The sequence below is a fragment of the Rattus norvegicus genome, chromosome 5, assembly GCF_036323735.1.
Source record: "Rattus norvegicus strain BN/NHsdMcwi chromosome 5, GRCr8, whole genome shotgun sequence".
In the NCBI taxonomy this organism is placed as follows: domain Eukaryota; kingdom Metazoa; phylum Chordata; class Mammalia; order Rodentia; family Muridae; genus Rattus; species Rattus norvegicus.
In genome coordinates, this window is record NC_086023.1 from 88,783,340 (window position 1) to 89,006,937 (window position 223,598).

Consider the following 223,598-nt stretch of genomic DNA (forward strand, 5'->3'; position numbering starts at 1 on the left):
ACCATCCTACTCACTCCTGCAGTGAATACTCACATAATATAAAGCATAGAAATGATATTTTTATTGGGTTTCAAATTTTAGAACCAAACCATAGAGAAATCACAAAAGACCATTATAGTAACAGAGTGAATATAAATGTTATGAACCTTGACAATACAATAATTATTTAACAAGAAATGGGAATGGGCAGAAGACACAGAAGAAAATGTAAGTATCCTTATTTCCTTATTTTTCAAACTATATATCAATAATTTTATGCCAAAGAGTAAGTCCAGAAACAGAGACAGAGCACGTCATTAAAACATACTAAGACAATCAATAGGTCTAAGGATCCTGTGATGGGAAAGCTCAGTGATGGGTAGGCGGACATAACAATGAAGTACTCCATTTTTCAACCTCATAATGGGTAAGCAACAGATTCTGCCTTGTAAAGGCAGTAGCTGAAATTAGTTTTGAGTTTAGAGTTAGAATATTTAAAAGTTTGATTCTGGGATGTCTATCCTGGTGTTGTGACCGAGCCCTGCTATATTAGCTACTTTTCTTACTATTGCTAACAAATACACAACAAAAGCAATTCTTGAAGCAAGAGTAGTTTATTGTGGCGCTTTGCTCAGGAGATACAGTCTATCATGACAGGGAAGGCACCAAAGTATGGTAATGGGTCTCACAGCCATGAAAGTAGAAACATAAAACAGTGGCTATCTTACATGCCATTGACTAGGAAACTAAGAACTAGACCAGAGAAGGGCCATTCTATAGTCTCCAAAGCCCATACTTATCTATGGCTTTAGAACACCCAAGTAGCCCCCATATACAAATGGCTCAAAATCCTTCTAAAACAGCATCATGAGCTGGGTACATTTGTTCCAGCACATACGCCCATGGAGGATATCTCATATCTAAGCCATAGCACCCCTTTTCTAGGACAAAAGTAACGAAGGTAGGGCAACCTGCCCCATGGGCCACAGGAACTTCATTTGACATAGTCTAACCCTGGGACTGTTTATTTAATCATGTTCAGAAGACACTGATAGTCAGTCAGGGATGTCAATCCAAGAGAAAGACTGGGGCTTTCTGAGTCCATTCTCCAGAAGCTGCACGGCCACATCCCTGTCGACAACCCCAGTCTGTGTGGCGCAAAAGCTCACATTGCCCTCTATGTTTTACATTGTCTGGTGATTTTTTTTCATTTTGGGGAGCAAGACAGACAGAAAGCCAGCCTAGGGTGTCCAGGCCTTCTGTACCACTGGCTACACTGATGTGAGATATGCTTGGTCTCCTCCTTGAAAGTTCACAGCATTGAAGGGAGTTGAAAACAGCTGGCATGGCAACTCTGCATTGCAGGACTGGGACATAGATGTATTTCAGTGACTCAAACATTGCCCGTGGGTGGAGTCAGTGATCACAAGGTAGGGCCTGAACTTGACATTTGTACAGTCAGACTAAAGTTTGTATTCTGTCATCTAAGAGCTGTGCAACACAGAAAATGTTCAGCCCATCTGACCTTAGCTTTCTTGATACCCAAATAGAGATAATATCATGATCCTGGGGAATTGAGATGGTGCAGTGATGGATGAAAAGGTTCTTGGTAAACTATTCACATGCTTTTATTCTTTGACAGCTTCACGTGTGAATATAATAGACCCTCATTACCCTTTCTTACCCTTGTGATCCTCCACAATCAAAGGAAAGCCTTCATTCTTCTAAACAAGTCCTCTCCTATTTTCACTCCTCAAGCTGTGTGGGTGTATATGTGTGCAAATTTGTGTGTGTGTGTGTGTGTGTGTGTGTGTGTGTGTTTGTGTGTGTGCGTGCGCGCATGTGCGCATGTCTTACCAAGTTTAATGAAATTTGCTTACATTACCATGAGTTGACTAGAGTATAGGCAATGGTCACACAACTGGAAAAAATGACTGCCTCTCCCCAGCAACTATTAGCCACCCATGTTTCCTCCCTTGCTTATGATGGAATGTTCACAGTCCCAGTCTTTGGTGCAGGTAACTATACCTGCTGTGATTTCATGTGTGCAATGACCATGCCATGTCTAGTATAAGTACCACTTCATTTTCTTTCCTTTTCTTTTCTTTTCTTTTAAGCTTAATATTAACTCCAATATTTTTACTTTAAGATTTATTTATTTTATTTATATGCAAGATGTAGCTGTCTTCAGACACACCAAAAGAAGGCATCAGATCCCATTACAGATGGTTGTGAGCTACCATGTGGTTGCTGGGAATTGAACTCAGGACCTCCAGAAGAATAGTCAAGGCTCTTAATCACTGAACCATCTTTCTCTCCAGCCCATATTTTTTTCCTATAATGATTAGTTCACTCCCTGGTCAGTAGTCTGAAGCTGTGTTCTGGCTACGCACTGCACTCTTAATTCTACTCATCACCCACCAGTGCACGCTTCCCATGGAGGTGATGTCAGAAATTGAATGGATTACTATGGTTCTTCCTGAAATTGTTTAGAGAACACCCATACCTGGTTTGGGGGTAGCTTAAATCATCACCCCAGAATTGTGAGTGTTTCCTTTACCCATCCCCCCCATCTTAGCAGGCACCTTAGCTGCCAGTTAGCTCATCATTAACTCTACTGTACATCTAGGAATACCACTAGTATAATACAGAGACAGAGTGGGTTTGGAGAGAAGCAGGCTCTGAATCAAGCAGTCTGGGTTTTGGCTATTGTAAGAAAAGCCTCTGTGGAAGACGGAACCATGTCACCTAAAAATTACATGGTGCCTTATTCCTTTTGTAAACTTTTATGGGCTTCTTTTTTCTTATTATAAAAGTAATACTGTTTCTTATAATATTTTTATTGTAAGCAATATAAGTAATATTGTTTACTGAAAAGAACACAGAAAGATAAGGAAGGGAATAAAAGCCTCTGACAATCCTACGATCCAGATTTAAGCCCTGCTAACATATTGGTGGACTCTGCCACTGTTTCACGAAACATCCCTTGACCCAGGTCTTGTATTGCATCCTGTTTGTTCTGTATATTGTGAGCATATCTCCAGTTCACTAGAAATTCTTTAAGATTACTTTTTTGGACAGCATCACACCCCAGGGTGCTGGAATCGACTTCAGCCAGCAACCTGATTTTTCATAGCTGACCATTCAATGGTTTTTCTTTTGTCCATTTAGTAGGAATTTTTGATGACTGGATAGAGTTTGCCTTGTGGATCTCTTGGTTGACAGTGATAAATATATGCAGGGCTTCATGTGGCTTAGTCCAAGTGATGACTACATCTACATGGTACATTCCCAAGAAAAGCAATGCCATTTCCAGAGATGGAGTTATTTCTTGTCTCTGGTCCTTACTGAAGGTCATACTGAAGTCCCATCTTCCCATGGTTATATCTGGCATCATAGTCTGTGGTCTTAGTCATGTCCTTCCAAGACTCTGGATAACCTCAAATCACCCAGCCCTGGAAAGCAAAGTGTAGTTATTATATTTGTATTTTCTTGTTTATATCTTTCTTTTCTTTTTTAGATATGGCCTAGGTCTCACTCTGTAGGCCGAGCTGGCAACCTTCTTTCTATCTCACCCTCCTGAGTGCTGGGGTGACAGGAATGTGTCATCATGACTATCTTATATGTACATCTTCTAACGTCTGAAAATCTGGTCTTCCACCTTTGCCCTGGACACTTGGTAACACCTGCTTAATAGGACACCTCCCCGTCTCCTTTCCTACAAAGGGGGTAGATACCAGGGGTAGAAGAAGGAAAGGGAGGTCAGGAGGTGCCTTCTAAGATGAGGGTATTTGCTCAAGGGTCTGGAACTCTTGTGGGAAGGGACAAAGGTCTTTTGCATTTACCCCTCCCCCCACAACTTCTTCTATCCAGTCCAACATGCCTACCACATTTGCAGGATTCCAACGTCTGACCTGATGAAGTAGTTGAGATCTTTGCATACCTCTGTTATTAACATGCTGTGTGCTACTGGACATGTGTCTTCCCCTCTCTGGCCTGTCAGCAGCGGATGTGTTCAGAGGTCCACCTGAGCCTAATAGGATATGATATCTATAATGATGTACCTGTGCTGAACAGGGAAGCATCCCTTTTCCTAGGCCACAGAGAGTACAGGGTGAGCTGAGCAATACATTGCAGCTCTTCTTTTGTCTTCCCACCAGGGCCCTCTGGGTGTCAGGTGCAAACATCTGGCAAAGGGGCAGCTTGAGGCCACAGAGGAAAGTGAAGGATCTCTCCACGTCTTGAAACAGATGGTGAGAGCCATAGTCATGGAGTGTGAGAGCTCTGTGAGAATGTAGAAGCAAAAGTGTTTACAAAGCTAGAAAGTCCTAGGCAGGAAGCCAGGGAGCCAGCTCTCAGAGGCTCCTTCTGGCTTTCTCTGAACAGAGATAATATCAATGGGCATGCTGATGGCACTGGGTCAACATCCCTATGTGAATCAGGAAATACAAGTGTATGCTCATGTCAAAAAACAATGGAAGTGCCTGAGGGTCTGAAGAAGAATGGGATATTTACAACATTCTAAAGCAGCACCACTCCCACCAAATAATTATATGCAATGACTAAGGCTAAGACATGGCTCCATAGTCATAGAGCCATACAGATGGCACATGATCAGGCAACCAAGTGAATGTTATTTATAATGCAACATAGGTAAACCCATGCAGCCTGAGAGATTACTGAAATGCACAGGTGGCATAGCCCAGATCGAATCACAAAGCAAATGGATAGCTGGAAAGCACATATAAATGGGGCAAAATTCTGAATGCTGAAGACAAGGCTGGTAAACAAGTCCAGGCTCAAGGACTCCAAAGACAAGGGAGTGAGGGCTGGGGAGATAGCTGTGTATGGAAAGCTCTTGCCATGCAAGTATAAAGACTGGAGTTCACATCAGATATGAACTTCAGATGTGAAGCTAAAAGCAGTCACATGCAACTGTGAGTTTAGCATTCTTATGATGATATGGAATTTTCTAGTTCCATCCATTTGCCTAAGAATTTCATGTGTAAATATACCACATTTTCTGTGTCCATTCCTCTGTTGAGGGACATCTGCGTTCTTTCCAATTTCTGGCTATTATAAATAAGGCTGCTATGAACATAGAGGATCATGTGTCCTTGTTATATGTTGGAGCATCTTTTGGGTATATGTTCAGGAGTGGCATAGTTGGGTCCTCAGGTAGTATCATGTCCAATTTTCTGAGGAACCTCCACAATGATTTCCAGAATGGTTGTACCAGTTTGCAAATCCCACCAACAATGGAGGAGTGTTCCTCTTTCTCCACATCTTCTCCAGCATCTGCTGTCATCTGAGTTTTTGATCTTAGCCATTCTGACTGGTGTGAGATGGAATATCAGAGTTGTTTGATTTGCATTTCCCTCTTAGGCAAATAGACGGAACTAGAAAATATCATCCTGAGTGAGGTAACCCAGTCACAAAAGTACACACATGGTATGCATTCACTGATAAGTGAATACTAGCCCAAAAGTTTGGAATACCCAAGAAACAATTCACAGACCATATGAAGCTCAAAAAGAAGGAAGGCCAAAGTGTGGATGCTTCAGTCCTTCTTAGAAAGGGGAACAAAATGCCCGTGGGAGGAAACACAGGGACAAAGAATGGAGCCTGGACTGAAGAAAAGGCCATCCAGAGACTGTCCCACGTGGGGATCCATTCCATCTGCAGCTACTAAACCCAGTCACTATCGCTGATGCCAAGAAATGCTTGCTGACAGGAGTCTGATATGGATGTCTCCTGAGAGGCTCTGCCAGAGTCCTACAGATACAGATGAGGATGCTTGCAGCTAACCATTGGACTGAGATCAGGGACCCCAATGGAGGAGTTAGAGAAAGGACTGAAGGAGCTGAAGGGGTTTGCAACCTCATAGGAAGAACAACAATATCAACCAACCAGACCCACCAGAGCTCCCAAGGTGTAAACCACCAACCAAAGCAAACACATGGAGGGGCTCATGGCTCCAACTGCATGTGTAGCAAAGGATGACATTGTCTGGCATCAATAAGGATGACAGCATCAGGAGAAGAAGCCCTTGGCTCTGTGAAGGCTCATTTCCCGTGTTGAGGTGGGAGTGGGTAGGTGGGAGTGGGAACATCTTCATAGAAACAGGGAGAGGAGGATAGGAGAGGGGAGAAAGGGGATAACATTTGAAATGTCAACACAAAATATTCAATGAAAAAAGTTTTTAAAAAAAGATGATGAGATGGGAGGTAAAGAGAGGAGGGTCTCTAGAAACTCTGCCCAGTTAGCCAGGCATACACCACAGTGAAGGAGACCCTGTCTCAAACAAGGAGAAGGTGAGTACTGACAGCAAAACTTGTCTTCTGACTGCGACAGAAAGGTCTTGCACACACAGATATAACACACACAGACACACACACACACACACACACACACACACACATGCATATACACATAAAAATTTAGAAAAAGATAACGCTAGTGATCCTGATCCTTGATCCTTTTTCTAAGAAGGACATTAATGGGACATTTGGGGAAACATGGGTGGGTATAAGGGTCATATGATGGGGTAAGTGTGAATTTCTTGATTGTGACAACCACCTCTGAGAGGAACACAAAGTATCCCTTCTCATGTGAAAATATGGTGGCAGACACAGAACATCTCTTCTGAAACTAGGTTTCAGGAACTCTCTCTTTCCCTCTATTTCTCTTTCTTTTTCTACCCCCTCTATCTTACCCCTTATCTCCCTCTCTTGCCTCCTGCCTCCCCAGGCACCCCACCTCTCCGCACTGCTCACACATGAACTCATCAAGCATGAGCAACCAAATACACTGAGCCTTGGAGATAGCAGATGTTGCATTGAACCATTGGCATCAGAAAGAAAGTTCTGTGGTGGAGGGTAACTGCTACTGATGACAGGCAGGGGTAAGCTATTCAAACCAGTGATATGAAAGGATTCTGGAGGATGCTATTGTCAGATGGATCAAACCAAAGCCCTTCATCCCCTGTCTGAAACTTTCTCTACATCTAGGATTGATTCCCAGGAAAGATGCTCACTTAAAAAGAAATACATTCGGATTGGAGACTTGGTGGGACCAGGGATATTTGACTAATCACTTGGACTCAGCTATGGATTGACAGGAGTAGACCACTCTGTGGTTGCTATGAAGTAGGGAGTTGTTTTATACTGCACATTTCATAAAGAGAAAGGAAAGGGCTTGGAAGAATTCACTATGAAGACTAGATAGATGTCTGAGAAGAAGGACATATTTAATCTGATTTAAATGGGATACAGTATACACGTATCAAAAGCATCAACTGGTACCCAACCACTATGAATAATTTTTAGGTTTTTATGTTAAACTATGTTTAGTAAAACGAAGAAAAATCAACAAATAACTTCTGTTGGCAGGAAGGAGGGGACTATGTGTAAAATGAAAACCAGTGTGGGATTCCAAGATGCTGCAGTGCCGTTCTTAAGATATCAGCCACACTGTGCCTTTGTCTTTGTTGAGTCTTCTGGCCTGAGGATAAAGTCCAGCCTCCAGCTGGGCACTTGGCAGCTCAGCTTCTTCCTCAAACAATGCCTCATGGTTCTCAGACTTCCCTCAGGACTCGGCTCCTCTCTGTAACCTAGGTTGTGCCTTTTCTTAGCCACAGTAGTGTTGGGTGAGTGCATTGAAAGTAGGACTGCCTTTCCCATCTGACTGTGAGCCATTGAAGGCAAGGGTGAACCTCTCAGTACCCAGACAGAGACCATCGGAGTAGTAGGTGTTCTGATCCAAGGGCCAGGGCCTTACCTAGATAATGTGTAGGGGCAGGATGCCCACAGCCATACTGCCAAGGAACAAAACATCCAAGTGGTACAGTCAATAGTAAGTCCTGTTCCCTGGTCCTCAGATATATCTTCCTGGCCAGGGGCATTCAGATACCAAAAATATATTAGATGAGTCCCTAGGGGATTACAGGGCCAGCAAAAGAGCAATTTGTGCTTTAGGCGTGTTAATGAATCCCTGAACAGAGGAATTAATTACTGTCTGTCGAAATTAGACTTTTCCCTTCCTTTGAGATGCATCTTCTTTTTATTGTTAATTAATTTCTAAAATTACGATGTCGGTGCGAAGTCTAATTTATTTTACTTTTAGTATTGTTTCTCTGATAAGCATTTTCATTTTATGCTGGGTGCCCACCTTACCACCAATTTGTCACATTAGCTCTCACTTCAAGGGGCTGCCTCAGAGAAGCAGGAAAGATACTGGGGGTCTCTAAAGAATGGAAGGTGTCTTCCTACCTGCCCATTCCCTACCTATTCCATGGGTTGCTCCCTTTCTCTTTACATGAAGATAACAGTGCTGTAGCCTGTGGTTGGAGCTGCTGCAGGGCTCTCTACTCAGATCTTTCCCAGGAAAAATCTTCTGACTACACAAATACACTGAAGCTGCGGAGCCCTTCTTGCTCTCTCTTACATTGTTGAGAGGCTATGAGACTGGAAGCACCCTGGTTTCTAGAACATCCTTGTCCCTTCTACCTCTGACCATGGCCTATCCTACCTCCCCATCAACTGACAGCACTCTTGGGAGAGATGGAATGAAGGACAGAGGAAGAGTGAAGAGACCCTCGTTCCATCTTTCTCCCAGACCTCTCCAGGCTCACGCATTCAGTCCATTACAGGAAATCAAATCTCCCTCATGGACTAACCTGGCTTGAGATGCTTCTGACACTTTTCTAACAAGGGTTCTAACTGGTATGGCTGGGGTGACAGGGTTTGAAGGAAGTGGGATTCTGCCTGCTGTTCCCAAGGATGACCTCCAACTAAGTGACTCTGTGTGGGTCCACACATGATAAAAAGCAACTAAAACAGGGAGGGTTTGACTCAGTTTGAGAGCACATGATCTACCTTGGAAAGGAAAACATGGCCTTACGTGCATATTACATTGGTAGAGAGCTGAATGCTGGTGTCCTATTCATCAACTTTTTAGTTAGTCCAATGACCCCTGCCAGTTCGGCCCTTCCCCTTGGAGTCTCCAGGAAGAATATTGCCATCCAAGGCACACAGCTCAGGAACTCAGACTTTGCCTCTGTTCTAGCTTCTTTCCCAACCCCATCTTTGCACTTGTCCTTCTCAATTCCCTTACAGCAGCAGCAGCATGGGAAAATCAAATTGCCTTCAATTTTTACTTGTGTGCTTCTGCACATTGGGCTTTGGCCAGGCCTCCTACCACAATCTGTCCACTCAGTTCCGGTCACTCCTCCTTTGAAGGACCTCTAACCACTCACTTCTGAAAACCCTTCCCTTCTCACTGCTCTGTTGCTCCCAGCAATGTGTGCTTATAGTGGGTCCTTATGATGTCCGGAGCTATATAAGAACATAGGGGCTCCTCTCCCTATCTGGACATGAATGTAGCATAGGGAAAGCATCATTTGTCAAAGGAGATTTGCCCAGTAGTTACTAGGTTCAGACAATAGATTCAGACAATACGTTAGGTAAGGCAGATGGCATCTTTGGTCTTGTGGTGCTTATAGGCTGTGGAGGTGAAGGAAATGATTAAACAATAAGCATTACACGTGCAAAAATGACACGGCATCACAGCAGCAAAGTACAATCAGGCATGTGTGACACAGATGATGACTATACATGTGGGATCTGAAAAGGCGACATCACAGAGCTAATGTTTGAAACTCAAAGTGCAGTAGAGCTCTGAGGAGGAATATAGGAGGAAAGTAAGGGAAGCCAAGGTGGTGCCAAACAGGGAAGGGACGCATGGAATAGAGGGACTGGGTGAAGGAATATCTGGTTAGAAGGCTCAAGCAGTGCTTTCCTGTAGGATATGCCAAACTGAACTTTGAGATGATCCCTCATAGTCCAGTGAATAATGACTCTTTTTGTGGCTGTAACCACCCATTTGATGAAAGGCAATGTAGGACCAGAGGGATCATTTTACCTTCTGGTTTGAAAGGACGCAGCGAATGGCGGGGCAAAGGCATGATGGCAGAAGAGTGAGGTGGCTGGTCACATGACATCCACAATCAGAAAGCTGAGACAGATGAATACTGCTTGTGGTGGCCTGAATGAGAATGGTCCCCATAGACTCACATGTTTCAGTCCTGGTCCCTCATTGGGTGAACTATTTGGGAAGAATTAGGGAGTATGGTTTTGATGGAGGATGCCATTGAGGGCAGGTTTGGGGTTTCAAAATTTCATGTCATTCTGAGTGTAGCCTCTGCTTCCTGGTTGCCCTTTGAGATGTGAGCTCCCAGCTGTTCCTGATACAATTAGATCCTAATCCTCTGGATCTGTAAGCCCAATTAGATACTTTTTAAGTTGCCTTGGTCATAGTGCTTTGTCACAGCAATAGAAAAGTAACTAGACACTGGTGTTCCAGTATTATCTCCTCACTCAGTCTAGGGCCCAATACCATAAATAATGGCATCCACTTTTAGGGTCGGACTTCTATTCTCAGTAAAACCTGAGAACTTCTGCACTAACATGTCTACAAATGTGTGTTTCACACGACTCTAAATCCATTCAAACTGACAATGAAGATTAACCCCCACATCTAGGGAGCAATAACTACATACATAATACACCAGCTAACCCAACATTTCATAGCTATATCTTGGTCAGAGAATAACTGGCTGCAAGTCAGGGGTTGCTAATCTCAAGCAGCAGCATCTTGGGCTAGGATGTAAGACTCACATCCATAATGGGCTGACCAACTATGGACACTGAGGTTCAATCTGGTTCCCAGAGCTGTTGCAATAAAGAACCACCAACTGGTTGGCTCAGAACAACCATCTATTGTAGGTTAGAAATCTGAGTCCAGGGAAATCTTGGGTTGAGTCCCTCTACACCACTTTCTTAGTTCTGCTGGTGACTAGTTTTTGGCATTTGTTGACCTGCAACCATTTCACTCCCACCCATCAATGTCTCTATATGGAGTTTGTCATTAGGCATGCCACACAGTTTGAAAAGTGTCTCCATTATGGTTGAGTGGTAGCAGTTTCCTGAAACCAACCACAGTGAACAGTACCCCAGGCTGTCTTCCTACTTCCCTGTCACCCTTGCTTCCTGTGGGCTGGCCATCTGAGATGCTTACCAATTATCTGACATTCGTTATCTCATTGCTCACTAGTCACTCCTAGCAACAGCCAAACTCACTGCACATTTTTCTTTCATCCTCACATCCTGCTCCCTTTTTCTGCCCTGCAACTAACTACCTCAACTTGTAACTGGACAGGTTCTGATTATTTTTTCTTTCAAGCACAATATTTTTATTGATTATGTGGGAATTTCACATCATGTACTCTAATCACACTCCCTTTCCAGTCCTTCCAGGTTCACCCACCACCCTTGTGACCTCTTCCAAAACAAACAGAATAGAAAGAAAGAAAGAAAGAAAGAAAGAAAGAAAGAAAGAAAGAAAGAAAGAAAGAAAGGAAGGAAGGAAGGAAGGAAGGAAGGAAGAAAGAAAGAAAAAAAACACCATGTCCAACTTGTATTGCCCATATACTCACTGGAGCACACTCAAGCTCCCAGTGGTTAGCCCCTTAAAGAAAACTGAGCCTTTCCCCTCCTGTACCCCTGCCAAAAGCCTTCAGTGTGGAGAGTATACTTCAGCATTGTGATGGCTTGGCCTTGGGAGTGGCACTATTGGGAGGTATGGCGTTGTTGGAGTAGATGTCTCACTGTGGGTGTGGGCTTTAAGAGCCTCACCCTAGCTGCCTGGAAGCCACTATTCTGTTAGAAGTCTTCAGATGAAGACATAGAACTCTCAGCTCTGCCTGCACCGTGCCTGCCTAGATGCTGCCACGCTCCCATCTTGGGGCTGAATCTCTGAACCCGTAAGCCAGCCCCAATTAAATGTTGTCCTTTATAGGATTTGCCTTGGTCATAGTGTCTGCCCACAGCAGTAAAATCCTAACTAAGACAAGCATACTTAGCAGCATTTTTTCATATTTATTATTTGGGAATTTCAAAACATGATCCCCCAGGACCCTCCCTTCCTATTCCTCCCAGGTCCACCCCCACCTTTAGACCACCCACCCCCCCAAAAAAAAGAAGAAAAAGAAACAGTGGCAAAACCAAAGCAAACAAAAACAAAAAACCCCATCAACCCCAATTTATGTTTCCCACTTGAACATTGTCAAACTCCTTGTGGCCGGTCCCTTAAAGCTCTTCTCTACTTGCACCCCTGCCAGAAGCCATCAATTGTGGGAAGCTACACTTCATGAATCCTTATCTCAATTTTAAAGAGTTCTCCTCAGTGGCTTTCTGTCTGGGCTCTTACTTTTTTGAGGGGGCTAGGGTGAGGGTAGGGGTTGTCACAGGAGCCTTCTTTGTCCCTTTCTCAACTGTGAGACTGAAGTCACAATACCAAGGCAAAAGTAGCAAGAGTCAGCGGGAACATGGATCTTGTTACACATGGCTTCTGGTGACAATGCAGACCATGAACATCTACATGATCTCCAGCATCAGCATGTGAAGGACCTTCATCTTGTCCACATCTCCATCTCCTACTTATTCATCATGGTGTCATTGTGAATTGCAATGTGTCACAGAGTATACTTTGCAGTATACATGCAAATATTCCTTGCAACATGTTGTTAATCTGGTTCAAGGCTTCTGGCCTTTGACACACCATAAATACTGGACCACCACTGAGACACATCTTAGCTATCCTGCTGTCTCCCAGTATCAGGGTGATCTTGTAGCTAGGCAGAGCATCAGGGGATAGGTTCTATGAGAGTTCAGGCTGCAGTACACATCTCTGCCCTCTGTGTAGGCTGCCCTGAGGCTCTCCAGTATCAACTTTTGTGCTTGTAGGCTGCAGGCAGTACCACTGTTCTGTATTCAGTCTCCCAGCCAAACAAGTAGGCTGGGCTTCAGCCACCACAACTCCAGGCTGGAGGCCAGCCTGGGGATCTAGAACCAGCCCTATTCAGTAATGGCATCTAGTGCTGCAGGACTGGTTCCTCCACTAACTGCAGCAGCTTGTAGATGGAGCATATGTGGTTGACTGGCTCAGTGCTGGATCTGTATCTTTCAGAGTTCTCTCAAATGTTTTTTTGTCCAGTCTGTTACTTTTTTTGGGGGAGGGAGTAAGGTTGGAAGAATCTTTTTCTTAACTGTGAATTTTCAGTCATTGATACCATTGCAAAAGTTGGTTCTTTGCTCTTTATAGTAAGCAGAAGCACAGATCATGGGCTTCCACATGACTTCTGGTAACAGCAAGGACCTTGGACATCCAGATAGCTATCAGTGGTAACACTGGCCACAAACATGAATACAGCTGCTGGCTATAGTAGGACCATAGAGCCAAACATGGCGGTAGCCAGTGGCACTGCCATGAACATCAGCATAGCCTCTGGTGCTATATAAACAATGGATGTCTGTGTGGCTCTCAGTGGTAACATGGGCCACGGACATCAATACAGTCCCATGCTGAAGCAGGACCATGAACCAAGACATAGCACTTGGTGATAGCACAGATAACAGACATCAACATGGCCTCTGGTGGCAACCTGCACTATGAATAATAATATGGCCTTCTACCATATCTCAGACTACGTAAGTTCATCTGACCTCCAGCAGTACCATGTGCCCCAGACATCCAATGGCCTCTAGTGGCAGTCTAGACCATGAACATCCACATCGACCTGAGTCATTGCTCTGTGCAGGTGATTGGTTTTTGAAGCCCCATAAACATGGAGCCATTGTTTGAGACTCATCTTGGATACCTTGCTGTTGCTCAGAGTTCAGGTGATGTTGATGTTGCAGTTGGTCATGCCAATGTGACATGTTCCGTGCACAGGTTCCGTGCAAGTTCTTGGCTGCTGCACACCTTCCTGGCTTTGAAATCTGCTGCCCGACCAGGCTTGACTTTTGTACTTGTAGCCTATGGGCAGGGCTACTACCATGCACTCTCCCTCCCCTAGCAGGGCAATCAGTGAAAGCTGAAATAGCTGTGGGTCAATGATGAGGCTGGGTATTAGGTCTAGGATTGGCCCTACTCAGTAATAACGACTGCTTCTGCAGCTCCTCTATATGCTGCAGCAGCTTAGATGGACTATATGTTGGGGTAGACCAACTCAAAGCGCTGTACTGGGGCACAGATGGCATTTCTTAAAGAGACCCCTTTACAGATCCCCCTGCCCCAACACACATACCCACCCCACCCTACACACACACACACACACACACACACACACACGCGCGCGCGCGCTATCTCAAGCCACTTGTTCCTTTATCTGCCTTTTTGTGTTGTTTGACTTTTCATTTATCTCCCTTGCCTTCCGCTTCCTATTAGGTCACTAATAATATTGGATTGGGGAACCCACCCTATTCCAGTATGACCTTAACCAATTGTGCCTGCAATGATCCTATTTCCAAATGAAGCCACAGCTGAGGGAACGAGGGGTTGAAATTGTAACATATTTTTTGGAGGCTACACATCCCAACCCATGCCAGAGCTTAGCTTCCTGGTGACTTGACCCATTGTCTCTCTGGGACCCAGTATGCCACCCTGTAATAGTGGGTTTAGCTAATCTTCTATCAGGCACTTCCTGCAGCTCTCCAGTCCTTTTTGGAGAACCTCTGATGCTCATCACAGAGACATGATGACAGAAGCCTAGAAGATTCTAAACTATATCTTCACTCTAAATCAAATATTTTAAAAAGTGTTTTGATGTCAATTTCATAGAATGGGGAAACTACCATTCCATCCCCCATAATTTCATTCTTTTGCTGTTTTCCCCTCCTTAAAAGCTTGTGTTTGCTTTCATGTTACATTATTTTATTTTGTTGCTTGTCAAGTAGTATCTATTCTCTGCGCAAGAAGCACATTAGCAGCTGCAGAGACTGAATTAAAATTTGCAGCCCAGTTGGAGCCACCTAAGTTAAGCCCTGCTGCCTTAGTGAGGAAACAGCACTTCTGTGCCATTTCAAAAGATGACCTTCCTCTACTTAGCTCTGTTGCTGGCTGCTGGATTAGCGCCTCCTGACTCCCTGTGGTCTTTGCATACATGTAACCGCTTTGAGATAGGAACTTTTTCAAACACACAAAGGAAGATGTAGTTTATGCTCCTGGGTAGCATTTGAGATAGTCAGTGTTAATGAGGAGCAAGCTGTACTTGAAACACATGCTGTGTATGGCTAAGCCTACACTCTGCTTAGCAGTTCATCCAGTTAGCTTGGAGATGAGGTGCAGGGGAGCTGGTCAGGTCATACTTAATGGTCAGATCAAGATCCCTGGGCGTGTGACTGAACAGGAGCACTACCATTTCTGGGCGCCACTTCCTCTTCTGGAAAAGGAAGAAATCCAACAATCACATATTATCAGTGTTGAACCTTTCTAAGGAACTAGGGGTACAGCCCAAATGGGTTCATCATGTGGCTGGGAAGGTTCAAGGGGAAAGGTGCTTGTGAGAGAGAAAGCCTTGTGGAGTCAGGGTCTGCCCATGCCACAGCCAGGCCTAAGTCCCTAGGTCTAACGTCTATGAACCTCAAAGTTATAGATAGGTGGAGGGTCCTTGAAACCACATCTTAAGAATAGCTGATTCTGGACCTAGTGACAAGACAGAGAACAAAATGGGTGAGTGGGAAATGTTTTCAGTTTTTCTATTCCCAGCAAAAGACCACTCCTATTCCTTCATCATAAACTCAGTCCATGCCTGCTTCCAGTGTACATACCACCAGAAACCCCATTCTCTGTTCACTACTGTCTCCTGGAAGAAGGAGAGAGACCTTTGGGACCATTGGCACCTGGAGGAGAGCTGGAAGGACTGGTATCTGGAGCCCAAGATCAAGTTCTCCATACAAAGTACAGGGAATAAAAGACAAAGAGAGATAGAGAATGGGGGAGAGGGGCCGAAGGGAGATAGGGTAGGGGAGAGGAGGTAGGGAGGTATTTGCCTCAAAAGGACAAAGGACTGTGTCTAGAAAGGAGATAGATGCAGTCTGTAGGTCAAAGGGTGAAACCCTGTGTTGAGATGAGGTGAGTAATTATGACTGGACAGGTTACTTAGGGCAACCAAAAGGGCTTTTGATTGCAATCTTAAAGAATGTAATCTAACAGGTTTTAGTGAGGAAAAGGGAATGGGGGGAAGGGCAAGGCCTGCCAGAGCCCTGTTTGCCAAGTTTGGGGCTGCTCGAGCCCCTTCGGAGATCTCAGAGTCACAACATGATACCATGACTGTGAGGCTGCCCAGATCACAAGGCAAAAGAGCACCCGGCTAGGAACTTCCGCTTCTCATGGCTAAAATAAAAAAGGCCCCAGGATGCCTGACTGTCACTTGAAATTCCTTCCAGAAGCAGCGGGGACAAGTACCCAGGACAAGTAGAGTTCCATACCTCTCAAGGAATAAATGAGGGAGATAAAGGAGCCGAGAAGGTTAAACACTGTGAAACTGGGGCTCAGGCAACTAAGATGACGAAAACATCACAAGACTGGGGAAAAAAGGGACCCTGGCCATGTATTAAAAGTAGTCAATCTGGTGGCTAGGTGGAAGCACAGACTCCTCAGCCTGAAGGGCTAGGATCTCAGCCCTGAGGGCCAAGGTGATCTAGTAAACTTGAAGCAGAGCCGTTGCCCGCAAGGTTTGCACAACCCCACCACAGTCACTGGCACAAAACTCCCAGGTCCCTCAAGTTTGCCTTTTGTTGCTTCTCATCCTGGTAAAGCAGCAACATGAACAGTTGTTCATCTGGAGTGATCTAGGTTCCTCGCTCCAGCTGCTGCTCTTTTGGCCCAGGACCCACTCACCTGCTCACTCCCATCCTGCTCACTTTATATCTCCTCCAGGTCTCATCTCAAGGCTCTGCCTCCATCATTGGTTCTCCTCTAGCTGAGGAGTCCCCAGATATATCAGTAATGTTCTTGCACTCCTACTGGAAGCCAAGGAGGCTTTTACACTGTGCACAGATGGGCCGTAAGAGCTAGGTGCATGGCTATTGTTTGGGAGGCGGCTTGTCCTACTGAGGCCCCAGAAAGGCCAGTGCAGAAAACTGAGCTGGAGGGAGAGGTTCTGAGCTGCTGGACGTCCATCTAAAATAGTTTCCTGAACCTGCTATACCATGATATGCCTAGGTCCCTGACTCTGAGATTAGTAAGTCCCCAGGAATCAATGTTGCTAGACAGTAGAGCTTAAGAACCATGAAAGGATGAAAGCTCAGGGGGCATGAATGTTGGCCTAGCTCTTCTCACAATGTGGAGGAGATCTCAGTGTGAGAGTTGACACAATCTAGAATCATCTTCGAAGTCTCAAGCAGGCATTGTCCAGATGAGGCTGGCCTGTGGGCATGCCTGGAAGAGATTGCTTTATTGGATTAATTGATGTGAGAAGACCTAGCTTGAAAGTCAGCTCCCGGCTCTCTGGTCTGATGTGATGGACTCTGAGACAAGAGAAAGCTGAGTACTAAACATGTATGTATTCATGTCTCTATGTTCTTGACTATAAGTGTGAATAGCTGCTTCAAGTTTCTGCTCTGACTTCTTAATAACGGAGTGTATTCTGGAGTTCTGAGCTAAAATCAACCCTTTTACTCTTAAGTTGTTTTATGTCATGTATTTTGTTATGGAAACCGAAAGAAACTAGAACACATACATTCTCATTCCATTCAAAATACTTAAGTTTCTCATCTGGACAAAAAGGGACTTGCTTGGGTCACTAGTTTCAAAGCATATCTCTTGGATCCCTAGTGTTTCTCAAGGGGTCTCAGGGCAGGAAAGGAAGCCTATTGGACTCTCAAGTCATCAGGCTCCTGGATGCCAACCTCGATCTGTCTTTACACTCTTTTAAACATAGGGTTCCAGTTCCCAGAGGCAACCAGAAAACATTGAACTGAACACTGGCTAAGACCCAGGAGGCAGGAGCCTCACCAGCTCTGGGTATTGGCCAGACAGCCTCACCCCTCTAGGCTTCACTTACTCATCTGTCTAATGGGATTAAAGTGTCCCCAGTCCCAATACTTTCATACCTGGGAAGCTCAGGTATCCCTGTATTGTGGCAGCAGAAATGCCTTGAAGAAGTATGAAAACCAACTGGATAAGGAGGGTAGCTAAGGTCTGTGGAGAAACAATTACCACCACATACAATATAACACTCTAATGGTAGGATTACTTATATTAGAATAGACATTATGGCACATGGTTCCATCAAATGAATATAATAGACTTGTTTTATATTACAATGCACACTGTAATTATACATTTCAGTAATTCCTTCAACAAATTACATAGACACATTCTGAAGTAATGGAGTCACATAGCCATACATAACAACTTGCCTGAGGGGAGGATGCTGAAGGTGGTTGTGGTGAACGGGGAGTGGGAGAACCATGGTCCCTCAGTCCTGGGCACATGGCTCCTGGCTATCATCTCTGGAGGCTCTTCACAGAAGGCCCAGTGCCCCAGCATCAGCTCACCCAGTCAGTATTCTCATCATACTCACAACCTCTGGATCTCCTTTTCAATGACAGCAGCTTGTGATTTCCCAGGCCAGGTATTCAACATACCGACACTGCTACAGGAAAATAATACATGGCCTCTAAAATTGCATTCATGTTCACTAAGGCATAAATTAGTTTTCCATTGCTGTCACCAGAGATAATCACAAACAGATCTGGTGAATAGCTGACCTCGTTGTCCTAACAGATCGTCAAGCAGACGACTGGAATGGGTTGCACTGAGCACAAAGATGGGTTTTCCCCCTCCAGGAGTGCAGTGATGTCATGGTTTTAACGTGCAGTGTGCCCCACAGGCTCAAGTGTTTGAATGCTTGGTCCCCAGCTGGTGCAGTTATTTCAATAGGTCTTTGTGCACCCGGGTATAGCTGGCCAATTGATCATTAGAAGGTGGCCTTGACGGTTCCATGGGTTTCTTCTTCTTCGAGTCTGCACCATGTATACAAGTTGATAGCACAGGCTCCTGCCATTACTGATGGCTTCTCCAGCTACTATGCCTCCTTCTGAACTGCACCCTCTCAAACCACACATCCAGTACACTTTTCCCTTGCATTTCCCTCTCATTTTATAACACTAATAAGAAAGCAGCAAATCCAGGGGAGGATTGGTTTGCAGCCCTTCCCAACTTCTCAAGGTCACCTGAATTCCTGGACTCCTGGCACAGACCTCCACTACAACCGTGTTCCTTGTTCTTTCTGAAAATGTCACTGCTCTTTGACCAAGGAAAGGTGGTTCTCTTCTCTAAGGACTCTGGTTAGACTGGGTCCACCTGAGTAAAACAGAAACTCTCTACGACAAGATCTGGAATGTGGATAACCTCCATACATGTCTGTTTGCAAATGAAGAAGCACATTTCCAATTTCAGAGAAATGGAAGGTGGCAGGTGTAGGCATCTTAAGGGGCCATTGTTCTGCTTGCCACAATACAATTCGGTTTATAATACCAAAGAGGCTGTGAATTCCTCTTCATCTATTAAAAGGTCATAATATCATGGCTCGAGAGATGGCTCAGGGGTTAAAAGCACCCATATAGTGGTCGACAACCATTTGTAACTAGTCCTAGGGGTTCTGATGTCATCTTCTGGTCTCTACAGAACTGCATACACATGATGCATATGTTATGCCATGCAGGAAAAACACACATAAAAAGTTCATATTAGTACTCAAATTAAAAATGATAATATAAGATGTAGTTTCTGGCATATATGGGTGAAAAGACAAATTCAGTAAACTGATATATATAACCCACTTTACCCATTACCCACTTAGATCCATTATTTGGTCTCAATCAACTTAGCTGCTTATAGTTAAATCCTAATTCTGATGCATTTGCTAGGGGAAAACTGTGATTCAAGTAGATGCCTAGAGAGGATGCTCAGGAGAGCTTTTCGGTGTTTGCGGTAGTTGGGCTGGAGACTTGGGAGATGACCATTTTAGACCAGGAGTGATGCATATGCAGCATGAGTTGCAGGTGATTCCAGAGTCTGTGAAGAGGATGGTGAGACTTGTACCACATGGATGTGAGATGAAGCTGTGTCACACTGGAGGGCTAAGTATCAAGGGACTGTGATGGACTTCAGTAGCTTGTAGTGGAGCTCACCCTGACTCTGCAGAAACCAGGTAGGAGCTGGAGATAAAAAGACCCAGACTGTTGCTTTCTTCTATACTAGAGGTGCCCAACCATCTGCATGTTGTAATGAACTGCTAAGGATGGGCAGGGATAGAGAGGAGAGGTGAGTGAAGCATAGAAAGAAGCCAAGGGAGAAAGCAGGCCCAAGGCTTTTAAGAGAAACAAGCCAGGAATGTCTTTCCCAGGAGTGCATCAGGAAGACAGGAAACACCCACTGTGAGAAGAAACATGGGCAGGAAAGGTTGACTACAGGGGTATTTGGATCATTACTCCAGGGCAATTCAGAATCTGAGGGCAAAAACAGCCCTTCCTGAACAACTTCTTGGCTACTCTAGGCCACAGCCCAGAGATGGCATTTACAGGTGCCTGGCAAGTCTTGAAAAACACCTTCAGGTTGAAGCGGCCTGCTGCATGGCTCACTCTCCTGCTAGCTTAGCATGTCTTGCAGCTACAACCTGGATCAGAAATGCTGGGTCCTCATGGGTAGAGCTGGCTTCTTGCTGATGTTCCAAGGCCTTCAGCTGCCCTCTGAAAGGCCTCATCTCCAGGTTTATGTGAATGTTTGTGTGGGTGTACATGGTGTGCACATTCATGGAGGTCATAGACAATCTTGGGTATCATTCCTTAGTTACCATCTGGCTGTACAGTACCCATTACGTCTGCTGATGAGGAAACAGGCTTGCTCCAACCAAGAGCCCTCAGGCCTACAGAAAGATACTGCCTCCCAGGGTTTGTCCATGGCCACCTACCTGGCACCTGACAGCACAGGTAGGGAGGACCTGTCTGTGGTGAGAAGAAAGCTGCCTTGCTGCTGAGGCTGAGCCTGGGTTTCTCAGGAGACAGGATGAGTCATTGTGATAATTGAATTTTTTACTTAGACTTAAAATACAGCCAAGATTGAAGAGGCAATCTGGCAGGGCCAGGTTCCCGAAGGCAGGCTTCTTGGACTCTACAATACTGAGACCTTATTAACAAGATCACTCTTTCTCCTTTCATGGGTCATTTACAAGCAGTTCTTAGGGCTGCTGTGTCAAGGAATTCAATTGTAGATCTCTGAGCCCCTGCCTTGGCCATCCAGGACATTGTGCTAGAAAGTATTGGGGAGAAGGACTCATACCACAGAAGAATGGCTACTTTTCTTTTCAAAGACAATAGTCTTTGAAGAAAAATCCGGCAGGTTCTGAAGACTCAGTTTACTCTGTGATGAAATGTGCAGGGGTACATTTAAAGAAGTCTCTGCAGAGAGCTACTGCACTTTGGGCTTCCTGGTGGGATAGACACCATGTACCTGGTGGGATAGCATGTGCGTGGGAGAAAGACACTGAAGGCCACTCCCAAGGTAGAGAGGGTAGAAGACCCAGCCCATCCCTCTGGTCGCTATATATTTAGCCTCTGCAGCTGGGTGTCTCAGGTGCAGCTGCTCAGGCACACGTGGTGATTAAATTTCACCAACGGGAAATTGACGTGCTTTTTTCTGATTACTGCTTCAGAGCCTCCTGAATTCAGCTGCTGGTAAAATTAACTCACCAGGGACAATGGAGCATTTTCCAAGGTCCAAACTGTCCTTATTTGCAGTTTGTTCTTGGCCCTCATCCAGCCAAAACAAACCAGAATGCTCTCCCGACTCCCAGACGAGGGAGGGCCTCCCCTAGCCCAAGTCTGGGAGTATTTTAGGCTAGAGGATAACATCACAGTTGCTTTGCATGACTGTGTTGCTGAAAGATTGTGGGAGACCTGAAGTGAGGTAACCCTGAACTCCCAGAGGTTCAGCGCGGCAGGGCCTGCCCCAGGCACCCCAGGTTTAGTGACCCAGAAGTTTCAAAACCTTGGCTTACGCCCACGACAATGAGCAATGGGCTAAGCATGTGCCAGGTAAGGGGACACTGGTGTATACCATAGATACACCTGAATCCAGGTTTATCATCCAACTGAGTCTGGGTGTTCCTCATGATCCTGTACCACAGTACTGCACACACACTCTTGTGCACATATAATAGGCACTCCAGAGGGCACTTCCAAAACTGGTGAGGTTAGTCACTGAGAGATAATGAAGAAAAGATGATGATTTCGGACAAGAACCTTATTCAGCTAGCTTCAATTTTTACAGCTTAAGACATCAGGGTTAGGCAGGAAGATAATGCCCACTGAATAGGTGTGGAAACTGAGGACAGATGCATGTGACTAGGGACTAGAAGCCAGAGCTGCTACCCTCCCTCAGCAGGCAAGCTTCTCAGAAAAAGGGGTGACTTGTGGAGAAAGAAACCTCACATGAAGCAGTATCTAAATCTGCTTTTCACATACTGGCACATCAAAAAATGTACAGAAAAGCTGTACAGAAAAGAGAACAGATGACAGGAGCCCACCCAGGAAGAAGAGGTTGTCCTGGCTGAGCAGACAGAGGCAGAGAGCTGGCACCTGGGTTTCAACGCTCTGGCCAAGCAGCTCAGGGCCCTGACAGTTGCCTTGGTGGGTAGCCATGGGACAGCAAGGAAAGCCAGCCCAGAGTCTGGGAGAAGGGATAAGAAAATGGGTAATGCCAACTGTCAGCATAGCCAGCAAGTAACACACTCACCACTCTCTCTCTCTCTCTCTCTCTCTCTCTCTCTCTCTCTCTCTCTCTCTCTCTCACACACACACACACACACACACACACACACACACACACACACACTCACACACACCACACCACACCACACACCATACACACACAAGCAAGCATGGCATTCAGAATGGACACAAGTTGCTCTCTAAGAGCTCAGAGAGGATTAGCAAACACGAAGCATTCGATCAGGGACTGGGAGGTGGGCAGAGAGAAAGTCAATGTCCAGAATCAGGAGTGTGAGATTTCTGCATGGGAAGATTCTTCCTAAGGACTACTCAATGCTGGCTAGGAAAGAAAGGGCCGAGAAAGGCAGTGCCCTGGCTGAGGCTGAGAAGAACAGCAGGGGTGTCTTAGGCTGACACAGTCAGTTGGAAACAAGGAAGCAGGAGAAGAGGGGAAAGTGGTAGTCGCTGTGCGATCCCTACCTGGCCTGGAACCAGAAAACAGTGTGAAGCTGCCAACATCAGCAGGCCTGATCACATGCGCGACTGGCCTCTACACCTTGGCTGCTTTAGGGAAAGGAGGGAGAAGACTCAAAAAAAAGGAACCAAAGACTAGAAAGGAGGCTGGAGTTGGGGAAAGGCAGAGGGACGAGAGAAGAAAAAGGACAAAGAGCTCAGCACAGAAGAGAAGTAGTAGGCAAGGTGGAAGGACAGGAGATGATAAGAAACAACACGTCAGCATGATGGACTCCAGCAGAAAGAACACAGCTGCAACCAGGGATAAGCCAGCTTTGTTTAATGCTCAGGGACCCATGCAGCTCAGGACAAGGCTACGAACAGTTAAATATGAAAGTCAGTGGAAGAGCTGCAGCAAGCAGTGTACTAGTCAGCAACACAGACAGTTGAGCAGACAGGAGACTAGCAAAGCTGAGATCCAGCTTCAGGTTCCAGTCTGTGTCATATACCTGAAACCACTTCCATCTAGAAGATGGCTCTAGGGCGGGCTGTGACTGTCTGGGGACGCATGGTGCCAACTCCACATGGCCTCACCTCTCCTTAGACCCTGGAGTGGGCTTAGAGATATGTGAGACCTGAAGGCCACGTGGCTCCCAAGATAGTGCTGCAACTTGCAAGGGAGTTCAGGACCTGGGCTTTGAGGCCCACCCAGAATACGTGAATGAAGCATTTGAAATGGAAGAATCTTCCAACTGCAGTGTGGGCTGAAAGCTGAGTTCTCAGACCTGAGGGTGAATGTGAAGCCCACTAGTGGGCAGGGTGTTCCAGATCAATCACAGCATCCAGAGCTCAAGGTTTTTCTGGTGCCTGACTGCAGAGCAATGAACCCTTTAAGATAACAGCCTCAAGCCCATTTTCAGACAAAAATCACTACACAACACCACACTTCCTCTGGCCAGCAGCCTTTGCTTCCCTCGCCACCAGGAGCCACAGTGAGGACAGAGACAGGTGATCTCAGGATCACAAGCTTTATTAGCTGAAAGCTCTTCTCATGAGCCCGGTCTGCTGGGACTGGATGTTCCTGGATGGGCAGCTCTAGGCCTGAGCTAGGAAAAGGGGAAGGGGGAAAAAAGAGAGACAATATGAAATCATGGAGTTTCAAAGTAAGATCCCTGACAAAGTTAAAAGCAAGGTGCTGTTTTAAGACTTCTTTCAAAGACAGTTTGGTCAGTAAACATCAGAACAAAGTGACCATGAGCACACTGCATTCACTTATTCACTCACTCCCTGATTCATTAATTCCCAAGGACTATACATATGCCTCTGTGTAGGCTTTGTTTGCTGAACTTCTCACTGGTGAAACAGGTGTCAGAGCATCCACTGAGGATATCTGTGAGAACCTGGAACTTCTCACACTCTTTGGACAGAACATTACAGCTGGTTGTGGACGCAAAAGAAATCCCCAGCCCCTGGTACCCAAAAGCGCTCAGTGCAAACAACTCAATTATCATTACCTCCAGGTTTCCCCTGGCTTTCCGAAGGACTTGGTGGGTGATGACCACTGAGGAGAAAGCAACAAACAGAATAATTAGAGTCACAGATACTAGAGGAGAAGAATGAAAACACAACAGTGAGCAGGAAGCCTGGACCCAGACAACTGGACAACTTCTGAAGCAGCCTCAACAGGCTCATGCTTGAACACATGACCCTCAACTGGTAGTGCTGGTTTTGAAAGTACCCTAGTGTCATTTATGTTGCTGTGATAAAGTATTCTGGCAAAAAGCAAGACAGAGAAGGGTTTATTTTAAGTCACAAGTCTAGGTTACAGTTCATCCCTGTACACATCACGGCAGCAGGAGCCTGAATCAATCAAACTACAAGAACTCTGTAAGAACACAGAAGCATGCTTACCTCTTGCTTGCTTGTGTTCTGCTCAATTGCTCTACTCTCACCAGCTCAAACGTTCTCCTGCCGAGAGAATGGCTGAGTCTTCCTACATCAATGATTAGCAAGACAACTCCCTAGAGACTTGCAACAGGCCAACCAGTGTACACAATCCCTCATTGAGACTCTCTTCTCAGGTGATTTCAGGTTATGTCACATTAACAATTAGTGAGGATCCTCCTAAGAACCTTGGGACTGAGATCTAGCTAACGAGAGTTGGCTGCTGGAGCCAAGCCTTGATAGGATATGTACACTTCTGGTTCTGGCCCACATTCTAGATTTTTTTGATCTATCAAGACACGAATAAGCTTCCACCACTGAAGACTGTGCTGCTCCGGTATGCCTTCCCCACCATGATGGATCATATCCCCCCAAACCAAGAACCAAAAGAGATCCCTCCTCCCAAGTTGCTTCTCTCAGGATTCCTTGAGTCCTCACAGGGACCCAAGGAGAAGAGTATGCATTCTATTTTTAGAGGCAATGCCAGGCTCCATGGCCACCTGGCTCCTCTTCTGTAGCTGGGGAAGAACCATAGTGCTGGGCCATGTAGAGGGGAGGATCTGGTCAGCGTCCTCTGGTGTCTTGTGCCCTCTGGGAAGCAGTGTGGGAAACAAGCCTACACTTGAAGGCTCATGCCAAGTGCCAGGGAACTCCTGTGAAAGCAGTTTTACACGGCCTTTCTTCAAGCATGCTCTTGGTATCCTGGGAGAAAAAGAACTCAGGGTATTTTGTCTCTTCCAGCCCTTCAGCTGGTATAACAGCTCAGCACGGTTCCCCAGGGCAAGCTTGTTCTGTCTAAACAGGAGTGGCTAATCGGTAAGTTCAGAGGCTCCTGCTCCCTGACACTTGACCTGTCTCAGTTATCACACAAGAGCAACCATACAAAAAGAGCTTCCTTCCATAGTCCCTTCTTGTTCAGCACAGACTAAAACAGTGACACAAATACCAAATGTCTGGGTCTGATTGGGAATCTAAAGGCAGAACTTAGGAGGCTGAAAGGCAAGAGAACTCCCACGAGTTTGAGGCCAGCTTGGGCTCAAAGAGGGGAAAAACAGAAAAAGAATCCATTCTAGTTAGGACCTGGTGAGGGTCAAGAAGTACACCTCTCCTTAGAATTCAGGTCCTTTGGTTTTTGCTTGCTGAGGTTACCTGTGACTCACCCTAGCACGTGGCCCACTGCCTGCTTACTCAGAATAACTGTTCTATGGTTGCCTGGAGGAAATTATGTTTTCTTCATAAAACTTCCATTTGTACAAGTCTACAGACAGAGCATGCTTCATCGTTATCTGTGGAAAGAATTTTCAGGTGTTCCCTGCTTTTCTATGTCTCCATCCTATCCGTGGCTGCAGGGTTCACGATGTGTCCCAGGAAGCCCCATATATCTGAGGCAGGATACAACTCTAGTGAGGACTGGAAGTTTTGAATTTTTCTGGGAAGAGACCTTCACTTTCTCAAGATCCATCAAGGGTCTGTGACCCAAAAAAGGTTGTCATGGCCTGGAGGCTAAAAATAATCTTGAAAGACCACTGGGTGTTCCCAGTGAGTCATGCTCAACATAAGCACTAAGCAGCAGTTAGCTCAAGTTTTGAAGTCCCTCTTAAATCTAAACAGGTACACCACCCACATTCCCACACTCGGAATCCCTGCTGTGATGAGAAGACAAGGTTCAGAGAGGGAAAGAATGCATTCCAAATCAGACTGACTTCAGTGGAGAGACAAGCAAACACCTGAGCCACCTAGCTCAGCCCAGGGCTCCCCCCCACCCCAAAGACTGGAAAGGAAAATGCCTACTGGAGGACCCACTGAGCCCCACATCAGGTACTGACTCATTGAAGGCTCTAATTCTGTAAGATAGGATCACTACCCTTACTTGGCAAAGCAGGATCTGAGGCACAGAAGTGAAGTGGACAGTGCCAGGCCATGGGCCTCAAGAGCGGTAGGGTTCCATGTCAATGTTACTGTTACTTCAAAACCTAGAACAGACTTGGCTGATTGAAGAGCTTAGGATATTGTGGGACTTATTAGTTCTTCAAGACAAGAGGCAGGACCTAGTACCAAGGAGTTATAGGGCAGACCCATGTTAGCTAACCCTCACCTGCCCTTGGTCAGGTTAGCTCCAGACCTGGCCTAGGAGACAACAATAGTGATGCGCTGACCATTTCCATAAGCAGCACTATGTCCAAATGACTGAAAAGGGGGAAAGCACCACATACAGGGAAGCTGTTTTGTCCCCCATGTTGGTAGCATCACTCTCCTAATTCTATAGATGTGATTATAACTAGTACCAAGAGCCTGGTGGCCAACTTTGTTTAAAATGACTGTCCCTGTTTAGAGGAGGAGCCTATTCCTCAGAATTCGAGCCACTTAATGTATGTCACAGAGGAGGGCAAAGCTGAGACCCGGGTACATTTTCAGTCCTCATATACTGGCCCAGGCCATGGCAGGGTTTGGGTCTTGTTTTCTGATCTACCACAGTTTAAGGTCATAAACTGAACTGAATCCTGTTGGCCTCTGAAATTCCTCAACCCAAACCAGTATCAGCAGAAGGATCAGGGGGAAACCTGTACTAGACTATTTCCTGAACTCAGGCTGTGTGAAGCATTACCTCTTACCCTTGCTTGTCCAGGAGTCTGGCCCAAATGTTCCACAGCACCTGAGCATGCCTACAACTGCCACTGTCACCCACATCTCTGAGGAATCCTCTTCCCCATAGGTAACATAAGTACCTCAGCCAGCCCCACAATATCCAGTCTCTTGAACAACCACCTGTCTTTCAAATCCATCCTTCCTTGACAGTCCTGCCTGCTGGAGCGGGTAGAGGAGCTCTCCTAAGCTTCCTGATCTCTCCATGCTCTGCCATTTGATATCTGATACACACATGGACCATGCCACACCCTGCTGCTCCTTTGATCCCAGCCCAAAGGTTCTTTGTTCCACTTTACCTCTGTTATGGCTTGAACATGAAATGTCCCCTATGGACTCCTGTTTTTGAACACTCAGTTCCCAATGGTTGGGACTATTTGGAGAGGTCAGAAAGTGAGGCCTTGCTGATATGAATAGGCCTCTGGGAATAGGCCTTGAGAATGATAGCTTGGTCCATCTAATTCTGTCTGCCTTCTGTCTGCCACATAATTCGACTAGCCACTTCATGTTCCTATTCCCACACACAGGAACTGGTCCCACCACCATGCCCCTACCATGGTTAGTTTCATACTCTAAACTGCAAGCTGAAACAAACTTCTTCTTTAGGTTGCTATTGTCAAGGGTTATATCCCATGGCAAGAAATCCAGCCAATGCACTGTTGCTCAAGTGAATGCTTTGGTATATCTTCAGCATGCCTGGAACACTCACTGCTCTCTTGCTTCTGGAGAATCTCAAGATTCTGCAGGAGTCCTGTTCCTGCTTGTCTGCTGTCTGACTGACATCCCTTAGAGCCAATCAGATTTAACCTTGAATCAAAGCCTCACCACCTTTCAGGTCCTAAGTAGGTGGTTATAAGTAGGCCCTCAGTTCATAACCCTGAAGCTTTATGCCTCCTCATCCTTTAGTAAGTCTAAGCTCCTTAACGACATAAACTATTGTTCCTCTTTCCTCAGAGCCTGTGAATAGGACACTGGACAGGAGTCTATGGCCTGGCCGTAACTGAATTTCATTCATTTGCAGTTCAAACTGTACTAATCTCATAGTCTTTTCAGAAGGTTCCCAGGGGGGCAGTTAAAGAGACTGCCTACTTAGCAATAATCTTATGTTCGGTGCCTCTCAGAAATGCTGCCCAGAGAGTATTCCTGGGCTGTGGTAGTGAAAAGAGGAGGTATAATTGGTGACTCCCCCAAGACAGGTAGTCTGACTGGCTGCCTGCATGGGCAAGGCCAGGCTGAGCTGCTGGAGAACCTGGTGGAAACTGCTTGGCTCCACACACTGGTGAGTGTTGCAAGGTTGAACACAAAGCACACAGCTGTTGAGAGCCTCTGCTATGGCTGGATTAGAACCAGCACTGACCTTAGCCTTTCTTCCTCCTCTGCTGAAGGCCATTGTAGGAATACCATGCAGAGCTTTCATATGAAACATGACAGGTTGATCCTCTGCAGCAGTAGGAGGGAGCCATCTCGATCTCCCCTGTAGGTCTTTTCTCCCAGATTCCCCTCCTGCCTCAGCCTACCAGCCAGCTGTTATTCTATCAGCAAGACAATTCTAGATTCTCACACATAAAGCCTACTCCTCACCTCTGCTTGTGCAGGTCCTGTCCTGTCCTTCCATGTCGAGGTGACAATGTCTACTCCTTTCAGAATCAGCTCAGAGGGCCCTTCCTCTACAGCACCCACCTCTAAGGACAGACACATTCCTAGCATACTCCTAATTACCATGTTCCTATAATGCACAATCTCACTCCATGAAAGGACAGTTCTGCCCAAGTTGACTGTGTGGGTCGAAAAAATGGAGCAGGAAAAAACATCACCACCAACAAAAGCAGCAAAACACTGTCAAATAGGAGGCATACTCTCAAAGTCTGGGCTCCAGAAAATGTGAGGCAGGGCTCTACTGTCAGCCCACAGAGGCAGATAGTAGCCAGCTGTGGCAGCAACCCACCCCTCACCTCTTACTTACACTGATCAAAGATGATTTTCTCCTGGTGCTTGCTCTGCTGCAGAAGTTTTGCTGTGTTCTGCAGCTTCTTTTCTTGTTCAAACAATTTTTTGTGTAGTTTGGTGATCTCTGCCTTCATTTCTCCAATCTAAAGAAGAAAAGAATTAGAAAAATATAATAACACAAAATACCAGATTACACAGGAGGAACTAAAAATAACATCAAAAGATGTTCAACCTCAGTAGCAAAATATCTGAATAAGCTAGAAGCCCCTTTTGTACATTACATTAGCAAAACTGGACAGAATCCTGGGTGGAGGAAAACTGTCAGGACCATGGTGGGGCTTGGGATGGTTGTGGTGTGGTAAGGAGGCATGACGTACTGAATTATAAATGCATGTATCCCTCTGACCTGCAATTCTGCATCACATCTACCCCTAGGAGTAATCACATCAGCACAAGTAGATGCCTTTCTCCACAGGCACTCACCTTGGCACTGCCAGTGGCAAGAACAATAAACAAACTGATTTGTTTCCCGTGAATCTGAATAAATAAGCTGTGGTACTTACATTGAAAGGAAGAACCATGCAGCTATTAAAAAGGATGCTGTTGAGCTCTATTTATTGATTTCAAAAGATGATTATAATTAGTGAAAGAAGGAGCCCAAATCACCAGACTGAAGGCACATCGGAGGCACTTCTGTTTCATAAAAGGAAAGCAGCTCTCCACATCAATAAACATAAGTCAATGTGGTAACCAAACATCAATGGTGAGTTTAAAAGTTTTGTAGTTTCTTTTCAAATTTATTTTTATTTTATTTACTATTTATTTCAAGTATGAGTTATTTGCTGCATGTATACCTGTATGCCAAAAGAGGACATCCGAGTCTCTTTATAGAGAAACATTATGTGGGGGCTGGGAATTGAACTCAGGACCTCTGGAAGAGCAACCAGTGCTCTTAACTGTTGAGCCAACTGTCCGGCCCACTGTAGTTTCTTTTTTGTTAACAGAAGCTATAATGCCAATTTAATGTTCTTAGTGTTCCATGACAATGCTCAGCAAGTATAGAACACCAGGAAGGACCGATTTTGATTTTGGTCAGAGTTGAGTATGGTGCCAAGTCCACCAACCTGGGCAGTGGCTCAGCAGACTCCCTTAACTGGCTCCAAGGCCTTATAAGGGAACCCTGTTTCTCTTGTCTACACTGAACCACATCTGCTACCAAGAAGGGATAGGGTAAGTTGGCAGTTCATGTAATGTCCTTTCTAGTTTGTTTCCAAACTTGTTTATGGTATCTGTGCTTTCAAGAAAATAACAGGATCTAATTACACATTAATTTGACCCATGAGCCACATGTATGGACAGAAGGCTGGCTGTATGGAAACTACCATATGCCTCACTGGAGACCAGATGAAGGCAAGCCACTGCAAAACCCTTGGCTGGTAAATTAGGTGTGGGCGAGACAACTGTAAAAAGACGTGGGAGGAATGGTCTATAAGAATTCTCCTATATTCAGATTGCTCTGCAAGTGCCTTAAGTTTCCTCTTCATCTTAAAAAAACCCAGAAATTGTTAGTGACAGAAATACATTATGGATGTGGTTTATGAAAGAAAGAAGATGGGAAACTCCAATCAGCAGATCCATATTCAAAGAAAAGGCCTGGCCCTACATCAAAAGAATAGCAAATGAATGTACATTTGTCTGGTTTAAGCTAAACTAAAATGTTTAAGGTATGTATCATTTTTTGATTCCCTGCCTTAACCTCTTTTGAAGATTAACCAATCATGTCAGGTACAAAGACTTCACTGTTTCTCTAAAACAGATGCTAATTTCATCATTAGATTTGCTTTGATTTTCTAATACAGGCCAGGAGCCCAGGAACACTTGTCTTCTAGTCACGATTTCACAGGCCACACAGCCTAGGACAATGTTACCCTATAGTTCTGCATCTGTGACACTGAAATAGCAATCCATGGCTCACCTTTCATACGCTAGAGAACTGAGATTCAAAGGATACAGTGAAAGCCAAGATGGTGGTCTTAGAGGGAGAAGGTCCTTTCCTAGCTTCCTGGTTCACCCCATTGTTCTTTCTACAGACAATGGCATATGGTTTACAGTATAAGAAATAATTCTGTGGCTAAAATGATGCTTTGGAGGATTTAGTGATATATGATTACTATTAGTGATAGAAGAACCCAAAACAGTAACTCTTCATAAAACTGAATACACATATGGACAAAAATGTATACTAACATGGCATAGCGCGTTAATGTTGATATTACCATGGGATATGATTTTAAGCTATTTGAAAAAAGCTGTGTTATACATATTCAAATACGTACGTATGTGCACATGTGCTTGTACCTGTGTGAACACATATAGACCAGAGAACATTGTGTGTCCTGTTCCTTCTCTCCATCTTTTTATTCTGAGGCAGACTATGTTGAACCTGATGTTCACTGACTTAGTTGAATGACTGGCCAATTTTGCCACTACCCCTTCCCTCAGTGCTGTAGTCATAGTCATGAACGTCTAGGCCCAGAATGACATAGGTGCTCAGGGCATCATGCTCTGCAGTACTTGCCCGTCTGAGCCATCTCCCTGTCGGATTCATCTACTCTTTAAAGCTGTAATACTGATTTTATGCTTCAACTAACACTCCTTCTTTACTGGGTGCTCAGGAAGCCGTATCATGACGGACAGCAGCAATGACCCCAAGCAGCAAAGAACTCCTTTCTTCTCTCTGAGCACTGGTGCTGTCCAAGAGCAGCTGTCAGTCATGAGTTTACAGGTTCTTTCTTACTACCACTACCCTAAAATTGTACAACTTCAAGCAAGCACTTAAAACAAGGAATTTTAAATATTTATGTCTACTGTTAAAGTGGATTTACATCTTCTTGTTCACATCATGAAGAATGTATACTAAGACAACAAGGTTCCAGAGCCTAGCTCTGCCACAATATTGCTGCACAATTCTGAGGCAAGTCATATAACTTTCTGAACAGTTGGCTCCTACTTCTGGAAAATGGGGGTTAGAAAGTGCAACTCTGCTAGCTGGGAAGATAGTGAATGATTCCAACCTAGGTAGGTATGTTAATCACTCTGATCTTACCATTACACATGATACACATGTTTTGGAACCTCACAGTATGTACCATAAAAATTTATAACTGTGCCAATATAAAATACATTGAAATTTTAAAAATGTGTAATGACATCTTGACCTAATAATTCAATGGATTCCATTTGTGAATGAAAAGGCAAATTACCTAACTCCCTGAGGACACAATGATGGGTAAGTTTATAAGCACAGTAAGTCGTACTAAGTAGGTATTTAGAACCAAGAAACAGAAGACACTCCTCACAGAGGCCACACATGTCATTAGTGCTTGGCTTGGTTTCTGTGTTTTCTTAGGTATTCCTGGCTATTCTTTTCCTTCTCAAATAGAAAAAAAAAATCAACAGAATTGGATAGGAACCTAAAGGAACCCACCCAGAACCAGCAACTATCAATTCAAGACTGTACAGGTTTAGCCTCCTTCCAAGATTATTTTGAAACTGACCATGTCATTTCATTTATAAAATATTTTCGTATACATCTGTTAAAAAGATTTTTTTTTAACATGGGATAGCACTAGCACACCTAGAAAGTGAAGATGACTCCTTGGTCCCATCTGAGCATGCCTATTCTGAAAACACCAAGTCCCAATCCCAGACTTTAAAGTGGTAGTATCAGGGAAGCTCAGTCTAAAAAATGTCTATCAAACCCTGAAAAATAACCAAGGTCAGAAATTCCTTTTCTTCCTCCTCCACCTCTTCTTCTTTATTAATATAATTCATTTGACTCAGCACCCAAACAAGAATTGGATACATTGTAACAGCTACTATTTTTTAATCTATGGCTCTCAAAATTCCCTGGAGTGTTGACAAACAGCTGCCAGGGCTGCTCCAGGCTGGCAGAAATGAGGCACTTGGCAGCTGCACTTCTCATAGACTTCCAGGGCATGCTGTGCTGCAGGGATAGGATCTACCCTCCTTCTTCCTCAGTAGGATAGTATAGGTTCTAAACTCATCTTAGAACCTGAAATAAGCCATTTCCCAAGCAGCCCTGACCCCTCTAGGCAGAGGCCTCAGAATCAGTCTTGGGATATGTCGTGGGTTTGCTGCTCTGAATCTGATTTTATTTATTTTTACAATCTATTATGTGGAGTTATTCAGTCAGTTTTAAAACAGAAAATTCATCATGAGTTCATTTTCATGTTTACAATTCAAATTCAGGATGTGGTTTGCATTTGTAATTTCATATTTATTCTTCTTTCAGTAAAACTCTCAGTTTCTAATGATATTATGCATTTTTTATTTTATAACATGGGACTCAGCAGGTAAAGGCAACTGCTACCAATCCTGCTAATCTAAGGTTGAGTCCCAGACTCCACATGATAGAAACAGTGAATGGACTCCTACAAGCCAAGTTGGTGCTCAAGCATGCACCACCACACAAAAAAGAAATAAATGCAAAAGAAAAGAATGTATAAGCTATCTTATCACATGAATGTACCAACTTCTTAACATCAGTGTCTGTGAATACTGCCAGTGAAAACAGTTGAAAGCTCTGTGCTTTGGGAAGTCTTTTTGCCCTTAGTGTCTCTCTTCTGGGGAGTCAGGTCAAACCAGTGCAGTGCATCACTGATGTGCTTGTCTCCATGGCCACATCTCCAGTGATACAAAGTATGACTGGCTGATATCCCATTGCTAAGAACTTTTAGACATTGCTACTCTCCTCCCATTTTGATGACTTCTATTCATAATTATGGAAAGTTTTATATGGCTCCAAAAGTCAAACCTACACAAATTAGAAAAATCATCCTCTACCCCTGACCCTCTAAGCTCTCCCTCATAGTCCTGTGAGTCTCCTGCTTTTGGAATTTGTCTACATATTGGTAACCCTTCATATGTATTTCTCATATAAACTGATGCCCACTCCCCAGAGCAGTGTTAGGAGCAGAAGGGGGAGGTGGATTAAATATAAATGGCAAATAAATAACAGAGAAAAGGGGAGGGGAGGCTGTCATGTGCTGAGGCTCGCTGCTGTAAATCTGGAAGTCTGTTTTACAAACACCAAGCAAAAGGTGCTACATGAAAAACAGGCAGAGAAAGAAATGTGCCCAGAAGCAACTTCCTACCACTTTACCAGCAACCACATCAATGCATTTCTGAGGTCCTCCTCTGCTCTGAAATTCTATGACACTGCCATGAACATATTCAATTACCTGAGATACCTTCAGGAAGAAGAGTGAATCATCGTACAGACTGACAGTCTCTAGACTGATCTGCAAGTGGAAGATCAACAGCTTACAAATTTAGTGTGTATTTGTGTTGTGTATCTTTATGTGTGTTTGTGAGTCAGAGTATCTATGAGTATGTCTGTGAGTGTGTATGTTTGTCAGTGTGTTTACACACATGTGAGCACATGTGAATACATGTATTAGACACAAACTGGTTCTGTCTACTTAAACAGCTGCTTCTATCTGCTAAGGGCAAAAATCCACTGCACTGAGGGTAGAGGGTTTAGCACAAACATGTTACCTTTAAAATAATTTAAAGCAAGCACTGATTTTGGAGAGTGGAAAGAGATTATTCATTCATCCATCTAGTCATTCATTCATTAAAAAACATGAACAAAACAGACACAGCCCCTGAAGGAAAACAGAGACACGCATTAAGCAAACAAATATGTAATTACAACGTATGATAAGGGCTTTTATGAAATTGAAGATGTTGCTACGTTTGCATGACGTTTGCAGGAGCCCTCTTTATTTATGTAACATGTAAGACTTGAGGGTAAGAGGGAGCCAGCAGGGAGGCACATGACATACACAGAAGGTAGAATGTCTCATGTAAGAGTCTGTGTGTTTAAGAGAAAGCAAAGCCAGCAAGGCTAGAGCTCAAGGGGTCCTATCAGAATTCATTTCCCAGCCAGTGTCCAGCCAGCTAAAAGTGGGCTTAGAAAGCCTACCGCATGCCACACAGATGATTATGAACATCCTCCTGCTAGTTCCTCCCCAGGACACACTCCTCATAAGAACGTTCAGTACAAAAACCTCATTGGCAGGTTCTGAGACCTGCCAAAACTAATGGTGGTGACCTGAAATGCAAACTTCCTTTCTGCCTCCCTGCTCACCTTTGGAAAACACTAGTCTATCCAGTAATACAAAGTAGGAAATATTCCTCGGACTTCAAGGCAGAGCTATAACTTCCTTTCTCGGGGAGGCTTGTGATTAGCCAGGATGTTGTACAATATGGAAGGACACACATGAGCCCTACTGATAAAAGACAAGACAAGACTCCACATGCCTGGCTCCCGACTTTTCTCTCAATTACTTAAAACAGTTTTTCAATAAAATCCAGATGCCACCAACAGATCAGAAGGTCTAGACAGAGATAGCTAACATGCAAGGTACTGTTAAGAAAATGAATGAGGTGGATGAGGTGGTCCACAAGGACAAGCTGATGTGTGAATCTGTAAAGCTAAGAACAAACCCAGAGTCTATACACACATGCTTTTAAACCAGCTCCTTAGTCCAGGCCCTGAGCCATTTTCCTATGTACAAAATATGAGCAGGATAGCACTCAGTAATGACAGGCTTGGGATTATTTAATGACTTAGTGTGGCCCAACACCCTGGTGTGATACCCTCTGACAACCCTAAGTGGGGCACATTTTCTATGGTCCTCAACTGGACCTAGAATGAACAGAGATGCTCTGGTGTACTTTAGCCTCCGTGGATATGTGATCACCTACCTGGTCACAGTGAAGGGAACACTGGCCGTTGGTGGGGACAGAGACCCTCCAGAAGAGCTTCAGCAACCTGGAGGCTTTTTCCAGGATCAGCTTGGCTGTGTTCATGCTGGAGAGAAACTTGCTCAGAGGCACAGAGAATGAAGCCTACAAAAGATAACAAGGCCATCACAGTCTGCCTTGACAGGGATCACCCACAGGCCAGCACGAATGTCCAATGAGAAAAAGGCTTCAGACTAGGGCTCCTGTCTCAGGAGCAGGAGGGGATTACACGACACTGGTGAGCTATATTAGAAAATAATGGCAAGTTTAACCCAATCATCAACCATAATTTTTAAGCACTAGTATTACCTATTGTTACTAGACCAAGACGAGAACCTATAGTAGTGCTATCCAGTCTAGCACAGAGCAAATGGTACAAATACAGCCCAGAGTACAATTCTTGACACATTAGTCAAGGACAGCTTACTGAGCATGGATGGTATCAGGGGCCTCGTGAAACCTCTCTCCCTCCCTGTGCTGGAGGTATAGTCAGGTGGGGAGAAGTGTCAAAGACAAGAGAAAAGAAAGAATGTGGTGCAGAGGAGGAGAGAAACAAAAAGAGGAGGAAGAGGAAAGTGAAAGCATTTCTCATTATAACTGATAAATGTAAAGGTAGAGATCTGTGTAAATAGCAAAGTGTCAAAAAGTATGAAAATTATTCAAAAAAGACAAAGGTGTCTTGAGGTAAGCGTTGCTTAAAACCATACGCACAGGCTCTAGAGGGAGTAATGTAACAGGCTCACAGCTATCAAAAGTCCTAAAATGTTCACAGCCTTTGAACTGGGAAACCCACTTCACACATAATCAAAATATGGTCAGAGATTCGTACATAAAGATGACACACGAAATTCATATGTTCACCAACAGTGAAAGAGAATAGCCCATTCTATGTCCAAGCAGCTCACTGGCAGCCACTGAAAGACAAGTACTCGAAAGGAAAAGTATTAATACAGGTAGCTGAAATAGATAAACTTCATATTTCTGATCATTTGATAAACTTTATGAATGTCCCAAAAGTGTATATTTATATTTGTGTTTTATACACATACGTACATACCCAAGTATATATTAATACTTCTAAGTGCTGACCTGTAAAGTGGTATTTGAAGAGATGTTTTGTTTTTAGGCTTTTTTACAATTTCTAGCTTTCAAAGGAAAGATCTTAATCAGAAAAGAACAGGAATCTTATAAATGTTAATTTATTCAATATTATTTATCAGGCCTTAGGGGACTAAATATTGGTTATTTAATGTTCAGCAAAAACATTATCCCTTTTTTCATAAAGCCTATCATCTCATAGAAGATAAAATGCAAATCTGATTGTTAAATATAGTAATACAAAACAACCGAAGCCACCCACAAAGCCAAAGCAAATAGTACAAGAAACTCAACTGTCTTCAGTAAAAGCCCAAGAGCAACTGGGGTAATGATTCAGTAAATGAAGTGCTTGCTGATTGAGCATGTAGACAGGAGTTGGATCTAGAATCATTTAAAAGCTGGGTAAGTGTGGTGGCCATCTATGATCCCAGCAAGATAGGGATGGAGAGTCAGGGGGTCCCTGAGCCAAACTTGATAGCTACACCAGTGATCAGTGAGCTCTGGGTTCAATTGAGAAACTGAAAAATAAATAATGCAGAGAGCAATAGATTGAATGTCGACATCAGACCTCCACACATATATGCACCTGCACACATGTAGTATGTGACACCGTATATGTATGAACACCATACATGCATATACAGGCAAAGGAAAGGAAGCCCTAAAAGTAAGGTACAGAAGCTATGATTAGGAGCAGAAAGGTCTAGTCCCATCTAGAGCTGGTGGATCTCAGCCAGTGCCTTGGAGGAATTACATAACTGGTAGCTGTCAAACACATGGTAAGTTGTGTCTGTCAGGTACATAAGCCTGTGACAAAAGGCAACTTGAGATGAGGATTCCAGGAAGCTGAGGCAGAGGGAAGAGGGAAGTAAAGGATGGGGAATGCTAAGCCAGCAGAGTCAAGAGAATCAGGCTGAAGACAGATATGGAAAAAGGGATCACAGCCTGTGGCCCTGCCTGGTCAAAGTGGAGGGTGTCAGGGAAGAAGTATCTGATGATGGGTAGACTGACTGAAGCGATCCCAGCAGACAGAAGCCCTCAGAGTTGCTGCCCAGAGAGAAGTGAAGTCAGGTGGTCATCACTGTCACAACAGAGAGTAGATTGTAGATTGAGAACAGTTAGCTTTCAGCATTTCTACAATGCAGTGGTATCACCTCCTTCTCCAGGGAAGTTCTAAGGAGAGAAAAAAATATATGTTAACACACACACACACACACACACACACACACACACACACACACACACACACTCTCTCCTTTGGAGGAAGATGACCTTGAGTTAGATGTAGAAATTACAGCATGGCAGTCAGATGTACTACTGAACAGGCTGGTGGGGCTCAATACAGTGTATGAAGGGCAGGACTTCTAACTGACCCAAGCAATCCCAGAGCCAACAGGCAGGTCTGCCCCAGGTGATGGGTGGGTAGAATGACTAGATACAAGAGGACAGAGGAACAAAGAGTCCTAAGACACTGGAAAGAAATGAGAAGTCACACATCAGTACAGCATGTCACTGAGCAGTAGCCATGGTAACCCAGGTACAATCTCAACAAGCTGTCCATTGATCAGTAACAAACTGCAGCTTTCCTATGCAACACTTCCCAGCACCTCCCATTTAGGGTCTTACTGAAGTCCAGGGCACTGCGTACCTTCCAAAGAATTTGACCAACTCTTCTGCTTACTGAGTCAGGAGGAAGCATCTCCCTCCCCAAGACTGGCAGTCAGTTACCTTTGGTCCCAGCTTCTGACTTGTGGGGCTCAGAGCCTCTTGGGTTTGAATATCCATCTTGGCAAGCAGTGTCTGGCCCCAGCTGATCTGCTTATAGAGGGCATCATAGTCCTCAATCAGGCACAGCATGTGGTGGCCACTCTTGCTGGCCCACAGGTGGCGGCCAGCAACCAGGCAGGGCATGCAAGAGGGGCTGGTGGCAGAACTGGTACTGTCACAGGAGAGGGAATCAACATCAGTTCCAGAAAGGACAGGAGTCTCAGAAGCTACAAAAGAAAATACAAAATGTTAGGTCTTCTTGGGCTTCCACCTGTGTTCATAGCAGCAAAGGGGCCTGGCTCTGTGCCTCCAGCTATGTGTTATCCCATGCTGGGCAAAGATTCAAGTCAATTTAATCAATGTTTATTGAGCACTTACTCTGTAGTAGACCCTAGATTGCCAAGATAAGCCATGTTGTCACCTGTAAGCCAATAGCTCAGGGTCTAATGAGGCTGCAGGAAATATAGTGAGACAGTGAAAGTCAGCCAGACCTCAAGAGAAAACAATAGTCTGAGCAAAAAGAGGTAAGTCCAGGAAGCTTCCTGGAAGATGTGACCCAAGCTGGACCATCAGGAAGCCATATGCAGATAGAAAATCCTGTTGCTTTTTAAGTTCATTGATTTTGAAGGGTGGCTAGAAAGGTATTTTACAGAGAAGTCTATATCCTTGAGTCTTGAGGAAGTAGGAGGGCCTAGACTGGGGAAAATTAGAAGTGTGAGCATTTTAAAGCACAGTCTAGAGGGTATGGCACACTGTGTGGTCGCCCCACTGCAGAGGGACGAGACTGGACAGCACTGCTGAAGCTGGATCCCAGAGTCCTTGCAATGCACACTGAGGTGGTTTTAGTTCAACAATTTAAATTACGTCCTCTGAAGTCGTGCTTGGTTAACACCTGGGCTGGACTCAGTGGCTCAGAGATTATCTTCTAGAGATACAAATCTAAGTCGAAAACCATGGTCAAGCAGTCAAGGATGCCAGGGACATGCTTTCTATTTTGAAATCCCTAATGTCATAGCCAACACCAATGCAGTTACCCAGTTTGTACCTGATTTAGGTGCCATTGCCTGGGTAGATTCAAATAGATCAAATGAATTATCGCTGGCCTCAGGACATTTGTTGACATCTACAGAAAACAAAGCAAGAGAGGACAATTTGAGCTTTACCATCACCAGCACTAGAAAAGGACGGAAAGAGAAACACAGGAGAGTATCTCCCAGGCATCCATCCATTTCAGGAATATGACATTTACTCACTCACACCTTTTCTGCATACCAGCCCTGCAGTCAGTACTGTGTATATTCTATTCACTCCCTGCCTGGTACCTTGAGCAGATACCAGGTAACAGAGTTGCCAAGCCCAGAGCTTTCTCTCTAAGAACCCTTCTGTCAAATAGTAAATAGTTAACCTCACCTCAGGGTCAGGGAGAAGGGAGGGAAGAAAAGAGATGGGGCATTCAGGTGAGGGGGCTGGCCCCAGTGTGGCTCCCCAGGAGTTCACTCCTGAGTTATCTGTTAAGACTTTTTAGTGCCCCATGGTAAGGAGGGAAAGAAAAGCCGAGTACTGGGCAGATGCAAGGACACAGGAATGAGTCATCATTCAGGGAGAAGACAGAGTTCCTGTAGCTGAGGCCTGGGAACAGAGAAGGACATTGCAAGAGGCAGGGCTTGTACCCGAAGGCTAAGTGATCACTCAAGGTGGTGCGATGTCAGAGCAAGTTGTTGTTTTAGGCTGGATGCGTTAGTGTGGAAGCTGCTACAGTGAGCTGAACATGAGAGGAAAATGACCTGCCAAAGGACTTGGGGGTGATGCCTCTGAAACACTTTACTGGGGGTCTATGTGATGCTCTGTAATACAGGAAGCACTTTCATACTTGAGAAGCTATTGAACTCTCAAGAGCATTGTGGGCAGAACAATGCTATAATCTGTTTGTTAAAGAAGACCAAGAGATAGAGATAACCCAGCATGCCAATGGCAGAGCAATGAGTAAGTTCAGATGTTGGGATCCCCCATGCAAGTTTCTTGCCATGCCCCACTAGTGGTGTGGAGCAATGATACTCCAGCAAAGATGTTTTGATAAGACATTTCCCCAGCCTCTGAGACTCCCCTAGTGGGTTTATCCTAATAATGTTGCATAACAGCAAAAGCTATGCTACCATTCTTTAAAAACTAAAACTCCAAATTAACAGGGGAATGGTCAGGTGACAAACAACAATCCATTCAGTAGAAAGCCCATGAGTGAACAGAGGACCATTATGACAGCTTGCTGGCTTGTTCCAGTCCTTGCTGGGTGTGTGGCAAGGATGATTTGATGACTTGTCCTCTGCTCCTTCCCCAATATTTCAGGATTTATACAAGTCCACAATCAAATGCAAAACAGACCCACCTGTTTCCAGGAGGCTTCCTAGGCTATACAAGATGCTAAAAGGCAAAGAAGTCAGGGTTCTCACTTAAGGGCAATAAGAGAACCAGTGTTGTGGTACACACTTTGAATCCAGCACTGGAAGGCAGAGGCAGGCAGATCTTTGAGTTAAGAGGCCAGCCTGGTCTACAGAGTGAGTTTCAAGACAGCCAAAGCTTTACCAAAAAACCCTTGATCAAAAAGCAAACAAAAAACCCAAGGCAAGAGAATGAAAAAGCTCTTTGGCCTTGGTGAGCTGTGGGGAAAAGAAAACAGATAAGCATAGCAACAATGAAAGCAGCATGGGTGGCTGAAAGCCCAAACGCCACTCCCGGAGAACCCAGTGTCTAGTCAGTCAGAGACTATGCACTGTGTAGGGATGAGAACTGAGGGCACACAGAAAATGGACCCATATAGCTGCACTGCCACACAGCAAAAAGAGGCAGGTTCCCTACCGTGTTTGTCCAACTGAAGGGACCACTCAGTGACAGACAGGGCCTGAACAGCCAAAGTGAGGGCCCCTTCCTGGGCCTGCTTTGACCCCTGTGATAGCTGCTTCTCCAGCTTGCTCTTCAGTGTGTTGTTAGTTTGAATGCTCCTTTCTGCCTGGTCTCGGAGAACCTGTATCTCTTTCAGGAGACCATGCAGGTTGCTGAAAGGATCCTGCCCCTTCTGGCCTCCTCCACATGCCTCACCTCGGGACTCTGTAGACATACGTAAAAGGAAGCCTTGATATCTCAGAACATCAAAGGTCAACCATCAAAAGGACTCAAGGGCATTTCAAACCACCATAACCATCTAGCTCCCTCCTGAAAACTAGATACAATTTTAAAAAAACAACTCGACTTTAAAAACAAAAATATTGGCTGACTTAATTGCTGCTATTCCACAGGCTAAGTAAGAGCTGGAAATTAATTTCACTTCTGGCCATAAAAGCCTAGCAAATTGCACACCAAACCCCGAAATTATGTCTAGTAGTAATAAAATCTATTTGGACCAGAATTATAGAATGAAAGGGGATGATTTTAAGGACTACAGTATATTAAAAAGGCAGGCACAATAGCAAGACTAAGAGAAGCAACATGAGAAGAAGCGAAAGCTACGAGATGACCCTTTCTAGATAAACTTTCAATAGGGAGAAACCATCTGGAAAATTAGTTTTAGAAAGCTCCCCACTGTGCCTCAGAATTGATTCTCAAACATTAGACCATAGATTTGAGGTGCTCAGATCTACATTCTCTGGATGCAGAGTGAACCAAGGGTAACAAGCACCTCAGTGCAATGTCTAACATGTGGTGGCACAGAAATGTCTGCTGGATTAATGAAGGAAAAACTATGACAAAAATTATTGCTTGGATGCCTACTACGTGCCAGGAACATGGCTAAGATGTTTTAATAAATGGCCCCACTTAACTTAGACAGCATCACACAGTAGGTGCTGCCAGACTTGCTTATGGAGGCAGTAACTGATCCAGTTACTAGTAATATAAGAATAAGCTGAGTTGAAGGGAACGAAGAATCCTGACTTCAGCTTGGCCAAAAGTCAAGAATGGTGATGTATACCTATAAAGCTAAGGCAGGAGAATTTTGAGTTTAAGGCTTGTCTGTGCTTTATAGCAAGACCCTGCCTCAAAAACAAGACTGGGCCAAAGAGTTTGCTTCTAAATACACATGGTCTGCATACGAGCCACTGTGAGTTTATTGATAGTACAGGAAACAGCGAGAGCCATGGATTCCCACGCCCACTGCCCAGCTGCTCGGGTGAGCTCACAGCCATGAGATGTTTCAGGCCTTGCCCTGAACACAGTACCTTGCTGTAGCTTCTGATGCTCCTCGGCCAGCTTCTCATACACCTTAAGCTCCATTTGGAGGGACTGAAGCAGCTCGTCTTTCTGTAAGAGCAGCTGCTGTCTTGACTTTGCCTCTTCCTGTACCCTGAAACGATCCCAGCATGGGAAGAGGGGTTAATTCTCTCTCATGGAGGCTTATTCAATTCCCATAGGACAGGTCCAGGCCATCTTAGTCAGAGTATGGACAAAATGTGCAGGGACATGCACGGCTAAGGGTTCTATCATAGCCACTAGTTCCCAGGTGTCTTAAGCCTCACATTTAATAGACCTTCCAAGTAACCTTCATGGACACTCTAAAGGAAAGTGCCCTCCAATTCCTATAAGATACACTAGGAATGGAACCCAAAAGGCTATCTCTTTCCAGAGGTTCAGAGCTGGGGAAGAGTCAAGACCTCTGCTCACGGATGTCTGGTAGCACACCTAGGAAGGGAAGATGGGGGTGCTGCTCAGACAAAGAGGCAGTCCTATGTGTTGACAGATGGATGAAGACAGAGTCTAAGAGAAAGTGTCTTCATGGCTCACTGAAAGTCTCCCAGTAGTTTATACGACTTGGAGCAAAATTGGAGTCTTTACAGGACAGGGGTCCAGAAGGATTAAGGACCCACCTTCCTCTCTGCCCTTAGCTCCTACTGTGGCCAGGTTCAGTACCATCTCTGATTCATCACAGCAACATTGTCTTAGGGCCTATGTGACTTCTGATAACCATGGCCATCTCCAAATAGTTTCAGCTCTTACATGCTCACTATGTACTCAAAAGAGGTCTTTTCAGAAAGCCTGTCCTTGACCATCCTAGGAGAAAACACCACCCAGCCTCCATCATTCTCCTCCTCCTTGAGAGGACCATTCACACTTCTATGATCACAGGCTTAGGCTACCAGAAACAGCTGGGTCAAGCCTACCTGCTCAGCTCTTGGAGGCTGCTGCAGACCTCCTGAGTCAACTGCTGGTTTTGTCTCTCCTTCTCACTGATGTCTCTCCGCAGTCTTTCATTTTCTTCCCTTACACTGGCATACTCTAGCTGAAGGTGCTCAAGACTCTCAGTCTTCCTGGCCAGGGACTCACGCAATTTTTCATTCTCTTTCTGTTTTTCTGTAAATACCAAAATGAGAAGGGATACCATTTGTTTTTTCCAACCTTATTACACTAGTACAGTGCTTCAGCTCAAGCACTCCAAGAATACAGAAAAGAATGAGATTTAATCTGGCATTGATGGTTCTGGCATTCCAATTATCTCATGCATTTTAGGCAGATAAATCTGTCAACATCAAGGCTGCAGATTAAACATCACTGAAATGAAAGGGGCCTGTTTAACTTTCTGTTACATAATGGGCCTTGAAAACCTTGTTACTCTCTGCCTTAGAGAGTATACACAGTGGGTAGAGCAACAGGCAGGAGCCCAGATGTCAGTAAGTGTGGAGAGCAACAAGTTTCCTGTAGAGGCCCGCACAGGAGGCCATGGACTCTGCAGAGGAATAAAATAATCCTGGAGGCTCAAAAAATAATAAGGCCTAGAGCTGGAAGTAAGAGATGGTGTAACTGATTTCTAATGTGGCTTCTCCACTTGCTGACAGTGACCCTAAGTGATGCTTCTCACTCCTCAGTGCTCCTGGGCAAGGGCAAAGTTGAGGTTACTCTGTGTACAGACCTTGAGAGCAGGAATGGTAATGATGGTAAGTCCCAACACTAACAGTACAGTCACTATAGTAAGCTATCACATGTCTCAATGTCCTGCATCTTTGCAGCATACTGCCAAGGCAGGTACTGTGAATTTCCTCATCTTCCAAATGAGAAACAAAGGAGTAGTAGGGTTAAGGCTTCCCTTCGGCCATACAGATGGAAGGGCCACAGACTAGATGTGGATCTACTCTTGACCAGGATTCAAATATTTCCACGTAACCTGAGGCTCCTCTTGGTCTACATGACCTCAGCACAGCTAATCATTCCTGGCTGGTCCACTCTCCTCACCTGTAACATGGGCCTGGTCTGCTAACCTCCTCTGATCCTGAGTCACCTTGGGTAATCCTTCATTTCCTGTCTAGACTTAACCCTTGAGGAGCAGGATCTCTGAACTGAGGGCTTGCCGCTCTCTAGCATATCTTTATCACAGCAGTCTCAGTCCTGCTTGTTGTAGGTTTACCCATCTCATCTACCAGATGACAGTCTTCTGATACACAATACAAAGCCTAATTTATTTATCTATCCAGTTTTTATCTATCCAGTTTCCTTGTAGGTCAGGATAGAAAAAGGTTGCTGAATAAATGAATGAATGAATGAATGAATGAATGAGCTACATAAGGGCAATTTTTGACAATTAAGGCAAAATCAGTATCCCTTCCCTCAGGACTATGGGTTAAGCTGGCCCACATTCCAGCTCTAGCACCTCTGGCTCAGAGACCACAGTAGGGTAATTGCTTAGGCTGTGAAATGCTACCTGAGAAACAGAGCAACTAACCCCACACTCTACAGTCATTCTAAGTATGGGTGATAACATAAGTAAAAGCTCTCTGGCAGCTAAGCTCCAAGAGAAGGAATTAAGAGAAGGAAGGATCTTTATATGGAATGCAGGATAAACTTTACTGATTGGAGAAAATCTTGGGCTGAGATTTGGCAGTATTAAATTTCCAGTGCTTCTCTTCCTCAGTGATGATGGGACAAGAAAACAGAGTAACATGTACTGAGACCCTGGTAGTAGAAACACTGCTGGGGGCTTTCTACCCAACTTTTCCCAAAAGCTAGGTAAGACATGGGAATCTTTTCTGTACCAGTTTCTTAGCTATAAAACGGGAATGCTCCGTACAACTAATGTACAGCTAAAGGTAGAAAGCTGTCAGAACTACTCCATTAAGGACTGAAGGAGCTCAAGGTGTTTGCATCCCCATAAGAAGAACAATAATATCAACCAACCAGATCCCCCCAGATCTCCCAGGGACTACACCACCGTCCCAAGAGTACACAGGGATGGACCTATGGTTCCAGCCACATATGTAGCAGAGAATGGGCTTGTCGGGCAACAGTGAGAGGAAAGGTCCTTGGTCCTGTCAAGGCTTGATGCCCCAGTGTAGGGGAATGTCAGGGTGGGCAGGCAGGAGGGAGTGGGTGGCTGGGTGGGTGGGTGAGGGAGCACCCTCATAGAAGCAGGGGGAGGGGAAATGGAATAGCGGGTTTCTGGAGGGGAAATCAGAAAGGGGATAGCATTTAAAATGTAAATAAAAAAATATCCAATTAAAAAAAAAAGATGTCAGTTCCAGCAATACTTTAAAACAAGGGTGTAGGGGCTTAGGCTGCTGGTGGCCTGTGATTCCTTACCTTTGGACCCCTTCTCGAGCATCGTACTGAGGGCCTCATTCTGCTTCCTCAGGAACTGTATTTCTGATGTCAGAGAATTATGCAGTTCTGAGCTGTAAGCAGAAACATTTGTAGAGCCTGTAGAAACACACATGAACAGTGATTTATAGAGTCTTCCAAGGAAATACATTCAAATAATGAAGAAATACAGCATGTAATAAAAGCCATCCCTGTGAACCATGCAACATACAGCTGGAGCCTAAAGGGTAAGGACAATGATCTTAAAGGGGAGGCAAGAGGAGGCCTCCATATTCCAACTGCCCCAAAGATAAACAAGGTTGAGTGCCAAACCACAGCAGGGTAAGAGAGGACAGTGGCAACCATCTTAGACAAGTGCCTCTAAGGCCTTTGACCTTGTCTCTGAGGCAGCTTTCCCTGGTCTTTCTTACTCTGTCCCTGCCTTAGAATAGGACACACTCCAATCCCTGACCAGCATCTGGGAGCTGTCCTAAACTTCCCTTTTCCCTTTGAAAGCAAGCAATCACAATTGCTGATTTTTCCTGAGAATGCCTCAGCCTAAGGCAGACTCTCATCTATCACCTAGGCCTTAGCACATTGCCTGGCTTCATTTTCCTGCTGTTTTACCAATAAAGTTATCATCTGCAGCACAATCCTTTCTTGGTGCTCTGCCACTGCAAAAGATGAATCAAATGAAACAAAAGGTCTAACTCTTTAGTCTCAAATTCAAGACCCTCCATGGTTCTGCTCCAGTGCCACAGTATATTCTGTTCTTTCTGCACTCAGACCCCAGTGCCCAGAACATGCAGGTAACCAGATGAGTTTGGGCTCTCCACATTCCTTTCCCCTCCTAAATCATACTCTTTCAATTCCTGGCTTAATGTGCCTTTCCTGAATGCACAGTGTAGAGATTGGGGTCTAGAATTAAACAGATGGAGGTTACATCCCTGTCACCAAGCTGCTGCCTATCTACTGAGAATTTACCGCTGCATGGCAGTCAGCCTAGAGGATGTCTCTTGCTGGGCATCTCCTTGGCCTCAAACCTCAGCACTTCCCTCTGCACAGCTTTCTTGTTTGCACCATGATGGTCCTCCATTCACAGCTGCCCTCCAAGCATCTACAGTGTGCCCCATGTCTTCTCCATGTGGCAGGCAGATACTTCCTCCTGGTTTCTGTGCTGATTTAGTTCACCACAACCAACATGCCAGATCTCTGTGTTACCAGCCATCAGGTGAGCATGATCAGAGGCCTCTGGCAACCAGCGAGACCTAAGTGAAGTCTGCTGAGGGCTTCAAGGAGATTCTCCATTAGAGAAGAGAGAAGCCCCAGGCTCTACCTTCCCATGCTTTGGACACTGTCCTGGGAGGGTGGGATGGTGACACCAAATAGTCACCATAGATATCAGGCCATCCCTATGTCAGGGCTATCGCCCTCTGGGGTTCTTGCGACCAGCAGAAGGATAAGCAAACATCCGTTTCACTGCTTCCTCCTCACACTGCTTTTGAGCTATCAGCACCCGAAAGCATCCTTGGCATGCAAATGGATTGCCTGTGGTGTCCACACCCCTATAAGGAAGGGGCAGTTAGCTCTTCTAGAAATATTCTTCCTGCTCTACAGAACCTTTTTCACTTGCAAGTGAGTCACGTCAAATGAAGTCGATTAATTTTTATTTACAAATGTCTCTTTACACCATCTCCCCCTACTCGTCACTGGCCTATCCCTTGCATGAGGCAACTTGCATAACTTCCCCCAAGTCATGGTTAGCAACATAAAAGTGCATATGCTGTTATTCCATGGTTATCATCTGTGTTAGTACCTAGGGGAATGGTGAGTGAGGCCACAAGAGAACAAAGACTAATCAGACTAAGCAGCAGAAATTCTAATATCTACACTGATCAACATCAGGGTAGTTACTAGAAAATAAATAATAGTTCATAAAACAGCCCTGATTCATCAAACATAACTAGGCCCAAGTGGCACAGTGAGGACCACCTCTGGAATGCTATGAAACAAGACTTCCTTTGCATAGCACCTCTGCAGTGAATCCAGGCAACTGGCAGTGAGCTGGGGGCACTAAGGCATGAGCTAATGTTTTTTGGCAACTTCTCTGCACCACATCATAAGGAGTCCTGTCTCTTTCAGACCTACTCCCAAGATGAACATTTCACCTTACATGGAGGCACAACTGCTTTTATTTTTGTCTTTCCAGAGACTGAAACAACATGGTGAGAACAGCACGTCTTTCCATGCACATAAATACTTTATGAATGCCTTTTTGTAAACTTCCTGTCAGAGGAAATTACTCTCCAGAGCAATTTGGGCTCCGTTGTAGCCAGTGGCCATTTGAACCCCCAAATAATTCTATAATTAGATTTGCTGGGGAAAATGTAAAACAGAATGAATCTAACACAGGCATTACCAAGAGTGAACATGAAAGGCCTAGGCATGTATTCCTTTCTCATGTTTGACATAACTAGTAACTCTGATTAATCAAATTCCCTAGAGATGAAGGAGAAGGATGATGGATGCATGGGACAAGTGGAAGCACAGTACAAGAGCGGGAAGCTTCTTGAAAACTGTTGCAGAAACTGCAGACCTCACAGAACCCCTGGAAGCTGCCTTATGTGTGGACTAGAGAGCAATGAGAAGTGGACCAGTGTCTTATCAATGAGTACGGCCTTTCTAGAACTCAGTGATACATTTCCAAAATGGCATCAGGGTCTTCATCCATTACAGAGCATTGGGCCATGTTAATGAAATAAGCCAACAGTTAAAAAAAAAATACAACTGTTTATGGAGAGAGCACTGAGCACTCTGTTCACAGCACTGCCTCATTTACTATTCTGTGTCAGAAAACAACTAAGACTAGATTGCTCAACGTCACAAAACCAATCTACAGAAGAGCTACATCCACACACAGGTTAATCCAACCAACTTAACACAATGAAAGTGAGGAGGAAAAAAGGGAGGAAAGGGTTAAAAAGCACACAGTGGAACTGTTAGTTTCTAAACTTTATAAATGAGTGTCTTATAGATATTCAGTTTTCAAGGAAGAGCAAACTATTGTTATATGGGAATACTGTTTGCCACCTTTGCCATGAAAGATTTGCCAGACTGCTATATGCCGAGAGGTTTTGGTCCATTATTGATGAAAAGGCAAAACATGGTTCTATTCTCTTTTAGAATCCCTATTTATACCTCTAGGGTGAGGACCCAGGAACAGCTTAGGACCCCAGAGGCTGGCAGACCTCTTCAGCCCACCTGGTGCACAGAGAGCCTCTTTAGACAAACACATCACAGTGCAGCAACCCCCCAACCCCACCCACTCAACTCCTTACCCTGGACACAGCCCCTCCTCACCTTGGTCAGTCTCACATCCCTGCCGTTCCAGCTGTTTCCGGAGCTTCTCATTTGTTTTAATAGATTCTTCCAAATGCTTTCTCAAAGTTCGAATTTCCTGTATGTGTTCCATTAGTAAGTCTGTAGGAAGGAAGAACATTTTAAATTTGAAGTATGAAGCCCCCAACAAATTGAATAATTTATAGATTATGCAGAGATCTTGAAATTTCAACAGTACTGGATATATGGAGAGAGTCGGTAGCTGGCAATTCTTTCTCAAGCTTGGGGGAGGCCAAGCTCTTCCCCACCAGCCACATCTCCGTAATGGCTCTCTGCAGCCCTCCACGAGGAAGCAACTACATCACACGCAAAAAATTATGCTCCATACAATTTTAATGCTAACTGTAATGTAGTCTTTTATTCTTTTCAATATCAAATATTAATTTAAAATCTTCCTTATGGTAAAACTAACAGATTACTTTCAAGTCAGCCTGAACTGCCTGAGAGTGGATTAAACTACCTTCATAATGAATCCAGATATTTTTCAAGACTAGTTTTTTTCTTTTTGGCAAGGAATATGTTATCCTTTACCTATCACTCATTAATTTCTAGACTTAAAAGAATGCTAGTGAGCAAGGTAATACAAAGTGTGTTTTTGAGATCACCCGCTGTGTACATATAAATGCGATGTGCATGCGATGACCTTCTGGGGCTATTTATATCGTTAGGTTTAGGAAAGTTCTCCAATGTCATTTCCCAAATAGCTCTACTTTCAGGACCCTATTTAAGGAGCTCGTGTGAAATGCTCACAGGTATGGCCAGAATGCATGAAAGTATGAGTCAGAGATTTAAGTGTGACAGGAAACTAACAACTCAAATTGTTCACTGAACTCAGGTCCATTTGCTATGATGAGGAATTACACAGCTATTAAATTACAAAAACTATAAATACCATGGAAATGTATTATTGTGTTAAATTTTAAAAGATATGAAATAGGTTACAGCATAATCACAGCTCTCTATGTAAGAACGTAAGGATAGCAGAAGCAAATATCCCAAGGAAGCAAATACAAAGATCTATTAAGGTGATAGATTTCAGGTCTTTCAAAACCCCATTAGACATTTTAACACATCACATAATATATACAAACTTATTTTTTTCCAAATTTCCTAGGATGAATATGCATCATTTTTTTTTCACTCTCTGTACATCTCATTTCAGCAAAGAAAGAGGGAACACAGTTTCACTCCAGAGGTAGATTTCTAGAGTCAGTGTTTAAAACATAATCACATTAAGTATCCAAAGGCAAAACTAATGTCTTTAATTCATCAATTAGGGTACACTCAGTATGTCTTAGTAATGTTTGTTTTAAAACATTATACTAATGTTATGACCCAGTTTTAATTCCTCCAAAATGGCTTTCATTTAAAAGTAGCACAATGTTACAGATCTTTTCCTAATTAAATAGTAATTTTGCCATGAATTTGAATGTTTATGAGATGACTTAATTCCCAGTCCTTCAGCTATCTCCTATTAATGCCAGAAGTGTGGCAAGTCATTTGGTGGAATGTCTGCCTCCTACTGCAGCACTGCAGGGAAGGTTGTCTGTGAACACTCGTGGTGTACCCAGCACTGGCCCTCCCGGCCCAGCCTTGAGGCCCCTGCCAACCTTCTTCCAGAAGCCCTTCAGCCCAGAGTCAACCAGGAGCTCACTGGTTTGAACTGCACCCTTCCTTGCTGGTTTACATGAGTCACACAGTGCAGGCTGCAGGGTGATGTTGCTCCAAACAAGCCATCTTTCAGAGTCTGGCTGGGAGTGAGAATTCTCACATGAGCTGGAGGGTACACTCCCAGTGGAATTAGATACTATGTATTAATTATGCAGCCATCCTGAGAAGAAAGAAACACTATACCAGCCTTTCCAAAATGGGAGAAATGGATCTACCTGTCTTAATAGTAAACTCTTCCAAAGTGTTAACTCATAAAACCCATAAATCTCATAAAGAGCTACCAGGCACAAAAATGAATGAACAGGAAAAAATGTGTCTTCAGCCACGTAGTTCAAATTTGCAGAATCTATATTAAGAAAATGCTCTCAAATAAGAAGGCTTTGTGTTCAAGATGCCCCTGCAGCACTGTTTATAATTTTGAACTTCTAGAAATGACTTAAATGCTGAGCCCTAAGAACAGAAGGAAAACTACAGTTCAGTCATTCAAAAGACTATTCTAAAGCCACTGAAAGTGACATTATCTAACATGTCAGAAAGTCTATGATAGAATGTAAAGTGAGCAAAGAAAAAAAATGCTAAATTGTCTCTCTAAAAGGAAAAACAGATGCAAAGACAAAAAGGCAGAAGAGAAACAAACCAAACAAAGGAAACAGTGGATGTACTTGGACGGCTCTAGAGAGCTGGCCAGGCTCCTACTCAAGAACAGAGCTGGAAATATGCATGGGCAGCAGAGGCAGCCCAGCATATCCTACGCAGAACAAAGCCAGGAGCCAGGCCTCAACTCCTAGAAAACTTAGAAAAAATAAAACTTTTCTCTATTATCTATTTTATCTTATACCTATTACCATATTAAAAACACAATACAGTGAGAGGCTGAAGAGAGCTCTGCCCAAGGACACAGAAAACAAGGGACCACATTCCCTCTGAATGATTCAGTGGCTCTGTCATAATGAATACTGTATTCCAGCACTCAATCATTTTGGGGAGCATATATTCTACCCAAGTGACCAAGCCTCATGAAGCAGTCTCACTATATTGGAAAAAGACTGAATGTCACAGTGAACATGGTGCAAAGGGGGGAAAATAATCCAACCTAAAGTAGATGAGGCCAGAACGCACAACCAGAAGTAACAGAGAAATCGAGAACTTACAAGTTCACAAAAATCTGACAGATACCCCAGAACTCCCAGGAAACTAGGTCCATGTGACTGGCTAGTGGCTGGCTAGTGGAAGACCTAGCTGGTCCCTCAGTTCTATCAAGAATGTCATATTCTAAGTATGTCTAAGATGTGGAACGGGAGTGTTCAGAGGAGATTCAGGACACCATGGGCTAAAGGTCTGACTCTAGTCTCATTGATATATTGGTGGGACATCTCCAACCAAAAGAAATCTAGCTGTGTAAACCAAAAGCTTCAAATATTTCTGAAAGCAATGGTTTATGTAGTTTAGGATCAACAAATTTTTTTTTTCAGTGTTCAGTTTGTGCAGCAGAATCCACTGTGGTGCTTTGGGGAGGTGGGGGCGGGGGCTGGAATAAGCAGGAGATCAGAGACCATTGAGAGATGTCCGGATCACACTCATCATCTCTGTGCTTCACAGCAGAGCTGTGCAAATGCAGGAAGACACACCTTACACAGCTACAGATATTCACTATTTAGCTCTTTGGTAAAAAAAATTTGTTTAGCACATCTGCTTTGCCTCTATGGTCCTTTGAATGTTTGAAATATATGGAATGACAAGCACTAAGTCTAACTTCCTACCCAAACAGAAGAAACTGAGATCAATGGTAAGGTGAAAGGAGACCGGAGAAAATCTCTGGGAAGCTGATTGGGCCAGTTCAGTCCATATACAGAAGAAGAGCAAGGCAGAACATGTGTGTCTCTAAAAGTCCTACATTGAAGACCTGAGCACAGATGTGATGGTATCAGGGGATGGAAACACTGGATTATAAGGATGCAATAGCTTATTAAAGGGTTAATGTCCTTGTGTCATAGACCACACGGAGTTCCCCTGACCTCTCAAGGATTCAAGTGGGAATAGGATCCTCCCTAGAACTCAAAGACATTGCCTATAAGGTACCCTGAGCTCTGCTTTTCACACACCAGAAGTGCGAGAATGGTTTGTGTTGCCTGCAGTCCCCAGGATTCACCTGCAGCAGCCTGAGTGGACACAAACAAAGGGCCTGACCCTATGGTCAAGAGTCACACCTTAAGGAACATGTTTCAGGATGTATAGAAACCAAAGAAGGCAACAGCTATCAACCCAGTCTGTGAGAAGAGCAGAATGGGAAACCATACAAGTCATCATTTAAAAAGCAATCAAGACTTCCTCACTGCCACCCCCACTTTTCACACCATGGGTTCTTCTAGTGATAAATCATCTTCCATGAGCAGCTCTGGTCCTCAAAGGCTCTCCCTTCATTGGTAAAAATGGTCAGACATCAGCCCAATATTCTCCCCAAGGTAAGACAGCCTGGTTATGCCTCAGGTGCTTAGCAACCTTTCACTTACCTTGAGGAAAACGGCTCGCTATTGTTGGGTACTTCTCAGTCTCACTGTCTGGCTTCGGTTCTCTGGACAGGAAGGACTTCTCAGACATTTCATCATCTGACAGAGCATGAGAGGCAGAAGGCTCAGGAGATTCAGGCAGGAGATGTTGGTAAGGTAAGTTGTCTTCTTCAGTTCTTAACCTTCAAGATTGCAAGGCAAGTCATTTCCAAATACTGCCTGCTGAGACTATCTAGTGTAGACTATATTTATAAATTGATATACAAATATATGCGTAACAATTATAAGAAAAGAGTAAGAGGCCGTGACTGTGAGAAGGGAGGGAACATGGAGGAATTAAAAGGAAGAAGCTATGATATAAATAGAGTACTCATATGAAATTCTCAAATAATTAATAAAAAAATTAATTTTTAGAATTTAAAAATGAAATGTCATATTCCGATTCCAAGGTTTACCACATATTTGAACACTTAGGGTTATTTTTTTGTGACTGGCTATCCATGCAACTTCAGCCAGCCTATTTGTTTCCTTATAACATTAAGCAGTGACATTCTGAAAACAGAACAGGCTTGAGTCAGGACACACATATCTGTGGTACCTGTTACAAAGTGCTGCTCTGTCCCAGTGCAGCTCTGTCTGTTCTAGGTCTTTATTTGTCCTCACAGACACCCTCTAAGGAAGAACACACCATTGCTCTTGACAACTGAGGCAGTCAAGGCTCATCATGAACCAGGGGCCATCTCAGCTCATAAGTGGCATCACTCAGATCTGACCTATGGCCTATCTGGCCCCACAGACTCAGGAAGATGTGAGAGTCCATCCAAATCTATGGGATGGCTGTAGACTTAAAAATCTGAAAGTTTTCTTAACCCCGCCCCCCCCCCCAGCAGACATCACATCATCATTTTGGCAATCATTTGGTTAGTAAGCTGTATTTGCAAGGACTGGCTAAGCCACTAGGAAAACCCACCTGAACACTGTGAAAAGCCCATGTGAATCTCCCTTATAAATAAACTCCTTAATTTAAGTTCTTTGCACTGCCCCCATTCCCTAGTACTTCTAGTCAGTGGCCAATCTCATTATTCATGGACTTAGACAAGAGCAAAGGATTCTGAAGCTGCAGTCCACACATTAGCTGGTAAACACTAGTGTAGCTGTGCCCAGAGAGTATGATGGACGCCAGGCTTGCTGCTGCCCTTGTGAATGTACAGCAGGGCCGGGCACCCACTTCATTAGCTTATTAGACCTGAGTGTTGAGTCTACAACTGAAAATGGAGGAGAAAGAAAAGCAAAGCTGCCAGAGATGGAAAGGAGGCACACCCAGTTGAAGAGGATAGAAAGAGACTCCTTGTCTCCCTACCACTGAAGTGGCATCTTTAGCTTCAGAGGCCCCTGTTAGTTGTACTGGGCTGAGAATTCCTAACACCGCTTCTGTGGACCACTCAGCGGGCCCACCTTACCCCTCCAGCCATGTCTCCTTTGCATCTGCCATAGACATAATCCAGGGAGGTCCCTATATCGCTGCTTTGATTTTTCAGATCCCATGACTAAGTGGGACCAGCACTACACAATGAAGCATGCCTTTCCATCCCCATAGCTGCCAGTAGGAGTGAAATAAAAATGGATCCCTAGGTTGGACCAGGAGGGATCTTTGGTGATACTGCAGAGGGAAGAGTACTTCTTCTATGACTACAGATGCCTTGATAGGGACACCTCCTTGCCTGCTCTCTGTAATGATGCTGGTGGCCTCTGTGATACCAATGAAATCTATGCTTCTGCATCCCAGACCACCTATTTCTTCATTTAACTGCCAGGACCTCCAACAGCCACGCACATGAAAGAAGGTGTCCCATAGCATTTGGAGCATCAGAACAGTTGGACAGAACTAGGAAGTCCTTAGCACAGCCAGTTGTCCAAAAGAAAGTATACAATCCATGTTTTTTTTTTTTTCTTCTTATCCTGAAAAGGCAGCACAGAAAAACTGGTGCCAGGGCAAGAAAGACTTGAGTTCTAGTCCTAGCTCTGCCACTCAATTGCTGGTGTGTAGCTCTGACCCACAGCCTTCTCCTCATGAACAGTTTGCCTTGTGGTGTCAGAGCAACAAGGGTAAAACCCAGCTGGTGCTAGACAATGCTGTTCTCTTTGAAGAAGGGTGAGCTAAATGGGAAAGTAGTACAAACCATGTAACTGCCTCATGTAACTATGTCAAGTGGCATGGCAAGAATAGTTATGGTCCTGGATCAGAGAGAGACATAGTGTTGGCAAAGTACCTAGTCATTTCTGCTCCAGCTGCCTCTGAGGAATGGCTTTCCTGCTGCTCAGAGAGGGTGGCCGAGTACAGAGCTACGCAGAGCCATAGTCGGGAGAATAAGGAGCCATGGAGCAGGAAGATGGTAGGAGGTGAAGGAAAGGGAAATAATCAGCTGACACGAGCTTAACAGCCAGGTATAGGACAACAGTGGGACCATCTATCAGGTACCTATAGGAAGATCTGCTTGCGTCACTGACAGAAATACCAGAAGTCACCTGAGCCCGATGTGAAGCTGCAGTATGTGAAATGGTGGACTCTGGTTGTTTGTTGTGCGGCCACTGTCGGTTCTGTGGGTATTGGCACCTCATTTACGTGAAGCAGCAAAGTTACAGAAAGAAAGGGAGCCTTAAGTTAAAAGAACTGGCAAGGAAAGCGAAGCTGGACAGTCCTGGGGTTTCTTAGTAACTGCTACACACTCACCTCCTTAGCAGTTCAGTCTGGGTATGTGGTTCCACTCTGGCTGACTTTCCTGGAAGCAGAGAGAACATCAGAGGATGACGACAGTTTTCAAAATGGTTTGCTGGTACTTCCTTGTTCAGGTATTTGCAGAGCCAGGGACATGTCTATTTAAAGCTACTGAAAACAATCAGAGCTGGGGTATGGGACCACAGAGTTCAGGTTACTCATACTAGCTCAGGCACTGGGTCCAGATGACAGGACTGAACTGAGAAAGCTGCCACAATGGTTTCTCTGGATGCCGCTCCTTCCTACCTCTAAACACGGATAACAGCAGGGCCTAGTTGCAAAGGCCTGTCATCCAGCTACTTAGGAGGCAAGGCAGGAGGATCCTAAATTCAAGCCAGTTTAAGCAACGTAGTAAGACTGTTTCATAATAAAAAAGCACAAGATGGGCTGCCAAGTCTAGGAGACACCTTAGTCTGTAAAGTGCCAAACAAGCACGAGGACCAGAGTTTGACCCTAGCACATACCAATATTTTTTTTTTTTTAAAGCAGCAGTTTATGCCTATAACTCCAGCACTGTGGAGGCAGCGTCAGAAGATCCCCAGGGCTTCTTGGACAGGCAGTCTAGAAAAATCAGTGACCCCCAAGGTGGATGATATGGAAAATAGGAAAGACATGTAACATCCACCTCTGCCCTCTACTCCAGCAGCTGCTACCTCAACACACACACACACACACACACACACACACACACACACACACACACACACGCACACGCACACGCACACAGACACACACACACACAGACACACACACGCACACGCACACACACGCACACGCACACAGACACACACATGCAGACGCACACAGACACACACATGCACAAACACTTGTATAAATAAAGGAGAGTTAGAGACTGAGCATAGTGGTCGAGTGCAGTACAGCATATGTGAAGTTCTGGCTTCCACTCCTGTACCATAGAACATAACACAAATACCCTGTGACTCTAGCAGAGTCTCTGCTCATCATGGAGAGTGAGTAATAGAGTCAGAAAGCCTCCTTCTTCCTGTCCTTCCCGAAGCTGGCACGATCTTGAACTTCCTTCTGTTCTCTCTTCCATGCATGTGGGTAGAGACGATGCGGACTTCATTTCTGAACAACCCATTTTAGTATATGCATTTCTCCTACTAAGTTGGCTTTAGAAATCTCCACTGTGAAGATCATGCTAACATTCTACGGCAGGCACACGTGGACTGTATCTTGCAGTTCCCTAGCAGGTATTTAGGTCATCTCCACATTTTCATTTTAGTAAATAAATGACACAAATATATCTGTGCACACGGCTTTATCTGCATTTAAATTATTTCCCTAGGAAAGACTCTCAGAACTGGGATTAGTGGGAAACAGCATTGAAAAGTGCAGTTGAGTGCAGTTGAAAAGGCCACTGTCAACAGCAGGGGAAATGACTAACAGAAACAACAAAAGAAAACAAAATAAAGCACAGGATGCTGTTGGGAAAAAGACGCTGTGCTCTGTTCTTGCGTGTCATCGTTTGAAAGGATGCACAGGCCCAGATTTCAAAGCAACTAACAACTTTATTTTAAAAATACTTCAAAACTCTGGAAATTGCAGACCAGGATAAGCTCTTTGAAGAAACTGATGCATGGCTAAAGAAAAAGAGCCCTTCTATCGTTGCCTTGAAAAACAAGACTATAATTAGACTGCACCCACAGTGCTCTAAACTCCTGAAGGCAAAGTCCCCAAACATCACCCGTGAGGAGAAAGAGCACTGGAGCAAGCGGGCTTGTTTTATATCGTGATTCAGCTTATGGTTTCCCAGGGAGGCTTGCGCGGCAGGCAGGCTCCGTCTCTTCCCTAGCAGTAAGATCCCTACCTGATCCTGTACAGCACTGTTACCCACAGAAAAAGACACATGCCCCGGTGAGGACACTCCAGTCCCCAGTACCATTCCATTAGAATGTACTCTCTGCCTTGGGCTCACTGTAATCCTGGAGTGCCAGCATTTGCCTCCATTTCCCAGCAGGAAGTACAAGTACAAGGCTGTGCTCCACTCTCATTTCTCTGCAGGTTACAGTTCAGAAGCCAGCAGCCATGGCAGGTATTGTCAAGGATGTATTTCCTTGGTCAGACCTTTCCCGTCCTAGGGAGACTCTGTGGCTTCTAGAGGTTGGCAGCCTGCCAGCCTGTTGGATGCTCTAGAGTCTCTAGTGCCTATGTCTGCCTCCACACTCCTCCTCAAAAGGAGAAAGTCACGACTGAGCCAGATCTCAAAGTCCCAGAGTAAAGGACGGTCCCTGATAGGTCAGACACCTATCTTGTGAAAGAACAGCCTAGTTGGCACTGGGGCTGCCCACCAGCCTTCAGTTGATGAAAAGCCTCCAGCTTCAGAACTCAAGACATGCCACCAGCCAGCCATGCCAACAGCTAGAAGCTATCCAAGCAAACACAAGATGGTGACCTGCTCCATGGATATCACTGCACTGAGAGTCATCTCCTTCATGCACATAGCAGATGTCTTTGGTCTGGGATAGCTGAAAGTATCCTGATCCTCCCAACCATGATCCCACCTTAAAACAATCAAAGATCTGGCCTCATGCCCACAGAAGGAAGTGCCTCCGTGCCACCAGCAGAGTGAGTTCCCTCAATGTTAAAGAAAAGATCTTTCGAGTAGCTTGTATTACATCCATTCCCCCATCACAATAGGGTCCTCTTAAAGCGAAGTGACAAATGTCTGTCATTGGAGGATTCATGAGGGGATCGTAACAACTGATAAACTGAGTTTCTTGGTGGAAACTGCCTCCACATAGGTAGCAGCAGACCATCTGTCAGCTATTGCAGGAGCTTGGGATGCATGGCACGAAAGCACGGTTTCCATCTCTCTGGCAAACCTAAGAACTGTGAGCTCTTGCAGTGAGGGAGTATCATGTTTTAAAACAGACATTAGAAAAGAAAGAAAGCCAGCTCTCCCTTTCTTGGGTGACAAACAAGAAGATCACAATGAGAAAATGACTTAAGAATGGCTGAACCAGGTTGTCCCCTGCCGCTCTTCAGAACCCTCTTCTTCCTCACCCAGACTCCATGTGTTCCTCATACTCAAACCCAAGTGTCTGGCATCTCCAACTCACGCCCATGCTTCTTCCTTCCTGTCCACCAAGGCTCTTCCCAGGAGCCTGGCATACACCAAGGATATAAGGATGGATGCAGAGCTGTCCTCTCTGCCCTTGGTGAGCTCACCTCCAAGAAGCCGGTTACAGGGTATGGTAATGAGGGGCAGCATGGTGGCGGTGATAAATCCAGAGAAGGCAAACATAGTCCAGCATCAGCCAGAGGGGAAATTAGAGGAGGAAGAGTGGGGGAGCTTTGTGCCTCCCAACACTGCCCTGCCAGTTCATTGTTTGCATTTAAGACAGGATCTTCTATGTATCCCAGGCTAGCCACAAACCCACAATCTTCTTTCATCAAGCCTGATTGCAATGATAAACTTGTACTACCATGCTTGGCATCCCAGCAACATCTTTGAAGCAAAGACTACGTTATATAGGGGAAGTGACTCCACCGTGGCAGGAATCAGAACCCTTTGTTTGACAGCCTGGACCACTGTTGTAACCAAAACTTAATTATTTTCTTTCTCTCTTCCTTCCTTTTCTTTCTTTCACACCCTGTCCAAAGTTTTCCCTCTTCTCTCACGCCTTCCCTTTGTCGACCTCCCCTCTACCCCACATCCCAATTCACTTTTTCTTGGTTTCTCTTCAGAAAAGGGCAGGCCTCCCATGGGTATCAACCAACCATGGCAATATCAAGTTGTAGTCAGACTAGGTACCTCCTGCAATCACTTCTGTCACCTCCTGAACTCCCAATGTTTCTAAGGGCAACACAAGACACTTAAAATAATCCCACTTAATCCTTACAAACAACTCGGTTAAAGTAGGTAGGTGTTATACTTCCATAGATGATATCTGGCCTTTGAAGTCGAATGGCCCATCAACCAGGGTATTCTGACTCTAAAGGCAACTCCAGCATCCTTCTGATAGCCTGTACCACAAAGTCAGACTGTCATGTGTGAGTTGCAGATAACCCAGAGTGAAGAACAGGAACAAGCTCCTTCTACTTGGGGTGAACAAAGAAAGCTTTGAGAGGATCAACACAATTTCTATAAAGAGTGAGTGCAGCCTGTGTAGAAAGGCACTGGTCTGAGCAGTCACAGAATGGGACATGTTTCAGGAACAGTTGGTCAGCACACCCAGCCTGACAGGAATGAGACAGGGACACATGTATCGAAGGGGTTAGAACAGGCTGTGGAAGAAAACCTGCAGTTCAGACTCTGCATCTCCTGTGTGACCTTGTCCAAGTGAGCTAACCAATACGTCCTGACAGAAAATAAGGAGAATGCATATTTCTTCTTGTGCACAGTAACATACAGTGAAAGCCGCCTTATGCACCCCTGCACTGCTTTTTCTAACAGATCAGGGGAAGTCTTGAGAAAAAATGAGCTAAAGTGTCAAGGCAAAGGATCCTTAGTGACTGGCTTCTATTTAAGTGGCTAAACCTTGACAGCCATACTGAGTTCATTGAGGGGCTATCTCCCAATTGTCTCTGCATCAATTCTAGCACTTTGCTCAATTACTGGCGTTCCTTGCATGCAACTTGTCTTTGAAGACACTACAATAAGGCTACGCTGGGAGACCTGACCGCAACTACAGCTACAGATGTACTCTGTGTCTGGCCCTGTGGGAGATCTGAAAGCTACAAATCTTCACTCCAGAAAAATGCATACTCCATAGCATCTCTTCAAATTCCAGACCCTTCCTGGAACCCTAAGTTCCCAGCTCTGCCCTTAGCAAGTGTCAAGAAAGCACATTACTACCTACCATGCTTAGATTCTGCCAACCAAATAGAAATAGCAAGAATGCACTGAGATTCCAAGTCAGTGTTCTTCATAACAGTCCCCAAATGGACACAACCTAAGCGTCCATCCCCTGAGAATCATCAAATAAGGCAAGGGACATATATACAGAAAATGTTCTGCAGCCTCTAAAGCTTAATGTGTGTTATCAATCACTGAGCCAAGGAAAAGGTTGCAAAGAATCCTGTTGCTATAAGAAACACGAGTTCCAAAAGGGTCCAGGCACAGGAACTCAAGGCTGCCTGTGCATGGCTACACAAATGATATAATCAAAGTAGTATCTGCCTATCTATCATTCCACAGTAAACATGGTTGGTATTATTTTTTATGGTCTGTATTTAAATGTTTGACAACTTGTGCCACACAACTGCTTTACATACCAATTATTTTACTGTAAACCCAGTTTATAACTCAAGAGCCAGACCCCTTACACAGCAGCCAAGAAATATCAGTTTCTGTGCCTCCTTTTATTCCCTATGTAGGGAGGAAGCTGCAGTGAGGTTCCTGTGGCCTTTATGCCTCGAAGAAAATGAGGTTCTACACTTGTGCCATCTGCTAGCTCTGAAACATTCCTACCTCCAGAGGAAACAACAAGTGGGATGTTTGTCAGACTCTGGCTCAGAGAGAAGTCATTGAGTAGCCAGCTGAAGAGAGAGAACAGCTGCTGCGACAGGCACTCTCCCCTTACCTCCCTGGCCACGACCAGGGCTGTCTAAAGAAAACACAACAAAACATTATGGGCTTGGTCAATCCAGTTTTATCTGTCTGCCATCCAGTTACTTCTGCACTAGTAAGTGAGAGCAAGCTTATTTAGAACACATGAGCCAGAGAGAACAGCCTTGATAAAGCTGCAAATAGGCTAGTGTGCCAATATGCTGGTCTCAAAGCTCTTAAGGACAAATGCCAGGAAACCAGTCTACAAGGTCTTTAGGAAAACCACTAATGGCTACCAGATGGGTGAACTACCCTGTGTTTATCCTGGAATTAAACTGTGCATTCTGGGACCAAGGTGAACTACCTGTTCTCTGTGTACGGAGGCAGAAGAGTAGTTAAACCTGGCATTACCAAGTGCCCTGTGTCTGTGGGAAACTACTTCCTCAGGTAAGGCCAGGTTCCTAACCTGTAAAAGCAGAGTTCTTACGGTTTAGCCTCAATTTACCATTAACACATCTGATCAGAAGTACTTGGTCATGAGAACCACATGTCACTCACAAAGCCAAGACCTAACAAAACCAAGTGTGGTGGTTTGAATCAGAATGGCTCCCAGAGGCTCATAGATTTGAATACTTAGCCCCCAAGAAGTGGCACTATTTGAGTGCATTATAAGGATTAAAAGGTGTGGACGTGTTGAAGGAAATGTGTCACTGGTGTTGGAGGTTTCAAAAGCCCATGCAAGGCCAATGTCATGCTCCCTACTCCCTATAAATCATGATGTAGTTCTCAGCTATTGTCTGTATTCTGCCATCTTCCCCACCATGATGACAATGGACTAAACCTCTGAAACTGTAAGCAAACTCCAAATACATGTTTTTTGTTTTCCATATGAGCTGCCTTGGTCATGGTGTCTCTTCATAGCAATAGGACAGTGACTATGACACTGAGTTATTGTCCAATTTTAAGGGCACTGTGATGCTTCAACCAAATAATGTCTACAACATCAAGAACACAAATAGATCTAGAGGGAACAGACTTATGCTAAGAGATCAGTTGTAAAACCCCAGCATGACCATTCATTCCCAACATGATCACAGATAAGGTACTTTCTCTCACAGACCACATTCTTCCACACCATAAAACTGGATCTACTCACTCACTTTCTCCCTATGAGAACAGAGAAAAAGGGAGCAGGAGAATGGGACAGTGATGTCAATGAGTGACAGGACTACTGCTGTCTTACAAATGTCCTGTCCAGTTCTTACCCAATGGGTGGCTGGGAAAAGCAAGGAGAAACAAGAGAAGCAAAGTGCAAAGACTATGAGAAAGAAGGCTGTTTGGGCTTAATGGCAGAACAGCCAGGTCAGTATGTACAGCAAAGGCAAGGAGTCAAATCTCCTGGTGTCCACTGAAGAAGTCACAGAGAGTCACACTGAGTGCCTCTACCTACTTACCATGGAGAAACAGCTTCTCCAGTTGCTCTAGCAGTCCAGCACACTGTGTTAGCTGCTCGCGGAAGCCCTCAGCCACACAACTGTCCACATCACTGGCCTGCAGAAGTTCCTCAAATGCCTTGATCATGGTGCTCATGTGTTGATGGCAAACGACACAGATATCATGACTATCCTTAATTTGCTGCCGCTGAAGAGAGAGCTCCCTTGCTTGGGACTGAACCAATGAATCGTATCTGATAAAAGAGGGAAGGAAAATGTGTGTGTCATTTTAGAATTGAATTTTTGTGACCTTAACACTAATTGGAAAAATGACAGAGCATAATTTCTGGAAGCCCGCAGCTGTACAAGCATATATACTTTAGAAAAATTGAAACTGTACAAGGTCACTCCTTCTTTGAGTTCAAACAGCCAACAAATGCTTAAACAGAGATTCTGCTGCAATATTTGTAACCGTAGAAAGCCCCCAATTAAAGCATAGATTGGCAAGGACTCAGGAGAACAATTAGTTTCCATACACTCTTCAAAGACACTATTCTGAGTTGTAGAAACAATTGCCACAAGGGTCAGGGACCCACTGAAAATTCTCACCAAGTACAAATATGTATATACCAAGGGTAAAAAAATAGGGCTGCTTGCCTCCAACTGAGAGAGTCGGACTCCCGGCTACCACCTTACTGACTGACTAGGTCCCATCATGGGAACAAGTTATCTTAGGTCATCTGGTTCTCCCAGGCTTCTAACAAATGGATTCATTAAAAAAAAAAAAAAAAAAGGAAAAGGAAAAGGAAATATTTCTCAAAGGTATTTAGAGGTAAAGCTTTGCTTCTTAAACACACAGCTTGTGAAGATTTATTATACAATACTGCCCCCTCACCACCAGGTGCCACTCTTCTCTATGCAGTCCCAGGAGTTGTTAAGAGCAAATCAAGGAGGAAAAGCAAACAGCAAGCTGGATCTAGAGTGGCCTGACAGGCACTTCTGTTCACCATGACCACTGTTAATACCAATAACCTACAAGCAAATCACATGACAGCCATCTTAGGTAGGGAACAGTATGGGCTTGAACCCTGGCAGTGGCTCTGACCATGGGCAAGTCACAGAAATCTTTTGAGTCTCAGTTTCTCTGTCTAACAAAAACAAGTTGAGAATGCTCCTGCTCAGTGTGTCTGGAGTTAAATAGTCAGTTCCTTCCCAGTGGGGTGGTTCATGCTTGCAATCCCAGCACTTAGGAGGCAGAGGCAGAAAGATTATGAATTTGAGGGCAGCTTGAACTACGTGGTGAAACTCCATCTCAAAACAAAATGAAACAAACACTTCCGAGCCTGGGGGCTGATACAACAGCCCATCAATAAATAACTTTCCCTCAGTCTTGCTGCTTGGGTAGCCTTGAAAAAAAAATCATTCTAGCTCTTGACAATTCAGAACAGTGCTTTTCTCAAATTAGTAACGAATGAAGGTCAAATTTACAGACTATCCCATTTTTTTGCCGTATCTCATGAAGCCAATGTACATATTTATAACCATAAAGCATTATCTTCATGACCCAAGAATTTCTTGCTTTCAACACAGGCTTATTTCTCTAAAATGACCTTAAAGGGTAAAGATATGGAAAGCATTTATATTCCTCCTAACCTGCTTAGGACATCCATTTTATTTCCACAACATGGCAAAAGCCAATAATAGAGTTCAAAAATAAACACGGCAGGCAGCTCAGTAAACACACTGCAATCCCTGACTGATTGCCGTGGAGTTCTATGCTGAGTCCTCAGCCCAAGCAGGGCAACATCTGTCCTGCCCATCTCAGAAGCTGGCCAGCCCCTAATGCGCATATGGACAGAGTAATGCTGTGCAGCCTAGCCTTTCACTCTGATCCCGGCTGCCTGAAGCCCGGCGAGTTGTCCCCAGGGTACACTATCCACCCATGGAGCACCATTCCTTCAGCAGCTTCTGGGCTTCTACCTAGCAACAACCTAGGAAACCTACAAGCCTAATGAGGCGGGCTGAAGCAGGAATAGGATGTACCTTGATGGCGAGAGGTCTCGGAACTTGTTCTGCAGGTTATGGATTTCACCGAAAAGTTCCAAGTTCAAATCCTGCTCCTTCTGTAGCTCCTGCTCCTGTTCTACCAGCTGCTGCTTGAGGCTCTCTAGCATCTTGCCATCAATTATTTCTGGGGTTAGTGGACGGAGGATTTTCATGTGCTTCACATATCTTACTTGGTGCAAACTTGAAAATGTCATCTCTTCTTCATCGATGTGGCCCTTAGGCTTGTTCAGGCCATCTTGGGCCCCTTCTGTCCCACACAAAACTGTAATAATAGCCTCACTGCACTGAGAATGCTTCTGTAGCTGGACAATGATGTTCCGGTAGCCTTCCAGCTCAGTTTGCAAGTCATGGATTTTCTGTTTTAAGGCTTCTGTATCATCAGGGAGATTGATATTCTCAGACTGGTCAGTTCCAACCACACTGACTTTAACAGAGAGCTGACTCTTGGAATCCAGGTAAGTGGCTATGGAGGGTGGGCCTAAGAAGTCTTCAAGGTTCTCTTTGCATGCTGGTAATAAGGCAAGGTCATCAGGTGGGCAGATTTCAGAATCTGAAAATCAAATACTAATCTTTGTCAGTGACTCCTTTGATGCAATCAACTTTTTAACTCTAGAGTTTCCCACAGTTGAATTCTGAATCTTAAATGTCCCCAAAGTCTGTATATTAAAAGCCTGGTTTATAGAACTACTGGAAAATTGGGCTGTGTTTAGGAGGTGGGGCCTTGTAGAAGAAAATCATCACTAAAGAGGACCTTAAGACCCTATCACCAAAACCCTGGTTCCTAAATGGTTCATAGACACTATAAGGTGAACAGCTATACTTTATCACATGCCCCCACCATGATATTATCCGTCACCAAAGGCTCAGAGTGACAAGTCCAGGCAGTCATGGATTGGACCTATGAACCAAAATACTTTGTTCTTTCAAGTTAATAGCCTTAGAAATGTTATCATGTTCTAGAAAGCTGACTAGCATACTATTTTACCACTCAATCCATCCTCTTTCTCATGTTGGAAGCAACACTGCTACATACATCATCCAGTGTGTGTCCCCCCCAAAGTCACCAGACCCTTCTGCCCACATCATACTGTTTCACAGTTCCATGCTTTTGCATGCACTGTCTCCTCAATCACTATTTGTCCTTCCCTACTCAGGACTAATTTTCCTTCTATGAGCTCACCTTTCGACTGTGCACTTCTCTGTGTACAATTATGTGCCTGCTTGTCTATGTATCACATGCCTGGAGGTACGCATGCAGGTCAGGAAAGAGTTTCCTTTGTAAGTGGGTGTTCTTATCCACTGAGACATCTATCTAGGCCTGAAAAATCTCTTCCTTAAAATCAAAAGACCTGTTCTCTGCCACTGGCTCTGCTACTGTGTTTTAAATAACCCTACTTTAGCAAATTAATGGGCCACTCTGACCCTCCAGAATTTTACTTGCAAAGTAGCAAGAACACCACTCAGGAGAAGAAACAGCAGTATTTGTTTGTTAGGATTATATTGAACAATATCAGAAAAAGAGTACCCTGAATAATATACTCAGAGGTAAATCAACCAAGAGAACAGAAATGCTTTTTACTTCTCTAGAACCAATTCGTCAATGATGGGAGATGTCATCATGGAAGGCATCAAAGCAAAGGCTGGCTCAGGAAAAGGTTTTAAAGACAACAATATGAGCTAGACTAGATGATCTAGGATGGCTTCAGAAAGACAGTGTGCAGAGTCACAGGTTCTACCATTTCTTCCTCACAGTTACAAGGCCACTCTTATCTCTGTTAACAATGTCAACATCATCATTTGATTTTTGGGCAACAGTGGGTACTTGTCTTAATAGAAGTATTCCCAATAAAGCATTTCTACAGTGTACAATATGTCATTAACTAGAAACCATGCTGTTCATATGTTTCTTTAGTATCTGGCACAAGATGGGTGATGGAAAATGAACGTAATAACTACTATGGCTCAAATTGGGTTAAGAAGTAGAAAGACCAAACATTAATCACTCAGCAAGATTTTCTTCTACAGAGTCATCCTTCAAGAAGAGGAAACATATACCAAGCCCTATAAGTTACGCATACCCCGGAAAGCTAAGGATCCAGCTTACCACATCTAGACTACAATGTCATGTTGCAACATCAAAAGATGGAACAGCCCTGTGAACACAGAAGTCTCATTCCACGGCCTGCATTTGATAGCAAGAAGAAAGAAGAAATCTTTCTTTCCTCAAAGAACTAAAGATTGATCTTGATGCATTGTGTTAAATAATCATAAAGCAAAGAAAAATGCAACTCCTACCTAAATGTCACTTTGAGACTGACTGTGATTGGACCTAATATTTGGATATTCAGCACAGAGAGTTCCAGGGGGAGTGGGGAACTTACATCTCCACATAAAACTCTGCTCCGAACAAAGCAACAAGCATAACAAGCCCTCAAGGTAGTATGGAAACATAATATAAGTAGAAGCTTCCTAAATATATACATATATGAAGGTGATCTAAATGACATGCCAAATAGGGGAGACAGAGTCCCAGTTGTTCATGTCTTGTCACCAAATGGAGCTTTCAGTACTGGGAATGGGCTATACTTAATTGAATTGTTGGCCAAAAGGGTCCCATAGGAATCTCCAAACAACCCAAGCTATTGCCAAGACGAAGGGTTGCTCTCACAAACTGACAGCAAGGCTCTATTACTGAAGAAAGCATGGAGAAGTCCAGCTGGTATGAACTGTCCTCATTCCTATGTCCTAGGTCCTAGTGTCTTTATAGGTATAGGACAGTATTCTACATGCTACCAAAAGTGAAATGTAAACACCAAGTCAGACACAAAACCTTTACTCTGCAATGGTGTTCTGCCTGCAAGAGTTTCTAGGGCAACTGTGACACAAAAATTTGGGGAATAACCAATCAATATCTGATTTGACTTAAGGATGACTCCATTTGATGGAACCTATACCCGACACAGTTTAAGTGACCGGCAACCAGAGATTCGATAGCCCAGGGACATAGAGTAAACACATATACTATTATTCTAAAAACAAACAAACAAACAAACAAAAAAAACCCTAGTAATAAAATGACTCCTAATGACATTCTGTTATACGCAGATCAGTGCCTTGCCCAGCCATCAGCAGAAAAATATCATCCTGCAGCAGAGGAGACCCACAGCCAGACATAATGCAAAGAATGAAAGACCTTAGAACACACAGCCTTAAATGGGAGGTCTCCATCAAATTCTTTCCCTCAGAGTTCATAGAAATCTTCAGACAAGGAGAAGGAAAGAGTGTTAAGAGCCAAAGAGGATGGAGGACGCCATGAAAATAAGGTCCTTTGAATCAACGTAGTTAAAGTTCTCATGAACTCACAGAGACTGAAACAGTAGTTATAGGACTGTACAGCTGCAGGACCCAAGTCCTTCAAGTATATATTATGGCGTTCAGGTTAGCGATGTTATGGGATTCCTGAAAGTGCAAATCAACAGTCTGTTTCTGTGCCTTCTCTTGGGATATTTTCCTTCTGTTGGTTTGTCTTGTCCAACTCCAATGTGATAGTTTTTGTCTTACCTTATGATATATTGTTATCAATATGATGTTACTGTATTATTATCCATTGGAAGCCTGTTTATTTTCAAATTAGAAACAGAAAGGAGATATTGATAGGTGTGCAGGTGAGGAGGTACAGGGTATAGCAGAGCCAGGGGAAACCATAATCAGGATACATTATGTGAGGAAAAAAATCCATTTTCAGTAAAAGGAAAACAACATAACAACACCAACACCAACACCACACCTGTCCTAAAAAGAAGTACCCTCAAAAGTCGACAGTCTACCATAGTTTGTGATTAAGCAGAGGCAGGGATTTGACTTCTTAGCTCCAAGGCCAACATATAGCAAGTCCTGTGGCCTGCACTAGTAAAGCAATGTGACTTTGCTATTCTCTCCTCAGCAGTCCACGAGGAAGGTCTGAAGAAACTACTTCCACTGTTTCGTTAAAACTCTATGAATGTTGTGGTGTTCGGTTAAAACTGTATGAATGCCATGGGAAAGGAGTATATGTATATGTGTACATGTACATGTGTGTGTATGTACATGTCTGAACTTGCAGCCTGGCAGGCCTTGGACTGAAGACCATGCATGTACCAAAAGCAGCCTATGTGCCCAGCACCTCGCCTGAGTTGTCTGTGTCACTGAAGGCTTTAAGAAATGGAGGATTTATCCAAAGTAATAAAACAAACACTGCAAATGATGCTCTCTGCCAAACCTCTCCTGTGTTAGGGTCTCCTGTGTCAAAAGCTTGAGTAGACACAGCTCTGAAACCTCAAGAGTAAGGTCAATAGGACCTGTGTAACTCATGCCTTCCATTCACTTCCCAAGCACTTACTGAGGTGTTCTTGGAAATGGAGCCAAAGCTAAGATGTTATCTATGGCATGCAGCCCTGGGCCAGGCAGTCACTGATGAAATTAACTCAACACCAGTGCTCACGTCCTAGGATATTCAAGAGGTATACCCACAAAAGATACAACAAGGCTGGAGACCTCAGAATGAAGCTTCCGTGAGGCAAGAAGGGAGAATTCAAGCAGAAGCAGCCACATGTTTATTACACTGGATGCATACTCAGAAAGATAAATACAGTTCAGTGACAAGTGGTTACTGAGAGGAGAAGGAAGCATCCAGAGACCTTCACTATTCATTAGCCACGAACAAGGACCAGGTTCCATGGCCTCTAAAACAGCACCACCACTAGGGACCAAATGTTCAAACACATGAACCTGTGAGAGGCATTTCACATGTAAAACCATAACCCACAGTTGAACTAGCCACTACTTTGTTGCCTGGTAAAGCAGCCTTTGTCTGAAAGCCCAGAACACTCCAAAGAAGCACAAGGCCATGCAATCTTCCAGGCTGGGGAGAACACACAGCAGAGGTCCTGGGGCCACAGCTCAGTCTTTTCCCAGAGGCTGATTATTCCCTGGCCATCCTGTCACAGATTTAGAATTTCCAATGAACACAACTTTTTACAAAGTGAATACAATCCAAAACAATAGAGATTTTGTTTTTAATGAAAGGCTAAAACATCTAAGGAAACGAGAATAAGCATAAGCATTTGCTCATCTTGAATAAACAGGAATGTGGATAGTTGGTGCACTGTCCTTTGTGTATATCTGTGTGCTTTTAATACTTCATAATTAAAGGGAGGTGATACAATTTGCCTGAGGTCCTGCTCATCTCTGTATCATCCCCACTGACTATTGGGAAAGCTCACAATCTTGGTCTCAGTAGTAGACTTTCCTCTGATCTACTCCTCCTGGATGGATGGAGACAAATTCAACATCAGCTAACACTAAGCTGGATCCTACTAGACTGCTACAATCCTGTCTATAATGTGTGAGATGCTGAGAGATGACTGTGTTATACTAAACAACCTAAACCCACACTCTACCTTGAAGGAGAGTCTAATGATAGATCGGTAAGTCCCAAAGACGTTATGTTGTTCCCTGACTCTTCTGGTTCTTTACCAGCTGTGTGACCCTATGTCAGTCATTTTCAAACTAAACTCACCAGTCCTAGGTGTTATATGAGAATGATCATTAAGGCCCACAAAAGGGCCTTTTAGGGCCTAGCAAGGACACTGATAGAAAACAGTCCTGAACAATGTCTAGTACTCAGTAATGGGCAGTTGAATACTAACCAATCTCAAAGCTTGTATATTGGTCACTGTCTACTTCCTTGTCTCTTCCGGCAGAATGTGTGGTTTCATGTCCTTCTTGCTCGCCTGGCTTGCCTTGGAAGGCTGTTCTCACAACAGCCTGGGCTGCAGGCACTGGCAAAGAGAAAGAAAAATAAAACTGTAGATTGAAATTTAGCCAAGCTACGGAGAAGAACACAAAGATACAACCGGGAGAATAAAAACACAGGGGAGGCAAACTGCAATTTATAAGATAAAATTAATCTATCGAGCTGCCATAACAGGACATAAAGGCATAAATATAGTGCAGCTTGTCTGAAATGGTTTAAGTCCAAGTTCTCAAAAAAACTGAGTGATAAAATGAATTCCATCAACCCAGGCCCACTTCTGCAAAAAGAGAGAAGCCCAGAGGCTCCTGGGTGATGGCCAGAGTAATACCTGGATGATGCACTCCAGAGTCTCAGCAAGTGTACGAGCAGATGGCAAGTCCTAGACAAATGTCTGTCCCTCTGCTGGGCCAAGTCACCTATGTCATAGTGCTTTCCCGTCTTATGTCACACCCCACCAACACTTCTTTAATTATGTGCCCCTGCTGTATATGAGACAGGGAGCTCTGAGAAGGTACTCCTAGTCCCCGAGCTAGCTGGAGACATAGCAGGTAGTCAGATAATGTGTACCAACAGAGTAACTAAATGCCTAGATGGATGAAAGGAAGGATTAATAGGAAGTGGGAAAGAAGGGAGGAAAGTCTGATTCTATGGAAGATGACTGACCATAAAACCTCAAGTAGGTGAATCTAAGGGACAACCTAAAATTAAAATGAAGCTGCCTCTGTCTGCAGAGCATCAAAAAGTTCCTATGTGTATTTATGTGCTAGGTCTCCTGGAAGAAGAAAGAATACAAGCTTTGGAGTCAGTCAGGCTACTTCATATGGAGCCTTGGCTATGAGTTACCGGAGTGACTGTGGCCAAGTCACTCTGTCTCTTCAACTGCTGTCTGGGCTTAAGATAGACAATAATTACTGGAACTGCCTCCAAAGAAAGTATGAAGATTCAATAACCTCATGTATTTAATGTGTGCGATGGGTTCCATAATTAACAGGAACTCTAATTTTATTAATGCCACAGGAAATCCAAGGCTCTCAGAGTTACCTCCAACCTCTGACCCACTCTAGAAATGTCCTGGTCTGACAGTTTCATATCCAGTACTTGAATCTTTTGTTCATAAACTAGAAACTGCCAAGCGTTCTGAACCCTCGTCTTAGTTCTTGCTCTGAGAACCTGGCTGTCTCAAGGACCCGAAGCTGTTGAGGTGGGGGCTATTAGTCCCACATGCCTGTATTCTAAGCCTAGGGGGTCTATTGCTCCTTGCTACCATGTGCGTTCCACTTATTCCACCAGATATCCCAACTGTCCAGCTCCTGCAGCAGACTGCCTACTGATTGATCACCCTTCCTTCTCTCAGTTATCTCAGTCCCCGCTTTACTTGGTTTCTATAGATTCATTGGCAACATGGAACCTGGTGGCCCCACCTCTTCATATATTCCAACAGTGCAATTCCTTAGGTGTCTATCGATGCCGTCTCCACTTTCTCATCTTCATGGTCTCTCTGTGGAAACCATGGGAATCCCACAAAAGCTTTCTTCTTAAAGGCCTCAGTAAATACCAAGACAGATCCTCAAGCCTCATCTTACCATCAATATCTGACTATCGATGTAACTCAGCTTCTGAGTTGAGAGGCCACCTGTACTTTGTGTCCCACCTCACCGGCTATTCCTCCTCAGTTCAACTTCTAACCTCTAGAACTCCCAAATCTCATAACTATGGCTTTGAGCTGCACAATATCAAATACTCATATATATGGCTGTTCCTTGGTTTCTTTTCAAGCTTATCTGCCTCTTCTAGACACCAAGTTCACATGTCCCCAGCTGCCTTCATAAAGTCTCTACTAAGATGTACAACAAACTCTTAACCAGAAATCAAACATCCTCCAAGCCAGCCTCTCCTGGGGACTTTCCTACCCTCTTACAAGGCAACTTCATCCTTCCAACAGAGTACAAAGGAAGCTTATCTGGGATGCTCCTATCACCAGAGAGCCTAAAACAGACCTTGGCACACAGGGTTTAATAAACCTTCTCATTATGGATAAAAGTTGCTCATATGCCTATTATATGCTTACAGTGGGAGATCAAAATCAAGTGTTAACAAAGGGACACTTGTAGGATCGTGAACCTTTGCGATAGATATAAATGCTACTTTGTGCTGACATGCTGACACGAGGTTCTCTATACTCGCCAGATTCTCGGAAGGTTGGTGGTCTGCAATTTTGAAGTACTACTGTCCTGGACTAGGAGATACCACCTGAGATGTTTTGTTTAAATGTCTGGATTCTCTACAGATCTCAGGAGAGCCATGAGTAGGAAAGTAGGCTACTTGTATAGAATAGAGAGAGTCAGCAGCATTTGAGATCAGCCTCAGGTTAGCAAGAGAACTCTGCAAAAAGGACCATCACTTACAAACTATATTGCCACCTGCTAAGGCTCTCATAAGCTTGGGAACTAGGCCCCCCCCCCAAAAAACAACCCCAGATTAAAACAGAAGCACCTATATCCATGGGAGATCTGCCCTTTACTGAAACAGGAGAAATAAACGTGGTGGAAGAATCAGGAGAGACTGGGAGGGAAGGAAGGTACTAAAACTGTTTGGGATGTAATATATGAAAGAAGAATAAACTTTAAAAAAAGTTCTAAAACAACAAAACAATAGCAACAACAACACTACCCGAGGCACCCATACACAATGTCAAAGGAATGCAGCAGAGACCCATCCTCCAGAACCTGAGAACATGACAATTCTTACACACTAGTCCAGACTCCAGAATAAACAGAAATCAACTGATTTGTTTCCCTTCTTATATTCTTCCACTGTGCATTTTTCAGTTGTTAAGATTAATCACTGCAGTTCACGGAATTTATATACAAACTTACTGCAATTCTGAACAACAGTAATAGCATTTAGGCAGCCTTATCGGCTGCTCACCCAACTCACAGAAAACACGTTTTCTTGATGCTTACCGTTTACCGGAGTAGAGTTGGGCACTGCCATCCCCTCCATCATTGCCTCTGCCAGAATTAGCTTATCAAGGAGTTGCTTGTTGCGGATCTTATACTCTTTCAGCTCTTTCTGCAGCTCTAGAACCTGGCCCTGGAGTTGAGCTACCACCTCTTGGGAGGCAGGAAGATTATACAAATTTTCCAATAACTCAGGTGTTTTTAATTGGATCAGCAAGCCTGTCTTCTGGTCATCCTGGAGACAGATATGTACAGCACTGAGTATGCTTAAAACAAACTTTCTTTTGCTTCGTGTTCTTTTGTGTTATTAAAATAGGTTTCAAACTATTCACCCATACCTCTAGTCTGATAAATAGAATCTATGCCTATCCCTAAGAAAGGATATAGATTTTGGAACATGCCCTTCCACCCTGGATCACATAGACACACACACACAGACAGTCAAAGGTCTTCCTTGACACTCTCTGGGGCCCTTTGGAACATCCCCCTCCACCCTGGAAAACGCGCGCGTGCGCGCGCACATACACACATACACACACACACACACACACACACACACACACACACACACACACACACACACACTGACAGTCAAGGGTCTTCCTTGACACTCTCTGGGGCCCTGGCCTATGGTTTCATTGGATAATGCAAACATTCTAAATATGGCCATTCCATCTTTAACACACTCTTCTAGGAAATGTTTTTGTTTTTGTTTTTATCTGTTTCCTCATTTCCCACCATTCCTAGTGTGGAGCCATCTGTTTTACATTCTTGCTTGTTCCTTCCTTAAGCAGATACTGACTGTGCTGCTACCTCAGAGATTCCAGCTTGCTGGCCTAAATGAAAGCTTTATGGGCTATTGAGCCCTTGAGTCCATCATGCCACATCCCCGCATGCAGGTTCCCATCCATCGCTCACTGTGCCTTTCTCACAGAAAGCCAAGAGTCTTTCTGAAACTCCCCTTATGTTCCTCACTCCATATCATTACTCACCAAGCAGCAGTAAGTACAAGTCCTAGTAGGGTGCCTCTCAGTTCTTCCAACTCTCCTCATCTTCTTCTGGTACCCACCACCAATGCAGACACCTAGCCCTCACCTGCGCAGCCTCATAGGCAGTATAGTATTTACTCTGAGTCTCTCTAATCCACTCAATGCTGCAGCAAAAAGCAAACTGACTGTCCCTTGTTGCTAAAAACTGTATCTGCTTCCTGGCTACTGTAAGCCGAAGGACAATGTCCACACCATAGCCTACCAAGTATATCAGTTAATGCCTGTACCAACTTTAGCTTATTCTCTGGTCAGACTAGTCTTCTATACATTCCATAAAATGCCATGCTTTTATGCTTAGGGGCTTTATCATAAGCTCTGTCTAGAATACTCATTCTTACTTACCTCCACCACTTTTCTACTATGCCACTCACCAAGATAGTTCAAATGCGGATCCTTCAGAGAGCAAGCCCTTGACTTGGACCAAATGGAAGCCAAGGTTCCCTATTATATACTCAGTGTCCCATGCTATTTTCCCCAGAGGACATCAGTATTACTATAATGCCTGAGAAAATCTATATTTGCTGATCGTCCTCCACACTTGAATGCAAGGCCCAGGGTTTGGGCCTGTGCATATCTTATCATACTGTATAATAGGTTTCAACCAATGTATAGAGTAGACATCTAGAAGCCAGATGAAGGTATCTTTCAAGTGGTGAATTTTAAACATACTCAAAAAATGAGGAGTGGAATTCAAACCTAGAATATAATGTATTACAATTCAATAATAATAAAATATAATGGTTCAATTAAAAAATAGGAAACAGACCAGGCACACACGTTTCTGGTGTAGAAAGCACAGAACTAACAATTATAAGGGAGGATATTTAGCGTCACCATCCCTCAGACTGAATCTCATCAGAACACATCTTTGCTTCTTCATCCTCACTAGGGCAGCTACGGCATTATGGCACCAAATATAGGTGGGAGGCAGAGAAACTGGCAGCCTCTTACATTGCTGGGAGGAAGGTAAATGGTAGAGGCAGTATGTCTGAAGCTCCTCAAAATGGCTGATAGTGAGTAACCACGTGGCCCATCATCTTTACTCCTGTTTTTACTCAAGAGAAGTAAAAACACTGTCCACGCAAACATCTGTGAGTAGCAATAAAATGCATAATATCCAAAATATAATGTCCAATAGCCTTACCTACCCTAGCATGCCATGTGTTGATAAAGAGAAAGAACTACCTCATGCTGCTACAACATGAATGAACTCTGAAAGCATTAAGTGAAGTGGCAAGTCTAGTCATATGTCGTAAGAGTCCATTTATAGAAAATGTCCAGAACCAGTAGGTAGATTAGTAGCTGCTTAGAACTTTACATGGATAGGAAGGAAATGGGTTTGGCTGTTAAGGAGAATGGGTATTCCTTAGGGGGATTATGTTTGTTCTCAAAGAACCAAGATGTTAAACAGCTAGCTACTCCGTTATCACATAGTAAGAAGGTTCAAGGGTCAAACCAGCTCTTCAGATTCCAAGGCTGTTAGGAAAAGCAAGATGTGTTCTGTTCTGAAGTTCCAAGGAAGAGGAAAGAAAATCTTCAAGGGCAAGGGCAGTCTGAGGAAAGTGAGGGGAACCACTCTGCGGGAGGCGGGTGCCTCAGCAGAAGATTGGGAAGTAATCAACAATTTTCTGGTTCTGGGTCTCCACCAATCTTTATTCTTGGATACAAATCTGTGTCATATGGCAGCAGAGAAGAGATCTGAAGTGCACAAATGCCAAAGACTATTTGAAGCTGGAAGACTGCCGTCAGTCAGCCTAACACAAGTTCTGAAATAACACCGCACAAAACGCTGCCGTATGGACTGGAGAAGTCCCCACTTCCGTCATATTAATGATGCATACTGGAAGCCCTTTCTTAGGAGTAGATCTCACATGTTCTGAGCTCCTGCCACATATCCTACTGCTCTAGGAGCTTGCATTCTTACCTCACTATGCCTCCAAATAGCCTAGGAGTCTGGTTTGCACTGATCCCATTCAAGGTACTAAGGCCAGGTCTAAAGCAAGCCAATATAAAGTCTCCATAATCACATAACAAGCAGGCTATCTGCTCTGTGACTTACCCTTATTCTGCAATGGACATCAGAGTTTTAGCTTAAGAATTGGATTACCCATTCTGCTACTACAAAACCTACAAAGGAAGCAAATGGCCACCTTTTCCTGAAACCAAGCAAGCAACTATCCTCTTACCATGACTCACCAACAAAGGACAGTTCTCTAAGCCTTGTGGCACCATGTTTCTTCCTATGAACAATGATTATAATACCTGCATATATTTGTTGAACAAATTAAGTAAGATAATAGAGGGAACTCGGCAAGTCCTTCATACATAGAACAGATGATAAACATAAATGAAGAAAATCTCTCATTTAAAAACACGGCAAAGATAATTTTTATTTAAAAAAAATAAAATGAATATTTAGAAAAATTAAGTCCATTCAATTATCCAATTTCCTGAACACAGGATGGATTCTCCCACACAATAGAAGAAGCAAACATAAAAACAAAGACAAAAAATAAGCCTCCCCAGTTTTCCTAGTACACAGGTACCAAGTGAAGGAGCTGGGGCACAGAAGAGCGGTTCTATTCTAGCCAAATTGCACAAATTTGCATTTTGAGTACCATTAATATAATGGCAGCATATATATATATATATATATATATATATATATATATATATATATATATATATATTGTTTTAGTCTCTACTGATATCTTTAGAAAACCCTTTTCTAGAAATTACAGTTTTGGTGTATAATTTAAAACAATCAAAAGCAATTTTGCTAATGATATATCTAATTCTGTTTGGAAGGCACAAAAGCAGTAATTTAGTGGTCAGAAAATAAACTTAATTCTCCATTCTGATGCTATGAAGCAGTGTGTACAGTTATTTCTCTGCTACAAAACAGCCATCAGAACCAAGCATCCTACAGCCTCCAGTGAAGTTATCAGAATCATGACTTCTTTGCTTCTCTACCAGAACACATCTCTGCTACAGGGATTCTCAATCCCAATCCCTTCTCTCAAAGGATGGGAAATAGGTCCAACAAGACACTACTGAGAAAGTCTGATTCTGTGTGACTGTGCTTACAGGTTACAGAGAAGTTTAGAGAGAAAACAGACATTCACTCAGCAAAACCAAACCTCTCCATTTTGGGCTACTGTGGCTGGAGAGCAGTTAGGCAGGGACCAGGAGTGGTCTTGCAGGCAGACATGGTGGGTGCCCCAGCCTTGGCTCTTTACTTTAGTCTGGTGAATATTGACTTATTCAGAATCTGGGATCCAATAGAACTAAAGATCTCAGAATCCTGCCTCTTCCACACCAAGTCCTCCTAAAACAGAAGCCATGCTCTCATCCTCATCTAAAGTCAGGTTGTTACAATTTTACTGCAACCTGAAACAGGAAATGCTCTTCAATGGATAAGAACTGTATAAACTTTGGTCCAATGGAGTCTTAAGCAGCCACCATGGGGGAAACATCGCAGTTCATAAAACCAAAGAGAAAATTGTAGACAGATGAACAAACTGAACTCCATGTATGCTTTTCCTTGTGAAAATACCAAAGTATCCTGGTAAATGAGATAGGGCTGGGGTCAGGGTAGAAAGTGGGAGTGGAGGAAGAGGAGGGCAGAAAGGAGGAGAGGTATGGAGATGAAGGCTGGGGACAAAACAGGCAGAGGGAGTCTCCAGACAGACTTGGTCTTGACAGGACAGACAATGCAATGACATATCTAACATATAGAAAAGCTTACCTTGTCGATGGCACTGGGGAATGAGAGGTGAGTGGCCTGTAGCCCTGGCATCTCACCCAACGCCTCTGACTCAAGCTCAGTGCTGAAAACGGCCTCTTCTGGTTTCCCTGCCCAAGCTTCTCTCTTCCTCTCAGGTTTGAATCCACGGGTGCTGTCCTCTATGGTCATGGTCTGCACTGAGACACTCTTCAGCTCCACCTTGGCTTCATCACCTGTCTTTACTAGCCAGGTGCCCCGCGGTGACTTGAGCTCACTGTGTGACTTGGAGAATGAGTTGGCTAGGCAGGAATGGCCAAGTTCATCTCTCAACCGAACAGCTACTTGCTCAAGTGCCTTCTCAGCTTTACTATCAGAGTGATCTCCAGGACTTCCCTGTTCTGCCAAGCATATCCGTTCCAAAAGCAGGGCACCAAGTGCTTTCAGCAGATCCGGCCTGTTTCTCCAAAGGAAGACAGTAGGAGAGTCAGCCTCCTGCTGCGGCCTTGTCGCTGACCCAGCCCTCCAAGTTTTCTGCCACCAATCCTGTCTGCATTAAATACAGTGGTTCCCAAATACACCAGGAACCATGACACACTTAACCTCATGCAATCTCACTAATACCCTGTTGAGTTCATGGGTAATATCAGACTGATACACAGACAGTTAAGTGGACCATATGGATATATGAACTGGCATTGATTTAGGAAGGAACAAAGGAGATAACAGGGTACCCATGGCAATTATAGGGTCCCCCACCTCACAACACTGGCTCCATTCGTATGTTCAGTATACAAGTATGTCTTTGAATGAACTGTGCCAACCTTGCTGGTCCAGAGGTGATCTGATCCATTTTGCTGTATAACAGATACTGAATAACAGATGCTAATGAAGAGATGCTTCAATAACAAGCATGCAGATAGGGCACACTACACCGCTTTACAAGCTGTGCTAGGCTGTATTTGTTCTGTTTGTTTGTCAAATTAATACAACCTAGGGTCATCTGTGAAGACGCACTCTCAAATGAGAATATGTTCCTTTAGATTGTTAAAACCTGAGGGACATTTTCTTGATTGACTGGTATGTGGTAACCCAGTCCACTGTGGGCAGTGCCATCCCGGGTTAGGTCATTCTGGTGTATAAGAAAGCAGTTTGCACAAGTAAGGAAGCAGCATGACTCCATGGTTTCTGCTTCATTTCCTTCTTGGGCTTTCTCTGATGATGGAATAACTATAAGTATAAGCCAACCTTCCCAAGTTGCTTTTGGACATGGTCTTTTTTTAATAGCAATAGCAAGCAACCTGGAACAAAGTCATGTAGAAATGGCTTCACGGGTTGGTAGTGTTGCTCAAGAGAGCATTTCCTTAGCATGTGCAAGGCTCTCAGTTCCACCCATTTTCAGCACGAAAAGTAAAATGAATTCAACTAAATAAATGAATAAGTAAGCAAAGAAATGCAATGGCTCCACACGCTATGTTACAGGGACGTAAATCTTCTTCCACAGAACATGAAGGCTAAAGGAGCAATGAGTAGTAAGAGAGGGAGCCTCCTGGCAGCAGATTGCTCTGCAATGCCCCTTGCCATGTGCCCATCTCTGACAGTAGCTGCAGCTGTGTGGACAGTTCCTGTAGACACAGCGAATCCCGCCTCAAGCACTCTGTGCTTCTCTACTGCCCTGGCTTCTTTCCAAGGTGAGCCAGCCAGCAAGATAGGGTAGAATAGTGACACAGCTGAGATCTCTGGGCTGGAAGTTGTGGTATGAATGTCCTAGCTTCCATTCAGAGAAGGGGGAAAGCCCAGGCTACACTGCCCACCACAGTGTGCCCAGCTGCCAGGACTAACCACAGTATCTTCACTGACACAAGTCTGAGTCTTTGGCTCTGGAGAACATCCAGGACAGTGCTGATATGGCACATGCTGGATGACTCTTTGTGTGCTGGTCACTATACTGGCACAAGGGCTACAGCAAGGATATAAATGGATGATAGAAAAGGGTATGTATATGAGTATTAATCTATAAGGCAAAGGGAGAAACAAGGGGGATGCAATGTTGCAGCCATGCCTATATGTGGGGAAGAAGAAAGTAAGGCTGGGAAGTAGACGGCAGACACAGGAAGGGTGGCACGTGTCACAACATACAGAGAAAAGGTCAGGCCTGCTTACACACGGGCTGCAGAGAGATGAGCAGCTACAATGTGAAGGCCAAGTTGCCAAACTAAGGCAACTTCAGCATTCTTACCCTAGGAGAGTAAGGGTATGGGGCAAGCAAAGTGGCTTAGTATGCATGGCAGCTTGTTCCTGTACCAATGTAAATACGCAGGTATGGATGTACGAGCCTGCAGTTCAAGCACTGGAGAAACACATGCACACTGAGAGCGCATTGCCACACACTAACTGAAGAGGTGAGCTTCCAGTTCAGTGAGAAGCCTTTGTCTCTGAGCAGTAAGGCAGATTTACTCTGTTCTCCACACGTGTGCATACAGGCACACACACCTGTACACACACATGTACCACATACCACACACCACACACACATACATATGAATACACATAAAAATGACAACCTAAGAAATTAGAAAATTCATATGCAAGCAAATAGAAAGCAATTCATTGAAGAGGTTAGAAAAAGGTTTACGATTCATTTATTTTTATTTTGTGTGTGTGTGTGTGTGTGTGTGTGTGTGTGTGTGTGTGTGTTTTTAGTCTATATCTGTGCAGCAAGTGCCTTCAATCCCTGCAGAGGCCAGAACATGTCAGATCCTGTCGAACTGTAGTTTTGAACTGTCATGTGGGTGTTGGGAACCAAACCTGGGTCTTCTCTAAGAGCAGCATGTGCTCTTAACTTCTGAGCCAACTGTCCAGCCACCCAAATAAACTTTAAATCACTAACAAAATAAAGAAAAAAAAAACAAAATGGTGAAGCAGAAGTGAAACAGAGCTAGAGAACTGAGAGAAAGTGCTCCAGACAAGGGTTGGTCTAAGGGCTCTGGCTGCGTCTTAGAAGAAGGGCTCCTCAGGTAGAGAGGAGGTCATGCAGTCACAGAGTCAACAAGCAGAGGTGCTCTCTGTTATTTTTCTTGCCTTTTCCACTCAGTTCCTCCTTCCTACTTCACTTCAAGAAAGCCTGTGAGGCTGACATCCTCCAGCCTCCCCTCCCTCTGATGTCAGGTACCATTGAAAATGGCAGTACTCACACCTAACTTCTCAATGTGCTCTGCAGACGGCAGTAAGGCCTGTGTCATGTCCAGAGTCCCATGGTCTACGTCAGGGAAGCCAACTTAATTCAAATTTTAAATATTAATAGCAAAATGCATGCTGCATCACTCATTTTAAGTGTGAAAATCATTTAGACTACAGACCACCTAAAACTACTTTAAACCTGGACTTCAAAAATATTTCTGACATTCTAGGTTCCAGAACTAAATTTTTATTCCTTTCCTTTCCTTTCTTAATTTGGGTAAGAAATAATGGCAATTGCTATTCAGCTAGCCAAAGGAGGACCATCATTCACCACCAAACAAAACACAATAAAATCTGAAAGACTTTACAAATGCAGAGTAAACAGTGGCAAAGGAGGCCATAGCAATATACTAAAGTGGTGGCTATTAAGTCAAACACTTCAAGTGCTGCTTAGCTGAAATGGGAACAGCAATACATTGAGATGTTTCTGTAATCAGGACCTGTGGAATGGGGTGGCCCAAGGGTCTTACCAGAAGGTTAGTGGTGTTTCTACATCCCTCCTGAGCATGTGTGCCAAGCAGAGATATAAGAGAAGGCACTGACGTTTACTAAGCAATCGCCATGTGTCAGGTCCTCTAAATACATAACATCCTCACAGGGTGTGAGACCAGATGAAGAAACAGGCTCAGACAGAAACAAACTCCCAGCCAGGTGGCAGAACAAAGATTAAAACCCAGACCTTTCTGACTCCAAGAGAGCGCTAACTCTTTCTGATCTCCCAAACTTAACCTTTGGCTGCACTGTGGAATGCCTGACTATCTTGATGTTCATTCAAACGGGACAGAGTGCTTGCCATTCTTCCAAAGATGGAACAGACACTCCATTAAGGTGAGGACAGACACACAGCCATGCATACACTGAGAACTAAATCAATGCAGTGTAACGTCGTACTAGCAATGAAAGGAGAGGAGAGAAAGAACCCAGAGAGAAAGCATACAAATGGGCTTCTCTTTAAATCAAGTGGTCAGAAAAGGCCTCTCTACAGAGCTCACCACTCACTGAGGTACCGATTGTATGTGTGCATGAGTCTATCACAGTAGAGGAGTTCTAGCTAGGGGAAGTCCTCTGGTAAGAACAAACTTGGTCAGTGTGGCTGAGGCCCAGTTAAGCACAAGACATGGATGAAGAAGATGAAGACATGGCAGAGGCTGGGTCAAGAAGTTCTGATCTTATGACAGTGGGAATCCACTGGAAGGTGTACATAGAAGAAAAGTTACCTGATCTTGGTCTTAAAGAGAACCTGGCTAGTCTACGGTGGATGGACTATGGAGAGGCAGACATGGGAACAGGAGGGTAAATAAAGTACCTGCATAGATACAAGAGTCCAAACAGGAGACGGTGGCAGCTTAAACCCAGAAGGTAAGACCGGAGATGAGAAGGGACTGAATTAGGGCTATGCAAGGACACGGGAAAGACTCACTATGAGCTTTGGAGATTGAGAAGCTTGCACTTCGGGCTATAGCTGTCAGGCAATGCAGGTACAACAGAGCACTCGGGTTAACCTAATATGACAAAGTGTAGAAAAGCAGTAGGCTGGTAAGAGTGGGTCTTAGGTCAGCACTCAGATGTCTGATTGATATGCAGAAGGAGATGTCCAGCAAAGAACTTGCTGATAGGATCATTAGGCAGAAATTGGAGCCATACAGCACATTCCAAAGGCAAGAAGGAGTAGATGAACAGAGACAGAAAGGGGCTAAGAACTTGGCTCTGGGATCCTCTAGCATCTTTTAACAAAGGCAGAGAGGGCGAAGGCAGAGAGGTGAAAAGGAACAGGAGGCCAGGGAGAAAGGTCAGCTGCTGCTGAAAGGTGGGTCAATGGATTTCACGGTTTAGAAATTGTTGCTGACTTGATAAATGGGTATAGGCTATGAAGGCTCTTATGGGGTAGAGAATGGGAAAGGGTGGAAGTGGTGGATATCAGCAATTCTCTTATGAAATTTTGCCTTGAATGGGAGTAAAGAAATGGACAGCAGCCGAAATGGATGTGAAATCAGAGGGGAAAGGGGCACTCTTCGCAAACACCAAGAATGTCTTAAGCTTATGAAAATGACTCAGAAAAGAGGGGGTGGGGATTAATGATTCAGGAGAGATGGGGAGTTAGGAGATCAGCAGTTTTTAGATAGAGCAGGGACATTTCTACTCTACCATAGGAAAGACAGAGTTTCCAGTTAACAGTTGAACAGTGAATCAAATGTCATTGTTTCTTTCTGTTCAGTTATAAATGAAGTAGGGTTATCAGCTAGTGGGGTAGAAAAAAAAGAACCTGCAAAATAGTTCATTGCCATGCCACAGTGAATGCTAGGCACACTGGTTCTAGAAACTCAGATAATACGAGCAGCTGGCCAAGGCTGGGTACATCAGAGGTCTAGGGTTAACCTAGGTCTTGGAAAAAAGAAAGAAAAAAGTGTAAGGGAACCAGCATGTGACTGATCCCTGAAACAAAGACTACTTGTTCTCAGTACCAAGGCAGGCAGGGTGCCCAAAAGAGAGAAGCCAAGGCAAGAACAGCACAAACAGCTAAGAAGTGGGCTACCCAGACACATAGCTAGGTGAATAACACATTGTATTTTTTAATGACTGCCAAGAGCAATGTGGTACCTACATGAGAGGAACTGCAGGCTTGCAGTACCAGCCAGGCAGTTGCTTAAGTGACTCTGAGGATAATGATGGATGCTAGGGTTAGAGAGGAAACAGCCTGGGTTTTGGAGGTAAAGATAGGAACATAAGGAAGATCCCTTGGCTTCCAGGGTCTAGAAGAACCCCAATGTGTTTATTAACTCTGAACTGTAAAACCTACCTCCAAACACTCGCCAAGTCTTCTCCCTGGGAACCTAAACCTTGCCCAGTACCTTTCATCCACTTCTCCAACACTATCTTTAGACCTCCTGCCAGCCTCTCATTCTGGTGGCTCTACACCTATTGTTCAACTATGCATGCTCACAGCTAGAGAAACGGACCTCCTTTAGGGATTAGCCCATCTTCTACCATCAGTTGGTCAGCCTACTCCTCTTTCATATTTTTACAATTTCTCGGCTATCAAATATCATTTAACATTGAGCTACAGAGACCAAAAAGTTTTGATGAAGAAATTCTAAATCATGTCTCCAGAGGCTGGCCTGGAATCATGGCAACAGAGGGCCAGGAATCCACACAAGGTGAATCCAAGGAACAGGGAGCATGGCCCATTTCACAAGGCAGGCTGCCCTGGCCTTCTCACTTCATCATTAGCAGTGAACTCTTTGGAATGGTGAGGGCAAGAGAAGTAATGAACCATTTCCTGTTCCTTTCTAGAAGACAGGTGGAGTCAGTCACTCAGAAGTCTTTCCTTTATGACAGTCCCTCTTAGTGGATGGCTAGAAAGTACAAAGTCTCAAAAGCTATGAGGGAAGTCTTAGGCCTAAGTCTATCAAAGTTTTACACTTGAGTCCTCACATACTGGCTCAGTAATGAATAAAGACACACATCATTAGTTGGCTGCTGTACCTGCATATGACATTCATATCATCTTACCTGGGCTGAGTGGCAAAGGGTAGAATTAATTGGCAAGGTATTTTTTTAAACAAGGTCTTCCTATGAGGCCCAGGCAGTCATCAAACTCACTGTCACACTCTTCCTTACAAGGAAAGCCTTAAAATCAGCGATAACACAAAAACTTTACTTAGTGCTGATGTAGACCTATATTCAGAATCCACCATTTTATTTAATCTTCTTAAAATTCCTAGGGAATAAGTACTATCATTTCTCACTCTAGGGATAAAGAAATTAAAATGGGGTCAAATAAGAATGGCAGAGCTAGACAGGACCTATGTTTATAGACTGTTTTTAGTTGGTTTTTTTTTTCCAGAGCAACAGAAACATCTCACATATTAGAAGGAATTTTTTACATATAAAGTTAGTATTTCCATGACTAATGAGAATACCGAATATTTCCCACTCTCCAAACTCCAGATAATTCTCCAGTTCTCTAATAGCTAAGGGAATGCTGGGTTCTCAAGTATCACCCCCCCCCCCATCTTTGTAAACAGATTACCAGCCACAGTATGTAAAACTGAACCTGTAAATTAGCCAACCACGACCTGGTCCAGAGTTTGTACACAGGTAAGGCCTTCAGTAGGACCTTGGAACCATGACCTAAACACATGGATGGGTTCAGGAGCACAAGGGCAAGAACAGTGCTCAGAAATGAAGATAAGGCAGAGTTAGGCTGGCTTTTCTAACACTAGCTATGGCCACTACTGACTAGGAAGTCTATAGGACAGGCAACTCTAAGAAAAAGCAGGAACCCAAGTAAAAAATCATAGATTTGCTTTCACTGATGGCTCATAAAGGACTTTCTCTAAAACCATGAATAGATTGGGAGTTGTACAACTCAAGATATTAAGAATACCAAGTTAGAAGACACACAATGAGAGCTCACACCCACACACTTTCCTGACAACTAGCTGAAATACCAAAGCCTGTGCACTATAAGAGAGCTGACATTTCCTGACCCACCTCGATCTCACCATGGTCTATGTATCACCAGCCCATAGCATCTAAGAACACCCCCATGTGGTCCTACGTGGTAAGAGGCAGTGGTAGCATTTACCTCAAACTTTACAAGGTTGGGGAAATATTGAGGCTCCACAAACTTTCTAGTCTTTAGTGTCAACTATGATTGTTCAAGTTCCTTTGAAGATGAACTGGGTATGTTCCTGGGGTAGACACAAGCTAGGAAAGTGTTAGGGTAAGAGATTAGGAGGGTTGCCCTTGCTAAGCTTGCTAAAACAGAATGATCCTGCCTTCTTTTCAGCAGAAGGGTCCCACAAGGGCTTAAGTGCAGCAGTGAGTTTTAAAGAAGACTAAGGTGTCTGGCTCTTGTCAAGGGTCAAAGCAATAGCAATTTGTGTTTTTCTGCCTGTATCATAACTGAGAGCTATTATTGAAATGTACTACATACAAGCCAATTTTCTTCAATATTTTTTCTTAGTTCACACCTGAGAAGTCAGAGAAACTGAGGCATTGAGAAAAAAACAGCACAGCTCTTCCTGACTCTAAAGCCTAAGCAGCTGCCATGAATGGCCTAGGAGACATATGAAAGGGGAGATGGCTCATAAAGGGCTAGTTTACAAAATACAGATGCACATAATGTTTCTCCTTCTCTGTATCAGGAGAACAACCTGTAGTATTGCCCACATAGGAACAACTCCCAGCAGATACAGTGAGAAGAGAATTTAGTTCAAGCGCAACATAAAACAGCGGCAACGCAAACTGAAATGGTGTTTTTAAGCTGATGCCAAAACCAAAGGAGATGCCAAGAGGGCCGACTCCTCTCACTGCCAACATCCAGGCAGCCCTTTCTGGGACTCCCAGGAATAATTCTGGGGAGAGCTTTCTCTTGCCTTTTTGTAATGAGCCTGCATGTAGCTCTGTTCAAGTCCCCGCACAGCCACCAGCACGAAGCCTAATTACTTAATTGCACGACTGGCAAGATTCCTTCCAGCCATTTCAGGAGCTCTCAGGTACACTGCACAGTACCATCTGAGTCCATTTAGCAAAGTGAGCATGTTTGCTCTTCAAAGGAGAGGTAAAGAGGTACCCAGGCCCATGTCTACCTGGACTCCAGCGACGGTGTAGCCTTCTTACTGAAGAAAGTGGCGAGTAGGCTCAGGAGCTCATCCTCTAGGCTATGGTCTTCAGAGGTATCAGGTGTGTGGGCCCCATCATGGTCTAAAATATTGGAATCCATGTGCCTTACATATCCATCCTTGCCGCCACCCTCAGCATAGTCCTCCATGATCTGCAAGTCAAAGTGCTTGGTCAGGTAGAGGCGCATGGAGAACAGAAGGGACAGGTGGAGAAGGAAGAATGCAGAGAAGCGAGAACTGGTCCATAGCCAAGGCTAAAGAGGAGAGGGGAGGAGGAAAGCATGCGAGTCCACCCATGGTAAGGCAGGAGGCATCTGTGTCACTTTCCTGACCCTCTGTTTTCTTACTCTTGATTGGTACCATTCCCTTGCTATGGTTCAGAAAAAATAATGAGCTGCCCAAGTTAGGGTAAGTGTCCAACTCACTACATATGCCCTCCGGATGTATGTTCAAACATCCCACAGATCACCCCTTGCAAATTCTTCCTAAGAATTTCATGTCTTCAATCATGCTTTGTATAGTTATATATTTTATATAACATTACTTATACCACAGACATGTATTATTATACTCTACTGACTAGTATTAATTAACTGGGCTTTGATGTATCTCATTAGGAAGGTGGAAAGTTCTTAATTCCCATGAAGATGTTATTTACAGATCCACCTTCCTGGGTCATTGGGTTTCCCAGAGGAGCACTATCACAAAGACTTCCAGTTAAAACCTGTTTTGGGCATGTCCTGAGATAGTTCAATTAGCATCCACTCGTCCCTTTCCAAGCTGCAAATTTCCTCAACCAGTCTATAAATAACTCCTCTTTGACTTCATTACTGTTAGTGACACACACATTAGCTATCACTCCATCTATCCACACTGGAAAAATGATGAAGATTTCTTAAATGGAAGATAAGAGTCACACAAATGAGCTGTTATTTATAGGTTCTTGTTTGTCACCAATTCAGTTATTAAATCCTTCAAATAAGCAATCTACAAAACAGGGAAAAATCTAGTACATAGTAATAAAAGTAGAAATTATTACTATGTGTTGAGGACTTACAAAATGCCATTTGGTTTCAGTATGGAGATACCGTACACAGAAGAGCAGTGGAAATTAAAGCTTAGAAGGCAAGCAAGGAAGGGAGAGGCAAGAGTGACATAGCCAAGGCTCAAAATCATGTTTATGGGATTCCAAACCACCCATTCCCATTGCTTTGTATTCCAAAACTATCCATATCAGCTATGGCTCACTCATGGCTCCGTGAATGGAGATACCTTAGAGATCTACAGTGTCATGCCTATAGCATCCATCTCTTACTACGTCTCAATCGAACCTGCGGCACGCATATCACACACACCATGTCTCACTCAATGTTCAAGTTTCTTTTAGCCCAACTGTTCAGTCGCAATGTGACTAGAAGATTCCATATGATACCAAGCTGCATTATAGGAGCCAAGAGATTGCAGAGAGGTACTCGGTTTCATCAGGGTCCCCTTGCACTTCAATCATATGAACTGAGAGTCCATACCCAAGGATTCATTATCTTACCTCCATCACTGACATAATCTATGCCTTAGATAATTTGTCTCCTCTCACAGGTCTGTTTCCAGTACATAAAACAAACAGTGTGGATTAGATCTTTGAATATCTATCCTGATCCTAGAGTCCATTCTTATTGTTCTACAATTACCTAGTCCCTATCCTGCTATGTTTCATGACTGGCTCAATCACCTACTTCATAACTTCTGATAAAAACGAGAGCAGTTCCTCTGTTGCCCCCCTGGCACAGAACAGACATACAATGCAGGCAGAATTAAGAGAAAATTGGCCACATATACCCCAGATTGCAGACTGACTTGGACACAGGATGAACCAGAGTAAGAAATAATTTAAGTTCCTACCTCTCTACTCTGCTCCAAATGCTGGTCACTCTGGAAATGATTCTCATCATCTGCTTTGAATTTGAGTGTGTCCTCATCCGCCTTGCTAGCCATAAGCTATAGGGAGCATGGATTGGTATAAGAATTGCAACAACAACAAAACAGTGTCCAGCATGAAGATGCATGAAGAAGTCAGTGGTGTCTTGTCTTAAAAATTCCAAACAGTAAACAACAACAACAACAACAACAACAACAACAACAACAACAACAATGACAATAAGAAAACACAAAGAAACAAATGGCAAAGCCATGAGGAAATAATCAGTTGAACTTAGAGCTACTGGTTGTGGAGAACGCCACTGCTTCCCCAACACTGCATTTCTTCCCCTCCACCTCCCCAAATTAACTGAAGGCCTTTCCATGGGCCTGCATGGTCTCCCTGTTCCTGTGAGGCTATAAGCTGAGGATGCTCTCTACAGCCATGGCCATTCTGCCTATGCTAAACCCACTATCGGATTGCAGAAAGGTAACAAGATTTTAGAAATTAGCTATTGATGGAGCTGAAAATAGCAAAGAACAACAACAAAATAAAAAAAAATAATGAAATTTATGGTGTACCCAAATTATTCATCACATCACCTATTTAGCACAGGGTATAAACCTCTTGTTAGAACGTCACGCTTATGAGATGGACAATCTCAGTAACACCATCATTTTTCTGAGAAAAATGTCACGTTGCCTGATGGTTTATACTTTACACTTTTGAAAATCAAGTACTTATGAATACCACATAAATCTGAAATGCCTAAAAGTTACATAGTCCCAGTGTTGCTGCACTCTGTGTCTTTAGAATGCACAGTACAAAGTTTTCAAGAACGCCTGAGCTCATCTTTTAAAACAATCAAACTTCTGATTATAAGACACACGAATAAGTCACACAACTGCAAAGTAAGAAGCACAAGACAGCCATGGCCAATAAGTGTAACAATCAAAGCTATCCCAAAAATCACATCAAAGCTCATGTTGCTGATGCATCACTTAGCTGGAAGTAGGAAAGCCACTGAACTCAGGGTCCCCTGTTAGACAGCTATGTATATAAAGGGATACCTGTGGTTCCACCCCAAGAGTTTTACTGTATGAGTCAAATGCAATCTTAACTCTCTCTGCTCAGCTGAAATCTTTGTTATCTTCCTCAAGAGGAAGAAACTTGTTTTGTCAGAAGAAATGCAAACCAAACCAAACTGACTGAGGAATGTTACTTTATAAGAAGTTATCAAGGCCAGATCACTCTGACCTACTACATCTGAACAAGAGTAAATATCAAAGGGATCTGCTGAACACAAACCACATCCTACAATGAATGCTAAAAAGCATAAATCAAGCTGATATAAACAAACTTGCTTATAAACTAGTGAAGTACCCTCATTCTATTAGCTTGGCCCTTTTCTTGTATCCTTAGAAGGGGGAGAGGGATTAAGTTTTGCTATATATCCCTGACTGGCCTGGAACTTACTAACCAGACTATTCTGGCCTTAAATTTGTATGGTCTCCTTGCCTTTGCTTTCTAGTGTTGGGATTACAAGTGGGTGCTGCTATACCCTGCAGATGGACTTGAGAGATAAGGACCAAACAAGGGAACTTAACTTGTTTGTAGGAGCCTAAAAATATTAAACTTACTCCTAGTTACTTACTAAGAAAAAAAAAAGGTCCTCAAAAACTGGGGCATGAATGTTGCTATCACCTTTTGTCCACTAACAGCATAATGAACAAACACTAAAACATTCAAACAATGGGATACAAGAAACTATTAGCTCAAATAACAACAGAAATGAATTTCAAAATGATTATGCTGAGCAAAGAATCAACACACTATGATTCCAGCTATTCGAAAGTTGAACAAAGAATTAAATAAAACACAGCGGACAAAGTAGAGGAGTAGGTGGGGTAGGAGATAGACACAAAGGAACATGAGGGATCTTGAAAGGCGTAAGGGTTCCATTTACAGACACATATTCTTGGGAACCTATCAGATACTGGCTTACAGCCTTCCATTAAAAAACAAAGTAACTATAAAATATACACTGGTTAAGGGTGGGGGAGATGGTTCAGTGGGTAAAGGCACTTGCCATCAAGCCTACAATCTGGGTTCTGCCCCTCCGTGGTAGAAAGGGAGAACTAACTCCTTTCAAAGTGTCCTCTGACCTCAACATGTGTGCTGTGGCACATGTACACATGAAAGAACACTCTCTCTCTTTTTAAATAAATAAATAAATAAATCCAGTAAAATTTGTAGTTAAAATACATATGCTAGTTAAATATTTACAGACTTAAATACTTTAGACAAATACAGTGATTCTTACAATGTCCATTGAAATCATTGAAAAGACAAGACAAAACGATGACAGAGAAGTAAGAAATGGTAAATGGTAAATGGTAACAAGTAAGTACCACATGATCTCATTCAAGTGGAATCTAAACAAGTCGATCTTGTAGAAAGCAGTGTTACTGGAGGCTGGTGAGGGTGAGCAGACAGAAGGGAGGGCTGGGAGAGGTCTACAGTGAGTGGTTAGACAGGAGCGACATGTGAGCTGCTGCACAGAAGATGCCTAGAGATAAAATAACATGCAAATCATGAAACCAGCAGAAAGAATTATCTTTTTTTTTTTTTTTTGGTTCTATTTTTCGGAGCTGGGGACCGAACCCAGGGCCTTGCGCTTCCTAGGCAAGCGCTCTACCACTGAGCTAAATCCCCAACCCCAAGAATTATCTTAAATGACAAAATGTTTATGAGCAAAATATATTTGCCTTGGCTTAAATATTACACAGTACACATATGTATCCAAATATCACACAATACTCCACTAAGATCTGTAATTATTTTCAAGATGGCAATTATGTTTGTTACTTACATTTTTCTAAACAATAGAAAATCAACTTACAAAAGAAAAATATGCTTATTTTTTAAAAATGGATAATACATGGCTTAAAGTCCTAATGACCTTAAATATTTTATAAGTGGTATTTACATTTAATGGATATATTTAGACAGAAAAACTGGATATACTGTCATTTTGTTATTAATGCTTGTTTTCTGTTGTGAGACAGGGTCTCACGTAGCCCAAGCTCACTTGAAACTCGTTACATAGTTGAGGTGATCCTTCTCATCCTCCTAGCACCACTTTTCCAGTGCTAACCTACAGGTCCTTACCACCATGCCTGGTTTTTGCACCGCCCATAGAGTCACATAACTGAATGTGAGGGTCACAACAACACTGACAACAGTAAAAGGTTTCTGAACACATGACAACTAAAAATAACTTCAAACTCTAATGGGTTTCTGGTATCAATTGCCCATACTGCAGCAGACAACTTGAACACAGTTTTCCTCTAAAACCCTAACATGTGCACCCTGCAGTGTGCATGCCAGCATACCATGTAATACCAACCACCTTGGCTCATACTGAGATGACCGAATGCTATCAATTACTGTACACACATTACTGCTCTTATAGACACATGCATTAAGTACAGAAAATACATTTTGTACTTTCTTATCATCTCTCAATGTGTAAGCATCAAATTGGTTCACCTTTGTATTACAGTTTGAAAAACTGCTATTTGAGTTGGTGGCAAAATCTCATTAAAAAATTGTTAAATGAAGTGTGGCTTGAGATTAAGTCAGAATTGCCAATAATTTTTTATATCTTATTTCATTTTGTGTATTAATCTGTGTATCTCTCTGTATACACGAATATTTTTATGCACGTGTGTGCAACTGTGTGCATGCAATGTTATAGGCTCACAGCTTTTTACATAGGTACTAGGATCCCCAAATCTAGTCTTCATTATAGTGGACCAAGCACCCTTAACTGCCGAGCCATTTCTCCATCCCTGTTCAGCAATTCATGAAATGGTCCCTAAACACACTTCTGTTTTTTTGTATAACATATTTATATGAAGCAAATTCATAGACTTGATATTATAAAATCAAAATGTCAATCAACTCTGAGAAATGCTGCAGATCCTATACACCCTACATGATAAATATTCAGCCAAGATTTAAGCCTTTAAATAAAAATAAACAAGCACATCCCTTTCATTAGCATTTAAATTTGCTTCTATCTTTAAAAAATGGTAAAACTATATGTACATCAAAGACTTGCTTTAAAACCCATTTCTTTATGATTTATTACCAGAAACTGTGCACTGTGCATAGTTAGATGGCTAAGACTGTATAGAAACTCCTCAGGGGAGAAGGGGTTGCTAGGTGGAAAAATTTACAAGACATTGCTTGAGATTCACCCAAGGTCCATTTCTAAAATCAATGTGACAGCCTTATAACACCTGAGCTCAGCTTTCTAACCACGCTTAAGAATGACCAAAAATAAAAACAAAAACCAAGAAAGTGACAGCAACTACAAACCCTCCTGAGTACTGCATCTTGCCAGCATCCTCCTTTCTCACATGTCCCCAAGTAGAGATGTTAGTTCCACAAGCTGCAGTCATGGGTTTCAACATTCACTACCCTGACTATGTCCTACTGGAATTACCCTGTACGAGGGTGACTCCTGTAGCATCAAGTAATAGCTGACAAACACACATAAGAACACAGGTGTACCCCAACAGAGACTTTTATAATTAAGCTCATTAAAACAGGGTATAGCTGTTGGTCATCTGGATGACTTCTACATAAACTACCCATAACCGGGAAATGTGCATCCTCAAGTCCTGATAGGATGGTTCTGATTAAGAGCAGTCACTTTGCAAAAAGACAAGAAAAACTCTGTTAGGCCTCCAAACTATTCCCACACTTATCAATTAAGACTTGTTAGGGGAAGGTAACTAAAAACAAACTGTATGCTTACTGCATATCAGTATGCATTAGTAATTACAAATCTGGGAATACAGTCTGAAGACAGAAAGCCTAAAGCAGGGAAAGACCCATGCTCAGACAATTTGCAACACCCACTTGAAGCAATACATGAGTCCAACAAAGAGTTAGGCCATTAAAGCTGCAGTTCCTTGGTAAGATGGAAATGATGCAATGACTTCATGACAATTAGAAAACACAACAAGAGAGAAAACTGCATTTCAGTGTAAGTGGCACCATCAGAAGGGAGAGCTTGGAAATCTCAATTATGCTGTTTTAAAGCAACAGGATTGGGGTCCTTTCTCCATATTCTAAGATCTCACTTTCTTCTCTTCTCCTCTCCCATCCCCAACTCTCTTTTTCTGATTTACAGCCTCCAAGAGAACAGACATGATGCTCTGCCCACTACCCAACCCCCCCAAACCCCACCCCAGTAAGTCCTGCTGCTTAGAGAAAGCAGTGGACTACATGGCCATTTCCAGGTGTTCCTGCCTTGTTTCTTGTGAAGGAGACTGACACTCCTTCCTGGAGAACACCAGTCTCCCCTCTTTCCCATTACAAGGGCTCTCTCTCCTTCCTCAGTTCCAAATTATAACCATCTTGCCATGCATGTATTCCCATCTCATTCTGGGGGAAGCCAGGGGAACTGTGCTAAGGGAAAAGGCTTTTCACAGGGAACATCAAATTGAAGAACAATCTGACAAATGACTCAAATCCGAATCGGCTGGTATTAAGATCTGAGAGTGGGCAGAGGAAAAGGCCTCTATTCTCCAAAGGACATAATGGGACATTTAACAGATTTTTTTCAAAGGGCAAATGAACAAACAAAACTCGGCATTTACAGCTCAAATGGAGCTGGTGAAGGAGCTGCTTATTAAAAACTCGGCCTCAGAGGAAGTAAGCTGGGAGACTTGTTTCTCCCGTAAGTGGCTTGCCGTTGCTCTTAGTTTTCAAAATTATCTGGAGCCCTGGAGGCCAAGATCAATAATAATCCCTGTCTCAGAGAAAGCAGACGGCCAAAGCACAGCAGAAATATAGTACCTCTGAGCAGTTCCCACTGGGAAAGTGGGAAGACAGCCCATAAAACCTCTCCAAAGAAATGGTATGGCCATAGATGTGAGGTCTGTATATACCTGGTAGTCCAGGCTGAGTTAAGTCCACCCAGGAAAATGCCAGTTTTGATCCTGAGAGACTTCTGTAAGGAAAGATCCTTTGCATTCATGTGAAAACAGCCTGGCTTCAGAAATGATGCTAATTCACACATGGGGTCAGGTTTTTCATTGGAGAGATAAAATACCCAAGGTCTAGAGGAACTCAACATACCCTGCTCCCAACAAAGCATCAGGGCCCTTCCCTGCACAGCATGGTTACAAACATAAGAAAAGGGACAAATGTCAGAAGTGACCATGGGGTGGGGGCCAGGCCGGGTACGTGTAGACATCTTCCTTTAAGTTATGGATATTCCAAGGCTGGATCCATACCACGTACGCTCTCTGGAGCCATGGCCATCCTCCAAATAGCACATCACTCATCAGATGTGCCATCTGCAGCAAATACCCAGAGCCAGGCCATAGTAACATTACAGGATATTAAACATATAAGACATGGCCTGAGTTGGAAGAAGGCCATGGAGAGACCCAATGACCAACAGGGCCAAGGCTCCACTATAGCAAAGCGAATTTCAAAGACCTCCCTCAGATAGACAGTCTTAAAAACTGGAGGAAGGGTTTGTGGAGTGCCGTGTGTGTGTGTGTGTGTGTGTGTGTGTGTGTGTGTGTGTGTGTGTGTGTGTGTGTGTGTGTGTGTTCCTCTCTGCAATTAGCACATGGCAACGAGCAAGATGCTTCTCACCTCTGCTTGTTTTGTTGACTCAAGTCTGTCATTTCCCTGGACACCCATGCAAGAGATATCAAAAATGGTTTTCTTCAGGTGCTGGTTGTCTGCATGCAGGTCCTTCACAAGCTGTATGAGGTCAATGACCTGGAAGAAAGAGCAAACACATAGAGGTCTCGCTTCAAGGCAGAGGCGTATGACTTGTGAGAAGGCTACCTGCTATCTGAGCTATCCTCAGCTTCTGTGTCTACAGAATGAGAGCTTGCCAGAATCACAGCCACAGAAGAGTAAAGGCTTTGGTCAATTGCAACTAACATGCTTCTGTCCTGTGACACAGCATTCTGGAGGAAAGAATCCCCAGAGCTCAAGTTTCTCCAACTATGTCAGATTATCCTTGATCACAGAGACTTCCTTCTCTCTATACACAGTTAGCAGTGACAGTTGTACTGTGCTGTCCTTAAAGCAATACACACATACCCTATAAGGTTTAGTCAACCATTCTCAGCAAACTCCTGAGAACATGGAGAGGCTCTCATAATGAGGAACCAGTGGACACAAAAAAGTTCACTGTTCGTGCTGCCACAGCTGCCACATCTGGAAAACTGTGTAAGACATAACAAGAATCAAAGTGCCAACATGGGACAGAGCAGCAGACTCATGAAAACAGCACTCAGTGCCCATGCTTAGCCTAGTACTCCAAATCCAAGCCCAGGCCTTGCTAGGCCAAGTGCACAGGCAATTGAGCAGACTCACTTTGTTTCCAATGAGCTCCAAATGCCAGTGTCTAATTTTTCAAAAGGTTTTTAACCTTTAAAGAAAATTAAGGAAAAAAAAATCTACCTTGTCTATGCATGTAGATATATAAGACACAAAAGGGAAATAAAACCCAGATCCACCGGGTGGAAGACAGCCAGTCAGTAAAGTGTCTGCCGCACAAGCGTGAGAGTCTGAATTCAGGTATCCAGCACCCACATAAAAGCCTGAAGCACATGGCTAAGCATAGTGCTGTAGGAGAGGCGGGAAAGACAAGCAAATTCTTAGAACTAGTTGTCCAGCAATCCAGTTAAACGCATGAGCTCCAGGTTCAGTAAAAGACCCTGCAGAAAAAATAAGGTGGAGAGTAATAGAGGAAGACACCCAATACTAATCTTTGGCCTTCAAACACACACACACACACACACAGACACACACACACAGAGACACACACACAGACACACAGACACACACACACAGACACACACACACACTCATGTACACACTCACGCACACACGCATGCACACGGACACACACCCTATTCCTAACAATGATCCTTTGAAATCTTATGTCACTATAACCATGTCACATATCTACAGACTGAAAACGCTGTATTTAAGAAAGATAGATGCAATGATCACACTTGAAAATACATTTGTTCAAATCTATGAGTTCCTACTACATGAGCCAAGTAAAAATAACATTAAAACTACATTTCAGAGGCTCACTCTCCAGTCATCTAGACACAAGTAACCAAACAGCCACCAATCAGTTTGGGAGGGAAACCAAGCAGGATAAGGTACAAGGAAGTGAATGAGTTGAGAAAAGTGACTTGCTCACTGTAGGGGATGGGCCAAGCACTTTCTCAGGAAAGTGGGCCTGGGCTAAGGTATCGGCCTGGAAATGAGAATCGATCCTGGGGAGCACCTGCCAGCACCATGCATATGAAGAACCATGCAGCAATTCAGAAAAGATCCAGCAGGCAGGAGAGGAAGGAGGCTCAAGACCTGCAAAGCTCTGATATCAGGAACCAAGAGATACGAACAGGCCCGAAAAGTAAACAGGTCAGGGCAATACCTTTTTCTTGATTTCTTCTTGAGAAAAATGCTCCAATTGAAACTGACTGTGCTCTTCAAGGCAAATACTTAGATATGATGTTTGATCGCTATAAAATGAAAACGGCTCTTCTGTATAAAATAAATAAATAAATAATAAATTGGTAGAAATAAATAGATAAATACATAAATACATAAATAAATGGGGCAGGGGAGAGGAGAAAGACTATTAGAAACAAATCCTCCCAAGGCTCATCCCCATGCTCTTCACCCAAAGCAATCACAGGGGATGGGGTAAGGAGCTGAAACACAGAGGAAATAAAGCACAATCTTCGAACAAAAGTAATTTTGCCTGCTCAACAAGGTGATGTCTCAATGTGTGGTTTCCTCTCGTCTGTAGGCTGTTACTGTAGCCAATCCTGAATTTTAATTTGCCTATCAAGTGCTATACCTGGAGACCACTCTCAATGGCACAAGTAAATGATAATTTCAGTTCAAATAAGAGTAGTACTGCTTAGGGATGAATACACAAAATTTAGATGAGGTCCCAAGTGCAGACCTCAAGGTACATAAAAGTGGCTGTTACACTTTCCTGGTCCCAGAGTTCCAGAGTTCCAAGAAGAGAACATACACCAAATATAAAACCTGTCTGCCAGTGAGAATACAAAAGGATATCAGTTATCAGTGTGTTGGGGTCTGCTGCCCACATTACACATTACATTCTAATTCTGTGGGAAGAATCAGGGCCAGCGGACATTCACTGAATGAAGTACCATCATAAACAGTCTTGTTTAATATACACGCCATTGGTGGTGTTCCAACAACAGAGCACTGGACCTCCAATTATTACATCCTGGGGCAGGTAATGCAAGTCAATGACTCCATGGCAGCTCAGCTCAGCTCAGCTCCTTCGTCTACAGAGCAAAGTTAGCACCTTCTCTGCCAAACTAGATGACGGTGAAGAGCAGAGACGGAAAGGGAAGAGCCTAAAGCCATGCACCTTATACCCCAAACAGGCTCCAACATAGTCAACCCACCACTGCAACAACTTATTTCTACCACACTTGCCAAGCACTGGGGCTGGAGATGCAGAGAAGAACAAGCCACTAACCAGAATATAAAGAGCCCAGTGTCCAGCAAGACAGAGAGAGCAGACGCACTGTGGTGAGTACTGCTGTACTATCCTATCCCATAGTTTCTGGTGCTAGTGCCCTCCCTACACGATTCTAAAACAGCAACCTTGCTCAGTGTCTGTGTGGTCCTGCTCAGTGGAGCTAAGGCAGGAAAAGTGCACTCAATGAGGATCGATTACCAGTCCCCCAGGTTATCTGGAGCCAGAATAGCAAACAATGCACAAAGGTGGGCAGGAGACAACCCAGCTACAGACCGACCCTCCCAGAATGAATACACTCTTAATGGGCCCTTCCATTAGGAAGGCTAAAGCCAGGCAGATGCAGACTCAGTCAGTAGAGAGGATCCTGGAGACATTGGACCTCTGCTCTAGGGTTTCTTTTCGTTCAACTAAGACCCTTTATGGGAAACAACCGATGGGAAAACCATAGAAAGGAACCTGTACCTTCCCGCTTCCGAATTTCACTGAGCTGCTCCTGCAGGGCCGTCTGCAGATTCCGATAGGCAAGCACATCCTGCTCCAGCTGCTTCCGGAGGGCAAGAACCCTTTTCAATTCAGCCTGCAGTTTGCTGACATTTGGTAAAACAAGATACCAGAGATTGTAAGACAGACCAATTTATGATTTATGATACAAAGTCCATCAAAGCTGTGGTTTTTATGTCACAAGTAGGTGGCTTTTTTTTTCTGCTTATAAAAAAAGTGTTTATTACAGAAAAAGATAACTATAGAGAAAATAAAAATTGCTATGATAACCTCACTGATCAATACATGCTATTGCTCCTGAATCTTTTTCTCCACAAGTATTTCCACAAAGTTTAAATGCCATTGGGTGTGCAAGGTAGAACTGTGTGTCCCTTGCTTAAATATCACCCACACTTGTAAAGGTTTCTGGTAACGCTTTTAATGAGCACATCGTATGAGATCAGGTGACAGTTCTCCATTTACTTAAACTCACTCCTTACTAGTGTCTACTACAGGCCTAGCAGGTGGAAAGCATGTAATTCTCTAGAACGCTCGCCCAATTGCTTAGACTAATGCCTTGAGTGTATAAGAAGAGGCTCTCTCACCCAGCACCCAGGCTTCAGAAGAGAGGGATCAGTTCAAAAAGATTATACTGAGGTGAGGGTCAGGAGGAAGGAAAAACTAAAGAAAAGTAAGTTCCACAACAAGACAGAAGCAGACCAATTCATGGCCAATAGAACTCTATTGTAGTAACTCAACCAAACTGAAAAATGCATAGTATGGATTGTTCTGTAAGAATGGATATTGAGGTTCACATGTTGGTCAACACAGTACAAAAAGCCCAGAACCCAGTGAGGGCATGAAAAGGCTCTGCCTCTTAAGAGCTGTATTCATTATGAGAAACTTCCCAAAGAAGTTCCTTCAGTGATGGGCATGTTCTATCCACTGTCTAACACAGCAGCCACTAGCTAATGTGCCTACTCAACATCTGAAATGGGGCTTAATGTACCACGGAACTGAATGTTTAATGGTATTAAATTGAAAGTAAGTGCAAGTTTGAGTAATCGTATACCTAATAGCTGTTCTACTAGACGGTGCAGAGCCACGGAAAGGATTTGGACTTACTTCCATGTGCAAGCGACACATGATCTGAATGACACACACTCAGCTCTCAGAGGAGCATGGAGAGCGAGCTGACACCTGACCTCAGATACAGTCCCCACTGTTCAGCTTTGAGCCTACTATGTAGTTTGCCATTTGGGTCACTTCCTTAAGGATACTCAGCTATGCAGTGGATCAAAGCATAGAAACATTTTTTTAAAGCAAATCAGAAGGTTCCTTCTTATACACTAAGAAATATATCACTCTCTTCCAGTGTCTGACATAGTTTCCTGACAGGGTTCATCACTGCTCTGTAACTATCTGTAAAAATGTATAAATATGTGGATTTTCTAGGAAAAGAGCTCATAAGCTTTTATATCAGATTTTCCTAGAGTGGCTGGGAGCTGTTGCTGGGTTTGTGTGTGAAACAGACTCAAGCTGCACTTCTCCTGCAGCTCCATCCATGGAAATGTACACACAAATTAACATACACTGGAGGAAATAAGTCTTTCTGTTTACTATTCCCTGCTTGGATGCCATGGACAGTGTGCTGTGAAGCAGTCTTCACGTGAGGGGAGGGCCTATGAGAACCCTACCTCCCTTTCAAAACAATCATAAGGGTCATTTGTTTGGCAGATGCAAATCCACAGCACAGTACAGCACAGGCTTGCACGGGGCATGCTGCCAAGCCACTTAACCAGGGAAGCTCCTCCCATAGGGCTGGGGCAGGCTGCCTACTGCATCAATGCTTCTGTTTTCTGACAGGGTGAGAAGTGCACAGCTGATGCTTCAGATCTCTCACTTCTGTTTTCCCAACTCCAGAGTCTCTGCGAGGTGTGAGAAACCAGCAGAACAAAAGTGGGTTTGCTCAGGGAAAAACAAGTACTGTGCCTTCTTCTTGGAACAAGGCGGCAGAACAGACTGGCCAGGAGGAGAAATACGAAGTTCAAAGGAGGATATGCCACTAAGCTCTACAGCACTAGTCAAGTCCAGCAAGCTGTCTCAGTTACGAAATGAGATAAGTACAACTTCCCTGTGAGTTGTTTCGGGGGCTTAAATGAGATATTACATGAGAAAGCTTGGTATACACTCAACAAACATCATTACCTTATTCATGTGATGTACCAAAGTTTTCCCCTCTGGGGAATTACAAAAGATATTCTCATCTAGAGAGGATTTTGCACCCATTGAAGATACTTGGGAATAGCTGGAGACATCTGTGGTTGCCATAACTACACCTAGATGGAGGAGTGTGGCACCAGCCAGCAGGCAGAACTAGGGATATTAGAACGTCCTACAGAACATAGGACAGCCCCTGTAGACTATATACAAATATTCCCATACTGCTGAGGCTGAGCAACGACTGAAGCCACCTCAGGCAAAGAGTATCTCTCAACAAGGGCGTCAGTATAGATCCTAGAAGGTCTATGCTCCGATCAGTCTTCACTGCAATATGGAATTAAAGTCACCAACTTCTGAGTACTGCCAAGTTATAGTGGCCAGGCTCATGGTGGCTTCCCTTTTCTTTCCCACTTTAATCTCAAGTATGTCCTTATAGGACACTACCTTTACTACATTTCCACAGTGAGCAATGTTAAACAACAAAGAAGAACTCAACTGGCTCTCATCCGTAATTTTGTCTTCTGTTTTCACCAAGGTTTGAGCATCCAAAATCCCATAGCTATGTATTTGCAGCTAGGACAGGGAGAGTGGGCTTTTGATATTAAAACTAATAAATGTTGCTATTTATTGAGAGCTTCATGACTGACAGACAGGATATAGAAGAGTTCATTGTGGCTTACAGTTTCAGAGAATGAGAGTCCATAATTATCTTGGCAGGGAGCATGGCAACAGGCAAGAAGGCATAGCACTGGGGCATTTCCAGAGCTTATTTCTTAATATACACGCACACACATGTCATGGAGCTGATGGTGAATGGTGTGGGCTTTTGAAACCTCAAACTCCACATGCAACGATGTACCTCCTAATCTTTCCAAAATAGCTCCAGCAACAGGGACCGAGTATTCAAATATATAAGCCCACACAGGCCTCCTCATTTAAACTATTTCATGTTATATAACAATGTTATTAAGCTGGAAGACAGGAGGTGGATAGAGAAGTAGACAGGTAAGTAGGTTTGGAGGCAGGTAAATTGGAAGGACGATAAGGAAGGAAGGAGGGAGGAAGTAAGAAAGCTCAGGAATGAGTTAGAAAATAGGCAATGATTAGGTAAGGAGGTGGGCAGGCCAGCCCATCTCCGCATTACAAACACACGTACTGAGACTCAAGGTGAGAGACAGAAGCACAGGCTTGGACCTGCTCAGTGCTGGAGCTGAGATGTGAATCCAGGTCTGCAGATGAATATGAAACCTTTTAAGCATCCTTGTTCATTAGCTACAGCTTTGGCCCTCTTGAGTCTCATTCATGTTTTTATTCATTAGGAAAAAGCTTATGAAACTAGGAGCCATTCAGATGCTGAGAGTCCTTGAGAGCAACTACATCCCACCCTTAAAGCCTCCCTGAGCCCAGAGTCTACTCAGGATCCTGTCAGAGATGTTATACAATGGAAGAAAAATGTCTCTCCCCATTGAGCTTCCATGTCTTCCCCACAGTAAAACAGCCAGGCTTCCTGAGATGTCCACATCGCCTAGCTCCATTAGCATATTTTCTGCCTTCTCTAAACTCATTTCAGATTTAAAGTCTGAAAATTACTTTATAACCAGGAAGATCAGTGCTGGAGGAGGCATTCCTAAACAGAGCAGTCCCCTAGCATCTGCTCTGCCTTGCTTAAGGAACTGGTCCCTGCACATAATCCTGCCCCAGGAGAAAAGGTGGGGACACAGAGAGGCAACAGGCTTGGGGACTGGATGAGCCTCCTAACAGAGACACACTTGGGCTTGTTATGAAGGGGTATTTAAGACAGAGCAGGGAAACACTGGGCTAGTAGGGCAGGAAACAGCAGGGCATGATGAAGGCAGGTGCACATAGCCCAGGGAATATTTAAGGGCCCAGTGTGGCAAGAGCAAAGGCATAGGTAAAAGAAAAAGAAGGGTCATGCTTTTAACTATGGAAATTTTGGGGTATATTCAGAAAAAGGCAAACTAAAATAATGAGTCCCTTTTCCACCTCTCTATTCCACCGACGCATAATCAGGAAACTGTGGCCAATCTTGTTCCATCATAATCACCACCCACTTCTGTTTCTCTACTGTTTTGAAATGAATACTAGATACCATTGTCTTTCAATTACAATGATCCTGAGTAAAGACCGATTACTACAGATGTGCAAACAGGACAGGCTGGGGACACAGAGGTGGAGCTAAGGCAGGAGGCTAACAGGAATACCACTGGCTTCAGCTGACAGTCCTCATCATCCTTCAAAGACAATAAATCATTTTAGCAATTCTACAGACATGAGTCATTCAAAGACATGGAGATGTGGCTAGGTCCCAGGGCTCTGCTAACACCTGTGTGATACTGGACAAGTCACCTAACCTTTCTTGGTTTCATTAGTATTTTCCCCATGCAACAGCTATAAGGAACATCTAAGAGTAGACACATAAAACAACTTCCTAAATACACAATGAAGAACTGAAACTCTGAGTAAATATTCTTTTTTATTTTATTGTTCTCATAGGCAACTCTTGATTGAAAATTGATATAGCTGACCATTAAAAGAGATGTTCACTAGCTAACTTCTTTGAAGGATTGCTAAGTCAGGTGGGGCTTTTCTTGCTCAGAAACCAGCAGCACTAATCAGGAAGTATGTGTAGCTGTGGTGTCTGAAGAGAATCACTTACCTGTCTGTGTCCTGCAGATTCTTTGCCAGATGGGCATAGACGTTCTGTTCTGTCTTTAAGTCCCCAGTCAGCCCTTCATACTCTGATTGTTGCTTTTCCTGGAAAAGACAATGGGCATCTGACATTAGGGGCAGAAGCCAAGGAAGATGGCTTGCCATTATGCAAACACATGTGGCTAGCTCTGGATTTTTAAAACCACAGACTGCATATGCAGGCTTTGAGCCAGACTCAAGTTCAGGTCATAGTAACACAGCACCACCTGCAGGAGGAGAGGGGAATGACAGTCTCCATACTTCCCAGAAGGCCATCATGGGTGTTGCGATTGGGAGGTGATAAAAGTTTTGAGACATGGAGTATGGTGGAAAGTCCTAGGGTAACTGAGGATGCACCCTTAAAGGAGCTGTAGGACCTCACCCCTTTTCACTTTTGTTTCCTAGACCTGAAATGAGCAGTTCTTCTACCAGATGTTCCCCTTCATTGCCTTCCCAACACAACCTAACAGCCCAATCCTGGGCTGCAACCTCCAAAACTGTAAGCTAAACCAAGCCTTTTCCCTTTATAAGTTATCTTGTGTGTTTCTATGAAGCTAACTAACACTCAACACAAAGTAGAGCCATGATCCCAACACCTAAAAGCTGTTAGAGCCACTGCCTCTGACTTCACGACACTCTAGCAATGCCTCACTACACTTTCTGCTGCTCCACAGAAAACCTCACAAACCAAAACCTAGTAAGACTTGAAACACAAGATATACAGGAGAGTGGAAGAGGACCAGTGAGTGGAATTGGAGAGGTGTCCAGAACAGTGATGACAGAGGCTGGGCTGGACCACTGCTAATTTGTATAGCCTTGGGAAAGCAGATTGCAAACCCATGAGGCTTAGCACCTCTGTTATGAAATGGGGGTACAGTTTGGCGGTTCCCCATTCATAAACATTATTTTGCCATCAAATGCAAATTCTAGTGCAACCACTTAGCAGTTTGGGGATTTGAAAAGTTGCTAATTAATGGCTTGGGGATTTCTACCTAAAAATTAATTGGCAATGACTACCACTTCTTGGAATTATGGAGCAGATTAGGATAAATTATGCTAAGGGACTAGAGACATCTGGAGAAATGGCTAACTTCAGTACTGAACAGAAAAAAATCAAAATGTGTCTCTAGCATTCTGTTGTGTCAAAAGATACATGCTTTAAGATCTCGGCAGTGATTGCCAGAGCCTCTGCAAGAGGACAAAATAGAGATGCAAGGTATCAAACAGGGTCTCAGTTATACAAGTAAGTCCCAGAGATGTGGTGCACAGCAAGATGACCAAGGTGAACAACTGAGTCCCACATACTTGACATCTGCTAAAAGGGTAGATCTTTAAACACCATGGGGGAAGATAACACTGTGAGGGGATGAATGTGTTAACTGTCTTGATTATGGTGATTATTTCATAATAGCTAACTGTATAAATTTAAGTGTGTGTCTGTATCTATATGTGTGATATTATGTGATGTGATGTGTGTGTGTGTGTGTGTGTGTGTGTGTGTGTGTGTGTGTGCGCGCGTGCACGTGCGTTACTGCTGCTAAGGACTGAACCCAGAGAATTGTGCATGCTAGTTAAGCATTCCATATGGCACTAAATTACATCCCAGTCACCAAAACCTGATATTTATCAACTATAATCCAAGAAAGCTAATAGAGGGGTAGATGTCTAAATAAGGATGAAAAGTTGTCTAGAAGTTACAAAAGTCATTTTAAAGCTCTTATTTGCCAAACATGAGACAATTAGAACACCAAAATAATTAAATTACAAAGTCCAAAATTAATACAAATGGATACATGAGAAGAGGCTTTGCTTTATAGTAAAGTGGTTAATATTGGTGGGAAGAATGACGGGATCAGAAAGCATACCCATTTGGCACCCATCTTGGTAATAATTCAGCCAACAGGCACGAAGGGATGCTAAAACTGTAGGGTGAGTCTTAGAATATTAGGCTATTTACCAGACACTACCCCTAAATTCTTCCTTACTACACAGAAAGACAGGGTAACTGGAGGGTGAAGAGCTTGAAGACGCAGTCTTCATAAATATATCAAAGCCAGCACAGCTAACAAGTAAACACATAGACTTCGTAGCGTAAAAGAAGAGAGACTGTGAACATAGCATCACCACTCTGATACCTCCACAAAAGATGCACCAACTAAATCAAATCACCAAACACACAGCCAGCAGCAAGAAGAGCACAGTCACTATTCTGCACACTTCAAATGACCAGGGTCGTGGACTAAAGAATCAAGACTGGAAATCTCAAGATGGGATCCCAAATCAGACCTTTGTGCAAAGGGTCCCTGAGACAGCCGATAAACTGTGAATAAGCCTGAGAATTAGAAGGCACCGAGGAGTCTGTGCTCATTTCCTGCTGTAGTAGCAAGGCGAATGTCTGCTGCCCAAATGTTAGGAGAATACCCAGTCCGTGGAAAAGTGAAGGCTGCTGCTCATGTTCTTCTCAACCTCACTGACACACAGAGGGCACTCACACAAATGTGACCAGAGAACACCACTCACTAACCTCTAACAGAAACCACCAATCTCTTCTGTTGCAGTTCCACATGAACATTAAGGCTACTAGCTCTATGACCCTGGCAGCTAAAGGCGGTTATTTGTAAGTGCCAAAGATATTTCAGAACATTCATTCTTACTACTTCAAAGATACTGTGGTCACTACCCTCATTGTTAAATCTTGTTATTTAAATATATTAATTAAAAATATCATTTCTCTAGAAAATTTTCTATACTTTTATAGCTGAATTTCAATATATTGGTTCACTTCATAAGCCAATGCATATATAAATTCTGTGCATTTAAAGATTTTTTTTTTCTAGAATATGGGTCTTTGGCTTACTCTGGACTGCCAAAGAAATGCAGTGGACAAAAGGCTAAGCACCCTGACCAAGGAGAACAGTGCTGTTCTTCCAACCCCAGCAAATCAGCCCTAGGCTGATTCATAGTTGAACAACAAACCACTGAGCTAGGCCTTAGATGCTAATCACTCGGGTAGATAATCCAGCATTTCTGTAAATCATACCACAAGCCACTGGCCCAAGTACTCCTAAATGCTTCTGCATAGACCAGTGTCCATGGGGCTCTCTCAGTGCTTGCCTGCAAATAAACACCTGAAAGGACATCAGGACAAGGAAAGACACCAAATCTTTGGTGTAATCATTGTATCCTGTCTCATAGTAGCCATTTCTGCCTGTCCCGTTACTAGCTATGCTGACTTTATAGGCGTGTTATGCTAGATACTCTCCAAGTAGTCTCTCATTGAATCTGAATACAACTGGGTATAGAGATGACAGACACCCTTCCCCCAGTGCTAGAAATGAAGACACAAGGAGGATGGTCAATATCAGAATCATGAAGTACTGCATGGGCTCCTCAGCACATCCATACCTGTCCCAGGAGGCTAAAAACTTAAGTGAGTCCATTGATATGGTGCCTGGAATGGAGCGGACACTTGGTGTCAGCCCTAAGTACCATTCCAATGTTCTGGACTTGTGCTAGTTATAGTTACTTCATAGAAATCCTGTACAGCTATTATATATCAATCTGCTCAGTTGTAACTGAGTCAATCCACTTAACTAATAATCAGTAGTCAGCATATAGACTTGTATGTGATGTCAAAGTTAACTAAAGGTTAAAAGATAGAGTGAAAACTATGGAATTCTAGTGGAGAGAATCTCAATAGACCAGGCACTGAGCCACAGAGAAGGCACTGCCATGTCAAGGCCCCAATTCCCAGGCCCGCTCTCCTCTCCTCTTTTTCCTGGCAGTGGCACCAACTCTTCAGCCCACCACCACACTCCTTAGCTTCTGTCTTCATTCTTTTTCCTGCCTTCCATCTTAGACTTCCCTGCCCACGCCTCAAAGACCCTCAGAGACCTTAGAGATGGAGAGACATTGCTTAGCACTCTCCAGCGACACTCCAGTGAACCTCATAGGCTGTTCTCCAGATCAGCCTCACAGGGACTCTTCTCTAGCCAAGAAAGATGCCCTCATCTGGTCCTGAAGCACCCATTCACTTTCACCCAGAGCTTCTGTGCCAACCACCTGTTCAGTCTGAGCAATGCATACAGCAGTTATCCTAAACCAGGCCTGGTGTCTGGCACAAATCAAATCCTGCCATAAACACTCGCTGAACTGATGATTAAATAGGTAAGAGGGGAACACAGGGACTGATATGAATCTTAAGAGCAGAGATTCCTGTGGATATTTTGCATAATGGAAGTCAGAGTGAGTCAACGTCTTCCTAGAAGCAAATTGCTCACCCATGTTAAATAAATGAACTCTTCGGAGCCATTTGCGTCCCATTTCATCAATCACCTATTCCCCTGCGCTGACTCATGCCCCATTAGAATGAAGTCATTTGGCTCTCTCAGCAGAGCTGACAGCCAGTAGATTTCCTTGGCACAGAGGAGAGCTAGGCTGCCTAGGGATGGTGGGCAGTGAGACACCCACTGAGCAGGTGCCATCAACCTCTCCACCAGCATCTCCAATCAGGAACAGCTCAACAGGAGGTCTCTCGGCACAGACACTTGGCACACAACTTCACGTGTGGCTCTGCAGTGCATCCTCCACAGCCCTGGGAGTAAATACCCACTCATTAATATTTTGCCTCATGAGAATGTGCTAGAAACATAACAGCAGTCCATAGGCAGATACTGCTCCTCTGCACAAGGCCCTGGGCTCTTGTTAAACCAGCACAACTGTCTCTTGGGGATTCTAAGATTCAGACAGAGACATCTGATACCCATTTAGGAATGGCAGGGTCTACACTAAGTCAAAGTGTTTTGACCTGAAAGTCCTTGGCACTCCCTCAAGTTTTCCCAGAATCTCCGACATGGTACCTATGAGAACCTTCAGTTTGTTCACAATCAAAGTCACTCTTCATAGCTGTCCTCAAACTGTCCTATGCTAGCTTCTGGAGTACTCAACCCAGAGCAAATTTACTAGCATGTCTCTATTATCTCTAAAGACTGGAAAGGCACATTTTCGAAAGCTCTGGTGATTTGACAAAGGCCAAAGATCTCAAGTATGACTGACATCATACCCAACAAGGGTAGGGGTACTTTCTGCTCTGCCACCAGTTCAGAATGACTTCAGGAAAACACGTGTACAGTACAGAACACAATCTGAAGAGACAGCAGACCAGTAAAGAGAAGGCTTAATGCATCACTTCCTGCTAATCAGGGCAATTTGGTGACCTAGTAGATGGACCGGGCCTATTTCAGCAGCTGTGTCACAACCCTGCAACAAAGACATTTATTTTAATATTCACAAAATGCAGCCGCATATCCCAACCAGGTCAACAACAAAGTTAGAAATCACGCCTGTGGCAAGTCACATATAGCCAGAGAACTTCACGCCCTCTTCTTCAGTTCCCTGATCGCCTAAGCATTAATTCTCAGGATCACACATGCTTAACAGGAACAGAAACACCACCATAGCCTTGAGCTCTTTGTAAAAATGGGCAGAGGATAAATCCTAAATCAACACAAAATGGCCAAGGGCATAGCAGAAGAAATCCACATTTTCTACACAGAAAGAACAACCATTTGAAAAGCAAACTTTTCTTAAGGGAATAGAGCGATACAGTAAGGCTGTAACAGCCAGAAGTTCTTAAATTGACACCCAGAAATTTACAATTCTGAAGTGTAATTTACAATTCCTTATCTGCAATTTGCAATTAGCCCTGCACAACAGAATTAAATCCTTTGTCAAATACTTCAGCATTTTGCCCAGTAATTTAAAAACTGCCAAGATGTGGATACTACTAAATGTCCATGTAATGTCCTGGTACCCATGGTTATATGAGGGACAGACATTACTCAGGATAAAATACATACATACATACATACATACATACATACATACATACATACATAAAATATTAAACTATTCAACCTGCTTCATAAGATTATAAACATTCTATTCAATGAACTATACAGAACCTAAAATGATATTCCAAAAGCAAAGTATAAGTACATGATGTAAGTCAGTGAAGATCTATTCCTCTAAACTATCTGTTTTAGTTGGATTCCTATTGTTGCAATGAAACACTATGACTTAAAGCAAGTTGCGGAGGAAAGGGCTTACACTCCCTTTTGGCTTACACTCATAGTTCATTATTGGAGGAAGTAAGGCCAAGAATTTAAGCAGGGCAGGGAGCTGGAGGCAAGAGGTGATGGAGAAGCCATGAAGGGGTGCTTCTTACTGGCTTGCTCTCCACGGCTTATTCAGCCTGCTTTCTTATAGAACCTAGGACCAGCAACCCAGGGATAGTCCCACCCAGAATGGCTGGGTCCTCCCCCATCAATAACTAATTAAGAAAATATCCCACAGCTGGACCTTATGGAGGCATTTTTCTCAATTCAGGTTCCCTCCTTTCAAATGACTCTAGCCTATGTCAGGTTAATATAAAATTAGCCAGGACATTACCTGATCTAAACTGTTTGGTTTCAAAACAGGCTACCTTTTTACAAGTCTTGTGCGTCTCAAAGTTCCACGAACTTTGGTCCAAATTAAAAAACAAACAAACAATAAACATTGGCTGAGACAGTTTTTGGACTTGCCCTAAATGGGATGACAGAAACAGGAATAAAGCCCAGGCTCAGATTCCCAGGCAGCTGAAGAGATCTTCTCAACCATGCTCACATTCTCATGAGGATCCTCCAGGAACCAAGACACAAAATGCTCAGAGCCAACTGGGGCTTCACTCTCTGTACATCCAGCCATGCTCAGGACCAGGTATTTTACTTCAGCACCAAGAAGGTACTGTCTGCAAAAATATTTCTGTGCCCACTAGAAAACAAAACACAGCCTACCCATCCACTACAACCACCACAGTCACTCTGGTTCCTCCCCATGGGCCTTTAACTGTCCACTCCACAAGTGGATAAATACAGAATGGTATGGCACAAGGGCACAAGGGCAGCCTCTAGCTCTGTGCCAACCTAAGGTCTACATCTGCACTGATGGATGATGCCCATGCTCTCCAGTTTTTTCATTATTTTGAGAAACACCTTTCACAAAATAATAAGTCACAATCAATTATGGATAAGAGAACTAATTTGCGTAATTTTTAAAAGGTTTAAAGAACCTGACCTATGGTTAACACCTCTTCTTTTGCACTCAGGCTGCCGCACTGCATCATTTATATAATCACTCAATGCATATTTCCAGGGCCAAGTATAGGGCTGAGCACTGGATTTAGAGATAAGCACCAGTTTTGACCCCTGGAGTGCCTGCCAGTGGTGCTGCATCTGGCCCAGGGGAGAAACAGAAAGATGAAGCCAATAAGAGCAACTAGAGGAGGAGTGTGCTATAAAAGAGGGGCCAAGGACAACCCTGTAAGATTAGAGAAAGTCACCGCTAGGCAGGGGTCTGCAAGGATACTCAAGGGTTAAAAGATAAACAAAATCCCACCAAGGCAGACAGGCAGACATAAGCAAAGGCACACTGAGACAACAGTGCTTTCAGGAGCTAGTAAGCTCCCCAGTGCATTTAGAGCAATGGAGACAGTTACTATAACTGTCTATACCCACCCTTGGCTCTGAAGAAGAACACAGAGACTTATATTTTTTATGAGATTTTGGTAGTACAGCTAGGCTGGAGCTAGCCTGGAAGAATAGTGAGGTGGGAGCTGGAAGCCAGAGGCCATCTGGACATGGAAGAAGAAGCAGGTAGCAGGATGAGATTAAGACAGAAGGCAACAGGCCACAGAGCAGAATGTAAACCGAGTCAATATTGTCGGGTTAGAAGAACTAAGAACCTGGCCAGCTACAATGTCCAAAGCTCATAATTAATATAATAATGTCCTATGTCCTTATTCAAAGCAAGGGTGGACAAGGACAGTTAAGGTAGATTAGACTACCAATGTGGGGCAAGATAAGGAAGTGCCAGCATTTCTGCAGGACAACTTCCTTACTGCTTAAAACCCAACATTTCTCAGGAGATGACCTTTAATGGAGCAGATATCAGGCTACTCTCCCAGCAAGGTGGGATTTCTCAGTTTCAAGTGCACAGCAAACAGGAATGCTCAGACAAAGGATACTAATTTGCAGAGCTGCTAGACAAACCCTCTCCCTCCCACTTGTTGCAAGCTCAATTATTAGCAAGAAGGCACTGGAGAGTCTCTACATCAAAGAAACTTATCAAACAAGTTTCGGAAAAGAAGATGAATACATTCACATGTGAACACCAATTTCAGTCGAGCTTGCCTTGGAGAAGATGAGTTTGCTGTCTGGTGACTGCTGAGAACACTTTTCTGTTATTAAGCCATCGCTCCCAAACTTGAGCTCCTCTGCAGTCATTAAATAACAGTTCTGCTGTATTGCTTCCAAATCTTTTTCATTGGATTTCTAAGGAAATGAAACAAATCACAAGAAAGTTTTCATCAAGAAAAGAATATTAACAGATTTTTTCTTAAACTCTTTTAGGGGAGGTATCTTATTTTGTCACAAAGTCCTTATGTCCCCTAAATAATTCCATCATCCCAAAATATTAGTCAACTAACCCAGCTGTGATGCAATGTCGCAATCTGCTGGTTATTACTGTGAGAGCAAGCGGAATGCCAACAAGGTGGCAGAGGATGGTGGCTGTTCATGAACTGATGTTACTTACCACAGTGACTGTCATTAAGTGAACTGTTTTCATCCCTGGGACCACCCTGTTCACTGAATGACCCCTGGGTCATTTCCTTCAGTCAGCATGATGGGCAAGTAGAGGGCTTTCATATTTAAGTCTAATAAAGTCTTAGTCTCCTTTGAAACTACAAACTTCATCCATCCATAAGCACAAGGGAGAAAAGGCTGCGACTGCATATACACATTAGGGTATGTTCAGATATGATGCTCCTTCTCCATGATATACAACTCTTCTTGTGGCCCCTCACCAGCCTAGATCCAATAATACAACCGTACGGGAGACTACATCTCTGGTCTGGCCAAGTTCAAGTTCAGAATCTATTCCCAACCTAGAGATTCCTAAACCAGAGTTTTCATTTTTTGGTGGGAAAGCAAGGGTTAAGATCCACATCTATGTCCTGTGCATGGATCAGAATTTATTTAACATGCCAATCATTTAGAAGGAATTTGGTACCCACAAGGGAGAAATGGGCAGTTCTCTGTAAGATCCCACTGAACTCTAAAATGAAGAACTAGAAATCAGCCAACACTGCCGCTCTAGAATTGTGTTGGTACAACTGTACCTTCATCATTGCCATGTTTTGACCTAGCAAACTATACAGTAAACCTTAACAAGAAAATAGTAGCCCACTCCCTTCCCAGTTTTCACATCAAAGTCTCAATCCCAGGCAAAACCAACTTGTAATTCCTTAGGCACTACCTCTGTTCTGAATTCAGATGTTACCATGACAGTCTCCTTGTGCTTCTTGATTTCTTACATTTCAATTTTATCAACTGGCTCCAATCAGAGGATTTAGCTTTTGACTCAGTTATCTCCACACCTCAAGATCTCTCCTAACAATTATATCATTACTGGTTGAAAGAGTTTTACATTACATTGTAGCCAAGTAATACAGCAATCATGATTACACTGCCATCCATGTTCCGTTCTTTGAACTCTTGAAGTTAGTAACTATTTTGTTCTACTTGCCTACTTCATTCATAAAATTATTACAAAGTATAAATTTTCTCCAAATTCTCAGAAAAAAATAAAGAAAAGTCCCTCCCAATAGTCAAAGCCATCAATAATTAATTTTCTCTGTTTCCTATAGCATCCTAGATGATACCCTTCCTCAAAGTTCCAAACTTGGGCACTCTACTTAGCAGTTCAGCAGTCAATCGAGACTTCCCTTCAGCACATCTAGGGCACCCCTATTTTCTGGATCCTTTGTGTCTTCTGGGTCATTCCCTTGTTTATATAGCTTTCCTACCAAGAACTTTCTGCAGAGTGCAAGCAATACAGACAATTTAAGCACCACCAATCTAAAAAGACCTTGCTCTATACTCACACTAGCTCAGAGACTAGCTGAGGCCAGAACGCTAGGCTGGAAATCACTTTTTCCTCAAAGTCTGAAAGCATCACTCCCGTATCCCAGTGTCTAAAGCAGCTGCTGGGAATTCTGGTATCATCCTGAGCCCAGTTCTTCTTACATGGTCTGCGTTACTCCTCTCTCTGAAGTCTTTCAGATGCTCTCTTTAATACAGAACTTTCTTCATCCTTCCATTCTGGGACACGGTGTCCTGATACCTGGAAATGCTCTGCCAGCTCTGCTTCCTGGAGCTCCTATTAGTCATATTTTAGACCTCTTCAACCATGCCTCTAATTTTCTTATCTTTACCTTCTCCCTATCTTTTTGTTTAATTCTGTTTTCTGGAAAACTTATACAACTTTTATCTTCAAATTTCTAACTCTTCCACTGTAAATGTTTTAAGTCGGCAATTATACATTCAACTTCCAATAGGCCAGTTTTCTTTTCTAGATATTATTTTTATTAAATTCGAATCTTATTTATTCACCTGTGTGTGTGTGTGTGTGTGTGTGTGTGTCTGACGTCACAGCATGTGTCCCACAGCACTAGTCGAGGTCAGAGAATAACTATGTGGAGTCATAACTCTCCTTCCATCTCTTTGTGGGTTCTGGTGATCAAATTCAGGTCATCTGGCTCATGCAACAAGCACTTATGCCCACTGAGCCACCTCATGGGTCCTGATCTTATATCTTATGCTTTAATATCAAATTTTTAGTTTTAAAAAGCTATATAATTTTTATTGTTGCCATTTTTTCTACATATGTTAAAAGAAAAACAGACAGATAGATAGACAGCGTCTCATTCTAGAGCCCAGGCTAGCCTGGCACTCTCTGTGCATTCCAGGCTAGCCTTACACCAATGGTTCACCTTTCTCAGCCTTCTAAGTGGTAGGATTATGTTCATGAGCCTTCTGGCCCGATTTCTGTGTACCTTTCATTCTCTTTAAGGTTTTATCTTGCCTCTTTGTGGTGGTTTGCTTATGTTTGGCCCATAGAAAGTGGCACTATTAGGATGTGTGGCCTTATTGTCTCCAATAAGGTGTAGCCTTGTTAGGGGGAAGGGTGTCACTATGGAAGCAGGGCTTTGAGGTCTCATTTATATGTTTAAGTTTGGTCAGTGTGATCAAGACAGCCTTCTCCTGCTGCCTTTAGATTAAGATGCAGAACTCTTAGCCCGTTCTCCATCACCATATCAGCCAGCACCTAGCAATGCTTCCTGTCATTATGATAATGGAGTGAATTTCTGAAACTATAAGCCAGCAGCAATGAAATGTTATACTCTGTAAGAGTTGCTTTGGTCACAGTGTCTCTTCAAAGCAATAAAACCCTAACTAAACCACATTTCAATGTACTCCTCTCCCATTTGCTGAACTTAGGCCACTCATCTTTTAAATGCTAAAAGTACTCAGAACCGCTATGAATGTGGAAATGGACACATCAAAAGTATCCTTACTGAGAGATGTGTGGGGCCAGGGAGCCATGGGATCAGGAACAGCCCGTGAGCAAGAGTGGGGTCAAATCTAGGAAATCTCCTTCTGAGATGGGCAGGAATAGAATCGCTCCCCCACTACTCCAGGCCTGCATGTCATGGTGTACAGAGTCCTGTGCTTCCTACCCCTTAACTCACCAGAGGAAGTTACGTTGTCAGTAATTGGGTTAAACTTCCTTTCCCCTCATAAGGCCATGTCCAGAAGCACCTGGAATTCCTCCTCATACAAATAAAGCATCCCCAACATTTTGGTCCTGGACAATGATGTAAACTCACCCCAATAGCCCCTATGGACACCCCAAAATGTTTAAATAGCCTCTGTTGCCCCCATCTAAACTGAAGCTGTTTCTGGTGTGTATGTGTGTGTGTGTAGGGGTGTCTTTGCCCACGTACTCACTGCTGACCTGTACCCACCATTCCTAGCTAAGCTTCTCTCCCTCCAATCCAGTCTTGTGCACAATGAACCTGTCTACCCTAGGGGGAGAAGCATGTATGGACCTGCAGAGATATAGAAGTGAAAACCAGCTGTTTGAATGAAGAACCATCAACCGCCGGCATCTTTCATTCTATTTACCTCTAAGAGGAGTCTCTTGGTTGGGGTGTGCACATTCACTGCCATTTTTGCTTTCAGCTGCCTCCAATGATGCCTAGGGCAGTACTGATCTGCTGTAGATATACCAGAAATCTCTTGCTTGAGACAAAAAGAGGGTCACCTATACCTGCCTAGAATCCTATTTAAATCTCCTGTTTTCAAAGTATTGGCCACATTTTATATCTGCTGAGCCTTTTTTGGGATGTAGCCTATGTTAGTTCAATTCTTATTGGCTTTACTATGTGCTACAGTAGCAAAAATGAATCCTGTGCAGTTCCCACTCATGTATATATAACATCCAAAATTCTGTTAACTACAGCTTCCGCTGCACAGTGCTCCTACTTAGCTCCGTGGGCTTACACATCACTATTCCCAAACTCTTGTTTTAATGTGGTTTCAGTAGGAGGAGGCACTGTTAAATACTTGGATTTAATCCACCTGGGTTGAATCTCAGAAATTCACTATGTGGCCAATAAGAAGTGAATTCCAACACTAACCAGGAAAGGAAATGGGCAGAGGACTGAGGAGGTACTCGCCACTCCGTGAGTGGGCTGGGCTCAGGAGCAAATGCAGCCACAAATATGCCATTTATTGTGAGACCAGTGTAAGCATTTCCCTCCTGACCTTGTCCCCCCTACGATTGGCTGAGGCTCATATGATAAAAGGTAGTTGTAAGTGCCACAAAGAGAGCAGTGAAGTCTGTTACAAGGGCAGTGACAGACCATGCCTCGAATCCCAATATTTCAATGTGGAAGCAAGAGTCAGAAACTGAAGCGATCCAGCTACACCTGAGTTTGAGATCAGCCAGGTTACATGAGACTCTGTCTCAAAGAAAAAGTTCTTGGAGTTCAGAATAAACTACTAAATTAAAAAGCGATTTACATGTGAAAGGAAAAGAAATCATGATATGGTACCTGCAGCAGCAGGTCCTCCTGACTGGCACTTTCTGTCAGACCTTTGACCACTTGTTCTTGAGAATGGAACTTTGAACTGCTTTCGCCTGGAAGACTCTTGTAATGCTTCTCCACAGCCTTCTCTCTCTCACACACTTCCTTGCGTAGTTTCTCAACTTCATTTCTAAGGTCCTAGAGTAAGAAACAGAAGAAACATGGAATTCATTTGACAAAAAGTTCCAGGTGACAATTTGTTACCGGCCTCGCTTCCCAAGTTATGATGAGAGCAAGCTGTTCAGTATATTTAACAAATACAGGCTTCTTTCTCATTTAGAGTTTTACAAAAACCAATTTTCATGACATCATAAATTTAAAGAAGTTTTTATATGCATGGTATTATTTATAATGGTGAAAAACCAGAAAACCAAACTGCCTAAAAGGGGGGGGGGGAGTAAGAGAAAATAATATAGAGTAAAATATTTTTAGAAACACACTATGAGTAAAGACAAGTGGAGACGATCAAGCCATGTGTAAACTACAATGCCCATTGCTTCCTGCATGCCGAGCCCTCCAAGGCAGCACCCTGAGCAGAAACATCCAAACAGTAACAAAACACCTGAGCATAGGGACAACAGGGCCTTCCAAGAGGTCGTTCCTTTTTCCAAGTTTTTCACATCTTTTTTTCCCCTGAGATTCTATAACACAAGTAATCAGAAAAGACATTAAAAAAACTCAAAGTAACACAGAAATTCACTTGGCAGGAGATTTTTAGACAGACAGAAAAAAATATATACAGTAAGATTGCTTACAACAGGTGCTTGTATGGGTGACTTTGTGAGTACGATTGTTTAGAAAAGCAAATGACTGCAACTAAACAGATGTGCATCAACCGGAATAAGCTGTGACACAGTCTCACCAAGGAATACCCAAACTGCACAGAAAAAGGAATGGGTCTCTCTGAAGAGACCAGGGTAGGCTCCAGGACATACTAACGTAGATGTGGAGGAAGGGAGAAGGAGAACATACTTTCACCATAACACAAACTAAATGGTTGCCCATAAGACAAAGAAGAGAGCTGGATAGAAGAGATAAAAAAAACAAAACAAAACAAAAAAACCAACTTTACAGAAAAAAAAAAAGAACTAGATTTACAGATGTAGCCATTTAAACTTTTACACAATTATCTGTTTTAAAATTCCCCTAAACCTGAAAACAGAGCAAGCAAAGCAATAATGAGTCTGACTTTGCATGGCCCTGACAGCTAATCAAACAGAAAAACTGTTTCAGGTGACTGTCTCATAAATACTAATGTTAGTAGTAGTATTCTGAAGTGCATGTATGTACATAATATGTATGTATTTATCAATGAGTGGCTGTTACTCTCTTTAGTTCTAGGACTTTCAACACAATAGAAAAGAATTCAAACAGAAACTAAGTTAAACTCATTAGAAATCTGAGTATGAGCTATCCAGGTCTTTACACTGAGCTGTTTCCTTCCTTCCACTGAGAAGGGCTGGGTGCCATCCACACAGTGTTCTCTATCCTTCCCCACCTGAAGAATATGCTTTTTCTGTGTTTACCAAAGTGCAGCCCCCAAAACAGCATCCCCTGCATCCTCACAACTAATGCTGCAGACCTCTAGAGAGGTAGACCTGGCTCTGTGTACTTTAACAGGTCCTCCAGGGAACTGTGGGATATATAAAGATCATGTCAGGAGAGTGGATGACTAACCATAGACTTGGGATGCGAGCAAGAATGAGCCCAGGCATCTTTTAATATCCAAGAGAAAGAAAGGGATCAAGAACTACAGTAAGCATATATAAGGGAACCAATCAGAATAAGTATTTTCTACTATTGAGAGGGGAAAATAGAATTTTCATAAGGATGAGCAAGTAATTATAATACGTCAAAATACCACAATCAGTGCTGGGGATATGGCCTAGTGGAAGAAACTCAGTATGCACAAGGTGCCATGTTCAATCCCCAAACACACAAGCTCACAAACAAATGATTTTATAATTCTTTAAAAAAATTTTTAGTTGTTCTGACAGAATGCCCTCAAGAAATGTTCCCATTCCAATCGCTAAATGGCAAAAGGGAATAAAGGTAAACAGATGAAATTCAAGCTATTTCATCAGCTGATTTTAAAAGACATAGGTCATCCTGAGTTACCAAGGCAGTATAACTACAAGAGCCCTTGAAGATGCAAGGGATGGCAGAAGATATCTCCACAATCATAGCGAGCAGTAAACTAAATCATCGGTAAACTAAAAAATAATGAAATCAGATAAACGACATTTTGTTAACAATCACAAAATCAGACACCCAAATATTTGAAAGAAAAACACTTCTTAATCAAAAATCTAAGATGAGGCTATTTTAGATCCTTAATCCAAAATAAGACTACAAACGCATTATGAACTTCTCTAAACAGTAAACCAAAATTCAGTTCTAGAGGGAGTTTTTGGTCAAGAAGTTTTTGGTCAGATGTTTGTTTTTAATTCTATACACGAAATTGTCCCTTAGTGTCCCTGGGGGATTGGTTGCAGGATCCTGAAGGATACAAAAAGTAACACTCAAGTCCTACCTACAATGGTATAATATTTGCATAGAATCTCCCCACATTCTCAAATTGCTATAATATAACAACACAAATGCTGTACACATCTGTTACATAATATTGTTAGGGAATAATGACCAGAGTCTCTACATGCTGAATATCAACATAATTTTCTACTCAAGTTTGGTTAGACGTGTGGATGCAGGATCCAGACGCGGAGCCAGCTGTACACCAAGGCAACAGTAACAGGATGCTAATGAATAAGTTAGTCCTGCCAACAACTGAAGCCATGTTCAAGCTGTGGACGCTTCTTTTACACGTCTTATACCTGCAGTGAGGTTTACATTATTTTAACTTTGGTTTGGAATTTTTCCCATCTTAATTTATTCTGTTACATCATGACCTACAAAAAACATACAGCAACTAAATAATGAAGACGAACAAAGAACAACTTAAAAAAACAGAAGAAAAGAGAAAGAAAGCTGGCATGGTGGCATGATCACACCTGGTCAGCCTGCTCTGCAGAAAGCCTGTCTCCAAGAACAAGCAAATTCTACACAATGTTCTCACTTTCCAATTTCAACAAATAGAGCAAAATTCATTGCTTCTTTTCAGTCTCCAGCTATGTGAGCCTCCACATGACATGTTATTACAGATTGCTACTTTTTATTGTTATGCGCTTCTTCTATTACAGCTTTAGAGTTAAGTTTTCAGGAAGATCTCTGAGAGGGCTTTCCAGGTCAAAGGATATACATATTTTGAGGATTTTCCAAAGAGGCAACGATGAAAGAAAAAACCAAATGCAACAATCAAGCTCTCGAGGCCTGCCAAAGCCGCGTCAGACTTGGTTTCTGCAGTATTTGCTAATGGAACGGAGAGGAAAGGCTCCTTCATGACTATTTTTAAGTCTACATTTCCTTCATAACCCACATTTATATAGTGGGCAGTTTTACTGTTGTTCTGCCCCGCCCCCCCGCAAACCGTTGTAGCTAAGTAGGAAACAGCAATGCTTTCCGGAGCAGTTCACAGAAAAGCTGATCCCTTACGAACCATCTAAGAGGGGGAACGAGAGAAGACAACCCAGTAGTCAGTAAACAGGACAGGCTGCTCTCTAGAGGCCCTGGTGTCATGCCTAGCATGGCAGCTCACAATTCCAATTCCCAGAGATCAGATGCCTTTTTCTGGCCTATGTGGCACATCCATGCAAGAAGTACACAGATACACATGCATGCCAAGCACACGTATACATAAAAAATAAAATAAAAATAAAAATAAAAATAAAAAAAGGAACCCAAGGTGTACACTTAAAAGCTCAGATTTCATTCTTCCACATCAGAGTGCTTACCAGGGCAAAGTGCATCAGCCTTGCTACAGCTATTACAGAAGAGGTAGGAGTCACCTGTCCAATAAACAAGACGTCATCATATCTCTCTTTTGGGATCCTGCTGCTGTTTCTAGCCAGGGCAAGCACACATACTGGGGCCAGAGAAGCAACTGTGACTGAGAAGTGACTGAGAAGTGGCAGTGCAATAAGGAGACCTGGGATGGTCCCACACTCAGGATCAATGGAGCACAAGCGATTGTGGCCTGCACTTACCATGACTCAGACCATGTGCCAGACTTTGAACAGGTAATCTATCTAATCCTTAAAACTTATGACGGAGGTGTGGTGGGACAGGTCTTTAATTCCAGAAGCTGGGAGGTAGAGGCAGGCAAAACTCTGAATTTGAAGCTAGCCTGAAATACATAGTAAGTCCCAGCTCTGTAGTGAGCTCCCTAGCTCTCAAAATCAAAGGTATTGAGCCTCATCTGACTTCCAGCAGAACCCTGGCTCCCTCACTGCTCTCTGCTTGCTGCTCACCCACTAGTTCTGCTCTGACAATGGACTGTCTTGCTGTGCCTATTACATAGTGAGTATGTACTCAAACCGTAACCTTCATGCTTGCTGTACCCAACATCTGCAGTTCAGAGCTGTCCCTCACGCCCTGCAAGTTTATCACCTCACTCCAATCTTCATAACCTCTCTCCCTTTACCTCCTCCACACCATTTCCCTCCAATATCTCTTCCTGTAGCACTTGCTAATACAATGTGAATTTTTTCAGTCCCCTAAGGACAGGTCATATTTTGTTTACTTCTCCAACTCTAACCCTTATAATGGCATCAATCAGACACAGAAGGTACTGTAGCAGATTAAACAGAACCATAAACTCTTTGAGTTTCCCCATAGAGAGATAGGGAGTCTATGTCTCTACTTTTTACAGCTTAGAAATGTAGTGGCCACTGCAACCTAAAGAACCGGGCCATTTCTGGCCCAGGCCCGGAAGTTTCTAATCCCTGCTCTTTGGGCACTCTCTTGGCAACCTGAATGCCCTACACCTAAGAGGCACAGCCATCCTAATCCTATACTGGTGATGCTAAATTTAGGAACTCCAGCTGATAACCTCAGCTTAATTTTCCACCTATTTCTAACAAGGTACCAACCATAAGAGTCATTTGCCCTTGAAACCAGCCCACCTATCAAATGAGAACCACTGAGTAGGAGCCAAGTAGAGCAGAAAACCATTCAGATGAGCACAGCCCAAATTCTTGGCTAAAAAAATTTAACAAAGTTCTTATTTTAGATACCAACTGTGGAGTACTCTATTGTACAGCAATAGATAATCAAAACAACACTCAATAAATATCAATAAATTGGATAAATGAAGTAAAGAGTAACTTAATAAATAAATTAAGTAATTTAATAAGTATATTAAGTATTGATACAAGACAGAATTTGGTGTTCTACTACTAAGGACACGCCAGCCTTATTGCCATTTAATGAGTAAGAGGCTGTGGTAGATTGCATAAAAAAGGTCCCCATAGGTCATTAGGGAGTGGCACTACTAGGAGGTGTGGCCTTGTTAGAGGAACTATGTCACAGGGGCAGGCTTTGAGGTCCCAGGTACTCAAGCCACATCTAATGTGGCTTTCTCTTCCTGTTGCCTGTGGATCCACATGTGGAGCTCTCAGCTCCTTCTCCAGTTACCATGTCTGACTGCCTGCCACCCAGCCATGATGATAATAGACTAAATCTCTGAAACTATATGCCAGCTCCCATTAAATGTCTCCTTTTATAATAGTTGACATGGTCATGATCTCTTCAGTAATAAAACCTGGGAGAAGCTAATTTACCTATGACCACAGTGAATAAGGTACAACATCTGGCTGATACCTGGTTCCCAACTCTCTCAGTTCACATCTACATCAAAGCACAGGTTTGGGTATTTTTTGTAATAATGCAATGATCCCAATCCATTTAATTAAACCCACCCAACACACCACTCTGAAGAACCACTCAAAACACAAATTGCAATGGAGATCTTAATGTTAAAATAGTCACTTAACTATATTTCTTTCAATTCACAATGGAACCAGAGAGAAAGACTTGAGTTTGGTCACTAGTGTGTGTGCAAAAGTTAAATGCAGGTAACCTCTGGCCTTTTGGCATATGCACTGGTGCACATCTCAGACTATATTTTCCCATGCCCTTGGGGGCTTGGTGCTTCCTTGAAGTCCAACACCAACAGCAGCAGCGTCGGGGAAATGCAATCAAGCATTCCCTGCATTTGGTGTTCGTCTCTCCAGTGACCCTGCCCACCCTGCCCAGTGGTGGGGTGGAACATGGATCCACACTTCCTTTTGGAATGATTAAATCAGTAATGGAACTCATTATCAACTACAAGCTGAGCATGGGCCAAGTCACTGTTAAGTGAGATATCACTAACTCTAATAACTGTCTACAATGGTAAGACTCTTACTGTCCCGGAAACGTAAATGCTCATAGAGACTAAGAGAAATGGACAAGGATTTATATAATTTCTAATGCTGATAATGAAAACCAAGCTAGTGTGGCTCCCAATTCTATGATGTCAGCTGAATTGTTAAGGCCAAAAGTGTTTTAAAGCACTCTATATCATGGGCTCTCATTAGGCAATACCTTCAAATCATAAGCCAATTTTATAATGTCTCTAGGACTTGAATATCTGCAGCCCTTCTCCAAATGGACGGCCAGAACAGGATCTAGCTACTCATATGGTCAGCAATGAGAGGAGGCTTAAAGCAAAGAGACCAGTGACAATAGGAGAATGTGTGTGCTAAGGTGGCCTTGAGGAGGAACAGCTGCCATGGCAACACAAAGACAGCCAATTGACTCATGCTCTCACTACCCATGGTGCTATAATAAATGCTAAGGGGAGGCATGGAGATAGCATGTCTTGCTGAGGCAAAACAATCAGATCTAAAAATTGCTTACTTTGATAGTTCTCCCAAATCTCCTTCAATATTCAAGGACTGTGTAAATAGACAAGCGTTTTCCTTAACTCATTGCTCAACAACTGTATGTGACATTGGACAGAAAAGTTACATCATGAGGGGTTCCCAGCCCAGGAAGGAACGTTGGGCTTTCAGGTTAAATTAAACGATGCAAGATGGGCAAAGGCTACGGCTGAGGCACCGTAACCGATATCTTTTCCCTCTTAGCCTAGTACATGAGAGATGTAGAACCTGGATTTAAATCTCTTCGTGGTCAAGAATGCCCAAATCCTGCCCTGACGACCAATCCTGCACCAAGTTCACTAGGATGTGTACAGACAAAACCATAGCAGAAAGTCAAAGTACAATTTTATGATATCATATATCTTTGTTATTGCTGTCACTGTTTGGAAAGAGAAAAGTGCATGCCCAGCTTAATGAAACCAACTGTATCCTCTTCTTTAAGAAGCCAGGTGTGGCAGGGAAGATTTAGACAAAAATAAGGGAGTCCTTCCTCCCTGCAAGTGTTGGGCTCATGGGTCTGAAGTGGAAAGCAGAGAATTCTGAACTTGGGTTTTTGTCTTAAGGTACCATGCTGCTCCCCAGGTAACAGGGACAAGTGAATATTCTGGACACTAATCTGCTGAGCAACTCTCCCACGGAGAAGGAGCAGAAGAAGGAAGGGTTCACACTGCAGAATGAGGGGGAATTCAGCCCTTCCTCCCAAGGCATCTCCTTAAGAACAGAGCTTTCACAAGGGCAATGGGGGTAGCGGTTTCTCAATTAAATCACTGAGCTACATATTTTTCCAGTCACATGGAGCCAATCACAGCAGAGGACAACTCAAGAGTGAGCATCCCATTCGTGGCTCTTCTGGTGGGCAGGAGCTTAGCCTCAGCTTGCCTCAAAGCAGTCCCTGTCACCTAACCATTTCATTCACACACTTTCCAAGTGCCCCGCCTGTCTCCAGCCAGACCCTTCTCCACCTGAACATGTGTCACACCTTCCGCCCCCAAGAAAAAAATCTGGAAGGATACAGCATGCTATCTTCCAAGGTTCCACCCTGGTGTTACCACTTCTAGAAAGCACTCCTTGATGCGAAGTCTAAAGAGCTCAAGAACTTTAAAAGTAACAGGATTGAAAATAATGTTACTATATATTCTAAATTTGATTTGTCTATCAAAACAAAACAAAACAAACAAACCCCGTCACCCAATCTAACAATAATTCTCCTACAATAAATTTTGAAGCTACCAAAATGAATAAAATGTCTAGTAATTCAAAAAAATTATTAAGTGTCAATAAAAGAGCTGGAGAGATAATGGCTATGCAGGTAAGAAGGCACAGTCTCTTTCAGGGGACTCAACTTCAGTTCCCAGCAATCGTGTCAGATGGCTCATAAAACCCTGTAACTCCAAATGTGAACATCACACACACACACACACACACACACACACACACACACACACTCAAATTTTTTTCTTTAAAAAATGTCAGTGAGATTCAAGGGCACACAGGTAAACAATTAAAATTAGGAAGACAATATAAATGAGCAATTTTGAAAAATAAATCAGAATTTTTTTTAAAAAAATCATATTTTTTGAAAGCCTTAACAAACAGATCAAGCAAAAGAAAGAACCCTGGAACTTGAAGACAGTTCTTAAAATATCACGTTCAGACAGAAAAGAGGAAGTGTGAGGCACCATGAGAAGGTTTTTGAGGCACCATCAAGAGGTCAAATGTCTGTGTCAAATGTCTGGCATTCCCAACATAGACAAAATCAAGGTAAAAGGGCACAGAAAAACTACCCAATGGTAGGAGAGGAAACTTCCTAATACTGGGCAAACCACAGACATCCAGATTTAATGACCCTATAGTATCTAAAAAGACAGGATGAAAGAAATCCTTATCACACATATTTTACTCAAACCATCAAACACACAGGAGAAAGGAAAAAAATCTTAAAGTCTGCCAAGATAAAAATAACAAGTCATATTTAAGGGTAAATCCATGAAGCTAACAGCAAATTTCTTACCAGAAATCTGCTAAGGTATGGACTGATATATTTTAAGACCTGTACAAAATAACTGTTAACCAAGCAAGGCTATCCCTCACAAACCAAACTAAAGATCTTCTAAACCAAGCAAAGTCTGATAGAGCTTGTGATCACCAGACAGGGTGTAGTTATAAGAGTGCTGGTATATAACACAAACATTAACACACGTATACAAATAATAATAATAATAATATAATAATAATAATACATATAATGTTTTTAAAAGTAAACAATGAGAAATGTGTAGGTACCTAATATACATCTGGCTTTATAAAAATATTACAGCTATTGTAGGAGATAGTTCTAAAATAATAGCATGTATGTATGTGTATGAGGGGGTTAATACCAGACCCTTCTCAATAGACTGATCAATAAATAAGTAAACATCAGAGTTAAGCTATACAATATAGGTAAGTGAACTTAAAAGATATTTACAGAACAGTCTATCCAACATCTACAAAAGACACATATTTTCTATTAATGCATTGTACTTTCTCTAGAAGAGACCATATATTAAATCAGAAAACTAGTCTTTAAAAATTACAAAGAAAAAAAGTATTTCCTGTATCTTTTCTGGTTACAATGGAATTATGAAATACATAGAGATTAGATACCTAGAAACCAACAGGACAGTTCAGAAATTACATGAATTAAAAGGAACCCAAGCACCTATAACTCCAGCTCCAGGGGATTCAACGTCTTCTGGCTTCAGTGGGCACTACACTCATGTGTACACACAAACCAAACATTCTAATACTACAAATAAAATCTTTTAAAAACCTCAATGACATAACATCACACTCAAGTTAGCATGACTACTGCCCACTACACTGTGATCTAGATATCCCATTCCCTTGCAAAATAGGAATGCCTCTCACCATTACAATTAAGAATGAATTTTATTGGATGATAAACAGAGCTCAGGGTTAGGGCCTAGAGCTGTGGTTTACAACCCCTTTGGTGATCACATATCAGATATTTACATTACAATTCATAGCAGTAACAAAATAAAGTTATGAAGCAGTAACAAAATAATTTTATGGTTAGGGATCACCATAACATGAGGAACTTTATTAAACCAAAGGGCCATAGCATTAGGAAGGTTGGGGACCACCAGTTTCATATCAGGATAGACTTGATTGGTGGAGGATGCAGAGTACATAGGGTCCCTTTCATGGGGCTGTGTTCCATTCACTGAGATACAAAGCTCAGGATATTGGGTTGATTGTCCACTTTTCACTCTGGCATTCCAGGTGATTAGGCTCATTCCTTTTCTTCCACTGAAGAAAACAGGTTTTCTTCCACATGATTGACAATTCTGCTTTTTCTAAGTTCTGCTTCCTATATAAACAAACCTGCTAGCCTAGGTTTATTGGGGTACTTCTCACAACAGCTAAAATTCAGAATCAGCCTAAGTGTTCATCACCAGACAACACACACACACACACACACACACACACACACACACAAAGAACAAAAGCCTGTCACAGAATAACAGGACTTCAATTCAAAACAAGCCACACAGAGAAAGATCAACCATTGAATGTTCACTCCATATGTAGAAACAAACACACAAAAAAGACCTGAATTCAAAAAGGGATTCCTCAGAAATAGGAAGTGAAGTGGGGACCTAGAAAGAACATGATCATAGAAAAGTAGATAGACAAGATACATCCTACATAAGGTATGTATGTATAGAAATGTCCTGATGAATCCCATGAACGTATACAATTAGCATGAGCTAATTAGTGAAGCATTCAATATAAATAAAATCCAGTCTACTGTATTCTTCTCACTTCAAACTCACTATGAAGTTAAGGATGACCCTGAACTTCTGATTCTCCTGGCTCTCCAAGTCCAGGGATTACAGATGGGCACTATCACATCTGGCTCGCAGCACTGGTTTTTCAGATTGAGCCCAAGAAGTCCTAGGATTAAGAACGACTCACCTTGGCTGACTACTACAGGAGTCATGTAACCACAAGTTCTTGCGCATCACCAGAAACTGATTCAGCATGTGTGAGGATGAAGAAAAGCACAGAACTTCTATTTGCTTTTAATTCCAAAGCCACCATTAGAAGAAATCTTCAGCACACCCAAGGTGCAGCTGCTTTATTTGCTATGAGACCAGGGTTGGGTGGAAACCTCAGTCATACACCAGTTCCTCCTTACATCTCAGTGAACACTGCATCCAAGACTTGTAGGATGCTGTCTCCTAGGCCTCTGAATTTCTGCACTAATGGGCAATTTTCCTTTGAGATTTGTAGGTGCACTCTGGGCCAACATTCAGCCGAGTGCTTCCTTTGCATATCAGGGTTCTCTTAGAGCAGGTAGGCTGGTTTTTAACAGAGGATTATTTTCAAACTAAAATATCCCTCAAATCTTAACATCACATTAGAAATGAAATCCAGGCCCTCACCGTTCTCCATCCGGATAGTCTGTTTAATCTCCGGCCAGATGGAGAATGAGAGACTTCTCATCTATCACATTTCAAACTTATCAGGCTTTGCTGTGAGCAAGCTTGTCAAAGTGCTCGGTGGTTACTTTTTAAATATACAAAGACAATTTCTTCAAAATCTTAATGAGGTAGAGGCATTCATCGACGCAAGGACAATTTCCAGAATCAGCATGAGATGTAGTTGGAAGCTGTGCACATGGAGTCTCCCTGAGTTTGGAGGAAGCAGTCATAGGAAGCGTGAGATGTGGCGCTGGGTTTCCTAGCCCACAGAACTCTATGCATCTTCACTCCCATGTCTTCTTTTCATAAAAGTTCATTTGAACAGCAAATGTATAATCTTAAACACAAAAGACAGGAAATGAGGGCTGCAGGGATGGCTCAGTGGCTAAGAATACTTTCTGGTCTTCCAGAGGACCTGAGCTCAATGCCTAGCACAGATCCAAGTGTTTGCATAATTTAAAAACAATAATAGGGGCATGAGAAGTGGCTTAGCAATTAAGAGTGACTGTTCTTCCAAAGGACCCACGATCAAATCCCTCTACCCACAGAGTGGTTTATAATTCTCTATAACTCCAGCAGTTCAAGGGAATCCAATGCCCTCTTCTTGTCTCTGTGGGCACCAGGCATGCTCATGGTACACATGCAGGCAAAACATCCATCCATTCACTAAAATAAAAGCTACATCTAAAAAAAAGCATTAGAAGTCATTGGAATGACACATTCCTGCATAGATGACACACCTAAAATTCTAAATTCTAGCACACGGGAAGCAAAAGCAGGTGGGTAAGATATTCTGAGTCAATTTTGTCTACACAGTGAGTTCAAGGTCCACTGGGACTACATAAGACACTGTCTTTTGAAATTAAAATTTAAAAGGGCCTCTATGGAGAACTGAAGAAGCGGAGGCTTTGGCTGAGCAGACATCTGGGTATGACCGAGCCAGACACAGATAAGACAGCCACACCTTGTTCAAGGGAACAAACCCGTCCCTCTCCATCCCCACTAAGGCTTCCCAGTGCCAGGTTTGTAGCACTGTAGCAGACATATTCTCTCTATCAGGAATGCATTTCTCCCTCTCCCATGCCTATGGCCAACATTCTTCAAGTCTAGGCCTACCCCCTACCCTTGTGAAGCCTCCCTCACAGCTCCCCCCACACAGCTCCATGCTCTGCTCCTTCCGGTCTACTCTGCTATCTGCACTGAGCATACTGTATTTTACACAGCTCTATCTGATTTCCATCACAGTTGTCCAGGAGACGCCTTCAGCCAGTGTGTCTGGTGCGACTCTGCATACTGCATCCGGTTTCCACAGAGCCAGTGGAGTAATGAAATAAGTAGTGGTAACACAGACTCTCTAGGGGGCCCGTGAAGACCACAGCACTGCATCAGAAAATGAAGAGGTCGGCCTTGTAAAGCAGCTTTTACAGCAGCCTTAGGCAAGGGCTACTGGGATGCATGAGTCTCCCTACCCAAGGGCACTCTGACTCTTTTCTCCAAGAGGTCAGTCAGCTGGAGAAAAAGACAAGCATGCTCCTCAGAGCAGAGATTGCTGCTGATCCAGTGGACTCCAGTGGACAGTGGTCTGTCATTCGACGCCAGAACAAGCACTTGGAAAATGCAGGAAAATGGGGGGAAAATGCAGGCACAGAGAGCAATTATAACTCAGAACTAGAAAGCACAGGATGCTTTTTCTCACGTATTATATCTCATAACTCACTTGTTTAAAGCTAACATACAAAGGACCCCATATCATTTTACACAGTGAGTGTTTGTTTAGAAAAAGTTAAGTTGGTGGCTTATAGGTTAAGCATTCCTAAGAAAACTCAGCTCCAACCAAAACCCAGTGCTGGTATCCAGTTCTATAGAGACACCTTAGTGACCACCAGAACACGACAGACGTAGTGGAAGCTGCTCAGTTCTCTTCATAAAATCCCACAACACACAATTCTCCCCCGGGCCTCAGTGCCAGCTGCAGCTGGCCTTTTATCTTAAGACGGTCGTCTTCCAAACCCTGGAGACCCTGAACCTCAATTCTCTTTTTCTCCATGTTGCCAGGAACTGCCAGTGGAATCTTAAGTCTCCTCCTTCAGCACCACAGAGGATACCACAGTTTACTATCTGTGCTATGGTTTCAAAGCCCTTGCCATCTTTTCCTTTGAAATCCTGATGTCTTCCCCATTATCCATAAGCTCACTCAATTGAATAACTTTATATGAACGACAACACATGTTTGAAAAACACTCAGAGGAACAAATTATGTTCTAAAGCTTCAAATAACTAGAACATTGTAGACTATAATATAAACTAGAATATAAAAATATCTCTGCCAAATGCACCATCACCATATCCCTACCTACTGCTGGTTTGCCAGCACCACAACATAGTATCTCTGACCAAGTTCTGAATTTACAGACCAGATCCTTGCTACCTGCATATCTTTGTTTAGATGACCATGACCAAGTCACTTAAATTCCGAGGCTGTTAATCTGTAAATTAGGGTAATATTCCCTGGGACCAAACATGTGGTTGTGGCCACACATGAAGCGGCCAGCTGCTGGGGCAGGTAAGCTCTCCGGCTAAGGATCAGGCCTGCATGCTGCCATCAATTCTGACATCAGTTTCTGTTATCTGAGAGGATTTGAAGAGTGAACAAAATTGTAGACAGAGAACAAGGCCTAAGCTCTGAATATTTTTCTTTCCAATATTCTTTTCCAGTCTACAGAACACAGTAAAATCTGAGAGTGTACAGGAAAGATCTAACACTGGATAGGGCTGTCTTCACAGTAAGGCTTGAATGTACTAGGCCTCCCTAAAATGATATCAAGGCCACCAAAGAACTGCAAAAATTAAGTGCCAAATTCCAATCATCCACTCAATAAAGGGGTTCTTAAATGAAGACATAGGTCAACAAATACATAAGAAAGTGTTCAATGTTCTTAGTTATCAGGGAAATACAAAATAAAACTGCTCTGAGACCTCACTGCATTCGAGTTATAATGGTTATCATAAAAAGAACAAAACAAACACTAAACTGTTAACAACATAACCAACGCTGGTGAGGATGCAGGGAAAAAGATACCTTATTCCCTGCTGTGGAAATGTAAACATGTGCGACCACTATAGGCATCAGGATGAAGGATCCTAAAAAACTGAAACAGAACTATAGTATGACTCTGCGATACCACTCTTAAGCATGCATCCGAAGTGATCAAAGTCAACATCGCACAACATTGCTCACCCATGCTTATTGCTGTACCATTTATGACATCCAGGAAACAGAACCAGCCGGGATGTCTGTCATCATCTAAATAGATAAAGAAAACCTGGCATATATTCTATGACAGTTTGACTTAGAAATGTCCCATACATTTGATCACTTGGTCCCCAGCTGGAGGCTCTGCTTGGTAGTACTTCTGGAAAGGTTATGGAATCTTTAGGAGGTAGAACCTTGTTGGAAGAAGTACATCACTAGTGGCCAGTGCTGAGGTTTTACAGCTTCTTGTTTTCTCTTTGCTTCCTGTGTATGGATGGAAAATGTGACCAGCCAGTTTCCTGCTCCTGCCACTATAGTTTGCTTAACTGTTGCTATGCCTTCCCTACAGCAATGGACTCTATCCCTTTGGAACCATAAGCCAAAATAAACCCTTTATTCCTTCCTCTAAGTTGCTTTGGATCCTGGTATTTTATCACAGCAACTGAAGGGTAACTAATACATAAATACAGCAGTATTCTATGTAGCTTTAAGGAAAAATGAAACTGTAACTTTGTCAAGGAAATGGATGGAACAACAACAACAAGCAGTATGTTAAAATAAACCAGCCTCAAAAATGGTTAGGGGGAGGCTCGGGTGGTAGAGTGCTTGCCTTGCCTCATACTAAACAAACGGAACCACTCATTGTCTTCATTAGCCTCCTGTAATCTGCAAGCCACTTTCTATCCTGTGTTTTCCTGTGCCAGTATGGTCCGATCTCTGCTCTGGACGTGTGTCTATGCCTAGTAGAGGGTTTACACAAGGCAGTCAATGAGGCTGAATTATAAGTGGATTTTTCTTCTTTGAGAGGGCAGGAATAGAAAGCCACTGAGAGGTCTAGGTTTTGTCTCTGTCAATCCAAAGCAATATCAATAACAGCTGTTGAGGGGAAGACATTCTCAATAATTAAAGAACCTACTTAATGGCAACAAGCTGATAAGATGTGCATGTTTCCTCCTATCACCATGAAGCAAAGTTACTACCTCAGCATGCCTCCCTAGACTGTATGTCCGTGATATACTGTAAAACTCCCTCTTAAGAGGGATATAACCAGACTCCTAGACTATAACCAAGAGTTAAGTAGTGATGGCAATGAGGCGAAATATGTTAGCAAAAATAATAAAACAGCTGAGACTACTGTATTAGAAACATATAAACAATAATGTATAAAAACACTCACAATGAATTACCAGAAAGCTGTGTGTTCCAAGCCAGCTCACTCAAGATAAGCATTTAGGGACACTACTGTTGTTTTGGCCTTCCACACCCTTGCAACAATACTGTTTTCTGTGGGTATCTGCTCAACACCCTCTAAACATGTGCTTCTCAAGGAGACTGCCAATAATGGAAACCATATACACACACACTCCTGTCAACAGAAATACTTCATGACCCAAGCTGGGAGTGTCAGAACCTCACAGTGTGGCTGGACAGATAGGAGGAGCACAACAGAACAGAACAATATGTGTTCTCCCTTTTCTGCATTCAACAGAAAATCAAAGCTTCAGAAATCACACCAGCCATTCCCATCGGCATCTAAACTATAGGAAACAGGTCTTCTATCAGGATACATCAAGACTAGCCTAATTGCAATATCTCTGGTGGCCTCACACACTGTGACACCCCTCTGGACTCATGACAACCTGGAAGTACAACTAACCAACATAAAATGTTTGCACTGTGTATAGTTCTGTCACTCCTCAAAGTTTATCCAAGGTGTTTGGTGAGACAATGTCTGCTCTAACAGAGATGTTTCCTGTGGTATTATTTAAATAACCAAAATGTCAAGCAAAGGAAAAAGTTATTAGATACCCGTAAGAAAGCTCTCAGTGAGAGCAAGTGCCACTCACCATGCCATGCTTTGTTCTACAAGACATGGAAGGTACCTAGGCAATGTGAGTGATGTAAAACCACAGCCAGTGATCATCAGTCTGTGACTGGACTGAGAGGTCAGGTGCACTGGAGATGAAAGGAATGCTGACAGGAAAGACAGTAGCTTCACTCAGGGGGTACAAGTGTAGCTAATGGTTTTTTCTCTAAATCCCCATTCTAGCTCTCCAAACATTTGTTGAAATACTTATTGCAACATACAAATGTCTGTATTCCACTTGCCTCCTCAGTGTTGATACAAGCAAGGCAACATGGATTTTGGCACCCCGCCAAGAGGCAGGGGTAAATATGGGCTCTTCTCTGAGCTTTATCTCTGATAACTTCCCATTCCAGACTATGGAGAGTGACGTATAACACAGAATCCATGCCCACACCAGCTCATCCTGCCTGACGTAACAAGGATGTACATGTAGATGTGACTCTCAGGAGAGATTCAGTAAAAACATGACTACTCAAGTTTAGATAGAACTGGAATTTAATAATATACCAAATTTAGGAAGAATTTTTAAATACTAATATACTAATATCTAGTATTGAATAAAGCAGTCTTAAAACACAGGACAATGTGTCTGGAGAACACTTTGATATCTATCAGGATGGAGAGATGGCTCAGTGATTAAGAGCACTGACTGCTCTTCCAGATGTCCTGAGTTCAAATTCCAACAACCACATGGTGGTTCACAACCATCTGTAATGAGATCCGATGCCCTCTTCTGGTGTGTCTGAGGACAGCTACAGTGTATATAATAAATAAATAAATAAATAAATGAATAAATGAATAAATAAATAAATCTTAAAAAAAAAGAAAGAGGGTTGACTTTGATACCTATCAAGTAGTTTTTAAATATTGGTGGGGTTTGAGGCAGTAATTAAACCTCTATCACAATAGCCAGTGAATAAATACTCACACACAGGGGAGGGGCATTTGGTGCCGTGTAGGTTACAAGGGGAAATACCCAGTGCTTGTAATCAGTATGGTTAAGTCAACTGAAGAGCAACCAAGGAACTAAATACATTGACACAAAACACGTATCTGAAGAACATCCCCAACCCAGCAGCGTAGCAGGAGTGAGCAGTGGACTTTTAAACAGCAAGACAAACACTATTGTCCAACTTAATGACAACAGTGAGAGAGTGTCAAGCCGGGTCGTTTCCACTGAGGAGATAAGAGAAACATCTTTAGATTTTCTAAAGACCATCTTAAGTCTTTATGTTTACACCCTTACATCCTCACAGCGTTCATCTCCCTGTGAGCAGTAGCCATCTCTGTCCCGATTCCTGATGCATCACTCACAGTGTCAGGAGAGTAGGAGGCACTCACATGGATGGTTCGGGCTCCTCTGTTCCCTTCTCGGTGGGCTTCCTCCAGGTCCCGCTCTAGTCTCAGCTTCTCCTTCTTCAGGTCATTCAACTCCTGGGTGACCTTTTTAACATTCCTGAGCAACCTATGGTTCTCAGTATTCTTTGTGACATTTTCCGAGTGCAGCTTGGCCAACAGGGCTTCCTTCTCTGCCAGCGCAGCCTCACAGTTCTCAGACTCCTAGGAGACAGGGAGAGCACAGGGACCTGGTTTCACATGTCATAAATGAACCAAGAAGACCTCCGGTTTTGCCTACTTGGCAGGGAGGAGATAAAATGGGCAACATTCAGTATCCAGAGCCCAAGGAGTAGCACTTTGGGAAAATACAGGACAAAGCATAGGTTGTGGTATTGTTGGTAAGAGAGGAAAGGCCATAGTGCTGTCCAAGAAATACAAGAGGGAAAAACACAAACTGTTAACAAAACTAACTTCAATGCGGTGGGAATATGGCTGACTTTTTCATTTCTCTGGATTCTCTAATATTTTAAGGTAACTGAGCATGTGACTTTTATAATGGTATCAAAACAATTTTAATTAAATAACTTTAAAAGGGCAGAAAATGATGTTTGGAGTGTAGTTGGTAAGTCACTTGCCTAACATTTGTGAAGCCCTGAGTTCAAGCCCTTATGTCATAATCAGCAAAGCAATAGTAATCAGAAAATGGAGAAAAAAAGGACAAGCAGTGGTGGTTCCTAAGACCAGCAATGTTCTTCTCTGTTAGCATGACTCACACTGAGAGGCATATTCAGAAAAAGGAAGCCAGCTGTCAACATGGTCCTCAAGGTCTATTTTGAAAGACTAATGTCATCAGAGTTCAAGGATTAAATATATCAAGAATATTTTTATTTCATTAAATACAATCACCCAAGAAAATGTTTATGTAATACACAAAAAAAATTAACAAAATGTTCTAATATACCAACAATAAAAAGAACAAACTGAAGTTCTCAGTTACAAAGTATGCTTCTTTAAATGGGATTATCTGGTGATAACTTGTTTTGACACGATACTGTTCCTTAGTAACTCTGTAAGAATCAGGAATATATAAGGAACGCAAATTAACATTGCAACCATGTATATACCTGGGAAACAAAAGGAAATTGATATCAAAGTTGATGTTAGTGCTTAAATAAACTTAAGAAGCAAAGGCCAACAATGCCTGGAAAATGCTCATAGTCACCAGAGGATAAATCATACCCAGAAGTAAATAATGCTTAGGGTTGCTACGTAACTATTCTGTCATCAGACTGCCCATAATTAAATCTGGAATTCGAACGATTCCCAGCCTGTGTTCCTCCCTGGCATGGTACCACTTACCCCCACCAGAGAAGACTCAAATTAGCACCAATAAACTGGCAAGAATGCAAAGAAGACGACTAAATTCAAAGGGGACACTACAAATAGCCATCAGTTAGGGGCTTGTTAAACATAGTTATTGTTCACAGTTACCAAGTGGTAAAAAGAAGTTATACAGGATTATTGCACAAATAATGATGGCAAAGCTTCCTTAAAAATCCAACTTCAAAGAACTCAAATACACACACACACACGACTCATTTCATAAAAACACTTTCATATTAAATTTTCCTTAAATGGCCTTTTGAAAAACTTCCCCTAGAGTGCTCTTTACCTTTTCCTGAATGATGCCTAAGTGGCAAATATTTGGCCCAATTACACATGACCAGAAACTAAAGGCCAAATAGAAAATTAGGCAAATTATTCTTGCTCACTATAAAAGGATCAAAATGCCCTAAACCAGTTTTAGCTGTGTGACTTGGGAGATGTTACCTTGGAAGACTGAAGAAAGAGATGCTGAAACCTATATGTGAACGGATAATTATTTCAAAATGAAAACTTAAAAATCTGAGGAAATCTACACTATACTTCCATGGCCAGAATGTTAAAGGAAGTTTCACAGAACATGAAACATACAGTGGCCCAGTACACATCTGTAGTCCCAGATACTTAAGGGGTTAGATGCCCCCGCTCGCCCCCACTAGACTCAATGGTAGTAATATTATTTGAAAAATATGTGGCCTTCTTAGATTAGGTGTGGCCATGTTAGAGGAAGTGTCACTGGGGGGGGGGGGGGGGGGTGGAGTCTGAGGTTTCAAATCCTTAAGCCAGACCCAGTGACTCAGTCTCTCTGCCTGCTGTCTGCCCATCTAGATGTAGAATACTCAGCAACCTGTCCAGCACCATCTTCCCGCCATTATGATAATAAACTAAACCTGTAAGCCAGTTAAATGTAGAGGTGAGTTTGCTGGTGATTCTTATTACCTTCTTTCTCCTACTTTAAGGATAGAAATTATTTCCAATTTTTTTCAATAAGTGTTCTTACTTTTACACCTGGAAGAGAATGCCACTTTCAATCCAGAAATAACTTTAAATGGCCAAGAGGAATAACAGCCAGCCTACACTGTAGTCTGCACACAGTCACACCTGTGATCTGAAGTGGAGTCTGTGAGTTTGTACCTTGGCAGCCACTCCAGGAATTTAAATATCTCCTGCTGCTGCTTCACTGTCAAGTCCCATGTTAAGGAATCCTGTGGGGCTTGTCTTTTCTCCTCCTCCTCCTCTTCCTCCTCTTCCTCTTCCTCCTCCTCTTCCTCCTCCTCTTATTCTTTCTCCTCCTCTTTCTCCTCCACCTCCTCCTCCTCTTTCTCCTCCTCTTTCTCCTCCTCCTCTTTCTCCTCCTCTTTCTCCTCCACCTCCTCCTCCTCCTCCTCCTCTTTTTCCTCCTCTTTCTCATCCTCCTCCCCCTCCTCCTCCTTCTTCTTTTTGATTATGTATATGTGTATATGTTTAGAAGGATCATGTAGGAAAAGTTGTCCACAAGGCCAAAAGAGGGTGTCAAATCCCCCTTGAACTGGAGCTGCAGGTCCAGGGGATTTGCTGTCCTTCCTGGGTGCTGAGAATCAAACTCATGCCCTGTGGAAGAACTGCAAACCCCCACTGGCTTTTAAACCAGGCGGCAATTAGTTCAACACTCCATAGCCCAACAGGTCCTTTTACATGAAAGCAGCACACCTGAAGGTCTATACAGAACTGAAACTCCATGTGCCTCAGATGACTCGCTGGCATAAAGATGCAGTGCACACTCGTCCACAAGCAGAGCAGTAAAAAGGGTGGACTCTGGACACAGACTGCTATTCTAGTCCTGCCACCGCAAACTCTCAAAAGGTCAAAAGCAGACCTCCTCTTTGGATGAAAAATCAAGAATTTCTGAGACCTGCCAACTTGATGCACAACTCACAGAGTTTTAGCAATGCCGGATTTTTGTGGACTGCAGACAAGGACCTAGCCCCACGCTGCTATTGTGAGACCTCACTTTGCATGTATTGCATTTTGATCAGGATCAATGGTTACTAAATCACTAAATGTATGTCATATGTTGGAATAACAGTTAACTTTTTAAGGCTGCTTTCTTCCCTTCAGGTTCCCATGTAACAAGGAAAAGTAAAACATACTAAGGCTCATAAGGATGCCTGGACTCTGGCTATCAACTGCCAGCATTTCTTTTCTTAAGCAATGGAAAATATTGATGGTTTTCCAAAGAATTTGGCCTTTAAAGCTTGTTATTTTCTAAGCAAGGGGGAAATGGTATAAAATGTAAGCTCAGTTCCATTTCATCATCTACTGTCAAAACAGTAGAAGAAGCAAATCTGAGACCTCAAAAGCAGAGATCTGTCTATGCTGCTAGCATCCCGTGATTTAAACCAAATTACTGCAATTACTCTTATTGTGAGCCAAAACTCTGCAACAGATAAGGCAGGAGGTATGAATCTTGGAAGTCACATAGTCCTAAATCAGACTGATCTTCTACTTTACCATCAGAACAGCCTTGGTGCAGGAGTAAGAGGAGAGCTTAAGCAAGTATGGACTTAACCTGGGGATGGCACTAAATCCACATCAGTAATAGGCTTACATAAATTGTGTAGGTGAACTGAAACATGGGATGAAAACATTGAAATAATTAAAAGCATAAAAGTAAAATCTGGAAAATATAGGGATTGTGATTGTCATGAGGAGTAGGTGGGAAGCTTGAAGAACAATGTTATGGGCATAAAAGAGATCAAAGGTATCAAAGCCTGGACCACAAATTCAGAAAGTAACAGGAAGAAAGATGCAACCAGAGAACAGGACCAAAGAACTCCAGGCTGTGGAGTGCCAAGGTCCCTACGGTTAAACCCTGGCCCTGTCACTCACCAGTCTTGTGACCCTTAGCAGATCATATCTTTCATGCTGGAGTTCCTTTGCAATTAAATAGGGATATGAACAGTATCTACTTCAAATGTTACATAGGTAAAGGAGGTAATCTACAGGGAATACGTAGCATGGCTGGGTACAAGGCAAGGGTTCAACAAATATCTGCTATTACAACGGATAAATTTAAATCCTGACAGTACCATCTGCTACCTGTAAGAACGAGCATGCTGCACTCCCTCAATGAGCCTCAAAACCCTCAAAACACAAGGGTATGATAATTACTTTCCTCAAGGACGGTGAAGATTAAATGAGATATTCTACATGAATGCTAAAAGTAAACTCAGCAGTTCCAACTACTGAGAAGCTGTCTTCATCACGATCACCATCATCACCCCACTGAGGAGAGACCTGAGAAGCTTCCAAAACTGGTGGAGGAGGGCCTCCTTTAATTATATAGACTCAACCAATTCTATCACTAAAGACCACCTATGGTTCCCCTTATTGCAAACCCCCAGGTTCCCTTCAGCTGCAAAGTCCAGGCCTCTCCTGGAATGAAGACCTGAGAGAGTCACTTTTACTAATGAAAACTCTTACCTCGAATTCGGAGACCTGGGTTTTCAAGGGAGCCTCTCTACTTTGGGTGGAGTCAGCAGTGAGTTCTTTGATTATGGAATTAAGTTCTTCAACCTGGGAAAACAACAAATGGTGGCCACCCATAGCTGGACTCCCCTTCCCTGGCCTGTAGTGCTTTAGAAACACAAGCTCTGAGTAGGATTTCTCGTTTTGCCATTTGTTAACTGGGTGGCTTAACCTCTCTGACACTGAATCTCCTCACCTGTTGCCATGGTCCACACAAAGTCAATATATGCTCCTCATGTGCCTATGTATCAGAGCCCCCATGTGGCAATTTTAGAGGAAGTAGACCTTCAAGAAGTGAATCCTAGTGAGAGGTCCTTGGGTCAACTTGGAACATGCTCTTAGAAGGTTCTAGAGTAGCCCAATCTATCAGGCTTCATCTGAAACATGAGCTGACCCTCTTGCCTACATACCTGCTACCTGTCATTAGACCTCATCCGCAGCTGAGCACATCAGAGAGTGTGTGATCTTGAACTTTCAGCATCAGAAAAAAATGAGTAAAAGAAAACTCTATAAAGTTATCCTGCCTTTGAAATGTCATTATAGTAATGAAAAACAGACTAATGCATGATAAACACCACTCACCTAACTATGGTGTTGTTAGTGATAATGAGGTAATGCACATTAGCACCAACATAAAAAGCATCGCCACTATTATTACTGTTGGCCATTCATATGACTCACAATAGTGAGTGGCTTTTCCCAAAATTCTGTACCTTTTATACCCTGCGATCCACTATGTACTCCCACCTCTATACCTTGGAACTCTTCCACTACTAATGCCACATACTGAGGTCTCCTACTCCAGCAGGGGCCCCAGTGCATCATATGAATCACAGCTACCATGGGGGGAAAAATCGCAATTGTAGCTGACACTGCACTCCCTTAGCTTCTCAGCACCAATTCCTTCCTCTGTAACCATCCCTGCTGTCTTTCGTCGCATGCCTGTGCTATTCCTAAATTCATACTATGGCTTAGAGTAGCATCCTTAGCCTCCTTCCTTCCCAGTCTCTGCTTTCACTGACTATATTGGTCAATTCTCAGAAGCTTAACTCATGACTAACAACAAGGATTCCCAAGTCAGCTGCCTTTCCCTCTCTGCCCACACGTCAGACGTGTTAAGCCCTCTGCCTCCTAACAAGGAAGGCCTGCACAGTCCTCAAAGCCAATGCTCCTGTCGCAATGTCATATGCTACTCTCCATGCTCTAATCCATGTCCATGTCACCACATATCCTCATCATGTAAGGCAAGACACCTAGAGTCACCTTGACTGTTCCTTCTCTGAATTCTTACAACTAATTATCAGATTTTCCAAATTTATTTCTATTTTTAATTATTTCTAATATTTATTTCTTGGATATAGTCTTCTTCTTCCATTTTGCTTGCTGTGACCTCTGTTCTAATAAAGCCTTTCTTGGCTCTTGCCTAAGCTACCCAATTTGCCTCTACTCTCTACCTCCTGAAACCTCTCTTCAAATACAGTCAGGGGCTCCTCTAAGATGAAAACATAGCTGCTACTCTGCTACTCGTACCCTGCAAGCAGATAATATGATGAGTACCAACACCAATGGGCCCTTGCAACACATCCAATATCTACAGTTTTATCGAAATTGTGCACTTTGTTCCCGCGAACCCCAGACCATTTGTGCTGCCACACATCACATGCTTTGGCCATTGTGTTCTCAGTCTCCAAACTGGCCTCCCGTCTGCAACTCTTTCCCCACTTATGCCTTCTCACCATTCAGGACTCAGCATAAGTTCAGCATCCCCTTTTCTAAGCAACATCTACTCCCCACATCCACCCTATTAAGGATCAGTTAGCCTTCCCTCTGTCTGCCCAACCCCTGCACTTGTCTCAGTCCCAACACCCATCACTCTGACATGCACATCACAAAGTAGAGCTGGTTCTCTCTGCTGAGTGAGAGCCTTAGTTAATCACTGAGATATAACAGACTTCAATACCAACAAGGGGTAAGAAAAAAAAACATTAGCCACCACCTTGGGTGCTAAAGGCAACAAGTCAGGTGGGCTTTTTGCTTCCCAGCCAGAGCCCTGCCTCCTAAATTCCTTCATGTCAAGTTTCAGCTGCCCTTCAAGAGTCATTGTACTGTCCTTTAAGGCAGTCACTAACCGCACAACTGGCAAAGTCTCAACTGAGAGGTTAGAAGTACAGCTGACCTTTAAACCTTTGGTACTGAGGGACAAAATGCTACATAGCTAACTACTGCTTGTTTCATGAACTTCATGTTGAAATGATTATGTTCATTTATTATTTACATTAACTTACATCTTTGCACCTCTATCAATGTGGCTTACTACTGACAGCACTAACTGAGGTTTAGCGCATACCTAACTGACTAAAGGACCCATTGCTGTACAGTCCTAGTACTTGCAGCCTTTCTGTCTAGAGCTAAAACTTCAGGATAGGACAGGCAAGCCATGGAAACTAATAAAGAAAAATCCCCCTTCACTCCTCAGACATACCTCTTTTTCCTTTGATTTTAATGCCATGGTTAGACCCTGAATGGCTTTATCCCTCTTTAAGCTATTTTTCTTCTCTGTAGCAATTTCTCTTTCCTTCTCTCTCAGGTCCTCCTGAAGTGCCTAAATTAGATTAGAAAAAGATTCACGAAGTTGATGTGTTCCAACCAAAATGCACTGTAAATATATCTTTAAGAGCACACTCAAATGCAGTTATTCTATCTTATTCCTGTCAACCTGTGATTAATGTTTCCTAGTCGAGCCGAACGCCGTGGCATCAGCTCCCAGTTACTGTGTTACTGCTCACGGCAACAGGACCGGGTGAAGGGAAGGGGATCAGATCGCTTGAGCAGCTGACAGCTATTCCTATGGGAAGGACTCTACTGCCTTCTAAAATCTGAATACAGTCACATCAGAGTTTTCAAAACGGCACCAGGTTATTTGGAGGAAATAACAGATCATTAATTTCATTCCTTAATGCTACAAAAGCTAGGAGAGAGTTTGGTTTGATGGAGACTGAGCCGTACATTTATAGTCCTGAGTTCACATCTTAAGATAATCGCTACTGCCTCCCTCCTGGGCTGTTGTGAGGATCAGATGAGATAATGGATGGGAAAGTGCTTTCTACACTGGCAAGCACTGTACAAATTCCAGCCGTCGTGACTAAGAGCTCTGGGAGCCTGGGTGCTGGAATCAAACAGGAAAATTCCCTCCTCCCAGCTATGTGATCATGGGCAAGTGACTTCACCTTCTGAGTCTCAGGTACCACATCTGTAAAATGGGAATGTCCAGGGAACAAAGCTAATGCAAGGACTGAGCAACTCCCTCTATGTTGCCTTATGCATAACTGGTACAAAGAGTTATCTGTTGCACTCAGAATCAAATGAGAGGCAAGCAGAGAGGAAGTCTTAAATACAATCTTAAAATGAGTCAACATACCTGGATCCTCTCTTCAAAGTGGTTTCTCTCCTTCTGCCGTTCCTAAGAAAAGGCATTCATGAATGAGCTGAAAAAGGAGGAGCATCCAAAAAGGAGGAGCATCCAAAGGCTTCCCCACAGCTATTAAAATGAGCATCTCATTTACTCTCGCCCCTCTACTACTGCAGACCTCATCCACACGAGTGTACCCTTGTTGACCCCACCCATAGCCTGACTTGGTTTGATGGAGGACAAGAATAAAGACGCTGTCCACATGCTTGATCACCAATCCCATGGCAGTGCTTCAGAAGAAAAGGTAAAGGGCCCATTAGAGGACAGGGCCTGAGAGGTCAGAACAGGAGAAGGAAGAAGAGTGGCAACTACATTGCAAATGAAAAGCGATAAGGCTAAAGTGTCTGCTAATGTGACAAGGACAAGAATGCTGCTCCATAAGGAAATCATGACCTTTCTTGAGCTTCCAGAACTTACCCTGATGTGAACAGACCACACAGCAGCCATCCTTTACCGAAAGAGAATGACTTGCCCTGGATGCTATAAGAGTAAAGAGGGGTCCAGGAGATTTGGGCCTAACTACTAGCAACTCACTTCTTGGCATCTAGAGAAATATGATCACTCTGAGGCTGACCCTAAACTCAGTCAGGGATAACAATCTCTACTTGGCCAAGAGGCCAGGAGACCTGAGCAGGAGAGTATGTGTTGCCATACCCAGAGCCTGTTAGTCCCCTACCCCATGTCCTCTGATGTTTCACACCAAATATGGTCTCAAGCCTGCCTCTAACCACAAAGGAAAAATTGACGTGAACAATGTACCACAATTTTACACTAAAAAACCCCTAAGGATGGAAAAAGAAGCCTGGAGGTGACAGCAAACAAACACATGGTGAAATACAGATGCACAGGTATAGGACACGTGAACAAAGGCAGGCCCTAACAAAGGCAGTTCCTGCCGATTCCTCAGCTGACTGAGAGCTGGTACGTAGAAGTTACTGTGCAAACCACGCAGACTGAAGAGTGTCCCACTTTCCATGGAGCAGTCTGATGTGCTCCCCCTCCTGCTGTGCCCTGTCGCCTCACCTCAGCGTCTCTCTCTTTTTCTTCTCTTAGAGTGGCAGAAAGTCCTCGGAGTTCTCCAGATGACACGTTCTCGTCAGGAGATGCCATCTGAGATTTTTCCTCTTTAAGGCACTGAATTAAAGCTTCTTTGCTCTTCAAAGACAGCTTCAACTCCTCAATCAGTCTGAAAGAGAACAAAATTTAAATATTAATTCTGAGCTGCTCTCTTAGCTCAGTGGAGCAGGAGGAGGTAGGAAACAGGGCTAGACATCTTCAAAGTAGATGTGTCCAATGAATACACATAAACAAAATCGCATTCTGCAGGTCAGAGAGCAAGGAACAGAATTTATGTGACATTAATGAGTCCTCTTGTCTCTAGCCTGGCCCAGGGATGGAGCTCTTGAGCTGCACCACCTCTGGTCAAGCCATGCACCTGCTCAAAGACCTTCACCAGTTCCACTCCAACAGCAGATTGCTACTTTAAGTAAGAAATCCTCTCTCCAAAAGAAATCTGTCCCTGAAGGCTAAGCAAACAAACAATCAAGAGCTGGTTTGGTGGGTATAGATTTAAAAAGCAGGGCTATCTCTCCACAGCTTACAAGCAATGTTTAAAATCATACCACATCTCAAGCTAAAAGCTGCACTTTGGGATAAGGCATCCAGGCACCCAGCTCTTAAGTCATAACAGTCCCAGTTTTGTCCTGATCCCTATCACCTTGGAGCAGCTCACAAGAGAGCTTGCCCTGAAGTGATCCTGTGCCCCTCCATGCCTTTACATATGCTATCAATACCTTCTGTACAAACCCGAGAAGCACTGGAGTTCCTTAAATTATATCTTCCATCTCTGAATCTCACAGAAGCTTTGCCACCTAAAACCATAATATCTTCTAGGAAATGTGAACATTTCCCTTTTTGGGAAAACTGGAAACTCAATGTCCTTGGATCAACTGCTCTGTGACCAAGCTAAGGTTCAACCTCTCTGAGCCTGTGTTTGGACAACTTACAAGAAAAGAGTACTTCTGACATACACATGAACTCAACAAATGACCATTGCAATGCACATGTGTATGTTTTATATATAGGTGCTTATTTCTACAAGTGTGTACAGAGGTCAGAGCTCAGAGTCCAAATGCTCCAATGGCATCTGTACCTTATTTTAGCTTTGCTGGGCTACCTGCCTGGCTAGCAAGCCCCAGGAATCTACTTGTCTTTCAGCCTTGAAATGTTGGGATGTACGTCATCACACACTAAGCTTTTACATGAGTGCTGAAAATCAGAACTCAGGTCCTCATGCTCACACAGCTAGTATTTTACTCACTAAGCCAACTCCCCAAGCTAGCCCTGTATGTACTACCTTTTAAATCTTCAACAATTAACATTTTTTTTCCTGAGGACTCTCCTCCATAAAACCCTTCTGTAGCTAAGCCTAGAAAGCAACCCAGTTTTATAGAAACACAGGCCTGGAGGTCTGGCAAAGCTGCCCTCGTAAAGCACCTGGCTTCCCTGTCATAGGCCAGGAGGGAGACATGGGCAGCAAAAACACCTAGCAGTGCAGTGCATCAGAGCTCACAAATGGGATTGCATGATAGCCTAGGAAGCTGGAGGTGCAATACTGCCCTCTAGGGGTTAGGCTCTGATATAATCAGTGGGAAAATGGAGAGCTAAAAGTCACCAAATATAGATTTAAAATGGAGAAATGGGGGCCAGAAGCAGAACAACTAAAAGCTGCTGAAGGCCCAGCCCATTACAGAGCAGCAGTCTTGAGACAATAAGAAGGCACCACATTTCTGGACTTTCAAGAAAAATAAGAATTCACTCTTCCCTGAAATTCAATGCTTTAAATGCCAACAAGAAAGTCAAACTTTTAAAAACTCTATTTAGTGTGAAGAAAACATACCTATTACTTATAGCCAACCTATAGGGCTCTCCAACATGATCACCTTCATATGCAGAACAGCTCAAAACCCAGACTGAAGAAACTAGAGAAAAAGGTGACAGGAACCCAAGAACACACTTGAGAGAGTGTATGCAGGTGGGAGCCAGACCAGATTCAACAGCAGCAGGTTCCTCTGGGTGGCCAATCCAGATCCCCAGACCCCTGCTGGGCTAAAACTTCTAACTTTGACTTAGAAAGGGCTATGGGAAATTAGCAAGAAGATTTAGCTCCTGAAGATTTTCCAGAGAGGCATCTCCTAAGGGAAACAGAGGTAGCAGCTGGCTGCTGGTCTCTGGAAGTTTAACTGGGCACCTTCATCCCTGAGTCTGACATATATGTAGAGCTGACAAGCCAACTTTCTACCTGTCAAGCCAACTCTGTGCAAATGCCAGAAAAAATGCAGCCTATAGCAGGATCCCAACTTAATCATCTATATCCACGGAGAAGCCACCACTTGGACCAGTTCACACTCCTCCTCCCAAATGTCCTCTTCCCAAACAAAGCAATATATCCTGATGATCTACACGTGCAGGCTTTGTACACAAAGTATGCACACTTCGGGCCCTTGCACCTACCAACCCTCTGCATGCACAACTTCTAAGACTCCCTCTAAAGGAATCTCACACAGTCCAGAAATTCATCTCTACCAAAACATGTATTGGGATCTATCTAGCCACTCTCTACAACCACAACCACTGTTGTCTCTGTAGTTCCGTATACATGCCCAACCATGCTCAGCACTGCTTACTGCATGAATCTTCATTTCCTCCAATGCCAGCTTGACTCTAGAAACCCACTCCTCCACACCTCCACACATAGGTGCCCTCAACTCCAGTCCTAACTGCAAACATCATCATCCCACTCCTCCCTAAAATCACCTTCTTGTTGCTTATCTCCAAACTGAGTAAACTGCACTACCTCCCCTCAGTCACTCATTCGCAAAGCTGAAAGAGGGGTATGTGTTTTCCTTGGCTACCAAAGCCTTTCAAGCCCACTGTGCCCACTTCCCCTTCCATCCCCACCTGTTTGGCTGCATCTTGGTCCAGGCCTCAGTCTTGGTTGCTATCACTTACCTAGAGGTATCTGCATCAGCATGAACACCCAGAGGCAGTACGTCCCCAAGGCAAGCAAAGAACTGCTCTAAATTTGAAACTAATCATCTCATTTCTTCAAGCTCCCCACTAAGTTCTCAATGGATTCCCCCATGCCATTCAGATAAAGTCCAGATTCTTCCCTAGGCCCAGTGACCTGTCCAGCATCCCCACACTGCATATGCTACCTTCCTGCTAATCGATCAGTAGCCATTGTGACTGTCAGAACTGTTTCATGATGCTTACAATCGAATTACACTTACACAGTCACCTGACAGTGTGTCATGCCTTTGTCACTCACCTGACTTCACAGTACCACATCATCTAACATCACCATAAGAAAGGTGAGCCTGGTACACTACTTTACAAAAGAGACCACGTTCACGCATTTTACTTACTACAGAATATGGCCATGTTGGAGGAAGTGTCTCACTGTGGGGGCAGGCTTTGAGGTGCTCTTATGTGCTCAAGCTACACTGAGTATAACCCATAGATTTACTTCTGATGCCTGCATATCATGATTAGAACTCTCAGTTCCTTCTCCAGTACCATGTGTGCCTGTATGCCTCCATGACAATAACTGACTAAACCTCTGAAACTGTAAGCCAGGCTCAATTAAATGCTTTCCTTTGTAAGAGTTGCCATGGTCATGGTGTCTCTTCATAGCAATGGAAACCTAAGACAATTCCTCAGACATTCTACTCCAATGTAATCCATCTCTTGGCTCCTTGTCCCTAATTTAGCTTGTAGAATATAAAATTCTCCCAGAGAGATAAGGCTATACGCCTTCTAAGGACTTCACTGTCAAACAACAGGAAGAGAAATTGCTGACCACAACAATGATCTATGAATACCTCAGTGTGGTAGCTCTTGACTGTTCATGAATGGCACCTAGGCAGAGAAGCCAGCAAAGGGAACCCTTCTCCTGGTAACATGGCCCTAGACAAATACTGGATCAAAAAGGGATACATGGAGAGAACTCATTCGCCCCACCAAGATATAGGGGATTCAGTGTTTCAAACACATCCATTTCACAGAACAAAACTAAGGGGGCTAGCCTCTGACCTCCAGGCAGGTACACACACACACACACACACACACACACACACACACACTCTCTCTCTAAAAATTAAACTAAAAAAAGTCTCTAAAACAATGAGCCAAAAGAAAATTGAAAAGGAGAAAAAAAAAAAAAAAAAGGCTGCGGTCTAGACAATAAATGCCAGCCGTCTGAGGACCTGATTTGTAGGCACTGAAATAAGGAGACCACGACCACAGGCTCCCTCAACACTGATTCAGCCCTCTCTCACAGAATCTCAGGTTTGTTCAGCTGATGTTCACCCCATAACTGAAAACAAAGTGGCAGACCTAAAGACTATACTGGGGCACTGAGACACAAGTAAAGGCAAACAGGCACGAGACCTAAAGAGCTGGGCAGGGACCCTAGTCAGCTGGCCTGGGTTACATGTCCTGTACACTCTGCACGTGAGGGCAGCAGGTACATCAGGAATTCAAGGCCAGCCTCTGCCACCGTGAATCAGTGCCAACCTGGCCTTAACTATCTAAACAACGGAGCGGTGCACACCACTTCACAGAGCACCGAGCTGCTGAGAGAAGAAACCACAGGCACAGTCCTGTGGCAAAGACCAGAGGCTTTGGAGCCATCTCGTCCAAATGTAGATAGGTGTGGCTCTCCAGTCACCTGTGTTAGTCTCCATGATCGAAACCCCACCTCCCACTTAGAGAACAACAAATGGGACAAAAGAATCCAAATGTCAGAAGAAAATTTCAACTTACTCTTAATAACGTTTTGAGCCACAGTGGTCATTAAAGATGGCCTAACAGTTCTACTGCCCATCCATTTCTCTAAACCAACAGCTACGTTTTACTCATTAGCATTGAAGAACTCTGTATTTGGTCTACAATGTTCTTCTTTGGCCTATTGCACTGCTTAATTTGGGCCTCCAGCCAGCACTAAACAATGTGGTAGAAAATGGGTCACACAAAATTCACTAGTAATTATGGTGGGGACGAACCACTTACTGATCCTCGTAGAAAGAACCACAAATTTCCCTCCAATAGTGCCAAGCAAAACTGAGCTTCTCCTGAATGCATGGCTTGTTTTACCTCATGGGTAATGTGAATCTCAGGTCCACAAGATTGTTTTTCCGTTGGCTACCAGGAAGTTACAGACAAAAGTAAACACTAGACATGTGTAAATGGGTCTGCGTATTCCTTCACAACATGACCTTGTCTGCCGACCATCTCTCACCCACTACTATGCCTTTCCTTTTCTGTCTGCCGGACTCTGATCGCCAGTTTTTTGTCTTGCTGTACTGGCTACATTCCAGTAAGTCATTCCAATCTAGTGAAGAACAATGACAGGAGGGAGGGAAGGGGGAAAGAAGGAGAGGGGGAGATCCTCTCCCATTCCACATAATGAGATGTTAGAGCTTCGCAGGGATCAGAGCCAGACCTGTCCTTCTCTTCCAGAGCCAGAGTCATCTCCAGGTCCCCCTCCTGCATCTTCTTCATCGCCGAGAGCTTGCTTTCTAAGCTGAGCCGAAGAGCCTTCTCTGTTTCTGTCCCTGCAAAGGCCTTCTCCAGTTCTGCTTGGGCGGCTTTCACATCCTACAGTTAAATTAAATGTATTTGATGCAATTTTTCAATACAATTGGGAACATTTTGAAAGGAAATTGGATTAAAATATAAATATTTATGACTTTTTCTCCGGCACATTTCCCCTCCCTGGATGTACTATACATGGAACGAATCAGTAATAAATACATTTGCCAGCCATTTTTCCCTCTTGTATCAGAAGAGTAATGGGCACTTCCAATGGAAAAGACTCAACTCTACAAGAACTGTACTTTTGGTTTTGAAAAATCAGATCAATATTTACACCTTCAATGAGAACAAGGAGAAATGTGCTCCTTGATTCTAAATGTGTGTAAATTCCAGAGTCACCCTAATCTCCATGCAAATTCATCCCACAGCCCTCCACCCCTCACTGTTTCTTTTTAAGATAATGACTATACAATTCTAAAATACATTTCTGTATCTCCAAGGTGATTTAGGTGGTGAAAAACTGGATGCTCCTCCTGAGTACTCAGAGAAGCCACCATGGAAAATATCTTCTAAACCATGCCGGTCATGTCTGTTAGGGGAATGGCCTGGTGCTCACAGGGTGATCCGGAGTAGGCCTGTGTCTCCAACCACACAGATCACAGCCTCAGATTACACTGCAAACATAAAAGTCAAACAGAACTGGGTTCAAAGGTCACCTCTCCTGCTTACTTGCTATGTGTTTTTGTCATTTCACTCTCTGAGCTCAGGGTTCTTATTCTAGAAAACAGGGGACCCACCAATCCATTAAAAAGCTGCTGTGAGACTCCTATAGTTCCAGAAGCTAAAAACAGTGGCCTTCTCTTCCCCTCTTAGTCCCTACAGTAACACTGTCTGCCTTGGAGGGCTGCCTGTTACTTCACATTTCTTAGAGAGCAACAACAATGCTGTTATTTGCCTACTAAATGCCAGGCATGGAGCAAGCAGTCTTATGTCATACTTGATCCTGACATAACCGGAAAGTGTTGTGGAGTGGGACATTAGAATACTGCAATGTAAAATGCAGTCAGATCACCTAACACCTGTGTGATCCAAGGCAAATGACCAGGCCACTTTGTGCTGTCTGTTGCAGCATGTTTAAAAACAAAGAGAAAGAGAAAGAAAAGGGGAAATGGAAGTGGTTAACTCTCAGCTTTCTTGGAAGGATAGCTAAGAATACACACATTGGGCTTAGCAGGAGGCCTCCCCTGTGGTGAACTCTCATAGCTTAAGTTTGTGCTCCTTACTGCAGCCAGTGCTACAAGCCAGTGCAGCTGTGCTCAGTTAACACAGGCACGTGCTTCACCTGATGGGATAAAGGCAGCAAAAAGAGCAGAAGCACTGGGAAGTACAGGGAGGACAATGGGATAAAGGAGTAGGATCAAAGATGGCAACTTTCACAACTGTCTCAATTAAGGGTACAGTGGTTTCCATGGTTTGTGTAAAAACACTCCCCTCCCCCATTCAACACCACTTGGCTCACAGATTTGAATGTTTGGTCACCAGGGAACGACACCATTAGCAGATCTTGCTTGGAGTAGCTATAGCCTTGGAGGGGCAAGTGTGTCACTGGGGGTGGGCTCTGAGGTTTCAAATGCTCAAGTCAGATCCAATGTGTGTGTCTGTCTGTCTGTCCATCTCTCTCTCTCTCTTTCTCTCTCTCTCTCTTTCTCTCCCTCTCTTCCTGCCTCTCTTACTGCTGCCTGCCAAGTCAGATATAGAACTCTTAGCTACCTCTCCAGCACCATGTCTGCACGCTTCCTGCCATGGTGATAATGGAGTAAACATCTGAACTATAAGCCAGCCCCAGTTAAATGTTTTCCTTTATAAGAGTTGCCACGGGCAGCTGGGTAGTGGTGGTACATACCTTTAATCCCAACATTTGGAGGGCAGAGGTAAGTAGATCTCTGAGTTCAAGGCCAGCCTGGTCCACAGGTTCTAGGACAATGAGGGCTACATAGAAATCTTGTCTCAAAAACAAACAAACAAACAAACAAGAGTTGCCATGCTCACAGCAACAGAACCCTAAGACAGTGGTGTATATTTGTAAACATAATGTTTGGGAAGCTTAAGCAAGAGGATTCTAAATTTGAGACACCTTTACTAACTAGCAGATGCAGCCTCCAAAAATAATAATAGTAACTTATTATTATATCTTAGTCATCACAATCCTTTTGAAAGGCTCAAAACATTAAACTTTCTACTATCATCAAAATGTCACAAGTAGAAAATTTCACACCTGACCTCACTATTAAATTATTTCATAAAATTCCCTCCTAACTACATATAATGCATATGTAAAATATAGGTAAATTCATTGTCTAGTCATGGATGCCATCCCCAGGATAGCACATTAGTTATATCCAAATGTTCAGTTAATAATAAACTCACATCTAAAACACTTAGCACCTTAGGCATTTCAGAAAAGAGCTATTTACATGGTGGGACTTAATACTGGCTTAAAATACTTTCTACTGTCCTATCCAGAGGCAGCTGTTCAGCCAGGAAGCACCTGACTCCCAACTATGGTACAGGAACTGCCCGACAGAGTGAACAGCACAAGACCTACCAAAGAAGTGATATCTAGAGAGTTCCGGCAAGAGAGTGGACCATGGCTAGAGAAGAAAAGAGCTGGGTAGGCAGGCAATAGCTAATCTTAGTCCAGGCTTGCTTAGTCATTTCTTCAGTGGGCCTCAGCAGCCACCTAGGCTAGTCAGTGCTTCTTACTAATCTTACGTCCTCACGGGAAGGAAGACAACATCGTAAGGGTTATAAGATGCATACACCAAGTGCCTACAGAGAGGTTAGAATCCAGAAAACACTCAGAAATGGCTGCATTTCTGCTTAAACACGACATTCAGAAGGAAAAAAAATGTCCTAAACTCTCTCGAAGACTGACCCTTGACATCTCCAGACTTACTTCTTCTAGAAGATGTATCCTTTTAGTTAGGAGTTCTTCCACCTGCTGCACCTTCTTCCTTGCATCTTCTTTCACCCGCTGGATTTCAGAACCACCCCCTTCTGCTAGGCTCTCCACGGCTTTGCTGCAGAGAGGCAAAGGGCATGTTGCAGTTGGGCCCCTACCTGAAAGCAATTTCACCAGCCATAAAAGACAAGGGGTATTAGCCAGTCATTTCTCCCATTTACAGAACTAAGTTCCTTACTTAGTTGATTTGTAGGAGAAATCATCCATACTCTTATCCCACAGGATACTAATCAACATTGTAACACACAGACTTTTGGTTACTGTCTACCCAAACAGAACCATTTAGTATATATTAGTGAACTAATTTCATCACTTACTACACTGAAAACACCCTTTAGAGTCAGTAAATATAAATCTTAAAGCTTACATATTAATTCACTGTATGGCATATACTTTATGAAGTCAATTCTCTATATTTTAAAGACCTAAATTATTTCTGATGCAACACATTTGATTGATAATACCAATAAAAATCTGAGAGGAGGTGCCTGGCACAAAGCAACCACTCCCTCAATGTCGGTGGTGCGGTTTAATGGTTCCTGGAGACACAGAAAGGGAATCACTAAGTCCAAGCACACTCTAACACTCTTGATTGCAACTGCCAATTTCCCACCAGTACTCTTCTACCAGTGGTAGGTAAGGAGGCCTGGGAATCAAGGCAGAAGATCAGTGTGCAACAAATACATATTCGAGGTCAGAGCTTGCATGCTTCTCCTGCACCAGCATGAGGGCAAGCATTTTAAGTACAGAAAGACAGATTCAACATAGGCTACCACTTAGGATATGAAGAGGGGAGTAGGTACAAGATTCCTGTACCTCGTGTTACTGTGATATTAAACACCCAAGGCACTCTGCTGCGGCTCCTCAGAATGTTCTCTCTGTGGACAATCAGGGGTGGGCATGACTCTAAACCCAGCGCCAAGACCACTGATTCAGAAAGAAAAGCAGTGACGGCTGCACTGCCGTGAGTCTTCCATCCTGGCTTCTCTCTACAGGACTGCAGTGTCCAGAGGAACACTGAGGAAATGGCTCCACCTAAAGCTGGCTTCTCAGAAAAACAGCAACAGAAAACCAAACCAGACTCCCGCCCCTCTCCTCCCTAGCCTGAATTAAGGAGTATATAAACTTCCCTAACCCGAAACCCTGTGACCAGATAGATGCTCACACACTGGGCCACGTGAAGCATTCATCCAGTACAGTACCACCCAGAGGGCTGTGCCGCCTTTCCAAGTCTCCCACAGAAACCACCTGCAAACAAAGGTTTTATTTATACCTAGTTTTCCTTTCAGCAAGGTTTCAGAAAGCCATCATAATATCACATTAATGGAATCCAGCGTGAATAACTAAAAGGAGGAACACCATCTCAGGCTGGACAGATCTGCTTCTAAATTCTAACTCTATTCCATCCGCAGTGTGGCTCTGGGTAAATTACCTAGCCTCAGTAAATTAGCTGTTACACCTCAGTCTCCTCATGTGAAAAATGAGATGATTACCTCTTAGAACTAATGGGCTACCACACGGGGTCCTCTGCAGTCCTGCCTCAGCACTCTGTATGAGTGCCCCCCACATCCTGCTGTGAGGCCTCCCCTGTGAGGCCAGGGCAGCACAGGCCCTGCTGTGCTGCTGAGAGGCCTCCTGCTACCCCTCTGCTGGAGTCTGAGCTCAGAACTGAGGCCAACACGCTCATTTCCTGATTGCTGCCCTCAGTGTCCTCAGCCCCTACTCCCTCAGCTGATTGCTGGTGTTAGTGCTATTTCCAATTCACACGACTCACAGTCATTTCTGTCACTCCCTAAGAGGCATTCGATGACAAAAAGAGTTCTAAACTGGTCTCCTCTCTTTTGCAAGCTGTAGATAGAGACGTATCTTTCTCTGCATGTGATGTGTGGTATATGCACACATGAGTGGATACCCACACATATATGTGTAATGGAGGACAAAGGGTGACACTGTTTTCTATTGCTCTCCACCCCATTCAGTCATTCATTCATTCATTAAGTTTGAAACAGGGTTTTTCCCTGATTCTGCAGCTCCCTAAACAGCAAACTCCATCTCCCCTGTCAGCCCACCATCAACATTAGGGTTAAAAACACCTTATCTTGATTTGATACAGGTGCTGCAAATTCAAACTTGGGTCCCTGTGCTTGTACAACAAACACTTAAGCACTAAGCTCCTATAGAGATGTTTCTGGTCTTGGATTTCTTCTACCCTGGGGCTTTACAGAGTCCCCTGTATGGCCTTTCACTCTGCTGCACTCTGGTTTCCCTCACATCAGTTCAGATCTAATCTTGCTATTTCACAGCCTGAATCACATATGCTGTCAAGAGGCTGTACAATTTTTAACAACTACTAGCATTATTCAGTTTGTTTGTGTTTTAGTTATACCAATAAAATATATTCACAATAATAAATGTTCCAACTTTTCATTTATCATCTTTGTATTTTACAGTTACTGTAGCAATAAAATTTATACTCAGCAGTATGGTGCAATTTTCTTCTGCTAATGGAATTATTATTTTTTGTTTATGTTTTAAAGTTACAGAGATAAAAATTTACTCCCAACAATATGACTGTTTTTGGTTTTAATGGCCCCTTATTGTAACTGATACACAGAACAATGGAAAAGTAGCACATAGATATGTTTGCAAGGCAGAGTGAGCTCAGGAGCTGCTCCAAAACCAACCTGTTAGTTCTCTGGATCTCAGCTTTCTCTTCACTCAAATGGGAACACTGGCAGCCTCAGACAATTGTCAGTCACTGCACATACAGGTTTAGGATTAAGTCGAACTGAACCAATGTTAATTCTCTTCCCCCACCCTTTGTTCTGTTTTTTTGTTTTTCTTTTTGTTTTTTTAAATCTGGCAAGTATAGATCAGGCCTCAGAGGTCTATACCAGCTGTCCACTCAATATGAGAGAACCTTCCGTAAACACTCTTCTCATTTACTATTCTTAACTGTCATAGTTTCCTTTAGGTTATTTCCATTTGAATTCGAGTTGTCCTTTTGCTGTGGCAAAGCCCATGTCCTATCCCTTCCCCAAAGAAAATCAAACTCAGAAAAAGAACTGACAGCATTTACATCAACATCTACCCAGGACACACGGCTGGGTTCTGGGTAGTCAGAGGCAAAAGGGAGAGCCCCATCACAGCTAACAGGTAGATACTAAAAGCCACTTAGAGATATTGTGAAACCTAGCACCCAATGAGACAACTGAGAGTTGATCTTTAACCCAGGTTGTGACCATTCTGTCCAAGACCACAGCCTTTCTCTTCACCAGACCTGACTCCCTCCTCTGTGATCTACCTGAATAATGATGTACTGTGCGTGGGTGTGAAAACATGGAAAAGAGCTACTCATGTGAGATGCCAGAGAGGTCTATGGAAGAGGCCAGTGCCGGCTACAAGAAGGAACAAGGATCCCAGTCTGAGCCTTCTGGATAGGAAGGCACTGGGCAGGGAGGGTTAAGAAGGGAAGACATCTGTTCAGAAGAAGCTAGAGAAGTAAAACAAGAACAACTGTGAAACCTGTAAAATGTGCTGGGGACAGAGGTGGGAGAAAGGAAGCTGAAATGGGCAGGTGAATATGAACACCCGTCAACAGGAACTAAAACCTTATGCCAGACATTATCTCCAAATGTCCCCCACAGGCTCTTGCACTTAAACACTTAGTCCCCCACTGGTGGCACTGTTGGAGAAAGGTATAGAACTCCAATGGAGGAACAGGAAGTAGGCTTTGAGGTTTCCAAGACTGATGCTACATCTTGCTTCTGCTTTCTGCTCCCTGGCTCTGGGTAAAACTGTGACCAGCCAGCTTCCTATTCCTTACATAGCTTCCCTGCCATAATGGATTCTATCCTGTGGGACAGTAAAACCATGCCATGAAGCTTGGTAAGGTAGAGAGGGTCTGAGACCCTAGAGGCATGTACCCTGAGACAGTAGGTGCCTGGAACATGTACCATACTTACCACATAAGGAAATGTGACCTGTGGTCACCTAGGCCCACAGCAGAGTTCTCCATGCTAATGAGGTAACTAGAGACCCTGAGGGTTTAGCCAATAAGCTTCCCTTCCCAGACATTCCTCCCAGCAAAAGGTATTTAATCTCAGCTCCATGCTGAGAAGTTGGTATGCATCCATTTTCCACGATGAACAGTCAAATTCAACAGTTTAGAACCATCTCTTTTATCAAGATCCACTGTGGTAAGCCACGGAGAAGGCCTTCGACTACCAAGCTACAGTTTAATTCTCCTGTAGAAGGCTTCTCTGCTCTTCCAGCCACAATCACCACTAAGCTAAAGACAATCACCACTGCGCTAAGCTGGAGCTCCCCCCATTTCCCCAGGCTAGATGCTGTCCTCAACTGCAGGCCCCTGACTCCGCTTGCAAATCCTCCAGACTCAGGGACACCTAGATGTCCAGGAGTTTGGGACCCTCCAGTCCTGGCCAGCCCTGATCCTTCACTCCCCATTCCTCTGTTCAGCACCCCAGGGATAGCTGGGTGCCCCAGGGTTTGGGAACCCCAGCTTTGGCTTTCCCATATCTCAGGCTTCATTTGTCTACCTCAGAAGCAGTGTCTTGATGTTTCCCTGAAGCCCACCACCCGCCCAGCAGTGACATAGGATAAGTATCCATCTACCAGAACCCCTTCTACTCCTAGGGATTTTCATCAGTGAGAACAAATGAACTCCCTTAACAGCAATACACTTAACAACACAGGTGACTTGACTCTCACAAATACAATAGAGGACTTACTGTATAATTCCATTTATATGAAGTTCAAAAATAGGTAGAACAAACCAATTATGTTCAGAACAGTGGAAATCTGGGGAGGAAAAGAGGATGCTCCAAAAACATGAAAGGAAGGGGCTTTCTGGAAGCTTGATGATGTATCCTCTCTAGTTCTGACAAGAGTTCCACATATGTGCTTGCTTCATAAAAAAAATCTATCATGCTGTACCCTTAAGTGTGGTTCATTTTCTTAGAACTACATTATGCTTTTAAAACAGTTGAAAAACAAGTAATTAAATAAAAACTACAACTACTTGGGGTCCTCAGAAGTCAGTCAGAGTACATGTTGCTTAGAAAAGTGGCTCCCTGTGTTTCACTGCCCAGCCCAATACCCACATGCAGGACCCGATGGGCAAGCTCCTGGGGTAACAGGTACTCACGAGGCTTTGACGAGCAACTGATCTCTCTCCTGGAGCTCACGCTTCAGACTTTCCACTTCCACCTTGAGTTCAATGTTCTTCCAGAGACAATAAGGTAAGAAAAGATACAGTGTAAGGTGCAGGAGTAGCGAGCGTTGCTGGTAGGCAACCTACTTCTGGCCTGGACTGGCTATGCCACACTTAGAATAGCAGAGGCTAGGAACAATACCGTCATTAGTCCTGAGGCACAGAGAAAGGAGAATTATTAAGTACTGGTGGTCTCAAAAGAAAGCCCTGGATTCCTAGAGACTTGGAACAATTATGTAAATGTTCCAAGTGTCTAACAGCCAGAGCATTCAAATATCTAGACATAAATGTCATACAAGTACGGCTGATTTAAAAATTGTTTGCCCTCCGCCAGGCAAATTTACAGTTTGCTTTTCCCATTCGAAGGCAATTACTTCTAGCTGTTTACAATCATGCATGTGTTGTTACAGTGGAAACGTGCTGCAGACTTAAAAACTAAAATAAAATAAAACTTGTGAATGGATAAATGGGAGGCTGCAGCACAGCCTGTCTTATTTCGGTTTGATTTCAGTACATTCACAAAAAGCCCAGCTTATGTGGGGAATTGTCTTGAAGGGCCATCACAGCATCAACCATTTTTTCCTTAAGATTTGGGAACAAAGGAAGTTACATATGGCCTTGGGCTCAGAACTCACTCATGAGAACAAAATGACAATCTTTGGCAGGTGGCAGCCAGTGGGAGGCAGCAGAGTAATGACAGGCTTCTGACTTAGCCACAAATGTAGTCCAGACAGAATGCACAAAGAATTCATGTGGTGGAGACTTGGGTAAAGCCTGCAAGGGACTGCTATTGACCCACGATTCCTCTGAATTCTCTGTTTTTAAATAATTTTCCCTATCACACTAGTGTTTTAAAAATAACATTTTCATAAAATTCACAATTCAAAAAACAGACTCATTCCCTCATGCCAAGTAGGCCTGGAGAAGGAACACTCCAGTCAGTGGTGCAGCCCACACAGAGAGGCCTGGGATGTGGGATCTGAGGAACATGGCCCCTTCCCAGGAGGAGATAGCAGCAAGTCAATGTACACTCATTTATTATGTCAAACACTTGAGTGCTGGTAACAGACTCTAGAACTAAGGACACTGAAGTCAACATGACAGACCGAGGCTCTGCCATCATGAGAATAAAGCAACTGGCAGTGTGACCCTACGCCTGTCCTTAGATGGCATGGCACAGGGATAAGACAACAGAGCTGTGACTGTCAGATCCAACACTGCGAAGCAGGACCAACGGGATTCCATGATATGGGGACGGGAGAAACACATAAGCACTAGAGAAACCTGTGCCGCTTGCTGCACTGTCAGGCGGCACCTGAAGAAGTCTCTCTGTAAGGCAGATGCACTCTCTAGAATAAAGGTTCTTTTGGGTAATGGTGAAGACCCTGAGTGCTAATGCACGATGTCTTCATGTGTGCCTCTGTGAGAAATACCCCCCAAGCCTTGGGTTCCTCCACCAGCTCCCACAGAGCAGAGTGGAAGGGAGCTGACACAGTGTGTTCTAGGAGTGGGGCTTGTGCATAAACCAAGCATTAAGGATGGCTAGCTAGCATGTGTAAGTTGCCCAGTCACAGTATCTCAAGCTCTATACTTGTTTGTATGATGACAGTCATTTTCAAACCAAGAATTAGAATGTCTTCAGCACACAAAATGGACTATTATAAAGCTATAAAAGATTCAAACAGCTCTTAAACTACTTTTGGAAAAGACATTCATGAAATCATTTGCAAAATGCAGAACAGAACATACTGGGACTTATGCAAAAGGGGGTTATACACAGAGATTTATGTAAAGTTTTACATAAAACTCCTTCTTTACAGGCCATTGATAACACTGGTTAGATCCAGGGATCCAGGGTTCAGAGTAGAGCATCTTCTCAAGACACAAATTTTAGGGTTTCTACATTCTGAACCTGAAGTATACACAAGGACACAAAAGCTTGATGAGGGAGGGAGATAATTAAACTAGGCCACCCAGTCTGTGAAGAGGAGGAGAGGAAAGAATACATTGAAGTGGGCAGATCAGGCTCAAACCCAGTGTGTAGCACCATGACATGGGGCAAGTTACTGACATTCCCCAAGCCTCCATTTCCTCACTATAAGACCAAGAAAATCTCTACTGCCTGGGACTGTCTTGAGAATCAAAATAAAATGACCAATGCAGTTTGACACTCTGCCACCTAAAGTCCTCAGATGCTTGTTCACAGTGTACACAGTGTTTCAAGGGAAACTATTGGTTTCCCTTGAAATTCTGATTGCATCACTACTGCCTCCAAAGAGAGGCTATCCTCTTTGTCTTTCTGCCCTGACAGTGTAGGAAGAAACTGCCTTCAGTGACAAAGGAGCTTTATCAGCTCCTGTGGGCTGAAAGGGGCCCAGAAGAATGGTATGATCCCTTTTTAAGAAAACCTATGCGGCACACTCCATTCCCCACCACCGACACTCCACGAGAGATCCTTTCCTCTCTTCAAAAGTTTGCACCAGTACAAACATCAGAGGAGGGAAGATGGAAAAATTCCCAAGCCAGGGGCTAATCTACCAGCAAAAGCTAAGAAATGGGCACCTGTATACTATTTGGATTCACAGCCTATCTAGAAGGCCAAATTCTTCTTGCAACGTTTTGAAACAAAGTCTGGTTATAGACATAGACCTCCAGGTTAAGGAAGAAACTTTTTCTGACAGTTTTAAGCAAATACACAAAGATATAACAGTCAAACTGCAGCAAATCTGACCAGCCTAACTCTTGGAGACCAGAGTCTATATATAAGCCAGTGATGGGGACTATCCAGTGATTGCTTGCTGGAGGATCCAGCCACCTGCCCCCCTTTACTCCAATTTGTACTTGTCACCATTTACACCTGTCACCCAGGTTACATCTAAACAGCATTTCACTGTGGAAACAAGCCCAGAGCCAGGCTGAGTGGCTAAAAGTTACTGTTTGGTACCACTAGCTTTCAATTCTAAAGGTATTCTACCATTACAAAAACTGCCTAATTATAAAAAGACAACTGAGACCAAGACTGTGAGTCAGAAATCTGATGTCAAAAAGATTAAAAGACTGCCTTTAAATCATACACCTGTTTACTGAGGGCTGCCCTAGTATCATGTTGTTTCCCATAATCAATCCAAATTAAACGACAACAGCTCCAGCTGTTCAGGCTAACGCTGAGAACAAATACCAGTCAATTGTCTTCCGGGAAAAACTGTGAGCAAAAACAGAAGCCAAAAGTGGCTATTCACCTTCTTGTAGATGTGCTCTGTGGGGCCAGCAAACTCCTGCTGTATCCTCTCCTCAAGGAAGTAGATCCGGAGCTTTAGATTGAAGTTCTCCTTCTTCAGCTCAGTGATTTGCTGCAAAGCAAGCACAGAACATTCATCTGGAGCACAGCACCTGCACCAAATGTCAACAAGAGCTTACCTTGGTTGCAATCATACCAATCCACCAGGGCGGCTGGTTCCCACAAACCACACGGAGGGCAACCTGAGTACCAAAATGAATGCGGAATAACAGAAATAAACAAGTAAAAAGAATGCATGACTCCATATCACTAGGAGAAGGGCCTGGGGATGGGGAAGAGGAGAAGAATGGAATGAGGATGAGGAGGATGGGGTGGGATAGAATTAGATGGAAGGAAAGAGGAATAGAGAGAAATGAAGAGGGAAAGGAGGAAAAAACTCTTCAAGAGAAATCATTAATACATGTATAGGACAGTAAGAGTCACTGTTACATAACTTTTACAGTAATAATGACTTCAGATTAGAACCATCATCACGTTAAATGGCATCAGAGGACACACCACCAAAGTGCAGAACATTCAAACTCAACAGATTGCCCACAAATGTCTTACTAGTAACAAAAAATGGGGGGCTTCACAATATGGAACTCTAGTAAATACCAACCTAATCAAGAAAAGTATAACTATTATCACCACTGATAGATGAAACTTTGTCATGGGCCTCCTGAAATAAACCAGTGAGGGCAAACAATTCAGCTAAAGGACTCCAGTTTGCAGTCATTAACCCGAATTCCATCAAGGAGTCAATCAGAAGAATCTAAATTGATGGACTATGCAAAACAGTAGACCTAAATTCTTCAAAAGCCCTAATGACAATCTAGTACAAATGATAGGGGGAGACTGCTAAACAAACTGAGGTTACACAAACAAGACTGGGAGCACAACAGAGGACTCTCAAACGTTTAAATATATGGCATATGGTGATGATAACTAAGGAAAAATGAGAAGGAACACTTGATTCTCTAGGAGAGTGTCCTAACAAGGAGAATCCTACCAAAGCACATAGGGTGCGACATGGTGGCATCTGCAGCTAAGTAAGACTGCTGGGGGAGGAAAGAGAAGAGACAGCAAATGTAGACACTGACTGGTCAATCTACTATGATCTATAATTGCACAACTTTTCTCTGCCTTTGAAATCTGTCAAAATAAGGTGGTGGGGCTATTAAATAAGATGCTATTTACTGATAGGATAAAACTTGAGAGATGGGATACCTTTGGTGGGCCTGTGCAAAGGTGTACCCCTAAGAAATTATGCCACAAAACAGATCTAGAGGAAGAGCTTTATTCAGGGAGGGCAGAGTGAAAAGTCATCTAGGAGTGGGGATATGAGAGAGAAATAGAGGCAGACATGCAGACAGACAGACAAGGAGACAGGGAAAGAGAATGAGACACATATGAGAGATGGTAGAGAGGTCTGGGGTGGCTGGTGGCCCTTTATGTGCAGCACCTAATCTAGCACAATTGGGCCAGGCAATGACTAGGGCTAAAGAGCAGTGAAAATAGCAGTTTACTAACATTCCCTAAGACTATTGTGTAAATGAGCATTGAGTCTCAGCTCTTAAGCTATACTATGTACATATTACAAGACCAAAGATCACACCAACAGTACCATAGCTGGGCTCCTATCCTGCTGGGACTCAAACAATCTGATCTGCCTGGTAGGCCCCACTGACTATGGGAAATAGCTGACATTCTGATTCCTTGATCCAGCATTCTGAGCAGGCTAACAAAAAGACTAGCCTAGCTCAAAGGAGACATTAACCTACACACTAAGTAACTTCCTACATCAAAACAACACCACTGTGCTTAAACAGCTAAATATTTTCAAAGTCCTCCCACCAACCTCAAATTCTGCTTCTTTGCTTCATGTTTTAAATCTTTGCCTTGTTGGGGGATGGGGAATGCCTCTCCTCAGGACTGTAGTCAGGAATAACAGAAGCATGGGCAGAAAGGACTTGAAAAGTGAGCATCTGGAAACACTAATGAAGGACTCCTCAGTGCTAAACAGTTTCTTACCATTCACCGATAACACTTAGGCATTTTTTTTTATAATTCACTGAAGTATTCACAAATGTGCAGCACATACCTTATGTATCATAAGAACCCTGTAAAAAGTTCATAAAGTCAAATTGTATGTGGTTACTTTAAATTTAATTTAAAAGTCAACAGTCTACAGTTAAGTAAATCATGGTATGTCCACTGATTGGAGTATTACAAAGACCTAACAAAGAAAGGACAGTTGGTATACTCATATAAAATATCTCTAAGATATTAAATAGAAATGCTATGATATACAACATTATATATGGTAGGCTATTGCGTACACAAAGGAAGAGAGACGGTAAAATAGTTAAACAAGAAACGATGAGAGGGTGCATCATTCCACTTAGATGCTGAGCCTCTGCTTCTTTATCTCTAACACAGGAAGGATAAAATCAGTCTCATAGGCTTCTCTGAGGAGAAAATTTGACTATATAAATATATAAAACCTGGGCCTGGCGTAGTGGGACACACTTGCAATCCCACCATTCAGGAAGTTAATGAAGGAGGATAGTAAGGATGGGCACCCTGAACAACATGGTGACACTGTCTCAAACCACTTCCAATAAAAAAATGTAACACCATGTGCCTTGAAATGAGTCAGAAAAAGAATCAGCATAGAAATAATGTTTTAAAAGAGAGCCAAACCAAAGTTGTAAAATGGAAACTGCAAAGGCCAAAAAAGAACAACAGCCAAATGGGCTCAAAACAGACAAACCTAAACTCAAATCAGCAGAAATCCAACAGGAAAGAACAGCAAAATGAAAACTTGAAAATCATTAATATAACCTGAGACAACATCCAAAACTCCAACGTTCATCAAAGTTTCTAAAATATTAAAAGATAAATAAGGGAAAGCGTATGTTTCAGAAAAAAATACCCAGGGAAATAATTTAAAACATTCACTGTATTTGGATAATAGCACAGAACCTCACATCCAGACAATGATGAACACCAGAGACAAAAGCAATGATTGAAAGCCTGAGAAATTTGACATATTATATGTGGAGGTGGAGGTGGGGGCTGGGGCAAGGATTCAAATGGTGACAGACCTATCCTATCTAAAGAGGCCAGGGGTATGGTAAACATTACAAGGCTGAAGGAAGCTGTCATGCAAGACGGCATCCAGGAACCACACTGGGGAATGAAGGTAAAACAAGGCACTCTCGAATGTACGGAAATGATGACATTAATCAGTCACAGACCTCTCTAAAGGGAGCGACAGAGGAAGTTCTTCAGATTGAAAGGAAAGGATACCAAAGGAAGTGTGGAACCCTGGAAGTGGAAGAAAAGGAAATGTAAAGTGTTAATACCTGCATATTCCATTAGAGAAATTATTGAAATGAAAACCCACAAACTGTTTAAAATATATGTGACAGCTGAAGCAAAATCACAACATAGGCTGGAGAGACATGTCCAAGTATGTCAATATAAAACATTTGAGAGAAAGACAATAGGGACACTTTTCACATCTTCCTTACAACGACATGGGAAGGGAAGGAGGGATGAGACATGAGAGAAAATGGAGGGAGAGAGGGAGAGAAGGAAAGGGAAAGAGAGGGAGGGGAAAGAGGAAGAGAAAAGTCACATCCAAAGCAACCACTAAAATGTCAGATTTGAAGACAAACTATGCAGAGATCTTTTTAAAATACAATCAAATATATTTAAATGAACTATGAAAAGTACTTAAATGCTATAAAAGGAAGTTTAGAAAAAAATTTTTTTAATTTTATGTAAAAAATTAAATGTAAACTGAATGAGTATATACCAGTTAAAATACAGAGACTATTAGAACACATTTGAAAGACAATTATGAAGCTGGTGACATGGCTAACAAGCCAGACAATGAGTCCAACCCTAGGACACACATAGTGGAAGAAGATAAACAACTGCTAGTTCCCTTCAGAACTCCATACCATGCCTATAGCACACACACACACACACACACACACACACACACACACACACACACACAGAGTAAATGTAATTTTTAAAAATACTAGTTGTGTGCTATATACAAGAAAGTTATACTACACACCTAAGGAGAGAAGTAAGTTAAATGTAGATGAGAGGAACTGCAGAGACAACTCATAGGTGAGGAACACTGGCTGTTCTTCTTGAGGAGCAAGTTTGATTCCCAGCACTCACATGCTGGCTCCAAACCACCTCTAATTCCAGTTCCAAGGGATTCAATTCCTTCTTCTGGCTTCCACAAACACTGCATGCACATGATGCACAGATATACAATCAGGCAGAACACTCAGATGCATAACATAAAAATAAAAGTTAAAAAACTTTTAAGAGAAGCATGTTTCCAAGGGCTGTGGCTGCTCATAGCCATGGGATCTCCAACTGCATGCCAGAGTAACGGAGAGACTTTGACAGCCCAGGTTATCACAGTGCCTGCTGTTGCCACTCAGCTCTCCTATATGTTTTTCCACTGGAGTTATGAGCTGCCTGTCCTTCTGTCCTGTGGTATTCAAAACAAACTTTCCTTCTGCAGTGTGCACTTGGGCGGTTCTTGGAAGAGTGAGGAGACAGCCTGTCAGCCTCTGCTCATTAACCTAAGGACCATGTGACCAGTGAGGTGGCCATCTTGTGATTTGGTCTGCATTATTTGTTGGAAAAATGCCACAAGAAGATCACACTGGGATTTAGAAGTTTCTGGCTAATACTTAGCCAGGTAGCCTTTTGTGGCCAGATTGGTCTACAAAGAGAAACAGCATTTTGGAAAAGTGAAATACCTTTGTAACCTAACATGCAATTGGTTCAATAAAGACTTCAAATTTCAAAAAAAAAAAAAAAAAAAAACTTTTAAGAGGGATAGAGAGATGTCTCAGAGGTTAAGAGCACTGACTGCTCTTCCAGAGGTCCTCAAATCCCAGCAACCACATGGTGCCTCACAACCATCTATAGTAAGATCTAATGCCCTCTTCTGGTGTGTCTGCAGACAGCTATACTGTCCTTATACATATATAATAAATAAATAAATCTTAAAAAATTTTAAGAGAGAAGAAAATACAGTATGTGAACCCTAAATACAAGAAAGCTAATATAATCTCAAAGCAAGACTCAGTCAAGAACAAGGCGGATGCTAAAGGTGATTAAAGCGCTCAGCACTGCAGGGTCAGACTCCTTGTTGATTGGAAGGAGAGATGCACAAATCAGTTCCAACTGGAGATACCAATGCTCCCACCTCATTAATCCAGAAGAAAAAAATAGAACAAAAGTCAGGAAAATGCAGAGGACTTTGAACAATACTATCAACCAGAAAGGTCGAACTTACATTCAAGAGATGCTACCTAGACATTCAAGTAAGCAGGGATTTTTGTCAAGATATTCTAGGTAACAAAACAAACGTTAACACACTTAGAAGCACACCAAAGCCAAGCCACACTCTGTGACCATAGTGCAATTACACCAAATGTCAGGAACTAAAAAGGGCAGTGAAAAACTCTTAAATGCTTAGACATTAAGCAACACACTTCTAAGCAGTCCATGCATGGATCAAAGAGGAAGCTTCTGGGGAAATTAGAAGATACTCTGAATTAAACAAACACACAAATATGATGTATTTAAAAGCTGGACACAGTGACATCAATACTGAGGAAGGAAACTCTGTTGTCAAAAACCTTAGCAAAGAAAGGTCTGAGGTCATCAACTGAGGCCACTACCTCAGAAGTCAGAAGAGGAGCAAATAAACCCAAAGAAAGAAAGTTAAGGACAGCATAGATACAAGGCTAGAAATCAGTGAGATAGAAAGGGGAGAAAACGAGCTTAAAATCTACTTCTTTCAAATTACCAATGAAACTAACAAATCTCTAGAAATAGAATTGGAGAAAAATAAAACACAAACCAACGTAAAGCACGAAAGAGCCTGGGGGGAAGTGTAGTCCAGAACCCGTTAGGTTAGCATGCATCAGCCCCAAGGTTTACTCCCCAGTCCTCAAAGGAGAAAAAGAAAAAGGAAAAAGGATAAACTACAGCAAATCACACAGACTCTACAATCATTAAAAGGATAACATGTCCATCTGCAACTCTCTGCCCAGACAGCAGACAGCAAGCCCAACAAACTCACCAAAGGAAAACATACCCCGAACAATGATATACCTGTCTTCAAAACTGGATTTGTTCTTGAAGCACACACTGGCTGAGGAGGTTAAGTCCACTGGTAGAGTGCTTGCCTCGCATACATGAACACCTGGGTTCAGTCCCTTGTACCAAATAAACCAGGCATGATGGCACAGAACTTAATGCCAACCCTCTGGAGGCAAAGGCAGGAAGACCACAACTTCAGAATCACTCTTTAGTACATGGTAGGTTCTGGGCCAATCTTGGGCTATGAAAGACCCTGCCTCAAAGAGAGAGGGAGAGGGAGAAGGGCAGGGGGAGAAAATGAATAAATACAACTGTTGATAATTTCAGTAGTGACAAATAATTAAATGAAAAGCAATACCAGCAAAACCAGCTCTTTTCAACTTCTAGGAATGGCAGGTTGCAGATCTTTCCCACCTGACTCTATAAGAACAAACTACTCTTCCAAAAGCAGACAGAAACGTTACAGAAAAGCTACAGTCTAAATCCTTCATTAGCAAAAAGCTGTAATACTTGGCTGAAGCTCAGACACTGAATGAGTGCAAATATTGCTACATAGTTACAATGACCCCACCAATGCAGGCTGAGTCACGGTTCCTGTCAGTCCACATAAGCTGCCACACTAACAAACCAAAGAATCAAAAACAATATCATCATATCAATCATATCAGCACATGCAGGGAAAAAAAACCCAACTGCCATTTGGGGCAGAGGTAATCAACTTAAGTGAAGACTTTTAACAAATTCCGGGATTATAAGATTCTGTTTAACAAAGTATCAATTCTCTTGAAATTTACTTAAAGATTTAACACAAATCCAATGAAAATACTAGGGAGATTTTTGTAAAACCAAGCAAGTTGATTATAAAGTTTCCTTGAAACAGTGAAGCGCCAGATGAATTGAAGTCCTCTTGAAAGAGAAGAATTCTATGAGAAGATGGCAGGAAATACTGAAAGAAGTCCTTCAAACATGGCCACCTGAGTTCTCTCATCCTTCCAAACATGGCCACCTGAGTTCTCTCATCCTTTCCAAACATGGCCACCTGAGTTCTCTCATCCTTTCCAAACATGGCCACCTGAGTTCTCTCATCCTTTCCAAACATGGCCACCTGAGTTCTCTCATCCTTTCCAAACATGGCTACCTGAGTTCTCTCATCCTTTCCAAACATGGCCACCTGAGTTCTCTCATCCCTTCCAAACATGGCACCTGAGTTCTCTCATCCCTTCCAAACATGGCACCTGAGTTCTCTCATCCCTTCTAAACATGGCCACCTGAGTTCTCTCATCCCTTCTAAACATGGCCACCTGAGTTCACTCATGTAAGTGACAACAATTACAGGATAAAGGCAGCTGCTGAGATGGCTCAGCAGCTAAGCATGTCTGCCACCAAGGCTCACAACCCAAGTTTATTCCCTAGAACCCAGACAATAGAAGGAAAAAACTGTCAGCATCCTCTGACCTCCACACAAGCACTAGGGTACACACTGCCCATGCACATACAATGGGTGGATGGATGGATGGATGGATGGATGGATGGATGGATGGATGGATGGAAAGATAGATGATAGATAGATAGATAGATAGATAGATAGATAGATAGATAGATAGATGAATGTGTGAAAAGGAGAAAGTTCCTTTTAACAAAGTGTATCAAAGCTGAATATCGTTTTATGAAAAAAACTCGCCTTGACCTAAATTACACCTTAAACAGAAGTCGATTTAAGTTAGCCCACAGATCTAACTGAAACACATAAACTGATGTGATTTTCTTTTTTTTTTTTTTAGAAAAAAACATAAAAGAAAATTGTTGGGCCCTAGAACAAGGGAAACAGTTCTTTAGATATAACACTGAAGGCGTGATCCACAACAGAAAAAAAAAATCAATAAATTGGGCTTTATGAAAATTTAATACTTGCTCTGAAAAGCAGTGCTAAGAGAATGAAAAGACAAGCTGCACTCTGGGAGAAAATATTTGCATATCATGTATCTATATAGGAATTATATCCAGAATACATAATAGTTCTCCAAATGTAATTGTAAGAAAACAACCAAAAACCCAATTTTTCTTGGAGGAAAAATAGGCATAAGATTTGAGCAGAAAGTTCACAGCAGAAGATATGCAGATGGTAAATAGGCACACACAAAAAAAATTTCAACATCCTTAGCTTTTAGGGAAATACAAAATAAAACTATAACGAGAAGCACATCTATTGCAAGGGATAAAACTATTTTTTAATTGACAACAGCAAATGCAGATGGAAATGAGAAGCAAGCATTATTGTCACTCTATTTGTGGGATGCAAAATGGAACAGCCACACCAATTAAGAGTTTGGCAGTTTCTGACCAAACCCGACATTTACCAATGACTGCATTCATGCCTATTCCTTCTAAAGAAGTGAAAACCTATGCTCACAACAAAACCTGAAAACAAGGGGTTACTGGAGCTTTATTTTTAAGCATCAAAAGCTGGGAAGAGGTCAAACGTCCTTCAAAACCCTAATGGACAAACAGTTACAGCAATAACCAAAACAGCATCAGCAGCTTCAGTATGCAGACCATGAGTGGCTTTCAAGGACAGGCCACCAGAAAGAAGCCTTTCCCAAACAGTACATTAATACATGCTTCCATGTATGTGATATTCCAGGAAAAGCAAAATTATAGGAATGGAGAAAACAGAACATTCGTTGCCAGAGCTTTGTGGCAGAGAGAGTGCTTGAGCACAGAGACAACACAGGGGATTTTTTTTTTCCTTTTACTATGGAACTGTTGTACATGCTAATTGTGGTGATGGTTACTAAAGCTTAGAACTGTACACTTAGAAACATACACAAACATTAAAAAACCTATAATCACATATATCTTAGTTTTCAGTATTAGTTTCAGAAACATAAGTCAAAATCCACCCAACACTTAAAATTGGTCAAATTTATTTTATATACATTACATTTCAATGAAGTTGAATAAGGTAGGCCTTGTCTATATTGTGAATTCCAGGCCAGCCAGGACTACAGGGAAAAAATGCTGTGGTATTCTATTCTTTTTTTTATGTGAGTAGTGTTTGTATACGAATATTACATGTGTATACATATACATGTCACTATGCATGCAGCTATGCATGCATGTACACAGAGACTGAAGAGGGCACCATATATTTCTACTACTCTGCCTATTCCTTTGAGAAGGGTCTCTCCCTAAACCTGGATTCAGACAGGACAAAAGCCAGCAAGCCCTAATGATGTTCCTATTTCTGCTCACCTGGGTTACAGGAATGTATAAGACACCTAGTTATATAGGTACAAACTCTGGTTCTCATGACTGTCAGTAAATGTTATCGCCCACTGAGCAATCTCCATACCCCACATATGCTATTCTTTCTAACAAATATAGTTTTAGGGTTGGATAAATGAAAAGTATATTCTATATAGTTTTTAAAATTTCTACCCTTGCCCTCTTGTTAATAATACTTAGGGCTTCAATTTTGTGGCTAACAAGAATAGCATGAGAAACAATTGGAAGGTTCATTAAAGCTCCTTTTAAATGTTTTAAGAAAATAACACGTAAAACATTTATTCAAACAAAAGTCTATCGTGCCAGATGCTTCCTATAAAGAGAAACCTTATTCTATTACTCTGCTACAATAAATTATTTATGGCAGTTGCTGAGAATGCTCACATTGTACATAAAACTAAAATTCTTAACAACAGTTGAAAGAATACTTGTCCTATTTATAAAGAAATGTTTTTTAAAAGCAAAGAGAAAAGCAAATATGCCTTCGTAAGGTCATGCAAATGTCAAAAAAGACCCAAATGACTAAAATTTGACACACCATCATCTTTCCAGCCAGCTGGCCAGTCAGTTCTCTGTCTAGCTTCACTTCCCGCAAGTTTTCTCAGGCTGGACTGATGACTCTTGTGGTGCTTTCATACCCACTCTGTTCTCCTTAACAACACTGCACTGACCACTAGTCATCCACCTTACCTCTGTTGGGAGAGAAAACATCTCATGCATGTTTGTATGAACAGATGAGGGAACACTGGGCAAATGCTTGTGTCAAGGAAAGACCTCTTCAGTTAGAAAGATCCGCTCATGCCACTCTTCTGCCTAAACCCTTCATTGTTTTGTTGGTGGGGGTGATGGTGGTGGTGGTGGTGCCTTTCTTTGGTTTTCCCATCATAAGTACACTCCCAAAGTGCTATATAACCTCGCTCACGACACATCTGGGGTCATCATCTGCCCTGTTCACAATGGCCCAGCCTCATTGGCCTCCTTCCTGGTCCTCAACCCTCAGAGCTCTTCTGTCTCATCCTTTACACCTGAGCTTCAGCATCATGGTCAAAGGGTAAGACCTCAAGTGGCCGCATCTCATCGAGCCACCAAGTCATATTCTGCCACAGCGAGAACTCTTCACAATCTACATTCATCTTACTTATTCACATGTTTCTTCTTCATGTTCATTATGCAAATTTAATCCACTTCTGTGGACCAGGACCTAATCAATTCCTCAGATTTAAGCACTGTGTCAAGAACAAGTAGGCACTCAACCAGCATTTAAGTGAATAAATAAATTAATAAACAAATGTTTATTCTGCCTGTGAGTCTCGGTTCTTCCATCTCTAAAAATGGGCCAGTATAAGGAATATAAGAACTTACCATAGTGTAGGAATTTAAACACATTAGGGGCTGCGAGATGGCTCAATGAGTAAAAATGCTTCTCATAGAAGACCCCAGAATTCATGTAAATCCAGATTCAGTAGAACCTATGTACACCCATATGATTGAGAAGGAGATGGAAACAGAAGAAGCCCAGGAAGTTCCTAGGCCAGGCAGTCTGGAATAAACAGTGAAAAACAACAACAACAACAAAAAAAAACAAAAACAAAAAAAAAACAAAAAACAAAAAAAACAAAAACAAAAAACCACCACCAACAACAACACGGTAAACAAGGTAAAGAGGCGAGGCAACACTTAGGTTAATTTGACTTTCATGTACACACACCATGGTGCACAAATGCCTATAGTCATGAACACTCACTCTCACACACACACACATTTGCACAGATACACTTGCATACACATATAATATATGCACACTTGCTCTCATACGTGCACACATCAAATATACAAAGAGAGGGAAAGAGATTTTACAGGAAAGAATTCAAAGTACATTAATGTTTTCCCTGTGCATATTTTCCTCTCTATGATAAACAAATTCAAGGAGGAAAAGTAAAACCTGGATGTGGAAGAACTAAAAACTGCTTACCACGCAAGAGGAATAAACACTCCCAAATATAAAACCCACCAAATATGACATAGAAACATAGTGCTCAAAAGTAATCTAACACCAGGACTGTGTCTGCGGCATTCCAGCCCTTTGAAGCCTTCAGCTCACATTGCTGGGAACTGCAGTCATCTGAAATGAGAGGTTTCCATTTGCAAGATCTGCCTCTGGGAGACACTGGCTCCCGCCTGCTCCCATTCTCCATCAAAAGCCTTGGCTGGCTGCAAGCCCCACCCAAAGGAAAAGAAAAACAAAAGCCACTGCACAAAAATAATGGCGATGTTGATGATTAGGATGATGAGCAGGAATGACAAGGTCGACCACTACAAGGCCCACCTCAGCAGAAACCTAAGCAAAGTATATCTCCTCTTCTCACTGCTTCCTGGTCTGCCAGGCCTCCCAAGCAAAAGCTCACTCTAAAATGTCATTCTTCCAAGACAAGGGCTCCGGGGTCACAGAAAGCACTCTGCTGCTGTGTCTGACTTGTGTGACTTTGGGAAGATTTTTTAACATCTTTGAGTCACTGTTGGCTCATCTATAAAATGAGGATAAAATCAATTACCTTGAAGGGATGTTGTGACAACTAAATGAGCTAAGCACCTGGCAAAGCCTAGCACTTAGCAATCGGTAAACAGTGCAGAGCTTTTAAAGGAGCCATTTCTCACTGCAGCCCTCCATAAGCACAGCTTTGGGTTATCATTTTTTTTACCCTCTTTGCATGTCTAAATACTGTCATACCTCACCAAGACATAACGAAGCCCATGCACTCTTGCCTCCCAAACTTCATCTCTGGTGAGCAATAGTGTGTATAAGAATGTTCTGCCAACAGCAGCCAAATGAGTTAGTGAAATGAGGGGGATGCTTTGGAATTTGTTTCTGATGCCAATACACTCCCTGGAGTCTTCAAACCATCAAGAACACTTTCCTCGGCAAACGCTATTTATTCACAAACAAAACTGCAGCAGTAATATCATTTTAAAGCTGGATTCTAGCCGAGTATGGTAGCTCACGCCAATAGCCCCAGTACGTGGGCATCTGACGCTAGATGATCACAGTGAGCTAAAAGCCAGCCTGGGCAACATACTGAGTCCAAGGCCAGCTGTGGGACTACAGAAGGAAAAGAAAAAACCTGTCTCAAAACAAAACAAAACAAAAATTGAGGGCCAAAGAGATAGCTAAGTGGTTAGGGACACGCACTGTTCTTCCAAAAGATCTGTGTTTGATTCCTGGCACCCGCATGAGGCAGCTCACAGATAACTCCAACTCAGGAAGGATCCCATACCTCTGGCCTCTTTGAGTACATACCCACATGTTCCTATCCCTACACACAGACACATATACATACAAATATAATTTAAATAAAATTAAATCTAGATAAGAAGCTGGATAAAATAACTGGATAGGATCTGGAACACAACCATCCCGGCAGACAGTTCTCTGTCTCTGATCTTAAACAAATACTGACAGCATCACAACAGTTGAGTTTGTAGATGTTATTGCTTTCACATTATAGAACACCTGAGGTATGGCTCCTTTTGCTGCGAAGCTAAACATTATTATCACTTTAAGACTGTATATAGATATTTTGCCTACATATGTGTCTGTGTACTACATGTGTGCTAATTATCACTTTAAAAGACTAAACTATGATTGGGGAGATAACTCAGTCAGCAAAATGCTTGCTTGTCATGCAAATGGAAAGTCTGATTCCAGCACCCATTTTCAAAAGCCAAGGGTGGCAGTGTAAGTCAACAATCCTAGGACTAAGAAGGTAAAGACTGGAGAATTCCTAGCACTTGCTAGCTGTATCAGTAAGCTCCAAGATAAGTGAGAGTTCTCTTTCAAAACAGATGGTGCAGATTGAAAATGATATTTCATGTTGACCTCTGACCTCTACTTACACACATAAGCACACTCATGCATTCACACAAATGCGTGTGTGTGCACACACACAAAGACTACATGAAGTCTCACTGACTTGAGTGAGAGTCAATTACTCAGCATTACTCTACTGAGCGTTCACTCGTTTCATTGCACTGTGGTAAGAAGTGTATAGGCTTCAGAACCTAAGAGATAAGGTCTAAATTGAAACCAGCCTCACAGGCAAGTCATTTCAACTTTGCAACCTCCATTTCCTCATTTATGAAATAGCCTCAAAACAAGCATGCTTCAAAGAGTCAAGGAGACGACAAATGTAAAATGTAATTTCCCTTGTTCCCAATTTTTCACAATTATACACAATGTGGCAACAAATACCTTCATGAACAGAGATTTTTTTTTTTCTTTCCCTGCCAGTGGGTTGGTTGTTTAGGATAAATTCCCCCAAAATGGATTATTGGGCTCAAGAGTAATTTTATTTTTATTACCATCAAAATCTCTTTCCAAATGGCCTTCAAAAAGATTGTAAAAATTTACACTGCCCAGCCAACCATCTGGCCAGGTTTTTGGAGGGCATGGCCAGGACATGCAGAAGTATGGAAACTCCAAAGGCTCAATCCAGGCTATGTCACTCCACAAACCTCTGTGCCCAAAAATTAGCACTTGAAACCCAAACTTGACTCTCAGACACTGCAAAGACACCATATCGTCCAGGTAACTCCACAGAGAGTGGCTGTAACTATCATTTTACAGCTCTGGGTTGGCCACTTCCACTCGTCTATATTCACCCAGACTCTTCTTCCTCTCCTACACCCCAAACTCTTTCCTGGGCTCCCACTCTTAGCCCCTCCGTGTCTGCAATTCTGCTTTTCCTCCTGTGACTCTGGTTCTGCAGGCCCATCCTATTATAATCTGTCTCCCTCTCCCTGTGTTATCTCCATTCATTTTATTAACAACTACCATAGAGCAACCTATCTCTTGAAGAACTTATATGCCACACACTGTCCTCACCACAAGCTTATGAGATAAATATTATGTTTCCCATTTTACAGAGGAAGCAATCAAAACGTAGTGGTTCAGTATGTCATGCAGTAACTCAGTCAAACAACATGTGCTTGTTAAAAGTCTACTATTTTATTAGGTCCAGTGTTGGGTAGCAACAGTGACACGTTAGGCAAGTATACAAATACATACTTAATGACAAACAGTTGTAAGAGCCTGACTGAAGAGACTGAGTGCTGAGTAATTGCTAAACGACAGAATAATGGATCAGGACACAGCATTAGGGATAGATAGCCTTTCTAACAAGGTCAAACTAAAATTAAGACATGAAGGTCCAGACAGACAAGGAAAGGGACACAGTGTCCCAGGCCAGAGTGGGGCAACTGTGAAGACATTCACCACAAAGAAGCTGGTATGGTGGAGAAATGCAGTCTATGTATGGAGCACTTGGTGTCATGGAGATAGAAACATGGTGAGCACCAAGCAACAGGGAGCCGCCGACCAACGACATCGGGTAGGACCTTGTGGACCATAACAAGAAATTCGAAATTTTATTCCAAGGTCAAGGAAATGCAAAAGAACCAGCAAAAAATCGAGACCGACAGGCAAAACTAAGGGCAGTGGCTAGAGACCTTCAGCAGAGGGCAGGCTTTAGTCTTTCTTGTGTACTCTTCACAGGCCAGACTTCATGCTAGGTTTTCTCTATACCAAGTCTCAAAAACTGTTAACTCTGAAAGACTCCATTAGCTCCACTTTCACAGGAGGTTCTAGACACCACCCATACAAGGCCACTAATTACTAACACAAGTCATACCTAAAAACCAGGTTTTATCACCTTCAAGTCCATGCTGATCACACATCATAGCAATTCTTAAAGGGCTGTAAGTACGGGGTGGAAGAAAAGGAGGCTGCTTTCTGGTAGCAAATGATCCACACCACAGGTGTTACTGAGCAAATTTCATGATATGAGCGTCTTTGCCAATGACATTAGACACTCAAATATGACTACCTGCCTCAGCTGGGCCAAGCTTTAACACCCTGGGATAAGGGTCTTTACATAAGAACTCTGGTGCCTCTGGACAAAATACAAACTAGCTTTTCAGCCTTGCCTACCTAGATTTCTCCTAATTCCTTGACAAAGATCCCAGTAGGAAGTCAGTTCTTCTCTAGGGTCTATGGTTAGCTCCTTGAGATTTTGATTTAAAGCTTAGGGCATCCACAACTTCGCTTTCCAGTTATTTACCACCCCACAAAGACTTATACAATATGCACAAGGATACGTAGCACAGTCTCATACTTAACTATGAGAAATAAGAAACCTGAAGCTCTCACAGGAGAAAAATGTGGTCTAACACACCCATGTGAACACAGGTCCCTCATGGATACTTCCATAAGGGCCAACTGAAATGAAAAGTACTCATGATGCTTCCTATCAAAAGCCAGAGTTGAACTATTCTAGTCACACCAGTGTGAGATATTCCTCGCTCATCCACAATCATTTTTTAAAGGGAGAGATGTCAGTGTCTAATCCAGGTCCCAGCAGATAAACACAGGCCTTCACAAAATGCCTCCTTCACCAAGCCCCATTTGGTCCAAAGCCCTCACTACACTAACACCCAAAAAGGCCAAAAGCCAGGCTCCTAGTGAGCCAAATAGCTTTACTAACCTAAGATCTTCCTACCTAAGATCTTCTATATGCATAGCTGACTTTATCATCAGCTAATACAGACAGTGGATAACAAGGTACCCATTTCAATAATGAAAGGAAGGAGCCTGGTGTTCATGTCAGTGTTCACATAACACCGTGAAGCCACAAGGAAGCACTTGTGTCAATAGCCTGGGTTTAAAGCCTGGGTTTAAAGCCTGCGTGAGGGCCCAGCCCTCTAGCCTTCCAGCCCCTGGCTTGTCAAATGATCAGAGCTCTTCCAGCTCTGCAGCTATGACCCGTCTCCACACGTCTGTTCTGAACCCAGTCTGCATCTGTCTTCTCATGCTCTGACCCCACTCACATATCTCTTCTTAGGCTGTGACACCATTCTCTGCAGCTCTCTTCTCATGCTCTAACCCACTCTCTGCATCTTTGCCCTCTATAAGACCTCACTCTCCAGTCCCCTTTCTCACCCCATATTCTGACTCCACTCCTCATGTCTCTCAGCTCATGCTCTCACCCTACCCTCTGCATCCCTTGCCTCTATGCTTGGACCACACTCTACTTTTATCTCTTCCATGCCCTAGGGTCTGGACCTGCTCCTTCTATACTAGACGTAAGATCCCCACTAACCTTGTCCCCAGCCTCGTTCCCCTTAAAACTTTCCTCCTCACATTCACAGACGAATAATCTTTTGAAAACATAATTTCTGGTTATTTACTTCCCCATCTATCACTGGCCCTCTTTCCTCTTCAAGTCAACAATCAGTAGTGTACCAGTCAAGAAATAACAGCCCCACCTACTTCCAGGCTTCATTTCCTTGAGATGTTCCCATTCTGAGCAAAACATTCCCAGTTTCCTGATTTGATTAGCATGTTCTCACAATTCTGCAATGTGAGTTTTCGTACGCAGTGTTCTCCAAGCTCTGTCTCTCCCTAACATCCAAGGAAGTGTTTACTCATGCACTACATCACTGCACTGTCTTCCTAGCCATCTTCCCAATCAGACCATGACAGAAAAAATTACCTAGGCAGAACCCACTGAAGATTCCCCAGCCCCCAGGAGACAGCCTGGCTTGTCCATGTAAAACCATTTATTGAACAGATAAACTCTGGGCAAAACCACAACAGGATCAATATCAATGTCTTACTAAACTTGTTAAATGCTGACATTCACACAGTAGTCACCCAAGACTAGAACAAGAAAAGCAGGTGGTTCCCCTTTAACTCAAAAGAATTCTGCCTCCCTTTAACATTCATGCCCCTCTAAAACCCACTTTAGATGCCAGGTTCTTTCCGATAAGCATCTCCCAGGAAGCTCAGAATATCGCCACAGAGATTGAAGGCCTGAGCCACAAAATGTAGCTCAGGCCAAATGAAAAATTTCAGTGACTTATAAAGACCTGAAAGGGAGACAGTGAGAACAGTGTGGTCATTTCAATTTCAGCTGCAGAATTTGCTCTCAAAAATGCTACAATAAAAAATATTAATGCCATAAAAACCTAACAGCAGCCAAAGGACCACAGCCATAAAGAAAAAAACATAAATCCTAAAACATATTGGCATAGAAAGCTCTCCCTCACCTTCAAGAAAAATGAGATTTTGGCCATCAAGAACAGTCTGAGCAAGAGAAACTTCAATCACACAGCAGAGCTGAGAAAAACGGCAATAATTGGACAGGAGAATAAGGAGAAGGAGGGCCAGCTGACACATGGGTATACTTGACACTTGGACAGAGGCTTCATCCTCCTAACAGCCTATTGGAAAGGAGGGGACACACAGAGAGGTTAAGCAGCTGGCCAAAAGTCGCCAGCAAAAGGGGATCAACATACAGTCCATCCAGAGAAATTGTGGTTACTACTAAGGTCCTCTGAGATCACCTTTGCCGCATCACATGCCCAAGCCTCAGTCTCTTATAAATCTTAAACAGAGCAGGATTTAGGGTTCATTAGGGTTCAAAAGTCAGATGTGAATCCAAAACTATGCAATGCTGTAAAATTTCCTAATCTGGTAATGCCATTTAAAACTGTGTTCTTTGACAATAAATAATAACTCTTGTTCTTATAAATCTGCTTTAATATTAAAGAAACATCTATGAAGAGGTTCAAACTTAAAGCGCCCTGCTCAGAGCCAGAGCCTAATAAACAGCACCTATTCTTACTCGTGTGATCAAACAGGAAGAAACATTTAACAGCATATTTTAATTATACACGATGAGGAACAAGCAAGTCTCATTCAGTTCAGGCCCCGGACCCCACAGCATAACAGCGCGTGTACAGCTGAAATTATAACAACTCAGAGCTCAAAAATGACTTGTTTCCATTAGAGATCTGACAAGTCATTTCTTCAATTGGTCACTGGTGGTTTGCAGATAACTATTAGCAGTAATGAGTATTCTAAATTAAATCCAGAGACAGCAGCACTCTGTTCTGCAAAGACAACTGGGGGGAGAGAGGCATAATTGTAGGCGTCCTTCCCTCCGTGTCCTCCATCTTCTCTCTGATAAGTATCTCCTGTGTCCTGCACGGTGTGGATTTCATTTGGTTACAGATGAAGAAGGCTCTAATTCTTCTCATGATAAATGAGAGCGTTGAGCAGGTAACTTGTTAAAGAGAATTGGAATTTGGAAAATAACCTTATTTTCCTGTTACTTGACGACAAACCCCCTCTGCTAACAAATGAAAAGCACAATGCCTGAGCTTCAAAATCAAATCTGTCACCAGGAGTCCATTCTCTGACAATTACAACACAACGCTGGGTACAGGCTACTCGCACGCCACTCACCACCCACAACGTTGACAAAACGCAAGGGGAGGGGCAGTGTAGCAGAGCTATAATGTTTGAGTGAACTGGGGGGCAGGGAGGCAGCTTTACTGTGTGGCTAGGATACCACTGCATCGGGACCTAAATTCAAATCCCCAGTACCCACTTAAAAAGACTGAGTAGGATTGAAGAGAACTCTTAAAAATTGGGATAAGGATGCTGAAGTGTAGCTCTCCAAGGTATAGAGACGTCTGTCGGGGGTGCGAAAGGGAAGGACTCAGTTCTCTTTAAAGAACAGGCCACTAAAAGTTTGAGCATGCTCCACTGCCTGATAACACAAACTGAACCTATTGCTTTGTTGGTTGGTTTGTTGGTTGGTTTTTCTTTTTTCTTTCTTCTTGGGGGGTGGGGGGGGTTCCCAAGGGTTGGGAGTCAGAACTGGAAGGACTGGGAAGTGATTGTGCTCAGTAAAGTTCCCATATAATCAGTAAAGGAGTGGAGACAGGACGGAGGAAGAGAGGGAGGGAGGGAGGAAGGGAGGGAGGAAAGAAAGCCAGCCAGCCAAAATGGAGAATGGAAATTTTCACTCAAGTCATTAATGAAAACCATTGTTTTGTGAGTACTATTATATCTAAAGAAGGTTTTAGTGGATAAAAGCCTATCTTAATACAGGAACTTGGATACAGGTATTGTAAATTCCTCTACTAAAATCAACTTTGGAGCTTAAAAATAAATAAAACTAGGCAGGGCTATGCATGCCTATAAGCCCAGCACTGGGAGAGACTGAGATGCTCTTAATCATTGCGTTATCAGGATTGACAGATCCTGGGGTCTTGCTACTCAGCCTAGGTGGAAAGGCAAGCTTCTGATTCAGTGAGCAATCCTGTCTCCAAGGGAATAAGACAGTCAGTGACAGAGGGAAATACCTGCCCTCTCTCTCTGGCCATTACATATACCCACAAACATAACACCTGCACACTCATATGCATACACACACATACATAAAAAACATACACATACCACACATTCAAAAGATGAATTAAGAAAAATCTCAAAAGAATAATCATTTTCAGACAGGCGATGGTGGCTCACACCTTTAATCCCAGCACTTAAGAGGCAAAAGCAGGCAGATCTCCAAGTTTGAGGCCAGTCTAATCAACAGAGCGTGTTCCAGGACAGCCAGGGATACACAGAGAAAGCTTGCCTCAAAAAACAAACCAACCAACAAAAATATTCATTTCTAAAAAGTGAATTTGAATCCCACTTCTGTCTTTTACGTATTTAGTATCTGACCATAAATCAGTCTCCCCTACTTTGACAACCCCTTTGTAAAATGGGGCCAATATAAAGTACCTCAGAGTTGCAGCCAGGACCAATGAGGGCTTATGAATCCTGTGTCTATGATATTGTCAGCTCTATTTCACCACACAATAGAGCAACCCTCTCATCTACAATACAGCAGAAACAAGCCAATTACCAGGCAGAACCTACCAAAACGTGTATGAAACAACTTGTGTGTGCATGTAAAAGCCTCACAGAAAACACCCTTGGGCCATCAAGCCCCACAATATGGCATCCCTTTGCCTCTGACATTACTCAAACAGTTCTCAAGAAACACCTCTCTCCCAAGCCTGGCTACATGGTGGGAGCTGACATGACCTTTTAGAAAGGGATAATGAGTTGGTGTCTTCACTTACGTTTTCAAAGTCCTTCATGTTCCGGGCTCTGGTGGGAGAGACCTTTTCTTCTGACATGATTGGGAGCACTATAGAAAGATTAAACACACAAAGGAAATCATCAAACAAGCAGGCTGTATGGCATTCCTGCTGGGGCTGAGAGCCCAGAAGAGAGTCAGAGTAGCCTTGTGGGCAACTTCCTGCTTGCTGGTCTTTACTGATGTGAGTTCAAAGAATGCTCCAAGTTAAATTATTCTCAATATTGACAAAGTATTTACATTGGCTCTGATGTAACCACATATGTCAAGGGATAAACCCAAAACTTACATGGGACATGTGACAAAGCATGTCATTCCTCCTCACACGTCAGTAACTGAGGCAGCCTGACTGACTTGACAGCAGAGTTAGCAAACGCTTTCATAAAACACCAATGACTATTCCAGGCTTTGTAGGCCACACGCACAGCCGAAAATCCGTCATGTCTCTACAACATCTACTGCCACACGAGGACAACAGCCTCATAAAGTGAATCATAAACACAGAGCCTATGTTCCAAGAAAAGTTTGTTCTTACAAAAGCAGGCAATGGTGGGAAACTCCAACCCTGCTGACCACAGGCCTTGCTGGGACCCAGTCTCTGCAGAGCTTCTTTAATTCATTAAACATTTACCACACACCTGCCCTGCCCTGCACTGAGCACCAGTCTGCACTTTGGGAAACAATAGTGAAGGGGACAGTGCACCTGCACCAGCTTCCCAGGCAAGTGGGCAAAGCAGAAGAAAACAAATGTCATGATGCTGGTTAGTGTGTATCAAGTGACTGAACATTCACTCTCTGACAAAGCTGCACTGAGAAGCTGCTTCCTGCCAAGACTTTCTGGGTCTACCTACACCAAGAAACAAATAGATCTATTCTAGAGGAAGGAAAGAAACAAAACAACTGGGTGATCATGTGCTAGGCTAAAAGGTGATTTGGGATGGAGAAAAGTAAAGCAGGAGGGCTGGTCTTGCAGGCTCGGCTAACTGATGCACTGCTGTTTGGAGGACTGAAAGCAATGTGAACAGATTAAGGCTCCCTCTGGCTGCCTTTCTGAGAACAGACACTGAGGAGTTCAGGAGAGGAACAATGGGAACAGCTGCAATGACACTGGGATAACCCAGGCCAAAACCAGGCCCTGGTCTTTGGCCGGGATGGGAAGAGTACAGATGGGTGAGAACATGTTTGCTTCTGTATACTTGCATAGATGTTGTCAAGGTTTGTATATGCTCAGTCGAGGGAATGGCACTATTAGAATGTGTGGCCCTGTTGGAGTAGGTGTGTCATAGGCGTGGGCTAAGACCCTCACTCTAGCTGCCTGGAAGTCAGCCTTCAGATGAAGATGCAGAACTCTCAGCTCCTCCTGTACCATGCCTGCCTGGATGCTGCCATGATGATACTGGACTGAACCTCTGAACCTGTAAGCCAGCCCCAATTAAATGTTGTCCTTTATAAGACTTTCCTTAGTCATGGTCTCTGTTCACAGCAGTAAAACCCTAAGACAGGGGCTAAAAGGAATAAGAAAAGTGAATATATATAATGCTCAGAGGAGAGAGGATGAAGTAACCAGGGAGAGGCAAAGAAGGTGGTGTGCTTTGAGCTGAGTTCTCAACTCAGCAGGCAGCTGCAGGCAGAAGAGAAGGCCCCAGGCACAGGCCAACTGGGAGCAGAGAGAGTGTGCAGAGCCCTGTACGTCTGGCTGAGGAGCACAGAGGTTTTCTGTCCTCAGTCGGTGCTCAGTCACCTGTGTCAGGGACTTTCATCCCGTCCTTCCCCTACCTCAGTTCAGTGCCAAGTCTCGGCTCCAGTGACCAGTCTCTTGGGAAATGCTCACCTGACTCCCTTACTCTCCCATTCCTCTCACAGCACCTAACTCTTCTCTGTTCTAACCTGCATCAATGGATTTATCAGAGAAACTTCTCGTCTGTCTGTTCTCCGTCTGAAGGCACTGGCATTCCATGTTGAATCCCAATGCTTAACCAGAGTCTGGCAAGAAGTGCAAGTACAACGTGTGCTGAATTAAGGGTAGGCCTCAGAACTTTCTATTCACTGGACACTTTGTTTCAAGGAAAACTTACCAGGTCCCAGAGGAAAACCTGGGGATGGCCTATTAAGTAATAGTGTTTCCTAGAAATAAACCTTCTCATTCTGTCTGTCTTCCAAAGCTTCTGTTTGTTTGTATCTCATAATTTTAGAGAAGAGAAAAAAAGCACAAGTGAAAGTATCTCAAAGATAATTCAACAAGGCAAACTATCAGCACTCCCCACTTACTTCGGATAGCATGTACTTCTTTCAGAATGAAAATGATGAAGAATGCAAAACCCAGAGTGCAATCTCCCACACTCCAGTTTAAACATGAAGAAGGTTGAGAGCCAATTAAGACACAACGTGTACAAGATGCTGAGTGCCCACTGGGTGTCAGGCCAGGTAGGCCCTAGGCCCCAGGACAATATACTGTGTCAGGTCACAGATGCTCATGGTCTCAGCCTGCTCCCCTTTACTTCTGGGCATGTACACTTACCTCCATTTCCCAAGCCAGTAGTGTCACTGATGACATCCAGATCACTTGGTAGAACAGGGTGAAGGCCACTAGGAAAGAACACAGTGGGATGAAAGTTGAACTAGCACTTGAACAAAAGGGCCCTGTAGGGCAGTCTGAACCTCATGGAACAGTATTGGGCTGTGGCTAAGAAGGACTAAGGCACTGAGCTGCCCAGGAGACAGGAAGAGTTGAAATTAGGCTTTGGAGCTCTAGCTTTAGAACTGCCTTCCAGCTCTCACAGCTGAGAGACATTCATGGGGGACAGTCATTTCGCTGTTCACTCTAGAAGTATGTACTAAGTGGAGGCACTATGACAGTTATAAACCACTTAGAGTCTGACTTTATCTGTTAGACATCATCAACTGGTCATCGCATCAAAAGTTAAACTTCTGGGAATTAGAAACTGTGCTGGTTTGAATAAGAATGACCCCTATAGGCTCACATACTTAAATTCTTGGTCCCAGTCAGTGAAAGTGCTTGGGAAGGACTAGCAGGTGTGACCTTACTGGAGGTATGTCACTGGGGGAAGGCTTTATGGCTTCAACAGCTCACATCATTCCTAATCTCCCTCTCTCTGTCCAGTGACTGTGTCTTAAGACATGAGCTCTCAGCTACTGCTTCAGTGCCATGTCTGTCTGCCTGCCTGTTGCCATGCTCCCTATGATGGGCACAGACTCTAACCTTCTAAAACCATGAGCCCCTAATAAACTTTTCTATAAGTTGCCTTGGCCATAGTCTCTTATCACAACGACAGAAAAGTAATTAATACAGGCACAAAATCAGACTTTGGGGAACATCAAAAATGTAGAAGTTACTGACCTAAGACACTGTCATTGTCTAAGGGGTCAGTGAGTATTTGTGAACAGTGACAGAAATCTAAACTACAACAGACATTCCTCTGCAGTCTGTTGTAAGTCCTGCTTGCATCTTTTCCAGCCTCACGGCCTTCCACTCCAGCAGAATACCAGTTACTTCAGAGAAACAGTCTGTTTTTAAAAAAAAGGCATAGGGTACCCAGCAATATGCCTGGCATACTAGGATGCTTCACAAACAAGAGCAGGGCATCACTGTCATTCTCACTCATAAGTGCTTTACAAGTTATAAAATATTTACACTTGTTCCAAAAGCCAACTCCCTGAAGGAGCATGCATTTTCTAAAGAAAGGCTCTGAGGCCTGGATAATTTTAGTGTCTCTTCCAGTCAGATGGCAGCAAAGTAACAGACCGAGCCTAGAATCCGGGCCTTTTATGTCTGTGCTAACTAGTTTCATGTCAGCTTGACTCAAGCCAAACTTATCTGAAAGAGGCAACTTCAATGAAAAAAAAATGCCCCCATAAGACCCCGCTATAACGTTTTTTTTAATTAGGGACTGATGGGGGAGGACCCGGCCCACTGTAGGCTGTGCCATCCATAGGCTGGTGGTTCTGGATTCTATAAGCAAGCAAGCTGAGCAAGCCATGAGATGCAAGTAAGCAGCACCCCTCCGTGACCCCTGCATCAGCTTCTCTTCCAAGTTCCCACCCTGTTTTAAGCTCTTGCCCTGATTTTCCTCAGTGATGGACAGTTACTTGAGAGTGTAAATAAAATAATTCCTTTCCTCCCCAATTGCTTTTGTTATGATGTTTCATCACAATAGTTACTCCGATTAAAATAATTTGAAAATAAGATTTAAAGGAAGCTCGGCATAACTCCAGGGCAAGTTTCTATTATTGCCTCTTAACTCCATAAAAATTTCTCTCTCAGACAACTCTTGATCAACTTTGAAGAGAAACAAGACCTTCAGAATCAGGACACCAAGAAAAACTTGAAAATACAAAAATCCAACATCAAGAAATGAGCACTTAAAGTAGGTCAGGATAAAAGTAATGGGGGAAACCTAAGTAGAACATGTCTTCAATCATAGAAAAAAACACATATAAAGACATTGTACATCTTTTTAAAAAATTTGGTGAGCTACAAAGCATTAACAGCAAGAAAATATTACAAAGATCCAAAGGTATTACTTGCAGAGAGACATGTTTTCCTCATCTTAATTTTCTATTTCTTCCCATAAGCATCACTAACAAGACAAACTCCATTTTCAAAACTGAATTTTAAAAACTAAAGTCAAGTTCAGCCACCACTTTCTGAGTGGGTTTAACTTTTTAAATATTGCTTTTGTTTTCTATAATTAAAAAATAATGATAAATAAAATGAATTTTAAAAGGACCCCAAATGTAAAGGTGGTGAGCAATAACTAAAGCAAAATGCATGACAGGACACAAATGGACAGACACATTCAAGTGTACACACACATATACTCATACAACACACACATACATACACATACAACATACACACACATACAAATACACACAGATAAACACTATAGTGCATATACCTACACACATACACATACAACATACACACATACAACATACACATACACACAGATAAACGCACTACGGTGTACACACAGACACACACAGACACATACACACAGATAAACACACTATGGTGCACACACCACACACACACACACACACACACACCATGCGATCAAACTGTGTGACTCTGTACCCACCTTTCTTCTGACTACAAACTGGTCCTGAAGATTTGGTCTCTGTGTCCACAACTGCAATGCCACTACACATTCTACAGCAGTCATTTTTGAATGTCACTGGCAATGATCCATAAAAGAATCCCTTCATGCCTGAAACTCTGTTCTATCCTACGTTTAAAAGGCTCTGCTGTAACCTAGAAAGCTGACTTTCAAGAGGCAGCAGTGTGTTGCAAAGGTCTGAAAGATACTTTTGAAGGGATGTGTATTCACCTGGTCCCCTGCTAAAACTCAACCTGTTTTCAAGTCATTCTTTTAAAAACTACACTATATGAATATTGTACACTGGTCTCATTGAGGACGCCTTGAGGGCAGATACTAAGAAATTAAATTGCAGAGCTGAAATAGTTCACATTTTTAAAACCGGGCAAAAAAAAAAAAAAATCTGACACGTCACCAAAGAAAATACAAATGACTAAAAAGCACATGAAAAGTTATGTATTGTCATCAAGCAGTACACAATCAATTCCACAATGACATATCATATCACCTCTGCAAGGATGGCCTGAGTGAAAAACCCAGACAATGAAAACTGCTGGTGAAGTGTAAAAACCCAGAACCTTAGGGACACTGCTGGTGAGAGACAAAATGGTGCCCCTTTTGAACTGTGCTTGGCAGTCCTCCAAATAATAAGCAGAGTTCCCATGTAGCCTGGGAGTTCTACTCGTGGGCTGAACCAAAGACCACTGAGAACTCAAGTCCACACAAAACTCATATACAAATGAAGCTTCATAGCAATGTTCACGATGAACAAAAAAATAGAAACATCCATTAACATGCACAAAGTGTAGCACATGGGTACAATGAAATATTACTTAACGAAAAGAAAGAAGTTGTGACTCATGCTGCACCTGGGTCACACAAAAGAATGTGCATTATAAGGTGCATGGGAATAGATAAATCTACAGAATAAAAAATACTGTGGGCAAGTGTGCCTGAGTTGGCGTTGGGGTGACAAATGAGGAAGGACTGCTGGTGGATACAAGGTTTCTCTTCAAATAACAGAAATGTGCTAAACTGGATGGATGACAGTGATCTTGGCACACAGCTATAAACAGCTTATTTACATACAGCAGTTCACACTGAATGGACAAGCTTCATGGCATAGAAACTACATCTTCAAATATGTGAGAACATTCAGGTCAGAGGCACATACATCTTCAAATATGTGTGCACATTCAGGTCAGGGGCACATTTGAGTGTGGGCACACGTCCAAGGATGTTCACACATCTGGACCCGAGATGTTAACCTGGAGTCACTCCTCAGGAGCCATCTGCCTTGGCTGTTTTGTCTTGTCTTGTTTCGGGGCCCTTGGTTTCTCAGATTTAGGCTCGGCTGGCTAACTAGCCAGACCCAGGGATTCTCTGATCTCAGCTTCTCTAGCATGCATCACCATGTCTAGCACTTTTTTGTGGGTTCTGAGGATCAAACTCAGGTCTTTTACAAGGCAAATACTTTGCTAACTAAGGACTCATGGTTCTCCTAAAGCTTCCCAGTATAAGAATACCTTGGATCCAAGTTAGCCCTCTCCCTCATCTGATTTCACCCTTCCATCCTCTCTCCAGACTGTTTCTTCTGGCATACATGATGGTGAAAATCAAACTATGCTTATGGCTAAACATGTTCTTCCAGTCTGCTCCTAACACAGTAGCAAGCACTTATTGGCCATGTGCTAGAGCAACTCGATATTCAATAAGCTTGGGTCAGGTACACCCTGACCTAATGCAACAAAAATTCAAGGACAAACTGTGCTCAGTTTAGGCTATAAACATGAGGCTTGCAAATTCCCCTGAGAAGGGTGCTCAGAAAGCAGTATATTAAAATGAAAAGTATGATTTCATCATAGGAACTATCGTCTCCTACTGTGGTCACCTAATGAGGACTCATCCAGCCCAGAATAGCCCAGAAGGGCCAGTTCAAAGCCAGAAGCTCTGCAAGAGCCCCTTGGATACTCAGTTCAATTAGTTCAGACTAGTCAGAAGGCAGAACAGACTTTGGATTCAGGAAGCTTGGAGTTAAGTCTGATTTATCACAGACTTTTCTGTGACCCAAGACCATTCATTTCAGCTGAGCTTCAGGATCCCACATGTAACAGGGGGAGAGAAGCAGCCCCTCAAAGAATCACTTTTCACTCAGTGATTTGACAAATGCCACTCTGCTCCTATTCTGCCCCAGACATTAGGCTAAGAACTGGGTTACAAACAAAATCTAGTTCCTGTTCTAAACCAGGACTCTAGCTCATCTGGTGAGTGTATGTTAACAACCAATACCTCCACCGCCCAACACACAACCATTAGGTATAGGTTGAAATGAAGTTTGCCCAAAGTGAGAAGCAATCCAAGTGTAAAAACTCACACCAGATTCAAAGACTAAGGAAGATTAAAAGATAAAAATATCTTATCACAAGTTTTCCTATGGATTTTGCTAAAATCACATACGGAAATATTAAGCTAAATAGCATACGCCATTATTTCACCTGCTTCCAATGGTGCTGCTGCTCAGTAGTAAAGCACTAGCTGAGGAGGTGTGAGAGGCCCTGGTACAACCTCCAGCACCACAAAGAAAGGAATTTCACTTGTTTCTTTTCTTAGTTTTTTTTTTTAATTGTGACTACCAGAAAGTTTTTAGTGTTGTTGTTTTGGTTTTTCGAGACAGGGTTTCTCTGTGTAAGGTTTCTTGGTTATCCTGGAACTTTCTCTATAGACCAGGCTGGCCTTAAAGTCTGAGATCCACCTGCCTCCACTTCGCGAATGCCGGGATTCAAGGCATATACTACCACACCCAGTTCACAAGAAAGTTTTTAATTAAATATACACCATAGGTTGTATTTCTACGCTGGTCACAGTCAACCAGGTTAGGACAGTGACAGGTAAGGGTAGCTAGAACATTACAGAAGGCCCAAGCAAGGGTGAGAATGTCAGTGTGGATTTCCTAGCAGTGGAACCTGGGTATCAATAAGGCAAAAGGCATAGGAAGGGCAACTGACACAGCAAGAACAGCACGTACATAGCCTGGCACCAAGAAACAATTCGGTAAGATCATTCCTGACAGAGCTTGGCAGTCAGGCACAGGGCTGAGGGCTTGGAGAAGACCCAGAGTTGGGAACCATAGATGGGGTGGGGGTGAGGCTAGAGAACAGATGCAGCCGATTAGAGAGAAACTTGGAAGCCACAGTACAGAACTTCATCCTGAAGATGGCAAGGCACCTGGAGGGCCTAGGGCAGGTTAAGAGATGAATGACCAGGAGTGAATGCAGCATCTGTCCAGTCAAGGCTGAGAGAGAAAGGAAAGGAGAGTATTAGCAGATCTACTAAGCTAGACTTGGGGTGGTTTAGTTCTCATGCCCACAACCCATTCTAAATGTCCAAAATAATCCAATTTCTGGTCCCAAGGGATCTGAATAGAAGACACAACTTGTAGTAGCAGTAGCAACGGTAGATTAGCATAGTATCATCCTTTTCAACACTGGTGTATGTCAGCCAGTACACCAGCCCAGAGAACTGGCTTTTCATTCTCATCTTGTTTTCAAAGCAGAAGTCAATTTACCAGGCTGGATTTGATAAATTCTGTCCATCTCCAACCAAGGCACTGTTGCCTCTGTCCTGGATGGCTACTGTGTGACCCTGTAAAAGTCTAAAATAACTACACTCCCCATAATGAATGCAAAGCCCCAAACAAGAATCAATCACCCACCAAGCGCTCTAAGGTCCAGTTCCAACCACCCCCTACTAATTAGTCCCATCTCCTCCCACTCTTTCAAAAAAGCCCCTTACTATCCTACACACCCTCTTCAAAGTGTACTCCAGAACACACAACATATAGTCGAACAGAGTGCTGGCTCCACACCCAGGTCCCACCACACTCGGGTGGCAGCAGAGACCGTCCCCAAGCAAACGGAAGGCCTCCAGGGTGTGACCCACTATAGAAACCCCCACCCAGTTACCACGAAGCCCAAAGCCAGGGCCACACCTGCAGCCGCTGAGGGTCCCAGGCAGGGTGACGTCCTCTTCCATCCCTGAGTCCATCATGAACACAAAGAGGTGGCACCGGTGTCTGCAGCAGCAGCGCCACTGGTTACCCCGCAGTCGCGGCGCGCTCGGTTCCCCAGGTCCCGCCCCCTCCAACCCAGCTCTTGTTCTCAGTCAAGCGGCGCCGCTGGAATTCAAACCGCAGCCGCCGCCATCTTTCCCGGCGCTTCTTCCTACGGAAACAAGGCGGGGTCATCCAGGCACGCACCGTGAAGCTTCCTAGCACAGACCCAAAACCGGGCAGGGAGAGTTTGAGTGGGCGCCATCTTAACTCAGGGCAGAACCTGTGCTCTTGAGCCTGCAATACTAGGAGAAAAGAAGCGGCAACCATGTTTTGTGTGTGAGGGCAATCGGGCCGAAGCCAAGAAGAGCGCCATATTTGTTGAGGGTAAAAGTCCGCCCGAATCAGTTAATTTAAGCGGGAGGTCAGACAGTTCAGAGTACCAGTCTCTTTGCTGCCATTCCAGACACATGACCCCGCAATCGCGCTTTGACTCTTTGTTCCCAAAAGGCTTCTTCCTTTAGTTGAAACGCAGATAATTGAGTTATGCCTCGATTTAGAAAAGTACCACCTGTGAAGCGCTATTACAAGCAGTGGTTTACAGCCGAGTTTGAAGCCGCATGCCTATAGATGTATCATCCATACTTCATGGGAATTTTGTCACTATTAGGACTCGTACATGAACAATCAGTAAACTGAGACCTAGAGAGATGAAATGACTTGCTCAAAGTAATAAGTTTACTATCCGTTAAAACCAGATCCTTAGCTCCTGGTATCAACATCTTAGCACTTTGGAACCATGTTTTAAACTTCTTGGCCAGGGAATATGTTTTAAGAAGAGACAGTTGTTCCCTTCCCAACAAAGGTTCTGACTGAATTGGGATTTCAGCTATTCCTGCCTTGAAACCCCTCCCACTCTCAGGACTTCTTCACTTTTCTTTAATCTACACAGGAATAAGGGGAGGGAAAAAGGGAGGGGAGGGAGAAGGGAACTGGAGGATGCTTGGATGTGGAACAGTTGTCCCTGGTAGTAAAAACAGTTCTTCTGTCATGACCCTTTGACTGGGCACTTTGGGCCAGACATCACTAGCTTCAGACCTTTGCCTGCTATATTCTGAGATCCTAGGGGAACAAGTGGGTGTCCATGACTGACAAGCTCAATTGTTGCTCCGTTAAAAAAAAAAAAAAAAAAAAGCTATCCTATAAGGTGTTGTAAGGATGACCTGAGATAACTTTAGAAATTCTTTCAATAGTAGTTCTCATTTCCCCACAACCCTAAACACACTTTCTTTCTTTACAAACTGGCAATAACGAATGATGTGCCCTAAATGGGGCACACAGACTATTAACCCCAAGTGTTCCGTTCTTTTTCCATCTTAAAACTTACAGTTCAGACATGAGATCTGTGATAGCTGGGGAGGAGGACCACTGAATAACCCCAATCCACGTTCATTTAAACAACCCTAATTAAACTCAGAGGGGAGGAAAAGAACATGAAAGCAGGGGTGCATAGGGACAAGAGAGTGTAATGGGAGGTGATGAAAATGACCATAACATGTTGTATACATGTGTGAACTGTAAAACAAAAACAGAAATCAAAAGAATACAGAACGTCTAGAAGAGTACTTAAATGCAAAAACCACCAGATCCCGTTATTAAAGCAAATACTTCAAGGTGTGGACAGGATTGCAGGGCAAGCAGTGAGGACGCCTAGATCCTAACTACAGCTTATCCTGTGACCACCTCGGCTTTCCCATTTTCAAAATGAAGTAGAGAACTACAGAGAATCTATAGAAAGTTAATCCCTTGACTTATTTAGAGAGGCCATGTTTGTGAATTATGAGCTTAACCCCCGGTGAACCTGGAAACTGAAAATAGAGTCAATTACACAAAGGAAAAACTATATCGGAAGTTGCTCTTCCTGCTACTGTAGCATATTCATGATTAGAGACAGAGAGGCCATTGCCCTGTTTTTCTCACTCTGGTATTTCTTTCTGCCAAGCCTAAAAGTGACATCATTCCCATCAGCTGTTTGGGCTATCTGGAGCCATCTCCTTGACAACAGCCATCCAGTCACAAAGACAGCATTATTACTTCCTTGGAAGAGGGCATTCTGCATGGCTGGAAGTGGTTTGTATCCACATGCTTTTGATTTGCCAGGAATCCACTGAAGTTGTAGCAGCTCCAAACAGTAAAGTCGCGATCACTAACAGCATGAATTGCTTTGTACAAGTTAAAACACTCACATTGCTCTTTATGTTTGTCTATCTTTTATTTCCTAACACTGGTAAGCAGGTTAGGATCACTGCCTCTCCACCTCCCACCAACCCCCCTCCCCCAGACACACACACACACACACACACACACACACACACACACACACACACACACACACATCGTGGAGATGAGAAACTCTATAGTTTAGATTCAAGGTTCCATTCATCAAAGATTGGTCACAACGCCTGTGACACTATTAGGAAATGGTGGACCATGAGAGCTTGTTAATGGGTTCTAGAAGCAGAACTCAACTTTTCACATGCCCTTGATAGAAGAATAATGCTCCTTCATCAGTTAAGATTGTCATCTTCAAACAGGCCTGCAGCTTCTGGAAGGACACACATCAAGCAGTGAGAAAACAAGAGGCATCAGCTAGCCAGCCAGATCAGCCAGATTAACCCTGCTAATGAACTGAGTGACAGAAGCCACAACCAGATCCTCTTTACCTCCCAACTGGAAGATCATGGGATCTTTAAAAGATAGAGCCTACTTTAGGGAAGGCAGGTCTTCAGAAGCAATAATGATTCAAAATACACCTTTCATCTTTATGAGTTGATTATCTCAAGCACCTTTCTTTCACTATGAACAGACTTTTAAAAAAGCAAACTAGATTCTGAAAGGAAGAAAGATATTTGTCAAAGACCAAATTTCACTTCTTAGGTTTTCATTAGGAACAGTTTCAGACTTAAAAAAATATTGTAAAAGTAGTGTGATGGGAGTATTCCCCTGTAATCCAAACGCTCAGGAGACTGAAGTGGGAGGATCATGCAACATGGGATACATAGTGACAGAGATCCCAGTGTGTGTGTGTGTGTGTGTGTGTGTGAGAGAGAGAGAGAGAGAGAGAGAGAGAGAGAGAATTCTTCATGTTTACCTTTACTCAGCTCCCTAAAATATTCACATCTTATACAACCATAACATACCTGCTGTCAAAAATAACAGCAAAAGCAATTTCACTGACACAATTCAATTTACTACACACCTAACTATAAAGTACGCAATTGCTCATTAATTTCCTTCTCTAGGTTCTTGAATGGATCCAGGGTGATAAATTGCATTTAGTGTCACATCTACTTTCTCACCTCTAGTCACTGATATTTATTTTTCATGGTATCAATACTTCCTAAAGGTTTACTCCAGGTATTTTCTAGAATATTCTTCAATCATGTTTCCGAGATTTTTTTCATGATTGAATTTAGATGATGCATTTTAAACAGAAATATTACAAAAATGATATGCTATGTCCTTCTCAGGGTGCAGAGGAGACACATGATGTTGATGTATCTTGCTAACTGGAATAGCTACTCTAATATCTAATGCCATGTTCTTTATAATAAAATTGGTGATTTGTTTCTTGTAATTAATAAGAATATTAAGAAGAACTACTTGCGATTATATAATCTGTTTTTTTTTCAAATTTCCATTGTAATTTTATCATTGGTACCTCAACCTTACCCAATGATACTACAGGCCTGGGGTGTTGAGTAAAGCACTTGCCATACAAGCATAAGACCTGAGCTTGAGTCCATATAAAATCCAGAGTCAGTAGCCAGCATTTGTAATCCCAGTGCTTATCTGCAGAGACTGGAGTCAGAGAGAATACACTGCAAAGTTACAGTACAGAAGAGGGAGAGGGGAGAGGGGAGAGGGAAGAGGGGAGAGGGGGGAGGGGGGAAGTGAGAGGGGAGAGGGGAGAGGGGAGAGGGGAGAGGGGAGAGGGGAGAGGGGAGAGGGGAGAGGGGAGAGAGGGGATCTTGTCTCAAATGGAAAGAGAAACAGACAAGCAGGGTTGTCCCATGGCCTCCATATGCATACCATGGCACAGCATGTGCACCCCTTCTTAACCATTTACTTATTATACTATTTTCATTAGTAAGGACTTACATGCATTTGGTTCATTTTATGTATTCAAATCAATTGCTATTATTAGCTGTCTTGTTGCACAAATTGCCCTGATGTGGCCAAGCTTCTCTTCTAACCTCTGGCTGTGCTGAGATTAAAAACAGTCTGTTTTGTCCAAAGGTCAGAAGTATTTCTTGACTACCCATCTGCCTTCTTATTCTCTAAAACACTTCCTAGCTAGACTTGAACATCCATAGTTTTTATTGAGAGAGAGTTTCCAATTACCACCCACTTTCCCTTCACAGTACTGTGGTTTATCAGCACTATAATAAACCCAACATCAAGCCCAAGGCTATGCACACAGTACGTGTTCAGGGTCAGTTTGTTAAATTGGTATCTTTTGGTCTCTTCTGAAGATGAGATGAGGAGGGTGATTATACTTCCCAATGACTTGTAATATAATTGAAAATAAACCAGAAGATAGAAACTCTAAGTATCTGAACAAAAAGAAATAAAGAACAGAAAATGCTGTATGTCTCATTTGATTAGTTCATCTTCAGTACATGTACTGAAATATCACACTTAGGTATAAAATTATTATGTTAATTTAAAATAAAATTGAAAAGTGGTAATATGAATAAGAAATACTCCATTATGAGGAACTGGATATAGATTATTGAAAAAACATCTATACAGTATGACATTAGACTTGCTTATGTCCAAGTTTGCTTTCCATTCCTGAGATAAACACTATGACCCAACTTGGGGCCATAAAGGATTTATTTAGAATACAGGTCCTCATCATAGACTATGATTGAGGCAAATCAGGTCAGAAAGTCAGAGAGGACAGTAAAAGGATACTTACCAGCTTGCTCATCCTGCTTTCTTTCTTTTTTTTTTTATTGGATATTTTGTGTATTTACATTTCAAATGTAATCCCCTTTCCTGGTTCCCCCCTTTTACATCCTGGGTGCTCCCCCTCCCACCCACCCAATCCCACCTCAACAGCCTGACATTCCCCTACATTGGGGAAATGAGCCCTTATAAGACCAAGGGCTTGTCCTCCTGTTGATTCCAGACAATGCCATCCTGTGCGACATATGACACTGGAGCCATGGGTCCCTAGATATGTATTCTTTAGTTGGTGGTTTATTTCCTGGGAGATCTGGGGGGTCTGGTAGATTGAAATTGTTGTTCTTCCTATGGGGTTACAAACCACTTCAGCTCTTTCAGTCCTTTCTCTAACTTGTCCATTGGGGTCCCTATGGTCAGTCTGATGGTTAGCTACAAGCATCCTCATCTATATCAGTAAGGCTCTAGAGGAGACTCTCAAGAGTCATCCATATCAGGCTCTTGTCATTAAGCACTTCTTTGCATCAACAATAGTGACAGGGTTTGGTGACTTCATATAGAAGGGATCCCTAGGTGGGGTAGTCTCTGGGTTGCCTTTCCTTCCGTCCCTGATACACTCGTATTACCTGTATTTCCTCCTGTGAATATTTTGTTCCCCCTTCTAAGGAGGAATGAAGCATCCACACTTTGGTCTTACTGCTTCTTGAACTTCATGTGGTCTGTACATTGTATCTTGGGTACTCTGAGCTTTGGGGCTAATATCTATTTATCAGTGAGTGCATACCATGTAAGTTCTATTGTGACTGGATTACCTTACTCAGGATATTTACTAGTTACATCCATTTATCTAAGAAGTTCATGAAGTCATTGTTTTTAATAGCTGAGTAGTACCCCATTATGTAAATATACCACACTTTCTGTATCCATTCCTCTGTTGAAGCGCATCTGGGTTCTTCCCAGTTTCTGGCTATTATAAATAAGACTGCTATGAACATAGTGAAGCATGTGTCCTTATTAAATGTTGGAGCACTTTTTGGGTATATGCCCAGGAGTGGTATAGTTGGGTCCTCAAGTAGCACTAGGTTCAATTTTCTGGGGAACAACCAGACTGATTTTCAGAGTGGTTGTACGAGCTTGCAATCCCACCAACAATGGAGGAATGTTCCTCTTTTTCCACATCCTTGCCAGCATCTGCCGTCACATGAGGTTTTTTTTTTTTTTTTTTTTTTTTTTTTTTTTTTTTTTTTTTGTCTTAACCATTCTGACTGGAGTGAGGTGGAATCTCAGGGTTGTTTTGATTTGTATTTCCTTGATGACTAAGAATGTTGAACGTTTCTTTAGTTGATTCTTGGCCATTCAATATTCCTCAGTTGAGAATTCTTTGTTTAGTTCTGTACCACATTTTTAATAGGATTATTTGGTTCTCTGGAGTATAACTGCTTGAGTTCTTTGTATATATTAGATATTAGCCCTCTATCAGATATAGGATTAGTAAACATCTTTTCCCAATCTGTTGGTTGCCATTTTGTCCTGTTGTCAGTGTCTTTGTCTTCCAGAAGCTTTGCAATTTTATGAAATCTGTTGGTTGACTCTTGATCTTAGAGCATAAGCCATTGGTGTTCTGTTCAGGAATTTTTCTGCTGTGCCTGTGTGTTCCAGGCTCTTCCTCACTTTCTCTTCTATTAGCTTCAGTGTATCTGATTTTATGTGGAGGTCCAAAATCCACTTGAACTTGAGCTGTGTACAAGATGATAAGAATTTAAATTTGCATTCTTCTACAAGATGACTACCAGTTGAACCAGCACCATTTGTTGAAAATGCTGTCTATTTTTCACTGGATGGTTTTAGCTCCTTTGTCAAAGATCAAGTGACCATAGGTGTATAGGTTCATTTCTGGGTCTTCAATTCTGTTCCACTGGTCTAACTGCCTGTCTCTGTAACATACCATGCAGGTTTTTATTTTTTATCATGATTGCTCTGTAATACAGCTGGATATTAGGGATGTGAAGTTCTTTTATTGTTGAGAATAGTTTTCCGCTATCCTATGTTTTTTGTTTTTTCCAAATGAATTATCAAATTGCTCTTTCTAACTCTGTGAAGAATTAACTTGAGATTTTGATCCGGATTGCATTGAACCTGTAGATTACTTTCAGCAAGATGGTCATGTTTACTATATTGATCCTGCCAACCTATAAGCATGGGAGATCTTTTCATCTCCTGAGATCTTCAATTTCTTTCTTCAGAAAAGAAGTTCTTGTCATCTTTCACTTGCTTGGTTAGAGTCACACCAAGGTATTTTATACTATTTGTGGCTATTGTGAAGGGTGTTATTTCCCTAGTTTCTTTTTCAGTCTGTTTATCCTTTGAGTAGAAGAAAGCAACTGATTTATTTGAGTTAATTTTATATCCAGCCACTTTGCTGAAGTTGTTTACCAGCTGTAGTTCTGTGGTGTAATTTGGGGGTCACTTAAGTATATTATCATATCATCTGCAAAAACTTTAACTTCTTGCTTTCAAATTTGTATTCCTTTGACCTCTTTTTGTTGTCTAATTTCTCTAGCTAGGATTTCAAGTACTATATTGAATAAGTAGGGAGAGAGTGCACAGCCTTGACTAGTCCCTGATTTTGGTGGGATTGCTTCAAGTTTCTCTCCATTTAGTTTGATGTTGGCTACTGATTTGCTGTATATGGCTTTTACTATATTTAGGTTTGGGCCTTGAATTCCTGATTTTCCAAGAATTTTATCACGCAGGGGTGTTGAATTTTGTCAAAAGCTTTCTCAGTATCTAATGAGATGATCATGTGGTTTTTTTCTGAGTTTCTTTATATAGTGGATTATGTTGATGGATTTCCATATATTGAACCATCCCTCCATCCCTGGGAAAAAGCCTACTTGACCATGGTGAATGATCATTTTGATGTATTCTTGGATTCCATTTGTGAGAATTTTTCATATTTTTGCGTCAATATTCATAAGGGAAATTGGTCTGAAGTTGTCTTTGTAGGATTTTTGTGTGGTTTAGTGTAATTGTGGCTTCAAAGAACAAATTTGGTAGTATTCCTTCTGTTTCTATTTTGTGGAATAGTTTGAAGAGTATTGGTATTAGGTCTTCTTTAAAGGTCTTATAGAATTCTGCACTAAACCCATCTGGACCTCAGCTTTGTTTGTTTGGAAAACTTTCAATGACTGCTTCTATTTCTTTAGGGTTTATGGGACTGTTTAGAAGTTTATCTGATCTTAATTTAACTTTGGTACCTGGTATCTGTCTAGAAAATTGTCCATTTCCTCCAGGTTTTCCAGTTTTGTTGAGTAGAGACTATTGTAGGAGGATCTGGTAATTTCTTGAACTTCCTCAGGTTCTGTTGTTATGTCTCCCTTTTCATTTCTTATTTTGTTATTTTAGATACTGTCTCTACCTTCTGGTTAGTCTGGTTAAGGGTTTATTTATTTTGTTGCTTTTCTCAAAGAACCTGCTCCTGGTTTTGTTGATTCTTTGTGTAGTTCTTTTTGTTTCTACTTTAGGTTGATGTCTAAGTGCAGGTAAGGGCTGGCACAAGTTAGGTCAAGACAGTTGAAACAGTTACATTGAAACAGTTACACTGAATAGTTAAAAAAAAAATAAGGCGGGGACAAAGCTTTTGCAAGGCAGAAGAGAAGAGGAAGGAGGAGAATCAAGATGGAGATGGGGAATGATGATCCAGATCTGGGTGGTCTTGAACTGCCAAGGTAATTGGGATGGATTTCTGTAGACAAATTTATCTTATCTAGGTGGGCGGTTTATATCCTTATCAATTGGTTGTGAGTTCATTGTGAGAATGTATTGTGGATTGAAAATTTAACATATAACTCTGATTGATAAATTACAGTTTATTGAGTCAGGATGTCACTGGGTTGTTGGGAGTGTGGGCAGTGGCTGTGGTGGGGAGGTGTGGTAGTCCAGACCATGCTGGACTTCTGAGTCCTGATTTTACTGGGTAGCTGGAATCAGAGATTTCAAAACTAACAGAGAGCTATGGGAAGAAATACTAATTAGAGATAAATTATGGTTAGTTTCATTTGGCCCCACAGGTTTTTATAATCTGTCCATTGTTGAGAGTGGGATGTTGAAGTTTCCCACTATTATAGGGTGTGGTACAATGTATGCTTTGAGTTTTAGAAGAGTTTCTTTTATGAATTTGGGTGCCCTTGCATTTTGATTATAGATGTTCAAAATTGAGAGTTCAATTTGGTAGATTTTTTTTCCTTTGGTGAGTATGACATGTCATTCCTTATGTTTTTTGATAACTTCTGGATGAAAATGGATCTTATTTGATATTAGAATGGCTACTCCAGCTTGTTTCTTGTAACGATGTGCTTGGATATTTTTCCAGCTTTTTACTGTGAGGTAGTGTCTGTCTTTGTCATTAAGGTGCATTTCCTGTATGCACCAAAATGGTGGGTCCTGTTTATGTATCCAGTCTGTTAGTCTATGTCTTCTTATTGGGGAATTGAGTCCGTTGACATTAAGGATATTAAGGAATAGTAATTGTTGTTTCCTGTTATTTTTGTTGTTAGAAGTGGAATTATGTTTATGTGTGTCTCTTCTTTTGGGTTTGTTGCAAGAGGATTACTTCATTGCTTTTTCTAGGGTGTAGTTTCGCTCCTTGTGTTGGAGTTCTCCATCTATTATGCTTGCTAGGGCTGTATTTGTATAAAGATATTGTGTAAACTTGGTCTGGTTGTGGAATATCTTGGTTTCTCCATCTATGTTAATTGAGAGTTATGCTGCATACAGTAACCTGGGCTGGCATTTGTGTTCTCTTAGGGTCTGTATGATATCTGCCCCAGGTCTTCTGGTTTTCATAGTTTCTGGTGTGAAGTCTGGTGTAATTCTGATATGTCTGCCTTTATATGTTACTTGACATTTTTCCCTTACTGCCTTTAATATTCTTTCTTTGTTTTGTGCATTTGGTGTTTTGACTATTATGTGACAGAAGGAATTTCTTCTCTGGTCCAATCTGTTTGTAGTTCTCTAGGCTTCTTGTATGTTCAGGGGCATCTCTTTCTTTAGGTTAGAGAAGTTTGAAGGTATGTTGTCCCTTTAAGTTGGACGTCTTCACTCTCTTCTATACCTCTTATCCCTTGGTTTGGTCTTCTCATTGTTTCTTCGATTTCCTGGTTGTTTTGGGTTAGGAGCTTTTGGCTTTTTGCATTTTCTTTGAATATTGTGTCAATGTTTTCTTTGGTATCTTCTTCACCTGAGATTCTCTTTTCTTTCTCTTGTATTCTCTTGGTGATGCTTGCATCTATGACTCCTGATCTCTTCCCTAGGTTTTCTATCTCCAGGGTTGTCTTCCTTTGTGATTTCTTTATTACTTCTATTTCCATTTTTAGATCCTGAATGGTTTTGTTCAACTCCTTCACCTGTTTAGTTGTATTTTCCTGTCATTCTTTAAGGGATTTTTATGTTTACTCCTTTAGGACTTCTACTTATTTATCTGTGTTCTGCTGTATTTCTTTAAGGGAGTTATTTATGTGCTTCTTAAAGTCCTCTATCATCATCATGAGATGTGATTTTTAAATCCAACTCTTGCTTTTTCCATGTGTTGGGGTACTCAGGACTTACTGTGGTGGGAGAACTGGATTCTGATGATGCCAAGTAGTCTTGCTTTCTGTTGCTTAGGTTCTTGTGCTTGACTCTCGACTTCTGATTATCTCTAGTGTTAGTTGGTCTTGCTATCTCTGACTGGAGTTTGTCCCTCCTGTGGGCCCATGAGCCTGTCATCTTAAGAGTGAGAGCACTCCTGTGAGACTAGTTCTCTCCTTGAAGGATTTGGGTATGAAGGGCTGTGGGACAGCCTTAGCTCTGGGAATAGAAGGAGTCTGGAAGAATCGTGTCCCAGGCTGTTCCTTGGTTTCTGTGACCTGTGTGCTCCTAGTGGGTCCCTCTTTGCGCAGTTATTGGAGCATAATTGGGGTCTCACCTGTGGTCTTAGGAGTGAGAGTACTTCTAGGAGATCATCTCTCTTTGGGCAGGATTTAGGTACGGAGGGATATGAGACAGACTTAACTCCATTTGTGGCACAGATGGAGACAGGAAGGCCCTGCTTTCTTATATAACCCAGTACTTGAAGCTGCCTAGTGGGTAGTATCACCCGCAGTGGACTTTTCTACAATAATTTTGCATTAATCAAGAAAAAGCTCAACAGACTTGCCTATAATCCAATCTGATCGAAGCAGTTCCTTAATGAATACTCTTTCACCTAATGACTAGTTTGTGTTGAGGTGACAAACAAACAGTGAAACCAATTAACCAACTAACCAATTAAACTTTTGTATTTTGTTTTGTTTTTACTGGTGTACTGAATGCATTTTATCAAATTATCAGGCCCCTTCAACAGAGAAATTCCTTGAATAACTGAAATGAACTACCATGGCCTGAGCTCTTTGAATGCACGAAATCATGAGCCAAGTGCATTGAACCCTCACAATAGCCCTATGAAGAACTGGTTATGTACCAACTTTTTAGTTTACAAGTTCAGAGAAGAAATGCATTTGACCTGCCATTGAACATGGGAACATCAAATATGCCCTTTTGCTTAAGGATCACTTGGAACTGAAAGCAAATCAGATCAGTAAGACACAGAAGGAATTATCTGCCTTTCCTCTTTCCACTTAAAATCAAACCAAAAACATCCCTCTATGAAGATATTACTCTTTCCAGTTTGCCCACATATTGCCTAGTTAATTCCCTATGCTTTACCATCTTCTGAAAGCCAGCTCCCCTTTCTTTTGTTAAAGCAGCATACTGGCCCCACTTCTTTGTATAGGGGTGGCTCTGATGTTAAGGTCCTGTTTCCCAATTGGTTCTTGATCTGTCAGTAAAGAAGCCATGAGCTAATTGCTATGTGGAAGGCATAGATGGGATTTTTGGGTCCCTGAAGGCAAGCAGATAGACACAAGGGAGGAGAGCAAAGCTTGCTATGCTTTTGATGGAGAAAAAATGATCAGCCATGTGAGATCTGGAACACAATGGCCATATAGGCTGCTCCCCAGGGTCATCAAGGATGTTTAGCAGAGACTAGATATAACAGAGCAACTAAAGTTTAGGACAGGTGAAAGGTTGTGGAGCTGAGAATATTGATGGGGGAAGTTTTTTCCAGGCAGGAGATAGATAGCACCAAAAGACAAGTTAAAATTAAACAACCATGTACATCTATGTCTTTTATCTATGGATTCAAGGGAAGCTGGATGGGAGATGGTAGGGTGGCCCATTCCCAGAGCTTAGGAGGGGTAGTAAAGCGACATACATATCTCTGAGTTTTACTTCTTCTCTGTACACTCACATAAAAGTTTTCCTCTTAAACACCACACAAACAACTAAGCAGAGAAGCTGAAGTTTGAACCTCAAGCACCTGCTTTAAATGTACAGTTATACACAAGTGATAAAAATCGTTACTTAATTGATATAAGCATAATAATAATAAACTTCAGGATATAAATCAAATCCTTATTATTCAGGTGCTGTGAAAAGTTTTGTAAATAAGCTCTATGTCCCACAAAGGGAAACCTGCACATTCCAAATTGATGCTAGTATTTCACTGAGACCTGGAGAAGGAAAAGAAAACCTCCACTGTGAGTACAATTATAGAACTTTACTTATGAAGCCTGTCTTTTATGTGTCACTGTGGATGTATGCGGAAGGCAATAAGGGATATGTGCTAGAGTATTAAACATGGGGGAGGAGCTTTTGTATTTGTACAAGAGAGAGAGCGAGAGAGAGAGAGAGAGAGAGAGAGAGAGAGAGAGAGAGAGAGAGAAGGGGTGGGGAGATCATTAATTTGCCCAGAGTGTCCTTGAACTCATTGAGTAGCTTTTACAGACCTTGAACTTGCAGTCCTTCTGCCTCATAATTGCAGTCTTGAACCATAACACTTAGCTTTGTTCTCCATCTCTTGGTGCTTCCCCCAACTAGCTATAAGACAAATTTGTTACCATTCTTATAGGGATAAAAAAATGAGTCTCTGTCTGACCTATGAACTAATTTTGTCAAAGTTGTGCAGCAAGGTCGTGGTCTTGAGCCTCAATTCTTGTTCTTCAAAACTAATACTTGTGAATTTCTTAGAACATAGAGAGGCACAGATATACGAGAAGGCAAATTGATGGGGCAGATCTTAGGATATCTAAAACTATCAGATGGCTGTAAGAAAGCCAAAGGTTACTAAAGAAATTATCCCCAAATTCCACAGAGTCTTTAAATCATGATCCCTAGCTCTTTATTTAAATATTGAAATAGTAGTGGGACATTTTGCAGATTGAAAGAACTACATAAAGTCTTATGAGTTGTAGGAGTGGATGGTAAATGTTACCTGCCCCTTACGCAGTGACTCAGTAGAAAGTAATCCTAACTTGGGAAAGCTACAGTGCCTCCTGCCACAAAGTGGTAAACATCAGGCTTCTCTGCCTTCTCAAACACTTGCCTCTCTGTCTGATACAGCATCTGGCACCCTGCGGTCTTCATCTTGAACAGATCCTTAGAGCCCACAGATAAGTGGAGAATGAACATTAGTGTAGGCTCTGTTTCACAAGCCAGGGATTCTTTGCTTGGGGAACACAGCTTTAGTGAGTTCTTATACTGTGAATTTCCTAGCATTCTCCCAGTTAGATTTGAGGTCTGCTTGGTGCAAATGATTGGACCTAGGGCCTTATACACGTTACACACATCCCCAGCCCTGTGAATGTAGTTTAAGAGATTGTTTTAGGTTATCATAAGGGCCTCAACTTCAAATTCTCTGAGGTTGTGTGTGTAGGTGTGTGTTTGACACACACACATATATATATGTAGTGTTTGCATGGGTGTGTATGGATACATGCCCACCTATACAGTTAGGGGTTGATGTCAGTTGTCTTCTATTGTTCTGTATCTTATATTTTAAGGCAGGCTTTCTGAAGCCAACAGTTTCAGCTGGATTGATTAGTTAGTACTGCCCAAGATCTGCCTACCTTCAAGCCTCCCTTCTCTTGATAATGTAATTATAATGAACCAACATACCCAGCCTTTACATAGGGGTTATGGATCTGAACTCAGGTCCAAAAGCATTTATTGCCAGTACTTTTCCCAATGAGTCATCTCCTAAAACAATTCTCTCTGTGTTTTTTTTTTTTTTGTTTTTTGTCTTTTGTTTTATGTTTGGAGATTTACTTGCTGTGTAGACAGACTGGTCTTGAACCCACATGCCTCAGCTCTCCAATGCTATGATTATAGGTATACAATGTCTCATCTGACTTAAACTTACCTTATGACTTTCATAATGGCCCTTAGTTTTTATGTTATACTGTAAGCTTCAGCATACTGACTTCATTTTGAATCTATTTTACTTCCAGAAATCTTACATCTATGGAGCCAGTGCCCCAATCTCATGGCATTCCCTGACAACATTTTGAGGGAACAGAGAAATAATCTAAATCTAAGGTGCCCAATAAAATACTCATCAGCTAGCTACACATATCAAGTGGAATATGCAAGACTCTCTTTGCAAATAAGGGAGTAAAGTTTTCTTCCAGACAGGGAAGCCCAGACTGACTTGGAACTCTCTATATAATAATGGCTAAAGTAGAAGTCATGGCAATCCTCTGGTCTCTAGCACCTCATTGCTGAGATTTCTTGATGTGAACTATCACATCATAGTTGATTTTTCTTTTTGTGAGACAATGTTTTCATGTATCCCAGGATAGCTTCAAATGAATAAGTAGAAAAATAACCATAATCTTTTGATCATCCTGCCTCTGCATCCTGTGTGCTAGGACTAGAAATTTATGTAATTAGCCAATTTATATGATGCTGGAGTTTATAAGCTAGTGCTTTATACATGTTAAACAAACATTCTACCAACTGAGCCACATTCCCAGCCATGATGTTTTCTAGTCTACTTAACTAGCTTAAATCTAACTAGGTATGATTATTTCAGCATAAACAGAAAAACATTTTCCTCACTTCTAAAAGCTTCCCAGTGGCCTAGTGAAAATGTTTCCTGCTTCATGTTGAAGATGTGAGTGTCCATATAACTGGAATGATACCATATGCTCTCATTTGTGTTGGTCCCCTCTGAAAAGAAGGGTTTTGTATTTCTGCACCCCAAGATTTACTATAGTGGTTGGCATATGGTAGATGTTCAGTGAATATTGATTAAAAATGGATGATTCAATCTTAACCAGAAGTAATAATCTTACCTTCCAAACAGTCTTTTATTCTTACATAACATGAATCATATAGATGAGGGCTCCATGAAAAACACTAACTATGTCTCCTGATATACCCTGTGGAATCTGAATTAGTTTCAGAGAGATCAGTACTTTGCCCATGCTCACTGCAAACTTAGGGCATAGACCCTCAAGCATGTATCCTCTTTACTTCACAAACACACATGTGTACACACACCCATTCTAACAGGTTAGCACGGTGATTCCCACAATGCCACAGAAAGTTCAGCCTCCTGGCTCATCTGTAGAAAATACAGAAACAGCAAAAACTTACCCTGGAAAAGTATCTCATGCCATTCCAAATGCTTCCTAAACCTAGCAATGGGTTGATTGCAACTTCAGGCTGTGTGTTGGCTTTCTCATCAGAAAACAGACCCAGACCTCACTGTAGGCCATCCAGTTCTTTACTCACTAGAGAAAGAACCACAGTGTATTTATTCTTAATGTTCTCCTTGAAAACTTCTTAAGTAGAAGGGGTGAGGTGGTGTTGGGCACTATTGGCTACAAGTCTTCCCACATGTTTTTTCAGCAAGCCTTACTGGAATGCTAGAAGCTAATCATCTTTTCTTTTTTTACAGGTGATACCATAGGTTAAAAGCAAGATTAAGATGACTGCCTTAAAATTCTGCAGCTGACAAATTTGCATTGGAATCTGTTATTTCTCTGCTTCAAAGAAAATGCTCTTTGTCATGTGGCCTATTATGTAGAACCTAGACAAATAGTTTATTTTTTTAATCAACCCCCCCAAAACCCCCAAATCTCCACCCAGATATTTACAACTCCCAACAGTGATGAAATTACAATTGTGACATAGCAACAAAAATATTTTTTATTGGATTTTTTATTTACATTTCAAATGTTTTCCCCTTACCTGGTTTCCCCTCCATAAACCCCCTATCCCATCCCCTCTCCCTCTTCTTGTATGAGGGTGTCTCCCTCCCTAACCATTCACCCCTTCCCGCCTCCCAGCCCTGACATTCCCCTACACTGTGACATCCAGCCTTGGCAGGACCAAGGGCTTCTCATCCCATTGGTGCCCAACAAGGTGATTCTCTGCTACACATGCAGCTAGAGCCATGGGTCTGTTAATGTGTAGTCTTTGGATAGTGGTTTGGTCCCTGGGAGCTCTTGTTGGTTGGTATTGTTGTTCTTATAGGGTTGCAAACCCCTTCAGCTCCTTCAATCCTTTCTCTAACTCCTCCAATGGGGACCCCATTCTCAGTTCAATGGTTGGCTGCTAGCATTCGCCTCTGTGTATGTCGAGTTCTGGCAGAGTCTCTAAAGAGACAGCTACATCAGGCTCCTGTCAGCATGCACTTCTTGACATCAGCAATATTGTCTGGGTTTGGTGGCTGTATGTATATGGACTGGATCCCCAGGTGTGGCAGGCACTGAATGGCCATTCCCTCAGTCTGTGCTCCAAACTTTGTCTCCATATCTCCTCCTATGAATATTTTTGTTCCCCCCTTTTAAGAAGGACTCAAGCATCCGCACTTTGAGTTCCATGTGGTCTGTGGATTGTTTCTTGGGTAATCTGAGCTTTTGGGCTAATATCCACTTATCAGTGAGTGCATACCATGTGTGTTTTTCTGTGATTGTGTTACCTCACTCAGGATTACATTTCCTTTTGCCTATGAATTTCATGAATTCATTGCTTTTAATAGCTGAGTAGTGCTCCACTGTGTAAATATACCACATTTTCTGTATCCATTACATTAACATTCTAGGACTCAGATTTCATGCACTGTGGTTGCCAGGAGCTCAGGGTAGAGTTAGGCATCAATTTACAACAGACTTTTTAGCATGAGTTTTCTTCTTGAGAGACAAAGAGACAGACTCAAGCAGAGAGATGGAGACAGAGATTAATTTTATTTATGATTATATGTATATGCTAAGTTTCATCAGCTTCTATGGAGCTGGAATTACAGGTAATTGTGAGCCATATTGCTGTCTGACCTGGCTGCTGGGTATTGAAATTGGGTCCTCTGGAAGAGCAGCAATTTCCTTTAACCACTGAGCTATCTTCCCTATTTTGGGAGAGTTAGGAAGTGTGGCCTTATGGAGAAAGCATGTTACTAAAAGGGCAGGCTTTGAGATTTCATTAGATTTGTTACCTCTTTACTTCCTGCTTGTGGTTTAAGATAGAGCTGTTTCTTCAGCTGCCTGCCACCTCCTACTTCTGTTCCATCATGGAGTTTAATTCTCTGGAACCATAAGTCCCAAATGAATTCTGTCTTATATAAGTTGCCTTGGCCAGGGTGTTTTGTCACATCAATAGAAAAAGTAAAAAAACATAGACATTGGTATCAGGAAATGGGCTATGGCTATGAAAAACCTGACCATATTGGTTTTTCGGAGGAATGTCTAAGGTTTTGGAATGTTAGACTAGAAAAATGGTTGAATGGTATAAGCAGAGCTCAATGGTCCAGAAAGAAAACTTAAGAAGACACTAATGCCTAGAGCAACAGGGATTGTGAAGTTCTAGCTCAAGAGATTTCAGGCGGCAACAATATTAACAATTAGACTAGAGAACATTCTTGTGATATTTTGGGGAAAAACATGGCTGCTTTCTTCTCTTGATGTAATAATTTGCCTGAAGCTAAGTTAGAAGGCAATAGACATTTCTTTTTGATGGAGGATATTTCAAGACAGCCTAATATTTGGTGTCCACGGTTATGGAGAGCCATTGAGTTCAGGTGTATGACTGTGAAGTCCCTGCATGGAGACCCTGAGAGGCCATCGTGTGAAGTTGTGAGAGTGAAAGATGGTTTGCTTTAGAGACTCCTAGATGTTAAACGTTTCAGAATCAGGAAACATCTACCAAGAACCATTGCACAGTGGGTTTAGAATCAACCCGGGAAAGAGAGATTTGTGTCTTGCAGGCAACAAAGCCAGAGGGGCAGAGCCATCTATGCCCTTTGATATTGGATTTGGAGCAACAAGGTTTGGAATTAATGTTGCTGGAGTTTTGGTCTTGCCTTGGTATTTTCTCATTATGCCCCAATTCCCCCTGTTTGGAATGGCAATGTACATTATGTGGCATTGCATGCTGGAAATATTTGATCTGTTTTTGACTTTACAACATTATAATTAAGAGGTCACCTGGAGTCTTTGAAGAGACATTAGGCTTTCAAACACCTTTGAGACTGTGAAAGACTATGGGACTTTTGAGAGGCTGGACTAAATGCATTTAACATGGTAATATGGCTACAAGACTGTTGAAACTTGGAATGACAATTTTGGAATTTTCATTTATTTAAAAAACACAGAGATATTATAAGAATTGATTTTTGTTTTAATCCCAGGTGTGGGATACAGGGTTGTTTCAGACTGTCCCCAGCAGCTGACTGTGAATGTCCTTGTGCTGTAGCAGAGGCATGGTCTTGACAGCTGCAGATAATTTTCATGATTTTTATGACATTTGGAATTCTGGGGACTTTTCTGAGGGTGTGTAAGTGCTAGGTAGGTTGTTGGTTGCTGTTGGCTGTGGTTTGTTAAGTCATAGTGCACCAAGAAGAAACAACAACAACAAGAAATGATGAAAATCAAACTTTCCCCTAAGAAACTTGATGCCCCCAATCAGCAAGAAGTACTCTAATGATGGCATTGTTGCCCCCTTTCTGACTCCTGACTTTTTTTCAGGGAGATTTTTCCTTTCCCCCAAGTCCTTTTTTCCCCTCTTATCTAGTCTTGGAGCTTTAAAGGGTGGAAGTCAAGGGTTGGAGAAGGGTGGAAGAAAGAAGAATCCACAAACACTGGCTACAGGGATCAGTGAATGCAACGTGGCACTTGAATAAAATATCCCTCCATTAAATCTTGTACACTTGAGTGATTGGCCCCTAGTTGGTGGCTGTTTGGGGAGTACTGGGAGGTATGGCCCTCCCAGTGAAGAAAGTATGTCACTGGGGGTGGGCTTCAAGGTTTCCAGAGAGTCTTACCATTTTGAGTTTGTTCTCTCTGCTTCCATCTATGGCTCAGGCCCCCATGGTAGGCAATCTTTCCACCACTGACCTCCTACACAAGCTCAAGCCTTATTTTGAGATAGTGTATTATTAAGTTACCCAAGCTGGTATTGAGCTGAATGACTAGAGTGATAGGCATTGCTGCACCTACCATTTCACTTCAATGCCAGGAAACTCAAAAGGTAACTCCCGACTAACTTTGATTTGTTCTTTCAGCGTTTAAAGTTTTCAGCATTAAAAGTCTTCTACATCTCAGGCAATCCCTCTGGGGATTCACAGCCCATTGGTGTCTATACAATTTGCTTAATTATCCCCAGATTATTATCTCAACTAAAGAAGAATCTTAATAGACAGTCCTTAATGTCTTTATCCTCGTCTAGGTGAAGTTCATCTCTTAGCAAGAAAATAAAATTTCCTTCAAGCAAGACTGATAATACCTTTGCTATGGTGATTAAAACAATGGCTCATTTAGAAAACTTTGTGGTGTGTGTGTGTGTGTGTGTGTGTGTGTGTGTGTGAGTGTTTGTGTGTGTGTGTTTGTGTGTGTGTGTGTGTGTGTGTGTGAGAGAGAGAGGGGGGGGAGGAAGAGCAGGAAAGGAGGAGGAAGGGAGGAAGAGGAATAATAAGAAGCAGATGTTGTTGTTGGCATGTAGCCTGTCTTTCACATTTCTGAAAATAAAGGCAATCTGGGAAGGGTACACAAAGCATCTACACTTCTGAAGAGGCTTGCTTCCTACTCTGAAGTGTGTGGTGTGTGAGGATTCTTAGCTCAGTGAGGAGTTATCACTGAGGAATGAATGTGCTGCACTAGCAACCGTCCTCAAGAGGGAAGACTTATACTTTTCCCAGGGTTCCTTATAAACATCTCTATTTACAGAGAACTTAATGGTTACCCAAACAACAGCCTGTTATGCTAATAAATGATAAGGGAACCTTGGGTAAATGTAGTGGACACTGCCTATACACTGAAGCCCGGGACTTTAAATTGGTGCTGGATTCAAAGGCCATTTATTGGCATTTTTGAGCTTCTTGACAACAAGGGACACTAGCACTTTGCTTAGCCATGGGAATGAAGAGCTGAAAATAGGCCTTGTCAACAACTTGCACATATCACCTCACAGAAGTAAAAAGTGAGGAAAGATAATTCTGATGCTCTCACATATATAACCTCTGACACTGTGGTGGTTTGAATAGGAATGGTCCATAGATTTGAATGATTGATTACCAAAGAATAACAATATTAGAAAGTATGGCCTTGTTTATGTGAGGCCTTATTGGAGGAAGTGGGAAAGTCACTGGGCTTTGAGGTTTCAAATACTCAAGCCAGGCCCAGTGTCTCCCTTTTACTGCTATCCGTCTAGCTCTAGTATTTTCAGCTACCTCTCTAGTACCATGTCTGTTTGCATACTGCCATGCTTACTGCTATGATGATAATAGACTAAACTTCTGAATCTGTAAGTCAGCCCTAATTAACCCTTCTCCTTTATAAAAGTTGCCATGGTCATGGTGTCATTTTACAGCAATAGAAACTGTAACACAGACACCAAATGTATATGCATACTATCCCCCAGTTCTGTGTAGACACCAATAGGATCTCTCACAGTATATTGCTATCTGAAAGTATATATCTGAAGGTAGCAATAGATTTTGTAGTCTCAGCATACAGTCCCATTAAGACGTGACCCATATCAGATATAGATCAAAAGCCCACATCTCCTGTGTTGACTCTTACTGCTTCTATGATTAATCCCTCTGATTTGCTACTTTGCTAGAATGGACTATAAAATTCAGGAGGACTCTTACTTGTGCTTAGATGTTTACTACATAGGCTACCATCCAGAAGATCCAAGTGTGGGGAAAACAGTTTAAAGTACATGTAGCAGAAATTCCAGGAGCTGTCTTAGTACATGTCTAGATGATCATGGTCCCCAATTTGAAAGCTATTCAAACCCCTCAAGTTGGAATTTTATGGAGGCTTAATCAGGTGAGCTCAAATGATAAAGTTACTGGCCACAGTTGACTAAAATCACTCTCATCCTTTTTCCCTTCCCAAGATCTCAAGGCAGATTAAAAGTTCTGACCCTCTGGAATCATGTGTTTGATTCGCTTGGAAACCTATGCCATGATTAAGGACTTTCAGACTCAGATGTTGTAGGCAAAGGGCTCCTTAGGATTATCAAAAGGTGTTGCTTTTACCTTTCAAAAGCCAGAGACAAAACACAAATTTTTCAAACAAGAGGGCATGTCAGGCATTGGCCTGATTCTCTTACATATCCAAATGTTAAATACTGGCCCCCAAGATCTAGTTGTGCCTATGGGCAGATCCTCACATACAACAAGTGAAGTTATGTAAATCTTGCTCCCCAATTTAAAACTATTGGATAAATAAAAGTCTACTGGTAAACTGTTAAAAGTCTCTTCTATGTTCCTGGTGGGTGCACATGCTTCCTCTACACCCATTCAAGAGCTCTGGATTCATGTACATGCAACCTTTATATTTTTATATGCCTTAACTAGCTCAATGACTGGACACTTTCAAACCTCTCTGAGGCCAGCATACTCACCTCTGATATTTCTGAGTTAATTCTTTCTAAAAATCTATATTTTGTCCTTGCTGTCCTGGTTCCTTCTGGGTGGCCCTCCCATGGGGCCACTTTCCTTTTGCACCTACATTTTAGCTGCTTCCTCTTCCTGCTCCTTAACAGCAAGTTCCATCTTATGCCCCTCTCATGGCAGGCCCTCCTCTTCCCTCTCCTGCTTTTCTTGCTTGAGTATCTTAAAAGTCCTGCCTCTGTCACCCTGCCCAGCCATTGGCTGTTGGTTCTTTTTTGACCTGTCAAAAAACAAACTGTCGACAGGGACCTGCAGCAGATGTGCAAATTCCCATGTAAGCACAAATCAAATCCCCAACATAAAAGTGTCTACAGTCAATTACTGGGGAGAATACAGGTAGGTGGGTGTGATAGTTTGCATATGCTTGGCCCAGGGAGTGGCCTTGTTGGAGGATGTGTCACTGGTGGGTGGGCTTGGAGACCCTCCTCCTAGGTCCTACTAGGATGCTGAGGCTGTTCCTGGTTTCCTTCAGATGAAGATGTAGAACTCAGCTCCTCCTGCACCATGCCTGCCTGGATGCTGCCATGCTCCTGCCTTGATGATAATGGATTGAACCTTTGAACCTGTAAGCCAGCCCCAACTAAATGGTGTCCTTTGTAAAGCTTGCATTGATTATGGTGTCTGTTCACAGCAATAAAACCCTAAGTACGACAGTGGTGTTTCAGTTAATGGACTGGGGTCTCTGGTAGGGACCACAAGGAGAGAGAGGAGGAGGAAGAGCAAGGAAGAAGAAAGAAGAGAAGAAGAAGAAGAAGAAGAAGAAGAAGAAGAAGAAGAAGAGGAAGAAGAAGAAGAGGAGGAGGAGGAGGAGGAGGAGGAGGAGGAGGAGGAGCAGCAGCAGCAGCAGCAGCAGCAGCAGCAGCAGCAGCAGCAACAGCAGTAGCAGCAGCAGCAACAGCAACAACAGGCTGGGGAGCTCAGTGGTTTTTAATTCCCAGTACTCACATTGCAGTTTATAATGGTCTATAACCCCAGAGAATCTGATGTTGTTTCCTGACCCCCTTAGGCACAAGGCACACATGTGGTACATAGACATACATGTAGGCAAAGCATCCATGTACCACAAGTACAAATCAATAAATCTTAAATGACTGAATGAATTAAAAAAATCACCTTGGGCAGTAGTGAAGCACACCTTTGGATGTGTCTGTGAGGATGTCTATGAAAGAAAGAAGCAAAGTGAAGATACCATCTTGTGGGTTTGGATCTTGAACTAAATAATAAAATGGAAGTCATCTGCAGGCCAGTGCCTTCCTTTCTCTGCTTCTTGATCTGCTAAGATATAAACATGGGTGTCATCAAGCACATGTAGAGGGATCTGTACTTTCTGTCTATCTTTACATAGGTTCTGGAGATCAAGACTAAGGTTATTAGACTTACACAGCAAATGCTTTTACCCAGTGATTCATCCTGCTGTCTGATTTGATACTATAAGTTTATTTAATCTTGTTTTATAGCTCAGTGTCTGCCTATCTTGGTAAGTGTTCTTTATGTAGCCTGCTGTTTATTGTAGTGCTCTAGGTTATTAAGGGGAGATTATTTTTTAGTTCTTACAACACTACTGTTTTTCTGTCTACTTGTTCTTTGCCTTGAGAGAGATTTCATAACCTTCATAAACTTTCATAATCATGGATTGTCCATTTATTTAAAGAATTTGTTTTTCTTCATCTGTTTTGAGGCCAAATTATTAGGTAATTCACACTTAGTATTCTCTTGATGAATTTATTCTTTTACCATTATGAAATAAAAATGGTGTGTAGGACAGTGAAAGGCACCCAGCTGGGGTACTCTTTAGTTGAGTTTGCCCCACATTAGGCACCATTTATAGGATGAATGCTGGGGTCTCATGAACCCAGAATGGTGTCCCATGGTTTCCCACAGCCCAACCAGTGGTGGCATGGAGTAAGCCGTGGTCAAACTTCCTGTGTCCAGCCTCCCCGAATGGCCTGAGCCCTGTGGCGGAGCAGACATGAGATCCCACAATCAAACCTACAATGGTATGTTTATTTTACTTATTTTCTCTAGCACAGAAGATCAAGTTATGGCATTTCACCCAAAATACCTCTTTTATAGAAATATGTTTTGACATAGACAATGTCTTAGCTACTGTTCTATTGCTGTGAGGTGACCTTACCAAGTCAGGCTTTAAAAGAAAGTAATTAGTTTGGAACTTGCTTATAGTTTCAAAGAGTTAGTCAATTATAAACATGATGGCTGTGAGGTAGGCAGGCATGTTGCTACAGAAGTAGTTAAGAGATCACATCTGACTGACAATATGGAGAGAGAGAGAGAGAGAGAGAGAGAGAGAGAGAGAGAGAGAGGGAGAGAGAGAGAGAAGAAAAAGAAGAAGAAGAAGAAGAAGAAGAAGAAGAAGAAGAAGATGATGATGATGATGATGATGATGATGATGATGTGGGCATTTGAAACCAGCACACCTTTTTCAATAGGGCCACACTTCCTAATTCTACTCAAATAGTTCCATTAACTGGGAATCAAACACTCAAATATATGAACCTATGCAGGACATTCTCATTCAAACTACCACAGATGAAATAATGTTTATCTACTGACTGTGTTCTATTAAATTTTACCTGTAAATGAGATGGCTCAGTGGGTTAGGGTACTTGTCACCAAGCATAATGACCTGAGGTCAGTCTCTGAAATCCACAGGTATAAGAAGAGAACTGACTTCCAAACATTGTTCTCTGACTTACACACACACACACACACACACACACACACACACACACACACACACGCCAGGGCTTATATCCCCCAACCCAAAGAAATAAATACAAGTATAATTTTTATAAATTTTCACTTTGCAGTTGTGCTGGCTAGTCTTATGTTAACGTGGCACAAAAACTAGACTTATCTAAAAGGAGAGACTCTTGATTGAGAAAATGTCTCCATGAGATCCAGTTGTAAGGCATCTTCTTAGTGATTGATGGGGGAGGGCCCAGTGTATTGTGCGTAGTTACATTCTAGGGCTGATGGTCCTTGGTTCTATAAGAAAGCAGGGTGAGAGAGCTATGGGAAGCAAGCCAGAAAGCAGCATTCCTCCATAGCCTCTGCTTCAACTTCTGCCTCCTGTTTTCTCTTGTTTGAATTCCTGTCCTGACTTCCTTCAGTGATGATTAGAAATGTAGAATAAACCCTTTCCTCCTCAATTTACTTTCTGGTCATGGTACTTTGTTGCAGCACTAGAAGCCCCAACTAAGACAACAATGTTACATATATAACAATATCTGTTATATACTGGTGCATAAAGAATGGTCAGCCCTCTATATCCTTATTTTTTACATTCATTGATTCAAGCAACCATGGGTCAGAATGCTTTCAAAGTCACATGATGTAGAAAATATACAGTGTCCTTGTCATTAGTTCCAAACTGTTTAACAATTATTTATATTTACATTACAGTAGATATTAGAAGTCAGAGATTGAACTGTACACAACATGTGTAGGTTATATGCAAACATTAAAAATTAAATCTTTATTCAATTTCTAATGACACATCTTAATCATTCACTGGCTATCACAAGTGTATGCATTCCTCTCTGTTGTTGAAGAGATATAATTTTCTTCCCCTTTAAAAAACTTTCACACAAGTCTGGAAAATAAAACAATACCTGTGTAGAAGTCTCTGCTTTTTTGTTTTCAAATTTTGTGTTTTAAGGTCTAGATTTCCAAAAGTGAATATTTTTGCTGAGACTAATTTACCAACCAAACCAATTTACATTGTATGGGAGATTTTCTATTGCTAAAAAATGTGAGACAATCCCTATCCAAGCAGTTGTTAATCCTTATAAGAGTATAATTAAAAGTACTTTGCACTAAGGGAAAAAAAGAAAAATGAAACAAACTAAAAACTAGATCTATAACAATTTGAAGGGTTACTCAAACTGTATGAAGCCTGAATGTTGAATAAGAAATACTGTCCTCTTAGTTCATCTGTGTTGCTATAATAAAATACACAAGGCAGAGAGTATTTTATAAAAAAGTTTTATTTAGATCACATTTAAGGAAACTCAAGAGTATGATTGGCCTTTACTTGCTTCTAGGGAGTATCACAGTAGATAGCATAAAATTGGTGGAAGAACATTCAAGATTGACCAGCAGCACCATAAAGAAATAGGAGTACCTGCTTTCTTGTCAGCTCCCTGTGAGAGGAAGCATATACACTCATGACAAAGGCATCAATCCCTCTTAAGACCTGGTCACCTCCCACTGGGCCCCATCTCTTAAAAGATTTTACTACTTCCATACTGCTATCCTGGGGACCAAGGCAGTACAAGAATACCTAGATAGAGAAACCCTATCTGAACACTAGCACTCTACCCACTGCATGCATGTAAGTTTACCATACTTTGCCTGGTAAGTTCATAAACCAATTATGCTGGCATCAGGAAGTACCATTCGTTTTAAACCACCACATAGTAAGAGTTCATGAAATATCAGCAATATGGCAGACACCAGGTTTCCTTAAAACCTCCTAGTTGTAAGGAAAACAGTCTACAGAGGAAGGCAGAAAGTAACAAGTGCAGCAACAAGCGTTCATTAGGTAAATAGAGGTTATATTATGAAGCAATAAACTATCTTTACCAAAGAGCTATAAAGAATGAACATTCTCTAGATGTTAGAGGAAGGAGAAACAGTTCTGATGAAGGAAACATTCTGAATATGTATAGGAAATTATACATATGTTGAAAGTGATGGAATGGTAATGAACATGAGAAAGAGCTGAGTGGAACTTCTTATTTGGGACAAAATTAAATTATCAGTACCCACACTTTTAGCAGTTGATCTGACAACACAAAGGAAAGCACAAAAATTCTCCTCACATTTTATTACAAAAGCTTGATATTGCACACATGGCAAACATTCTGCCCTTTTCCCCTGTAACTATGTGTTGTGCAGTGCTCAATTCAGCAGCACACAAGGTTTTTTGTTTGGTCTGTGTGTGTGTGTGTGTATGTGCATGCATGTGGCTTGCGTGTAGATGCATATACACATGTTCAGTAGTTTGTGCATGTGCATGCTTGTAAACATGCATATTCAGGAGTGTTGTGGAAGCCTAGAAGTTAGTATTAGGTATCTCTAGTGTTTTTTTTCTTTCTCCTCCTCCTCCTCCTCCTCCTCCTCCTCCTCCTCCTCCTCCTCCTCTTCCTCCTCTTCTTCCTCCTCCTCCTCCTCTCCTTTTTTTTTTTGATTTTAAAGTATTGTTAATTGGCTCAATTTCACTTTAGGAAAGAAATACCATCTAGAAATTTAAGCAAAGTTTTTTTTTATTGGATATTTTATTCACATTTCAAATGTTATCCCCTTCCCTGGCTTCCCCTCCAGAAACCCCCTATCTCAATCCACTCCTTTCTTCCTGCCCTGACATTTCCCTATACTGGGGCATTAAACCTTCACAGGACCAAAGGCCTTTCCTGTTTTTCCTGATTTTTTTTTAGACATGGTCTCTCACTCATCCTGAAGGCCATTGACTTGGCTACATTGACTAGCCAGAAGCTACTGAGATCTGCCTACTCTGTCTTCACAACATTGGTATCACAGACATATACTGTCATATGTAGTTTTTTATGTGAGTTCTGGGAATCTGAATCCAATCCAAGTACCCATGCATGTACAACAAACACTGATGGAATCATTTCCCCAGGCCTAGCACAAAAATGTTTTAAAATTATTTATTAATACAATTAAGTTCAATATGCAATACCTTTTAACATTGTCCAATGGCTTTCTTTTTATAAATAGATGTATTAGAAAACCTGAAAAATACTTACTGATGTAACTGCCTTTTGCTACTTTGTGGGTTCTTCTTTCCTCAACCCTCTTCCACCCCTTTTCTTCCACCCTTTTAACCCTCAAACACTAGATAAAAGAAAAAAAGTAACAGGTGTCAGAAAGGGGGAACAATATCATAATCCCATTGATTGGGGGTGTTCAGTTCCTTGGTGCAAGTTTGATCTTGACTGTTAGTATATCAAATTTCTTCTTTGCACAAAACTAAGAAATTTCAACTAACACCAACAATCAGCTACAACCAACAACCCACCCTGCTTCTTGGGGCCCTAACTTTTATATACCTCTAAAAAGTCCCCAGAACTCCAAAAGGCACAAAAATCACAGAAATTATCTGCAGCTGGTAAAATCATATCCCTGCTAGAGCATGCGGCAAATCATAGTCAGCTGCTGTGGAAAATTTGAAACAGTTCCATATTCTATACCTGGGATTTAAATGAAAACGTATTCTTATAATATTTGTGATGGTTTATATATGCTTGTCTCAAAGAGTGGCACTATTTGGTGGTGTTCCCTTGTTGGAGGAAATGTGTCACTGTGGGTGTGGGCTTTAAGACCCTCGTTCTACCTGCCTGGAAGCCAGTCTTCTCCTAGTTGTCTTCAGAACAAGAGGTAGAACTCTCATCTTCAGCCCCACATCTGCCTGGACACTGCCATGTTCCTGCCTTGATGATAATGGACTGAACCTTTAAACCTATAAGTCAGCCTCACTTAAATGTTATACTTTATAAGAGTTGCCTTGGTCATGGTGTCTGTTCAGAGCAGTAAAACCCTAACTAAGATAGTACTTGTATTTTTGTGTTCTTTTAAAGAAATAAAAATCAAAAATTGTCACTACATACTGTAATTTTTCTTACGTCTTTTAAAAATTTACAGATAAAACTGATTTTAATATTGACAGATTGTTATTCTTCTATCTGTTAGTTCACACTCCTAATTCAACCAATTTGTGTAAAAATAGCTTTTAATAAAAATTATTTTGTGTATCAGTAGGAGTCAAGAGGACAACTCAGTGTAGTCAGTTCTCTGCCTTCACATTTACTTAACTCCAGTCTCCAGGTTTGTGCAATAAGCACCTCTATCAGCTGATTGAGCCATCTCACCATTCCTAGCTTAATTTTTAAGGCCTATGTAAGCATGGGGTAGAGATGAAGCTCTAGAGAGAGCTTGTGTAGCATGTATGAGGCTCAGGGTCTTCTGAAGTCCTGAACCATAACAAAAATCACTAAGACAAAACTGATTATAATGATTTTATTTACAATTGTTGTCACATTTTAATTACAATAGAGCATTTGAATTTCTGGAACATGTCCTACTTCCCTGCAGAAAATTAATACAATCAGTTGTGATAATGCAATGGAGATGTCTTTATAGACTTTCATCAGAAGCATAAAAATACTTTATTCTTTTAGTGGTATTTCTGCTAATGTGTTGTTTGTATACATTTTTTTTCTCTTGAAAGCTTAATTTGTTTAGCTTCCTGGCATAATTATTTTGTTCCCTTAACATACCAAATATATATCATACAGACATAAGATATTAACCACTTAAGGTTTGTTTGTAAAGTGTATTTTAAACTTTAGCTTAAATTTAACTGAAATATAATTTTCTTTTTAAGATAGAGTCTCATGTAGCCCAGGCTGGCCTCGGATTCACTATGTAGTGCTGACCCTCCTGCTTTCACTTCCCAAGTGCTGAGATCACAGGTGTGAGCTATCATGAACAGCTGAGGTAGAACAAATTGACTTAAGGTTTTAAAGTTCTCAGTGCAAAGAGATGACTGACATCTTGCTGCAGTGTTTTCAAAAAACCCCTTAATGTTTAACGGGACAACCGATGACATTTCATTAAACATGGTTTAACGATAAAAAAGAACACTTCTTCAATGGAAACTAAAAATAATAGAAAGATGCACTCTTTTATGAATTACCTAATAAACATAGAATGTACTTCACTTCCAGAGTTCAAAAAGTCTTCACATGTAAGTCAGAAATCCAAAGGGAATCAGTCTTAACACATTTTGATAGAAATCTCAGGGAGTGGCATAGAAGACAGAAAATGGTGTGGACAAATGTTTATGCTACTTTTTGTTTATTATAAGTGCTGAGGATGGAACTAGGGGCTGTGGGCTTGGTATGCAAGTGACTTACACCTCAGCCATATTCCTAGCCCAATAAAAATGTACATATGTACTTTCATCTCTGGTGTGAATTTGCTGTATCAGAATGGATTATCCCATGTGGTATCTTCTCCCCATCACTCCTTCGATAAACTTAAACAAAACATTGGTCAGTACAGAAAGGATATAAAGACTTCCATGAAATGAACTGACAAGTGATCTTTAGTACTTACCTCAAGACTTCTAAAATCTCTCACTACATAAAAAAGTGAAACAAATCTACAATAGGTACAAATTATATACATTTATTAATAATTTTAAATAACACTCTTGTATAAATTCTTTCATATATTCAAATGATACACAAATTTAGAAATGCATCATGAAGCCTAGTACAGCACACATATGAGACATGTTTTTTAAATTTTGGGTTAAGATTTTAGTGACATAAATGCAGGTTAAATTTTTAGAAACATACCCTAATTGATTGGGCTGATATTTAAGAATAGACAATGCTTGTGCCTAGCATTAAAAGAGGACTAGAAGTCATTTAGTTTTGGGCAAGCTTGAATCTGAAGCTCTGGGCTCACTCCAGGGCTGCTGAAGTTTTTGTGTATGTAAAGTAACAAGGAAGACCCCCAGTTTCTTGAAAAAGTATCATTCAAACCACTGACATTTTAATGATCCATAAGCTTTAGCCATTGGATATTATTTGACTTCTTCAGATTGATTACCATGTTCTTCCAGCTTAGCCATTCACTCAGAGTGAAAGAAAAAGACAAATTAACCTTCTGTAACCTCCCCCAGATCTTCAACACAGACACCAAGCCTCTTTCAACTCCTAAACCATTTCCTGTCAAAAGTACCAACAGACTAAAGGAATGTATGTATGTATGTATGTTGTATTATGTGTGTTGTGTGTATGTATGTATGTATGTATGTATGTATGTATGTATGTATTTGTGTTTTTGTGCGTATGGATGAGGTCACAACTTCTACTGCCCTAATGATTGCACTAGGTTCTTTTAACTTATTCTGAATATTGAATATTTTGTCAGATTTCCTTGAATGATGCAGAAACCAACTCCTAACCACACACCACTTCAAACAATAAGAAACCAGAAAGAACTATTAGAATTAATTGTATGTTTATAAACATAAAAAAAGCAGAGGACTAGGGTGAATGATGAATAATAAAGCTCTGACTCTCTTATTCTAAAACACAGCATCTTGATGATCAGATAACCCAAATTAACTGGTAGGTCAATGAGTATTGCTTTGATGATTAATGATTCTGGAAATACTGGGACTAGGGGAAAGTGGTATCATTTGGGATTTAGATAATCTTGTTAAAAACAAAATCAAACCAAACCAAACCAAAACAATAAAAACTTATCCTCCCAGCCCATGTCTGCCCTATTGCACTACCTTAAAATCTAAGTATCCCTGGGAAAAAAATAATGCACTGGGTCCACAGC

At 42.6% G+C, this 223,598-nt stretch overlaps 1 protein-coding gene, 2 long non-coding RNA genes and 1 other non-coding gene across 19 annotated transcripts; 2 read left to right on the plus strand and 2 right to left on the minus strand.

The window, feature by feature from the left end:
* Positions 1-577: 577 nt before the first annotated feature.
* LOC134478998 (uncharacterized) lies at positions 578-11,920 on the minus strand. Its single transcript, XR_010051842.1, has 2 exons — positions 4,044-11,920; positions 578-3,434 (listed from the first exon to the last, which is right to left on the minus strand). It is a non-coding gene; the product is annotated as an uncharacterized LOC134478998 (long non-coding RNA).
* A 12,142-nt stretch (positions 11,921-24,062) lies between these two features.
* Cdk5rap2 (CDK5 regulatory subunit associated protein 2) lies at positions 24,063-192,666 on the minus strand. 16 transcript variants are annotated; one of them, XM_006238274.5, is made up of 38 exons: positions 192,344-192,666; positions 185,754-185,821; positions 183,219-183,286; positions 162,763-162,873; positions 159,458-159,534; positions 154,225-154,348; positions 151,177-151,331; positions 145,695-145,857; positions 144,621-144,662; positions 143,685-143,804; positions 141,158-141,250; positions 136,316-136,534; positions 118,511-118,681; positions 113,742-113,882; positions 105,479-105,576; positions 100,561-100,685; positions 99,007-99,116; positions 97,194-97,322; positions 90,494-90,589; positions 88,562-88,746; positions 79,752-80,184; positions 74,958-75,189; positions 71,888-72,019; positions 66,177-66,750; positions 64,155-64,387; positions 57,141-57,189; positions 54,413-54,591; positions 50,193-50,312; positions 46,836-46,952; positions 44,429-44,618; positions 43,490-43,614; positions 42,135-42,383; positions 40,327-40,404; positions 39,243-39,508; positions 36,378-36,521; positions 29,599-29,725; positions 24,563-24,609; positions 24,063-24,154 (listed from the first exon to the last, which is right to left on the minus strand). In XM_006238274.5, exons 1-38 carry the CDS (start codon positions 192,400-192,402, stop codon positions 24,098-24,100), a joined length of 5,706 nt encoding a protein of 1,901 aa, XP_006238336.1. In that variant the 5' UTR covers positions 192,403-192,666; the 3' UTR covers positions 24,063-24,097. The 16 variants fall into 16 exon arrangements, with proteins under 16 accessions (XP_006238336.1, XP_008761982.1, XP_006238335.1 ...); XM_008763760.4 differs by having other exon boundaries at positions 24,063-24,149; positions 79,752-80,190; XM_006238273.5 differs by having other exon boundaries at positions 79,752-80,190.
* Snora44 (small nucleolar RNA, H/ACA box 44) lies at positions 167,163-167,291 on the plus strand. The gene has a single exon (XR_005505352.1). It is a non-coding gene; the product is annotated as a small nucleolar RNA SNORA44 (small nucleolar RNA).
* On the plus strand, positions 192,658-208,438 carry LOC120102900 (uncharacterized). The gene is made up of 4 exons (XR_005504807.2): positions 192,658-192,790; positions 194,406-194,533; positions 204,877-204,990; positions 208,194-208,438. It is a non-coding gene; the product is annotated as an uncharacterized LOC120102900 (long non-coding RNA).
* Positions 208,439-223,598: the final 15,160 nt, after the last annotated feature.

What these genes read in the sequence shown, in the direction of transcription:
- Cdk5rap2 (XM_006238273.5), bottom strand. Translation starts at nt 192,402, where the DNA reads ATGATGGACTCAGGGATGGAAGAGGACGTCACCCTGCCTGGGACCCTC. An exon ending in GCAAACTCATCTTCTCCAAG is followed by an intron (nt 105,577 to 113,741) that starts GCAAGCTCGACT and finishes TGTCTTTTCCAG; the next exon opens with GAAAAGCAACAATCAGAGTA. An exon ending in AGTCAACAAAACAAGCAGAG is followed by an intron (nt 90,590 to 97,193) that starts GTGAGAAGCATC and finishes TGCTCCCTATAG; the next exon opens with CTTATGGCTAGCAAGGCGGA.